The 288,358-nt window shown below is 37.0% G+C and overlaps 1 protein-coding gene across 1 annotated transcript; it reads left to right on the plus strand.

Moving 5' to 3' along the window:
- The first annotated feature begins 2,260 nt into the window (after positions 1 to 2,260).
- HCF136 (photosystem II stability/assembly factor, chloroplast (HCF136)) lies at positions 2,261 to 223,122 on the plus strand. The gene is made up of 8 exons (XM_089789355.1): positions 2,261 to 2,667; positions 18,947 to 19,182; positions 19,267 to 19,397; positions 27,516 to 27,648; positions 92,965 to 93,087; positions 170,214 to 170,288; positions 198,732 to 198,847; positions 222,884 to 223,122. Exons 1-8 carry the CDS (start codon positions 2,286 to 2,288, stop codon positions 222,948 to 222,950), a joined length of 1,263 nt encoding a protein of 420 aa, XP_089645481.1. The 5' UTR covers positions 2,261 to 2,285; the 3' UTR covers positions 222,951 to 223,122.
- The last annotated feature ends 65,236 nt before the right edge of the window (positions 223,123 to 288,358 follow it).

A 288,358-nucleotide genomic window follows, 5' to 3' on the forward strand; every position in this document is an offset into this window, starting at 1 on the left:
AATGTGAAGAACACATAAAATGTCTCGTTTCTGTTAGTTAAGAACAAATTTTACACCAAAATACGACGTACCTATTGCACACTAAGGTGTGATTGCTAGTAATAATGATATTAGAGGAATCAAGATCAAATGAACCCATATATCTATGACTTCTCATTGGAACGTGATAGGTAGGACTTAAAGTCATGAGACTCATGCACACAATAATGAAGGTTTGCAATGTCTCAATAATGTAAACTAGTATTGATAATTTAAGTATTGCATTAAATGAAATATCTAACATATAGGTTAGATCTAAAATGAAAATGCAAGTATTTATCAAGTTTATATAACATGGGTGTAGCTAGGACATATAGGTAACATGGTTACCCATAAAACACAATGAAATTAAATACATACAAATAAGATCTAGGAACCAAATTAGAATGGAAATTTGTTGGTGGCCCTATTGCTTTAGTCACTTTGAAAGGATGGCGACCCACTAGGCTCAAGGCAGTCCAAGCACTACAAATGTGCAATGATCCCTCACTTATGTATAAGATGATTGAAATGGAAAGTGGAAAATGGGATGGTGGATGTCAATTAGATCGAGGGAACAAAAATCAATAAAATTTACTTTTATGAAAATTGACAAATCACATAAAAAGATTCTTCTATCAAAAACACAACCCAAAGATAATTACTGACCTGCAACTTGAATTGAAAGAAAAGTTGGAGGGATCAATTAAACTTGGGTTACTTGGTCTAGGCTAAGTTTTTTGGAAAAATATTCGTGGTGTCTTTGCTTGTTTTGAGTCATAGATTGTAGGTAAGATCCTACACTATCCAAAGCTGATCACAAATCCAACACCACTTGTTCCTGCACACAAAAAAAGGGACAAATTATTATGTATAAAGAGATTTCCCTTAATCAAACCCAACTTGAGTAATCAACCTTTCAATTGAAATGAAATATGCATGTATTGAAAATGTGCTAGTGTAAATCATATGCTACATTTGAAAATGAAATGTTTATACCTTCACGAATGGATTTGAAAGATGTTTGAATGTTATTGCAGTGTCTTGAATTATTTAGAATAATAAAGGACACCTTTTACAAGTGCCTATATCTAAAAATGCTCCTCAAATCTCCAATATTGTAATGCTTGAATCAATTCATATTGATATTTGTGGAGTTAAAGGAAGGATATTTTTGGATGGGTTAGGTCTCCTCTACTTGGCTTTTAGTAGGGAGAGGAGCTTTCTAGAATGGATAAAATTGCCTTAGATTCTTGAATTCTACCTTACGATGCTTGAGATAATGTGTGTATGAACACTTGGTTGGCTTCTTGATTGATTGATTGATTTCTTAGATCCCAAAATGAGGAGAGGTAGATTGCCTATAGATCTTTCTTGAGCATTTTCAAAGATCAAAACTTGAAGAGGGATGATGAGAATTTGGATTTACTATTTAACCATTGAGATCTACCCCCAATTCAATTTTTGAGGAAAATAAGGGACAAAGTTGGCTAGGGTAACTTAGCCCAAGACCAAGTCAGTTTTGGTGACCTGGTCCCACCAAAAAGCCTCCAAATTTGGTTTGGAGGTCCCAAATGGAGTAGGGATGCTAGAATGATAAGAAAAAATAGGTTTGGATGAAGCATAACAAACGAGGAATTCTAATTAAACTTAAATATGACTTGATTGAGCATCAATTTGTAGGTGAATACAATTTTAGGATGGTAAATGTGTTTTCTATGTGATGATGCATGATGCTAATGTCAATGATACATAAATAGGGTATTGGGCACCATCATTGGAATATGACCTATGAAAGATTTTACTATTAGAATTGGTTGTTGGTTGGGTTGATGTTTGAGCAACTCTTGGTTTATTTGGTGAGTGATTTGTAGAATTAGATATATTGACTAGTTGTATAGGTAATTCTTGTTGTTGTTGTTGTTGCTATTGTTATTATTGTAGATAGCTAGTACTAGAATTCAACTAGAATTGATCGCCTTACAAATTTTGTTGTTTCCATGCATGCTAGGGAGGTTTTTGGTGCTAATTTTATCTTTTACAACTCTCGAATGTGTACCCATTCTATAACAAGTACAATTGCTAATAAAATATGATTAATGGAATGGAATAATAGAAGTCTTGTTGGTAACTACGAAAGCAGACCAATCATTTCAAACTTCATTATAATCAAGTCGCTTGAATCCAATTATGCGCAAGCACGAGTACGCTCATAAATTATCGGAGCACCTCATCATAGTTCAAAGTAAGATAAGGTGGGAGCAGTGATGGCCGCAATGCAGATGGCAGGAGCATCCGCTCTTGCAAATGCCAATTTTCACAATGCAATTTACAAACCATCGGTAACAGGTTCGAGTATCAATCCAAAATTTAGTGGTTTCAGTAGGAAATATGTTAATGGGAAGCACAATTGCCTTGTCAGAGCCGCCATCGAAAAAGACCAACAAGAGGGACAAATAGGGAGGAGACAATGGTTAGCTGAGACTGTTGGAGCAGGTGTGACATTTTCATTGGCTTCTCTTTACCAAGGAATTGGAATTGCAAAGGCAGAGGATGTGGGTCTATCAGAGTGGGAGAAAGTGCCCCTTCCCATTAATCCAGGAGTTGTCCTCCTTGATATTGCTTTTGTTCCAGACGACCCCAACCACGGTTAGTTGTTCATGAATTCACGGGGCAATTTGTTGAAAACTTTAACAAAAATGCCTGCGGTCTGTTATTATTGAAATTACGGAATTATGCTTCAGATTAAAATTGTATTAGTAGCAACTTATATACAGCCTCAGCCATCAGGGTTGTACGCTTCAACAACTGGACAAAACATGTTCCTTTGTACATAACACTGGCACAAGGAAGATTTCACATACCAAAACAATTTCTTGCTTGACCGTGATCTAAAAATCATCTTTATCCTATTTTTAATCCTAACCATCTATCTTTATCATATTTTAGTCCTAAGCAATGTTAACGAAGAAAAATAAATCTATTTTCTTTCTGTTAGAAATATGTTGAATTGTGCTGAGAGTAAACTCATATTGTCACGGATAGTTTAATTCTAATCATCTATATTTATCGTATTTTAATCCTAAACAATGTTAAGAAAGAAAAATAAATTCATTTCTTTCTGTTAGAAATATGTTGAGTTGTGCTCAGAATAAACTTATATACTCACATAACTCCAATGTAGAGGCTAGGACCAGGATTCTATCCTCACACCGTCTGGACATTCTCTGATGACTGTGTCCTTGTTCCCATTGTTGTATCCACAGTTTGTGATCACTATATTCATATATAAATATAGCTGTACCGTTTGGTCACACATGCCCTGATTTGAATGGTGTCCTCATTTCCTCAGTAATTGAATCTCCACCTCAATGTCACCAAGTAAATTTGGAATAAGGATGCTGATTTTGTTGGTAATAGGCTAAACATTTTTTAAGGAATTGATGTTAGTAGTGTTTAGTAAGCTATTGTCACAAGCAGTGCTCGGGTCTCCATACAACCGTAGAATAAGAATAGTGTTGAATAATTTTGGCAATGGGAGTTTGTAGTATTCAATAAGCTATTTTTTATGGGTAGGCTGCAGACCCAAAGTATGCAGACACCTTTAGGCAATGGTAGTTCAAGTGATTTTTGTATTGGAGTGATTTTTGGAGAGAATGCATGCTAATTGTTCAACCCCGAAATGTGTGCCCCATTGCATGCCTCCACTTTGGAAAACATGTGCATGCAATGCTTTAGAAGCTTGTCTTGTCTCCCATGTATTGTGTATGTGGGCATAATCACATTCAACCTCCAGATGTTCATTCCAGCACTTGCTCCCTCTTTGGCAAAACATTTTGGTGCATATCATCCCTGCAAAGTCTCCGTCATCTCCTGATTATGATCAATGTAGGAATAATCAGGCAACCTTCAAATTTTTCTCCAATATTTACTTCCACTTTGAACAAAAATTGGTACATGTAATGCATTAAACGCCTACCTTGTTTTATAGTTATAATCAATGTGATGATAACACATTTCCAAGACTTGGACTAATCTTCAAAGAAACTTGTACTGGTATATGTGCTGTGTATTGTAAAAGGATTTTTGGAGTGATGTAAAGACCCTAGTCCTGGCTAATTGAATAAATTTACTTTTGCTAACATCCACTTCCTTACCTTATCAAAAGATTGTCATTTTAACAAACATTTGGCAAGCAACGCTAGCTATGAAAATTCTATTGATCCCTCAACAAATCAAAGGCTCAGAATATAAATGATTTCCTTGAGTTTTTTAAAGCAAAATAAATAGTTAATAACTGTAATTTCTGAGTACTGTAAATGATTGTAATCATCATACAGAAATGTTGTTGCCTTATTTTAAAGAAACTTCAGAATTACAATTGGAAGAGGGAAACCTGATATCAATTATCACAGGATCATAATGCTGCCATCAGCCCACATAAAACATATGTCTGCTGTCCAAATTGAAAGTCCAACTCTCAGTAAATGCTAGCCTTGAATGCAATACGCAAATCCTTACAACTCCAATGCAAGATGCCACCCCAAGCTGGTGTCAATTTCTCCAAATGCTGGTTCAAGCTCCTTGATCAGGCAGTGGCTCTAGAAATTCCCAGCGGCCACTCACAATTCCTTGTGATTTGCAGAAATAAAATCGCAGGTGCCAAGTAAAGATTGCCCAGCCTCTAATAACAATCGCCTAACCTCTGCAATTGTCTACCGATCTCTTAAGTCCAGATTTGCTGGTGATAATATGAACCACAGGCCCAAAAATACAAAATCTAGGCCAAGGAAAGATATCGCAGTCCTGTTTGTGTCAGACACAGGCTCTTCTAATGCTCATATGGCCCATGAATTGATTCAGATTCCCTGAAATACTAAATCGCAGGTACCAATAGAATAAGCCAATCAGCCTCCACATTCAATTAACTGGATACAACTATTACTGGCGCCTGAATAAATGAATCACTGCCTCCAGATTGCTATACGCCAGTATGCAATTCTCACAATGTGACCTCCATCCAATTCGCAGATTGGCAATTAGTTCACAGATAATTAACTGCATGAATTCCCAATTATCATCAGCAAGAACACTCTCCTAGACACAGGCAAACAGTAGGAGTAAAGTAGCAAATTATTATAGCAATAATTTGCACAACACTCAGAATTCTCAGAATTAAGAAACAAATCCCCCAGTCACAGAAAACACAGTTGGGAGATCTATCCAATGAAGCCACTATACATCAGCAGTGACTCCAAACAATCTTTAGAAACTCAGAGACCCTTTTACTTCAACAAGGGCTCACCATTCAGAACTCAGGAAAAAGCCACAAAGACACAAAAAGCAAATATATTTTCAAGTGTGCCTTTCCCAATGAAATGAGCTCTCATTTATAAGCTCTCATTGGCAGAAGTTTCCATAAAACTCCACTTCAGAAATCAAAGAAGTTTTCCAAAAGAACTCAAAACTAGAAACTTTCCAATTTGTTTTTTTAGAAATATCACTTAAAGTCATTATTATAATAATATAAACATTATTATAATAATGCAACTCGATGAATAATAACTAAATAAGAGCTCATGCAATTATTAACTCGATCAACTGTAGGTGACGACCAACTGCCAAGCCATCCACTGTGCTGCTGAAAATAGCAACTACTAAAAATAGTAAATCCATAATTGAGACCCCCAAAATGCCCTGTTAGCTCATGAGGGTCGCTATGGTGAACTGACTTGGCCAACTGCAGGAACTTGCTAAAAATGGGGACATTACAAGTGACACTTAGTCTTGTTGGGTGGATATTTTGCAACCGACAGTTTTGAGTAAAAATTCAGTCGCAAAATAGGATGACCAGCCACAGCGTGTGAGACCGAGTCTTTCCTACCTTAAAGGGAAAGCTCCCCCTTCTCACCGTTCTTTGGATCAACTCAAGGTAAGCAAGAAGTCGAGAGATCTCAAACAAGGTGTTACTAATATCCTTTCTTCTTAACTTTCAAGAAAGGATCCACTTACTCGTAGAACGAATAATGGGCAAAGTAAATCTCTAACTACACTTCTATCAAGAGCTGGAAACAGTGATACCGATAAATCTTCACTAACTCAAAGGCTAGCTAAAACATACCGGTTTGGCTCTAAGTCCGGTCGTACTTTTATATGGTAAAAGTTTTACAATTAGGGTACAAAGACTCCTAAAAGTAAGAACAATCTAACTATTTTGCGAATTAAGATGAAAATACAAGCCACAGACAAAGCTTCTAGCTATAGATTTTCACAATTGTTCCTGGTCAAAGCTCGGGCTTCAATTGTTTCTTAACTCTCTATGCTCTTTTATTGAACACACAATAATAACATGAATCAAGACCATAGACACAAATTATAGTCAAAGCTTTTAATTTGTTCTATCACAATCGCTTCTAGTCAAAGCTTCGAATCCAATTGCTTCTTTTATTCACTTTTTTCCTAAATTCGTATTACACAATCAAAGTTATGCTTGCACAAATGTGGCAGAGTTTTCTTGCATACAATAAAAGATAATTTTTACAATGAGGGGGCACTCCTTTATATAGGCAAAGAAGTTGAGAAAAAGGGGGAGGAAAAAGTGGGAGCAACTCAACCAACTTTGACCAAGTCTAATTACAGAAACTAAATGGTTACATGCAACTGCACATGCAACTCGCATTGCATCTTTTACATACACATGTAACTCGCATTACATGTAATTACACTTTTTCATGTAATGCATCTTCTCCAACTACAAACATGAAAGAAGAAGAAAGAAGACGGAAGAGAAAAGAACAATTCTGAAAGGCCTTGTACTTGATGATGCAGTCCTAGATGATAACAAGATTGGAAGTTCCTGTATCTTGTACTACTGAATTCATGTTGATAACCATAGTGTTGCGTCTTTTGACAACCTCTAGCTCTCTTTGATGAATTGTCCATTATCATGTGGAAACTTTATGTGATCCATCTTTTCTCACTCAAGTTGTCGTGAATTCTCCTTTGTAGATCAGCACAAACTGGAGTCTTTGACACTTTGAAAACCTTCTTGATGATGTTCGGATGTACACTCGGAACAACTTTCCATCAGCACCTTTAACTCTTTTTTATTTTTTTGAAGTAAAGTGCTTGGCGCATGGGAATGCGTGTAAATGGAGATTGCTGATTTTCAAAAAGTGACTTGGGCTTTCAAGATGTCGTTGCACGGAAAATGGATTACATGTAAATGCAACATGTAAGAAGGTGGAGGGTGAAATGAGATGCAAGTGTGAGTGAAAGATATGCTTTACATGCATATGCGGATGAAGGCTAAGATGGAAAGCATGGAAAGATACGAAAACATGTATTTGCTCATGGAGGTGCGAATGCATATGGAGAGGAGAAAATGACATCTTTTTGACTTTACAAAAAGTGACTTTTAGTCAAAATTGGACCTTTTGGATGCAATTACATGTAAGGCATTTCGTGAAATCGTGTCGTGCGAATGAAAGCGAAAAATGAGATGGATGAAAATGGAAACGGAAAATGGGATTACATGCATATGCGGATGGCGAATGGGATGAAAAACATGTAATCGCATTTGTTGGATGAAATGTAAGATGTAATGACATGGAAACAAAATGTGAAAAAAAATGAAATGATAATGCTTTCGCATGTAATGAAGGAAAAACAAGTTTTTGGGAAAAAACTTGCAACTTGTCCAAAATGGAGAAAAACCGGCAACAAGCACACAAAACCAAAACAAAAGAAAAACATACCTTTGAAAACAACTCAAAACATGCCAAGATGCAATGCACTCCAAAGATGAAATTCGAATTTGGAACTTGGGGAAGAACCAAAAACATCAAAATGAAGGAAAATTTCATATTTAAAGGAAAAATGCACTTTTCATGGCATATATATTGACAAATGGGCAATTTCAAGCTAAAATATGCATGGAAATAGTAAGATTAGCACAAATTAAATAGCAAGAAAGAAAGAGTCCACTTGTATGAAGATTAAATGCCAAAAATGAAGGAGAAAGAGCCAAAATAGCAAGTTTTGTAGACTTAAGACAAATTCTCCCTTAAATCCAGATTTTCAAACAATCTTTTGACTTTTTCTGCACTTGAATGTAATGGACATTCAATGGTCGGATTTGACATGAAAGTGCCAAATAAATGGTCTCCAAAAACAATATCATGCATTTAAAACTCAAAAACAATCCCTTTTGATTAAATGTATGGGTTGAAAATGCAATTTTTTGAGTTTTTTGAACAAAAATATGACATTTTTATTTAAAAATCTGCGCCGTTTTTGCAAAAACGTGACTAAAAAATGCATATTTTAAAGTCATTTTTGACTTGTGAATGCAAAAACGACTTCCCCAAATGCATATACATGGATCAAAATGCAAAAAAGTGACTTCAAAATGCATAAAAGTGGATTAAAACCCCAATTTTCCGGGCATTCTAAGCAAAAACATGTTTCTCCAAGCAAAAAAACATGATCTTCAAAGTAAAGTATTTTGATGATTTAATACCAAAATAATGATCCTCAACCAATGTAATCAAGTAAAAAGGTAAAAACGACTTGATCTCATGCAAAAACGTGATCAAACTTGGCAGATTTATAAATTTTTATGCAAAAAACGTGCCCTAGCTTAAGAGTTTCAAACACGTTTTTGGGTGCAATAACTTGATTTTTGATGAGGGCAAAATGATCACCTCTCCAAAACATGATGAATGCAACTGATTTCATTCAAATCCATGGAGAAAATCAAAAGTTATGATAAAAATAGGAGGTTTTTGGAGCAAGAACATGTTTTCTTCACATAATAAGACATTTTTATGTTCATTACATATTTTAAAACATGTTGAAAGGCAAAAGAGGACCTTTTTGAGTCCAATGCATGTTTTAAAATATGTCTTGAGATATAATCTCACTTTTTGAAGCCCATTGCATATTTTAAAATGTGCAAGTCTCCAAAATCTCACTTTTTGGAGTCACTTACATATTTTATAAACATATCTCACCTTTTTCATGCACAAGCATGAAAACTCAATTTTTCATGTCATTGCATTAAAAAGGTCCAGTTTTACAAGCTTTTGATGTAATGGCATGAAGAGTATCCACAAAGTGAATTTTTATATGCATTAGCATGAAAAGTTTCCACTTTTTATAGTTTTTTACATGCATATGCACATAAAAAGTCCACTTTTAGGCTTTTAAGTTATGCATTTCACTTATTTTTATAAAAATGTCAACAATATGAGTCAAAAATAATATTTATGCATTATATTAATCAATATAAGTCATAAACATTAAGTTAAAGTGAAATTTATATAAGTTTTTGATTTAAAAATAAAAAATTTAAAAAGTAACTATATAGTTCTATAGTCACTTTAAGTGAAAAATTAAAAAGTAACTCAACTTAAAATTATAACATAAAGTGCACTATAGTCACTTTACGTTATAAATTTAAATGAAAAGTAACTTTAAAACATAACAAAAAGTGAATAAAATGTTATATTTTCAAAAAGTGAATGTCAAAATGAAAATATAACATCATTTTTTTAATTCGTGCTGTTGCACCTAAAATGTCCACTTTTGAGGCACTAAAATGACCATATCTCTTGATTGACAACTCCGATTGACCTCTAGGTTGGACCGAATCGAAGGGGAAAATGAAAGGCATAACATGAGCAAAACCAAAGGACTAAAAACAAACAAACGCAAACTCAAAAGCAAAAATAAAGAACTTTGAAGGCTTCAAAAATCAAGCAAAGGCTCGACAGAAAGCAAAACGAAAAAGACTTGACGAAGGCCTTTAGTAAAAGGATTCATTGTATCAATTGGTATCGATTGGTTAATCAATACTAACCAATTAAATAATGAAATAAACTCAGAGAAATGCGAAACTAATTTGAAAAAGTTTCGTATTGTTACCTACATTTGGTGGTGACAAAATGCAAGACAACAAGTCTTATTATCTCAGCCATCAAATCCTAAAGTTCATAGTTCACAAATGATTTTTAGGGGAGTAGTTTAGAATCACCAGCCTAAACTTGGAATCCTCAACTTTACAATTCACAGCTGAATGTTTGCTGCTTCATTTCCAGATTCTCTTTGCATTCAATTGGAGACTCAAACAATAATTTAGTATTTCCTTTCCCATCACATTTTCAATGAGAATGAACCAGTTGTTTCAGCTTCTGGTGAAGGTGATTGGTTTTCTACTTTTGAGAAGGAGACATCAGCGTATTAGGAAGTTATTTTGGGTGTTCTTTTATGTTGGGGATTTAATCCTATACTGGATTCTACCAGTAGGCTAGTAATAAGAGAAATAAGACTCAAGTATTTAGAAAGACGTTCAGCAATAGTTTATCTATTCTTGGTATACATCCACAAAATTACATACAAGATTTCAAGATCTATGTGGGGAAACATTTTGGGAGGAAATCCACCCCTAAGAGATGTTCAAAGTTATAATACTTCTGAACCAAACCAGATTTGATATAACAAGGTCTTTTATAGAGTCTCAATCTATTGCATACTCTTTTGCAATCACTCTAAAATTTCACACCAACAATGTACAAATTATTTTATCCTTTGAGTCTGCACAGCCTTCTCTCTCTCTCTCTCTTTCTCACCTCAACACATTCACATGAAGCAATCCACATAGATGCATTTGTAGAATACCAACCGAATATCAACTATCTAATTGTCCAACTAGCCCATGGAATATGAAGAGTCATGCAACTGTAGTCTGTCCATACCAAACATCAATGTACCCCACTTACTGACAACACTTACTACCCCGTTATAGAATTTACTGACAACACTTACTACCCTGTGTGATGTCCACATGGATAATCACCTTGTATACCTTGCCACTGCTACAAATTATGAGTCAATAGTTACAATCTTTACACTTTTGTTATTAGTATGCTTCCAGAATAGCCATTTTTTTGCTTGTGGTAGCACATACAAATGTTACATCAATTCTAACTACTTGTGATACCTTAGAACACTTTCTTGAATATGACTGTGGCCTTGGATTGCATGTCATGAACTCTAGCTTTGCTGCAAGTGCACTTGCATTGCCATTGATGCATCCAATAACTCTACTACTTTATTCTTTTAGACGTCTTGTGGTTGCTAGCACAATGTACCCCACATAGGAACCAGCATGTATGATGTCCGCAACACTTTTACCATCATTATAACATGTAAATCACCATGCCTGCAATACCACATCTAAAAGCTGATCATAGTTCACCACAATCAAGTATGTTGACAACTTCTAAATAAGGGATTCTCTCAAGGTGAATATCACACAAATCCTAGCATTCTTCCACTTGATATTTATTGTAGGATGAGGTGCGGTATTGTCATGTCCCCTTTTTAGCGACACAATTCCTACAGTAGATTTGCCTATCATTGACTCTCGTAGGCAAATGATTTTGGAGAGAGAGTCATCTCGTTGCCAGAAGATTGCATTTTGCTACATCCAGTAAATGGGGCCTACATGTTCTAATGATGAATTAAGATTGCACTTTTAATTTAATAAAGTTATTTAATTTTTTTTTATAAAGTTATTTGATAATAAAAGTGCATTATAATAAGATATTATAAAAGACGATTCTGGAAGCTTCCAGTGACTTCTCAAAAAGTGAATAAATAGAGGACAAGAGGCACCCATTTGCACAAGCGGTTTTGTGGATTCGACTTCTAATTCAGTTGGAGCAATTTGTAGTCATTTGGTCTGCCAATTCTCAAATTATCTTTGGGAACGATAACTCCCATTGATAAGCAATTTTGAGGGTGTGGAATATCATCCGAATCATTGCAAAAACTGGGGGTGACGTTACTGTCATTCCATCAGGACGGAAATCTGTGGCCTAAGGCCAAGTTGGAAACTTTTGCATTTTTATTGTCTGGAGACGAGTTAATTGCCATCCACCGAATCATTAAAAAAACTGGTGAAATTTGGGTCAGGGCTAAGATGGTCTGCTACACCAGATTGAGCGATTTATATAAATGAGCCGGCAGCTACTTCAGGAATCCAATTTCAACTAAGTCTGGGAACCCATTGTTTTCGGCAAATTTCCAAGGGTAAACAGCATGTAGAGACACACTAACCACAAGTGCTTCCAATCAGGCATTTCTCCATTCGGGCGGCATACTGCAACTTCATAGCTCGGCTACCGCTCCAATATTGGGAAATTCCTCAGCAATTGCATACACTGCCTTGGCAGCAGTAACAATAACACTTCCATCAGTCTGGGCGGCCGATAAGAAGGTTACGAAAAAGAATATATAAATCGCAGTAGTAATCGGATCAACCCAGATTTGTGGGTTCCAACTGCAATACGGTGGGAGTTCAGGTCAGTCGACTTTTCAATTAAAGTAAAGCTCTGTGTAGCAACTTGGAATGAATTTCCAGATTGGGAAAAGCAGAAACGCATCCATCAGCAGCATTACAATCAGGCGGAATCCATAGAAGCAAGGAATCTCAGGTTTTTGATATTGTTTCCATTATTAAGTGCATTCAGACATTATTATGCATTGTTATAAATTCAGTATCGAAATTGAGCAAATACTGTTGATATTATCATTGCAACTGCTAGTGAATTGACTGAGACATTTTTTTTAATAGTTTGGCAAATTTATAGAATATTATCTTAATAGTACAGTTTCAGATTACAAAATAAATGTTTAACGCACTGTCTCAGCTTGAGCATTGGTTTTTAGTGACTTTAATAGTTAGGATCATTACAGTGGTATCAGAGCCATTGACCTGCCATCCTGTTGGGTAGAACATCTTATGCAACCTTATTTCAGATATTATATTCGCAGGAGAGCAACACTTAAGGGCGAACATAAATTCAGAGATATGGGTGAGAGACAATCACAGAGTCCACCTAGATTTCCCATAGTTGATGACGATGAGACTAGAGAGTTTTACAGAATTATGACTACCGGACAGCAAGAAATAGCCCAGTCACTACAAGCATTGACTACTATAATGGAGAGAGTTGTTCAGCCCAGGATTCAGGAACAAGTTAGAGGAACACCTGATCATGATAATAGAAGTGTGGCAGGCTCACAGGGTGCTCCTAGGCATAGATCATGGACAGCAAATAGGCCTACCCGTCCCACCTTCCTAAGGGAGGAGGCTCAGGAGATAGGAGAAGATGATTTGCCGGATGATTTTCAGGATGATCTCAGAGCTGCTACTGCAGAATGGCAGGCATTACCACCACATATGCGTGAACTATTGAACTTTGATCGCTATCTGAACCAAAGGAGAGAGCATATGAGGAGTAGCCGTCAGAATAGGAGGTCTAGAGGAGGTCATGATAGTGAGTTGCAGCGAGCTGCTAGCAAACTCACTTTACCATCTTTCGATGGTAGTGGTCAGATGATAGCACAGGCATGGATTCATAAGTTGGACACCTTCCTAGCATTAAGGCCTATGTCTAAAATAGATGCCATCAGGTACGCCACCTTGCATTTGGAAGGCGCAGCTCATGATTGGTGGTCACATGGGATGGTTACTTTGCAGCACAATCAGGTAACATCTTACTAGGACTTTGTGGATAGATTGGTTGAGCGTTTTGATAAAAAGGATCCGGAGATTTATTTTCGCGACCTCGCATAGTTAAGACAGTCAGGCAATTTGGAGGTTTATATTAGTGAATTTCACAGGTTGTCAGTTATGGTACAGGATGTGTCCGAGAGACGGTTGGTTATCTTATTCACAGAAGGATTGTCCGAACCCCTTAAGGGGTGGATTAAGGCATTTGATCCACCAACATTTCAGGAGGCCATGAGGAAAACACGGAGTATGGAGCGTACAACACCTTCTAGCAGGTTCACTTCCAAGAGTACTACTTCTTTCAGAGACAATAAGAAGTTTGATAAGAATAAAGGGAAGAGTATTGATACCAAAGGAAAATCTACTACACCCCTAGATGTAGAAGCATTAAACGACTTGCGCAGGAAGAAACTATGCTTTTATTGCAAAGGCCCATATGACAAGGACCATGATTGTCCTTTGAGACTTAAGGGAAAGGCCAATAGAGTTATGTGGGCATATTATGAAGGATCAGATTCTGACAGTACGGCAAATGAGGATGATCACAGTTGTTCAGAACCTAAAGAAGAAACAGGAAATTCAGAGCAAAAGGAGGAAACTGAGTTACATTTACAGCAGGGATGTTTGTCTAGTATTCAGCAGGAGGGATCTCTTAGGTTATGTGGTGTTCTAGCAGGACAGAAGGTGATCACATTGGTTGATACAGGTGCTACACACAACTTCATTGATGCACGTCTGGTTGAGTGCCGTGGAATTAAGATAGAGGAGTTTGAGGGTCTCCGAGTACAGGTTGCCGATGGATACACTCTTAAGTGTAATAGAATGGTTAGAGACATGCCTTTACGTCTGAATAATTATGAGTTTAAAGCAGATTACCATGTGGTCAATATGGGCGACTTGGATATCGTTTTGGGTATGACATGGTTACGTTTATTGGGTGAAGTCACTTTCCGCCTCAAGGACATGGAGATCAAGTTTGAGGTAGATGGGAAGCAACATGTGTTGAGAGCTATCAGGAATAGTGACATCCGAACCATTTCTCTCAGGCGATTGGAAAGATTGGTGAGGCATAATGATATTGAATGGGCAGCCATGTGTACTCTCATGCCCACAAAGGAGGAACAACAAAAGACAGAATATCATCCAGACATCCAGATATTGAGAGAAAAGTATAGTAAGGTATTCAGCGATATTCCACCTGGTACACCACCTGATAGAGGGATTGAGCATATCATCGAATTAGAAGAGGGTGCTAAACTAGTTATGATTACTCCATACAGGCATCCAAAGAGGCTCAAAGATGAAATAGAAAAAACCATCAAGGAGCTTCTCGCAATGGGACACATTAGACCTAGTAAGTCTCCTTTTGCTTCTTCAGTAGTTTTGGTAAAGAAGAAAGATGGTTCTCTTCGGATGTGCATTGATTACAGAGTGCTGAATAAGAAAACCATTAAGAATAGATATCCTATTCCACGGATTGATGAGCTGATAGATGAACTACATGGGGCATGCTACTTTAGTAAGATAGACTTGAGATCCGGTTACCACCAGATTAGAGTCAGAGAACAGGACATAGAGAAGACTGCCTTCAGATGTCATTGTGGGCACTTTGAGATTGTAGTGATGCCATTCGGGTTGACCAATGCACTAGCTACTTTCCAGTCCACCATGAATAAGGTCTTCCATCATCAGCTGAGGAAGTTTGTATTGGTTTTCTTTGATGATATCTTGGTATACAGTCGGACATGGCATGAGCATATGGAGCATTTAGAGACAGTACTGAATACCTTGCAGGCAGAGTCCTTGTATGCCAAAGAGTCCAAATGTGATTTGGGCATGACCTAGTTATTATACTTAGGTCATATTATCAGTAGAGAAGGAGTATGGATGGATCCTGATAAGATTCGTGCTATTGTGGAGTGGCCTATTCCTGAGAACCTGACCCAGGTGAGAGGATTCCTTGGTTTATGTGGCTTCTATCGCAGATTTGTTTGTGGATATTTGCGACATGCGGCTCCTATAACAGATTTGCTAAAGAAGGGAGCTTTTGTTTGGACAGCAAAGGCACAGGCTTGTTTTGACAGATTTAAGGAGATCATGACTTCATGTTCGGTACTAGCATTGCTTGATTTCTCGAAGCCATTTGAACTCTAGTGTGATGCCTCAGGAGATGGTATTGGGGCTGTTTTGATGTAGGACAAACACCCTATTGCATATGAGAGCAGGAAACTCCGTGGGCTAGAAAGATCATTCAACATTTACGATAAGGAGATGTTAGCTATCATGCACGCATTAGCTAAATTCAGGCAGTATCTAGTAGGTGGTAAGTTTTGTATAAAAACTGACCACAATAGTTTGAGACATTTCCTTGGTAGCAGACGACTTGTCACGCAGGCCACATCTTAGTGCGATGGTTGAGATCTCTGAGGATTGGAAGCATTTGATTGTCGCAGGATATGCTAGAGACTCTTGGGCATCTGGGATAGTTGATGGGACAATTGTTGATACCAGGTATTCACTTGTGGATGACTTGATTATTTACAAGAGCAGGATCTTTTTAGTCCCAGGATCGAAGGTGAAACGGTCTATTATGCGGGCTCTTCATGATTCACCCATAGCTGGTCATCCCGGGTACTTTAAAACATATAGACAGGTGCGGGAACGGTTTACATGGAAAGGACTCAAGAAGGATGTATTGCAGTATGTTCGTCAGTGTCCTGTTTGTCAACAGAATAAACAAGAGCACACATTCCCAGCAGGACTCCTACAGCCACTTCCTATCCCAAATCAAAAGTGGGAATGCATATCCATGGATTTCATTACAGGGTTGCCCAAGGCTCAGGGACACGATTGCATTTATGTGGTGGTGGATAGACTAACGAAATATGCTCACTTCTTTCCCATCACCACTACTTATACAGCAGTACAGGTAGCTGAGGTATTCTTCAGAGAGGTTTTCAGGTTACATGGGATACCCCGCAGTGTTGTCAGTGACAGGGATAGTAGATTCTTGAGTCATTTTTGGCGGGAGGTGTTCCGATTATGTGGCACTGAGCTCACACCCAGTACTAGTTATCACCCACAGACTGATGGACAGACGGAAATAGTGAACAAGTGGGTGGAAGGCTACTTGAGAAATTACGTGGCTGATCAACAGAAGGCATGGGTAAGATGGATTTACTTGTGTGAATATTGTTACAATACCACTTTTCACATGTCTATTTAGATGACACCTTTTCGAGCGTTATATGGGTATGATGCACCGAGCTTTATTGACTTGCTGATGGGTGATGTTCGGGTTCCACGAGCTGGGGGTCTGATTCAAGAGAGTAAGGACATTATTAATGCTCTCCGAGATAACATAGCTCGGGCACAGAATCAGTATAAGCAATATGCAGACTAGAAGAGAACTGAGAGAAGCTTTGAGGTTGGTGACATGGTTTACCTCATGCTTCAGCCTTTTCGGCAATCTACTCTCAAAAAGGGTGGGTCAGAAAAGCTTAAGCCTAGGTATTATGGGCCTTTCAGGATCACCAGGCGAATAGGGGAATTGGCTTATGAGCTTGAGCTTCCCGCGGATAGCAAAGTGTACAATGTGTTCCATGTGTCGCGTCTCAAAAAGGTGTTGGGACAGAATATGGTACCTTCCACGGTGTTACCTCCCTTGGATGATGAAGAGAAATTGATCTTAGTGCCGGAATTCATTTTGGAAATTAGGGAAAAGCAGCTCTGTAGAAGGGTGATCAGAGAATATTTGGTTAAATAGAGAAATCTACCAGTTGAAGATGCCACTTGGGAAAATGAAACAATTTTGCAGCATCCAGCTTTGAGATTGCTTGAGGGCAAGCAATTTCAGGAAGGGCGGACTGTCATGTCCCCTTTTTAGCGACACAATTCCTACAGTAGATTTGGCTATCATCGACTCTCATAGGCAAATGATTTTGGAGAGAGAGTCATCTCGTCGCCAGAAGATTGCATTTTGCTACATCCAGTAAATGGGGCCTACATGTTCTAATGATGAATTAAGATTGCACTTTTAATTTAATAAAGTTATTTAATTTTTTTTTATAAAGTTATTTGATAATAAAAGTGCATTATAATAAGATATTATAAAAGACGATTCTGGAAGCTTCCAGTGACTTCTCAAAAAGTGAATAAATAGAGGACAAGAGGCACCCATTTGCACAAGCGGTTTTGTGGATTCGACTTCTAATTCAGTTGGAGCAATTTGTAGTCATTTGTAGTCATTTGTGAATTGACAGACATTTTTTTAATAGTTTGGCAAATTTATAGAATATTATCTTAATAGTACTGTTTCAGATTACAAAATAAGTGTTTAACGCACTGTCTCAGCTTGAGCATTGGTTTTTAGTGACTTAAATAGTTAGGATCATTACAGGTATCCATCTTGAGAGATTAACTAAATGCTTAGGAACTGGGCCTAACCCATCTCATCCCTACAGCACTTGAACTTTGCAAGTACTTGTATTTTTTGTCAAAGAATCAACAACATTTACTTGAGTGTTAATCTACTTCATTCTAGTTCTCTTGCTCTCGATCATCTTCCCCAAAATGATATTGAATATTCCACATGGTAAACAATACTTCTTGCCAGCAAGTTACACTTAGTGAGTCATAATTCATTATGAATCTTAAAACCAATATTGTCACATAATATCTTTATTAGCCGGAGTACGTACAAAATACCAAACATTAGCTGATTAGCAACCATGACATATTGTTAACTCATTCAACTAGCTATACCTCAATAATAGGGTACAAACATCATTGGGAGATCTTTTTCGATCAACATATCCAGTGGAATACACTATTACAAGTCCTTATATATTCATTGTCGATTTTAAATGGTAACAAATACTTAGACATGAAAGAAAGTAATTGAAGACTGACGCATATATCTCTTAGGACTTCCACTACATGGGCAATGTCTAGTCTAAAATTGACCAAAGCATCAAAACAATGCACCAGTACAGTCGACAGAGAGAGTTTAAGAGTAGTATAAGAGTATTTAAAGTGGTGAGCTGGGAAAGCCTTTTTCCCACTTCGGCATTGTAGGTGAAAATAGAAACAGAGACTTCAACACTTTTTTGGTTGATCTTTGTAGAACTCCAACGTATTTGTTGACAGATTTTTACCAAAATTGTTCTAAACAACTCAATTCACCAGCTTTCTTCAAAATAATAGTAGAATTTACTTTATTTTTCTTAATTCTTGAATCTTATTAAAGAATTCAATATTATTCTTTTTAGTCAGTAAATCAGGTGAATTTTTTTCATGTATTTCTTTACAATTGTTCAATGGCTTAAGCCTTAAATTGTTTACCAGGCTTTCTTCTTGGTACGAGACAAACTCTGTTGGAAACGAAGGATGGCGGTTTTTCTTGGTTTCCACGATCAATCCCTTCAGCAGAAGATGAGGATTTCAATTACAGATTTAACTCCATAAGCTTTAAGGGAAAGGAGGGTTGGATCGTTGGAAAGCCAGCCATTTTACTTCATACTTCTGATTCTGGAGAAAGCTGGGAGCGTGTACCTTTAAGTTCTCAGCTTCCTGGGGACCTGGTAAGGTGCTTTTTATTAAGCTTAAGTTTTATCATGTTGAAGGATCTCGTGTTTGATGTAACTTCAGATTAAATATCCATGCAGGTATATATTCAAGCGACTGGTGAAAATAGTGCAGAGATGGTCACCAATGAAGGAGCCATTTATATAACTTCAAATAAAGGCTACAACTGGAAGGCTGCTGTACAAGAAACGGTTTCTGCTACTTTAAACCGGTAGATTGCCATGTTAATAGACTTTTGCATAAATTTCATTAATAGACCTTTTTGGTTTTTAGAGAGAATGAATGCTACTTTTTTGTTTGAGATATTGACATAATAGAGTTTGACATCTGATATTTATTGCATTGCACATGTGCTTGACACCTGAAATTGTTTCAATCTCAGTCATGATTATGTGTATAGGTGCATGGATAAATGTAAGTGTGCAATATTGGACATCCTTATTGCATTCTATCTGGCTTCTTTATTTTTATATATCACTTTTCACAAGTAAGCTAAAGAGGCCAGACAAGAAACACACTCTCATGGTTCCATGACTGTGCTGTTTGCTGTATTGATTCTAATGCATCTCCATCATAAATTCATATCAATATCCCAACAACGAGGTGATGGCAAGTCCTTGTGTCCAGTCACTGTAGATTGGAAGTAAACATATTTTGTAGACTGCGCTGGAGCTTGTGCAACAAACTTGCAAAGTACGAAACTTTGGGTCAAAAGAGTTTTATCTTCTTCAATACCAAGTCAAATGACTGCCCAATAGCTTGGCTGAATGGATTACCTGCTTTGCTTTTCCTCAAACAGAAATTTATCTTTTATGTATGGATGAGAGGAAAGAGAAGGAATGTTGATGATTAACTTTGCCAAATATTTTATACATTGAAGATACAAAGTATATTTGTCTCAAAAGAGTTGCAGCTTGTTCTGTTACTTGTTAGAGACTACTTTCGTATATTTGTAACCTCAGGAAACAACCTAGGTTAAGAGTTTTGCCTTTGTTTTGGCACCCCCTTTCAAAAGGCTTCATTTTATTTATTTCATGGTTAAGTATATGTCTAAAGGTCTTAAAAGTTTCCTCATTGTGTCAAATTTCCATTTTTCAAGTATACATAGCCATTTGGTTCAAGTCAAACATTTGCACTGGTTTTGCAACTGATGTTGGATCTCAACAGGGTTCTCATAATCTTCCTTGAACCCAACAAATATTTTGTCTTTACATTTCCATTAAGAAGTTAAGTCTTCCATTTAACCAAAGTTACCGATGCTGGTTCTGATGCTGATGCGGGTGCGGGGTGTTGATGCGTGGATGCTTTTTTGGGGGGATTTTGGATGTGTTTGGGTGCATCCATATATATATATAAACTATAATTTATGCATGCAAAGAAATGCAAGAAATATACAAAAATAAACCATTTTTCAAATTGAAATAATAGTAATGTCTAATTAGTAAATTACTCAAGTTCAAGATTCCAATGCAATTCGAATTACAAAATCAAAGCATAGTTCATGGTTCAATGTTGATCAATCAAGAGTTGAGGCTCAAGATTCACAAATCAAATTCAGTCAATCAAAATCATAAGGATTCTCAAAAAAATCCACATTCTCATCATCTTCTTCTGCTGCAACACTTGCAAGTTCATTTGAACCAAATAAGAAGAGAGCCCAGCTGCAAAGAAGATGAGTGGAATGAGCAATGAATGGCCTATACTAGGGCTGTGTTAGGGTTTTGGGGCAAAAAGGAGACGAAATATAATAAAAAAACCAAAAAAACACATGTTATAGTGTCACTTAAGTGACTTGGTGCCTAAAAATCATCGATGCTCCATGGATTCACGTGGATTCTTCATGGATGCTTCATGGATGCTTTCCCAAGCATCTTGTGAGAACCCGTAGGCAGACTCCACGCATCCTGTCCACCTCTCTTGCGCATCCAAACACCTCCGCACATCCTTGCGCATCCACACTAGCATCTTGGTAAAACATGCACGCACCAGTATCTTAGCTTTTAACTCTGTTAGTCTTAAAAGTTGGTTTCATGACCACTGTCAGATCTTGACGGGGTTCTCACAATCGGCCTCGGGCCTGAAAAAGACTTTGCTTCTTAAATTTCAAAACCTTTCAAAGTTCACTCGTTTTTCTAGAAGAGTCACTCATAGTGGATATTTTCACAAGCTCTTTGGGAGCCATTGAGGTTTCTACAACTTGTTAACTTTCTAAAACGTTCCTCTTCAAATGACAAAGACTTCAAAAGACTTATGTTTCCTTCATAAGGTGGTTTGCACACTTGGTTTTGAAACCATTATCGGGAGCCAACAAGGTTTCTACAGCCTTGTCAGGCTCCGACACACTATTAATAATTTTAAAAGCTTCTAATCGAAGAAGAAATGAAAAGAAAGATTTCAAAGACCAATAAGTTTTGTAAGTTGTGACAACTTTTGTAGATGCTGAGGAGGTTTCCACAATCTTATTGACGACTAATGCATGAATCGCTTCATTTCTCCAGAGGCTTTCAAAGGCGAAGAAAGAAAGAAACAAATGAAGACAGAAAGAGACTAAAAGAAGATAAATTGGAGAGTGAGGTTTCACAACCTCTATCAGAATTTGATGATACAACCTCTATCAGAATTTGATGATGTTTAAAGAACCTAGCTAAGCCCCAGCTCTTTTCCAGAGGGCAGATTTGAAAGTTGGCGCCAACAAATGATGACTTTTCTGCATTAATAGATGTCAGAACTAAACTAGGTGAATTTATTATAGATGGTATAACAAAGGAAAAACACCCAATATGGGTCATTGAAAACATTTGCAAACAAATATTGTCACAATCTTGTTTTTTAATTTATTCTACTAGAATATCAGAACCAAACCAATAGAATTCTTCTCCTTTAAGTAAACCACAACAATGAATTCTAAACCACTCGGGATACAGTCATTAGCTGTGTTAAATATAATTATGTTTATTGCAGATCTGAACTGTAGATGTCTTTTAATGTCTTAACTCTTGAATGATATGATTATTGACTAAAATCTTCTTCTTGCAGGTTGTAATCAGAATATGGATAGTTTTCACACTAATCAAATATAGGAATGATGTATAAACAATATTAAGAAATACTGGTTATTATATTCACAAAGCTGAAACTGATTTATTGATCGATCTCCAAGAGGCTTTCACTAATTGATTTCGATGTTCCTCTTAGTCAATTGGATCTGCTATATATATTGTTTTGTGGAGACATGTTAATGAGTGGACGTGTCTCCACAAAGTGGAGGCATGTCTGCTCATTAACATGCCTCTTCATTAGTGCCATTTCATTACCAAATTAGCACCCAATCACTTATTGGGGTTTACACATTAATTTGTACTTAACAAATCTGTGTGTGTTGATAACAAGGTCAATGATCTGTATAGGTAATAAAATCAGATTTTATCTGATTGTAATCTCTGCACTAATGTTCATTTGATCTGATTGTAATCACTAACGATTATGCTTGATTGGGATTATTTGTGGAACATGAAATAATAATCTGCAATGCAGATCACCATTATACTTGAAACTATAAGATATTTCGATCTGGTATGTGGATGATAATCAATCTTCAAGTATTAGTTCAAAAATGATAATATTATTTCAAGAAAATTTAAATATGTATGTGTATATATCAGTATACACAATGTATACTGATATATTTTTATTATTTTATATCATATTATTGATTATTGCTCATATATCTGACTAAAGCTATCATTCTTCAACAGCCCCTCTTAGCTAGGGAAGATAAAGGTCCAACCAAGTATAATCACCTTACTCGTGATATCAAAAGATATCATATGTTTAAGAACATCAAGTCACATGACAATCTTCATAACACAAATATCCATACTATGGTATGTGCATTGACATCAAGTCTAATGATGTCTACCATAATGAATCATGGTATATCCACGGATACACTATCCACCATGATTATCTCTTTAAGGATCATATTGGTCTCTAGCTTATATCAAGTTTCATGATATCTATCAGAATGTCCAAGAGATACTGACTATCATGACATAGCCATGGATATCAAGTCACATGATATCCATCGTGATAGTGAAGACATTGTGAAGTTGTCACCTTACAATTTGAAATACAAGTGTTCATTATCTGAAAGATTGTCACCTTTCAATAATGTACACAAGGGGCCGATAAAGTCATGGAGTCACACACATGACAAAAAGAGTTTACACATTAAACATCCTTTATATATGTTAGTACAAATAAATAATTTGAGAGACAATCTCAATTTTAACTTACATTTTCAATTGTACTAAGTTTATTCCTGAAGTGTTCAACTTGTACTGTGGAGAGAGGCTTGGTCAGAATGTCTTCTATTTGATCACTTATACTAATACTCCAACATAATCATTACCATGTCTCTCACATAGTGATAAGGAATCTCGATGTGTTCTCATCTATTATGGACTATTGGATTCACTAAAAGCTTGATACAACTCTGATTATCACAGTGGATAATTGTAGGATTTAGGGGTTCACCAAATAATCCCACAAGCAAATTTTGAAGCCATACTGCTTCTCTTGCTCCCATAGAATGAGCTTTGTGCAACTGATGATTGCTTCCTGCTGATCCATGAAATCATTGCCGATCATAAATTGAAGCAACATCCTAATGTGCTTTTCCAATTGGTTATGCTTCCAATTCAATCTAAATCAGAGTATCCATTTAGATCTAAGTCTACATTTTTGTAATTAAGACCATATCCAATTGTACCTTGAAGGTATCTCAGAATATGCTTCGTAACAACAAAATGTACCTCTTTTGGTTCACACATAAACTGGCTTAGTGCATTTACTGCATAACATACTCGGTCTTGTGTTGACCCAATACATCAATGATCCAAGTCTCTGTATATAGAGAGTGGGATCTGCCAATTCTGATTCTGCTGCTGATTCCTTCAATTTGTGTAAAATGGTTTCTATGGGTGTTGACATGAGTCTACAGTCCAACATGCCAAATCTTTTCAAAATGTCAATGGAATACTTTCCTTGATTAAGAATGATGTTTGTTTTCTGCGAGTTTTCCTATCCAAGGAAGTAATGTAAAATGCCCAAGTCCTTCATGTCAAATTCAGAAGCTAGGTCATTCTTACATTGAGAGATTAGGTGATCTTCTCCTGTGATTAGCGGGTCATCGACATATAAAATGAGCATTAACATATCACCATTAATTACCTTGAAATAGAGGTTTGGATCTACAAAACCTTAGTCCCACAAGATAGTGATCAATCCTTTCATAGCAGGCTCCGGGGTCTGGTTAAGTCCATAGAAAGCTTTCTTTAATTTGCACACATGTGATTCAACATTATGTATTAAAAAGCCCTTAGGTTGCTCTAAATAGACTTCTTGAATAGTCCCATTTAGAAATACAATCTTCACATCTTTTTGGCCTTTGGACTCTAACTCGGTCGAGTTTTGTCAGAGTCCATGGACTCTCTTGACTTAAAGAGTTCTATGGCCAAGACTCTTCCATGGCCAGCTAAGCTATAAAGTTAAAAATAAGCATTTTAAAAATTTTTAATTATTTTTTGGCTTTTATGATTGTATTGCAATATCAAGTTACAATTTTTTTTAATGGCGATTCCCAATAATGCAATTGAGATAGAGTAGTAAAAAATGTCTTGCTTGTAGTAGGTATAAAACATAGCAATTTGTTTACAAAGCAGATTACAAATAGGATTTCACTAATTTTTTGCCAAAAAGGTAGTGTCATATCATAGACTATAATCACAAAGTCTTGGACCTAGGTATTAAAAATTTAAAACAACACTATCAAATTTGAAATCATTCCAATACAAAAATGCTTTCCTTTTACAGAATTCGACATGTCTAGAACAAGAAAAGAACAGTTTTAAGGTTCATAGAAGATTGAAAAAATAGATGTCTATTAAATTGGCCATTTGACAAAGTTAAAAGATAATGACATTTGAGCAATTATGTAGTTGATACCATTTGACTTGTTGCAGAAAATATCTACTACTTATCAATTGATGAGCTTAGGGGGCTTTCTAATGAATGGTTCATAAGACACAACACTTGGTGAAGATTTTGTAAATGGGGTTGCAAGCAGAGTGGGTTTAACCATGGAGGAAACTCTGTAGTTAAGCGTGCTCGAGCTGGAGTAGTACTGGGATGGGTGACCTCCGGGGAAGTCCTAGTGCTTCACCTATGTGAGCATCACCTAGATCCAATGAGTGCTAAGTGTTCCTTTTATTCTCATGAGAGATGGAATCATGTGTGTATCACTACTCATGATACATGGGTCAATGAATTTGACTAAAAAACTACATAGTTAAATCCTAATAGCAATATCACAAGTTGATATCATTTCAAAAATTCATAATGATCTTTCTACTCTACTAAGAGAAAAACAATTAAGCGAAGAAGTTATGAAATAACTTGCATGGTAGAAGAATATAATACAACTTTTTTTTGTAAACATTTGATAACTTCGAGGGAGCAACCTTGTAGTCCACTTCAATAGAGATACCACCAACAGAATTCAACATGAACATAATGCTCAACATGATGATAATAAGTAATCTATACCTTGTATGATTTTAGTTTAATTTGTTTCCTTTAGAAATTCTCACTGATACTTACGTGATCAATGTAAACTTTTGCATGTGTGCAAAGTAGCTTCTATTTATCTCAAATATTGCATCTTTAATGTTAATTGGCTAAATGATGCATGGAAAATGTTTTAAATCCTTAAAAATATCTGAATATCTTGGGTTTTCAATTTGTTGAATCCTTGCCAAGTTCGAGTCCAAGCACAAAAGACACTTGCTGAGTCCGAGGCAAGTCCAAGCCTTGTATCTATGATTTCAAGTCATCCCTAGGTTTGTCTAGACAACCTAAGTACTTTGTAAAAAATATAATCCTCACTATAGTGTAATGCTTTGAATAATGATTGACTCCTAGTCACATTGCTCAAGACAAACCTCTTCCCCTTGCAATGACAACTCTTAACCTTGACGATTCAACTTGTATGATTCACTTTGTCGATTATTTGCAATTTTTATTAACAATGCTATTTTTTTAGTTTTATGTTGTACTTTAGTGTTATTGATGAATTTTGGTTAGTGTGTTAAGTATTGAAGGCTTTCATGGGTTATATAGTGACACATTAATAGTAGGAATTTACTCATTCCCTTGCAATGGCAATGTTTAATCTTGATGGTTCAATTTCTTTGATCCAATTTGTTAATAATTTGCAAGTTTTATTAGTAATGCCAATTTGTTTTTGTTAAGTTTTATGTTGTACGTTGGTGGTATTGATAAATTTTCGTTAGTATGTTAAATATTGAAGGATTTCATGGGCATCTAATGACACATATTAATAGTAGGATTTTACTCATGTCAATTTATGTCATCTCAAAATTACCTCCAAAAGTAGTCGTTTATACTAATGGCATTTTAATTCCTCATGTATCTTGATAATAATGACAAGTTATGGGAACTCCTATGGTGCACGCACACACACCTCTAAGCATTTGTTAGTAGGACGGAATAGAAAATGTTAACCACTTTGGGCTTTTATCTCTCAAGGTTCTTATGTTTATTTTAAATTAATTTATTAACCACTATGGGCTTTTTTCTCTCAAGCTTCTTTTGTTAATTTTAAATTAATATGCAAATTTTCTTCCTCTAGGCTCTTTTGGTGATTTTTTCATAGGATGTAAATGTATTAGTGAAGGTTGGTTGGTTGCACATAATCCATGGGTAATCAAATTTTTAACACAGTCTCAGTGTATATTTCTCCATTACTATTTGTGGTTGAAAAATGAATACTTAAACCTGACCCATTGATACTAGTGGATGAGATTGGCATGTTGCTTTGATAATAACCAGACGCAGATAAAGCCAACTTCATCTGATTCAGCAAGTAGCTTGGCTATAATTTAGTTTCAAAATGTATTTGATAAGTCTATATGGCATCGTGTTCCAGTTCTTCTATTATATACTTATCGGTAAATGGAGTCAGTGATACTTTTTTGCCATATATTTATGGAAACACCGTTCTACATTGTTAGAGTTAACAACGGAGAGGAAATGTCAACATTGGAGATTCTTGTGTATAAGATTTGGATGCCACATATTAATGTTAAAATGTTGAAAATTAAAATGGAAAGCCAACCTATAATTGCTTTCTTGAAAGCTTTATTCCATCTATGTTATGTTTGATAGTAGTACCATACACTAAAAAAATTCTGGAGTTGAAAATGCAGTTTGATACCTGTTCTAACTTTCTTTCTAATTACTTCTGCAGTACAGTCTCAAGTGGCATTAGTGGTGCAAGCTACTACACAGGAACATTCAACACGGTTAATCGTTCTCCCAATGGTGATTATGTGGCTGTTTCTAGTCGCGGGAATTTCTATTTAACCTGGGAGCCGGGGCAGGTGAATCTTTTAGCCTTCCAATGTCCCTTATGCTTGGAGTGTGGACGCACACCTCACATAATTTTTCTTTCATTCCGGTTTGGTGAATTAACTGAAGATGGATCTAACTAATTTGCACCAGCTTAAAACTTATCCCATGATTACCTCTAATTATTTATTTATTTGTTGACAATCCATGCAGCTGATCCAAATTGTAGTGGATGAAGATATTACTTGTTCTTAATGTTTATAATGCGGAAGATATATAATGTTTAAGGTTGACGCAAAAGTCAGGATGCTTGTATTTGCAAATCTAAAACCTTAATATCAATAATATTAATTTTGAAACATTCACAATTTGCTAGATGGATTTCCCATGAGTTCCTAGCTCATCTACTTGTCTTTGCACAGAAAATGAATTGATTGAATGCATTTATTTCCTCTCACATATTTTTTCCTATGCAATTCTCGTTACTTGAAAAGATGAATTCAACACGTTCATATACTGTTAAATCCACACCTAGGTTCAAGTTTTAAAATGCTCCTAGAGTCCTATAGGGTTGGCACTTGGTCTAGTGATTTCAGCCTCACCATAATCTCTGCAAGTCATCCAGGGCTAAATCACAGAGCTTATCTGGTTTCAAAGGCATTATCCAAGCTAGGAACTAAAAGTTTACATTCAAGTTTTTAATGAAGACTGAAGATCAAATACTGATAGAGAAAGGAAGAAGAGCCACATAATTTATTGACCAATAGCAGTGAATGGTTGATGGAATGTTGTGTGAGGTAAAACCTCTCTCAAATTAGGAGGGGGAGCTCCCTGAGATCACAACCAACCTAAATATAAGTTTAGACAAAAAACTATAGACAATATATTTAATACAAGATTCATTGAGGGGGATTGCATAAATGAGAATAACTGACTTCCTATATGTTTGCTTTGACAACATGCACTAAACTGCTAATATCATGTCATGCAAATAAGATTTTCAGACATTGAACGAAAGAATGTCAATTGAAACAGTCAAACAACAACATTTGGCTGGCTAAACAAAGGGCAGCTATTCAATGTGAACAAGTTTTTGAAAGAAATACAATATGTGATTTCAGAAATAAATAGCTAAGATATTTTCAAACTGATGAGTTGGACATATGTCATCAATAGAAAGCCTGATTTAGTACATTCAACATTCGATTTATTTGATGAAATTATCACTAAAATAAATGTAGAGACAATAACCATTTGAACAACAAATTTAATAGTATAACATCGACTATACTCTTAGAGCTTATGTGCTCAAAGCCTTATGTACAGGTTACAAATTCTCAATCTTTGGGACTTTGAGATGATCTTATTGTAATCCCAAAACACAAGCTCTAAAGGGAAATGCTTAATGGTTGATCAAAAGCTAGAAAAGAAAGAATTTTAGAGAAAATATAATCAGAAAAAAACAATAGAATAACTTGGTCTAACAAAAGGCCCTCCTCTTCATTTGAGAATTGAACATGATTGGAAAAGCCTTCAAAAAGATGTTGAATCTTAACTTTTAATAGAGAAAACCTTTGAAGTTCTTGCGCTTTATTTGTTTTCTTGGTCAACTAGTATAGTTGCAGCACTTCTTTCCTTCACAGGTAGAATTGTTTGATATTTTTACCAACTTTAATGACTGAGAAAATAAAAGTTATGGTTGAAACTTGAACCCAACAAAAATGCATCAATGAGGATATGGGATGAAATAACCTTTGAAGGTGTGTGCCAAAGACATTGTAGACACTGCAGTGTGTGCTTAGTCACTCCAAAAGTGCACCCATGTTCATGAAGACAAATTTTAGAACTCTAAAGACTCTTTTGCATGCCCAGGTAGAACTTCAGCCCTCTCGCCACCTTTACGTGCGATTTTATGTTTCTTGTGCCACTTTGGGGGAAATATTTCTCCACTTGAGTCAAGTTTTATGAAATCATGTAGATGTCTTGCTCATCCTGGTTCCCTTTTTGAAACATGGTGGAACTATTGTATTGAGCCCTGCTGGATCACTCCTGACTATGCTGTGGTAGTAATATTGTTTTCCTTGCCTTTTTGAATGTTTGATAAGAAGCACGTAAGTCCTTGATTGTGGCAGATTGAATTGATAGTTGATTCAGAAGTAATAAACGCTGCTTCCATATTACTATTCACAGCCCTCTAAATATCAAACACCACCCTTAATGATTGATCAAAGCTGTGATAGAAGCCATGACCTGTGGTAGCAGATTATCGCCCAGCTCTATGCAGCCACTCCTAAACACCAATCACCAACAGCAATATTATCTCAAACCCTCATTAAAACTCCTTACTGATTCTCAGAATTGATCTACAGCAATGACCAGATGACAAACACAATTCATCGACATAAGATCCAACTCAAAGTGCTGAAAGACATTGAAGAAAATTCACCATTTCCTCCAATTCAATGCCAAACCCTTGGAATTCATACTTCATCAACTAAACAATGCATGATAGAATGCTTCGATCATTGCAAGGCATTATATTTATAATATTTTAATGCAAAGGCTTCTTCTTCACACGCAACGTCAAGAGTCTTCATGAGCAATGTTTTCACTTAAATGCCCTTTGCTTTACACTTAGACACATATTTGAATAATATAATTTATTAACTCCACTTGGCTCCAAACATGACCTTTTCATCGATATCATGATATTCTGACATACAAGGTCATTGTTTCCTGTTCCCAAGATTTAAAACTTTTCAACTCGGTTCCAACGAGCTATGACACAAAGGTGACCAATATGCAATACCAATGAAAATAACAATTTGAGCATATTTAATTAAATAATAATCATAATTCACCCATTCTGCGATAAATGACTGAAGATGCATCAACATTGAAATCTGATAGCACATGAGTGATTTTGATGAAGAAAGATGATGAATAAACCTGATGGGGGGTGACTTAGTATTAATAGACACTCTCTCCAAGATTCTTGTAGCCCAAACCAGAAGCCAACAATAACAATTGAGAGCATCATTCAACTCCTCTAACTCATCTAAGCTCATTGGAACCATTTATTGACTTTCTATAAATAGTATGTCCCACCAAATAGAGCCATAACCCTCAACGAGGTCCTCTAATCACTAGTATTACCCTATAAAGACCTAGTAATAGGTTAAATCCATCCACTATCATGGTCATGCCAAAAAGGCGAAATTACAACTTTTGATCACTCACCAATTTCTGGAAACATGGTGGAACTTTAGTTTGGCTTTCCATGTAGAATGTGTGCCTTTCTTTAGGCAGTACTTTGATCCATTTAGGTCATTTTAATAAGTCTAGGTAGAAAGTTATGCTTCTTAAACCATGTTTGAGTTTGGGTGGAAAGTTGAGCCACTTATGTCACTTAGAGTTTTGGTGTGACCATATCACTACAAAAGTACAGCCATGTTTATGATTGCTAACTTATGATATGGGGTTGAATCTACTGACAATTGTGCTAATGTTGAGATATTGGCCACTTAGACCATTTTGCTGAGTTAGGTCTAACTTATAGATGGTTGACCCATGATGGATGTGTAATGTCCCCTTCCTAGCAGTGGTTAACAAACTAGAAATATTTAGCCTTTTCCATTCCCTGAAGCTAGAAATTGATAAAATTATTACAATAATAGATAAGTCGTCTATTATTAGTTAATGGTTATCTATCGTAAATATCTAATAAGCGTTAGTTTGCTTTTTTTTTGCTTTCTCTAGAATAGAATGTTTCTATTCTTTACGATCGTTTCCTAAGGAAACATTGTCTCATTCTTTCGTATAAATTGACCTTTTGGTCTTTGTTAATATCAAGCAAATATTTACCAATTACCTCGTAATATGGTATCAGAGCGAGGTTGATTTTTTTTTTGAAAATAATAATTTCTTATTGAAATTATTTGAACCTTATTTTTGAAATTAAATTTTCCCTAAATAATTTTGCTTTGTAATACCTAGTTTAGGCTAGGGTTTGGATGCATGAATCTGCAACTCGGGACTGAAAATTGTGTTTTTTCTTTCTAGCGAAATTGTGGCACTGGAAAATTCGGAAATCACCTTTTTTTGAAAAATCAAGGGTTTTTCTTTGGTGATCCGCGGCCTACAAAACTCCCCAAAAGTTTGGACCGCTGGTTCTATGCTTACGATTGGTATTTACCTCTGCCCTGCGACAGTATTTTTGTGTTTGGTGTTCGTTTTTGGGAGATCCGTGGTTCAGTTACAGACGGCTCAGCATTTTTTATAACCACCATTTCCTGGTCTGGTTGCGTTTTTAGACACCAAACACAACCTCATCTACGGTGTCCAGGAGTTTGCAGAGACGTCAAGGCATCAAATACCTTCAATTCGCCATTTTTTCTACAACTTCCACCTTTTAAGCTGCCGACTGCTATTTTGCTTGAAACCCTAATTTTTGGGTCTGAATTTTTTTTTTGTTCTCAAATTCTTGGTGGGTTTTTTGAGAGCTCAAATGGGTTGTCATCCATTTTTCCTAGGTGCCTCATTTTTTGTCTCAATTTTCAAGACAGCGGATCCAAAAATTGAGAACATATTCCTTTTGGGTTTTTTGAGCTCTCTTTTGGGTCACTCTGATTCTTTTGGGTCTTTCACATTTTTGCCTCAAAGAACGTGCCTTTACAAATTTTCATAGTTTTTCATTGAAAAACGTGCCATGGCATCTCTGACAAATATTCTACTCCAGCATAACTCCAAATTCAATGGTCGAAATTATGGCACCTGGAACTAGTGGATCATTGCGATTTTTGAATATTGGAACAATGATCAAGTTGTTCTGGTTGTTACAAAGCATTCGACTTCTCCGGGTCCTAATCAAGATACATGGGATCTAAATAATCAAGAGGCAGTGATGCTTCTCAAATTATCCGTGGCTGATGATCAACTTTCTCAGATTCCATTCGGCAGGACAGCTGCCGAAATCTGGACACATCTCAAAGGTTTTCATGAGACTTCTGTTGTCGGTAGATATTGTGTAGCCGACAGTTTTTTGTCGTCGGTTAAGATTTTGTAGCCGACGGGTTCATGTCGTCGGTAAAGATTTGTAGCCGATAGACCCCTTCAGGAAGGTTCGGCGGGAAGTATTTATACCCGGTTTGGGATCATTGTAAATCATCTTATCTTGTCTTATCTTATGCTCTGTATGGAATCTCTTGGCATATGCAAATAATAAATGGAGTACTGCGGTTGCTGTTCTTGTTCCTTGTCTGTGTGCATTAATCAAAATAATTATGCAGTAAACATTTGGCACCGTTGCCCTATGAACTTGGAAGGAGGGAGGAATGAAGTTTAATGCCAAATCAGCTTAACAAGGATCGAAATAAGGTAAAGGGAAAAGATGGAATACGTACTGCGCAAAAAATTTTTTTTTTGGCACAGCAAGCCAAACGTAGGAGGTTCCAGAAGATTACCGACGGACACAGAAGCAAGGGAGGAGTTTTTGGTATTCATTGAGGGAAGAGAATCCAGACTGAAGGGAATTGACTCGCACAACTCGAAGTGGCGAGGGAGTACGAGCGTGGAGTGAACTCTTCGTCTGAGAGATACACTTCTAGAAGGGTCAACTTCATAAGATCCTTCTTCACCAAAGTTCACAGCTGTTGAGACCGCCGGTGTGGGAGAACAGATCGCCGGTGTGGGAGAGCAAACCGTCGGTGTGCGAGTGTAGACCGCCGGTGTGGGAGAACAGACTGCCAGTGTGGGAGTGTAGACTGCCGATGTGGGAGTGCAGACTGCCGGTGTGGGAGTAAACAACGCCAGTGTTGCAAGACCGAACAAAGCCCGTGCACAAAATCCAGTAGTGATGGCAGGACCAAAGGAAAAGCTGCCAAAGTTTGATGGCGATGGTACGGTTGATCCAATCTGACATTGTAAAACATGCCAAATGATTTGGAGGGAAAATGGCATAACTGATACAAATGAATGGGTTCGACAGTTTCCGGCCACCCTATGGGGTGTTGCAATTGACTGGTTCGCCGATGTAGATCCCCAAAACTTAACCACTTGGGACAACCTTAAGAAGGAGTTTATTGCCGAATTATAGCTGTTGCGTGATGACAACGAAATTGTTGCAGAGATATACAATACAAAACAGGGGAAGAATGAAACAGTCGGAGTCTATGCCAGGAAGCTGAAGGACTTGATCAATAAAATGGAGAATAAGCCGGTTGATGAGCTACAAAAAAGATGGTTCATTGAAGGCCTTCACTTGAAGCTGCGAAAGAAGATGAAGATCGTGCCGCCATCGTCATACATTGAGGCATACAATCAGGCAATGACTTGGAAAGTGAACAGGAGATGAAAAAGAAGAAGAGTAGCTCGTTGGATTCAGATGACGACACATCTTCAGCAGAAGATAGCAACGATGATGAAAGCAGCAGCAAGAAGGTCCGAGCCCTCCAGAAGGATATGATCCGGATGATGAAGGAATTCAAGAACATGCATATAGAAACAAAAGGAAGCGAACTATGGTGCATGGAATGTAAGGCAGAAGGTGTCATGTCCCCTTTTCAAATAATTAAAAAATAATAATCTTTGCTAAGACAGACAGGCCCAAGAAAGTGAAGTTTCGGAAAAAGGGAGTTAATCTTTGGAAACCGTTGGACTAATAAATGATAATTATTATTAAAATATGTTTCATTAACCTCTCTTGAACGTGAGTTACAGTTATGCCCTTTTTAAAGAGGTTTGGAGGCATTTTGGGGGGGATTCCAGACTTGATTTTCGCTCATTCTTTGTTATTCTTCAGAGGCTGCCAAACCTGTGGAGAAGGAGACCCAAGAACGAGAGTTTGCAGGTTTCCAGGGAGACCCAAGAACGGGAGTTTGCAGGTTTCCAGGAAGGCTAAGGACGGGAGTTTGAAGCCATTCCATGTGCATGCTCATACAGAGTTTGCCTTTGTGCTGAACAGTGTAGATTTGTGGGTTTTTGGGTGTGTTTTTTGCATGAGTTTGGTGTTTTCAGTTGAGCACTTCATATCAGTTTTGGTTGCTGTTGTATTTCAGAATTTAAGCTGTTAAAATAGAGCTGAATATATGTATTGGGACTTGATTAAACTTTTGAGATAGTTTATTAGTGTTTTTGTGGTGTTTTCGGGCATTTTGTGTTAATTTCGGGAGCCTGATGAGCATAGTTTTTGTCCTACATTTGTGAGCTGTTGTGTAAAGGCTATATAGATCTGGAAACGTCATTTTGTAGGCTGTTATGCTGCTGAACTTTCTGTAAAAATTTCCACTTTCAGATTTATTAATAACAGGTGAAGCTATGAAGCTTTTTGGCACTATTTTCGGCATATCCGATTTGGGGTTTCTTGAGAAATTTGGTGGATCTTTGTGATAGCAGTTGTTTGATTTTGAAAATCTGATTAGAGGTGTGAAATACCATATCAAATCAGAAAAGGGACATTTCAGTGGTATCAGAGCCATGATCTTGCCAGCCTGAGGGTTTGTAGAAGTTTGCAGGTCAGTTTTGACAACTACCCAGATCTTGCATTTCAGTTTTGAGAACTACCCAAATCTTGCATGTCATAATTTATGGTTGCATGTTGCTTATAATCAGCTACATGTCAGAATTTATGGTTGCATGCTACTTCTAATCATTTTCATGTTAGTTCTTGGTGAATTTGGTGGTTGTAGAAGTTTGCATTTCAGTTTTGACAACTACCCAGATCTTGCATGTCAGTTTTGTCAACTACCCAGATCTTGCATGTCATAATTTGGTGGTTGCATGTTGCTTCTAATCAGTTGCATGTCAAAATATATGGTTGCATGCTACTTCTAATCATTTTCATGTTAGTTCTTGGTGAATTTGGTGGTTGTATAAGTTTGCATGTCAGTTTTGACAACTACCCAGATCTTGCATGTCAGTTTTGACAACTACCCAGATCTTGCATGTCATGATTTGGTGGTTGCATGTTGCTTCTAATCAGTTGCATGTCCAAATCTATGGTTGCATGCTACGTCTAATAATTTGCATGTTAGTTCTTGGTGTTTGAAGAAGTTATATCCTATTGGGGTTACACTCTACTTTATCCAGAATGGACAGGTATAATACAGAGTCTCAGAGGACACGATCTTGGACAATTGATAACCAGAGTCAAAACAGTAGAAAGGATGGTTATTTAGACATTCGAGATAAACTTATGAAAATAAGCCATGACATGTCTGAACAGTTGGTTGAGCACCACCGTATAATGAATGACATGTTATCTGACCCAGCTAAGGTGGATAAGTTGACTGGATTTCTATTTGGCATATTTTCTTACAGGACAGATGACACAATTCCCAAGAAGTTGCATGAGGAGTTTGAGAAACTAGCTGATAGCCAGGTAGAGGTCTCAGATTCTACTCTGCCACAGGAGGTGGTGGGAAAGGATATTACACAGATTGATAGTAACGGTCAACTTGATACTCAGATTGAGACAATTGTTTACAGGTCGTCAAAGGGTGATGCCACAGGTATTCAGGATGGTATAGTTACAACAGGCAGTGACTACAGTGTAGTGGGTTTAGATGATGATTATGAGGATGTTGTTGTGCAGGATGGTGAGATACCTGGTAGAGATGAGCAGACATTGAGCATTCATGACTTTGCTGAGAAAGAGTACCAGACACAGTTAGATGCTTCATCACATGAGGTTGAGGCAGGTAGTACTTCACATGATTTATCCCGCCAGCTGAAGGTGAGTGAAGATAGTATTGTGACTTCATTACCTCATCATGACAGGTATGTGGAGTTAGTTGGTATTGGTCATATTACTCAGGTGAGGAGTTTGCTTGAGTTACCAGTTGATTCTAGTTTACGGATATGGACTCGAGATTGTTATATTGGTGTTTGGGATTCAGTTGACTGGAGATCTTTAACACTTTTTGGTAGCAGTGTTTGTTTGGGTGCTATCATGGATTTGATTAGCAGATTACACGGTGTTGTCTTTTCTTGTGCCAGTATCTTGTCTGATGTTGGTATTAGTTTTTATACACCGGTGTTGGGCTTTGTTCATATATCCAGTCGACCATACTTGCTGGAATGTGTTGATGATCTTTCATATTTGGCAGTGTGTACAGATGAGTCCCAGGATCATATTGGCATTGATGACATCCAGGAGGATGTAGTGGGCAATTTTGAAGACTTAGTTTCTTTGGGTACAGAGGAGTTGGACAGCAGTGCTACAGTTTTTGATACTCTGTATGTTGATATGAGCTTTAGAGTTGATTCACAGGACATGGATGGTAATACTCTAGAGACTAGTAACTTTGAGGATACTCCTTTAGACAGTGCATCAAAGGAGGTTTGTAGGAGACAGTCAAGCCAATGCCATCATGTGTCTAATCAGTTGAGAGTTAGTGACTGAGACATTGCTATCACTTGCCAACATTTTGATGCTGCTCGTCAGTTATTAGCAGTTTATGGATGGGGTTCTCCTACTAGTGATGAGCAGGAAGGAAGTTATCTTTCCTTGACAGAGATCCACTCTTTATGGGAGGCTATTCGGATTTTGAGACAGAATTATATGCAGTTGGTAGCTGACAGAGATTATCTTATGGAGTGGGGTAGTACAGCATATGATACATTGTTGGCCAAGGAAGATGAGGTGAGTGAGCTTACTGAGCAGCTTGAGGTGACTTCTGAGATTCTTGAGAGTACATAGTTGGCTTTCAAGGAGTCACAGTTTCATTTGGCTAAGGTGACCATGGAGTTAGAGCGACTACAGTGTTTATCTAATTCTATACAGTCACAAGCTATGGTGTTTGGTGATTCGAGGATGTCCATGGCTGAGATTGTCAGAGACAGTGGAGATGGGGATGCATCCATCCTTGATACTAACATTGGCATATCAAGTTTATTCCCACTAGAGTCAGGTTTAGTTGAGTTGGGTATTGTAGCAGATTATTGTATGCCTGACAGGGTGGTGGCCTCTAGTACTGAAGGCACAGAGACTAGAGATGTATCAAAGGTCATGTGTGATGTTGGTGAGTCAACAGTTGGCATGGTTCCTGCTAATAATACTACTCCCTTGGTGATATCTTTGGAGGTAGTAGTCAGTTCCAACATGGTTGATGATCAATTGCAGTTAGTTTCATCTGGATTACAGTCTGAGCCACTGACTGAGATTGGCGCATTCTATCAGCATTACACTGTGAGGTACGCTCATCAATTTACCTTTGATGACCATGTTGATGAGATTATGATACAGAGATGTACTTTGGTTCCTAGTGCTTATCATCAGTTATGGAATAGTTTGATGCCTCGAGATGAGAGTTGTGATGGGCACGACATGGCGACAGGTTCTGTAGTTGATAGCTTGATAATACATGACTTAGAGCAGGAGTTTTGGAGTGATGCTTCAGCAAGTGTTGTTATTGATTCTACTCCTTTGGCTATGACATCTCCTAACTTAGCTAGTGATCAGTCACAGTGGGTTGTATCACTTGTTCATGGTGAGCTGTTGACTGAGGTTGGTTTTTTTAATCAACATTATATTGCAGGGTATGTACATCAGTTAACAATTGATCCTTATGCTAAGGAGTTGATGGCAGGAAAATTTGGTTTGGGTTCCATTTCTTGTTGTTTATCTTGTGATGGCTTTTCACCATCAGGGGTGCATGGGAGTTATGGTTATGAGACAGTGGCCAATAATCTACAGAGTTGTGTTGACTGCAGGAGTTGTACAGTGTGTGGATTCTCCATACTTGGTATAGTTTCATTTGAGAGCATTCACCATTGTTGCAGAGTTGGATTGTACATTCCATATAGGCCAGTGGAATGCATTGATGGTATTTACTATGTTGGTAGTCCACTTTACTTGGGTTTTGATATTCTAAGAGTTTGTGTCTCATGGGTTTTTGACTGTGGTAATGGTGATTTTGGAGTTTGGTTGAGCTATAATTGCCAATTTGATTATGGATTCCTCTTGGTCATATTGCAGAGGATCTTGCAGGAGTCTGTGTTAATTGGTAGTAGTATAGTTCATGACTACATTTGGGATCCAGGAGGATTGATTGGTTTATTGTTCAGCCATTGCTTGAGGACAAACAATGTTTGGGAGGGGAGGACTTGTCATGTCCCCTTTTCAAATAATTAAAAAATAATAATCTTTGCTAAGACAGGCAGACCCAAGAAAGTGAAGTTTCGGAAAAAGGGAGTTAATCTTTGGAAACCGTTGGACTAATAAATGATAATTATTATTAAAATATGTTTCATTAACCTCTCTTGGACGTGAGTTACAGTTATGCCCTTTTTAAAGAGGTTTGGAGGCATTTTGGGGGGGATTCCAGACTTGATTTTCGCTCATTCTTTGTTATTCTTCAGAGGCTGCCAAACCTGTGGAGAAGGAGACCCAAGAACGGGAGTTTGCAGGTTTCCAGGGAGACCCAAGAACGGGAGTTTGCAGGTTTCCAGGAAGGCTAAGGACGGGAGTTTGAAGCCATTCCATGTGCATGCTCATACAGAGTTTGCCTTTGTGCTGAACAATGTAGATTTGTGGGTTTTTGGGTGTGTTTTTTGCATGAGTTTGGTGTTTTCAGTTGAGCACTTCATATCAGTTTTGGTTGCTGTTGTATTTCAGAATTTAAGCTGTTAAAATAGAGCTGAATATATGTATTGGGACGTGATTAAACTTCTGAGATAGTTTATTAGTGTTTTTGTGGTGTTTCCGGGCATTTTGTGTTAATTTCGAGAGCCCGATGAGCATAGTTTTTGTCCTACATTTGTGAGCTGTTGTGTAAAGGCTATATAGATCTGGAAACGTCATTTTGTAGGCTGTTATGCTGCTGAACTTTCTGTAAAAATTTTCACTTTCAGATTTATTAATAACAGGTGAAGCTATGAAGCTTTTTGGCACTATTTTCGGCATACCCGATTTGGGATTTCTTGAGAAATTTGGTGGATCTTTGTGATAGCAGTTGTTTGATTTTGAAAATCTGATTAGAGGTGTGAAATACCATATCAAATTAGAAAAGGGACATTTCAGAAGGTCACATAAAGGGATCCTATCCAAAGAACCAGTTCTGCGAGATTTGCCAGATCATGGGACATTCCATAAAAGAATGCCCCTTCAACATGAAAAGTAGAGGACCTCAACAAGTATTCCTGGCATAGGTAGCTTCCATGTTGGGAGGGAACAGAAACACAAACATTGATGGTGCCACTTCGGGTGGGTATAGAAATAATAGCAGAGGGCAAAACAACAATAATGCGAACAATAACAATAACAATGGCAGCCGGAGTCGATTTCAGTACGATGCTAACGGATGGCCGATCGTTCAATGCCGAGCATGTAATTTGTGGGGCCACTTTGCTCGAGATTGTACAACGGAAAACACACCAAAATTATTATGCAAATGATGCAGACCTGGCAATCATGAAGATGCCAAATGCCCGAAGTTTGGAGTGAATCTGATCACCATCGAGACGGATGAAGAGGAGGTGCTGGCAATCATGTGGAAACAAACAAAACTATACCTTGACTCGGCAGAAGAAAAGAAGAGGCTGGAGGAAGTACAGAAGGAAATTGAGAAAGCAACACAGGCAGAGACATCTCAATTGAAGGATACCACCGGCACCTTAGCAAGGAACTGTGCGGAACAAAACATCGTACGACAGATACTGAAAATTGAGGTACCTGTCAAAATAAACGATCTGTTGCTCACAATGCCTCAGCTCCGATCGGCACTCACAAATATCGCGCCAATTGCCAAGTTACCAAGAGAACCAGGAAGAGGGAAGGAAATTGCCGCCGGTGGAGAAGACCCAATGTTGCTAGCCCTCACATTCGGGCGGCCTTCGGCGGTCGTCGAGATGGGGATCTTTGGATATGTTCTCATAGACACAATAGTCGATGGAGGGTTTGGCTTAAATGTCTTACCTGAGGACACTTGGAGGAAGCTGGGACAGTCGACGTTGTGGCCCCCTACATTTCAATTGTTGACAGCGGACTAACACGACATTAAACTTCTTGGCGTCTTGATGGCACAGCCGGTGACAATTGGCACACAACTGTTCTTGCTGGACTTCGTCGTGATTCCGTTGAATAGAAAAGGATACACGCTATTCTGGGCCGTGGATGGCTCATGCAAGCGAAGGCCAAGCATGACTGGAAGAAAAATACATTATCACTAGAGAGCAAAGGGCGAAAATTCGTCATTGATTTGCACACCCAGATGGTGGGGGAAGAAGCTTTGTCATCAGATTTTGAAGAAGAAGATGAAGGGAGGCAGCGTATGGAACTAGATCAGGAGGGAGTCCTGTGGTTGAAAGGAGGATCAACAGATGATGATTTGGATTCTGTCAATGGTCTTTTCTATTGGCAGATAGAGGACTACGAACTCTTTCCATGCTGTAATATGTTAAGGATCGACGAAGGTGAGAAAGGAGAAGAAAATGAAGGTTCGAAGTAATACAGAGAAGCGGAAGAAGGAAAGGCAGTTATGGCTGAAGCTGTGGGGAAGAATATACAGTACGAACCCAGTAAAAGGAAAGATACCACCATCCAGTACACAGTGAACAGACCGTGTAGAAAGAAAAGAATACACCACACCACGAAATTAGTAGAAAGGTGCCGACAACAAAGAAATAAACTAGATGGGCGACGACTGGAGGCACAATGGGCCACGGAAGTTACACAAAATAGGCAGAAGACTTCTTTTCTAAGAAGTGCAAACCAAGTTGGAGGCAAGAGTTCTTCTCAAGAAAGTTGTACCACAGGTATTGGATCCGGATCAAAAGATAAATATGTTGGGATGTCCTCCACAACGGGAGGGAGTAGGTGTAATTTTAGTAAATTTGGGTACACATCAGGATCTAGTGCCATCTCTTCAAATGGTTCATCCAGTTCTTGATTCTCTGAGTATTCGGCCAACAGGAGGACGGATTCAGGTAGGAGAGTCCCTCATGGCCATGATGTAGTAACGGCTCAAAATAAGAGGAAGGTTCTGGTGGCAAGCAATACAATCCAATTTTGCAAAGAAGTTCCGTAGACAGGATGTTCTTCGGACGTGTGGCTGCGGACACTATGTGTCTCGCAGACGCGTGGCCGCGGACACTAGGTGTCCTGCGGACTGTTCCGCAGACACAAGGTGTCTTGTAGATGCATGGCCATGGACACTAGGTGTCTCGCGAATGCCTTGCCGTGGACACAAAATGTCCCCCGAATGCGTGGCCGTGGACACCTATGCCCGCGGACTCTTGTGCCTGCGGTAGGATTTCTGCAGACGGTGTTAGATCAAAGCGGGAGGTGTTGAAGATTTCCGCGGTTGATGGTTTAAATTTCATGGGATATGTCTCTTCTCTGGCTGGTGTTTGGAGGTCTCGCGGGTTGTGTGCGTATGCTTTAAGGCTCCGCGAGTGGTCCTCTGTCTCCCGTGGATTGTCTTCAACTTCGAAGGCAAAAGCATCAGAGCAGTTGGGAGTGATAGAGAGGTAGAACAGATAAAAGAGGCACATCAGCGGATGAGCAGAGGAAGAAACTTTAAAAAAAAAAAAAAAACGATGACAGATTCAAACAGTTTGAAATGCATAACGGATGCTGTAGACCCCCAGTCGTTGCGGTTAATCAATCGTGGGAAGTGTGACTAGTTGATGAGACCTGGAGTTGCTGCAGGCATGGAGTGTTTGTGTACCAGAGGCACTTGGAGTAGGTGTTGGATGTGAGGTTGTCTTAGTGGATGCATAGAGAGCTCGGGAGGAGCTGATCATTCAATTGGAGGCAGTACAGTGACACTTGGCTCAGGGTACCCAGGAGTTGGAAACAGAGAAAGCGGCACGGGTGGCTATCAAGGTTAGCTAAGGAGATAGTATTGTGTTAGCAGAGGCTACAGATGCATCATGGGTTGGAGACCAGTTTGTTGTAGGCATGGGACGAATATGAAAGTGATGTGACAGAAACAGATCTATCTTGTGTAGTTAGTCAATTAATGTATTTTGTTTGTTAATTTGTCTTGGATATTTTGTAATTGTCATCCAGAGATGACTTTTTCTTTTGGGGGGGATGATGTCGTCGATAGATATTGTGTAGTTGACAGGGTGTTGTTGTCGGTAAAGATTTTGTAGCCGACCGGTTCATGTCGTCGGTAAAGATTTGTAGTCAACAGACCCCTTCGGGAAGGTTCGGCGGGAAGTATTTATACCCCGTTTGGGATCATTGTAAATCATCTTATCTTGTCTTATCTTATGCTTTGTATGGAATCTCTTGGCATATGCGAATAATAAATGGAGTACTGCGGTTGCTGTTCTTGTTCCTTGTTTGTGTGTATTAATCAATTTATTATGCGGTAAACAACTTCTGACAAGAGCAGAGCCTTCTTTTTGAAGAACACTGTTTTCTATTGTCATGGATGAGCGCACTTCGCTCCAGGCACACCTGAATCGGATTTAGCAAATCTGTGATTAGTTACTTGCCATTGGTCGCAAGATGGAGGAAGAGGATATTGTGGTTATCATCACTCTTTAGAGTTTACCCAAATCCTATGAGCATTTCATCAAGACTCTCAACATCACATCTTCTGGTGTTGATCTATAGTTCACTGATCTCTGCACACTGCTGCTTCAGCAAGATCGGTGGAAACAACAGTTCAGTAGCAGCTCTAGTTCCACCTCCATAGAGCAAGCCTTTGCTACAAAATCCTTTCAGAAGGATAAGGGCAAATTTCAACAACCATCTCAGTAGAAGTCTTCTACTCTAGCACTTGATGGTTCCAGAAAGAAGAACATTCAATGCAACTATTGCCACAAGTTTGGACACATGAAGGTTAAATGTTAGAAGCGCTTAGCTGCATAGTCTAAATAATCAGGTTCGCAGCCCAAAGTGAATAATGCAGAGCACACTGAGCAGGTAGAATCTGCCTTTTATGCCTTCATGGCTAAAAGACCTACAGATCATGTGAAGTCATTTGCTTGGTACATTGATTCAGGTGCATCTTGTCATTTCACTCACTGCAGAGGCTGGTTTATTGACTACTAGCCTTATTCAGACTCTGTTATTTTTGGTGGCAGAGAAGAGTACATGGTTGTTGGTAAAGGCAACATACAGATTCAGTCTGTTGGGAGGAATCTCATATTCCTTGATGTGTACTATGTTCCAGGGATGGAACTAAATCTACTCTTAGTCAGTCAGTTGTTGTGACATTCTCCACACTTGGTAGTCACCTTCAATTCACATCGGTGCACCATCACTAATCGGGCAACTAAGTCTACTGTTGTAGTGGGTCTTGAGGATCATGATCTTTTCAGACTTACTGATTCTGGTGATTCTCAAGACTTATCTATGGCTACTCGACGATCTTCTGTCAGCACACTTTGACATTAGCAATATGGACACTTAAATGTGCATTATCTCTCATAACTTGCTTGGGATGAGCTTGTTCTTGGATTGGCAGAGATTCAAACTCAACAGCTTGGAGTTTGTGACGTATGCCAGGCTGGGAAGCAACATCGCATACCTTTCACCAGTGGCAATTCTTGGCGAGCTTCCAAGGTACTTCAACTTGTTCATGCCAATATCTACGGCCTTATGGCCACTCCTTTTGTTCTTGGGTCTAGGTATTTTTTGTTGTTTGTTGATGATTTCAGTAAAAAAATGTGGGTGTATTTCCTTAAAAAGAAATCAAATGCATTTCTTGTATTTCAAAAGTTTAAATCCTTAGTTGAAAAAGCATCTGGGAAATCTATTATTACTCTTAGATTAGACAATGGGGGGAATTTTGTTCTAATGCTTTCTCTAGCTTCTTGGATACACATGGCATCAAACGCTAGTTAACCACACCCCACATGCCACAATAGAATAGTGTAGTTGAACATCGGAACAAGGTAATCATCGAGATGGCTCGTTCCATGCTCGAATACAGACATGTTGTGGAGCAGTTTTGGGCAGAAGCAATTAACGCTATAGTTTATCTATTGAACCGGTCACCCATGGTGGCGGTCAAAGGTAAAACTCCGAAAGAGGCCTGGTCAGGTCGCAAGCCTACAATCAGTCACCTGAAGGTTTTTGGCTCCCTTGCTTTTGTTTGGATCCTTGATGCGTCATGCACCAAGTTGGATGCCAAGAGTTAGAAACTAATGCTGGATATAGCAGTCTTTACAAAGCCTACCGTCTAATCGATGTTGAGACATGTCGTCTCATCTACAGTCATGATGTAGTCTTTGATGAGCAGTGAGGACCTTTCATGCCTGTTTCTACTGTTCCTGATCCAGCAGACCAGCCTATAATGGCTCATGATTTGGGAGTTCGGCTTCCATTAGGTCTACTTGATGGGAGGGCTCTAGTAGCTCCTGCAGCTCCAGTTATTCTAGTGATACTTGTATAGATGCCTCCGATTACTCCTGCAGGATCACCTCACTTTGTAGATGCTTCACCTAAGTTTGATCTAGATTCTTCTGATGAGGATCCTATTGATCAAGCATCTCCTAGTACTATTGTTGGTCATTCTCCTATCCGGCCTAAATGGTGGGCTAAGATGCTTGTTGATCTTTGTGATGATGAGCTCATTGATGTGAGAACTGTTCGGAAAAAGATAAAAACTACAGATTCTGTTAACTTTGCTCTTATGGCCAACATTCATAGTGTGTTTGAACCTCAAACATATTCTGAGGCTAAAGGAATTCCAAAGTGGGAACAAGTCATGACATCTAAACACCAGAGCCTACTGAAGAACAACACTTGGGTCCTTTCTGATCTTCCACTAGGGAAGAAACCCATTGGCTACAAATGGGTCTACAGAATCAAATACAAATAGGATGGTACTTTGGAGAAGTGCAAAGCTCGTTTAGTGGCGAAGGGCTTTTCTCAGCTTCAGGTCATTCATTATTAGGAGACCTTTGCTCCTACTGCAAAGATGAGCACCATCAGATTAGTCATAGCCATGGCAGCACAGTTTGACTGGAAGGTCCATCAGATGGACGTCAAGAGTGCTTTCTTGAATGGTGATCTCCATGAAGAGGTCTACATGACGCAGCCTCTTGGTTTCAAAGTTGCTAGTAAAGACCATCAGGTTCTCAGATCGGTAAAAGCTCTCTACGGTTTGAAGTAGGCCCCTTAGACATGGTACATCAAGATTGATAAGTACCTCAGTGATCAAGGCTTCAAGAGGAGTTCTTCAGACTCAAATTTGTACATCAAGACTACTGACAGTGACATCATCCTTCTAGTTATTTATGTGGATGATCTGATCATCACTGGCAATTTGACATCTTTGATTCAAGGAATCAAACATAATTTATGTCAGTCTTTTGATATGACTGACCTTGGGCTCATGCATTATTGCCTAAGGGTTGAAGTTTGGCAACAATCTTCTGGTATATTCATCTCTCAGTCCAAATATGCCAAGGCCTTGTTAGACAAATTCCAAATGCAGGATTGCAAATCTGCACCTACACCTATGGAGAAAGGTCTCAAGTTATTAACAAAGTCTGATTCTTCTTCCGTTGATGATACTACATACAGGAAACTAGTAGGCAGCCTCATCTACCTCTCTGCTACTAGGCCTAATATTAGCTTCGCAGTAAGCTATATTTCATGCTTTATGACAGCTCCTAAGGCCGATCATTGGATGGCAGCAAAGCGTGTGCTTCGTTATGTGAAGGGCACTTCAGATTATGGACTTCTGTACTCTTGAAGTTCTAATCCTTAACTTAGTGGGTTCACAGATTCAGATTGGACAGGCTTTGTTGATGATAAAAAGTTAACATTTGGATATGTGTTCAGTTTGGGATCCGGTGTAGTTACATGGACCAGTAAGAAGCAGCAGGCAGTTTCTCTCTCTTCTACAGAGGCTGAATACAGAGGGACTGTTAAGGCAGGATGTGAAGCTGTATGGCTTCGTTCGATGCTTGGGGATATGCACATGTCACCAGCAAGACCGACTACTCTGTTTGTTGATAACGAAGGCGTTATCAAGTTAGCACAGAATCCAGTCTTCCATGAGCGAACCAAGCATGTGGATGTTCATTGTCATTACATACGACAGCTGGTTGAAGACGAGACTATAAAATGTGCAGTATGTTCCTACCACAGATCAGACTGCAGACATCCTCACCAAGCCTCTTGGTCTTGATAAGTTTGTCAAATTCAGAGGACAGCTTGGTGTGTTAGATAGATTAACTATTAAAGGAGGGTATTACAATAATAGATAAGTTGTCTATTATTAGTTAATGTTTATCTATTGTAAATATCTAATAAGCGTTAGTTTGCTTTCATTTTTTGCTTTCTCTAGAATAGAATATATCTATTCTTTACTATCGTTTCCTAAGGAAACATCGTCTCATTCTTTTGTATAAATTGACCTTTCAGTCTCTGTTAATATCAAGCAAATATTTACCAATTACCTTGTAATAAAAATAGTAAGGGAATGAGAGAATAATTAAATATTAGCCCCAAAAGCTAAAGTTATTTGCAATATATTCAATTATTCATTATGCTTAATGTTGGAGCCTCAAGTTATAATTTAAGTTAAAACATTATTACACAAGTGCCATGTTGGAGATTTAATTAATATAAAGATATTATTGCCTAAGTCTAAAGGACAAAAGTGAATAAGGGGTTCAAATGCTTTCTGGTTGAAGAATTTTATTAAAGGATCAACTGGGGTCTGAGGCTCATTCATTATGCTATTATGTTTGATTTTCGTTTTATTTTTCCAAGTTTCTTTCCCAAGAAAACATTTTAGCACACAAACCCTAGAGATTCCATGCTTGGATGCAATTCCAAGCCTTAGCAAGTGCTTTTTCGTTTAATCACACATTACAGAGAAGTCTGCAACAGTGTTTGTGACAGATTATAATTCAATTTTGAGCCAAAATTAGAACGTTCAGCTTCAGAATAGTAAGGTAACAGTCTGCCATCAAATTGCGAGGGTAAATTGCAGCTCGTATTGAAATCAAGATCTTCTGTTAACAGTCTATCAGCAAAGGTACCTCAATGCATGCACCCAGTTTATTGTTGCTTAGCAATTGATAAAGAAACAATGGGATTCATTTTAGTGGTGGTGCGATCTGGTATGTAAGAGCTTTTGGTTTATATTCTTTGTACAAACTACAATTGCTGCGATCAGTAATAGATGGTGAATTCTGTTAGATATTTTAAATTGTTTAATGTTAGTGGCTTCTAGGCTAACAAAGGAAAATTCCATATTTGCATAAGGTTCGAATTTCCTATAACTTATGTGATTTTATCATTTTTGTGATAAATCTTCGAAAATCTTTGTATTTCTCATAAGCGCTGCCAGTTAGGATATTTCAGAATGTGTGCATAGGAAGAGATTGCAATACTTATTTCCATCCTCTGTAGGCTAAGCAAAGTTTTCCCACTCAATTAAGCTATATTTAAAACCTTATGAGGAAAATTAATGTGAACAAGCCACTCTAAACATGTCCCTTCCATGTCTTGGCCATTTTGATACTTTTCTTTCTTTCTTGCAGTCATCGACAATGTACAATTGCTATCTTTTTTTCATTTCAGAATAGATGCAACCTTGATCAGCTTATCGAAATTGTTAGTGAAAAAACAAGACCATGGCACAATCACCTTGCAAACTAATGGGGAAGACCATAACTTGCATTGGGTCTACACATTGATGGTCAAGCATGATGGAAAATGTTAAAAAGTTAAGTATGAACACACGTTCCATAGTGTTGCAATAGTTCATTCTTTTTAGGGACCATGAAACATACTTGGTCACAGAATAATTTTAGAATCTCTATTAAAATATTATGATTAGTGTTTTATTTGTGGGCCATAGAGTCAAACCTATTTTGTAAACAATTGAATGCACAACTAAGTAAGATTATCCAAACACATTATGAGCAAGGGTAAGGCATAATAACATCACAAATTTACACAAACATCACCTACCTGTAGATAGACAAAGGGAGACAAACTGGCTAGACTAAACCATGACTAGGTAAAGTAGCAACCCCATCATTTGACTTGGGAATCCAATTGGCATGACTTGAATACTAGAATCCTTCGCAAAATATCTATTGCATTTCATTGTTCAAGATGATGGATAAAGGCATCATTGTAAATCTCAGACTCAACGAAAACTTGTGAAGCCCCAAAATAACTTGGTAAAAATTCAACAAAAAACTTGACAACTTAAAAAATTACAAAAATTTAACAAAAAACTTGACAACTTAAAAAATTACACAAATTTCATTTGACCACTTTTTTTTGTTTGCAAAATTCAATGAGTAGCTGCATCCAATCAGTCATTGAATGAGTACATAAAATAATCAAGTTGAGTCTAGCTATATTTGTTTGACTTGAATACAAATAGGGTACAAATTGACATTCTCATGTGAAATGTTGATGGCTGATAGTCTAGAACAAAATGGGAATAGAAAATTGTTTTTGTAAAACTAAAAGTAAATACTTCATTAAAACATTTTACATCATCCTCTTCCCATCTCTATTGGAAATTAGGGGAGAGATGGGGTCTAGTCCTAGGATTTTGTTATGGCTCCTTTGCCATGCTTAACATGGCATGCTATTGCTGGACCTCCATCTTGGCTATGGATGCTCGTGGTAGTGTCTCCTCATCCTTCTCATCTTCCTCAATGTTATCCAACGACAATCCCAATCCACCTCCCTCCTCCATTGTTTGCCTCTCCAAGTCATAAATCTCATGCTCGGCAAACAAAGGAGGCTGCTCTTCTCGCCTTGTCCAATCACTATAAGGATCTCATCCAAATTAATTGGATCAGCTGAAGTTTCCTCTACTTTTCTCGAGCATAGGCAAAGATTATATTATAGAATGACTTGGTTATTGAAGTTTTATTTTTGAGATAATTTCTTCCTCATTTTTACATGGGTGACCTCGAACAAACTCTAATTGCATAAGACGCGAAGGTGAGATTTGATGGGCATAACGATATAGATAATGCCTTGGGACACCTGATGTTGATCCTGTTGAGGCTTCTGAGAATGATCCTCCTCTCGTTGTTGCTCCTGAACCTCTTCCAGCTCCTCTAGCTCCTCCAGAGGTCAGCTCTTCTACTTTCCGACCCAAATGGTGGGTTAAAACTATTAGTGATCTAAGGGATGATGAGCTCATTGAAGGTAGAGTTTCTCGAAATAAGTGCAAACAAACAGTTAATTTTGCTCTTATAGCTAACATTCATAGTGTTTATGAGCCCCAGACTTTTTTCGAGGCTAAAGGTATTCTTGAATGGGAACAGGCTATGGAAGTTGAACTTCAAAGCATTCAGAAAAATCAAACTTGGGTTCTTTCTGATCTTCCTGCAGGGAAGAAGCTCGTTAGCTGCAAATGGGTATACAAGGTCAAATATAAAGATGATGGCACCTTAGACAAGTATAAGGCTCGTCTTGTTGCTCGAGGGTTCTCACAAAGGGAAGGTATTGACTATGAGGAGACTTTTGCTCCTATAGCTAAAATGAGTACCATACGGCTTGTTCTTACTCCAGTAGCTCAGTTTAGTTGGAAAGTTCATTAGATGGATGTCAAGAGTACTTTTTTGAATGGTGACTTACAGGAAGAGGTCTACATGACACAACCTTCTGAATTTAAGGTTGCTGGTCAGGAACACAAAGTCTGTAAACTTGTCAAAGCTCTCTATGGTCTGAAACAAGCTCCTCGGGCTTGGTACATGAAAATTGATAAATATTTAACTAACCATGGTTTTTAGAGGAGTCCATTGGATTCAAACCTATTTATCAAACATGTAGTTGATGTTTTGTTTATCGTTGTTTATGTGGATGATTTGATCATAACTGAAAGTTCATCACGTTTGATCGCGAAAATCAAGCAGGATTTGTGCAACACTTTTCATATGATAGATTTGGGATTCTTGCACTATTGTCTCGGAATTGAGGTTTGGCAGACTGAACACAGTATCTTTCTTTCTTAGTCCAAGTATGCTAGAACTCTTTTGGACAGGTTCAGAATGCAGGATTGCAAACCTGCTCTCACTCCTATGGAACCCGAGCTCAAATTATCCGCTCAGTCTGATTCACCTGTTGTAGATGAATCCTTGTTTAGACAACTAAAGGGTCGTCTCATATTTCTTACTATCACCAGACTTGACATTAGTTTTGCTGTAAGCTATGTCTCCTGCTTTATGACAACACCCAAGATTGATCATTGGACAACTGCAAAGCGTGTCCTGCACTATGTGAGTGGTACTCTTGATTATGGTCTTCTATACACTCAAAAGTTTGATTCCACACTATGTGGCTACACAGATTTAGATTGGGCCGGCTCTATTGATGATCATAAGTCTACCGCCGGATATGTGTTTAATTTAGGATCTGCTGCTGTGACATGAACTAGTAAGAAGCAACAGGTGGTGGCCTTGTCTACGGCTGAAGCAGAGTATCGGGGAGTAGTTAAGGCAGCTTGTGCGGCAGTTTGGCTTCGGCGGATGCTTGCAGATATGCATGTTCCTCAATTAGGATTGACTCCTATATTTTGTGATAATTAAGGAGTACTCAAACCGGCAAAGAATCCGGTCTTCCATGAATGAACCAAGCATGTCGAAACACATTGTCATTACATTCGTTAGTTGGTTGAAGACAAATCTATTTAGTTGCTATATGTTCCCACCTTAGAGCAGTCTGCTGATATCTTTACCAAGTCTCTCAATTCTGATAAATTCGTAAAATTCAAGGAGGCTATTGGTGTTATTGATAGATTAAGCATTATGGGAGGGTATTAGAATATTTCTAATAATGCTCTATCTATCGTATGTAGATAGTTTCTATTTTTCGATAGTTTCTAATTTCTATATATCCGTTTTGTATATATGAGCTTGTAAGCTTGTTGTAATTACTCATTGTTTATTCAATACACAATAATCTTTCGATTATTTTACAATAAGGCCCGCCTCATGGTGCGGTAGGATCTATACACGAGTGAGCATGACACCCATGCCAATAGTGCCAAATATAGTTTCAACACCTTCCATGGAGTTAGTTTCTGCACCCATTGTCGAGTGTGTTTCAATGGCACCACCACCTTCAATGGAGCTGGCTGTACCTACAATACCATTGGAGGTTGGCGAGAGTGGATAGATGGAGTTACTAGGTGTTGAGCCACAAGAAGGAGAGCCCAAATAGGCAGAGACAAAGGAGAGAGCCACACAACAAGATGGAGAGTATAAGAGGTGGCCAGATGCTAGAGGAGTAGGTAGCACAAGTAAAATCATGGCTGAGAAAGTATGATAGGGCATTGATGAGTCTAATTAAGGGCACCCTCACTTCTCCACAACACAACTTACCAACCTCTTCATAGATAGTCGACTTGGATGATGAGAGCTAACTAGTGAGATCTATGCCACCTATGCCCATGGAGTTAGAATAGAGAGACTTTGACCACACTCGAGAGCCTAACATAGTATTGGAGTTAGCCACAGAGCCTACTAGGAGATGCCTGCCACAGGAAGCGTGGAGCAAGGTCTTGTATAGGAATCTTGTAGGAGAAGGTCTCGTATACTATACATATATAACTTCAATGCTAATTATGAAAAGATGTTTCAATGTAACATACCAAATACCATATATTTGAAGTTTGAACATAGAAAAATTACTAAGTTGCCGATTCGGGTTTGGGGATGGATTCGGGTTTTTTTCCCATTTGGGTTAGTGGGTGGGTTCGTGAGTGTGTGTGTGTGTGTGCAAAAAAAAAGAGAAACATGCATAATTGTAAAACTAAGTTATTTCATAGTATGAATATATCAATGTTACTTGATCATTGATCAATGCCAAATGTCAAAGATAAACATTAAATACTCACTCAGTAATCTATGTTCATGATTGTAAAGAAAATCATACATTGAATTACTAAATTGCAAAATGAAATTTCTAAACGTAAACTAGTTCATTAGAATTGACATATAATAAAGTTTGAAACATAATGATATATGACAAATCTTAAATAGTTTATCAATGATCATAGACTTATAGTATCAAAGATGCAAATGCCCTTCAAGGGTCAAATGGGTCATCAAAAAATGAGGGATCAATGGCTTCATCCCAACTATATCAACATCCTCATCATTGGAACCCAAACCTGTTCCACTAGCCCTAGATGTTGTCACATCCTCCTTGTCCTCCTCAGAATTGACATATAATTGTTAAGATTAGTGGATCACTGATAGATAAACAATTACAAAATGTTTGTAAATAAATTCTGAATCAAACTATGCAGAATGTAAGTACTTATCTGTACTGTGACTTGCAGCAAACTTTCTTCAGTCTTCCTTCTTCAACAATGGCAAAGATTCCTGATCACTGTATAGCAAAATGAAGTTGATAACAATAAATGATGTTGATAATTATTTGCAGGTACTCAGATGCCTTTTGATCGATGCTTTTCCTAGCGGTAGAGGTAAGTATATATATATATGTGTGTGAAGAGACATGACTCCGAAGAGTCATGTCTCTACGTGGCCCAAAAGCCACATAGGGACATGCCTCTTCGGAGGCATGTTTAGTTAATGTAACTGCCCAAACAAATTATATAAGTCACGCCCGATAACAATCAAAGGGCCAAACAATGCTTAATACCAAGCAAGGCAAAACACAGGTATGAAACCCGACACAAGTAATGAGGCGCTGATAATATGAAGCCCGACCAATATAAATTGATCATCAGTAAGCTTACCTTGCTGTCAACAATTCGTATGTATGACAGAGGTATATGTATACGTGTATGTATGCATATGTAAGTATGAATATATACATGTATGCACATATCTCTGTGATACATATCAGACAGTGGTAAATTTGATGCTTATCTCTTTGTAATGTAAAGCAGATATCAGTAACAAATGCAGATGCTTATATCTCTATGATGCAAAGTAAACAATCGTAGCATTTATGTTTGCTTCTTGTGATGCTAAACATCAACATTAATAAAGTTTGAAACATAATGATATATGACAAGTCATAAATTGTTTATCAATGATCATAGATTCATAGTATCAAAGATGCAAATGCCTTTTAAGGGTCAAATGAATTATCAAAAAATGAGGGATCAATGGCTTCATCCCAACTATATCAACATCTTCATCATTGGAACCCAAACCGATTCCACTAGCCCTAGATGTTGTCACATCATCCTTGTCCTTCTCAACATCTAGCAAGACAGTTCTAGCTAGATCCTGGATGGTCATACCCAAGTCAGTAGTCTCAGGTAATACATCCCGCAACTTCTCTAGCCCCTTGTATTTTGGATCCTTGCATGATAGGAGGTACCAGTTCTTGTATTTTGAATCCTTCTTGGAACCCAACTGGTTACATTTCATTGAGTGGATAAAGGAGTATGTACTCCAATTCCACTTAGCAATAGAAGAGCTTGCAACCTAGAGAGACAACGAACAAAATTCAAAAAAAAAAAAGAAATTGTAAATTATAATACAATAGGAATTTAAGAGCTAATTCTTCAAGCTAAGTGGCCAATAAAAAAGGAGAAAAAAAAAGAAACTTAAATACTTACTTGTGACAGGATCTTAATGGCAAGAGGTTGGAGGTTCATGTAACCTTGCCCATGTAAATACCATCATTCAATGATAGCCATTCTACTTTGGTCATTGATTGCATCAAGGTCTCAATTTTTTTTTTGAGACAAAGTCTGCAAACTCTCTTCAAACATTTGATGCCACATCAGGATCACTAAAGAGCCTGCTTAATGCCCTCTTATACCTATTAGCAACCTTAGGATCTCTGTATGGTGCCACTCTACCAAGAATAGAAAGTATCTCACTGCTATAATACTTGGGAGAAAGTGCATATGCCAGGAGGTGTAAAGGTTTAGTCATCTTGTTCCAACGATGTAGAACAATTTTCTCCACCTATTTGTAGAAGGTTTCCTCAGGATCTTGATGTCTCCTTTGAATGACCTAGGATGTCAAATGATGTTCATATAAGTTATCTTGATGTAGTGTTAATTAAAATTAAAAACCAAAATCTCTCAATAAACAAGGATAAAGTATTGTATAAAAATTCAAACTTACCATTTTCACTCTCTCTATCACGGAGTCCATGGAATCATATATGTCTCCCAAACAAGGATCATCAGTGTTGGAAAACCAAAGATAGACATGGTGGACTCGGTGAATTCTAATACATATTCCATCCTATTCCAAAATTGTAAGTTAATAATACATTTCAAATATGTACATTGTAAACAACACAAAAAACATTTTATTCAATAATGGAAAGTATGAGACACAAAGATAAATGAAACTAAATAAAGTTTAAAATTTACCTTCAATAATTCCAAGCGGGAGAAAGTTTTGAAAATTGCTTGTGACATATGATGGTTTGTCACAAACATTTGGATCTCCTCACCCTCCTCATACACTTTTTCCACCCATTCAATTTGGGTGCCACTTGCTTTCATCACCAAGTTCAAGGAGTTGGCGGTGCATGGTGTTCAAAAGATATGATTAGACGACGGGTAGAGGGTTCTGAGTTTTTTCGCTCTGCTAGGGTTTTCTTGCTTCATGCGAACTTCCAGCTTTTTTTGCGTACGGCCTTTCGCTTGCACTCCCCTTCTGTCGGCACTTGTCATACCGCATTTACTGCGGGAGCTTTAGGTTAGGATATAATGGCTCCGGCCAGCGATGAACTAGTTGTTTCTGGTGTTCACGCTGCTGCTTCGGACTACCATGGCGCCGCCACCGAACAAACGCCCGCGCAAGTTTGTCCCGAAGGTGTTTCACGAGGTAATCCTAATATTGTTCTTCCTTTGCAAGAATTTGATGCTGCATGTGACTGGTTAGAACAACATACCTTGATAGGGTATTTTGTTGGTAGGACCCCCCCTGAAGCTATGCTCAGAGAATGGGTTAACAAAAGCTGGACCCCTCATGGCGTCCGCCTTGACGCTGTGCAAAACCTTACCAAAGGTTTTTTTTAATTTCGCTTCGCTAACCCGTCTCAAGCTGATGCGGTTTCTACCAACTGCTGCAGTAGCAGAGCGGGAAATAGAATAAGAAAGGTTTATGTTTTGTGTATTTTAAATTTAATGTTTTCAATAAATGTCCTACATGTGGTGGCATACCTAGAGTAGCAATTCAATGAGCTCTCCAGATATAGCCACCTAGGACCGGGTGTAGATTCTTTAAATTAGAATAGTTTTAATGATTGTCAGATTCCAATAATAGGTAGTAGGCCGTTTTGGATTCTTATCCTTTTCTTGGATAGAAGACGGAAAAAAAAACATGTGGCCTACTGCATGATTGTCAGATTCCAATAATAGGTAGTAGGCGGTTTTCGAATTCTTATCCTTTTCTTGGGGTAGAAGATGAAAAAACTTTTCTCATCCTTTTATTAGAAAAGGAGAGTCAGTTTTAAATAAGCCAGTCGGCTATGTAAGAAAACATTCGAATTTGAGTAAGATAGAAAGTTGCAGTTTTAGTGTGTTTTTTCAGTTTTGGAAGATTCGACTTTGGAGAGAAAAGAATGCGTTTTGGTTTTATTGTGCAAGTTTCAGTGGTTTGAGGGTTGGTACAGATTTTCATTGGAAACAAATTTCAGTTTTCTTGTGGTGTTCTTCTGTGTTTTGCAGCAGAGAATACGAAGATTCAAATTTTTATATATATCCTGGTGTCAACATGGCGTTTCTTGAAGAACCATTTTTTATGAATGTCTAGTGTTAAATCCTGTATCTATCAATTCATGCAATCAAATGATTAGAAAGGATATAGATAATCGACTATTGAGTTTGGCGGCAGTTCGATCTTGGGTGATGTACGTGCCCCTTGAAGTAACTCAGTTGAGTGATTATTCCTCCTGAGCTTTCCAAGGTGTGGCTCTGCATCATTTTTGGTATCAGAGCTTGAGAGTTGCAAGTTGTGAAGTTATATGTTGAACGCCCCTGATCAAGATTCCTCAATAGGGTCAAGCAAGATGGTGACCAATGCAGAGTTAGCGAAGAAAGTCGAGGAGCAAGAAGAACTTCTCCAGAACGAGAATAGAGAGTTGAAGGGGATAGTGGCAGAACTAACCAGTAAGTTGGAATATATGTAGAGTGTAGTTGAGAAGAAAGACATGAAAGAAGGAATGGAAGAAGAAGAAGACGTACCCGACAGTGAAGAAGATAGAATAGCTGAGAACGAGAGGCCATTTTTTAAAGCTTTAAAGGCTTTGGGAGGAAAACTCGTTGATTTACCTATGTTTACAGGAAAGATGGACGCTGAATTAGTGTTGGAATGGATTGAAGCCTTAGAGAATCATTTTGAATGTGAGAAAGTTTCAGAGTTGCAGCAAGTTAAGTTGGCTAAGTCCAGAATGAAGGGAGCAGCCCTTACATGGTGGAATTTTGTGCAAGAAGAAAGGGTAAAGGAGGATAAAAGAAAAATTTGTTCGTGGAAGAAGATGGTGTCAATGATAAGAGAGACGTATCTCCCTGAAGACTATGAGGTACAGTTGCATCAGAAAAGGCAGAATCTTAGACAAAGGGATATGGGTGTCTGTACTTATACAGAAGAATTTCAGAAGTTAAGTCTAAGGTCAAAATTTGCAGAACCTGAGAGTATCAAGGTAGCAAGATACCTAAATGGTTTGAGGATGAACATACAAGAAGAGTTGCAGTTGCTAATTCCTAACACGGTAGCTAAATGCTATCAGCTGGCTTTGAAGGTGGAAGAGAAAATCAAAAGGAGACAAGAAAATAATAACAGAGGCAAAGGAAGACAACCATTCAGAGGAAGAGGTACATTTCCAGGAAGGAGTTCAAATTTTCAGCCACAACCGGAGATGCATAATGAAGTTAATAAGTTTGATAATTTCAGAGGAAGTTTCAGAGGTAGAAGGCCAAATTTCAGAGGAAGATCACTAGGAAGGACGAATGGACCAATAAGATGTTACAACTGTAATCAGGAAGGTCATATGGCACACAAATCTCCAGCAAAAGCAAGCTCTAGTACTCATGGCGAAAGAAAAATACATCTGGCACAAGAAGCGGATTTACAAGAAGATTCAAACAATCATGGTTATCCGGAAAAAGGGGAAGCACTTATGATGAGAAGAACACTGTTGAAAAGGCCTGTCAGAGAAGAACCACCACAAAGGAAGTCCATTTTCAGAACTACCTGTAAATCGGGAGGAAAAATTTGTAAGGTACTAGTGGACTCTGGTTCTACAAAAAATTTTGTGTCTCTTGAAATGGTGGAAAAGTTGAAGCTACCAAGAATACAACACCCGTATCCTTACAAAATATCTTGGTTGAATAAAGGGCAGCAAACTATAGTGGAAGAGCAAGCTTGGGTGAAATTTCAGATTGGAGCCTATAAGGACAGATTATTGTTTGATATTGTTAACATGGATGCATGCCATTTACTTTTCGGCAGACCCTGGCAATATGATCTCAAGGCACATCATGATGGAGTGAAGAATACATATACCATTACAAAGAATGGAAAGGTCATTGAACTGATACCTTTAGTTGAGCCAAGTCAAGAAGAAGCAAAAGCCGTAGAAGCCAAAGTTATGGTGATGGGTAAGAAAAAATTCTTGAAAGAAGTGAAAGGAAAGAAGAGCCCACTCTTTGCACTGATTCCTGTACTCAAGGACAAATTGCAGAATGATGCTGAAAATCAGACTGAGGAAGAAAATTCAGAGTTGGAGTCTTCAAACTTGAAGGTGGAAGTGATAGAAAAGAACAAGGAAAAGGTACCTGACGAAGTGGAACCAATTCTGGACAAGTACAAAGAAATTATAGCAGATGGAATACCAAAAAGTCTCCCACGAGTGCGAGAAATCAGTCATTGTATTGATCTCATACCAGGAGCAACATTACCCAACAAGGTGGCATATAAACTAACACCACAACAAAATGAAGAAATGGCAAGACAAATTGGAGAATTGCTCGAGACTAGTTTGATTGGTAAAAGTCTAAGCCCATGCGTAGTACCTGCAGTCCTAGCACCAAAGAAAGAAGGAACATGGAGATTATGCACAGATTCAAGAGCACTGAACAAGATCACTATAAGGTACAGATTTCCAATGCCTAGAATAGAAGATTTACTGGATTGTTTAGGGAAAGCAAGATATTTTTCAAAGATTGATTTGAAAAGCGGGTATCATCAGATAAGAATTAGGCCAGGAGATGAATGGAAAACAGCATTTAAGACAAATGAGGGATTGTATGAATGGAAGGTAATGCCATTTGGATTGTCTAACGCTCCTAGTACGTTTATGAGGCTTATGAATGAAGTTTTGAAGGATTTTACAGGGAAGTTTGTGATCGTATATCTAGATGACATTTTGGTTTTCAGCGAAATAAAAGAGGAGCATCTGAAACACATGGATTTGGTGTTGAGAAGGTTACAAGAGGAAAAGTTAATGATCAATATGGAGAAATGTAGTTTTATGCGAGAGGAACTGACATACCTTGGCTTTGTGATCTCAAAGGGAACACTCAAAATGGATCAAAATAAGGTAAGTGCAATTCTTTCTTGGCCAACTCCCAGAACTATTGTAGCAGTTAGAAGTTTTCATGGTTTAGCCACTTTCTACAGAAAGTTTATCAGAAATTTCAGCTTGATTTGTGCACCTATTTTGAACACCATAAAAGGAGGCCAAAAGTGTAAATTTGTTTGGATAGAAGAAGCCAATAAAGCCTTTGAACTTCTTAAGCAAAAAGTGGCCCGACAACCAGTCCTGGCATTTCCTGATTTCAATAAAGTCTTTCAGATAGAATGTGATGCGAGCAACATAGCCATAGGAGGTGTTCTTAGTCAAGAGGACAGACTAGTAGCCTTTTTCAGCGAGAAGCTCAATGAAGCCAAACAGAGATATTCATCATACGATTTGGAAATGTATGCACTTGTTCAATCCCTGAAGAAATGGAGGCACTATTTGCTACCCAAGGAATTCATTGTATACACAGATAACCAGGCACTTAGTTTCATAAACAGTCAAGAGAAATTGAATCATAGGCACATGAAATGGGTGGAGACATTACAAGCATTCACATTTTCTATCAAGCACAAGAAGGGAGTAACAAATAAGGTTGCTGATGCATTAAGCAGGAGAACTTTGACTACGTCACAAATTCAGTTGGAAACTACAGGTATTTCAAATCTGAAAGGTATGTATGTTGATGATGCTGATTTCAAAGACATTTATCAGACATGTATTAATCTGGATGAAAGGTACAATAGGGAATATTTTGATTTTCTGGTTCAAGAAGGATTATTGTTCAAGGGAGGACAACTTTGCATCCCAAAGTGTTCAATGAGAGATAATATCATACAGGAGAAACATAGTGGGGCATTATCTGGTCATTTTGGACTGGATAAGACTTTAGAGTTGGTTCGTAGACACTATTTTTGGCCAAAGTTACAAAAGGATGTGCGGAAGTTTGTGGAAGAATGCACCATTTGTCAGAAAGGTAAAGGTAAAAGTACCAATGCAGGATTGTATCAGCCCTTACCTATTCCTTCACGACCATGGGAAAGTATTAGTATGGATTTTGTTATGGGATTACCAAGAACTCAGAAGGGGTATGATAGCATTTTTGTTGTTGTGGATAGGTTCAGTAAAATGTCACATTTCTTACCATGTAAATCCACCAAAGATGCATCATACATTGCAGATTTATTTTTCAAGGAGATAGTGCGAATTCATGGACTACCACTAAATATTGTTTCAGACAGAGATGGCAGATTTGTGGGTCATTTTTGGAGGACTCTTTGGAAGAAACTGGGCACAAATTTATCATTTTCATCTACATATCATCCACAGACCGATGGCCAAACAGAAGTTGTCAACAGATCTTTGGGAAATCTATTGAGATGCCTTACAAAACAACATGGAGAAAAGTGGGATTCCATACTTGCTCAAGCTGAATTCTCATACAATGATACAGTGAACAGAAGCACAGGGAAATCTCCATTTCAGATTGTGTATGGTACACATCCAAGAGGAATTCTCGAGCTGAGGGAACTTCCAAATACTTTTCCAAGTAGTTCACATGCTAAAGAATTTGCTGAAGCTATTAAAGAGGTCCAAGATCAAGTCAAGTTGCAGCTACAGAATTCAAATCAAAAGTACAAAGAAGTTGCTGATCAGAAAAGAAGAGAAGTACGATTCGAAGTTGGTGATTTAGTATAGGTGTATCTGAAGAAAGAAAGGTTACCTCAAAGGAAGAATACAAAGTTACTACCTAAGAAGGTTGGTCCTTGTCAAATTCTGGAAAAATATGGACATAATGCTTACAAAATTCAGTTACCCACAGACATTGGTATTTCACCCATATTCAATGTTTGTGATCTCACACAATACAGAGGTTCTGAAACACAAGCCGTACATGAAGATTCAGTAACAGAAGATCTGCAACAACTACCTAAACCAGCACCACCTCAGTTGGAGAAAATCCTAGATACAAAAATAAAGAAAACTCGCAGACGACAATACACTCAGTATCTAGTCAAATGGAAGAACAAACCAGTGACAGAGGCTATTTGGATGGATGAGCAACAAATTAGCAAACATGGTTCATCAGTTCATGATCTCATCTCAAGCGGACTTGAGATTCTTTCTACAGGGGAGTATGCTGCAGTAGTAGAGCGGGAAATAGAATAAGAAAGGTTTATGTTTTGTGTATTTTAAATTTAATGTTTTCAATAAACGTCCTACATGTGGTGGCATACCTAGAGTAGCAGTTCGATGAGCTCTCCAGATATAGCCACCTAGGACCGGGTGTAGATTCTTTAAATTAGAATAGTTTTAATGATTGTCAGATTCCAATAATAGGTAGTAGGCAGTTTCAGATTCTTATCCTTTTCTTGGATAGAAGATGGAAAAAAAAACATGTGGCCTACTGCATGATTGTCAGATTCCAATAATAGGTAGTAGGCGGTTTTCGAATTCTTATCCTTTTCTTGGGGTAGAAGACGAAAAACCGTTTCTCATCCTTTTATTAGAAAAGGAGAGTTAGTTTTAAATAAGCCAGTCGGCTATGTAAGAAAACATTCGAATTTGAGTAAGATAGAAAGTTGCAGTTTTAGTGTGTTTTTTCAGTTTTGGAAGATTCGACTTTGGAGAGAAAAGAATGCGTTTTGGTTTTATTGTGCAAGTTTCAGTGGTTTGAGGGTTGGTACGGATTTTCATTGGAAACAAATTTCAGTTTTCTTGTGGTGTTCTTTGTTTTGCAGCAGAGAATACGAAGATTCAAATTTTTATATATATCCTGGTGTCAACATGGCGTTTCTTGAAGAACCATTTTTTATTAATGTCTAGTGTTAAATCCTGTATCTATCAATTCATGCAATCAAATGATTAGAAAGGATATAGATAATCGACTATTGAGTTTGGCGGTAGTTCGATCTTGGGTGATGTACGTGCCCCTTGAAGTAACTCAGTTGAGTGATTATTCCTCCTGAGCTTTCCAAGGTGTTGCTCTGCATGACCAACAGCCCTTGGTCTGTGCGTTCCTCTCTGTTTGTTTTTCAGAAATGGTCTCGAGACTTCTCTGTCTCGGACGATAAAAAGATTAGGGTTCCTGTTTGGGCTGAATTCCCAGGTCTACCCTTGCCCTGCTGGCCTTTTATTGAGTCTATTGCCCAAGCCCTTGGCAAAGTTGTTACCAAGGAGCCAGAAATTTTTTTTAATGCTCGCTCGCAGTGGCGTGTTTGCATTGAAGTTGATCTTTCTAAAGATCTCAAGGATTCGGTGGAAATCCAGATTGGCTCTCAAACCTTCGCACAAAAGGTGCTTTACTTGAACCTACCTAACACCTGTTATAGGTGCCAGTCTGCGGAACACAAGATCAGGGATTGCCCTTTGGCCACGCCTCGGGTCAAACCCCAGCCTAAAGCGACGCCTATCAAGCAGGTCGAAAGAAAAAAAGAATGGGTTACTGTTGGGCGCAAAGGCAAGCCTGCCTTGAATCCTTTGGCCCCCAAGCCATCCTATGCGGCCGTAACCGCAATTCCTCCTGCTTCCATCGAAGTGTCAGCGCCTGCTAGCGTGGAGACGCCAGTGGCTTCTGTTGCACCGGTTTCGGTTCCGCAGGTTTCAAACCCTGCTGGCTCGTAGGGGATTAAGGCAGCTGCCAGGGCCTCGTCCTTGGCTGGGGCTTGTTCTCCTCTTGCAGTCTCTTCCATAGTACCACCAGCAACAAGGCGTTCTTGCAGTCCTCCTAGACGTGCGGAGATATCAGGGGTCAAACGACAGGCTGTAAGTCCAGAGGATTTCCCGTCTGAATTTCACTTGGTTTCTACCTTTTTGCAGAATAGTTACTCCTCTCTCGAGGACGAGGATGATATGGAAGAGTTTTCATGAACTTCCTCTCTTGGAATGTTCGAGGTCTTACAGACCTCCCCAGAAAATTCTATGTCCGGGATACCCGTCATAGACTTGGGAATTTAGATTTTCTTTGCCTGCAAGAAGTTAAGATTTCTGGTTTCATGCTTTCTGCTGCATGCCGCGTCATTTGGCAGGATAGCGTCATATTTTCTTCTCAGCATGAAGCTGGCCGAGGTGGTGTAGTTACTCTCCTGTCACCTCGCCTTCATTCTGCTATTATTTCGCACGGTTCTAACCCCACACATCGTATTATTTGGCTTTTGCTTTCCATCAACAATCATTCTTTTGGAGTCATTAATGTTTATGCCTCCAATGATGCTGTGGAAAGGGAACAAATGTGGTTTTGGCTTGCTGACAACCTGCCGCTAGCTACTTGGGTCCTGTGTGGGGACTTCAATATGGTTGAAGTGGCCTCTGACAAAGATGGCATTTTGCCTTTCCGTTGGACAGCTGGGGAAAGAGAAGCCTAGTTTTTAATGCGTCATAAATTGGGCCTCTTTGATCCCAATACTAGCCGCCGTCATGATAATGGGGCTTGGCACACTTGGTCCAATTTTCGAGCCGGTCCTGACCGCATAGTGAAACGTCTTGATCATGCTATGATCTCGGCGCAATCTTTTTTTTATTTTTCTGAAGATCGTGATCTACCTGTCATTCCTCTGACAGATGTGACGTTGTCAGACCACTATCCCATTTATTTTGGCATTTCTTGGCAAACAGCTGTCCCCAAAGTGGTTAAGTCTTAATTCTTCCTCAACACGTCTATGCTATTGCATGCCTCCACTATCTCCCACATACAACGTGTTTGGAATTTGGAACCATGTCCACATTCCCATCGAGGTTGGATTCAATGGTGGAATGATGCCATTACTAAAACGGCTTGTTTTTTGCGCATCTACGGGCGTCAGCTGGCAATTTTCAGAAAACGATCTTATGAAGCCAACACCCTTGCCCTCAAAAAAGCCTCTGAAGCGCTCACCTTCAACCCCTTTGATGTGGATCTGCAACTTCAGCTTGCCAAGCTTCGCCATGAAAAGCAAATTGTTGATAATTATGCTGCCCGAGCAGCTCAAATCAAAGCCCGTCTCCACTGGTTGGAGGTTGGCGACAAAGCCTCGAAGGAGTTCTTCTAGGCTCTCCAAGCCCGTCATACCAATATTGGGATTAAAAAGATAAAATAGGGCACTGATGTTCTTTCCAGTCTGCCAGACATCCTGCAAGCTTTTGTTCTTCACTATGAGACCGTTTTTGCTTCGCAGGGCCATTCGGTTGCTTAGGAGGAGGCTCTCAGAAAGTGTATTATTGTTACTCCAAACCGCCTCGCGGTTGAGCAATGCGCTTTCTGTGAGCAACTTCTTTCCCTCCGAGACCTTAAAGAGGCAGCTTACTCCATGGCGGATGACAAATCCCCTGGGTGTGATGGATTTCCCTGTGAATTTTACAAACATCTTTGGGAGCAAATTGGTTCTGATCTGCACAAAGTCTATCTTGAAGCATACCATTCTAAAAGCTTAGGAGCGATCATAAATAAAGGCAATATTAAATTCATACCTAAAGCTGGTGATCCTAAGGACATATGCAACTGGAGGCCCATCACCCTCCTGAATGTGTCTTATAAGATCATTGCTAAGGCGCTCTTTTTCAAAATCTGCCATATGCTTCCTCTAATTGTGCGGCCTGAACAAACTGGCTTCATCAAATCCAGGTATATTCTTGACAACATCATTGTTGTCTGGGAAGGTATGGAATGGGCCCGTAAGTCCAAGCGGCAGGCTATCTTTTTAAAGATAGATTTTGCTAAAGCCTATGATCGCATTGAATGGCCTTTCATTTTGGCTATGCTTCAGGCTCTGGGTTTTGGTCCCAATTTCCTTCAGTCCGTGGAGATGCTCTTTGGTGACGCTAATGCTTGCATCACCATCAATAATTCGCAATCTGAAGCTTTTGGACTTTTTCATTCCATCAGACAAGGTTGTCCGTTAGCTCCTGCACTTTATGTCCTTGCTGCCGAAGGTTTTGGTTATTTACTTGCTCACTCTGTGTCTTCTGGGCTGGTCCGTGGCATTTCCTTGCCTGATTCTTCCTCCCAGTTAGTCAATGGTCATTTTGCTGATGATTCTTTTCTCACTCTTTTTGAAGATGAAGAAAACATCAAAAATGCGTTAGCTTGTCTTGACACTTTTTGTCAAGCCTCTGGCTCTGCCATTCAATGGCATAAAACGCTCTGTTACCGACAGTCTTTTTTGCCAGCTCCACCTTGGCTCAGCCAATTCCAATGGAAATGGGTTACTCATGGAGAAATTTTCTGCTTTCTTGGCATTCCCTTTGCTTTCCAGGCTTCCCCTGTGGAACTTTGGAATGCTGTGCTTACAAAGATTACCAAAAAGCTTGATTATTGGATCACTAAGCCGCTTTCTCTTGCTGGTAAATTCGAGATCTGTTCTAAGATTTTGGCTGCCACCCATGTGTTTTATTCTTCTTGTTGGGCTCCCTCCAAAGCTTCATACCTCAAATTAGAACGTTTGCTCAGAGATTTTCTTTGGGCCTCTGGTTCTGATCACCATGGTTTTCACAGAGTTGCTTGGGATTTCTGTTGTCTCCCGAGGGAATCTAGGGGTCTCGGCCTGCTTTCCACTCGGAAGCAGGGCCTTGCTCTCTGTGCTAAATGGATTATCAGAGCTATTTCTGGAGATGAAGCCTGGAAAATTCTTGTCAGACATTGCATCTCTTCAGGCTTCCCTGCTAACAGACCGGCGTGGAAGGGAATTGGTTTTCAGACCCTTCTCACTATGCGAGAACTAGCGGTCATACAAGGCTCTTTCGTTATTAAGAGCATTTGGAAAGCCTGGGAAGCTGTTAAACCTTGGCTTCGTTGGGCTGGTAATGAGTTCCGCAATGGGCTGTCCTTAAATCAGCAGAACATTTGGTGGTCTCCCCTGTTTGCCTTCTAGGGTATTCCTCTTGCCAAGACTCAAGGTGCCAGTGCTTTGCGTTTCTATAAACGTGGCATTCGCACTACTAAGGATATTTTTTCAAGAGTCACCATGACCTTCAGGACTTGGGAGGATATGCAAGTTCAATACCGCCTTGTATGTGCCGATCGCCAGACTTATGAGCTTTTGTTGTCTTCCATCCCTGTGCACTTACTTCATAAAGTGGGGATTTAGTCTGTTCGACCTTGGTGGTATGATTGGAAGTGGTTTCCTGCCACTCCATTTACCAATTATAAGCCCAATATGGGATACAGATGGCTTTCGCCCCACCTTCCGATGGTGGACACGCTTAATCAACGGTGGCATTTGCATTCTTCGCTTTCTCAATGGAGAAAACGGTTCGACACCATTTGGAGTGCCATTACAGAACCTAAGATTGCTCACTTTGCTTGGTGCCTTGCTTTCCAAGGTCTTCCCCTGGGGCCTCGGCTCAAGCACATTGGGGTTCCTGATCCCAGATGCCCCTTCTGTGGCCAACCTGAGTCCTTTTTGCATATTTTTTGGTTTTGCAAACGTGCCCAGAATTATTGGCACTGGATCCATGATTTTTTCAAGCCTTTCAGGCCCGAACCTTTTTCATGGCACATGATCCTGCTGGGTGATTCCCCCAGATTTCCTCGGAAGTTTTCCCAGATTTGGCATACTTTCAGGATGGAAATTTTGTTTTCTTTATGGAAAGATAGGAATGCAGTTTTATTCACTCACAGTTTTTTGGATGTTAACATTGCAATGTACACTAAGGCATGCATTTGTAACAATGTCATTATGCAGATATAGGTGCAAGCTAATAAAGTTGCCCTGGAGGTTGCCCACTTACAAGAATTGTTAAACCACTGGGGCAATGCTCCTTGTACCATTGCCAGAGTGCCTTCGGATGCCTCGGTTGATGCCTCCTCATCTCGCGGTCGCCGTTGCAGACGCGTCCTCTGGCCTCCATTTGCACACGCCGCGCTCCCAGGGTCCCCGCCACCGCTCTCCCAGCGGTGTTCATGGCGGTTGGAGGCGCCGCTCCGCTTCCCCACCACGTGGTGGTTTTGGCTGGTCCCCGGCTCCCCCCCTTGGGCGGGCTTCTGGCTAGTCTCCGGCTCCTCCCCCTGGACGGGCGCACTCTAGCAAGTTTCCTCGGCTGGCCTTGGCAATCTCTCCTCCGCGGCTAGACAAGAAGGATGCGGAGACTGCAACTACCCCAGATCCTGCGGATGCTGCTGACGGCTGGACTGTTCCTAGTCCGTCTCACAATCCCACTGATGCGTGGAGATTTCCTGATAAAGATGATCCTCCTCCCTCTGATGGTACTGCCTTGGCAGCATGAGGTTCTTAATATTTTTTTTGATGAATAGTTTATAGTTGCTGGCTGCGGCCATGTTGTTTGCTCCAGCTTCGGTCGATTGAACTCATTCGCGGGGTGATCCTGTATCCCCCAACCCTTTTTTGTGAATTGTAATCTTAGTAAATTTTATTAATTGAAAAGGACTATTCATCAAAAAAATATATGATTAGAATGTGCTTCTACCAAAGCATTTGCAGCCCTACAAACTTTAGCATTGTACATTATTACTTGGACAACATTGTCAACTCCCATGGACTCTATGGATTCAATGAGAAGCTCGACAATAAAATTTGCATCCTTCACTTGCCCTTCACAATCATCCGCCCTCAAAAATATTGCCCCCTTGGGGGAGACAATAATCCCATTTATTCCACTTACTTTCATCACCAAGTTCAAGGAGTTGGCGGTGCATGGGGTTCAAAAGATATGATTAAAACGTGCCTCTACCAAAGCACTTGCAGCCCTACAAACTTTAGCATTGTACGTTATTACTTGGACAACATTGTCAACTCCCACAGACTCTATGGATTCAATGAGAAGCCTGAAAATAAAATTTGCATCATTCACTTGCCCTTTATAATCATCCACCCTCAAAAATATTGCCCCCTTGGGGGAGAAAAAAATCTCATTTATTAATGGACGGTTTTTGCAATGTTTTTTTCCATCAGAGACAATAATCAACCCCGTTTGGATCTAAGAATCTCTTACTGGTTTGAGAAGGGTGTCTACATTCTTTCTCTCATTATGCAATATGGTGGTTCTCAAGTTTTCATATCTAGGGCCTTAGTAACCACGAGGTGCTTCATTTATTGCTTGCACCATGTCTCTCCAATATGGTGATCTCACTAGATTGAATGGAACACCATTCGTAAAGAGGCAACGCTCAACCTTTATGTCAACAATTTCTCTCAATTCATTTTGAAATGTCTTATCTAATGGGCCTCTCTTGTGGGATGGGGGTGTTTCTATTTCTTCTTCATCCATAGAAGGGGTAGGTAGGAAGGGATATTGTCTAGTGGCTGTTTGAGAGAGTGGTGTTGGTGGTTTTTTCTTTGTTCTATCTTTTTTCCCCTTTGACGCCAACCTATCAGCCTCTTGTTGTTCTTTTAACATGCCTGCTATTTGAGAAGCCGACAACCCTTTTCTATCTCCACCTGGGGGCCCCTCACACATGCTAATCCCTTGATCTGTAGGGCCTATTAAATGATGTTTAACTTGATAATATGAACTTCTATATTGGGTTTGGCAAAAATTGCATTTCCATATATACCCTCCCCCACCAACACATTGCTCAATTCTTGTTGTATACTTTCACAAAAGAGAACTTTTATCAATTTTAAATCGTTTGGATCCCTCCCCACCCACTGAATTGGGATGTTTCTGTGCCATAGTTCTAAGGTCTATCTTTTCCAAATTTGATTATCTTGGAACATAATAAGTTGTAACATAATGTCAAGTCTCATAAACATACCCAACAAGAAAATTAATTTCTGAAGTTACTAATTTGTAGTTTCTAATGAATATGGAATTAACAATTACCTATAAGAGCAGTAAATTCTGTCCACTTTGAGTGAATCTAGGCAATAGTCTCATCATCAAACATCTTACCAATACATCGAAAGAATCCGACCTTCACCTCATTATCCTGAAGTAGCGTAACTCTACCAAGCCTAGGCATGTACCACTTAGGATTCAATGCATAGGCAACAATGTGCAAAGGAGTGTTCAGCTTCTTCCACCTACGGTGAATGATAGGCTGAATGTGCTCAGTATAGAATGCTAGAGTGGGATCCCTCTCACTTACAACCCTCATCTGGCCAAGCATGGAATCTACACGCTCATAAATCTCTCCAAGGCTAGGTACATCCCCATCGCCATATTTGATGACCTCAAAAAATGAAGCAATAATGGAGACTGTGTATTTTGCATCAGCCCAAAACTGATCATTCTCACTATCTCCTTCACCCTCTTCCCCTACTCTGTTTTGGATTCAACTCACTGATTCCATTCATGTGTCATAACCATGAGTTGCAGTAGCTCTTGCAACTCAAGATTTTTGACCAAGAGAATGTAATATGAAGCATATATAGTCTCAATTGGTTTCAAGATCTCCTTTGCGAAGCCCTTGAAGAGTGCATGTAAGATATGGTGATTGTAGAAAAACATCCGCATCTCTCTACCATCATTAACCACTCCTCTAATCTAGTTGATTTTCCTCATTTCCTTGACTGCATTGTTCATGGAAAGCACACAACATGGAGCCCACCAGATATGTCTATGGGCTGCTTTAATAAGCCTCACTATAGCATTACACACATGTGCAACATCTGTCACTACTTGGACCACATTATGTGGTCCGACCTCCTCAATGACCTCCCCAAGGAAGTGAGGCTGAAAAGAAACATCTTTATGATGCCCTGAACAATCAACTTCCTTCATAAACTATGAGCCCTCAACGCATGTAACCATTATGTTGATGAGTGGACGATGTCTATGTCAGTTCACCCATCCATGATAATGCTGCAACCCGACTCCATCCAACATGCGTTCATCGTCTCCATCAAAATCCCAACCTTGTTATATTACATATCCAAGACCATGGTCCTCAATTTGTCCTCACTGGGTGGCACAAATGATGGCCCTCCATTCCTCACCACCTTGGACATCGTCTTCCTGTAGTAAGGAGATCGAGTAACATGCAATGGGATGCCATTGGCAAAAAAGAATTCACCAATGACATTATCTAGCTGATCCTTTACATACATGTTAAATAAATCAGCAATGGGATTATTAGTGCTAGAACTTCTTGCCTTCCTTTTCCCCTTGTTGTGCCCTGCTGAACTATGAATGGATGAAGGAATGGAAGCTGATTCTGAATATGCCTTTTCTCTTTGATGCAAGATATGTATAGAAATATTTCATTGGCCTTGTAACTGCTGAATAGTCTGAACCTATTGCCTACCAGCTTAAGATTTAGGCATTGAAATTGCACTATCATCAAGAATGCCCCAAAATTTGTTTATATCAATTCTCTATCTCACATTGTCAACATTTCCAAGGAATTTGCAAGAACTCACACTATATTCAATCCAAAAGAGAAGGTGTGTATTAACTCCAGTAATGCTACTATGCCATTCTACACCACGAAAATTACATTTCCATTTCCTTGTATTGACGCCTGTAGCTGTAGGGAGTGACACTCTGATAACAAATTGTTTTAGAGGGGATTTTGGATGAAAAGAACCCTTAGCAAATGGTGATAAAGTCTTTGAGGGGCAATCAATTGAAGGTGCTCGTGGTGAAACATAAGGAGGTTCGGATTGTGCCTCTGGATCAGCCCAGTGCTCTTGGCAAAACATAAGGAGGTTCGGATTGTGCCTCTCGATCAGCCTCATGCTCAGGAAAATTGGCACTTTGATTTCCCTCATGCACTTCCATGTCTTCAACACTTGGACTAGAGGCCTTTTATACACTGCATTTGACAAAATCATAGATTTCAGCCTAGTGAGCAAATTTAAAAAATAAAAAAAAACCAAAAATAATGATATAATGACATAATGCATTCAAAATTAAAATTTCAACAAAAAAAACTGCCAACACAAATCTTAAAGATTTGAAAAGTATTTGATTTTTTTTTGCAAGAAACTAGAATGAAACTCTGATAATAAATGTAAAACAAAGGAAATAGTAAAAAAAAATGTTAAAGCTTACCCTGTGCCCGATGATTCACTTGCAAGATAGAATCTTCTTGCTCTCTTGATCTTGAAATCACTTGCAAAATCACCCTTTGAGCTCTTTCAAAGTCTTCTTCTCACTTTGCTCTCAGCTGTTGCATAAAATGAATGCCAAATGAAGTATATGGGCCTTTTGAAGGCTCAGAGGGCCCTATTGTTAAGTAACATAGATCTTTTTAGCAAATGTAATAATATGACCATTGTAATTGTTAAGTTCTAAATGCAGATCCCAATCTCTTATAAATATAAGAGTAGGAGACATGTGTCATGAAGAGACATGTTTGTATGATTAATCATCATTAGTTAATATATATTAACAATATAAATCACAATATAACATATGAATTATATAATATATATGTATAATACATTATTTATATATAATATAATATATATATCTATATAATATAATATATATTTATAATATTATATATATATTTATATGTAGTATAATTATAATATTACATATATATGAGATATATATATCAACATTGTATCTTAGGATTAATCAATCCAATTGTAGCTATAATCTTAACAATCCCTCTTAGCTAGGGAGGATTTGTTATGGAACACAATATGCTCTCAAGCATATAGAGATATATCATCTCAATGTGATATTCCTGGAATAACATATTTACGGATATCAACATAAATTCATCAACACACACATATATATTAACATATATTACATATGGAATTTTCTTCAATATGAGGCTAAATTTCTCAACACTCCCTCTTTAGCAAAGAGAGAATTAAAGCAATTATAATACAAGATTTGAACACCACCTTAAGTGTGGTCTATGATAGATTTAAGTTATGGTATCTAGCAAGATTCGGCCCTAAGAACCATAATAAATTGATTTTCATGGTGTCTGGCAAAATCCAGCCCGAAGAACCATGATGAGTTGATTATCAAGGTGTCTAGCAAAATGCGGCCCGAAGAACCATGATAAGTTGGTTATTAAGGTGTCCGGCAAAATCCGGCCTAAAGAAATAACACTTGGCTGAACACATTTTGGTGTTAGGAGATAGATCAACTATTGATAAAGTCATCACTTTACAATAGTTAACTTTTGGTTGATATGTTAGTTATCATGACTTCCAACACTTTGAGACAACAACTTAGTGAAATTTGTCATGATAACAAGTCTACCATTTATAAGATCGTCACCTTACAATGTTACCTTCTGTTTATATATGTCAATGAAAGATCGTTACCTTTCATTACATATCATATGTGAAATAGTAACCACCATGAACCAAGTTAGAGGGTGGTACAAAGGCTTTCACCTAAGTTCTATCTCTTAGAGAAGAATACATTACAATAAATCTTACTTAGAACTTCTCATAGAGAAGATATCATTTACAAAGGATTGCACCTCAAAATTCTCCCTCTAAACATTGATCTTGGGAAGTTAGTCCTTCTAGTTACTTCTTCAAAAACTCTCTTCACCCAAGGATGCCTGTCGAATTCACTTTGAATTTGATATCAATCTTTTGATTTTCTAGTGATAAGTCATTACTTTCTCATGATGTACGCAGGGGTAGGCTCGTCAAAATCATGCAGTCATACACATGTATTTCTAGACTCCCTCTGAGTATTAATCTTCTAAGCTCCCGCATTGCCTTAGAAAAAGTGTCACACTCCCTCTTAATGTAGAAGAATCTCATAATTTCAATCATCAAAGATGTTTCAAGACCCTCACTTTATCCATCTTGATCATCAGGGTCTTTGGAGTTACTGTAATTAGATTGAGTCTACACAATATTTGGTAGCATATATAAAGTACCAGCCTTCTTTTCCTATAAGAATATCCTCAAATACAAAGGAAAAAGATCAAAGCAAATAACCCTTATAGTATGTATAGAACTACAAATAAGAGAGAGACTACAAAGAGTAGATAAATGTAAAAGATAAGAATACTTATTTGTACATGAAGATTCAAAATTTTTCTTCTTAGATTATTTTAGAATGGAACATCTCCCCTCTAAATAAGGTTCAAGTGGGAATGGAACATTGACTACTATTCCCCCCACAATGTAAAATTTCCACTCATTCCTATCTCTTTTATTTTTTTGAATAATGAGTCTCCTTTCTAAGTTCCAACTTGCTCTTTTCGTCCACTGAAGGTCCAAACATTCATTTAGTTTAACAGTAGAAGCGAACATGGCCTTCCATTTTCTCAAACTCTTCCACAATACACCAATATCTTGATTGAGTATGATTTTGCCTCATGTATGAATCTTTATTGGAGCGCTGGTACCTCGTCCAGTTTGTGGTTAGATCAATATAGTTCTGTTGACGTACGTTGGGAACACTTGTATTACATTTCTCACCTTAGAGTTATGTGGTAGGCAAGGGTAGGCAAGGTAGGTAATTTCATATGCCTTCCACATACACAAAGTTCTATTTCAAAGTCTTTCCGCCTTATGATTCTAATTTTTTGATCATGAGAGCTAATTAATGATATGATTTCTCATTCACGAAGGGTGTGTGACAATTATACGAGTAGAAATTTTTAAAATTTTAGATATAAAATATATCTCCCCATTTTTTGGCTTGGTTTTATAGATTTTGTATGATGATCATTCCCTCTCTCTATTATTTCCCAGCGACATGTTTCTGCAAGTAGATTTTACTGAGTATATTATATTTGTCATCGCCATCTTATAGGGATGTTTTGCTATTGAGCCCCAATTTGTATATGGGTAGGCATTTTAATTCCAAAATTTAGCGGTAACATATTAGTTGATGTGAATACTTATTTGCGATATCATGCACTTAATATCTTCTCTAAAAATCATCCATATCTCTGCAATTTAACCTTCACAAATACCCCTCTTAGTTGTTCTTGTCCATTCCTTAGCTGTAGTGATTTACTTTGATACAATCATGCTTTCTCCTAAAGTTTAAATCGGTATTAATGATCTCAACGTCTTGATGAATTCTTCATAGCTGTCCTCTTAACGTCTTATATATAGTGCTGGCTAGATCTTCAGGTCCATGCTTTGCACATTGATGTCTCCATGATACTTCTCGTCCCTTTTGTATATCTTCTGATTTGGAACATTGGTTTGGCTGATGAATAAGATGAGTCGCTAATATCTCTTTTTCTTCCCATTTGAATATATTTGCCCTTATTATCGCAATTGATATTTGTGTTTTGGTTTGCTAACTTATGTCTTACTTTCTGACAAAGAGGCTTCCATTATCCTCTCCCATAATCCTATTCTCGTCAATCAAATCTGAATGTATTTGGTCATTGTCTCAGACTTAGCGCTTCATTGTTGGCATAAAATATTGATTTGAATTACCCACAACAATACATTATCTCAACAAGAGGATGTTATATCTCAGATTATGAATGTAAGCTTCCTTATAAAGAGTATCTTGTTTTGTCATCATTACTTGATAATATGCACTCTAGAGGTCACCATTATTGGTATCTTTTAATATATATTTCATTCGATGATAATCCACATTCCTTCATTGTTACTTGGTTCCATGTATCCAGCCAAATACTAATGAGTCTTTGAATGTATTTTTTTGTCCTTTGCTAGTTGTTCATGATATATTTGATTAATGTAAAGAGATAACTACTCTTCAGAGGATTAAATATGTGTAAGGAGCAGAATACAAAGGAGATCACCAACGATGGGTGGAAGATCTTTGTCATATACTATGGTTGGGAATATCAAACCATAAACAAGATATTTTAATTATTTAAGAAATTACCTTCAATAAAATCATAAAATATACTTTATTGTTTGTGAATAAAGTAGTTTGGGGCAGTTCATGAGAACCTAGCAGAGAATGCATTGAATATTTTCACCTTACCGTGCTGTAATCACAGTGTTATTGGGTGGATGCATAAATAACGGGTTTGATACAGTGCAATTGTTTCAAAACTTTGTGTACTGAATTTGTGTAAACAGGTAGCCTAAATGCTTTATAGGCCCTAAATCCTTTCACTGTCGTTATTGCATGCATTCTGCAATTACCAATGCTCGTCTATTGCTAACCAATTCACAATTATTATTGATGGTTATCCATCTTAAATTGTCGCCATATTATATATGCCGTAGTCCATGTGTTTGATGGTTTATTATAAAGATTATATAAGCACGATATCTTCTGAGCCACACCTTATATATCTCAGGAATAATTTCATTCAATAGTTGTCAGTATTTTCGATTTGTATTTTCAGATCATGATGAATAATACCTCTGAGCAATTGTTTCCGCATTTTAGTTGCTACTGTGATCTTTACATACTCTAGTCACCATAGTAATGACAAGTATGGCTTAATCTATTCCTCAAACATATGAGTCAATTAATGTGGATTAGAATTGTTGTAGTTGGTCCTTCGATCGCTAAAGTCACATTATATGTTGATAATAAACCAATTGAATGATGGGAATTCTCACGGTAATCATGTTCAGTATGAACTGAATTTGTATCTGAATTATAGATTTCGCTCGATTGTAATATATCCTCTTAATATTTTTATACTTCTGAATGACTAAGGAAGTATGTTGATTAGATTTCTTTGTTGATACATATGTAGCTATAAATCTTTTCTCTTTTCCTCACTACTGATTGCTTCTTCTCAGCCAAATTTTTTTCAATCTTCAATATAATAATAAGTTGTATTCCCCTTATATCGTTCTATTTCCTTGCTCACTTTATTTTCTTCTTGATTATGATGAAATCTTTTTACCTTTGCAACTTGGCCTTGATACCATGTTAAGTAACATGGATCTTTTCTGCAAATTTAATAATATGACCATTGTAATTGATATGTTCCAAATGCAGATCCCAATCTCTTATAAATATAGGAGTATGAGACATGTCTCATGAAGAGACATGTCTCTATGATTAATCATTATTAGTTAATATATATTCACAATATAACATATGAATTATATATATGTATAATATATATATATATATATATATATATATATATATATATATATATATATATATATATATATATATATATATATATATATATATATATATATATATATATAATATAGTATATATTTATAATATTATATATATTTAGTATAATTATAATATTATATATATGAGATATATATATGAACATTGTATCTTACGATTAATCAATCCGATTATAGATATAATCTTAACACCTATATGGGATCCACATAGGCTTAGGGTTCAATAGGGAAAATAAATAAAAGAAACTAACTTTTTTTGACTTTTTGGGTTTCCGTTGCCGACTGCACCTTGTCCCATCCCAAGTGCAGTTGAGGGACGCCTAGGTAAGCCCTAGGTATTGTCCCCCGCACTAACATCTTAGAGTTTTGGACAGGGATAGAGACGAGGACGATGGTGGTGCGGAGGCAAAAAACCACTAGTGGGGGTGCTTGGGTGCATGGTGTACTTGTCACGGGGACATCTCAACACTTGGTTCTGGGGGGTCTAGACCCGGGTGTGCGTCCTCATGTTAAACTTGTTATTATGTGCACCACAATTTCATTTCCCACCTTCATAACAACTTGCTCCAACATTAGAGCCAAAGTTTTGCATTTTAAACTTTGTTGAAGACATCCAGGGATAACTTTAAGAAACCCCCTTTTGGGAAAAGGTGTAAAATCTTGGCAAATGATACATTATTTTGGAGGCAAAAAATTAATTATATTGCCAAAAAAATTTAATTTGAGAGGGAAAAATATTAGTTTGTACTGACGATATTTTTTCAATCGTATGAAAATTCTATAAAATCTTGACAAATTTTTCATTATTGAAGAAATTCATGGCTACGAGCATAGGTACCTAGCAACCATCATTTCACTATTATAATTATATAGATCCTAATCAATTATTAGACTCAAAGGTTAAATTTCCATACTTTTATCTCTACAATTTCCTCCCAAATTATTCAATGGGAGTTTTGGGGGCAATGCCCTCAAGATGTTTTTAGTATTTTAGTAAGGCTTCTTGAGTTAATTTTATATTATCTATCATGTACCAACCTAAATTTTTGTCACTGTTAGATGATCCTAGATCAATGGACAAAATACTATTTCAGGCCAAACTTTCAAAGGACTAAAAGTTTCACAAAAAGTATCTGAAATAGAGTCACGCTTCCATTGTCAAATCCATTTCAGGCTAGAGTTTTAAAGGACAAAATGTTCCATAGAAAGTTTTCGTAATAGAGAACTTGTTAAACCTATATACTTAACTCATGCCCTAACCTTAAATGTTAACCACATGTTGGTGAATATGGTCGTTAATTAAGACACACATATTGGCGAATATGGTCGTCAATTAAGACACACATATTTTAGGTGAAAATATTAAATAAATCATTTGGAAATCATAGATTCTATTGGTGAAATTCTTATAATAGATGAAATTAATTAATAAAAATGATGGCAAATTGAATTGTATTTGACCAAAAATTTATAAAGTCAAGGCAATTTGGCCACCCCATTCGGTCCCACTTATTCGCCAATTTTGAAGCCACGGATACTAAATATTGCCAATTGGTGAAAATTTTGCCACTAAAGTTTTTGGTGAAGACATCCACCTATTTCAAGAAACCACGTCATTTGCAAGCTACCAAAAATTAATGATGGTATAGCTTTCCCCATACGTCCATCCATCAAAAAGAAGAGCACAACCATTTTTTTCCACCACTTTCTTGCATCTTCCACCTCAGCACCTTTCCCTATTAGCTGCATTCATGAGAAACCCACAAAAGTGAAATTAAGTACACACTTTTAATTTTTAAACAAAAAATAGGTTAAATTCAACATAAATTACTACAAATTAAAGAATATAAATCTACTATTAATTGAAAAACTCAACATAGGTTATCAAAAAATTTAACTAACTAATCTTCCACTGAAGTCTATGTGAGAAGACGACTTTTAGCCTTTTCCCGCAATCATCACTATCTAGCTCAGTTAACCAAGACTAATATGCTTCCCTCTTAGACGTAATTAAAATCTATCATTTCATTTCATACAATATAGAATCAACAATGTGAATGCAAAGGTTGTTAGCTAGGAAAATCGAGCTGATTTTTTTTTTTTTTGTGAAGGGACAATTTTGAAGAGCACAAGGTCTATATGATCTTGTTTACATGGATATATGGAGTTCTACTTGAAGTACATCCATAGGGGGAGGTAGATATTTTTTGCTAATTGTATATAGTCTATTCAAGGAAATGTGGTTTTATTTCATGAAAGAAAAAAAACAGGTAGGAATATCAAAACTTTTGTAGATAAATTTTTGATGATATTCATCAAGTTTTTTCAAGATATTTGAATCTTTGGTTGAAGAAAAAAGGTATGAATATCAAAACTTTGAGGACAAACAATGGTGGTGAGTTCACTCAAATGTTTACCCACTTTTTCATGCAAGAGGGTATCCATCAAATGTATACTACAACATACACCACAACAGAATTGAATGTTCAAAAGTAGAAATAGGATGATTTTTGAAATGGCTTAGTTTATGATGCATAGTTAGAATGCACCATACCATTACTAGGCCGAAGTAGTATAGATCTCTATTCAAATTCTCAATCAATGTCCTAGTAAGTCTTTGTAGAATACTACTAAAGAACTCTGGATTGGTCATAAGCCTACTATTGATTATTTTCATATATTTTGGGTGTGGTTCTTTTGATGTAGCACAACAACACAATGTAGATAAACTAGATGCAAAATATCATAAATTCATGTTTGTTGGCTACAGTGAAAAATCAAAAGCACACTGCTTAATTGACGTATTTACTAAAAATTTAGTTGTTAGTAGAGATGTAATTGTCAATGAAAAGACAACTCACTTTATGTCATGTCTCCATTTTGGAGATAATTTGATTTAATTAATTTAATTAATTAAGTTGTCCAAAATAATGAATATTTTATGAGGATGACTAATTAATTATTTTAATTAAATAAATAAGTGGCGTTAAGTTAATTATTTATAAAGTTATCAAATAAATAAATATTAAAAGATAACTTTATATTTAATTAATTTAATAAAGTGATTTGAATTATAAAATATTTTATAAAGTCACTTAATAGATAAAATAAAATAATGTTCTAGGAGTTTTTGGAGAGAGTGGAGAAAAATAATATATAGACATGGAGGGCTCATTGTCTATGATCCAAGTTTATGTTCTCTATTGTGTCTACTTGAGCATTTGTGGAGCTTGAAGGCTTGCAAATATTCAGCTTAATCATTGGGCATTAATGATACCTCCCAAGTGATTGCATAACTGAGGGGGTGAAAGATCCTCTAAAGGATTGCCCTTTGGAAGTGGCACTCAACCATTTCAAGTTGAACTTAATTTGTATACTCAGACTTACCTAAGGGTTTGAGTTTTGGATTGCAAGAGGAAAAAAAAGATCCAAAAAAGCAGTCCGAAAAAGCGATCCGAAAAAGTAGTCCGAAAAAGAAGATCTGAAAAAGCAGTCTGAAAAGCAGATCCGAAAAAAGCAAGCGAAAAACCAGTTTCGAAAAAGCAAAGCGAAAAAGCAGATCCAAAAAAGCAAAGCGAAAAGGCAGCATTGGAAAAAATTATTACAGCCATCTACAATCAGGTTCCTTTGGATATTTTATGCATTTTTATCATTTATATGCATATTAGAAGATAAGGCTGTAGGTGAAAGTTTGTATCAGATTTAAGCATTACTCTTGTAGATGTAAGCCAAGAGTCTTGGCCATTTCATACTAGCATTGTAGTTGACATTATATGTGCAATAAAGGAGACATAAGTTGCTGGTCTGACATAGTTGTAATTGAATATGTATTTATCATTCATAATCAGCTTATTAGTTTGCATGCTAATTGTTTGACAAAATGTTAATTGGCTATAGGTTCTCTTTTTGGCATAAATATTGTTATAATTTTACATACCAAGTGTTTGTATTAATGCCACTTGGCTATAAGTGCATTAACGCCATCATAGGTTGCATCCAAAGTGTTTGTCATAATTACTATTCACTGTAGCTGCATATTGCAAGTAGTTTTAGTCACATATATGCATTGAATATTGTCAAAATAAGTTGCACATTCATGTTAGGTCATTGTTTAGTCAATTTTGAGCCCTCTTGCAAAAATTCTCATTGATGCTAATTGAAGAAAAGAGTCATTGAAGTAAACTGAAATATTATATCAGTCATATGACCCTTGTATGTGAAGTGTTTGACAAAATTTCTCAGTTCAGCATTAGAGGTTTTTAGTGGCCTATTGGTAGGGGTCATTACAATGGTTTCTTGCCAGCCTGACAGGGTTTATGCAGCTACCATTCAATTTAGTTTACAAAAGCAAAAGCAAAAGGGCTCTATTTACACAGGGAACCAACACAGCTAAGAACATGGCTGAAAGACATTCTAAAAGCCCACCCAGCCAGAATTATGAGAGATGATGAGGCTTTACAGCATCAGGATAGGCTTTTACAGTCAATATAGGCAAGTACATAGGTAATGATGGCTATGATGCAACATTTGATTGGGGAAAATAGGAAGGGTGACAGGAGAATAGAAAGATCACAACATGGGCAAAGGACATGGTTTGGGATAGCTGACAGACCCACACATCCTACATTTAGGGAAGAAACTCTAGCACTCACACCTGATGCTATGATAATAGATGTTGCAGTTGAACTCCAACAAGCGAGGAATGAGTGGAATTCATTACCAGCACATGTACAGGATGGATGGACATTTGACAAGTACCTGAACTATAGAGCTGCCATGCAGAAGCAGGCAGATAAACACAGTGAGTTGCAACAGGTCACCAAAAAATTGACTGGATTTCTATTTGGCAGATCTTCTCACAAGGCAGATGACACAATTACTAGGAACTTGCATGAGGAGTTCGAGAATTTAGCTTAAAGCCAGGCTGAGGTCTCAGATTCTACTCCGCTACAAGAGGAAGTGGTGAAGGATATTACGCAGATTGATACTAACTGTCAACTTGATACTCAAGTAGAGACAATTGTATACAGGTCGCCAGAGGGTGATGTCATAGGTACTCAGGATGGTTTGGTTACGATAGGCAGTGACTACAGCATAGAGGGTTCAGGTGATGATTTTGAGGATGTTGTTGTGTACGATGGTGAGATACCTGGTAGAGATGAGCAGACATTGAGTATTCATGACTTTGCTGAGAGCAAGTACCAGGCACATTTGGATGCTTCGTCACATGAGGTTGAGGCTGGTAGTACTTCGCATGATTTGTCCAACTAACTAAAGGTGAGCGAAGACAGTATTGTGACTTCATTATCTCATCGTGACAAGATGCGGGATATGATAGAGGATCGCATCTGGGTGATTCAGTTACAGGTCAGACATAAGGGAGTTCAGGTAGAGTCTTTTTGTGTTGACTTACAGGCGATTAGGGAAGGAATGGGAACGATGAAGTTGAGTTATTTACATCTTCTATCAGACCGTGACCATCTTCTTAGCCTTGCCGGAGACTATTCAGATGCCTTGAGGAGGAAGGAGGAGGAAGTTGACAGGCTTTCTTGCAAGCTTGAGGACACTTGAGCTTCTTTGGTGAATACTCCATTGGCATTATAGGACTTGGAGAGACATGGGGATGAGCATGGCGTGGAGTTGAGTTTAGTTTCATCTTGCACACCGGATACTCAACTTTCTGCGGCAGGCAGATCATATGTGGTCGTTGATAATGTTGTGAGTTCGTCTTGCATTCACATCCAGGATATAGGGACAATTTTAGACAGGTATGTGGAGTTAGTTGGTATTAGTCATATTACTTAGGTGAGGAGTTTACTTGAGTTACTAGCTGATTCTAGTTTCGGATATGGACTCGAGATTGTTATATTGGTGTTTGGGATTCAGTTGACTAGAGATCTTTATCACTTTTTGGTAGCAATGATTGTTTGGATGCTATCATGGATTTGATTAGCAGATTGCACGGTGTTGTTTTTTCTTGTGCCAGCAGCTTGTTCGATGTTGGTATTAGTTTTTGTACACCGGTGTTGGGCTTCGTTCATATATCCAGTCGACCATTCTTGCTGGAATGTGTTGATGATCTTTCATATTTGGCAGTATGTACAGATGAGTCCTAGGATCATACTGGCGTTGATGACATCCAAGAGGATGCAGTGGGCAGCTTTGAGCACTTAGTTTCCTTGTCAACTTCTTTTGGTACAAAGGAGTTGGACAGCGATGCTACAATTTTTGATACCCCGTATGTTGATGTGAGCTTTGGGGTTGATTTGCAGGATATGGATGGTAATACTCTAGAGACCAGTAACTTTGAGGATACTCCTTTGGATAGTGCGTTAGAGGAGGATTGTAGGAGACAGTCTAGCCAGTGCCATCATGTGTCTAGTCAGCGGAGAGTTAGTGAGCGAGACATTGCTATCGCTTGCCAGCATTTCGATGCTGTTCGTCAGTTGTTAGCAGTTTATGGATGGGGTTCTCCTACTAGTGATGAGCAGGGAGGCAATTATCTTTCCTTGACAGAGATCCACTCTTTATGGGAGGCTATCCGGATTCTGAGATAGAATTATATGTAGTTGGTAGTCGACAAAGATTATCTTATGGAGTGGGGCAGTACAACATATGATGCATTGTTGGTCAAGGAAGATGAGGTGAGTGAGCTTACTTAGTAGCTCGTGGTGACTTCTAAGATTCTTGAGAGTACACAGTTGGCTCTCGAGGAGTCAGTTTCATTTGGCTGAGGTGACCCTGCAGTTAGAGCGACTGCAGTCTTTACCGGATTCTGTATAGTCACAGATTGTGATGTCTAGCGATTCGAGGATGTCCATGGTCGAGATTGTCAGAGACAACAGAGATGCGGATGCATCCATCTTTAATACTAGCATTGGAATATCGGGTTCTCTTCCACAGGGTTCAGGTTCAATTGAATTGGGTGTTGCAGTAGATTGTTGTGGTATGCTTGACATGGTAGTGGTCTCTACTACTGATGGCATGGAGATTGGTGATGTTGTATCAGAGATCATGTGTGATGTTGGTGAGCCAGTAGTTGGCATGGTTCCTGCTAGTGATACTACTCCTTTGGCGGTGTCTTCGGAGGTAGTAGTTAGTTCAAGCTTGTTTAGTGATCGGTTGCAGTTAGTTTCATCTGGATTGCAGTCTGAGTCACTGACTGGGATTGGTGCATTCTATTAGCATTACACTGTGAGGTATGCTTATCAATTTACCTTTGATGACCATGTTGATGAGATGATGATACAGAGATGTACTTTGGTTCCTAGTGCTTGTCATCAGTTATGGGATGGTTTGACACCACGTGATGAGAGTTGTGATGGGCATGACATGGCGATAGGTTCTGTGGTTGACAGCTTGATAGTACATGACTTAGAGAAGGAGTTTGGGAGTGATGCTTCAGCGGTTGTTATTGATTCTACTCCTTTGGGTATGTCATCCCCTGACTTAGTTGGTGATTAGTTGCAGTGGGTTGCATCACCTTTGCATGGCGAGCTGTCGCCTGAGGCTGGTTCTTTTAATCAACATTATATTGCAGGGAATGTTCATCAGTTTGCATTTGATCCATGTGTTGAGGAGTTGATGGCAGGTTGACTTGGTTTGGGTTCTATTTCTTGCTGTTTATCTTGTGACGTATATTTACCATCGGCGGTGCATGGGAGTTATGGTTATGAGACAATGGGTAGAGTTGTGCTGATTGCAGTAGGTGTACAATACGTGGATTCTCCGTACTTGGTGCAATTTCATTCGAGAGTGTTCACCATTGTGACAGAGTTGAATGGTACATCCCGCATAGGTCAGTGGGATGCGTTGATGGTATTTACTATGTTGGCAATTTGGGATGTCCACTCTACTTGGGTTCTGATTTTTTGGGAGTTTGTGTCTTGTGGCTTCCTGACTATGGCAGTAGTGGATTTGAAGTTCAGTTGAGCAATGATTCACGCTTCATTCATGGATTCTTCTTGGTTATATTGCAAAGGATATTGCAGGAGCCTGCGTTGATTGACAGCAGTATAGTTCATGACTACATTTGGGATCCAGGTGGATTGATTGGTTTATTGTTCAGCCATTGCTTGGGGACAAGCAATTTCATGAAGCGGGAATTGTCATGTCCCCATTTTGGAGGTAATTTGATTTAATTAATTTAATTAATTAAGTTGTCCAAAATAATAAATATTTTATGAGGATGACTAATTAATTATTTTAATTAAATAAATAAGTGGCATTAAGTTAATTATTTATAAAGTTATCAAATAAATAAATATTAAAAGATAACTTTATATTTAATTAATTTAATAAAGTGACTTCAATTATAAAATATTTTATAAAGTCACTTAATAGATTAAATAAAATAATGTTCTAGAAGTTTCTGGAGAAAGTGGAGAAAAAGAATACATAGGCATGGAGGGCTCATTGTCTATGATCCAAGTTTATTTTCTCTATTGTGTCTACTTGAGCATTTGTGGAGCTTGAAGGCCTGCAAATATTCAGCTTAATCATTGGGAATGATACCTCCTAAGTGATTGCATAACTGAGGTGGTGAAAGATCCTCTGAAGGGTTGCCTGGAAGTGGCACTCATCCATTTCAAGTGAACTTAATTTGTATACTTAGACTTACCTGAGGGTTTGAGTTTTTGGTTGCAAGAGGGAAAAAACAGATTTGAAAAAGCAAAGTGAAAAAGCAGATTCGAAAAAGCAAAGCAAAAAGGCAGCATTGGAAAAAATTATTACAGCCATCTACAATCAGGTTCCTTTGGATATTTTATGCATTTTTATCATTGAGATGCATATTAGAAGATAAGGCTGTAGGTGAAAGTTTGTAGCAGATTTAAGCATTATTCTTGTAGATGTAAGCCAAGAATCTTGGCCATTTCATACTAGCATTGTAGTTGACATTATATGTGCAATAAAGGAGACATAAGTTGCTGGTCTGACATAGTTGTAATTGAATATGTATTTATCATTCATGATCAGCTTATTAGTTTGCATGCCAATTGTTTGACAAAATGTCAATTGGCTGTAGGTTCTCTTTTTGACATAAATAATGTTATAATTTTGCATACCAAGTGTTTGTATTAATGCCACTTGGCTATAAGTGCATTAATGCCATCATAGGTTGCATCCAAAGTGTTTGTCATAATTACTATTCGCTGTAGCTGCATATTGAAAGTAGTTTTAGTCACATATATGCATTGAATATTGTCAAAATAAGTTGCACATTTATGTTAGGTCATTGTTTAGTCAATTTTGAGCCCTCTTGCAAAAATTCTCATTGATGCTAATTGAAGAAAAGAGTCATTGAAGCAAACTGAAATATTATATCAGTCATATGACCCTTGTATGTGAAGTGTTTGACAAAATTTCTCAGTTCAGCATTAGACATTTTTAGTGGCCTATTGGTAGGGGTCATTACACTTTAAGATGATGGTAAACAAATTGAGGGTTCAAAGTTCAAACTATGATTTTCCTATCAATAAAGAGTTTATCAATATATATACTATTCATCAAGTAGCTGACACTCAGAGTTTGAGGACAAGGAAGACAAAGCACAATGGCGTATGTAAAATCCCCTTTGGGATACAATGCACTCTTCTTCAAGTCAACCTTTCGGCTATCAACAACACGTACCCAAATCATATCCAAAATAGTTTGATAACACCATTTAGGATGTGAGACAAAATGAAAAAGTAGATGCTTGAATGCGATAAGTTGTGAAAGAGAAAGTCAAAGTTGTAGAGTATGCAAATTTTTCCTTAGTTTTAGAGGAGTTTGAATTGATCTGATTTGAAGAAGCCTTTGGTAAACCAAAATGGGAAATTACTATGAAATCAGATTTGATGCCTTGATAGACAAAAAACACATGGCTATGTGAATTGCCTCATGATAAGAAGCCCAATGGTTGCAAATAAGTGTACAAGATGAAATACAAGTCAGTTCAAAGCTCAATTTGTTTCCAAAGGACATGCACAAAAGAAGGCATAGATTATGAGAAGACATTTTCTCTACAACCAAAATGGTATGTCTTCACCTTGTTTCTTCTATTTCATCTCAGTTTTGGTGGCCATTGTACCAAATGGATATAAAAAATGTGTTCTTGAATGGTGACTTGAATAAAGGAGTCTTTCTTGGTTCAACCATAGGGGTTTCAAGTATCAGGGAGGGACTATCCTATTTGTAGGTTAGTTAAGTCCTTGGATAGACTAAAGCAAGCTCCAAGAGCTTGTTATTTTGAGATTGACATTCATCTTAAAATTCTAGATTCAACAAAGTCCTTCAAATCCTAATCTCCATGTAAAATTGTTTGGTGAGGACATTTCTATTTTCATTGTATATGTGGATGACCTAGTCATCATAGGTAGTCGAGCCCAACTCCTTCAAAATGTCAAGAGTGATCTTTGTTCCATATTTGAAATGACAGATATTGGGATCCTTCATTATTGCCTAGGTGTAGAGTTTTGGTAGGGAAGCTGTATGGTTTCATTTCTCAAGCCAAGTATGCCAAAACACTTTTGGAGAAGTTTCAAATGCTATATTGTAATCCTATTGCCACATGTATGGAAGTTGAGTTCAAGTTGTTAGCCCATTCAGATTCCTCTCTCGTCAATGAGACCATTTACAAACAACTAGTAGGTTGTTTGATTTATCTTACCACTACCAAGCCAAACCTGGGTTTCAGAGTTAGTTATCTAGCTTAACTCGTCTAATCCAAAGACAAAATGCTGGATTCCGGAAAACGAGTTTTGAAATATATTAAAAGTACCCCTGACTTTGCTATATTGTATCAACACAAATAAATTTCAGTTGAGTAGTTTCCAATGGTGATAATCGATTGGCTGTTGGGAATATGTTCTCTCTCAGTTCTAGAGGTATTTCTTGGAAAAATAATTTAGAACATAATGTTGCACTATCATCTATTATCTACCAAATCAGAATACAATGCGACATGTCAGGCGGACTGTGAAGATGTTTGGTTACTCAAGTTCATTATGATCTTCACATAGATCAACATGAGCCAATACCTATTCTTTGTGACAATCAGAGTGCTCTCAAGATGGTTAGGAATCCATTTTATCATGTGCACACCAAACATATTGAAATTCATCATCATTACATCTGGCAACTTACAACCCACAATGTAGTCCGTCTTTAATATTGTCCAACTGATGATCAAGTTGCTGACATAATGACAAAACCTCTCAGCCAATTCAAATTTGTAAACTTTAGGGTCAAGTTACGCACTCTTGTAGGCTTTGTCATCAAGGGAAGGCTGTGATCGTGCTTTTTCTCCTCGTATTTGTTTGTTTGTATTGTGAGAGAGCTATGTTCACATTCTTTAGAGAAGTGCTTATGTGTGTTCAATTATTGTAATGAGAAAATTTGATAAGTTTGTCAGCGAGGGCATAGGTATATTTGTTAAAATTCACATTTTTTGTTATAGGTTTTTAGTATTGTGTAGACTATAGATAGTATATTTGTTTTACATATATATGTTTGTTAAGTTGTTAAAACAACTCATATATTTAGAGGAATTGTTTCCTCTAAATTAGGATTTGAGAATCCTATAAATATTGAGTCCTTTGATTGATTAATGACACATTTTTTTTTTGTGTTCTCTCGAACTTAATAGTCTCCACAAATTTCAGTTGTTATGTCTTAGTTTTACTTTAAAGGTGAGCTTGAGGATGAGCTCACCAAACTTGATACATCAGCTTGGAAGATAAACAAACAGCTTGATAATTCTAGAGAGTAGCATGTTCACTGTTTTCATTCTTCGCACATTCCTCATGTGCCCACTATCATGAAGCTTTATCGTGTAGGTATTCCTTCCCATTTTTGCACATATCAAGGAACATACCGTAATTTATTGATGAAACCTATAGATCCTTCCAGTTTGTTCATTAATGGTAGCATTAGAATATAACATTGATGTAATGAAGTGTTTTCATACTTTAATATACTTGGTTAATCTAGGGTCCTAAAATTGTTGCTCCACAATCCTAGAACATAGTTTCACTTTCAAGGCCAAGGATTCAGGAATTGTCATCAAGACGGTAAATAAAGGTTCATTGATGGATGTAAAAGGTTAGAGGCTAATTGACAAAAGTTGGTAATCTCTCCCCAACTTTGAACTTGGCTTAGACAAAGGAGGGTATTCCTATGTTTTTAAACCAATTCAAATGGAGCATGATTGAAGAAATCCATATCATAACCAATGTATACTTTGACTCCTATTGTTTTCACAAGGTCAAGACAAAGTAGCTCCATAAAACATCTTAAATATTTTGTCTTACACCTCGCATATGCACATGCAACTATAGATAACAAAATTGTAATAATCCCCATGGATAATTAAACATTTATATATCTTCTCTAATGGTTAAGATGAAAGTGTAAGAATCATGAACATGTATTTAATTCTAATCCACTGCAACTAACAAGGACAAATATTTTTTGAATGAATAGTGTTTGATCATTCACCAATATGGACTAGTGCCTATGCCGTTGGGCAATTGAGTCAAAGATAACAAAGAGAAAGAAAATAATTTTTGCAGTTGTTAGAAATCACAGTACCTCACGTCATACTATGGCCTCACCCACCATTTTTGCTGCCTTCACTTACCATTTATTCTCTGCCTTTCGTCGTTTGCACATATGTTAACCCGTCCTTTGTACTGCTCTTATTTATCCTTTGATCTTTTTTTTTTTCTTTTCTTCTGCTTGAAAATCGATGTCGGGTAGAAGTAATTTGTTTCTCTTGGTTTGTACCCACTCCTTCGATCTATTTTGTTTTTAGCCTTATATCTTTTTGCTTGCCTATATCTTCCAACTAACTTATATCCAGTGAATTTGATTGACACCCTTTATTTATATTTGCAGCCAGGGTATCAAAGGAAATGTCCCCAATCAAAGGCCACCGCAGATGGGTAGGGTGCTGATCGAGGCACAAGTAGCATTTTCGGGTTAAATGGGAGGTGATTATGTTTTATCGAAACCAATTCAACAAAACCTTATAATATGATATATATAATAGATATTGATAATTATATGTTAATTAATACTATTATAATATCTATAATGTTATTATAATCTATGTATTTAATTTTCTTTGCATATATATAGTATAAGTATCATAGTTACACCACCATAGGGGACAAGTTTTTGGAACAGTGGAATGGGAGGACAGAGGGGCCTTAATTTATGCACGGTGGGGGATGGGAGGGGTTGTATATACTATAAATATGGTACTTAAAATGCTAGTTATGAAAAAAATGTATTGCAATATAAGATATAAAGATGTAAAAGAGTAAATACTTGAACATTGCATTGAATTGAAACATCGAACATTGAACATAAATAGTCGAATCAGCAAATAGTCAAGTGGGGGAAGTCCCCCCATCCTTAGTGGAGGTGGTGGAATTTGGTGGGGTCGCTGGGGATGGGGAATAGAGTCCCCAAGTCCCTGGTGTGTCCCTATCTCCGGGACTTGGGGCCAAAAGGGGGGGACGCATCCCCGTGTTACTATGATATATATATGTATATATGCATCTACATCCGCTTCCACCAAAAAAATAAATAAATCTTGCACCTGCTTCGAGCTCCGCATCCGAATCAGTAACAAAGGATACACTTAATAATCCAGCATTAGAACTGCAATAACTCATATCAAATATAAGAATGACCATTAGAAAAGCTTTGTAATATAGTAGATATCGTCATACGTACTTCAAAACAAAGAACCAACAAATCGGAATCGGATTAGAACTAACAAGGCCTACTCGAATCGTGAATTGCCTATGAATCGCCTATGAATCGGCTACGAATTGGCAAGGTGAAAAAAGCCTTGAAATTCAAAGATTTTAAAATTGGTCATTTTTGGTGATTTTTTACCAACTTGCCGATTTTTGGGGCCTTGGTCGACTTTCACTTGCTTTTGATTGGATGTGAAAACTGTCGCGAGTCTGTAATGAGCCTTGCTCAAACTGACCACAATTTGCCCTAATCACTATTTGTAATTTCGTCAAATAGTTTATATGCAACCTTGTAGCTTGCTGATGTAGTGTTTTAGTCTGAAGTAGCTTGATAGAAATGGATGCTAAGACTGATATAAATACCCCTACAATGCCTACAATCTGATCTACATGCAAATATGCAATTCTTTTTGGATTTTTATGCAAATATATGGGAAATTAGGTATGCAAAGACAAGCTACAGCAAATAGACATTTTGTAAAATACTTGCCATGCATCATATCATTTGCAATTTCGTTTGCAAGAATACCTATTGAAATCAGCTACTTATATCTTCATTATCATGAATACTTCAATACAATGTTAATAATAGATAGCCAAGACTCTTGGTAGATACATATGAATTAATGATTAAATCTGATGCAGACTATCACCTACAGCCGTACCCCTAATTATGCAGTTAAATGTCATCTAACATGTATGAAAATGACAAGAGAACCTGTTTTAGGAGTCGCCTTGCATTCCCAATGAAGAATCAGTGAATATTCCGGAAGTTTAAGACCATATGCAGCTCAGAATTACTGAATCTTCTCCAAAATAAAAAAAAACGCAGCACCTTGAGTCCTCACCAATTTCCAGAATTATATTGCAGCCTCTGTAATAGCAGCAATTTAATAATTCTCTTCAAATTTGGTATACAACAGCACCAAATTTGCATCCATAGAATCAAAATAGTATTCTGAGAATAAAGGCAAAATTCATCATCAATCAGTGATGATTCAAATTGCCAAGAGAGGAATCAGTCCTCAAACCCTAGCCATTTCTCACAGCCAAGAAAATAAATTTTCATCAAATGAACAATGGATATCTTAGAATGAGCTCTCAAGTCCTTTTTTATTCTTTCTTGTGAGAGCTCAAACACAATTCTTACCAATGTGCGATAAAAAGATATACTTTTCTTTTTAATAATTCATTTACTCCAATACTTTAAATTAATACCTTGGCTTAGGCTTCCATGAATTAATTAAATAAATGGCCCCTTCCCATGATGACTCAACCCTCAACTTAATTGAAATTATAAAGTTAAATTATAACTTTATAATAAGCCATTTAATGATTTAATAATAACTTGGCCACCAAAATAATAATAACTCCCAAAATACTTATCCTTTTAATATGTCGTCCAAAATAGGAGTCACACCTATTATTTCCCCATGTGACCAAATGCACTTTCCAAAAATAGAAAAGGTCTTTCTCGATCAATATCAAACTTACTGTAAATAGTAAACATGGCAAAACTAAAGCAAATGAAGTTCGAATGACGCCAAACGAAAGCCAAACCATAGGATACTGAATCCTGAGGTAGATGCCCACTGAAAGAGACCCTCTGTCCATCCTCATTAGCCTACAAGGGTCACATGATAGGCTAATCCCAAGAGCCTGAAAAAAATGGGGACATTACAGAGTCCGGAATGAATGTTGATGAGTTTGGGCAAATGTCGGCCAAATTTGGTTGTTTGTTGATTTTTCAATGTTTTTATTAGAGTTCTTTAATATTTATTTCAATCTAAACCTAAAAGTTACCCGTATAACATGTCTTGGTGTCACATGGCTTTCTCACGTTGGTTGTTTGCTGAGAATCACACAACAAAGAATTTCTTGTGACAACACAGTCAGCCTCAAAATGATTGGATACACCGTTATTTCATTAAATTGTTTTTGGTCCTTCTACTTCAAGTCAAAGAACAAAGTAGAAGATATGTTGGCATTCAATAACGTGCAAGGAATTCATGAGCGCCTTAATGGACACAAATTATTGATGACAAAAAATATTTCAAAGGATATGTGAAAAGCAACACGTGTTGCAATCAGCACAGATAAATGTGCCAGAACAGAACATCTGTTCCCCACAAACAGTATGATGACAATAATGTTACTTTGTGATGATGAAGAAGATGCTTTGCGTTCGAAATCTTTGCTTCAGCTGTTTATGACAGAGTAATAAATGCCTAATTTTAGAAATAAAATGTTGTGTGCTGGGTTGTTTTGGATAAATAAAGAGGGAGCAAGTCTTTTGTCTGTTTCAGTTTTGATAAAAATTAAAATCGGTAGAGGAGCTTTGCATAAGGTGCACTGACTGATTTTTAGTTGAGCCATGTTAATTTTCAAAATGAATAAGAATGTGGGTATTGGCTGAGAAATAGCTTGCGTTGTGTAGAAATATCAGCAGCAGGTGGTCTTCTAGCACCGCGTTCTAGTAGTGCCTGTGGTCTTCCCGTAGGTGTATTTTGCTAAGTTGCTTTAATATTAGCATAGTGGTGTTTTGACCTTATTTTCTGCAGCGCGCGTGTGTGTATATATATATGTTTAAAAAAAAAAAAATCTTGTATGGACAAACCCAGAACGAACTTGAAACCAATCCTAAATTTTTTTGGACGAATCTCGAACCCAAATTTTAAACCTGAATCAGTACTAGAATCCTAAACAACAACTTAGTTGTACTCTTAACAAAATTTATTTCCCCATCCCTAGCTCAGGTTGGTAATGTTTGATGTTCTATAACAACTATAGTCATTTCTGCTCTAGAAAATTGGTTTAGTGACCAACCTTTGAATGAATGAAATTTTTTTGTTATTATCAAATGGTGTTTCTTGCTCTAATCCTTATCCCAGAATCCACTATATAGCAGGAAGTTGCAAATCCAATTCTATATCTTTAGCTCTAGAAAACCGAGTAGGCTTGGAAATCACTGATGTGCTGTTTTCCACCAGGAAGTACATTCACATTTTTGTCCCATTGGTTTTGCTTGCCTTTTTTCACATTTGCAGATGTTATTTTTATTCTCATTGAAATATTTAGTGCTTTAGTCTCTGCTTACTGCTAGATTGTCCTTTTTTGTTTACCATTAGATTCTAATACCATAGAAATACTATTTCAAAACACCATTTATATAAAGAATGCCTTTGATGTTATTTGATGCTAAGTTATCTTTATTTTTTTAAGGTTTTAATTTCTGGTTTTAAATATCCCATGCAGCCATATTGGATCCCACACAACAGAACTAGTGCTCGCAGGATACAGAACATGGGTTGGCGTGCTGATGGTGGACTATGGCTTGTTGTTCGTGGTGGTGGTCTCTACCTTAGTAGAGGCACTGGGGTAATTTCAAAATGATCTTGTTTGACTACCATATAGTATTGATTCCTTAACAAATGTCTGTTTGGTGGGCTTTTGAGCAGATGAAACTGATTAGAATATAATGTCTGTTATTGAAAGCAAAGATTTAGTACTTTCATGAATAAAAATGTGGGAAGCTAGTATTAATGTAATTATTTCTGAGGGAAGTTGTTATAACCACCCGACTTGTTTTCTGAAATATATGATGCAAAATATAAACCAATGAAGAGTAAGAGTTACTTACTGATTGTTAGCATTAAATTAAGTGCATGATAATAAATCCACATGTGCAAATGGTCTCAACAATAATCTAGATGAAGTGGGACCATTGCCACTCAGCCAGTACACTAGGGTAGACAATATCATAGCATTACAAAAGAAAGCCTTTCTTTACGTCAAGCATATGATACCACAATAACAATATCAAAGAGATTTGATAAACAAACTGAAACTAGATTCTGGAAATTATTATTGGACCTTTTCAATGGCCAAATAATGCTTTTTCAGTCCTTCAAATGAGCAGCAATCTCATTCCAGCTCCACAATGAAGAATTGGTACAAGTGCCAATCTATTCCAAACTGTTCTTTTTCATAAACCAAAACCAATTATTTTGCAATTTAAGGACACCTTAAGAATCGGATTGCAAACCTTCAATAATGCAGATTTAAGTGCAGTCTGAAACCCTAAGACATGAGAAAATGTATGACCTCCAAGTACGGGTGATGTTGTCTTAAATCAGTTTTTGGACTGTTATAAAACTTGATAATTTGATGTTACACAATGGAGATGAAGTCTCCTTAAATAGAAACGTACAAGATGATTTTTTTAAATGAAACAATCATTAATTGAATATGAAAGTAGAAACTAACTAATAAAACTAAATTTACTAAAGATGACCATAAGAAACTTTGCACTATTATTTTAATACCCTCCCTTAATGGTCATCATACTAACAACTTGACAAAAGACAATCCAAAGGTCTTTTAGTCACAAATGCAAATAAGGCTGCTCCTCCTTGTTAGAATTCTGCTCTTTGTTAAGACCCTCCTTGGATGTGCAGAATCTTAATGACCCAGAGTACTGTAACCCGTGTCACTTGATATTGTGCGACAAAGCTGTCCCTTTGAAATCAGCTATTAGAAAAAAAACATTTGCAGATGTTAGCTTTAGCAACTTTAGGTGCAACCCAAAATAGGTTGCAAGAAAAACCAAAAGTTTTATGGAAAAAATTGAAAAAACCCTTGAATCTTTTTTTTTTGGAAAAAATAAACAAACCTTGAGACTAACAACACTGGTCATGATGTTTTGAAAAAAATCAGAAAACATAGAAATACTTTTTAAGGATAAAATCGAAAAAAGTAAACACAATTTTTGAAGGGAAAAATCGATCAGAATTGGACAGAATTTTTGAAGATAAAATCAATCAAAGCCCATCACAAAATCTGAAACATGGATGATAGTATAAACTTCGTTTTTGAGGAAAAACGTTAAAACCCTTTTACAAAATGATTCTTAAGGGTAAAAATTGTACAAAACATATAGTAATTTTTTATGGAAAAAAATTCTAAAACCCTCCCAAATTTTTTTAAGGGGAAAAAATTATTAAAAACCCATCCACTAATTTTTCGGAGACAAATTAGAAAATCTACAATAATGTTCTTAATGGGAAAAAATTATAAACTTATAAAAGAAAACCAGCTTGGCTGTCAAAAAACAATAATTTGCAAACCCTTCAATTCAATTTGCAGGAAAATGACAACACACAACCACAAACCATCACAAAAACCTTGTGTGGCAAAACACAAAACTTAATGTGGTGAAATATTCCAGAAAATGGCTAAACTTCATCATGTGTTAAAAGAGGAAAGAACTTTGCATGGAAGTAGCACATGCAAGCAACATACATGTACATGCAACCCATATAACCTTGGGCTTCCCATGAGGGAGTTGGATCCTGACTTTCTTTGATACCATGTTTTGAAATTTAATAGTTTGATATTAAACAATGTAGACAAAGTCTCCTTAAATAGAAAAGCACAAGATAATGTTTCTAAACAAAAACAATTGTTGACTGAATACATAAATAGAAACTAACTAATAAAACTAAAATCACTAAAGATGACCATTAGAAACATTACATTATTATTTTAATATTGACAGACACTACAAATGAATAATCAAAATAAGTCACCCAACTATGGTAAATCCAAAGGAACAATGCCCAAATGATATCTCTGTGAATAACTAAGTTATGAGCATATATCTGATTTTCTATCATTCTAAAACAAAAGCAGTAGAAAAAGCTCCAAAACTTTGCCAATCTTCAACACCACTTCAAAAGTTAACACACCAAAACCACAATATACTACCAATATTGAACAACTCTCCCAAAGGATATCACACACCAAATCCACAATACCCACATCAAAATACTGTAAATAACATCTTCTTGAAACCCAAAATCACCCACAAAGCTAAAATCATTGTAAATCTTGAATCACAAATACCAACCAGCTAGCGAGGTTCTCTCATCACTGAAACCAACAAGCATGAAGAGGGCTTTCATCCTTAACTAGAAAAATATGAACTCATTATCCCTAACGGAGAAGAACTCATTAACCACACATAAAAGATTATCTGAAAGTCGAGACTCCCTTTCAACCGAGGTTCCCTCTCAATAGGGGCAACATTCTCATAGCTTTTATTAACATAATACCAGGAAATTGACTCCAATGTTTGTCCAACAATAAGCTTTTGCAGTCGCATTGCTACACCAGCTTTCTGATCCTTGGCACAGGACTTGGCATTCTAAATCTGCCATTCAAGCTCCCTCTGAATCTGATTTCTACAGCAGAATATTCTTCCTCTGAATGCCATTTCTTCCTCTTCGAAGAAACTAATCTAAATAAAAATCTCAATAGGTTCTTCTCTTTAATGATGTTAAGTGCCACCAATTCAGTCCCATGGCTGCAAGCAACATCCCCATGTCGATTTGTATAGCCTGCATGAAATCTTTCATCACCTGTTTGCTTCTCGATCTATTCTGGAAACATCTCTTTATTGCCTAAATTTTCTCACAATCCGTCAAAGATCACATCACAAAATTATAGTGCAAGAAAAGAGTGAAAAATTCGAACACCAGCACATCCTCCAAGGCTCTTCAGCTACACATTCTTATAAGAACTCCTCATTTCTTGCATCTTTTAAATTCCAGTTTTCCTATTTTGATTGAGGATCTTTACTAGATCCGCTTTGATACCATGTTAATTTTGTAATAGTGCTTGTTAACCATAGGCAAACCGTCAGATCTGTTGCCTTCCCAACCATAGATGATAAGCTCTTATTATCACTCTTGAGCACATGACACATTTTTTACGTCACAGAATTCATTTTCTATTGATGCAAGAATGGCCTTGCATATAGATGAATCAATACTTGTTAATAGACCTCCAGTCGGTCTTGTAGTTTTGGCGCCAAGAATAAAATCAGACCTATTAATTATAAATTACATATATATAGGTCTTGCATAATATAATTTGTCTTTCCCAAATACATAATTGCAAGCTACACAAATCACCCAAATAGGGCCAAACAAATTAAGGATTGAAATGACAAAGATCATTAGCAACATGGCTAAGGCGGACAAGCCAATTAGCCTAGGTGTAGTAGGTAGGCCCTAGAAGGGATCCGAGCTAGCTACACATCAACAATGATATAATATTAATCTCTAATAAATGAAACCATAATACATTCCCAATATAAAATAACATTTCAACAACTATATTGGTTGAATTCCTAATAGGCAGAATAACATTGCAACACTTATTTCTAATTAGTAGCACCCGTGTTAAGGAGACTCTTATTTGAGGGAACAATACCATCGATATATGAATATCAATTGCAATTAGTAAAGGATATATTTTTTATTTTTAATACATTCAAGGCCATAATCCATCGATAGTAACAAGAAGCTATCAACATAGCAGGAGATTGCTAAAGGATGAATGAAGAAAGGATTGCGATGAAATACAATGCACAAGCACCATCTATAATACCATGAGTAAGAAGACCAAAAGGACTTAAGATGCAAGCAATATCTATATTACTCATGCAGCCATATTCCTTGTATGGTGAAGGACAGAGTCTTGATATTGAAGTGACATGTTTGCAAAACTAATAGTTTGGAATCATGCCTTGATATTGATTAAGTGAAGACAATTACATGGACGATGCATTATCAATATGATTTGCAACAGTAATCTAAGAATAATACAATTGCTTAACATAGAAGAAAACAATTACCAAAGACAATTACTTGGACGATGCATTATCAATATGATTTGCAACAGTAATCTAAGATTAATACAATTTCTTAACACAGAAGAAAACGATTAACACAAGACTACTTGCCCAATTAGCATGTTATTGGTTAAAAAATTTGTAAGCCACTATAATCACAGCTCATAAAATGGGAACTTTAGGCAACCGTGTAGTGAGACAAATCTCTCCTCTCAGCAATAGGGGAGCCTCCCTTCTTACCATAGGTGGTTACGACAAAAACCTAACTGGAATTAACAAAAGAGTGGTTTACTGAATCAATCCCTCTTTTTTAAGGAATGATTTTACATTACCAACTACTACTTGCAATTAAAAAAAAGGAATATTTTGCTATGGTAATACTGGTGGCTTAAGTATTGACATAACAACCACCTTAAGACAACAGTTATTATCTTAACTTGTGTGGTTGATAGCAAGAACCTGAAGTCTCTTACAAGCAACCTTCTTGAAAGAAAAGGGCGAACAGCTAATAAAGCTGAAAGTCTTTGTTCAACTATCTAAATCTGAAATAATATACTAAGAAATCAAGCTCGAAGTCTTCAAATCCTAGTACTTGTGGCCACTATCAAACTAGATTAATCTTGTTTATGAAAGCTCAAAGTCTTTCAAAAACAACATTGAACACTCAAATGCTTTCAAAAGAGAAGTAACAAAGATGAATGAATCAATGTAACATGAGAGACAATGATCAATTCCAAGTATCTCAACACAAAGTTTGGAAAAACTTGCTTCTTTATTCACTTCAAATATTTGCAACAAGAAATACAAAGCCTTCTAGTCTCAAGCCCAGCCTTCTCCTATAAAGAAAAAGATGATTATGGAGGAAAAATGGAACAACCTCAACCACCCATACTTATCCTAACTAACTACTTTGACTTTATTTAAAGTTGCATGCCTAATGTGATTGCAATTAAACTACATGAGCTGATTATACAGGTACATGTTATCCTGTATTTACAACATGAATGCTCTTTACATGTAGTCTTCCTACAACTATTCTACTTAAAGCATATGAAAATTTGAAATTCTCATAGTCTCAATAATCTTTGCAAATTTCTGTAGTGATTTCCGCACAACCTCGGCATTAGAATCACTGGTGTACTCAACAACCATTATGATCCTTTGATATGTTGTGGCTGCCTCTGAAATCTCCTTGACACAAACCTCTTTTTTGCTGTGTAGTTCATCTAATGAACAGTTCTAGCTTGCAAATGTATTCATTATATTGAGATTGAAATCATCTACTTCAAGCTGTAAGCGAATTGTTTTAGTGAACTCTGTAAGAATATCTTCTTTCCTGAGTTCATCATTCTCGGTGATATCTCCACATGATAGCTTCTTGAAGCATTCACTAATCATGTGTTTTTTGCTCATCAATCTTCACTATTGCTACCTCTGCATCCTTCATGAGTTGTTGTAGGACTTGTTCTTTATTAATCATTTGATGCTTATAATCATGATACATCTCAACAGATGAGATGACTTCATAAGCACATAAACCTTCGAAGTCAAGCTCCATCATACTCTTCCAAGCACCAATATCCTCATCTAACAACTGTAATTGTTGTTTAAGTGATCCTTGAATATCACTTAGTTGAGCAACAACTTCCTTACCTTTCCTCAACATTCTATAAATATCACGAATGAGTTGATAGCCTCGTGATTCAATGCTGGTTGCCCATTCATCTATGGCATGTGCCTTTCGCTTCTCTCTTTCTATACGTACAACTGAAATAGGTTCACTACCTATAGGGGACCTCTTCAATTCTTCAATGATTCCCAACAGACATGCATTCTCCTTTATGAGTTTCATTTTCTTTTCTCACAGTTCATCATTCTTTTGAGAAAGAAAGTTAACTGCCTCATGTGCATCCTATTGATCACTCAGCCTTGTTTGTTTACCAAGTTCATTCCTTGTGATTTTGTAATCAACAGGCTTCATGTCTTTAGTAGATTTCTCCACAAGTGGTTCAATGACTTCAACATACTTGATGTGATTTTCGTCAACCACTCCTCAAGAAACCATCTTAGCTTTCTTATTCTTTGAGGCCCTTGGTTTGCTCGCTTGTCTGTCAGATTCCTTAGGTGGGGTTCTTCTTTCTTCCTTTTATGTGTGATAGTGCTCAACCAAGGAGGAAGGCTTAAAGAAGATGCATTGACTAAAGTAGTTATCATAGTTAACTCTGGATTACCTTGCATAACAGTAGTAACTATAGCTAGTATCTTAGTCTAAATGTTGTAAGAGGAGCATTGGTACGTGTCACCTCAGTTAGCAGGCTACATGGCTTCAGTAGATTTCTCCACAAGTGGTTTCTTTACCGTATGGGGTAAATAGTTTAATGCATGCAGACAATAGACAAGAATATGTAACATAGAAGTATTCCTTTTATTATTCGCATATATGCAGAAGAGATTACATAGTGCTTCCAATGATGATCCAAAGTTGTACATATACCATTCCAAAGAACCTTCCCGAAGGGGCCCGTCGACTACATGTTGGCTACATAACAATTATCGACGACATCAACTTGTCGGCTACACAATATTTACTGACGACATCAACCCGTTGGCTACACAATATTTACCGATGACATCACTCCCCCAAAAGAAAAAGTCGTCTCCGGACGACAATCACAAAATGTTTGAGACAGATTAACAAAACGAAATACATTAATTGACTAACAAGATAAATCTGTTTCTGCCACACCACTTTCACATTCATCCCGTGCCTGCACCAAATTGGTCTCCAAACCACGTTGCATTTGTAGCCTCTGCTAACACAATACTGTCTCCTTAGTCAAGCTGACCTTGATAGCTACCTGTGCTACTTTCTCTTCCAACTCTTGGGTACACTTAGCCAAGTGTCGCTCTACTGCCCTCAACTAGATGAACAGCTCCTCCCGAGCCCTCTATGCATCCACCAAGACAACTTTACATCCAACACCTACTTGAAGTGCATCAAAGCATATCACCCCTCTCAAAAGGCTTGCTCTGTTGATCTCTCCAACTCTGGCACACTATGTTTGCAACAGCTCTGTTGTCCTGCATTTTGTCACCACAAAATGTAGGTAACAGTACGAAACTTTTTCAAATTAGTTTCGCATTTTTCTGAGTTTATTTCATTATTTAATTGGTTAGTATTGATCAACCAATCGGTACCAATTGATACAATGAATCTTTTTATTGAAGCCCTTCGTCAAGTGTTTTTTGTTTTGCTTTTTGTCGAGCCTTTGCTTGATTTTTGAAGCTTTCAAAGTCCATTTTTTTTGCTTTTGAGTTTGTGTTTGTTTGGTTTTAGTCTTTTGGTTTTGCTCATGTCATGCCTTTCATTTTCCCCTTTGATTCGGTCTAACCTAGAGGTCAATCGGAGTTGTCAGTCAAGAGATATGGTCATTTTAGTGCTTCAAAAGTGAACATTTTAAGTGCAACAACACAAATTAAAAATATGATGTTATATTTTCATTTTGACATTCACTTTTTGAAAATATAACATTTTACTCACTTTTTGTTCTGTTTTGAAGTTACTTTTCATTTAAATTTATAACTTAAAGTGACTATAGTGCACTTTATGTTATAATTTTAAGTTTGAGTTACTTTTTAATTTTTCACTTAAAGTGACTATAGAATTATATAGTTACTTTTTAAATTTTTGATTTTTAAATCAAATACTTATATAAATGTCATTTTAATATAATGTTTATGTATTATATTGATTAATATGATGCATAAATGTTATTTTTGACCCATATTGTTGACATTTTTATAAAATTAAGTGAAATACATAACTTAAATGCCTCAAAGTGGACTTTTTATGTGCAAATGCATATAAAAATCTATAAAAAGTGGAAACTTTTCATGCTATTGCACCTAAAAATTCACTTTGAGGATACTTTTCATGCCATTACATCAAAAGCTTGTAAAAGTGGACCTTTTTGATGCAATGACATGAAAATTTGAGTTTTTATGCTTATGTATCAAAAAGGTGAGACATTTTAAAATATGTAAGTGACTCCAAAAAGTGAGATTTTAGAGTCTTACACATTTTAAAATATGCAATGAGTCTCAAAAAGTGAGATTATGTCTCAAGACATATTTTAAAACATGTAATGGATTCTTAAAGGTCCTCTTTTGCCTTCTAACATGTTTTAAAATATGTAATGAGCATAAAAATGTACTATTATGTGAAGAAAACATGTTCTTGCTCCAAAAACCTTCTATTTTGATCATAACTTTTAATTTTCTCCATGGATTTGGATGAAATCAGTTGCATTCAAAACGTTTTGGAGAGGTGATCATTTTGCCCTCATCAAAAATCAGTTTATTGCACCCAAAAATGTGTTCAAAACTCCCAAGCTAGGGCACAATTTTGCAAAAAACTCTATAAATCTTCAAATTTGGAACATGTTTTTGTTTGGAATCAAATCGTTTTGACCTTATTTGCTGATTCCATTACATTGTGATCATTATTTTGGTGTTAAAATACCAAATCGTTTTTACTTGGAGAAACACGTTTTTGCTTAGAATGCCCGAAAAATTGGGGTTTTAATCCATTTTTATGTGTTTTAAAACAACTTTTTGGCATTTGGATCCATGTATATCCATTTGGGGAAGTCGTTTTTGCATTCACAAGTCAAAAATGACTCAAAAACATGCAGTTTTTGGCCACGTTTTTGCAAAAATGACCCAGATTTTTGAATAAAAAAGTCATGTTTTTGTTCAAAAAACTCAAAAAATTGCATTTTCAAGCCATACATTTGATCAAAAGGGATTGTTTTTGAGTTTTAAATGCATGATATTGTTTTTGGAGACCATTTATTTGGCACTTTCATGTCGAATCCGACCATTGAATGTCCATTACATGCAAGTGCGAAAAAAGTCAAAAGGTTGTTTGAAAATCCGGATTTAAGGGAGAATTGGTCTTAAGACTATAAAACTTGCTATTTTAGCTCTTTCTCTTTCATTTTTGGCACTTAATCTTCATGTAAGTGGACCTCTTCTTTCATGCATTTTAATTCATGCTTATCTTTGCTGATTTTATGCATTAAATCATTGAATGGATGCCATTTGTAAGAATCTTTGCCTTAGAATGTGCATTTTTCCTTTAAAATATGAATTTCTCCTTCATTTTGATGTTTTTGGTTCTTCCCCAAGTTCCAAATTTGAATTTCATCTTTGGAGTGCATTGCATCTTGGCTTTTGTTTTGGTTTTGTGTTTTTGTTTGCCGATTTTTCTCCATTTGGAGAAGTTGCAAGTTTTTTCCCAAAAACTTGTTTTTCCTTCATTACATGCGAAAGTGTTATCATTTTTACATTCCATTTTCATGTCATTACACCTCACATCTCATCCGACAAATGTGATTACATGTTTTTCACTTCATTTGCCATTCACACATGCATTTAATCCCATTTTCACTTCCGTTTTCATCCATCTCATTTTTCGCTTTCATTCGCACGACACGATTACACGAAATGTCTTACGTGTAATTGCATCTAAAAGGTCCAATTTTGACTAAAAGTCACTTTTTGAAAAGTCAAAAATATGTCATTTTCTCCTCTCCATATGCATTCACACCTCCATGAGAAAATACATGTTTCTGTATCTTTCCATGCTTTCCATCTTAGCCTTCATTCGCATATGCATGTAAAGCGTATCTTTCACTCACACTTGCATCTCATTTCACCCTCCACCTTTCATTACATGTTGCATTTACATGTAATCCATTTTCCGTGCAGTGACATCTTGAAAGCCCAAGTCACTTTTTGAAAATCGGTAATCTCCATTTACTCGCATTCCCATGCGCCAAACACTCTACTTCAAAAAAAAAAAAGAAAAAAAAAAAGGGAGTTAAAGGTGCTGATGGAAAGTTGTTTCGAGTGTACATCTGAACATCATCAAGAAGGTTTTCAAAGTGTCAAAGACTCCAGTTTATGCTGATCTACAAAGGAGAATTCACAACAATTTGAGCGAGAAAAGATGGATCACATCAGGTCTCCACATGATAATGGACAATTCATCAAAGAGAGCTAGAGGTTGTCAAAAGACGCAACACTATGGTTATCAACGTGAATACAGTAGTACAAGGTACAGGAACTCCCAATCCTGTTATCATCTAGGATTGCATCGTCAAGTACAAGGCTTTTCAAAATTGTTATTTTCTCTTCCATCTTCTTTCTTCTTCTTTCATGTTTGTAGTTGGAGAAGATGCATTACATGAAAAAGTGTAATTACATGTAATGTGAGTTACATGTTTGTAAAAGATGTAATGTGAGTTGCACGTGCAGTTGCATGTAACCCTATATTTTCTCTTTTAGTTAGACTAGGTCAAAGTTGGTTGAGTTGCTCCCACTTTTTTCGCCACCTTTTTCTCAACTCCTTTGCTTATATAAAGGAGTGCCCCCTCATTGTAAAAATTATCTTTTGTTGTATGCAAGAGAGCTCCGGAGAAATTGTGCCAGCAGAATTTTGTTTGTGTAGCACTATTTTGAGTGAAAGTGAATACAAAGGAGCATTTGAGACTTAATTTTGATTAAGTGAGATTGTTATTTGTGTGAATTGTAAGCTTTGTCTATAATTCATTCAAGTTACTTTTGATTCGTACTATCTTTTGTCATTGATATTGTATCTTGTGATTGATAGAAAAGAGTTAAGAAACAATTGAAGCTCAAGCTTTGACCAGGAGCAATTGTGAAAATCCATAGCTAGAAGCTTTGTCTGTAGCTTGTATTTTCATCTTGATTCGCAAAATAGTTAGATTGTTCTTATTTTTAGGAGTCTTTGTGCCCTAATTGTAGAGATTTTACTATATAGAAGTACAACAGGACTTAGAGCCAAATTGGTACGTTTTGGCTAGCCTTTGAGTTAGTTAAAATCTATTGATATCACTGTTTCCAGCTCGTGATAGAAGTGTAATTAGAGATTCACCTTGCCCATTATTCACCTTACGAATAAGTGGATCCTTTCTTGAAAGTTAAGAAAAAAGGATAATAGTAACACCCAGTTTATAAATCTCTCAATTTCTTGCTTACCTTAAGTTGATCCAAGGAACAGTGGGAAGGGGGAGCCTTCCCTTTAAGGTAGGAGAGACCTTGTTTCACACGCTGTGGTTGGTCATCCTATTTTGCGACTGAATTTTTACCCAAAACTGTCAGTTGCAAAATATCCACCCAACAAGCTCCAGGTCTCATCAATTGGTCACACTTCCCATGACTGATAACTGAATTGACTGGGGGTCTAGGGGGCATCACCCCTAGTGGGATCGAGGGGCAGTGCCCCCACGGGGTCTTGGGACAGCACCCCAGGCGCGCTTCCTGTCGCGATACAAGGCGGGGTCGAGGGGCAGTGCCCCCACCGCCAAGACCAAATTAGCACTCTCCAACCCACACAAAACTTCATGGAACACACCATTTTTGTGATTTTCTTCTAATCCCACACTGTTTCTGGCAACCGCTTATGTTTTACTACCTGTTTATGTCTTTCCCTTCCCTTTGACATCATGCGTTATTCATTCTGAACATTTTTGATTTGTCGTTGTGTTTTTTTTTTTTAGCTGTAGATTCTTCCTCTAAGTTTTTCTTCCACTTCCTCTTTCCTGCAAACTCCATTGTTCTTCTGCTTACTTAGGTCAGTTATCCCTAGATGCACATAAATTCTTCTCCTTCCCTAAACTCCGTATGGATGCGGAACCTCTCTTGGCTTCCACTATACGGCTCCTTGCTTGTGTATGTTTTTCCTTCTAATGGCTGTAAAATCCTTGTTTTACTTCTTATGGCTATGAGATACACAGGAGTGCCTGCACCAACATGCTCAGCATATTTCCCTGCTTTAAGAAACCTGTCTATATGCCCAACAAGAAACTAAGGCCCAGGCTTTGAACTCCTTGAAATGACCTTCTTTCCTTTCTATCGTACGGTTTGAGTCTAATATGCTTTGTCCTACTATTGTTAGCCGTATGGCCTTCATTTGCACTTCAGCCATACGTCACAAGATCATGGTTGTTCTGCCAAGCCATATGGTTGCATTCAGCGATACATCTACTTTTCAAATTGCCGTATGTCGCCCATCCTTAAATCACCGTACGGTGGGGGCACAAGAGACATTGTACGGTGGGAGCACTTGAACATACTTGATGCAATTTTCGTCAACTACTACTCGAAAAACCATCTTAGCTTTCTTAATTCTTTGTTACCCTTGGTTTGCTCACTTGCCTGTCAGATTCCTTAGGTTGGATTTCTTCTTTCTTCCTTTTCTGTGTGATAGTGCTCAACCAAGGAGGAAGGTTGAATGCATTGATTGAAGAAGTAGTTACCATAGTTAACTCTGAATTACTTTGCATAACAGTAGTAACTATAGCTGGTATCTCAGTTTGAATGGTCGTAAGAGGAACACTGGTATGTGTGACCTCAGTCATGAATTGCTCAAATTGAGTTGAAGTCACATCAAGCAACGTTGTAGACGGAATAGTGGTAGAAGGAATTGACAAGGAATATGTATCAAAAACATTCTCAAAATCATACTGATCTTGTGTTTCTAGTGCAGGTGTAGTTGAGGACACAGGCAATGTGGGTGTAATAGCGACATAATCTTCAAAAGATGGACACTCAATGGAGAATGCATCCATAGAAACATCTAAAGGTGAATCATGGGATTCATCTGATATTGGAGCCAAATCCGGAAGAGAAGTTGTAGCGAGAACCTCAAGAGGACATGAAACAAGAGGTGATGATTCCTTTGATTTGCTTGCTTCATCATCACTTGAGTCAATGTAATAGTCTGCCTTGTTCTGTTATTTTAATGTCTATTTCTTCCTGTAATTTTGTCAAACAATTGGCTTGCAATTAAATTTCTTATAGTTTCCAGTGTGATGTTGATTAATGGTTTCTCAAGATTGTTTGTGTTTCATATGAGATGCAAATAGGAGGCAACATAGAACCATATGCAACTAATAATAATGACCATTCATTTATTTCTTGTTTCAGATTATCAGAAAATTACAACTACCATAACAATTATATCTTCTCATTAAACTCAACACATTATATCAACTATAGAGTTCAATGATGGTCCATACCCATTGCGGCTACAATAGTGTTAATAGTTCTAAAATTGCTACAGTAACTTGCAGCTACAATGATCCAGATTGCTATAGTACTGCACTACAGTTATTCAGACTGCTACAGTACCTCGCTATAGTGATTCGGACTGCTATAGTACCGCGCTATAGGAACTTGCTGTTACAATGTTGAATCTCAAGACCATATCTTTCAATGGCATCAAGATTGAAAGCGTAGAGGGTTTGCGTCCTCCAGGCCCGAAGAAATAATCTCCACAATTACTTCCAATTTCAAATAATATTCAGCATGCCCAAATGAGAGCTATCCTCTTTCTTTTAACCCTTCCTCACTAGTTCTACGCTTCCTTCTTGCCAATGTGGGATAATACATGAGTTTTAATGTTACTTTTTCCCTTTTATGAATGCCTATGTATGTATTTTAAAAGGGGAGACTTGAATTTTTATAAAGTGACTTTATGAAACATTATAATATTTAATTTGAATAGTCACTTTATCGTTATAACTTCAAACATTAAAATAATATACCAAATAAACTTGGAATCCCCACATATAATAGCTCATCGGAAAGAGCTTGACAAAATGCATCTCATCTTGCCATCGAAAAATGAAGGCACTACATCCCCTGTTGGCTTACTAAAAATAGTAAGTCCTCCCCAAAACCCAACAAACGAACTCCATTTGGCCTGTAATTAGATTTGACTAGGCCAAATAACCTCAGGATCCCTTTTGAAGTCCTGGTTAGCCCTCAGCACCATGAAAAGAATGGGCTAACGACAACATATATCCAGACTGGCTAAGTGGGGGACATTACAACCCGCCCCTCTTGAAATTGCTTGTCCCCAAGCAATCTCAACTCAGGATGCTGCAGAATCTGCTCTGCCTCCCATGTTGCATCCTCAATTGGTAGGTTCCTCCACTTCACTAGGTACTCCCTGATAGTCCTCCTGCGAAGCACCCTCTCCCTGGTGTCAAGTATAGCCTCGGGAATCAAGATAAGCTTTCCCTCATCATCGAGAGGTGGCAATACTATTGAAGGCACCACATTATGCCCCAATGCCTTCTTAAGGCGTGACACATGCAACACGTTATGCACTTTACTGTCTGCAGGTAGCTCCAACTCATAAGCTACCTCGCCCACTCTCATGATTACTTTGAATGGTCCATAGTAGCGTGGTTTCAATTTCTTTGCTCCACTCCTCTTGAGAGAGGACTGTCTATACAGCTGTAACATGAGGTACACCATGTCTCCCACCTCAAAAGACCTCTCAACCCTGTGCTGATCAACATATTGCTTCTACTGATTTTGTGCCTTTTGCAAATTTTTCTTCAATGATCGCATAATGTCTTGACACTCCTGCAAAATATCCTTGGCCTTAGGCACCCTACTGTCCTCAAATAACAAATCCAAGAAATTAGGAGCATTATACCCGTACAGTGCCATGAAAAGGGACATTGGAATAGACATATGGAAAGAGGTATTATAGCAGTACTCCCCTAGATGTAGCCACTTCACCCAAGCCCTCTGCTGCCCTGCAATGTAGTTTCAGAGATATCTCTCAACCCACTTATTCACTCTCTGTCTACCCATCGGTTTGGGGGTGGTAACTTGTACTCGGAGTGAGCTCTGTTCCACATAACCTGAACAACTCTTGCCAAAAGTGGCTCATAAATCTGCTGTCTCTGTCACTGACTATGTTCCGTGGTATCCCATGTAGCCTGAATACCTCTCGAAAAAATAGTTCTGTTGTTTGTGCTGCTGAATACGTAGACGGAATTGCAAAGAAATGTGCAAATTTCATCAATCTGTCTACCACAACAAAAATACAATCCCGACCCTGTGCCTTGGGGAGGCCTGTGATGAAATCCATGGAAATGCTATCCCACTTCTTCTTTGGTATGGGTAGGGGCTGTAGTAAACCACCCAGAAGGAATGTTCTTGTTTGTTTTGCTGAGACACTGGGCACTCCCTAACAAACTGAAGCACCTCTAATTTGAGTCCTTTCCAAGTAAAGCGCTCTCTCACTTGCCGATATGTCTTAAAGAATCTGGGATGTCCTGCCAATGGTGAATCATGAAATGCCCTCAAAATCTTTTATTGCATAGCAGACTCGGGTACTAAATAAATCCTTTCCTTGTAGATAATTAGATCATTTACAACGGTGTATTGGCTATCTTGAATAGCCCCCTCAATAATGCCAGATGCCCAACTATCCTTAGCATATTTGCCAAGATCATCTCTCTCGAATCATCCATGATTATCCCAACAACAAACAAATGAGGCCTCCTGGATAAAGCATCTGCAACAATATTTTTCTTCCCTTTGACATAGACTATGTCGAAATCATAGGCCTGTAATTTACTCACCCATTTCTATTGCCTGTCATTAAGATCCTTCTGTCCAAGGAAATGTTTCAAGCTATTATGATCTGTTTTTACTGTGAATCGGCTTCCTGCCAAGTACTGCCTGAACTTAGCTAGCGCTGCATGATTGCTAGCATTTCTTTGCCATAGATGCTATAGGTTTTCTCGACACCTCGTAATTTCCTACTCTCATATGCGATGGGATGTTTTTCCTGCATGAGGACAGCTCCTATGCCTTCACCCGAGGCATCACACTACAACTCAAAAGGTTTGGTGAAATCTGGAATAGCCAAAACAAGACATGTACTCATCAGCTTCTTGAACCTATCAAAACAATCCTAAGCCCTCTCTAACCACTTGAAATTGTCTTTCCGTGTCAAATCTGTAAGTGGTGCTGCTATTTGTGAAAATCCCTTCACAAATTTGCAGTAGAACCCACAAAGCTCGAGAAATCCCTTGAGTTGTGAAGTGTTCCTTGGCGGTGGCCAATCCAGAATGGCCCTGATCTTGTTTGGGTAAACCCAAACACTTCTTGCACTAATAATATGCCCTAGATAGAGCAACTCTGTCATCTCGAACTCGAACTTACTCATCTTGGCATATAATGACTCCCTCCCTAGAATATTGAGCACTGTATCAATATGCTTCAAATGTTCCTCCCAAGTACGGCTATATATTAGTATATTATCAAAAAATATCAATACAAACTTTCTCAACTGATCTCTGAACACTCTATTCATACAGGACTAGAAAGTGGCGGGAGCATTAGTCAACCCGAAGGGCATGACTAAGAACTCAAAATGTCCGTAGTGGCATCTAAAAGCTGTCTTCTCCACATCCACCTCTCTAACCCGTATCTGGTGGTAGCCAGATCTCAAATCAATCTTAGAGAGGTAGCATGCATTGTGCAATTCATCAATAAGCTCATCGATGCACGAGATAGGGTATCAGTTCTTGATTGTCTTCTTGTTTAGCTCCCTATAATCAATGCACATCCTCATTGTACCATCCTTCTTCACCAATACTACTGAAGAAGCAAAAGGACTCTTGCTTGGCCGTATGTGCCCCATGTCAATCAACTCCTTGATTGCCTTTTTCTATTTCATCCTTATATCTCTTTGGATGGCAGTAGGGTGTGATGATGACTGGCTTAGCCCCTTCCTCTAACTCAATAACATGCTCGATTCCCCTATCTGGGGGTCTCCCTGGAGGTATCTCACCAAACACCTTAGTGTGTTTGGTTATTAGTTCCTGTACATCAGGTGGATACTCTTGTTCATGCTGCTCTATTATCTTCGGCATTGCTCTGAACTTTGCTGCCCACTGCACTTGATCATGTCTAAAGAAACTCTGCATCCGCTTGAGTGACACCACTCGAAGTCTCCCATCTGACAAGCCTCTGAGCACTATCTTCTTACCATTTGCCTCAAACCTCATTTTCATTTTCTGGAGGTTAAATGTAAACTCTTCCAGAGACTTCATCCAGTTCATTCCAAGCACCATATCCTGATCACCAATGTTGACCACAAAGAAATCTCCCACCATGTCATAATCTCCCAAACAAAGTTGCAAGTTGGAGATTTTCTTGGTACAGTCGATTTTGAAGCCATCGGCAACCATCACCTTAAATCCCCTATGCTCCTCTGTATGTAGCCCTTTGCATGACACAAACTTCTCAGCAATGAAGTTATGTGTTGCCCCTGTATCAATGAGTGCCACAAATCTCTGTCCATCCAAAGTTCCCCTAACTCTGAAAGTGACGGCCTCCTATATACTAGACAAGTGAGCTATCGTGCTATCACTGCGTGCTTCCTCATGTGAAGAATTATCATCATCTCCATTTGATTCTGATGACTGCTCTAAATCTCCATCCACCGACTCTTCGGCTGAAAAGTACTCCATCTGCTTAGCTTTTGCTTTCAATGGACACTTATGTAACAAATCCCAAGGCTCCTTGCAATGAAAACAAAGCTTCTTCTTCTTGAGATCATTAAGTGTCTCATTGTCCAACCTCTTACTTTCCTCCTTAGGTGGCGGAGCCTCTCTATGAAAAGGTTTCCTATCCTTATCTTTCCTTGTTTGGAATTAATTTTTGGAAGCTGAAGAGGAATCTATGTCACGAGCTTTCTTAATGGCTTCCTGCAAAGTGGGAGGGTTGAGAGCTTTAATCCACTCTCTCAACGGATCAGCTAACCCATCCATAAATAGAACCAGTATCCTCCGTTCAGATACATCTGATACTAACATTGCAAGTTTTTGAAACTCTGAAATGTATGTTTCCAATGATCCCCACGGTTTAAGCTGAGCTAACTCCTTGAAATGGAGTTCTGGATCCTTCCTATCAAAACGTTCGATCAGTCTCTTCGTAAACTCCACATATGAGGTAATGTGTGCATGACCCATAGTGACCATACCATGATGCCACCACTCATGTGCTAACCCATCTAGATGAATTGTTGCGTACTTAGTAGCTTCTTCCTCAAGCATAGGGTTCAATTGAAAGTATGTTTCAAGCTTTTGAACCCAAGCTCTTGCTGTAGACTTCTCCGAGCCATCATAATATGGTAACTGAAGTTTCCCTACTTTTTTCTGTAGCTCATAGCTCTGGTTCCTATCATTTCCACATGGCATATGTTTCATCCGCACATCCATATACTCCCTAAAAGTAATTGCAGTAGTAAAATTTGGACCTCCGGCTTCCCAATCTCTCGTCAACTAGTCCTGTATATCAGTGATTTGGGGCTCTGGTACGCCCTGCTCTGGGGCTCTAGGAGGAAATGTGGGAATCATGGGCCTCGAACTCATTGTCCCAGCTTGCTGGGGTGCATGACCGAAATTGTTCCCAACTTGTTCACCCCCATTATGTGTCCCATCCTAATTATTCCCATTCTGATTGTTACCATTCTGATTATTACCATTTTGATTATTTCCTCCACCCATGTTAGCATTCAACCCTATTTGATGAGCCATCATCTGCATCATAAGCTCCAATTTCTAAATCTGAACCTGTGCGCTTTGTTATGCTAATTGCTGTCCCTGTGCCAAGGTCTCTAATAACTGTAAGAATCTTTCCTCTCCAGGATCCCCAGCATTCCTGTCTCCCATATTGCCAATAATCTGTTCACCTGTATCAATATGATCCTCTAGATTTCCCTGTTTCTCTTGTCCTGTGTTTAGACGAGCCCTGGTTCTTCTTAAATTATAGTGATGAGTTAAAGGTTGAACACTCCAATCTGTCATATCACCATCTGTTCATTGTGTTTGTACCCACTAGGATGGCACTATAAACAAGCTCTGATACCACTGTAATAGTCTGCCTTGTTCTGTTATTTTAATGTCTATTTCTTCCTATAATTTTGTCAAACAATTTGCTTGCAACTAAATTTCTTATAGTTTCCAGCTTGATGTTGATTAATGGTTTCTCAAGATTGTTTGTGTTTCATATGAGATGCAAATAGGAGGCAACATAAAACCATATGCAACTAATAACAATGACCATTCATTTATTTCTTGTTTCAGATTATTAGAAAATTACAACTACCATAACAATCATATCTTCTCATTAAATTCAACACATTATATCAAGTATAGAGTTCAATGATAGTCCATACCCATTGCGGCTACAACAGTGTTAATAGTTCTGAAATTGCTACAATAACTTGCAGCTACAGTGATTCGGACTGCTACAATAACTTGCTGCTACAGTACCATGCTACAGTGATTTGGACTACTACAGTACCGTACTACAGGAACTTGCTATTACAATGTTGAATCTCAAGACCATATCTTTCAATGGCATCAAGATTGAAAGCGTAGAGGGTTTGCGTCCTCCAGGCCCGAAGAAATAATCTCCACGATTACTTCCAATTTCAAATAATATTCAACATGCCCAAATGAGAGCTATCCTCTTTCTTTTAACCCTTCCTCACTAGTTCTACGCTTCCCTCTTGCCAATGTGGGATAGTACATGAGTTTTAATATTACTTTTTCCCTTTTACGAATGCCCATGTATGTATTTTAAAAGGGGGGACTTGATTTTTTATAAAGTGACTTTATGAAACATTATAATAATTAATTTTAATAGTACTTTATCGTTATAACTTCAAACATTAAAATAATATACCAAATAAACTCAGAACCCCTACATATAATAGCTCATCGGAAAGAGCTTGACAAAATGCATCTCATCCTGCCACCAAAAAATGAAGGCACTGCATCCCTTATTGGCTTACTAAAAATAGTAAGTCCTTCCCAAAACCCAACAAACAAACTCCATTTGGCCTGTAATTATATTTGACTAGGCCAAATAACCTCAAGATCCCTTTTGAAGTCTTGGTTAGCCCTCGAGACCATGAAAAGAACGGGCTAACGACAACATATATCCAGACTGGCTAAGTGTGGGACATTACAGTCAACTTGAATTGATTGAGATTCAATCCCTTTTACCTCAAGTACTCTTGAATCCTTTCCTCATTTGATAGACAACGTGGGCAAACTTTGAACAGGAGGTTCAAATGTAGACGAGGATGTGCCATCTTTACCTTTACCTTTTATTTATAATCTTAAACCAATTGGACTAGTAGGATCAAAGTCTTTGCCACGATTTATTTTGATGCATTTGAGACCCTTCTCTTCATCCATGTAGTGGTATTAGTAAGAATAGATTGGGATCTATCCCAAATGGATGTATTTTCTTTGCATGACCATGTAGGAGGAAGAATGGATAACTTCACATCATGCTGAAAATATTCAGGATCTAGGATTTGATCATCATCTTCAAATCCAGGAGGAATTGATGCCTTTGAAATCTACAATTTGCTTCACAGTCAACTAAGTATAATCTATGTGTCGTATATCCACCTTGTTACGTACATTAATCCAAAGATCTTCTAGATAATGCATGTGCAAGAACTGCTTCCTCATCTTATCATGCAATCCTCTCCAATCAAAACAACTCTTGGCTGCAAACTTTTTTAGCGTGATCTTTGGAGTTCAAACTCCATGTTTTTTGCTTTAGGCACAATGTTTTTTGAGTATCCTCAAATCTTCAATGGGTTTCAAGATGAAATCCGCACTCCAGGCCGATGAAAACTAGATTGATAAGCTTGTACTTCCATAAGTTGCCTTGCCAACTCCATGAGTATGATTTTATCAGTAGGGTACCTTGGCAGTGTGTATGGCTTTCCCTTGAAGCATCCAACTCGTAGATATGTGAAGCTGGGTAACTGTAAAAACACACAAGCATACTCTTTTACCTTGTTCCATGCTTCATCAGATACTCGCCTATTAGGAAGTTCTTTATAAAATATGCACATAAAATGCCCAAAGAAGGCATGCTGAACCGTTCTGAATGTATCCGACTTTTCTTTAAGGGCAACTACTCATAGTACTCCCACACATGAACTATAGACCTGTCATGTCTTGTTGATAAACTAGAAAAGGTGCCTAGAGTAGCAACAATGTATACCATGTAGGAGTTCATGTTGAACACACCAGTAGATAGTAGGTTCACCAATTGCTCATATATTAAGTCACTCCCCAACTCAATCCAAAACACATTCTTTTTTGACCTTATTATGAGTGAGATATACATCTAGGGTTTGAAGATGTTTGAATCTTTGAGCCTTGCCAAGCGACTGAGGAATGTGATGAGGTCATTGATTTCTTCCTTGAAATCACATTGGTGTACTCCCTTGACCAGTCATCTGACAAAATTTGGCCTCTCGGTGATCAATTAGTTGTCATTTACAAACTTGGTACAATAAGGAGTATTCTCATTCCACCGCTCCATAGCCTTCTTCCTTGTGATATTTGTAACAAGTGGAGTGTGAGGAACATGAAATATATGATCAATAGTCTTAGGATCAAGACTAATGATAGTATTACCATCTTGGTCTTTGATGGTTCGTGAGGCTGCATCAAAGTGGCTTGCACACTCAAGGATGAATTTTGGTTCATGAGCTACCAAGGGGAAAGTGGACAGAAATTGAATATTATTCCACTTGATTCACGCCATATCTTCAATAGTTGCAACATCAACTCTTGCAAGGAAATATTCAATGCTCATGTGAGATATATCAGTATCCCATACTTCGTCACAATATGATGTTACTTGTGATGAAGGGATAGAGTTATGATACTAATCGCATTGATACTTCATCTTCTTTTTGTCTTTGCCCTTTGCTGGAGTACGTTCTCTTGACATAGCAAAATGGTACGTTTGTACTATTGTTATATGAAAATCCCATAAAATGAGAATGTCTTCATGTGAAGGATCCATAGCAAGATTTTACAGATTTTGGACAAGGTATGGATGGGAAAAATGGATGGAATGAATTAGGATATAGAATGAACAGATGGGTCAAGCTCAGAATGGCTAAATATGAGTAAAATAGCTTAAAACGGTTTTTTTGAAGTGAAATACACCTGCAACCAGCAAGCTTGGAATTAAGTGAGCAAGGGGAAAAATGATAACACATTGAGCATCTCATGTTTTAACAAGTGCAAAATGTGAAACTCTATCTGGTAAGCATGTGGGAAAGACTTTAACCATAGGGCAGCCATATGGAAGTACACAGAATGCGTAATGGTGGGGTTTTAACTTGCATTCTCATGTGAGGAAAAAATGAAACTCATCTTTTTTTAAGAACAAGATTTTACACCTGACTGCATATGCAAGTAAGATGAACTTGTACATGCAACTTGGAGAAGAAGACAGAAGATAGAAGGATCAACTTCATATACATAAGAAGAGATGCAAATCTGAAAACGGAAATGAAAAGATTTGCAAAAAAACAAAAAACAAAACATATACAAATACTTTAAGCAATACAACAAAGGAAAATTACCTCAACTTCACCATGAATGAGAAAAATAAATTCTTATTCAGATCTTGAGCAAATCTGAAAAGAATCCAAGAGATTTTGGATTTTAGATATGTCCAAAGCCAAGACTTAAATAGATTTCGAAATCTTTATAACTTGGTTCGAATTTGGACATGTAGAGATGTTTAGAGAAATATAATGCCCAAAATGTGGAACAACCTTTGACCTGGCAACTTCAAATGCAAAGACATAAAAATGGCGTCTAGGGCAAAGATTATGTCATGTCCCCTTTTTAGCGACATAACTTTAACAGGGGATTTGCCTATCATCGACTCTCGTAGGCAAATGATTATGGGAAGAGGGTCATTTTTGTCTTCCGATAATTACAATTTTGCTCTCAAAGAATAATAATTTAGTAAGTGGGGCCTACTCATTCTAATATTAAATTAAGGTTGTACTCTAACTTTATAAAGTTATTTATTTAATTTTATAAAGTTTAATAATTGAAGTACATCATAAAAGATGATTCTGGAAAACTTCCAGAAACCTCTCAGCGAAGTGAATAAATAGAGGACATAAGGCTCCCATTTGAACAAGCGATTTTGTGGATTCTACTATTTATCATATTGGAGCCATTTGTGGTCTCCGGTCTGCAAATTCCATTTGGTCTTTGGGAACGAAAAACTCCCTTGGATCTGCATAACTGAGGAAGTGAGATATCTTCCGAAGGGTTGTACATTGGAGATGGTCTCCAGCCATTTCATGATAATTTGCATATTTGGTTTACTGGAAAGGTGACGTTTTGAAGTCTTGAGGATTGGTAGATTTGGAACCGGGGAAACCTTCATTACAGCCAACCACGGCAGCTCAAAGTATCTGGGAACATGATTTTGCTTACTGACTGGATGCACTATTCCTAGAGATAGATCGCAGGCGCTAATGCTATCAGAAACCGCACCAGGAGTCGATTAATTGTAACCCTATCTGGGTCACCCGACTACAAAAAAATAAGGATCGCATTGGGCGGAAAGCATTTGGTTTTTTTGGCACACCGGTTCTACTCCCCCTCGCAACCCGCAGGTTTAGCATTCCCATTGGGCGACTCTGCAGATCACAATTTAGACGGGATAATCTCAGATCAGAATCCGACCAGAGTTCCCTCACCATTCGCCGCCGGATTACTGTAAATATTGTGGACACGAAGACTTAGGCGACAGTGCAGTTTGAGCGCGAGTTAGTTTCCATTCAGAAAAAATGACGAAATAATAAGGAGCGGGTGTCAGTCAAGTATCGGCCCAGGACTCATTCGAGATAGCAACATAGATCCAAAACACTGTTGCAAATGGCGATTCATGGTAACAGCAGTTGTCAGGTTTCTTCCCGGATATTGTAAGTCAAAGATCTCAGTTATACAGATTGTTATTTGCTATACCAAAATATTTGCAATAGAATTATTTTTTCCTTGCATTCGTTGTTACTTATCTACTGCATTTAGTTACAAATTGATTGGGTGAAATATACATATCATGGGTTAATCCTATTTAATGCCAAGTGTTCGACAAATTGTCATACTTCGGTGTTGACATAATTCATATAGTAAAGGTCACTACAGTAGCTACTAAGTTTACTGCAAACTGTTTGAAGACATCAAATTCTCTGAAATATTAAGATTCTGGTAAAATAACCCATTGGGGGGGGGTTATCTCAGTGGTATCAGAGCAATAGTCCTGCCATCCTGTCGGGTAGAAATATTTTATGCAACCATATTCCAAGTACTATACTCGCAGGAGAACAATACTTAAGGACAGAGATATGGGTGAAAGACAATCACAGAGTCCACCGAGATTTCCCAGAATCGATGATGATGAAACCAGAGAGTTTTACAGAATCATGACTACCGGACAGCAAGAAATAGCCCAGTCACTACAGGCCTTGACTACCATAATGGAAAGAGTTGTTCAGCCCAGGATTCAGGAACAAGGAAGAGGCACATCTGATCACGATAATAGAAGTGTGGCAGGATCACAGGGTGCTCCTAGGCGCAGATCATGGACAGCAAATAGGCCTACTCGTTCCACTTTCCTAAGGGAAGAGGCTCAGGAGATGGGGGAAGATGATGTACCGGATGATTTCCAGGATGATCTTAGGGCTGCTACTGCAGAATGGCAGGCATTACCACCGCATGGGCGTGAACTATTGAACTTTGATCGCTATTTAAACCAAAGAAGAGAACATATGAGGAGCAGCCGCCAGAATAGGAGGCCTAGAGGAGGACATGATAGTGAGTTACAGCGAGCTGTTAGCAAACTCACTTTACCATTTTTCGATGGTAGTGGTCAGATGACAGCACAAGCCTGGATTCATAAGTTGGACACCTTCCTAGCATTAAGGCCTATGTCTGAAATAGATGCCATCAGGTATGCCACCTTGCATCTGGAAGGCGCAGCTCATGATTGGTGGTCACATGGAATGGTTACTTTGCAGCACAATCAGGTAACATCGTACCAGGACTTTGTGGATAGATTGGTTGAGCGTTTTGATAAGAAGGATCCAGAGATTTATTTTCGCGACCTTGCACAGTTAAGACAGTCTGGCAATTTGGAGGTTTATATTAGTGAATTTCAGCAGTTGTCTGTCATGGTACAAGATGTGTCGGAAAGGAGATTAGTTATCTTATTTACAAAAGGATTGTCTGAACCTCTCAAGGGATGGATTAAGGCGTTTGACCCACCAACACTACAGGAAGCTATGAGGAAAGCACGAAGTATGGAGCTCACAACACCTTCTAGTAGGTTCAACTCTCGGAATACTACCTCTTTCAGAGACAATAAGAAGTGGGATAAGAACAAAGGGAAGAGCATTGAAACCAAAGGAAAATCTACTACACCCCTAGATGCAGAAACATTAAAGGACTTACGCAGGAAGAAATTATGTTTCTATTGCAAAGGCCCATATGATAGGGATCATGTTTGTCCTCTGAGACCTAAAGGAAAGGCCAACAGAGTTATGTGGGCATATTATGAAGGGTCAAATTCCGACAGTACAGCAAAAGAAGATGATCACAGTAGTTCAGAGTCTGAGGAAGAGACAGGAAATTCAGAACAAAAAGAGGAACCTGAATTACATTTACAGCAAGGGCATTTGTCTAGCATTCAGCAGGAAGGATTTTTTAGATTACGTGGTGTTCTAGCAGGACAGAAGGTGATCACATTGGTTGATACAGGAGCTACAGATAATTTCATCGATGCACGATTGGTCGAGCGCCGTGGTATTAAGACAGAAGAATTTGAAGGTCTTCGAGTACAGGTTGCTGATGGTTACACTCTTAAGTGTAACAGGATGGTTAGAGATATGCCTTTACGCCTGAATAATTATGAGTTCAAGGCAGATTACCATGTGGTCAATATGGGCGACTTGGATATCGTTTTGGGTATGACTTGGTTACTTTTATTGGGTGAGGTCACTTTTCGACTCCAGTTAATGGAGATCAAGTTTGAAGTGAATGGGAAACAACATGTGTTGAGAGCTATCCGGAATAGCGACATTCGAACAATTTCTCTCAGACGATTAGAAAGATTGGTCAGACATGAGGAAATTGAATGGGCAGCCATGTGTACTCTCATGCCTACAAAGGAGGAACAACAAAAGACAGAATATCATCTTGACATACGAACATTGAGGGAAAAATATAGTAAGGTATTCAGTGACATTCCACCTGGTACACCACCTGATAGAGGTATTGAGCACATCATCGAACTAGAAGAAGGTGCTAAACCAGTCATGATCACTCCATACAGGCATCCAAAAAGGCTTAAAGATGAAATAGAGAAAACCATCAAGGAGCTTCTGGCGATGGGACACATTAGACCTAGTAAGTCTCCTTTTGCTTCCTCAGTAGTTTTGGTTAAGAAGAAAGATGGTTCGTTACGGATGTGTATAGATTACAGGATGCTGAATAAAAAAACCATTAAGAATAGATATCCTATTCCACAGATTGATGAGCTAATAGATGAACTACATGGGGCATGCTACTTTAGTAAGATTGATTTGAGATCAGGTTACCACCAGATTAGAGTCAGAGAACAGGACATTGAGAAGACTGCATTCAGGTGTCACTGCAGGCATTTTGAGTTTGTAGTGATGCCATTCGGGTTGACCAATGCACCCGCTACTTTCCAGTCTACCATGAATAAGGTTTTCCATCATCAGCTGAGAAAGTTTGTATTAGTTTTCTTTGACGATATCTTGGTATACAGCCGAACATGGCATGAGCATATGGAGCATCTAGAGACAGTACTGAAGACCTTGCAAGCAGAGTCCTTGTATGCAAAAGAGTCTAAATGTGACTTAGGCATGATCGAACTATTATACTTGGGACATATTATCAGTAAAAAGGAGTACGGATGGACCCTGATAAGATTCGCACTATTATGGAGTGGCCTACTCCTGAGAACCTGACACAGCTAAGAGGGTTCCTTGGTTTATGTGGCTTCTACGGCAGATTTGTTTGCGGATATTCGCGACACGCGGCTCCTATGATAGATTTTCTTAAAAAGGAAGCTTTCGTTTGGATAGCAAAGGCACAGGCTTGTTTTGACAGATTTAAGGAGATCATGACTTCATGTCCGGTACTAGCATTGCCTGATTTCTCGAAGCCATTTGAACTCCAGTGTGATGCTTCAGGAGATGGTATTGGGGCTGTTTTGATGCAGGATAAACACCCAATTGCATATGAAAGTAGAAAACTCCGTGGGCCAGAGAAAACATTCAGCATTTATGACAAGGAGATGTTAGCTATCATGCATGCATTAGCTAAGTTCAGACAGTACTTAGTAGGTGGCAAGTTTTGCATAAAAACTGACCACAACAGTTTAAGACATTTCCTTGGGCAGAGGGATCTCAATGATAGACAGCAGAAATGGGTCAGTAAGTTACAGGCATATGACTTTGATATATCTTATGTTAAGGGCACGCAGAATGTGGTAGCGGATGCCTTGTCACGCAGACCACATCTTAGTTCGATGATTGAGATCTCTGAGGACTGGAAGCATGTGATTATTGCAGAATATGCTAGAGACTCATGGGCATCTGGGATAATTGACGGAACAATTGTTGATACCAGGTATACACTTGTGGGTGAGTTGATTGTTTACAAGAACAGGATATTTTTAGTCCCAGGATCGAAGGTGAAGTAGTTTATTATGCGAGCTCTTCATGATTCACCTATAGCTGGTCACCCCGGATACTTTAAAACTTATAGACAGGTGCGAGAAAGGTTTACATGGAAGGGACTCAAGAAGGATGTTTTGCAGTATGTTCGTGAATGTTCTGTTTGTCAACAGAATAAACAGGAACACACCTTTCCAGCAGGACTTCTACAGCCACTTCCCATTCCGTGTCAGAAGTGGGAATGCATATCCATGGATTTCATAACCGGGTTGCCCAAGGCTCAGGGTCGTGATTGCATTTATGTGGTGGTAGATAGACTAACGAAATATGCTCATTTCTTTCCCATCACCACTACTTATACTGTAGTACAGGTAGCCGAGGTATTCTTCAGAGAGGTTTTCAGGTTACATGGGATACCCCGCAGTGTTGTCAGTGACAGGGATAGTAGATTCTTGAGTCATTTTTGGCGAGAGGTGTTCCGATTATGTGGCACTGAGCTCACACCCAGTACCAGTTATCATCCGCAAACCGATGGACAGACAGAGATAGTAAATAAATGGGTGGAAGGCTACTTGAGGAATTACGTGGCTGATCAGCAGAAGGCTTGGGTAAGATGGATTTATTTGTGTGAGTACTGCTATAACACAACTTTCCACATGTCTATCCAGATGACACCTTTCCGAGCATTATATGGCTATGATACACCGAGTTTCATCGACTTGTTAATGGGTGATGTTCGGGTTTCACATGCCGGGAATTTGATGCAAGAAAGTAAAGACATTATTAGCTCTCTACGGGATAACATTGCTCGGGCACAGAATCAATATAAGCAGTATGCAGATCAGAAGAGAACTGAGAGAAGTTTTGTGGTAGGTGACATGGTTTACTTAATGCTTCAGCCATTTCGACAATCTACTCTCAAAAAAGTGGGTCAGAGAAGCTTAAGCCCAGGTATTATGGACCTTTCAGGATCATCAGGCGAATAGGGGAATTGGCTTATGAGCTTGAGCTTCCAGCAGACAGCAAAGTATATAATGTGTTTCATGTATCACGCCTCAAAAAGGCGTTGGGACAGAATGTGATACCTTCTGCAGTATTACCTCCCTTGGATGATGAAGGGAAATTGATCCTAGTGCCGGAATTCATTTTAGAAAGCAGAGAAAAACAGCTCCGCAGAAGAGTAATTAGAGAATATTTGGTTAAATGGAGGGATCTACCAGTCGAAGATGCTACTTGGGAAAATGAGACCATTTTGTAGCATCCAGCCTTGAGATTGCTTGAGGGCAAGCAATTTCAGGAAGGGCGGACTGTCATGTCCCCTTTTTAGCGACATAACTTTAACAGGGGATTTTCCTATCATCGACTCTCGTAGGCAAATGATTATGGGAAGAGGGTCATTTTTGTCTTCCGATAATTACAATTTTGCTCTCGAAGAATAATAATTTAGTAAGTGGGGCCTACTCGTTCTAATATTAAATTAAGGTTGTACTCTAACTTTATAAAGTTATTTATTTAATTTTATAAAGTTTAATAATTGAAGTACATCATAAAAGATGATTCCGGAAAACTTCCAGAAACCTCTCAGTGAAGTGAATAAATAGAGGACATAAGGCTCCCATTTGAACAAGCGATTTTGTGGATTCTACTATTTATCATATTGGAGCCATTTGTGGTCTCCGGTCTGCAAATTCCATTTGGTCTTTGGGAACGAAAACTCCCTTGGATCTGCATAACTGAGGAAGTGAGATATCTTCCGAAGGGTTGTACATTGGAGATGGTCTCCAGCCATTTCATTATAATTTGCATATTTGGTTTACTGGAAGGGTGACGTTTTAAAGTCTTGAGGATTGGTAGATTTGGAACCGGGGAAACCTTCATTACAGCCAACCACGGCAGCTCAAAGTATCTGGGAACATGATTTTGCTTACTGACTGGACGCACTATTACTAGAGATAGATCGTAGGCGCTAATGCTGTCAGAAACCGCACCAGGAGTCGATTAATTGTAACCCTATCTGGGTCACCCGACTACAAAAAAATAAGGATCGCATTGGGCGGAAAGCATTTGGTTTTTTTGGCACACCGGTTCTACTCCCCCTCGCAACCCGCAGGTTTAGCATTCCCATTGGGCGACTCTGCAGATCACGATTTAGACGGGATAATCTCAGATCAGAATCTTACCAAAGTTCCCTCACCATTCGCCGCCGGATTACTGTAAATATTGTGGACACGAAGACTTAGGCAACAGTGCAGTTTGAGCGCGAGTTAGCTTCCATTTAGAAAAAATGACGAAATAATAAGGAGCGGGTGTCAATCAAGTATCGGCCCAGGACTCATTTGAGATAGCAACATAGATCCAAAACACTGTTGCAAATGGCGGTTCATGGTAACAGCAGTTGTCAGGTTTCTTCCCGGATATTGTAAGTCAAAGATCTCAGTTATACAGATTGTTATTTGCTATACCAAAATATTTGCAATAGAATTATTTTTTCCTTGCATTCGTTGTTACTTATCTACTGCATTTAGTTACAAATTGATTGGGTGAAATATACATATCATGGGTTAATCCTGTTTAATGCCAAGTGTTCGACAAATTGTCATACTTCGGTGTTGACATAATTCATATAGTAAAGGTCACTACAGTAGCTACTAAGTTTACTGCAAACTGTTTGAAGACATCAAATTCTCTGAAATATTAAGATTCTGGTAAAATAACCCACTGGGGGGGGGGTTATCTCAGATTAGCTTGCAAATTGATGAAAAACAAGCTTGGAATTGATTTACTTACCCTAAAATGCCTCCTCAAAGTTATTCAATGCAAAAAATGCCTATATACGAGCCATTTTGGGTGAAGAACATGTCCTAGACAGGCTGTTTTAGTCAAAATGCATGTATTGAAATACATGCAATGCCTTCAAAAATTGCTGCTTGCTCTTGGATGATGAACTTGCAGCCTTTTAAAACGCCTTTTACAGATGCATTTATATATGACAAAGACATGCATTCTTGACAAAAATTGCCACTCAAAGTTTTCAAGAGGCAAACACACTTTGAGAGGGTAAAAGCTTGAGTTTTATCACATGCAAATCAACCAAAAATTGCCACCATAAGGAAAGGAGAACAACTCAAATGGAAAACACATTTTAGATGATCAAATGCATGTTTGAAATACATGTATTCTCAAAGAAAATCGCCACCAGTTTTATAATGCCTTTTAGAGGCTAATTTACATTTCACAAAATTGTGCTTTCCTAGCAAAAATTACTACCATATGACACAAAGACCAAAACACACCTTTTGAAGACAAATGCATGGACTCTTGTATATGTAAAATGGTTGAAAATCACCACTTAAGTCTTGCATGTGTTGTTTGAAGACATACATATTGAGAAATATATGCAATAAGATATGAAAATGACACTTTTGCTTCAAGTGGAATTTATAAATCAAAACGCATTTCTTATAAGCATTTGCATATGTCCAAATTATATGTAGTCGGCTTAAAATCACCACTTATGCTTTAGACATAAAGGAAAGCGTATTTGCTAATAAAAAAACATATGTATTTGGGTCCAAAATCACCACTTTGAATTAAAATGAATAAACAACTCACTAAAATTATTATACATCTACATGTAAAAGAGTTTTCAAAAATTCATTTTAAATGGTGATTTAAAAACACATGCATTTAATTATTTAAAATGAATTTATAAATACAATAACATTTAAAAAGCACACTTTTAATGATGTTGGGATTTAGAATTTATTGGGAGTGGATTTTCATGAAATATTTTGCATTTGGATACATGCAATATGTATTTCGGTCCAAAATCACCACTTTGAATTAAAATAAATAAACAATTCATTAAAATTATACATCTACATGTAAATGAGTTTCAAAAACCCATTTTAAATGGTGATTTAAAAACACATGCATTTAATTATTTAAAATGAACTTTTAAATACAATAACATTGAAAAAGCACACTTTTAATGATGTCGGGATTTAGAATTTATTGGGAGTGGATTTTCATAAAATATTTTGCATGTGGATATATGCAATATGAAAAAAATCCCACTTATGCACTTAAGTTGTCTCATGTAATTATATTTGATATTTAACTATAGTTTTTAATAAAGTAACATGAATAATAACGTTGAAATAAGCTATTTTCATAAAACATAAAAAACTATGGTCAAATAAACTTAGAATGTGTTGATATTATTAAAATGGACTACAAAATCCACTTTAATTATCAAATATAACTTTGTATTGTGCAATTGTCAATAAAAAATCCACTTTTGTGACGTTATTAATAAAAATATGCAGTTTGACCTAGAAAATCCCACTTTTTCCCTTATAACTTGAGCTAGACAACTTTGATTTGGACCTAAATTAGCTCGAATCGAGTGGAATTCTAAGGGCTATTCACCTAAGGGAAAAACAAGACCACAAACTATTTACAACACAAAGAAAAACAAAGAAAAGACCAAAAAACGAGTGTTTGCAATGGGAGAAGGAAAACTCTTCCCTACAAACAATTGGGGATAATCTCGATGGAGATCTTTCAAAAGAACACATAAATAAGAGTACAAAAAGAACAATTTAGAGATAATGAATTGTTTTCATGATGCCTTATGAATGTGTTAAAACAAAGAGGATGCACCTACGAATCCATGAGAAAATTGCATAGGGTTGCCTCAATTTTGTGATGTCAAAATTGAGGACAACACATTTAAAGCCCACAAATGATTAAAGGTCACGTTGTTGATGTGTTTTTTATGACCCACCAAATAGTAGAACAAAATACCGAAATATCTTATCCTCTCTTGAACAAAGTTTCGTGTATGCTAAGATTGCTAGAAGATCATATGATGACTTGAAGGTTCCTTTAATGCTAGGAATTGACTGCGGATAAGCTCGGTGGTTGATGTGATTACTGATGATCACAAGGGGCCTTACGTGTTTACTCAGATTCATTTCAAGTCATACTGGATGTGGGAGCTATCTAAAGGTTTTGCAATAAAGTACCTTTTGGGTTTTCAAGAAATATGCGAAAATGAAATGGGATAGGGTTTAGAGATTCTAATCTATTCCTAAGGGTAGTGACCATAATAAATCGTACTCTGGTGGACAAATTCCTCAATTTACTGAGCTTCGCTTCGCCAAGTTATACTACAACTACATGTGAACTGGTGCAATCTTCAAGAGTTATGCCAAAGATTTTCATACCACCACATACACCATCATAGAGAACAATGTATATGAATGACCAAAGTTGAACATATGCATAAAATGGGTTTAGGTTAACTTTGCACGACAATTTAGAATCACTAAAATGTCAAAAGTATGAATCAAAGGAATTCATCAGTACACCATCATACTCTCCATTGTAACCACAACACTTCAACTAGGCTAAACTTAACCTAATTAAGGGAATTTGAGAAAACAAGCAAGCACCAAGACACATCAAGTATTCACCAAGCTTCAATGAAAACTCTATTATCTTAGTAGCTCAGAGAAACAATCTCAGAAAATCCTCCTTTACAAATGAGAAGTGAGGCCTTTATATAGGTCCTTGATTACAACGGGTGGCTCGGATGATCACAATAACTGATGACCCAGATCATGCCACATCAGCCCTAATTAGGGTTAAGGCAAATAAAAAGAATCTACATTAATGTAGCAAGGAATCCACTACTTTAGTGGGTAATAAATGCCCACTACACGTGCCCATCCGGAAGGGAGTGGAGTGCAATAAATGACCACTAAGTACGCCCACTATGCATTAAATGCATCTATCCTTGATTCCCCTGCTTGAAGGCATGGAATCAATCCAACACTTTCTCCAACTCTTCTATACTGATGCTTGGTGCTGATTCTTGCTTGAATTCTAGAATTGCAATTGCTCTTTTTGCTTTTCTCAAGTTTTCCTCCCAATCTAGTAGTAAGTCTTGAGTAGTGTGCATTGTATTCAAGAAGATGTAGAAGTTCTCAAAATCATCTCTTTCATAGACATTGAGTCGAAAGAATTCCTCTAACTTGACTTTCAAATTAGATGTTGCCATTTCATCCTCTATCAATCTTTGTGATAACAAGGATGGAACTATGTTGGATATCCCTTGCTTGATGTTGTCAATAATCGTCTTCCATCGAGTGGATTCCTTGGTGAAGCTCTCAAACATTTCCTTAGCTGTGATCACTGCACTATACCATCGAAGGAAATCATAGATATCTCCCTTGCTGATAACTTGACCATCGATCAATGATTTCTTTGGGGTCTTAATCAGATTCTGAATGTTAGAAATTTTATCTTGGTAAATATGTTCATCCTCCCATGATTCCTCCATGTATTGGATCTTGGAGAGTGTAGTTAATGCCCTACTATGTACTTGCACTAATTCTTCTGCATGTTTGAAGGCATCCTCCTGAATTCCTTTGACCCAGACCTTTGCACCTTGAGCAATTTGCTTGATCTTGTCAATGTCATCCCACTTCAGCAGAAACACCTGTCTGAGGGATGAATGATGGACCTTCCTCTCTTATTGGACGAGGCAAGCCATTGATGTAGTGACATAAGGCTCTAATTTCTCTTTTTTGTTTCTCGTACCCTTCTTCCACCTTCTTTAGTCAATCCTTTAAAGCTTGAGTAGAGTCATCAAATTCTTCTAATATTTTCTCCTTGGAGGCATGACCAATATTTATTTACGTAACATGGTATTCATCTGGAACAATTTGATTTTTACTCTTGTCGACTGTAGGAGTTGCAATCTGCAAAATTTTGGACCCCGATTCTCCTCTGACAACCTTAGTGAATCTTTTTGCTTTCCCTTGCTGTTCTGATCGGTTTGCTCGGTCCAAAATTTCCTTTAAATCAATTGTTGTATCAACCTCCTTTTGTTGACTCTTTTGAATTCGTTGCTTCAACCATTCTGGAATGGGTATACTTTGGTCCCGATGGGATCACCAATTGTTTTCTCCTTTGGAATGCTTGAATGTTGATCTCCTCTTTACCTCCTAGACTATCCACTATTACTTCAGTAGCTACAACTTCAACATTTGGAATATGTATTGCTATTGTAGGAGCCTCTTCGTCTTTTGGACCAACCTTGATCTCCATCATTTCTTGCTCTAAGATTGCAGCGAGACTTTCTTCTATTGCTATATCTTGATTTCTTCCTCTTTCTTGCATGGATTTTTCATAGGCATTTATACTTAGTCTATCATGCACTAGCCAAATCAAATTTTCTTCTCGCTTAAATCTCCTTATGCTTGTCTCTACCTCTTGCCTTTCAAATGTTTCTATCTCTTGAGTATTGGGAGTGTGACTCAGAGAAGAGGGAACATTTCCAAATTTTTGCTTCTTTTGTTGAGGCTCTTGGATGACTTTCTCACTCCTAAGATGCTTTTCTTGAGCTCCCTCTTTTCCTTTCCTAGTTTCTACTCCTGATTGTTTTTCTCTTTCTTCAGTAGTCTCTTCTGATAATTGCCTCGATCTTTCATCCTTAAGTAGTCGATGACTGATCAATTTATAGGTGAATCCATTCGTTGATGCTACTAGCTTTTCAAGCTTACGCTCTATCCACAACTTTGTAAAATCCAAGACTAGCTTTGAAAGAGCTTCTAGATTTGTAACCTCTTTACTTTTCCAATCATATGGCTGAGCTATCATTTCTAGATTAAATCCTTTTCTCATCACATTTGAATCCTCCTCCATCTAATCAAGAACCTAGAATATGTTGCATGTTCTGATAATGTTCAATGGCAATCTTGAATGCATCTTCTTTCTAATCTCATTCTCATCTACAACATTTGCCCTAAAATCTTCAAGGTGAACTTTGTGTTGGTATTTTGATCCTGCTACTGATGTAATCTTGTTATATAGATCAAAATCAGACCTTTTCAAATAAAGTGGAAAACTGAGAAAGTGGAGCTCATCTGATGATCTCTCTGTAGCCTTCAGACATGGGCACACCTCAATTTTTCCTTCTCCTATGGAAATTGGGAACTGCAATCCCAACTTCTTCCCTTTTTTGGATTTTATCATAAACTGTAAGTTGTCGAGAAAGCTCTAACAAGACCACCTTATTTTTTGGGTACTTGGGAAGTTTGTATGGCTCCATGGAAAATCCCTGAACTCAGAGGTATGAAATGTAAAGTTTCTGCAAATTCTAAACAACCAAACTTTACAATGCCTTTCTCTACTTGCTGAAGATGATCTTGAATATATCAGACTTGTATATGAAGTGTTATTTGGAGTATAATAATTATTCTGCAAATATTTTATGCTTGCTATGAATCGTATAAGGTTGTAGATGCTAAAGGAGCAGACTTATATTTTCTGTGTGTCCTTTATTCATAATCACAGCCTACATAGATATGGCAACCAAGGGTAATCGACATCTAATGGAGGAATAAATTTAGTTAGTGATAAACTAAGTTGGTCAAGTTTATTCTTAAACAATATTGCCCCAAAGGAGACGCCGATCACAACTAAAGAAGAGACAATTATATATAGGCTTTTATTAGTAAGGCATTTCATGCATAATCAGATATGTATGATTTGTAGAATCAGACTAGTATGATGTCAGACTTACAGAATTAACACTCCCTCTTAACTTGATAATCATACTAAGAGATAACATATCTAGCATCATCAATTAAGATGAATAAGCATAGATTGATACTCTATATCTATCTGAATCTTCTAAGCATGTGGTATCATTGAACACATGATACTATGTCATATTACTATACCTGTGATATTTCTTATCACTTATACTTGTGATAATAGTATTGCAAGGAATGCAATATACAGGATAAAATCTAGAGAATGATTAAATTCTTCCTTTATTCGAGTTGTGACTCATAGGTACTAGAAGGCTTATATCACAATATGATCCTGAGTCAAGATCTACTAGTACACTGGATAAAATGTGGAGAATGATTAAATTCTTCGTTTATCCAAGTTGTGACTCATGGGCATAGAAATGTCTACATCACAACGTGATCTTGAACTCATCCAGGTCTGACAGTAGTTCTATACTATTTAGTACATTATCTTAGAGATTGTCATCTCTTATAATGTTTTTTATACAAGTGTTCATTATCTCAGAGATCGTCACCTCTTAAATAATGAATACAAATGGTGGAGCCCATAATAGTCAATAGCCTGACAATAATAATATTAATTCAAAATTATTTCATTAATAATTAAAGAATAAAAATGTATTATAATTCAACCATACCAAGTCTTTTGCTTAAGTGATCTATCTTCACTCGAGAGAGGTTTGGTAAGAATATCTGCTGTCTTTTACAGTATTCTTGTCTATCATATCTCTTACATAATGGTAAGAAATTTCAATATGCTTGGACCTATCATGAAAAACTGGATTTACAGAAAGCTTGATGAAACTTTGATTATCACAATGAATAATAGTAGGATTCATGTGTTGACTAAATAATCCTACAAGTAACTTTCTAAGCCAAACTGCCTTTTGAGAGGCCATTGCTACGGTGATGTATTTAGCTTCTGTGGAACTCTGTGCTACTGATGTCTTCTTTCTGCATATCCAAGATATCATCACTGAGCCTAAATTGAAACAACATCCTGAAGTGCTTTTCCTATCAGTAACACTTCTAGCCCAATCTGAGTCTGTGTACCCATGTAAGTCCAAGTCAACTCTCATACTTGAGCCCAAGGTTAAGAGTGCCTTGTAAGTATCTCATAATTTGTTTGACTGCAACTAGGTGAATCTCCTTTGGCTCACACATAAACTATCGTAAGGCATTAACACGATAGCAAATATTAGGTCTTGTGTTTACCAGGTACATGATGCTGTTAGAGTTCTGCCATACTTCCAGTCCTAGGAAGTAATGAAGGAGTCTTGAATCTTTAATTTCAAATTCTCTGATTAGATCTTTCTTGCATTGATCTATAAGATGATCATCACCTGTTATTAGTAAATCATCAACATATAGTATCAAAATAATCATATCATCTTTATCCTTTTTATAATAAAGATTTGGATCAGCTTCATTTTTGGAGAATCCTAAACTAGAGAGATGCTTATCAATTCTTTCATACCATGCCCTTGGAGTCTGTTTAAGCCCATAGAGAGCTTTTTTGAGCCTGCAAACAAAGACTTTAGGGTTATGAGTTTCAAATCCTTCAAGTTGTTCCAAATATACCTCTTTTGTAATCTTTCCATTCAGAAATGTGGTTTTCACATCCATCTGATGTACTTTCCATCCCTTTGATGCTGCAATAGTTAGGACTACTCTTACAAAGGTGTATTTGACAACTGGAACAAAGGTTTCTTCATAATAAATTCCCTCCTTCTGAGAGAATCCTTTGGCTATGAATCTGGCTTTATATTTTCCAATGCTACCATCAACAACATGCTTGATTTTTAATATCCACCTGGAAGAAACAACAGATTTTCCTGCAGGCCTTGGAATAGTTTCCCAAACATCATTCTTAATAATGGATTGGTATTCTTCTCTCATTGCAGCCTTCCATGCTGTATGTTTAATAGCATCTGAAACATTGGTTGGTTCTAATTTAGATAAATCACTCATGTTTGCTGCATAACTAGAAAATCTTTTGGGTCTTTTTCTTTCTCTGAAGGTTTTAGATGGTGCAACAAGGTCTTATGCTTCCTCTATAGTCTTAATAGCCCAAAGTGGTCTTTTCTTAGGATTTTGAGTTTCCTCAAGATTAAGATTTTGAATTTCATCTTCAATTTCAATGTTCTTCCTCTGAAACTCAGAGTCATGATTTTCTTCAGAGCTAGGTATATGTGTAGGATCTTCAGAACTAAGGGCTCTTTTGAATGCTAAATCTTCTTCAAATATTGCATCCCTACTAAGTTCGATGTTTTTTTGACTAGGTATGAAAACTCTATATGCTTTAGATATTTCACTATACCCGACAAAAATACCTTTCCTCTCGAAGGGTTCTAACTTAGTTCTCTTTCATTTGGAACATGTATGTATACTGGGCACCCAAATATCCTAAGATGGCTTATAATTGGTTTAACCTTAGAAAAGACTTCTTCAGGAGTTTTATCTCTAAGGTGGGAGTGAGGACTTCTATTTTGAATATAGACAACCATACACGAGGCTTGTGCCCAAAGATAATATTCTAAATTTCGATCAAATATCATAGCTCTTGTTGCTTCTATAATTGTTCTACTCTTCCTTTCTGCTATCTCGTTTGACTGCGGGTTATAAGGAAAAGTATACTCCCTCTTAATTCTTGCTTCTTTACAAAAATCTTTAAACAAATCCAAAGTATATTCCCCTCCATTATTAGTCCTAAGAGTTTTAATTTTGGGTCCTGATAAGTTTTCAATTAAGGTTTTGAATTTTTTAAATTTCTTAAGGATTTCTTTTGATTCTTTACATTTTAAGAAGTAAATCGATGTTTTTCTAGATAAATCCTCTATAAAAAGTATATAGTACCAGAATCCTCCAAGAGAAGGAACATAGGTCCACATAAATCTGAGTGGACTAATTCTAAAACATTGCTAGTTTTTCTAGTGCTATCTTGAAATGGACTTTTGGTGTTCTTACCTAGAGCGCATCCTTTGCATATGCTTGAATGATTTTTATTCAGCTTAGGTGAATCAGTAACCATCTCTCCATAGTCGATAATGCTTTGAAGTTTAGATGTCCTAACCTTCTATGCCACATTTCTTTTATATCAACAGCTTCATGAATTAAGGCTTGAATAGGTTCTATGTTTAATTCATACAAGTATCCCTTTTTTTGACCAATCAACTTGGATTTCTTAAATGAAGAATTCTTAGACCAGGTCATTATTTTACCGTCCATGAATGCAACATTATGTCCATCATCTTCAAGTACTGTAACAGAGATTAGATTCCTCTTTGTTCCTAGTACATAGAGTACTCTTTTGGGATGGAGAGAAATACCCGACTTCAGCTTCAAGGTGCAATTCTCAATTCCTTTGATTGAATGAGTGGAATTATCACCTATGGTAACTTCGCCATTAACTTCTTCAGATATTGAGTCTAGTACTTCTATGTATCCTATAATGTGTCGAGATGATTCACTATCAATTACCCATGCTTTGTTTGATACTTCATTTGATAGTGCAAAATACAATACACGTTTCTTAGGATCATAGTTTTCTTTTTTCCTAGTAACATTTGTACAGTTTACTTGCTGCTTTGTACTCTCAGGGCAATTAGATCTATAGTGTCCAAATTTTTCACATTCGAAGCATTTTACTTTGGATAAGTCTCTCTTAGGTTTGTCATTTCTTTGATTACCCTTCTTTTTCTTGAAGTGCTTCTTCTTACCTTTATAGGAACTTGTGTTGAGAACATGAAGTTCTTCATCTTCAGTTTTTAATTTTCTTCCTTTCTTAAGTTTCCTAGATTCTTTTTGAAAGCAATCTCCTTTAAGTCTATTGAAGTCTGTAAGATTGTCTCTAACACTTACTCCTTGTGAGAATGTTTCCCATAAATCCGGTAACCCATCTATAGCTATAAGTGTTAGCTGTTTGTCTTCAATTATGGTCCCTATACTTGCAAGTACATATCTTAGACTAGCCACCCTTAGGAAGTATGAATTCATAGATTCTCCCTTCTTTATCTGTATATAATTTAGTTTCCTTTTTAGTGCAAGGGTTCTAATTGCATTGTTAACCTCATATGCAGTTAACAATGCATTCATCATATTAAATGCTATCTGATGTTTCATTAGCATAGGTACTATTTCATTTTTAACTCCATCTAATATGATTTGCATGGCTTTCCTATTTCCTTTACTCTAGAAAGTTTTATGAGGATCAACATCAGGTTGCTTGGATTCTTTATCAACAAACTGTTTCACATCATTGTCTTCAAGAATCATCATAATTTTGAATACCCAAGCAACAAAGTGTATTTTTCCATCAAACCTGTCTTCGGGTTTGATTGTGCTAGCCATTGAAGGTAGAGGGATGTTGCTAGATATTTTAAATCTGATTGTCAATTTGTAGAGCCTAGGTTTGACTACCAGAGCTCTGATACCATGTAAAGTTTCTGCAAATTCTGAACAACCAAACTTTACAATGCCTTTCTCTGCTTGTTGAAGATGATCTTGAATATATCAGACTTGTATATGAAGTGTTCTTTGGAGTATAATAATTATTCTGCAAATGTTTTATGCTTGCTATGAATCGTATAAGTCTGTAGATGCTAAAGGAGCAGACTTATATATTCTGTGTGTCCTTTATCCACAATCACACCCTACATAAATATGGCAACCAAGGGGCATGTCCCTAGAAGGGACATGTCCCTCTCTAGTTGGGCCTGAATTGTTTTTCTTCAAATTGGCGTCAAATGGAGGAATAGATTTAGTTAGTGATTTAAACTAAGTAAGTTGGTCAAGTTTATTCTTAAACAATATTGCCCCAAAGGAGATGCTTATCACAACTAAAGAAGAGACAATTATATATAGGCCTTTATTAGTAAGGCATTTCATACAGAATCAGATATCGACAATTTGTAGAATCAGATCAGTATGATGTTAGAGTTACATAATTAACATGAAAAGGTAGGAAACTAAATGAACCAATCGCTGTAATCTTCCACCAACTTCATTGCACCAACTGAAAATCTCATATGTAGTCTCTTTTGCAGTGTTCTTACTATGTGCATGGAAAAGACATCATTAACCCTTATGTAATCATCCTTGGAATATAAATGGAACTACGGGTAGCATTCATGAAATTTCGAGTGTTGGGTCCCACTTCCAATCGGTCCTTTGCATCGTAGTCCATCATAATTCATCCTCTATGCTAGCATGTAGATGACATAAGAGCTCATGTAAAATTTCCTTGTGTGCTCTAGATTCATCAACTGTTCATTTAGGTTGTCACTTATGAGCCCAGCCCAATCTATCTTGTCACCTTGTTCTGTCACCTACTCAATGAAGTACCACATCCAAGATTCAAATCTATAAGAATGAGGCATGCCAAATATGCGACTTAGCGTCATGACAACTGCCTCTGCAAGTCAAGCCGTACTGTTTCCTTAGGAATCTTGGAATGATGTGATCTATACTTTTTAAAACATCATTTGTTAATTATTTATTCACATAAATGGACTCAAGAGCTGTAGATTCTAAGTGTTTGCTCCTGTATTTTCATGACCATCCTCGGATGAGAAGGAATCCCAAATGCTTTAGAATTGGATGCCGGAGAAAAATCTGCGAGAATATTTTGTGCTGAATCCTTGATTGTTCTGTCCCGAGGACTATAGTGTTTGGTGCATTCCATGATCAACTCCGGATGCTAAAAGGAAGGAGGGAAACCAGCTACAACAACGATTCCTCTTCTCACAATTCTGGTAGCTAGGTGCATTGGATGATGATCGTTGTATTCAAACATTCTCCAATTGAATTCTTTCAAGTTAAGGCTGCCGAGGCTTGTATCTCCAATTTCTACCCACTTCGATATGATTTTGGATTCGGGATAAAATCCTCTCCTTTCATTCTTTATCAACTCTCCTCTTCTTTCATTCTGGTAGCTAGGTGCAGTGGATGATGGTCGTTGTATCCAAACATTCTTCGATTGAATTCTTTCAAATCAAGGCTGCTGAGGCTTGTATCTCCAATTTCCACCCACTTCAACATGATTTTGGATTCGGGATAAAGTCCTTTCCTTTCATTCTTTATCAATTGTCCTCGTTTTTCTCTTTTTCCCTTGGGTTTTGCCATTCTTCTTTCCTGCAAAACAAAAAATGTTCATATGTAAGAATATGTAGAAAGCATAAAAAGCAGATACAATTTGTCCAAAAGACAAATTTTGGAACTTTGTCAAAATTTCCATATTCTTCACGAGATTCATTAAGATTTCTCCAACTCACTGAAATATTTCTTTCTGATGAAATTCAGAATCTTGTTTCACCAATTGAAAGAAAACTCCTTTTCTCTCTTCTCAATGATCTCGAAAATTTCTTCAAAAAATCTCTCTTACAAACTCTTTGAATTTCAGTCTTGTTCTCAATTCGCTCTTCTAATTTCTGTGTGAGAAGGAATGAATGAATGGGTTTGATTATATAAGTTTTCTCTTTGAAAAAGATGCCATTAAAGTTGTAGGCTAAAATTAGGCAGCTGCTTTACTTAACCACCAAGGTTCCCACTTTTGTGCTACTTGCCACTTTTTCTCCTTGTTTTTCAAAAAGTTGCTATTTTTCCCTTTTCAGCTTCATGACGAAGTTATGTCCAAAATCATCCAATTTTGACCTTTTGGAAATTAATTAATTAAATATCAATAAAAAATAATATTTAATTAATTTTTTTGTTTTAATGCAAAAAATTAAGTTTCCTTTCAACTTCTCCCAATACTTTATTTTCAGGATTATTTAAAAAAAAATAATTAAATTAAATATTAGTAAAATTAATATTTAATTTCCCATGTAAATCTAAAAGAAATCGCTTAATCCAACTTTTCCATTCATGAAGAAGTTCTGAACTTTTTGCTTTTTCCGATTTCGAATTGATTTCCACTATTTTGCCATTTTTCCAAAAAAAAAGGACTTAAATTTTTTGCAAGATTTTATTTATTACAAATTTCCAAATTTTGGATTTCTCCAAAATTCCAAATTTTCCAATTTCGAGAATTTCTCATTTGGATTCCACAATTTTCACAGCTTTCAGAATTTTCAAGTTTTCCAAATTATTCAAATTTTTTCTCATCTTGGATTTCAACATTTTGGATTATTTTTTTTTGAAAATTTTCCAGTCGTCAAATTTTCCAATTTTTTGGATTTTTTCATTGCCACTCGACAAGTCGGAAGGAGTGGGATATTTCATGTCAATGATTTTATTATCATGGAATATCCATGAGATGTATTGGAATGTGTATGGGGCAAAATAGGGAGGTATTTCACAAGGTGTCCCAAATTCTTTTCTTTTGGACACTTTCCTCAACGCATAGAAAAATGCACTCCAAAAAAATAAATGGTTCGGAGGACACTATGGATTTTTATGTTTGACCATTCCTTGGCATTAGTTGACTTGCGCCCCATGAAGTTTGGAGAGCATAGCTTTAGCGAAATCACGAATCATGTCCACGATAGACTCAATCTTTATCAAGGTTGAAAATGTGCAACACCATTTGAGGAGGGCGTAGTTTTGGCGAGGTTAGGGAATTGTTTCTGTGAAGGACAAAATCCACAATGTGTTGGGAATCCCATCCCCGAGAAATCTTGAAAGGGCACATTTTAGGTGGCGAAGGATTAATTTCATTTGGATGAAATCCTTGATCAAGTTGAAACTATGCTCCAACTTCCTCGGAGAGTGCAACATGGGGGTGTCACGAAATTTCACTGTTTTGACCCACATTCCTTGGCATATTTAAAATTGCGCTCTATTCTTTGTGGTAAGTGTAGTTTGAAGGGGGGTAAGGAATCTATTCTGATGGATATAATCCTTGAGTAAGTTGAAACAATGCTCCATTAATTGCGAAGAGCGCAACTTTGATGGGGCCATGGAATGCATTTGGCTTGGATGAAATCCTTGGTGCATGTGAAAGTGTGCCCCAAAATTAGCAGAGAGCGTAGTTTTAAGAACATTGTGAATTTCCTTATGTTTGACCTTCCTCCATGGTCATTGACTTGCGTTCTGGGGATGAAGGGAATCCACCATGAATTGCTAAGTTTGGCATTTTTGTTTCAGCTGTGCACAAACACAAAGGGGTCCAATAAAAATGGGTGATGGTGACGGGAAGTCACAACACATGTCAACGATAGTATTTTATTTCCAAAATAAATATATCATAGAGAAATGATATAATATTGAATGACAACTCAACAATACTTCCCTCAATGTGTGTAAATATTGGTCTTGTAGCTGCAACACAACACTTCAATAAATCATTACATGTTAGGTTAAACAATTCAGATGAATAAAGCATGACTAACCAAACAAGATGGCCTATTGCCTCCTATCTACTATGAGTATGATTTGCTCTTAGATTTTTAAAGCTATTAGTGACTAGACTGTACTAGAATGAAGGATTTAAACGTATGCAAATTAATCTTTTTTTTAGTATCTTTGATGCAATATTATGAATTAATGTAGATGAATCAAAGCTGAACTAAGAATGAAAACATTATGAATAATCTATATGATATGCAAATAGTAATCTAAATGAACTCAAAAATAAAATTCTCCAAACGTGATGCACAATATCTCCAGAGCAAGACTAGCAAAATATCTTTTACTCTTCAATTGCACATGAGAAAGGAAGGAAGGAGCCTTGTTTTTTTTGAAAACCAAGAAAAATTGAAGGTTGAGATTATTTGAGACAAATGGTTGAGATTAATCCAAATCTGAGATAAATGGAATGTCCCCATTTTTTGTAGGACTTTGCAGTTGGTTTGGTCGGTTCATCATCGTGACCCTCATGAGTTGGCAGTGGGATTTGAGGGTCTTAGTTGTGGACTTGCTATTTTTAGTAAGTCTATTTTGGGTAGTTGCCATATTTGGCAGTGCAGTCAATGGTGTTGGTAGTTGGTCATCACTTGCATTGGATGGAGTTGTTTATTGATGGGTTCATATTTATTAATTAATTAGTGACGCTTTACTATTATAATAGCACTTTATGATATTTAATGTTATAAAATGGTATTGCATTGATAAAGCTTCTTAAGTGAAAAGTGTGAAGATGAAGCTAATTTGGTGAGAAAGGCATCCAATTGTCTAATTTTCTTTTGTTTCTTTGTGTGAGGGTTTTTCAGTTTTCTAATTATCAATTCTGTTGCTGAGGTATAAAGGTTTGAAACCAAGGAGTGCATTATAATTTACAACCGAGGCATTGTGAATTAATTCTGAGAATCTGTTCCAGTTGAGCTGTTGGGATTCCTTTTAGTTGTTATGATATCTGGGAAGCTAATATTTGTTGAGGAATTTAGTATTGAATATTTATTTCTAAAGTCCATTAATACTGGTTGGGTGGACGTTGTGGTTGTGAAGAGTTAATTTTATTTCCACCCGCAAATTGGGATTTCATAATCAGTATTGGGCATCCAATTTCCACTGTTGTTGGATGTTGTTTACTCGTAGAACTAGGCATGGATCCATCAGTAGACTATAATGTTTGGGATTGGTCTGGTGATTCTGATATGTACAGGTTTGAAGCTATTGGAAGTCTGCCATCGAACTTGCCGACCTGCGGCTCAATACAAGGCTTGCATTTTGTCTATAAAATCCCACACTGGAGACTTTGGGACTCACGTGGCAAAATCTGGGTGTGTGGACATTTGCGGCAGAAGGCTATATCCTTCTTGGGCCACGATTAGATTATGCAGGGTCTGCATTAATTATTTGGACATGCATTTGGAATACAGAAGACTTGTGTTTTGATTCTAAGGAGTCTACATGTCTATTTGAGGCTCAAACTACATTACATGAAGGCTACAATTTGTTTAGTGACCACTGTTGTTGTTTAAATACTTCTAGGTTCATTTGGTTGTGTAAATTGGAACGAAGAATAATAAATTTGAGATCAGTTTCTCTCTTTCAGCAGTCAATATTGTCGTTGGGAATTTATAAATTGCATCACATTATAATTTAGTTGTATTGTGATCAGAATTTTCTATTTCATTTCAGTGTGTTCGTTTCATGTTTAAATACCAAACTGTCATAGGCTTTATCACAGTAATATCAGAGTTTGCTGGCATAGTGCTTGACGAAATGTCAAACAATTGAATCGTTAGGAAAATTGGAGTTCAACAAATCTATGACTAGTTGGGGGTTATTATAGTGGTATCGGAGCAGTTTCGTGCCATCCTATGGGGTAGGAAGTTTGTTATTATTTCAGATTTGTTGTTGTGTTTGGAGTGACCAACACCCGCACATTTATTTCACCTTTGGACAAATACAGGAGAACTAGTAGTTTTGGGAGCCGACAGAGCAGTGTGGAAAATGGTGAGAAAATAAATACTTGGAGGGAGAGTATGGAAAGACTTAAGCTTCATCAAGAAGGTTGGAGGTGAGGATGGCAGATCCGGTAATAGTAGATGGAGCAGTGAGATACATGGTTACTGTTTTTAGTAGACAGACACTGAGGATGCAGAGAAGAAGGCTTGAGTTATACACAACAGGTGTTCATGATGGAGATGTATCTGTGTTTAGTACGACAACCACTAGTCCTATTTGTGGTCTTGATGATGGGATTTCCACAATGACGCCTTTGGTGAACAACAACACTAGGCTTCAACAGGTTGAGGATTCCAGAGTTTTTGCTGTGGATAGTGCAGAGGCTATCAAGGTAGTTGTTATCATTGATCATTCAAACTCTCTTGAGGAGGGGATTGTTATTGGAGACTGTGCAGAGAGTGTGAGAATTGATGTTTATGATAGTTGTCATAGTGATGATTCAGTGCAGGAGGCAGTGGCTTCCTCAGGTAGGACTGATGCATGTATGAAGTCACCTAGATGTGATGTTAGTGATCTAGGTGTCACAACAGAGTTAGCAAAGGTTAGTTTAGGCTTTGGCACTATTGATTCATAGCATGACATTGAGTCATGTATGTAGGGTTAGGTGACAACAGTGGATGTCAGTCAATAGTTGTGGATATGGATAGTATGGACACCCCTTATGGTTTGTTTGAGGATGTTATGAGATAAATAACTAATCCTATCAAGGAATATTACAATCCAAATCCTAATTGAGAAATTTAGGATAAATTAAGGTCCAACTAGGGACATTACAAATGGTTTGAAAGCTGAAATCCTGCCATCGTGTAGGGTAAATACAAATCAAAATTTTAGTCAGTAAAAGGGATCAAACTGTCGTATATAGGTAATGTTGAAGCCTGAAAATATGATTATATATATATATAAAACAGAAGTATGACTAAGACTTAAGTAATTAAGAAGGAAAGTTGAAGCTATTCGAAGAATGGCGGTCTGAATTCCAAAAGAATATCTCCCAAAATAAGGTGGTGATCAACAACCTTGACTGCCTTGAGGGTCATTGTACCAAGAAAGACTTAAGGGCTTGGATCTGTAAACTTTGAGGGAATCTATCATGTGGTCTTTAAGCATGTTGAATTGTAGTTAGACCTCTTCTCTCCTTAGGACAAAGTAATATCGGATCAAGACTTGGCAACTTACATAATATGAAATACGAGATTTAAGAATTGAAATTAATTGAACTTAAAGGGGATGGGTGTACTTTGTGTATGCTTTGTCTCTACATCAATGTGTATGCCTCGTGTCTCTAACATGTATGCTTTGTGTATTCATGCATTAGTCTGTATGCTTCATGTCTACTTCGTGTCTTCACATATTCATGCATATATATTTACGTATGTACTTTGGGTATGATTCTACTTGAGAAAGATAAATCTAAAACATACTATCGTGCAAATGGGGTTTTGGCCAATTCAATTGGAAACAAGATGGTCTTAAGATCATCTCTAGAAAATGAGATAATTCGTCTTAAGTTACCAAGTGTCACTATCAAATAATGAGGAAATATTGAATTTCTTGAGGACAAGCAATTCTGGGGAGAATAGGACTGTGCTATCCCCTTCTAGAAATAAAATTTAATAAGGTTTGAGGGAATCCGTTGTTGGTTCCTAGGCAACTTGGATAGCATTGACTCCTTCCATCTTGAGCTGAATTATTAATAAGGTTGGATATGAGTGTTGAAGATAGCTTAAATCTAATAAGATAAATAACTAATCTTATCAAGGAACATTACAATCAAAACCCTAATTGAGAAATTTAGGATAAATTAAGGTCTTGACTGGGGACATTACAGGCTTTAAAAGGCCTATTGCAAGTATTTAAAACAAAGATTTATAAAGACATCTTGCCCTAGTACAAGTGCCTTCAACCTTCATTTTCCTCCTAACTATATTATGTATTTAAGCCTGCAATAGCTCAAAACAATTGGGGTTCAAAAAGCAAGAGACCCAGGCCAAAAAAAACACCAAAAACAAACAAACGAACCAAGAAAAATTGATCTAAAACTTGAGGTTTCCAAAAATCGAGCACTTGCAGTCAAGAAAAAAAAAACCTATTTTGCATAAAAGATTAAGAAAAGCTCAACGGAAATCTCTGAAAATGGCATCCACAGGAAGAGAAACTTAGGCCTATCCAAGGTACAACCAATTGCCTTCAAAAAACACCTTTAGAATGCCTACTTTAGAGAGTTGGGGCTGTGGATTTTTAATTTTTTTTAAAGTGTTGCTTAAATTTTGTGAATATAAAATGAAAGACAGCAATGTCCAGATTTTATGTTATTACTTATGTTGTCTGAAGTTCTCAGTGGAGCAGTGCCAATACCAAGACATGGAAACATGAGAAATTAATGATGCTAATCAGGGATGACTCCAGCAACTGCAATTGCATGAATACAATAATAGCAATCTGAAACAGCATTCAATTGATCCATTAAGGAACCAAGTTATACCAGATTCATTGCATAAGCAAGAGGATTCAAATATCAGAATCAGCAATAATCAACATCATATGAAACCATAATTGAAAGCAGAATTGGATCATCACATAAGATAGACTGACAAGGATCAGAAGCAGTGATTAGCATACTACTTTCAGATCACTATAAATCTTCAGATTTGATCAGTATACTACAGTGTTAATATTGATCTAGTGATCGATACTGAGATCACTACAATCTTCATCAAATCAATACATGTTTACATCAGCAATTATCGGATAGATCTTTTATCATATTCAGATTAGCATAATACATACGGTCTCCTATTTTGATTTTAGATCAAACTTGTTTTATCAGCACTTATCTCGCATAAGCATTTGGAATACAAAGTAATCTTTGTTGATTAATGCAATCTCCATTGTATTACAATTATATCAACGTCAAGGATCATATCAGAATTAGTGTTTGGCATTCTAAATTGTGCATATCATCATAATAGTTGACATTTATAATAATATACCTGTCCCTTAAGACATTGTTACAATACATATTTACAAGTCATATTTAAATTAATAGCAAACAATGGATTGGATAGAAAGAAGTCTCTTGCAAATTTTAAGAAATTAAGCAAAATCCTAAGAAATTGTTTAAGGAGACATTGCATTGTACAAACCTGTTTATCTCTCCACAACTAATTTGCATGCCTTGGTGGTTGATGAGAATGCCAATTTTCTTTGACATGATAGATATAGTCATCTTAACCTTCAACATTTGGCCAAACCCAATGGAACTCATATGGTTCAAGGGCTGCCTCCTATACAAAAGAGGAAGCCATTTCCTGCTGAAGGTGCATGATGTACTGGGGGGCTTTTAGATCTCATTATACATGTCTCAACATGATCTTGGAAATCACATATTTTTCTAAGTATGCAATATTTTCTATTGTTGGTGGATGATTTCTCAATGAAGATGTGCATTTACTCATTGAAGAAGTCTGACTGCTCTGATTTGTTTTTTAAGGTATTGGTTGAAACTTGTTGATGTTTTTTAAGTGTGATAATGGAGGGTTTGGTGCGATTCTCCCCCACTCGATTCAAATAATTCTATAAGAAGAAAGATATTCAATGTCAGTTACACTTAACAACAAAATAGAGTGGTTGAAAGGCACAATAGTACTGTCATGGAGGTAGCATGGTGCATGATGTCTGGTAGGAGTGTACCCTACCAGAATTTGGAGAATTCATCAACAAAACAATTTGTATCCAAAATCAGTGTTCTTATAGAGCCTTGTAGAGGAAGGTTATTTTGGTAACATGCCCAAGTTGACATTTTCTTTGTGTTTTCAGTTCAACCTGATATACCTTATTTCTTGAATAGAGAAAGAACAAGCTAGATTTCAAAAGCATCGAATATATTTTTGTTGGCTGTAGTGAACATTTGAAGGCATCTATACTTGTTGATGTTTATACTCATGGAGTTATTGCTAGTTAGAATGTTGATACAAAAGTAACAGAGCAATATTTTTCCCATAATTGATTGGAACTTATGGAAGTTCATAGATCTAGTGTTGTGATACTCTTCAAAAGTGTATCATTTAATCAGCCAGTGTATTAACCTGTTGGTTAATAGTTTGTCCCTCTTGCTAGCTTGGCTTTACCTTGACTCTAGATGCCCAAAATGTGAGGAAACAAAAAGATGTTACCAACAAATGGGTCAGTGTATGTGTTTTATCACTGCCCTCTGAATTGTAAGGTACGGCTCCCTTATATGCAATATATGCAATGAATTGTGTTTTTAATAGATCATTGGAATATGGAGTATGCTCTTAACCTGAGAGCAGAAAAGGATAAACTAGGATGTTCATAACTACAAACACCCCAGGCAGACAGATTTGGGCATCTTTTAACACCCAGTGGAATGGATATCACAAGCTACGTTAAAGTCTTTCTAACATCTACTGCTACTTCTAAGTGCAGATTTACCATCTAAATGCAAAAGAGGAATGAAGAAATATGCAAATGAGGGAAAGTGGAATTGCTTTCACCATTAGGTTGAATGAAATGGAATCCAATCAATAACTAATAGATTGATATACATTTATGTTTCATTTCCAATGAAACTATCTAACATGATATGAAATGAACAAGAGAGGAAGCATAATCATATATGAGGAAAGTAAATGGAATCGCTTCTACCACAAATATCAAAATGAAATGGAATCCACCTAATAATCACAGGATCACATATAATTGTCCTTCAACTCTTAATATAGAACTAATCTATGCATGGACAACAAAACATGACAAGCAAATACTGTAAATGGAATTATAGAACCATTCACCCTCAAGTTTGCCAACCTTTATTATGTCAAAAGATATTACATTTATGGTTTTTTGTTATCATTTCTAAATTCTAGCAGAGCAACAGTCATATAATAGAGAATAAAATATGGAAATATCAATCTATATCGCGATACGAGCACGTGCTATCTCTTCTATTGATGATTCTGAATCCATGATATTCCTGAAAACAGATCATGATAGTTCATCTTCATGTAGTCTCAAAAAATTATGTAAAAATGGTTTATTCTTCATCTTCTATTGTTTCATGCCAAACTCATATATTTCATATTCCAACGGTCACTGCATTTTCGAATTCCCATCGTTGATCTCAAATCAATGTTCGTGATTAAAATGTTATGACTTCCTTTATAACTTCCTCTGTGGGTCCCTTTGTATACACGTGTCTTCTTGTCGCTTTGTCGGTAAGACTAATTTCTACACATCTCTCCATTGTGACATAGCGAGCAGCGTTGATCTTTTAAGATCTGACAACTCTTGCAAAACTGACCCCCCTCTATCACTGTCAGAGAATCTATCCAATCGCAGTACACCAATATGGAACCCATTTACCTTTTGCGGCTCACTAATTGAATTTGGCCCCATAGTTCCATGTGTCGAATCGTCGCTATGTCGCATAAGATAATGATCGAGCAACTTCACATAGTGAGATAGTGACATCCATGGATCTCCTTCTGATCTGACGGTGATAACAAAATGATGTTAGCTCTCTTTGTTTCATGGTGCGGGTCCCTCTTTCCAACTAGGCACACTGTGGCGAATAGTTGGCACCATTCCATTGCTTGGAGAATTTGACGTTGACTTTCTTTCCTTCGTGGCAATTAGTGACTAGATTTTGACTGCGCTTCGTGAAATGTGATGGCCTACTGGACACGTGCCTTCATGTCGCTTTGTCACATAAAATATCAAACGAGCATCTTTATATAGTGACATTATGACCTCTGTAGATCATCTTTGATCGGATGGCTGAAGGCATCTAACCTTCGTTTAATATTTGAAACGGGACCCAATATGACAGGTAAGCATTTGACTTTTCAACTAGCCAATAGCATGCATTATTTTGTTCAATGACTTTTCAACTTTGTCATGTATACGTGCGGATCAAATATTAACCATCGATTTTATTTTCAAAAAGAGTCATATCACGTTTGACTTATTTCCTTTGCCATTTCTGCATTTTTGAGTGTCCATTCTGTGTTGAATTCAACTGATCTTGTTTCTAACTATTCTCACAATATGTATATCAATCTTCAACTTTAGTCTTCAATGTTCTCTACTGTATTTTCTCTACATATGCTTGTAATTTCTTTATCCTACCTGCATGAATGCCTTTAATGGAGCACTTGATCATAGAATGAAGAACTACTTCTCAACATGGACCTTTGCCTTCAACATTATTAGGAACAAGAATATATGAATTAGCAGAATATCTAGACCTTCTCTTCACTAGGATAACACATAATAAACCCTCCAAACCCTAATCACCTAGTGTTGGACTAATGCATTGCTCACATGATTTCCTGCATTAGGTTAGCTCAAAGGAATGGTGAGAAGAAGGATCATCCTATAGGCAATCTAGATTCAGAGTTGACATCACATTGAATCAGCCCTATTCCTAAAAGTTTGAAAAATATAGGAGACTAAAATCATGGCAACACAACCTTGGTCGGTTCTCCACTTGTAAACTAGAACTTTAACTTGAAGATGTATCCATTCTTGTTGGGGTTCCACATATAAAAAGTTCATCTTAGATTCCCTTTCATTTTTCACCTTCACAACATTCATCTATGGTGCAATATAGTGGTATTATCTCACTTTAGAAGGTGCAAATGAGGATGAGCTTCCACAAAAAAAGCACATCATTGGAGGACAGGCAAGCAATTGATGAATAAAAAAATAACAGCAGCGTATGTTCAGTTTGCTCTTTTTTCAAATTTTATTAAGGTGCTCAGTACTTGAAAGTTGCATATGTAGGTATATTTCTCCCTTTCTGCACATTATAGTAGCAGTCTACTAATTTAAAAAATTAACTCTTGGTCATATTTTCAAAATTTTGGAAAAGCAACAAAGCAATAAATATCAAGAGTTTGGGTAGTCTTGGTGTTATTTCTAGTTTAATCAATGGGAGGTATTACGATATATGAGTCACTATTATAAGAAGTGACGTCTTTAGTTAAAAGCTAAGTTACCACATTCATTCATAGAGGGTGGAAGTTGGAGTTTGATTCGCATAAAAAATCGGGTGTAGTTCGAAATCAAGGCAAAGTCTGCATCAGACTGAGAATGTCGGTCCAAATTTTGTCATGCAGGACCTTGGAAAACTTTTGTGCAAATTTGGCCAACTTTTTTTCTGCCAATACAAGCCTGGAATGACTTATCGAGGACTAGGCAACGACTTTATGGCATTAACTTCCAAATAACATTTATTATTATTTTTTTTTACCTTTTTTCATTTTCATGTTTTGTTTGAAACACACACACGACATAGGATAAACGATTAAGCCTAAAGTCTAATATCTTTGTTTGTACATGCAAATGACATTTCTTCCAAAGACAGGCGACGAAGACATTTGTGTTGATCTTAACTTTCAGGGTAGATGTTTGTATTGAAGGAAACAATAACAGAGGACTGAGATGTTTGTGTTGAAGGCAACAACTGTTTGCTAAAGTCTACAATTCCAACTACCATACACACAACTCTTACATTTTCATCTCCAAAAGTAAGGTTCTTGTTTAATAACTATTAGCATCTATTGTTACTTGTTTAGTAAGCACTTACAAAAGTTTTTTCAACAAAACTTTCATCTACATTTGCTTTTTTATTTAGATTTTGAATTCATTTTGTAATATTATGTAAGTTTATGATTGTTTGTTACAAGTAACAAAATGCAATGTTCTCATATTTTTTTGGTTTGTTTGTTGTTTGTAGATTCAAAGAATGGCTAGAAATGCTTCTAGTACTTAAACCTCGCGCTTCAAAATAGACAAATGCTCCTCACTATCAAAATATGTGAAAATTGTTCAACTGATGCTAGGTGGAGGAGGTTGTGTGGATTTACAGCTATTGCAAAGAGGAATCTAGTAGCCCTTATAGTAGAGTGAAAGCACATTTCTTTATTCCTCAAAAAGGCAATAAATTTTGTACAGGGAAGACAATAGTTAATGGGGTGCTACCTAAAACCTTTCTTCCAAACCACATTGTAAAAAAATAAAGTTGTTGGGAGGGAAAATTCTCATCATATGCAAATTACTTCAACTAGCACTCCCAATGAGCCACCCACAGAGGGCCATCCATTCTTGCATTCTCCTCAAGAATCTATTGCAAGTAAGAGAGCAATGGGGCCCTTGGAAACATCATTTCCAAATGAAGCTAGAGACATTGCCAAACAAGCCATAGCGAGATGCATCTATGCAAATGAATTGTCATTTAGTGTTGTTCGCTTATCGTATTGGCAAAGAATGGTGAGAGCAATTAATGAGGCTCCAAAGGGCTTCAAGGGCCCTGGTTATTGGATAGAGAAGTGATCAGTGTAGAGGCTTCCATACAGCTCATCATGGATTCATGGATCAAAACATGTGTGACAATAGTATCTGATGGATGAAAAGATGCGGGAAATCGTCCTTTGGTGAATGTTTTTGCAGTGTCCACAATAAGTGCAATGTTTCTGAAAGTTGTGGATATTCATTGTAAACATTCTCATTTAAGCCATTGAGCAAGTTGGTCCTCAGAATGTTCACGTAATAACCAACAATGCCAAGAATTGTAAGGGCTATCGGTTTATTGATTGAGGAGCGCTTTAAACACAATTTTTGGACACCTTGTCTTATGCAATCACTCAACCTAATGCTGCAAAAAATTGGCGCTAATATTGAGTGGACTTAAAAAAAGTATGAAGAGGCACATGAGATCCAAACATTTGTCACAAACCATCATATCACATAAGCCATATTTAGACAATCCTCGAGATTGGAGCTCTTTTTTTTTTTTTAAAAATGCGCCTGGTAAACTTTTTAACGTGACCGGTAGCGCTGGCGCGACACGTCCACCGGTACCACCAACGCTTTGACCTGGAGCTATGAACCAGTGAGGCCACAAACGGGGGACCTCATCCCCATGAGATTTGAACCTGGATGGCAAGGATAACAACACAACAACTTAACCATCACAACATGCCACTATTGGCAACGAGATTGGAGCTCTTGAAGGTAAGCTCAATTGTTTAAAATTTATACATGGTTTAGAAATCTAGTCACTTTAGTTTAGTAAACAAGAAATTGGAGCTATTGAAAGTAAGTTCAATTGTTTAAAATTTAAACATGTTTTAGAAATCTGGTCGCTTTAGTTTAGTAAATTTTCTATGTTTTTAAATTTAAATTCAAATTTATATAATATTTTGATCTTAAAATAGGTTGTCGAGGCTTGCTTTGCCTCCAACACTATTGTCTTGAGAAACCTTGTCAAGGTTAAAGAGGCATTGTCTAGAATGGTAATTAGTGCTAATTGGACCATATGGAGGGAATTCAATAGCGCCAAGGCAACTGCGGTTGTGGCATTAATAGTAGATGACTCTTGGTTGGATTTGCTGAGCACCTTTTGAACTTCATTAAGCCTATATTGAGCATGATCCGATACGTTGACATGGATATGCCTTGCTTGGGTGAGGTACATGATAGCATTGACTCCATGATTGTGGATACTAGAAATATCATAAATGAGAGAGAAGAAGATCTTGATAAAAAATTCTCCAAGGAGCTACAGGAAATCATGGTAGAGAGATGGAACAAAGTGACTACCCCTTTGCATCTACTTTCCTTTGCATTAAGCCCTAGGTTCTATAACCAGTCAGTCCTCAGGGGGAGCATCACTAGACTTACCCTAGATAGAGATCCTGAAGTTACTCAAGGGTACAAGGAGCCCTTCAAAGACTCTTTCCCGAGCACCCATGATCTACATCAAGGTCTGAATTCACGAGTTTTCGTTGATGATTGTGGTCTTAAAGCTCTTGAAGAAGAGAACAATGTTGATGCTAATAAATTGTGGTACTTCCATGGACAAATGTACTAGCACCTACAAACCATTGCCATCAAAGTTTTATTACAAGTAAGTTCTTTAATCGTAAGATTCTAATTTCTAGATTCTTGTTGATGAGCATTGGATTTGTATTTTAATTTTTTTTTCAAGACTCTTTAACTCTCTAATTTCAAAATTGTAAATCTTGATAAGTCGGTAGTTCATCATAATTTCAGAGAAATTAGAGCACATACTCCTTAATCCATTGAATAGAACACATCTGACTAAACTCCAAGAAGGCAGATAACTTGTTCTTTGTGGATTCAAACTTGAGGCCTGCAACACACAAAGAGAATACTTACAAAAAAGGGAAGACAAATTATTAGGATGTTGAACCAAAGTCTACAAAGTTGGAAGCCCACTTTGATGCACTTACAATTGATGATGGTGATCATGAACTAATTAGTGATTGATCTTGAGGCTGCCAGTACTGATGCTAGTGGCACTATTTGTGCTTCTAATCTACAGCAACATAATGATGATGATTTGTTTGATGATTTTAGATGATATTTGATCACAAATGATTAATTCTTAATGTTGACATTGCTGTTTTTGAACTGAAACTTTAATATGGTGGTGTATTTTGACACCTTGTTATGTCGTTCAAAGTAAATCATTAATATATGTAGTGGTGTATTTTTCAAAGCTGCTTTAATATTAGCATAGTGGTGTATGAATTTATTTGTTGCAGCATATTTTTACATATATATAAAAAAATAAAAATAAAAAATCTTGTAAGAGAACCAAAAACGAACAAGAACCCAACCCCAAAAATTTTTGGATGAATTTTTGTAAGAAATGATAAGATTGAGCAAGGAACGAGAAACAATCCAAGTAAGTTAAGTGTGAAACAATGTTACCATGAGATAAGCAAAATCCAAGAGCATACACCAAGATGGTTCAACAATGGAGACAAGGATTTATAAGGGGAAAGCAAAGAAAACCCCTTGTGAGTATTATGAATGAAGGCAAATGCCTAGAGAAGAGAGAGAGAGAGTGCTGGAGCAAAATAGCTCAATATAATAACATCAAAGTGATAAGAGTATTAGAAGAAATAAGGAGGAGCATCTCTTATATAGAGATGAGAAAGGAGTTGCATGTGTAACTCCCATTTCTATGAATGCCACATTCATAATAGGTGTGTGCAAAGTGTCACAATCCTCTTAAGGAGGATAAACTAAATTCCTTAATAAAGGAATAAAAAAGAGTTGTCCTTACATGTGGAATAAAGGACAAACAATGACATGTCCTCCACATGTGTACAATAGGACAAACTACATTTAGGGATCCTTGGAATATCCCAATTAATACATCCAAGGGAAGATTAACCTTTCTAACACCCCCCCTTAATCTTTACTTGGAGAGTTTACATCAACGGGTTGTAAACCAAAATTTTTACAATGGAATTGAAATCTCTCTTTAGAAAGTGGTTTGGTTAAAATATCAGCCACTTGAGCTTCTCCTTTACAATAAAGAAGAGCAATTTGCTTGTCTTCAACTTGTTCTCGAATGAAGTGATGTTGAAGTGAAATATGTTTGGTTTGTGCATGAAAAACTGGATTCTTTGCCAAGGCAATAGCACTTTGATTGTCACAGTGTATAGGGGTAGGTGATTGTTGAGGTAGACCCAAATCGTCAAGAAGTCTTCTAATCCATAAAGCTTCCTTAGTTGCATTGGTACAACCTTTGTATTCAACTTCAGTTGAGCAAAGGGAAATAGAGTGTTCCTTTTTACTTTTCCAAGAAATTGCACCTGAACCAACAAAGAAACAATAGCCACAAGTGGATTTCCCATCATTGGGATCTCCACCTAGATCGGAATCAGTATAGCCATGTAAAATAAATTCAGAATTTTCATCATAAAATAATCCCATATTAATAGTTCCTTTAATGTACCTTAAGATTCGTTTAGCAACTTTAAAATGAGTTTGTTGAGGTTTAGACATAAATCGAGAAACTAAACCAACACTATAAGCAATATCAGGTCTAGTAAGAGTTAAATAATTTAAACTTCCTACCAACTGTCTATACAAAGTTTCATCAACAAAAGGAGTATTCATATCAGCCATTAATTTAGTTCCTAATTCACATGGAATTGAAACATGGTTAGAGTCATTCATCTTAAATTTTTCTAAAAGATCATGAGCATACTTGCTTTGAGAAAGAAAGATACCCTTAGGAGTTTGGCAAATTTGCATACCTAAGAAGTAATGTAAGATACCTAAATCAGTCATCTGAAATTTCTGTTTAAGTTGAAACTTGATATCAGAAATCAAAGCATCTGAACTAGAAGTGAGAATCAGATCATCTACATAAACAATAACAATGATAATATCATCGTTAGTATGTTTAATATACAAATTAGGATCATTCTTACTTCTAGAAAAACCTTGAGAAATAAAGAAAGAATTAATTTTAGAATACCATTCTCTAGGTGATTGTTTAAGACCATAAATAGATTTTTTCAATTTGCAAATCATATTTTCACTACCTTTCTTAACAAATCCGGGAGGTTGAGCCATATAGATTTCTTCATGTAAATCACCATTTAAGAAGGCACTTTTAACATCCATTTGATGAATGGGCCAATTCATTTTAGATGCTAAAGCAAGAACTAATTTGATAGTAGGCATTTTAGCAACAGGAGCAAAAGTTTCATTATAGTCTAAGCCTTCAATTTGTGAAAAACCTCTAGCAACTAGTCTAGCCTTAAATTTACTAATTTCATTATTAGTATTCAATTTTGTTTTGTATAACCATTTACATGAAACTATATTCTTGCCATGAGGTAACTTGACTAAGTCCCAAGTTTGATTAGCAATTAAAGTTTGATTAGCAATTAAAGAATCATATTCCTCTTGCATGGCTTTTTGCCAATGAGGTTGAGAGTTAGCTTGATCAAAAGACTTAGGATCGTTAGAATTCATAATAGTAGTCATCAAAGCATAATTACAATAATTAATCCTTCTATGTTTAATTCCACCAAATCTAGAAATGTAGTCATCACCTTCATTGATTAAGTTTTGAGCCCATTTAGGTTTACGTTTAGTTGCAATGGAATTATCACTAGAGGAAGAATCATTAGCAATAAAAGCATCATTAGTAGCTACTTGAATATCATGACTTGTAGGAGCAGAAATAATAGGTGGTACTTGAGTTGAAGGGTTAAGAGGAGGAGTAGGGTTAAGAGAAGGAGGTTGGTCCTCCACCAGCACAATATTAGTGCCACTAAATTCTGCATCATGTGTAGTAGAATAGTCATGGACTCCATTTTCTGCAATACAAACATCTCTAGCAACTTGAACTTTGTTAGAGGTGGAATCATAAACACGATAACCCTTAGTGTTTTCATCATAACCAACAAACATATAAGGAGATGACTTAGCATCTAATTTATGCCTTTTCTGTTTAGGAGTATGAACATAAGCAATAGATCCAAAAATCCGCAAATGATGTAAATTAGGTTTCCTACTAGACCAAGCCTCTTCTGGAGTAATATCCTTGAGAGCTTTGGTAGGAGTCCTATTAAGAATATAAGTTGCACAAAACATGGCTTCAGCCCAAAATTTATAATGCAAATTCTTAGCATGCAACATGCTTCTAGCCATTTCAACAATGGTCCGATGCTTTCTTTCCGCCACACCATTTTGTTGTGGTGTATAAGGAATAGTAAGCTCGTGTTTAATTCCACATGATTTCAAATAAGAGTGAAAAGCATTATTCACATATTCCTTTCCATTATCAGTTCTGAGAATTTTAAGTTTAAAACCAGATTGCCTTTCAACATATAACTGAAATTCAATGAATATATCAAGAACTTGATCCTTGCTATGCAAAAAATAGATCCAAGTTCGTCTAGAAAAATCATCAACAAAGGTAAGTGCATACCGAGAACCTTGGATGGAGTTATTTTCCATGGGGTCCAATAGGTCACTATGGACAAGATGCAACTTATGAGTTGCCCGCCATGATTTTCCACTTGGAAAGGGCTCCCTATGCATCTTACCACTCATACAACCTGTACAGGCAATCTTAGAAGGAATAATGTGAGGCAAGCCATCAACCATATTGTGTTTTTGCATGAAAGTAATATAATCCGAATTTAAATGGCCAAGTCTTTCATGCCATATATTGAAATCAATAGAAGTATGTAACAAATATCGTGAACTAGCAAATTCATGGAATTTAAACAAATTGTCATTATCCATTTTAGCATGAGCAATCACTTTTTGAGTTTGAGGATCTATGACATAACATGTATCTTTATAGAATTCAACTTTATAGTCCTGACATAACTGTGAAACAGAAAGCAAATTAGTTTTCAAATCAGGTACATACAATACATCATGCAATTTACCATTAGGAATAGTTACATCACCTAAACCTTCAACTTTACAAGTCTGATTATTAGCTAACTGAATAGGAATGTTAGCAATATCAGGTTGTAGAGAATAAAAAATTTCTTTATGAGAAGTTACATGTTGTGATGCACCACTGTCAACAATCCATTCTAAAGGTCTACAAAGATTAAAGCTACAAGTAAAAGCATGACGATAATTAGAACCAGTAGAGTTACCTTTTTTATGATTTGATTTTTGATTATTTTTATTGTTGTTCATAGGTTTTTTATCATTTTGCTTTTTAAAACAGTTATTGACAATATGACCATCTTTGCCACAATAAGAACAATGAGGTTTGGAATTGGAATGATTCCTTTGATTATTAGTATTACGATTGTTATTATGATGATTGTTATTATTGTTATATTTCGCATGAAATTTATTGTTGGAATTATTTGAATTAGTATTATATTGTTTGTTGTTATTATTATTATTATTGGAACGAAAATTATTATTTGAATTTCGAGACACAAATGCATGTTCAGTTGATTTAAGGGTACCAAACTGAATTAGCTTAGCTTCTTCCTGTCTTAATAAAGTTTGAAAAATAACATAAGTTAACTGAGAAGTTAAAGTAGGAATAGCAAGCTGTGCATGAATATTAGTTATAAACTGTTGAAACTGTCTAGGAAGACACTTTTTAAGAATAAGATGAATTAAACGAATGTCCTCTAACTGAACACCTAAGGCAATAATTTGGCTTTTAAGAGAATCAAATTTTAACAGAAATTCATCCATACTCTTAAAATCTGTATACCTGAGATCTTCAAGTTGATCCTGCAACTGTATTTTGCGGTATTCATCTCCACTGTCATACTTGGTTTGCAAGATGGAGCATGCATCATGAGCTTTAGAATAGTGAGCAATTAACACATGAATCTGGAATAATGGAAATACCAATTAAACCTAAAGCTTCTTCATTTTTAGTTTTCCAATTATCTTTTTCGTCTTGGGTAGCCGCTGAACCAGGTTCAAGAGAAGGATTAGTGGCTATTTCGAAGAGGTGTTTAAAGCGAAAAATGAATGAGATATGAGTTTTCTAGGAATGATAATTAGAATAAGTAAGTTTTATTTCTGGAATTAAGGTTGACATTTTTATGAATAAAAAATGTCCCCCTTAATATAATATGACTTATCCTTGAATGAAAACAAAAAGTGATGAATGAACTATGAATAAGTTTCTGAAAAAAATGATATAACTCTGCAACAAAACGTTAGTACAAGGATAAAAAGCATCTTGCAGAAGCGTTTTTAGAATGATAATAGCCTAAAAAAAAAACAACGAATCTAATTCTCTATATTTAGGATGCCTATATTAATGATACCTAATGATTAAAAAACTAATAACAAAATGATATGCCAAATAAAAAACAATGATTGAATGCAAAACAATTACATGCAAGAAATAATTTGAAAAGTAAAGGAAACGAAATTTTTAATTAGTAATAAAACTCCAAACGCTTCTAATGATAACGTAAAACGCTGTTTGATAAAAATAGCACCCAAAACGTTTAAGATGCAACACGTGGAACAAAGTTAAAAACGTATCTGCAGGAGAAATGATAACGTATCTACAGGGGAAATGATAACAAAAGTGACATGTATCAAAAGCGTCACATGCACCAACTCAGGCAGGAGCGTTACACTGCGACCACTGCATGGATTTAGAACCGTCCTTCATGAATGTTTAAACAAGGGCGCCAGACACTTGAAATAGACTCCAATAATAGACTCCTTTAGCCGAGTACTAGGAGAAGCCAAGCACAGCAGCAACTATGGTGTTTGTCAAGGCTTAGAAGTCAAAGGCCTATTTCAAGAGCTACCAGGTCAAGTTCAAGCGCAGGCGAGAGGGAAAGACTGATTATAGAGCAAGAATTCGTTTGATAAATCAGGACAAAAACTAGTACAATACGCCCAAGTACAGATTTGTTGTGTGATTTAGCAACAAGGACATTGTTGCACAGATTATATATGCAACTCTTTGTAGGAGATGTTACACTGGCAGCTGCTTACTCACGCGAGTTGCCTCGGTATGGTCTGGAAGTCGGCCTCAGTGAGGACAACTACTGGAAACCGAGTTTTCGGAGCTCTTAAGGGGGCATTGGATGGGGGACTAGATATTCCTCACAGTGATAAGCATTTTGCTGGATTTAGCAAAGGTGATAAAAGTTTGGATGCTGATGTACACCGAAAATATATTTCCTTTATATAATTGAAGGAAATATTTTTTTTTTATAATTAAATGATAAGAAGAATAAATAGAGCAAATATATACAATATTTAAAAAAAAATTGCACAATTTAAAATAAATAAGTGGTCTGAAGTAATACTTCTTGTTTTGGCGGCACGCCTTCCAAAACAAGAAAAAAAATTGAAATTTTTATAAGAAAACCCTTTGGCGGCAAGCCTTCCAAAGAGGGTTAGTAAACAATGATAAAAAAATGATACACTAAAATCTGCACACAAAGGATGTTAGAGTGAGCAGAAAATTGCAACACAAACTTCTTCTCTCAATGACGTCTCCAAATAAGGTATGCTCCAATGAATGGCAACCTTCAATACAAAACTTAAAACAAGGATTAGATAGCCAAGCTCTGATACCATGTAAGAAATGATAAGATTGAGCAAGGAACGAGAAACAATCCAAGTAAGTTAAGTGTGAAACAATGTTACCATGAGATAAGCAAAATCCAAGAGCATACACCAAGATGGTTCAACAATGGAGACAAGGATTTATAAGGGGAAAGCAAAGAAAACCCCTTGTGAGTATTATGAATGAAGGCAAATGCCTAGAGAAGAGAGAGAGAGAGTGCTGGAGCAAAATAGCTCAATACAATAACATCAAAGTGATAAGAGTATTAGAAGAAAGAAGGAGGAGCATCTCTTATATAGAGTTGAGAAAGGAGTTGCATGTGTAACTCCCATTTCTATGAATGCCACATTCATAATAGGTGTGTGCAAAGTGTCACAATCCTCTTAAGGAGGATAAACTAAATTCCTTAATAAAGGAATAAAAAAGAGTTGTCCTTACATGTGGAATAAAGGACAAACAATGACATGTCCACCACATGTGTACAATAGGACAAACTACATTTAGGGATCCTTGGAATATCCCAATTAATACATCCAAGGGAAGATTAACCTTTCTAACAATTTTGAACCCGAATTTCAAACTTGCATTCGTACGAGAATCCAAACCAACAACTTAGCCTAAAAGTGTTGAACTACCATTTTCTATAACTATAGTGTTTTGGTACAGCTGCCTATTTCTAATTTGTAACTGCATTCCTATTTAGTCAATTTTTAATAATATAAAGCTACGCTCTTTAAGAAGACGTGAATTTTTCTCAATCCCTTTTCGTCAATATTATCTACATTGCAAGAAACTTTATTCATATTGAAAATCATCGACAATAATAAAGTGAATTGATCAATCCATACAAATTGAAATGGAAAGCTACCAATGTTGGCTTATTGGGGATGATGAATCTTAGTGGAGAATGCTATTGCAGTACATGATAAAGTACTTAGCATTAGTTAAGCTTTGTTGGGTCGGGTAGTTAGGAAGCAAGGGAATCTGTCCGTTGGTTTTCCCAACCAACAGACCATTATATAAGAACTTTGAATTATGAATGATGTACTCATGTTTGGATAATCAATAGAAGAAGTAACATTTCCTCGCCATTTGGCATTCTAGTATGAATAATAAATGTTGTGTTAGTACTATTGAATCTTTGTTGTATTACTTTGTGTATCTTGTGAGAATAACCATTCTACATTTTGGTGTTGTTGCCTAAGTATGAACCTAGAGGTCGTTGGTGAGGCAGGATGGATTAATGGGAAGACCCTTCCTACTACGTATACAAGTAACGAACAGTGACGGTGAAGAGGAGGAAATAGCCGGAGAAGATTAGTTGACACGCGGTCTAATGATGGCCTGGGAAGTTTTTGTTGACCAATACATGTAAAGGGAAGCTTCTGGGAGAGCGGTTCAAAGAGTATGGTACAGGACAAACTTTTGGTACCACTAGCGGTGTACAATCTACTTGGACAAATTCCTCAATTGTTGGCAAGAAACTTGGTACGTGTGGAGGAAGAAAGAGCGGAAATAGAAAAAGAACGAAGAAGGCAAAAAGTGCTCCAATAGTTCACCGAAAGGACACTAGAAGGGGAACTGGAGGAGTGTGTTAATTCATAGAAGATAAATAGGCACTAAACCAATTCATGCCCCTAATTCCAAACAAATATTTGAGGCGAGTGCTAGAGGAAGAAATTGAGGAGGAAGTCACCCTAAGGAAGTTACATCTCCAACAATAGGAGGAAAGACGCTGTTACCTAAGGGGATGAGGGGATTTTTTCCGAATCCAAGAAGGATTGATTGAACACAATAAAAGGAATAGCCAATTTGGCTATCTTTGAGACACCAGGAAGGAAGGCAGGTGTAGAATTCCTGAAACCTCTGTATGCATAGAGCATTGGTAGGAACAAAACTCCAGCCTAGGAGAAGGAGATATTGTTGGAACAAGCACTCAAGAATCTAGCCCGGCAGGAGGGAGCATCTTGTCAGGAGGGAGATTCGTGTCAGGAGGGAGCGTCCTAGCAGGAGGGAGCGTCTCGTCAGGAGGGAACATTTTGTTAGGAGGGAGCATCCTAATAGGAGGGAAAAATAGTACAAGAATGGCAATGGACAAACAAAAACTCCCTAGATTCATGGGGGATGGCTCGAAGGACCCCAAACGTCATTGTAAAACATGCATAACCATATGGAAAGCAAATGGAGAGAATGATGCAAATGAATGACTAAAAACATTTCTAGCCACATTAAGAGGTATAGCCATAGTTGGAGGTAGGCAAGAGGAATACATACACTAATCTCCATGCAACCTTTGAAGAAGAATTCAAACTCCTTTGAGACGATGATGAAATAGTGATAGAGATCTATAATATATGGCAAGGGAAAAATGAATCGGTCAAAGCATATAATAGGAGGCTGAAAGAATTGATAGGAAAGCTTGACAACAAGCTTGCAGATGGACTACAGAAAAGGTGTTTTATTGAAGGCTTGATATCGTCCCTAAGGAAAAAGATGAAAATAGCTCCAACATCAACCTTTGTGGACGCACGCACATGTGCAATGGATATAGAAAGTGAGATTAAAACCTCCAAGGCTAAGAGGCATGGAAGCGGGAGTGAAAGCTCAGAAGAAAGCGGGGATGAATCCAAGACCATCCAAGCTTTGAGGAAGGATATGGTGCGATTAATGAAGGAGGTAATAGGAAGTAAGAAAGAGAAAAGAGAGAGGGAACTATGGTGCATAGACTGTGAAAAGGAGGGCCATACAAAAGGGACATGCCCGCGAAAAGCATTCTTTGAGATTTGTTAGGTGTTGAGACATGCAATCAAAGACTGTCCTTACGATCTAAAAGTACAGAGCATCCAAGTATTCTTCACCTAGGGAGAACAATCCACATTACCCTCCACGAAATGCAAATACAGAAGCCTCACCTGGAGGATATAGAAATGACAGGAAGGAGAGCAATAATAACAACAATAACAACACGCCCAGGAGAGAAATCCAGAGTGTGACTCTAAAGGAAGACCTATGATCCAATGTAGATGGTGCAATGAATGGGGACATTTTTCGCACGACTATCAAAATGGAGGATGATGGAATGGAGGAATGTTGTGTAAATGGTGTGGATTAGGTGGCCATGAGGATGCCAATTGCCCTAGACAAAAAGGGGTGAACATGCTCAAGATTGTAGAACCTAAGAACAAAGTATTAGCTATCACAAGAATGCATGCCAGGAAACTAGAATATCTGGATGTAGGTACAAAAAAAGAAAGATTTCAGGAAACTAGAAGGGACATTAGAGATAATATGATAAAGGAAGGAGAAGCAAGTATGGTTAAACCCCCAAACAGCCAACCAATAACAAACATCATGAAACAAGTACTAGAGACCACCATTTTGGTGAAAATTGCGGATCTACTAGAAAATCTACCTCAGTTGCGAGTAGCAATAATGCAAGGGGCAAGTATCAAAGGAGTACCCTTCAAGGAAGAGAAGGAAGAGGAAGTGCAAATAGGCAAAGAATCCAACACCCTGTTCACCATAGGAACGGGAGGACACCGGTAGTGGTGGAAATGGAAATATTGGGATGTAAACTATCCAATACTATTGTCGATGGAGGCTTCGGGGTGAACATTCTATCTAAGGAAGCTTGCAAGGTGATAGGGAAACCTACACTTGGGCCACCTACATTCCAATTGGTGGGCGTAAACCAACACAGAATTAAGCCAATAGGAACCTTGATGGGGCAAAAAGTAGTAATTGGTACACAATAATTCCCATTGGACTTTGTGATAATCACCCTGGAGAACAAAGTGTATGATGCATTGTTGGGAAGATGATGGCTAGTGACAGTGAAGGCTACCCATAATTGGAAGAGGAATACCCTATCCATGGAAGTTGACAGTAGGAAGTATACAATAGATCTAAGGAACCAGTTGGTAAGTGAGGACCTGGTATCCGATTCAGAGGAGGGAGAAAGTGGAGGAGTAGAATCAGATGAGGAAGGAGTACTTTGGCTTGGGGAGTGCTCATAAGACGAACCTAGCTCTCTTGATGGCCTATTTCACTGGCAGATGGGGGACTATGAAGTATTCCAGTCGGAATGCAACATGTTATAGATTGAAGACACGGAGCTAGAAAAAAGGTACTTAGAAGGCTATAAAGTAAAAGAGAATAGGGCCATAAAATTATCAACTCTGGAGAATACTCCAATAAAAGATCTTGTTGAAGGATCTAAATTAAAACTATATAAGGAAAGAAAGGAACCTGCTCCTGCCTACTTCATAAATATAAAAGATGACAAGGAGGAAGTCAAGAGGAGGGTTATAAAAAGTGAAATAAAGGACAACCACCCAAAAAGAAATAACGGAGGCATGAAATGGTCATACATTTGCAAGCAAATCCTTTAGGGACTAAAATAAATAGAGAAGTACAACAGATCAAAAGAAACAACTATGCCCAAGTAGCCATACCAAGGGAAGTTACACATTACAAAAAGAACATAGTAGTATGGAAGGAGACAAAGCACGTGCAAGTGGCCATACATTGAGATTGAAAGGAGGCCATACGTCCATCTTGGGAGAAGGCCGTACATCGAATTGGAAATGATGCTGTATGTCTAGCCCATAAAGGAGGCCATACATTGGGAGGAGAGGGTTGTATGTTGGAGGAAGAGGAGGCATATGGGAGTAACCAGAGTGAGTGACGAAGGAGAAAAGTTTGGCACTGTATGGGCACAAAAAGCTAAGGGGAAGGTTGGAGCCAAAGCCTGTACATGAGGGGATAGTGGAGTATGAGGAGAAGAAGCCTAGTGTGGAGCTAAAACTCGTACACAAGGGTATAGTGGAATTCAAGTAGAGAAGGCCGAAGTTCAACGTACGTAGGTAGGAGATCAAGCTTGTACGTAGGGGAAAGGTACAATCTGTATGGCAGGAGGAAGTGTACACACACATTCAACCATACGCACACTTGTTTCCACAGTTGTCATACGCCACAGATAGGACAAAAGATGAAGGGAGGTGGAAAATACACAATTAATAGAATAGGAATGTGGCTTGTGCCAATACGGACAAAAGGAAACCATAGCTGGAGGTAGCGGAGGAACCATCTACTGCCACATAGAAGTAGAGGGTAGAAATAGTTGGGGGAAATAACTGCAAAGTGGACAAAACGCTATACCATACTGTTGATGTCAGTTTTCTACCACTACATAACATATAGCAATTGAATACTTGATATAGAATACCAAACACTCAACCCTCTTGTGAAAAGTAAATACTCATGAAGAACATGAGAAAATTCCAACGTTCCTTACACTTGTGGATACTAACTCAATTATATTAATGTGATTTGTTGGTTAATCATGTAGGCGGACTTACGTTGTTCTTTCAAGGATGTCAAACTTTTTTTGTGATGGTGATGAAGTCGAGCTTTGGAACATATATAGACTTGACTTTCTCGATTTACTTTTCCAATTTATCTCACTTCCAACTTTGCTCTTCAAAACTCCAACTACTAAACTACTTGCTGCTTTACTTTTACTCCTATGAATGGAAATATTAGTAGATGGACGGGGATCAAATTTGATGAAAGCTTGCCAGCGATGCTACCTCCATAGATGTAATGATTCAAGGGGAACTAGATTACCACGCAAGGCTTCCTAACAAGTTGCTAGGATGCTAGTGGCCTAGTTTATGGATCCCTATTAAACATCCACTAATATCACCATACAACTATCCATGTATTCTTACTCTTGCTTAACAACTTTCTTGAAATAAAATCTACTTTAACAACTTCAATGGAATTTAACTTTAACTACTGGAAGTAGAAACCATTCAATAACACCAAGTGTTCTTAATCACCATGCAAGATACAACAATGATAAGAGAAGCAATTTTGGTACCATATAAGCAACAATTTTCTTCAACCCTTTACAAATGAGGGCAAATGGCCTTATATAGGGGCCAAAAATACAATCAATGGTAGAGATTAAGAGGCAAAATCAATGATCTAGATCAAATCCTAGAAACCCTAACTAGAGTTGCCACATCGTTAGCCAATGGGAAGACACCACCTCATCAATGGACCAATGAAAAAAAGGAAAAGTGGCAACCAATGAGAAGGCACCAAAATCGTAGCCAATTAGAATCAGACACTTTCTTACCCAAGAAGAAAGGAGAATTTGCCACATGGGCATACATCAAATGATCCTCTAATATAATTCTACCCTTTTCTTTCATCTTCTTAGCCAAGGCAATGAACTTGGCTAGCCTGTCGTTGACTTCCTTCATGGGAGGGCAAGGTGTGTGCTTCATCTTGAGCTCTGCTGAATTCATCATGTTGCTCATTGTTCACAGTGTCTTCTCATGATCCTTCTCATATTCTTTTGCATATCCGATAAAGGCATTGAGGGAGGCAAGGTTGCCCAAATGCTTCTTCTTGATGGCAACCTTCCCCAACTCATCCAAATCTCGATTCAAACTTTGTCTCATTGACGTTCTCCTCTTTGATATCTTCAAAATCAAGTGCAACCCCAACATCGCTCATCATGGTTGAATTGGAAGTGTCAATGCCTGGGCTGTGTTATGCAATCTCATTCCATATCTCTTCAAGTATCCTCAATCTGATGGTCAAGGCAACATACCAAGACTCCATTGTACTCCTTCCTCCTTCATCCACCAACTTGGTTCTCTCCAAATATCTCTCCAGTAGCCCAATAACTGCCCGTAGCCTAGGAATGGTTAAGTCCTTGACTGGAAGGAAATCCTTCCACTCCCCTTCAAATGTTCTGATTTTGTCTTTAATAGCCACCAATGACTTGAATGTCGAGATAAAGGAAGGCAAGAAATTTCGCCCATGTTGAATTATATCACTGATCCAATCTTTTATTTTGTGCAACTGAGCCGATATCTCTTCTATGTTACCCTTGTTGTCTTGCGGAAGGGTTGCCTAATGTGAATGTTGGATAGGCTGGCAATCTCTCCAATGCTTGTTTTCGGCCTCCAACTTTACAATCCTCTCATTTGCCTTCCTCAACCTTTCTCTAATTGAAACCATGCCTTCCTAGATCTCCTCACACTCCATGTCATCCGTGATTCTTCCCAAGTCTCTACTATCTCATACTCTTGGGCTACAATCTCATCCATTGCTTTGCTAACCTTTGGTATAGCAATCTGAACTTTTCGATGACCCTCATCATTGCTCTTGATTACCTTTACCACCGTTTTTGCAATTTGTTTGTATTTCTCACTATCTTCTTTTTCCACTTACCCTTGAATATCTTCAACTATTCGGACAATCACCACTGTGCCTCTTTGCATAAGCATTTTCCTTAACCATAGTGGTGAAGTGCATCTCCCCAAATTTGGATTTGGTTTGACTAGCAAAGCATTACTAACAACCTTAGACGCCTAGCTTACTTCCTCAATATCAATTGGCCTATCCTCTTCTTCACTAGTGACTGCCATATCATCTCCATGCTTGTTCTCCGAGAGAGGAGAGTATTCGATAAGTTACTGTAACCACTTGATTCCAAATCAGAGCTCACCTCTACGGTGACCCTTTGTCTACTTCTATTAACCTCTTAGCTCCTAGCCTCAATTATGCTCTCCCTTGACGGTGCTGCATTTTGTCTCTTTGTTGGAAGCTCCTGATGTTTTGTACTTTTCTCAATCTCCAAATTTCTCTTCTTGCTCTTAACTGCTTTTTGTTGCTGGCTATTGCCCCCACCTTTCTGTTCGACTGACTCAGTTGGACCTTCTTTCTCCAGTTTCATCCTCTCATAAGTAAGGTGCACCTTCCTACTTTGTAATTGCATTAACTTTTCATTGTACCATGACTTAGTGTGTAGATCAACTGTCCTTGTAACTGCTTCTAAGGAAGGATCCTGATGATCATCCCAATCCACTAGACCCAATTTTGTTCCATCCACTATATCATAATCTTCCCTTAGAACATTTTCATCATCCTCTAGATGATTGGGAATATCAAGGCCTCTCCATCTGATTTCCCTCATCATGCCCATTGACAACCTTGAGAAAGCTAGCTTCCTCACATGAAAGTCATCTTGTGCATTAGCCCAAAAATCTTCTATAGTAGGAATATGTTTGAATGTGTTTTCGTGAGATGCCTTGATAAAACCATTAGGATAGAATCCCTATCTTGCTCTATAGCATCCTAGATGATACTGTTCTAACTCCTCCGCAACTGCAAAGGCGACATGATTGGGGCAAGTATCATTGCCTATGCCAAATGAGAAGGTAATCCCTATGTCACCTTTAAGTTTCATCATCTTGTCATAATGCTCAAGTTGCTTGGCCAACTCCATCAAAAATATTCTGTCGGGTGGGTACCTTGCAAGTCTCTCAGGACAAACTGTACTTTCTGCTACTTTGATATATGTGAATTGCGGAAATTGGATGAACCAACTCCTATACTTCTTAAGTTTTGCTTTCGCTTCCGATGAGAGCCTCCTAGCAGGTGCCCCTTATAATATTCTTACCGTCTTCATAGCAAAGGCGTAATAAAACATCTTATAATCTTTGGTGTTGTACAAATGAAGCTGTGAATAACACTCATGCACCAAACATTGCCCCAACCCATTGCCAATCACTCCTAAGGCCTTAAGTCTAGGATGTTCATATAGTATCGCAATTAGTAGAAATGGTACGACCCCATGTAGAATTGCTTTTGAATTTGTATTGTCCTTAGTTGCAACTCTAAATTTTCACTTATAATTCTAGCCCAATCAAACTTTCTCTTTCCATTTTCAATTTCATCAATAAAATAGTACATCTAGTTCTTGAATTGCATACCTTGAGCCATGACCATGATTCGATTGAGAAGCACAATAAGCTCGCCATACTCTGATTTGAAATTTGACTTGGTGAGCTTTGATGACTTGGTAACTCCCTTCTTGCCTTCATATAACCAATTCTGCTTTAGATGAATGAAGTAGGCATCCTGATTATCCTGAAAGAACTTGGTTGTTTGATCCATCATCACCACTGCCATGCCTTTATGCTAGGGAATATTGAATACTTCTTCGACCACTTGTCTACTAATGTTAGCCAACACTCTCTTCCCTTCATCAAAAACGATGGACTTGGTCATAATATCAAACCGGAATGCATACTCCATTACCAATTCCGAACAAGGCAAGGTAGAAGGGAAAGCCACCACGTGTACAATTCCACTCTTGTAGATCTTCTTTGCCATGAGGGATTGTCCTTCCTTCAATCTATCCTTCAACTGTATCATGTTCATTGTGTCGATATTGGTGTCACTTATTCGCCTCATTTTCAAGAAGAAGATGGTCTTAGGTATCCTGTTTTCCTTGTCTTTTTTGGTATTTGTTCCCTTTGGGTTTTTGCTTGTACTAACATCCAACATCCTAAACACTTATTTCTGCCTCTTCGCTCTAAATGATATGGACTACTCTTATAAATCTCCTAACTTCTTTCTATCAATGGAATCTAACTTATTTTTGCCTCTCCAAATCCTATCTCTACACTTATAATCCCCTCTTCAGTTTAGGGGTGGGACTACCACTTATTTCTGCCTCTTCATTACCTTAGGAAGGGCTACACTTATATCTCTCAACTTCAATCCTAGGGTGGTTTTTCTTATTTCTGCCTCTCCAAATGTCCTATCATGAAATCTACACCTATGTCTCCCAACTTCAACCTATCAATGGAGATGATGAAGTGGCAAATGAGAAGTGCAAGAAGATAAGGGAAACGGACCAAACAAGAACAAGGAATAAAATTCGCCTTTAAAACCAATCTTCACCTCAAAGATGAACAAAAATCTTACTTTAAATCTGCCTCCTACCAACAATCGGGCCTCTTCAAATTCAGATTTGATCTCAAAAATTTCAATCCTCCAAAATGTGATCCCTTAGCAGATGGATTACTTGCAAAAATCTGCCCCTTTCACCAAATTCCGACTTCCTTGCCAAAATCGCCCAACTAGAATGAAAATTGCTGCCCTAGGGCAGAAAAGTCTGCTCCAAATCAGAATTTTGTCCATCTAAATTCGCCCACACTTGCAAAAATCAGACCTCAAAGCACCTTGTCTCTCCACCAAACAAAATCACCCCAGCTGAAGGAAAAATTCGCTGCCCTAGGAGCAAAATCAGACCTCCAAAATTGTCCAATCTTGCCTAAAATCAGATCTTCACCCACAAATTTTCCTTATGGAAGAAATCGCCCAGCCTCTAGGAAGAAATTTGCTACCCAAAATAGAAATCCTCAAACCAAAATCGCTACTAAAGCAAAAATTCGCCTAGCTAGAAGACATCGCTCAACACCAAACAAGAGGAGTGGAAATGGAATGAGGAAATAAGAGGGGGGAAGCCCCTTCTTGTATCCTTTTGTTGACCTCCAGATTGGGCCAACCTGTCTTGAGGGAAACAAAAACTTAATTTAAACCTGCCAAAATGGCCCAATTTTAAATAAAACATGAAAATAACTATAAGCCTCATAGCGAAATTGACCCTTTTAATTGCCAGTTTGACTCAGAATTGCAAAATAGAAGTAAGGTTAGTCTAGGAGATGTCAAAATTTTCATTTAATAACATTTTGGCAATTAAAATATCATTAAAATCAAATCTAGCAAGCCAAAAAATCAATTTTCAATTCCAAATTGCCCATTTCCTTCAACATTTCTAAAATCCTCTAGGCAAAATTTCAACCAAATTAATGAGATTTTGCAATTTAATCCAATTTCAATTTTGCAATACAATCTCAATTTTTTAACAAAATAAATCCTATTCTTGACAATCATAATTCAAACTCTAAATTCAATTTCACTATCAGAAATTCTTTTCATCGAAAAAATTCAAGATTTTCCAAAACCACTAAATCTAAAATTCATTTTGGAAATGTCAAAGCTTGTTCAATTAAATCAAATTTTCAAAATCCATTTAAGTCCAAAATTTGTAATTTTATCCTGCCAGGTATCATTTTAATAATAAAAAAAAAAAATGATGTTGAAACCTGCTAGGCCTAAGGACAAAATTACATGTTTCGGAAAATCTAGTTTCACACCAGGTGAAAACAAACCAAATCCCTTTGCCTGAAGGCGTCCAAGGTGTAAAATCACTAATTCAAAAACCTCTGGACAACTCTAAATTTTGGTAAGGCAACTGAAAAATTCCCAACACCCGCGAAAATTGCAAAAGCTTGCCCAAAAAGGGTGTCCCCAAAAATTTTGGGGCGATGGTGTGAAAACCTCACAACACATACCTCTAGCTCAAGAGCATCCGCCTCCCATATGGACACTGGTAGACATGGAAGTTGCATTCCGAAGGACCTACTTAGAACTCCAACAAGGAAAAGACTTGGCAACACAGCTGGCTAAGGAGTGGGAGATCAAAAAAGATGCTGTCATAGACAAGTGGAAGGTAGAAAAGGCTGCCCTAGAAGAATCTTGGAAGATAGAAAAGGCTTCTTTGGAAGATAGAATCACAACAATAGAGGCAAAAAAAGATGGGCGCTTTGCATGTTCTACAAAAAGTTCGTGCCAAACAAAAGACAGTTGAATGAGATCTTCAGTGACTTCACGAGGCCCCAAGTACAGGGATGCCTTCCCAACCCTCTTCTTGAAATCTAGGTTTTATGTTTTGTTGGGTAGTCATCTAGAAGAAAACTTTTTTTTTTGGGGGGGTTAAATATAGTATGTAATAAAGTACTTAGCACTAGTTAAGCTTTGTTGGGTTGGGTAGTTAGTAAGTGAGGGGATGCATCTGTTGGTTTTCCCAACCAACAGACCATTATATAAGAACTTTGAATTATGAATGATGTACTCATGTTTGGATATCAATAAAAGAAATAACATTTCCTCGCCCGTTGGTATTCTAGTACGAATAATAAATGTTCTGTTAGTACTATTGAATCTATGTTGTATTACTCTGTGTATCTTGTGAGAATAACCATTCTATAGCTATTTTGACCTTGATCAGCCTAGACAATATTGGGTGTGGTCCAAATTCATGTAGTGACATTTATAGAGAATTAGAGAACAAAAATGCTAGAAGAATCTACTATGGGATTTACTATTAGATTGCAATTTATTAATATGACATCATACAGACATCAAAACTAAAGGTTCAAATCTAGGAAAAATTTAAGAATAGATGTTCTATGTGAAATTGTGTTGAAAACTTTCTAATAATACCATGGATGCATCTGCATGTAAAATACTGATAATTGGATTTTATATATCAAGCATTAAATTCTTTTCTTCTATTTTTTGTGCCCCTTCCCAACATCAACCCACATATCTGTATAAGCATGTACACAATTGAAAATGCATGGCTATAGTGATTTTGATCTAATTTATGCATATTCATCAATGTAGTCATCAACTCTTTGCCTTGGAATTATCAAAGGGGATTTGTAGTGGTGAGCATGCACCTTGGGATCGAACTCGCAAAGTTCCATGGATCTTTGCGAATAGTGCAGGTAGTTCGGTTCGTCAATCTAAGAAAACCTTGCTGAGTTTTTGACATATAATTTCATGTCTATATGATTATAAAAGTATATAATTTCAAGGGTTTTTTCATTTTGCCAATTCATTGCCGAGTTTCTACCAAGTTGTAGATGAGTCATGAGTTGAGTTGGCCTTGCCGAGTTTGAGCCTGGGAACTCTGAATCAGAGCATGACATCAACTGATAACTGTTCATTTGGCATTTGATATTAAGTAGTTACTGTGTGATAATAGTTGTCATGTTCATCAACCAAAATTCAATCATTTAATCAGAACTCATCTTTTATTGTTTTATATTTACATTTTTTTATTAAGACTCTAATTCAAGTTAGGAAACTGCATGGGAGATGGAGAATGGTATCATAATCCTCAATACCAATCTCTTGTCTGTGCCTCCAAGACATACATCATAATTCCCCAAAGATGCATCTCTTTATTGAGAGTGTCAAGTGATTTCCTTATTATGACGAGTTTTGTTTATTTGGAAGCCTCTTGGATTTGACGCCTCCTTTCCTTTTTGAGAGGTATTCTGAATTTACTAATAAGGAAAACTAGAATTTAGCAATCATACACGAGAGGCACATTCTTTTATGTCATTGATAAGAGATAAAATACTTTACAGCCGGAATACACTAAACAACTCATTCCATATGGTTTCTTGCGCCTACAATCCAAAAGAGGCCTGCCATGATAGAGTTGATAAATATATTCTTCATTTAATGAACAAAACTTATGACATTAGAGATGTTCAACCTTACTATCGGATTTAAGAATTTGGAATATGTTCTTTGCCATGTGTAATTTTTCATCCAGATTTGTTGGTTTCTTATGGATGCTATTTTAACTACTGTACAGTCTTAAGTGATATACGTTGCAATATTTTTCGGATGGTTTTCATTTGTTGCAAGTCACGTGATTCATGGTTCCATATATCTTGATTTTACTTGTTTAGAAAAATACTTGAGTTTGGCATGTGATAACATGATAGGAACAATTTTTTGTTTTTCTGAGACCAGATCACTGAAGAGTTTGATGAAGTACAAGTTTCCAGCCGGGGATTTGGAATTCTTGATGTTGGATATCGTTCAAAGGTAGAAAGTTTCTTACCTGCTGTACCTGTCTAAGGTTTGTTGCAAAGTGTATACATAGTGAAATTTCATTTGTCAAATGTTTCAAATTTCAACTCCTTGCATCAATCTATGAATTTAGCATTGATCTATTAAACAATTTATAAGGTTTTGTTGTCTCGCAAATGTTGGTTGTTATTTTCTCTGTTTGGCTTTCAGTGTTTTTGATGTTTGGTTTGACTACCATCTTTTCATTTCTGGGCTGACACATTTAAATTGTCAATTTTCTATGAGATAAAAAATCTTAGAAATACTCACATTCAAAGAATCAAAACTATTAAGAAAGGTATTGTGTAATGCTAGATATCATTCATGCACTTTTGTATGTTACTCTTTTTTTCCTTTCAAACTTTATCATCCATTTTCTGTTGGTCATCCTCTAATAAATTCTGTACTTAATAGAAAAAACCAAGCTCACTTTTTTATCAAGTATATCCTTGAAAATATTATAATAAATTATTAAGCATTAAAAATAGGTCAAGACTTCACACAAGATCTATAATTTTAAGTTTTCTATCATATAGTAAATTAATAGGCAAAATGGCCTATTTGGATACTAGGAACAATTAGGGTAACCCAAATGATCATTCCGGGCATAGTTTTAGCATTACGAACACCAAAACATTGATGGGTATACTCACTTTATTGAAGAATTGTAAACTGGAGAATATTTGGAAATCTGGTAGAAATTATCATAAATGATAATACAAATTGCTAGATCAATCATTTCCATTCTTATTTCATGACTAGTATGAATGACTGATTAAAGACATAACAGAGGAGCAATGGTCTTGATAAGTTGCCAATACTGAATTTTTGAGAAGCACTACCAATTCAGTATACTAGCAACCATTGGAAGAAAAATCACTCCATCCTCCAATAGTGAATCATCCACTCCTATTATAGAAAGTTGCATGTAGATCTATGCAATAGAGAGCATAGCTTAAATGTCTCCTCTCAAAGATTGTTGTGCACTCCTGTTGAATCAACATAGTTGCTAATTCCTTTTTTGGGAAATACTATCTCATTGGTATGCAATGCCCATTTATTTTGCCCCTAGTCTGTTTGACTTGCCATCAGCTTATTCCTTGGGTTCTTGTAGGCTAAGTACAGATGGTTAGGGGACTCGATTCCAATGGAGGGCTAGAGGATGTGAATTCAGTGAGTTTTGTTGGGTCTCTCTATTTTAGCATATTAATATTTGTAGTAACTGGTCTCAGTTTCAACCTTCTCTCAGCTTTAGAGTTTAGAGTCTTCAATTTCAGGACATGGTGAGTTTCCCAAGGTTGGGAAATGTTATTTTGATTTTTTCATGTAAATAATTTATAGCTTTATCGTTTAAGATTGTTGACAATGGAATCCCTCATCAATTAGCCTGGTTTTGGTGGGGAAAGAGCCACCCTAGCTGGTTGTGCTCTACTGTTTGAGTTTTCAGAGATTCTGGTTGCAGTTAGTGAATTTGGTTTGATGATATTGCAGGTTTTCAAGGTGGTTCGATGTAGGCTCTCTTATTTTGGTGTGTTTAATCCTTCTTGAGAGTGATATTAGAGTTTGGTGAGGATTTAATACTTTTCTTAGTGTGTTGGACGTTATTTTTAAAGATTCAGGAAACAATTTCATGTTCATATCTCATTGGATAAATTTAATATCATTCTGGGTGTTGATTCACTGGACTCATCATACCTGGGCACTTCATTTCAAGGTATTATATAGCTTATTTGGCAGAGATTGAATTATTAGAGCGGATCACCCTTCTTGTGGACCATACACCTTCCTTGCATTGGCACTTGGGGTTTAGTGGATTAATTATGCATTTTTGGGTTGGTATTTGGCTTGCAATTGAGGCATTTAAATTGGTGAGAGTTGCCACAGTTGTTTGGGACTGATTTGGGAAGTATTGGTTGGTTTGTGGGTTTCTATTACCCGTGTATTTATTACTTCCAGCTTTCTATTGCAGATATACTGTAATACATTTCCAATTTATTCGAGCCTTGATCTTTGAGTTTAAGTTCGGTGATAAGTTGAAAACTTCATGGCAGACCTGTAGCTGCTTGTGAGAGCCATTTGAAGGTGATTTTAAATGTGTAACAGACCTATGACATCAAATAGATTTGCCTTTCTGAATGTATTTTATGCTTAGCTTTTAAGTTTTAGTGATTGTTCATGTTGATTAACATAGATATATGCACTGTATTCAATGGATACAACAAAATGGTGTATGGAACTTGGAAACATGAAGCACATTCTGCACCTCCATCTAATTCTATCGAACAAACACACAAAAGAAAAAATAAGGGGTGAACATGATGCAGGAGGAGCATCCTGGGTGTAAGAGCAATCTTGCATCACTCAAAAAAAACAATTTTTTTTTTCTTTTCAGTTGTGAGGTTTTCACACCATTGCCCCAAAATTTTGAGGACCTCTTTTTTCGGGTAAGCCTTGGCAATTTTCACAGATTTTCGGAATTTTTTCAGTTGCATTAGCATTTTTTTCGAAGTTGTCTAAGGTTTTCGATTTGATAATTTTACACCTTGGACGCCTTTGGGCCCAGGAGGGATTTGGTGTGATTTTTTTTTTCACCCGGTGTTAACTTGATTTTTTGGAAAATGTAATTTTATCCTTAGGCCAAACAAAATTCAAAAACAACATTTTTTTTCGATAGTTAGAGCAATACTCAGTAGGATAAATTTGCAAATTTTTGGACTTAGACGGATTTTAAAAATTTGATATAATTGTATAGACAAGCATTTTCAAAATGAAAATTTGAAATTTTTTTAGATTTAATTGTTTTGGAAAATCTTGAATATTTTGGTGAAAAAAGAAATTTTTGATAGTGAAATTAAAATTGGAAAATCGATTTTGAATGCTAGAAAAATGATTTATTTTGGTAAAAAAAATTAAAATTGCATTGCAAAATTGAAAGTGGATTAAATTGCAAAATCTCATTAAATCGGTTGAAATATTGCTTAGGAGATTTTTAAATGTTGAAAGAGATTGGTAATTTAGAATTGAAAATTGATTTTAGCTTGCTAAATTCAATTTTAATGATATTTTAATTGCTAAAACATTTTTAAATGAAAATTTTGGCATCTCCTAGGCTTTTCTTGTTTTATTTTGCAATTTTTGATCACAACCAGCAATTAAATGGGCTAATTTCACTTTGAGTTAAGTAATTTTAACATAGCATTTAAATCTGGGCCATTAACAAAGATGCTAATTTAATTTTGCTTTCCTTCAGGGCAAGTCGGCCAGCTTAGAGGGACATGGAAATTTTGGTGTAAGAGGGGGGGCTCTCTCATCTCCTCATTCCATCTTCCTCTTCCTCATGTGTTGAGCGATTTTTCTCTAGAAGGGCAGCTTGCAGATTTAAGCAATTTTCTTAGGCAAATTCTTCCTTGCTTGGTGGCATTTTTCTTCTTCCATCTTGGGCAAATTTCTGCCCTAGGTCAGATTTTGGGGCAGATCTGAATTTTTTCTTGCTTGGACATTTTTGTGAGGTTTGATTTTCTTTCCAAAGGTTGTGATTTCAACTTTTAGATTTGGGCAATTTTGCTTGGTGAAGAGGCTATGTGATCCAAGAGTTTGATTCTAGCGAATGTGGGCAATTTCAAGGAGGTCAAAGTTCTGATTTTTGGTAGGGCATCTATATTTGCAAGGAGGCTTGAAAGTTTCAAGATCTGATCCAAATTTGAAAAAGGGCCCGATTATTGGTAAAGACAAAATTAAGGTAAAATTCTATTCATTTTAGAGGTGAAGATTGGTTTAAAGGCGAATTCCACTTCTTGTTCTTGCTTGGTTTCATTTCCCTTATATTCTTCTTACATTCATCATCCACCACTTCATCATCCCATTGATAGGTTAAAGATTGGAGAGATAAGTGTAGATTCTATGATAGGACACTTGAAAAGGCAGAAATAAGCTAGACCACCCTAGGATTGAAGTTGGAAGATATATGTGTAGTCCATTCTAAGGTAAAGAAGAGGTAGAAATAAGTGGTAGTTCCACTCTTAAGTTGAAGGTTGGAGATTGATAAGTGTGGAGATAGGACTTGGCAAGGTAGAAATAAGCTAGATTCCATCGATAGAAAGAAGGTTGGAGATCAATAAGTGTAGGCCATATCATTTAGAACAAAGGGGCAGAAATAAATGTTTAGGATGGTAGATGTTAGTGCAAGCAAGAAAGCAAAGGGAATGAACACCAAAAGAGACATGATGCCTAAGACCACCTTCTTCTCGAAAGTGAGGTGAATAAGTGACACCAATATTGATACAGTGAACATGATCCAGTTAAAGGACAGATTAAGGAAGGACAATCCCCTATGGCAAAGAAAATCTACAAAAGCGGAATTGTACGCGCGGCGGCCTTCTCTCCTACCTTGCCTTGTTCATAATTGGTAATGGAGTGTGCATCTTGATTTGATATTGTTACTAAGTTCATCATTTTTGACGAAAGGAAGAGAGTGTTGGCCAACATCGGCAGACAAGTGGTCAAAGAAGCATTTAATATTCCCTAGTATAAAAGCATGACAATGGTAATGATGGACCAGGCAGCTAAATTATTTCAGGATAATCAGGAGGCTTATTTCATTCATCTAAAGCAGAATTGTTTACACGAAGGCAAGAAGGGAGTCGCCAAGTTGTCAAAGCTTACCAAGTCAGATTTCAAATTAGAGTATGAAGATTTCATTGTGCTTCTTAGCCGGATCATGGGCTTAGCTCAAGGTGTGCAATTCAAAAACTGGATGTATTATTTTATTGATGAAATTGAAAATGGAAAAATAAGATTTGATTGGGCTAAGATTATAAGCGAGAATTTACAGTTGCAACTTAGGACTATACAAAATCAAAAACAATTCTATATAGGGTCCTACCTCTTTTATTTGATTTAGAGGTGGTGAAAATTGAAAAGTGAATCTCAAGGAAGAGTGAATTTCAAGGAAGAGCAAATTTGGAGGAAGTGATTTGAAAATATTTGAGGCTAGAGATCAAAGGGATAATTCAAGTGGACAAGAGGAGAATGTCAATGAGACATAATTTGGATAAAGATTGGATGAGTTGGGGAAGGTTGCCATCAAGAAGAAATATTTGGGCACCCTTGCCTCCCTCAATGCTTTTATCAGATATGCGAAAAAATATAAAAAGGATCATGAGAAAACATTGCAAGCAACGAGCAACATGATGAATTCAGCTAAGTTCAAGATGAAACATACACTTTGCCCTCCCATGAAGGAAGTCAACGAAAAGCTAACCAAGTTCATTGCTTTGACTAAAAAGATGAAAGGGGTAGAACTATATTAGAAGATCATTTGATGTAAGCCCAAGTGACAAATTCTCCTTCTTCTTGGGTAGGATAGGTGTTTGATTCTGATTGGCTACCATTTTGGTACTTTCTCATTGGTTGCCACTTTTCTTTTTTTCATTGGTCCATTGATGAGGTGGCATCTTCTCATTGGCCGATGGGGTGGCAACCCTAATTAAGATTTCTAGGATTCAATTTGGATCGTTCGTTTTGCCTCTTAATCTCTACCGTTCATTGTAATTTGGCTTCTATATAAGGCCATTTGCTCTCATTTGTAAAGGGTTGAAGAAAATTGTTACTAAGGTAATACCAAAATTGCCTCTCTTTATCATTGTTGTGATTTGCATGGTGATTAAGAACACTTGGTGTTATTGCATGGTTTCTACTTCTAATAGTTAGAATTAGATTTCCTTTGAAGTTGTTAAAGTAGATTTTATTTCAAGAAGTTGTTAAGGTAAGAGTAGATGTATCATTGCATGGTGATATGAGTGGATGTTTGATAGGGATCTATAACTAGGCCACTAGCATCCTAGTGGCTTGTTAGGAAGCCTTTTGTGGTAATCTAGTCCTTTTTCTTTGAATCATTGCATCTATGGAGGTAGAGCTGCTGGTTAGCTTTCATTAGATTCGATGCTCGTCCAGTTGTTAATCTTTCCATTCATAGGAGTAGGAGTAGAGCAGTGAGTAGTTTAGTATTTGAAGCTTTGAGGAAGGAAGTAAGGAGAAGCATCATTGGTAGACACACCCCATCATCACCACCATCAACATTATCTGGCACTCGTATACTTTATAAACCCATCATCATCACCATCATTCCAAAACCCAAGTCATCCTTGAATAAACAACGTAAGGCCGCCTACATGATTACCAACAAATCACATTGATAACTGAGTTAGTATCCACACGTGTAAAGAACATTGGAGTTTTTTTCTCATGTCTTTATGAGTATTAACTTTTCAAGAGAGGGATTGAGTGTTCGACATTCTATGTCAAGTATTCAATCACTATATGTTATGTAGTGGTACAAAACTAACATCAATATCAGTCTTTTCTATTTTAATAAGGACTAGCAAATAGGGTGGTTACTATTTATGAGAACTTGCTATTTTTAGTAAGTTCGTGAATGTTCTTATTTTTTACAGGAAAGTTCATTTTAGATTTATAAACCTACCATAAAAATCTCATTGCTCTAGCTTAAGTATCAGGGAAGTTATTGCGGATTTTTGGTGGAAAAATTTGCAGAAAAATCTTTAAGCTCACCGTTGGAGGCCTTAGAGTGCCCGGATGAGGTCCAAAAACTCAATGGCATTTTGATCTTGTAGATCAAGAGCTGGCGTTTCCGAAAAGTGGTTATAATAGCCAATCAGAGCAACAGTTCGAGAGTTATGGCCTTCCGGAGTTGGGCTACCAAAATTTCTAAAATAATTTGTCAAAGATGTATTTAGCTGATTCCATATGTATTGTTAGGGTCTATTGGCCCGAGGTTTTAAATTTGAGCATCTAGAACCTTCCTGGGTGGCATAAAATTGTCTATATAAGAAAGACTCGAACATTGTCTAGGACAACTCTAGGTGATAGTTCACAGCTTGTCTTGCAGATAATTGTAATGAAGGTGCCCATGTGGGTTAGCATATTGTACTTATGAATTCTGTAATTTTGCATTTGCGGCACAAATAAGAAGTTCATATATTGTTTTCACATTTGCTATTGTTTCTTTGTTTTTGTTTTGAGTTTATGGTTTTAAGGGGAGCACCCTTCATCAGAACATTTCATGGTTTAAATATCATTGGTGCATTCTTGTTTCTTGTGTACGCCTTAATAATTTTGTTTTCTGTTCTCTTTTCCTGTTCTTTTTGATGTTGTTGAAGATATTTTTGACTTTACTCTTTCTATACAGGCTTAGCCCGAGCTTATTCTGTGTATTTCCTTTGTCCTGTTTTGCATTCTTAACTATGGTTAGATATGGATGAGAGGAAACCCTAGCTAGATGGCCATCTTCATGATATACACAGCATTTGAAATGAATGTTTGCGTAATCAACTTCTTGTTCCCATTCTGTTCTTGCTAACTCTAGAATAATGTGATATGGGAGTGGCTTTTCAAAGTTGGTATTGACACACATTCTGGTGTAATCCAGTACCCTTGGGTTTGTAACAATTGCTGGTGTAGTGATGTATTCTCCAATGACAGTATCTATTCTTCTAGGAGCGTACTCTTGCCACCATTGACTTGGAATAAGAGGAAGTCTTACCCACATAGGAAGTGCATTTGGAAGATTATTAGTGGAATTGGAGACTAGAGATCAATGCTTGAGGGATAGATCTATTTTCTTCATGGGCCAGGGCCTAATCTGCATGACCTGGTATTTTTTCCTTTGTTATCATGCAGATTGACATGAACCTTTTAACATTGGTGAGTTCCGTCTGAGCCAGAAGGTTTTCAGTTCTCCTAGACCCAGATCTTATGAGTTTTAGGTCCGAACTCCAGGGAAAGCTCCCTAAAATAAATATATCAGAACCTTTTGTTTAAGAAACCATAGCCTGTCTTTTACTTCCTTTATGCTGAAACTGATTTTTGGGGGTATCAGAAAACAAAAGCTACTAGGTACAAAGATTATGATTCATCTAAAACTGAATCCTTGTTTTTTTAATATAATTTTCAAGAACACCTTAAAGCCAGGTCTTATCAATAGCTTCATGCAAAATTTTACAAATAATATTACAAAAGATCAGGTCTGCTTTCCAATTCTCAGATTTGGCCCTTAAGTGCTAACTGAGAAAAGTTACAAAGCACAAATAGTACTATTTGTCTCTATTTAAAATACTGTCTCTTTTGATATTATTTTAGAAGAATGTCGTCAAGCGGATGCCTTATGTTTATAAATTGCTAGATTCAATTTGACACTGGCTATGATAGAATTTTTTAAACCACAACGTTCAGATATATTTTTCTAGGTTCAACATCCTCATCACAACCATCTGATATGAAATACCTCTAGTCAAGGAATAGAAAGAGTTCTTAGTATTCTCAAAATCTCTCACACATTGATATCATGTATAATAGAATAATTAATCTATTCTTGGTTCTTTTGATTTTTAAAGCTCAGAACTTACAAGCAACATGAACATCTCAAATGGAATGGCTCTAACTTGAGCTCCTGTTTCTATATATGCATGGTTACTTCTAGATCTCTGATTTAACTTTCACGTCATCATGCAGCAAAGAATAATTAACAAGATTCTTTATTGAGTTAATTTATACTGCCTTAAAGTGCTTCCTAAATTTTAAACAATTTGCAATTCTTATTGAAGAGCTCTGTAACCTCAATATATTAACATAAAGTGAAGCAGCATGAAAATTCTATTGCATTTGAAAAGGGGGCTTCAGTTATCAGAGAAATAATAGAAGATATTTAACTGGAGTACTAGAGTATATTATTACCCAAAGGTATAAAAATATTCACTTTGCCAAGATGTTAACTTATCCATAGAGGACCATACAGGTGGAATTCCATTTTAAAATGAGACTCGTCAGTTGTATTTGCATGTAAAACAAGGCCTTCCAATCTATTATTTTTATCTACAGCCATTTTACAATTTGGCCTGCAATATCCAAATCACTAATGCAAGGTTGACATTGATAAGACACTCCAGAAATATTTAATCTCTTTATTGTTTTCACTAGAAAAAACTAAGGCTCCAAACATAACCACTTTCTATAAAGGTAAATCAAATACACGGCAAGATGGAAAATCAAACTATAAGAAACGGATTTTCATAACAAAATAAAGGTAATCTAGAAGGAGTTTTCCTTAACTTTTTATTGAACAAATATATTGAATTCCTTTTCATGAGACATTAACTGCTTTTAACTACCAATGATTAACTGAAATAACATAGCTCAACTGAAATAATTAAATCAATGATCAGCTGAAACAATGATCAACTGTAATAACTATAATAACGATTAACTGAATTAACTGTAACTATAATAATGATAAACTGAAATAACTGTAACAATGATCAACTGTAATAACTGAAATAATGATTTACTATCTTTCCATACTTCTAAGTAAAGTAAATGCTTAACATGAAAAGAAAGAACATATAAGAAATATCTGGTGAGTCTTTAGTTGGTTGTGCAAGCCTCAACTTTTGGTTAGAGGAGAGGCATTGACTTTAGCTTAACTTCCCAACCTCGGACCATATTTATCCCCACACAATCTATTGAATAAAAAAACCCTCCTTACCCCAGGATCAGGCTTGGGATACTTTTAGTCCAGCCACCTAAGCATTCTGGTGTTTAGAATGTCTGCATAGTTATGGACGAACATGTTTGAATAACTGGCTCTACTAACATCAAGTGATCACAGACGGCAAACATGCCCTAAAATGACCTTAGCCAAGGTTTTCTAATGGGTTCAATGACTCGATCACAATTGCTTGACTTGACAACAGGGGAAAAATAATTGTAATAACCCCAATAGGTTATAACTTCTTCCAACACCAAAAATCTTTATACTTTAGTTGTTTGACATTTCGTCAAACACTTTGCAAGCAAGGGTCCTCTGACTGATATAACTTTTCAGATTGCTGCAGTGATTCTTGTTTGGATTTGCCTCAAAGAGAATGCTTACAAAAGACTCCAAATTGTCTAAACAATGACCTAACATAAATATGCAACTAATTTTGGCAATAGTGAATGCATATATGAGTTCTAATCATGAAAATGATCACCTACAACCAACTGGTATTTTAACAAACAGTTGGTATGCAAGCTAACTGGCTGATAAAAATGATATATTAACGCTCAAAGACAACTATTAATGACCAGCAATTGTATCTCCTTGATTGAGAGTGAGTATCCAATACAATATTCATACTAAGTTAGCCAAGACTCTTGGCATTTACAAAGATATCAAAATATGATGATTGCTGGTAAAGTAATATGCACCTACAGCTGCCAATGAAAACTAATGCAACACTAAATATCTAACTTCAATACTCCCCTACAGCAGTACGCTAATCACATGCATGATTAAATACAACTAAAGCCATCGATTGCTGATACCATTGTGAGGAATGTAAAAATGAATGATATATCTATTAATGAATGATAGGTCTGATACGAAATGACAATTACAACAGCACTCTATAGTGAAAGGCAACTATGAAAATACACATCAGACCTGGCATATGAAGTCGCCTTAGAGAATAGATGTATTGCAATACCACTAAACAGAAAATAACCTCCTCAAGTGCCCAAGTCGTGCCTCTCTAGCTGCCGCCCTTGATTGTAAATGGCTGTAATAATTTTTTTTTGCTTTTTTGAATTTGCTTTTACGGATTGCTTTTTCGGTTCTGCTTTTTCGGCCTACTTTTTTTTGACTGCTTTTTCGACCTGCTTTTTTCGAACTGCTTTTTCGGCCTGCTTTTTCGAATTGCTTTTTCGGCCTGCTTTTTGTACTCAAATATTTTTTCTCAATGTAGCACAAATAGAAGACTGAAGTATCTTCCTCCCAGTTGCAATAATTCAAGTGATATTTCACACCCTCAAAATCGCGTACCAATTGAGAGTTTTCGTTCTCAATGGTCACAAATATTTTTTCTCAATGTAGCACAAATAGAAGACTGAAGTATCTTCCTCCCAGCTGCAATGATTCAAGTGATATTTCACACCCTCAAAATTGCGTACCAATTGAGAGTTTTCGTTCTCAATGGCCAGTTGTGACTATTGCAGAAACCCTAGGCTCCACAATGCACATCAACAAACATCAACATCAACAACAACAAATCTGGATGATTAGAATGAAGCCCGGGGTGCCTATTTATTCTTTTTCCTCCACTTTCTCCAGAAGCTTCTAAAACATTATTTTGTTTTATCTATTAAGTGACTTTATAAAATATTTTATAATTCAAGTCACTTTATTAAATTAATTAAATATAAAGTTACCTTTTAATATTTCTTTATTTGATAACTTTATAAATAATTAACTTAATACCACTTATTTATTTAATTAAAATAATTAATTAGTCATCCTCATAAAATATTCATTATTTTGGACAACTTAATTAATTAAATCAAATTGCCTCCAAAATGGGGACATGACAATAATATAGACGAACATGAGCTATTAAATGAAATTAATCTAGATTTATTATATTATGTCTGACCTTTATTTCCATGTCATTGCAAATTCCATCTCACCTCTTCACTTTTTCCATGGCTATATGCTTGGTGAGTCTTAGGTGCTCGAATCTCAGAGTAATCGGCTTTTTCCATTGATCCTCAACCGATTCATGAATTTAATATGTTTCCAGCTTATCACAATCTGTGATTTGAAGAATATGTTTTTAAAGACTTGCAGAAAAATATCATTTAGTTCTGAACTTTCAGTGGCATAAATAAAATGTGATAACATGTCATGGATACTTGGCTTTTATTTATCATAAATAGCTCTATCTTAGAAATGGTCTATCTAATGATGTTTAAGCAAATGATTTGCATCATGATACAATATTGTATCTTACTGCTATAGTAAATTGGAATGTAGTGATATCTGATAATAAAATATATTGTAAAGCTTGGAATATAAACACCACTTAACTTGGTTGACTTTGGAATTAGAATGGTGTATTGCTGGACACTATTAGTCAGTCCCATCCCTCATGGAAGAAATGCAAACTCCAGTGTGATGAACAATCATGTCTTCAGTAAATCATCAATGGCAAATTGTGGAAGAATTATACAATCGATAACAATGGTAAATTTCAGAGATATCATACTGTACTTGCAGAGGTATCCAAAATATAGGAAGAAGATGGGTGCCAAAAAGAGGAAGTCAGATGGTATGGAGAAGAAATCGAGTGCAATAAAAGAAGTCGGGTGATGAGTTATATTGTTTTCCAACTCACTTGGCTTCATAATATAAGAGGTATTGGGAAGTCTCTTTGGCTTCCAAGAAGTCGTAACCTTCCAAGAAGAGACTTGGCTCTTGATTGCTAATAAAATATGCCAAATGTTCATTTCAGTTTTAGTAAGAAAAGAATAAATATGGAAAAAGATTTGAAGGTTATAAATAAAAAATAATTATAGTTTATATCTGTCTACTAGCACGTAGATATATTTATGAGGTGGCATCATATTATTTATAAAAATAATATTATGGTGTCACTTTATTCTTATATCTATGTGTACCTACATTGGTATATATTATAATGATGTGGCGAAAAGATCAATCAAAAACCTTTTGAGGTAGGTATTATTTTAATTAAATTAATTTATGTTTTAAAATGTTTATTTAATAGCTCATGTGGGTCCATCGATTGTATCCTGATGTCCAAGTTGCTAGGTCCTTACCAAGGCAATTAAAGATCATACCTGTCAACCTGATAATTGGACTAAGTTAGTATCCCATTCTGTTGATCCCGTTTAGCAATGCTTCCCCCCTTCATCTTCTCTTACAATCACCTGTGCAATATTTCCATGATAATAATAAGTTCAATAATAATTTCATAATAACATTTAATATAGATAAAGAATATAATTATTATCCATAATTCCAAAATCAAGCTATTGCTAAACATCACATGATAAATAATGGATAACGACCATCTTAATCAAATAGTTAACATAATGAATACAACGGATATATTTAACTACCTTCTTCACATGATTATGAAAGAAAATCCGTTTAGTTTAACGGCTATAAATAAATTTAAAATTAGGTCAAAATTTGAGATGTAACACAAACCTTATAATTTTTTTCTTGAAGAGAAAAAAAATCATTTCTTTTTAGTTAAAAAAATTAGTATCTATTGAGCATCTCAGCCATTGGTAGGACATATTCCTACATCCAATCACTTGGCCCCAATTCCTACTCATACCAGGTGTGGTGGATGACTTGTAGGCTTGTACAATCATGTTGGGTGAGCAATAACTTCTTTGTCATAGTATATATGAGCTAATGGGTCACACTTGTGCCAAAGCATAAAGAAATGGCCATAGGAATGAGAAAATCATGACACCGTACGATTCTTGCCTAAATGGATTAGCTGGTGCTATAAATGTAAGGAAAAACCAATGGAAAGACGAGTGTGAAGTAGAAAAGAAAGATATTTCCCCATTAGAAATTGAAGCTCCCACTGATGGTAAATTTGGTGTAAGCAATCTCTGAGATCACACTGTTGGAATATAATCTAGTGAGGAAAGGAAATCTAGTTACTTCTTATGAGCATAATGGTATAGGCCAAGACTCAAGGGTAATGAGCAAGCAAGGCCCCCCCCATCTTGTAGATATCTTGCTCATTTGGCATAACATAAATCATTGAAGTTGACATCGAAGTTGTATCAAGTGTTGGTTCCCAAAACCATAGATTGGAAATCCAAGAGCTTGCCAATTCTCCAATAGAATTCCACAGTCAGTTCTTGCCAACGAGCGGGAATGACTTCAATTCCCTTGCACTTCAGGCTTCGTTACACCTAGGCGGGTAGACCTTCACCTTCGAACTTGATCACTTGGTTCAAAGCTTTTATATAGCGAATTTAAGCTTGATGAGCTCTCCGGTTGGCGAAATCCTCAAACTCGGTCAAAATGAAATTGAATGCTGATTTCTTAAAATGGTTGAATGCTTTGTATAATGTTATTAATAGTTGATTTGATGTTTGTACGAAGGAAGATATAGATTTTCTCACTTCAAATATATATCCAATGATTCAAAAGACTAGTGCGTTTACTTAATCGGGCAACCGAGTCAACTACAATGAAGATTTTCACATACAACTTTATAAAGTTTACGCACTTAAATTATAACCAATTTAATAATTAGGACATGACAGATCAAGTATATATACATAATTTTAAACTAGTCTAGATTGCATTTTTTGGATATAGACACGAAAACAATTCCATATTTCACTATATCTATAATGATCGAGTTTAAAATGCCATAAATGACACTGTCCACTTATCTAACATTTAAATTGTTTACAGAATTGAGAGATGATTATAAAGGACAAATCAACTATAATCTAAATCTCCATGCCTTAAATATAAACAAAAGACTTTTTATTCATTAAAATATAATAAATAAATTTATATTACAAAGCCATATTTTTGCTCCTTATTCCTCTTACAAGTGAATGTAAAATACTTTTTCTTGTCGAATGTTTTTTTCAAATGTCTTTTTAACAAATGATTTATCTCTTAATTATGCTTGGTCATACAAGGGGATGTAACCTTAAGAGTAAAGAGTCATATCTCTTTCTTAATAAACAAAGGAATGGTTTGTAATTAAACCTTATACTGACTTCCAAAAAAAAAATTTTTTTATAATGCTTTGAACATTCATTAAAAGGTTTCGATAATTTGTTTGATTTTATCTTTTGTTCTCCTTTGTCTTCATTGTTTTTGATATAAAAGCAGCCAAAAGTAGGGGGCTGGCCCAAAACAACAATGGTGTAACTACCAGCAAGAAACCAACAAAAAACCAAACATACCCTTAACGCTTTACATAAAAAATATCAATAAAATAAAGGTACTAGAGTTCATGTTCTTAAAACTAACAAAGTTTAATAGATTAAAAAAGGGCATGTAGGTTGTCAGCGCATCGTACCACCCACAACCCAAACTCAAGTTCCATTGAAAAACCAAAACCATCTAAACTAGATGGAAAGAAACTACCAGCAGATAACCAAAAACACCAGGCACTGGAAAGATGACTCACTGGCATCTTTCTTCTTGCCTTTCCCAACTAACAGAACCTTAGCCCAGTCCTCCGCAATGAAATTGTATAGCAGTTTCGAATAATCTTTATACAGGCCTTCCTCCTTCTAGTAAGCCAGCAACTGGAGGGTGGTCGCCATCACATGTGTCACCTTTAGAGAAAATTTAGAGAAGAGGTTGAACCCTTCCTTTAGCGCTTGGCACTGGTCCTTCAGTTCCTGGATGTCTTTGGGAGTAATAACCACCTCCTCCGAAGTACCAATCTTTAGTTCTTTGCTGCAATTCCTGGGGGACTTCCTCTTATCCTGCACATCCAGATTGTTAGTGGGAGCCCTTAAGATTTCTAGACTGTCAGGCCTAACAGGGGAATAAATAGTATCAAGGGAGGCTTTGTTAGCCTTAGTGTCTCTTTTATTAGCAGCAGATAATAGGGTGAAAGTGGTAGGAATATGGGTGGGATCTTGGGAAGGGTCCTTGGTAGGGTTTTCTGCCTCAAAATCCCATTTACCATCCACAATGTCATCCCATTTCTCCTCCTCTTTATTATCAGTATCCTCCTTCAACTTCTCCTTATCATCCCCCAAGGTTTTAGTACTCTCCTCTGAACCTTTCTCCTCTTGAGAGCGTCTAGTCATTTGTTTAAATCTACCTATGGTCTTAGCAAGCCTACCCGTTATTCTTCTATTCCCATGACACTCATCATCCGAGTCCCCAAACTCAGCTTCCACCCTCTTTTCAATTTTAACTTTTTTATTGGCAGGCGGCTCCAAAACTAGGGTTTTGTTTTTCCTATTCTTGATTGGGGTTTGGCTTGGAGATGTTTGTGGAGTAGGGGCATAGCTACCACCTGCAAACTCAAGACGAAGGGGGGCACCATTGGGGAGGAAATTATCAATGGCTATGACTTTGGGAGGGCAAAGGGCTAGGTGGAACTGAAATAAACAAAACATGATCCCTTGGTACAAAATGGTAAAATTAGCCCCTTTCTTCCTTTTCTCTTCTTTTTCTCCCTGACATCGATAGCTATCCCTTCTAGGACATGAATAAAAAAAAAAGGGAATGTAGACCAATTCCCTATTACGAAAGTGATTAAGTAAAGGGAAATGGTAAAAATAATGCACACCATATCTACCTTTTAGGGTAAGATACTTCATTATGACCAGACACATGTCGTCCTAGGGCTGTGGTAACTTATCCCTCCAAAAACCACCACAATACTTATCCGAGGCTTCATCACCTCTGAAAAAACTAGACAGACTAGCTTCATCCGTCACCTTCGTGATCTTTTGCCACTTGCCAGTTATGTCAAGGCCCGTTGCCATAGCTATGGTCTTCTTGTTCACTTGGAAGGTGATACCATTGATAGTGACCCTACTATCCTTCCAGTTGCTGATGAATTGTTGAGAACAATTCTTGTCGTAGCTGGCTATGGCTTGCATGTATGGGACAAACCCCTCTTCCTTCAACATTATCCAGGTTGCCTGCCTTTTGGAGAAACCCTCCATCTTCGTGGGCTCTAGTCTATTAAGGTCCCCACCCATGATTTTAACTTGCTTCTCAACAATATCACTTTCCACAAGCTCTGTAGTTTTCATTTGCAAGAAAGACACTACTTAGGAAATCGCAGAAGTAGGGTTAAAATTTGTGTGTCCGGCGGTTAAAATGGCTTCTGCCTTACTCTTCACGAAGATAAAATATCCAGACTATCTTAAAACATCATTATAGAGAGTGTAAATGATCCGATCATACCTTAATGATCTGACAGTCATAATAATGATGGCATTTTCTGTAATCATCCCATACTGCTAAAAAATGATGGCTCATTTTTAAAAGTCAAGGTTATTAGTTTCCCTCCATTTTCTGTGCCCCTGCGTGATGCAATCCACATTATTGATCCTTGCTAAATGTCTTCTCATATTTAAGATGATCATAACCATCGTTTTATTAGTAAAGCCACAAAAAAAAAAAGTTCTCCAAATTTGGGTAATCATCAAACATAGTTTAGACGGGTCCTTTCCCTACTTATGAGGGACTTTATGTAATTTGGTAGCATTTCAGTACTCGTCCAATTTTCTAGGGTATCCAATTCAAATCCCAAGCTTGCCATAGCATCTATCATTGCATAGCCTTCCTTGAAAGTGTGCTATAACTCATATTGATCAAGGGTCGTTAGGAATTACCATATGTCCTCCATTATGCCATGTAATGCCCAACCCGATTGAGCACGCCCTTGGACAGAGTCAATGATGAGTTTAGAGTCACCTTCTATGGTTAATTTCCTAACCTTCATCTCCACGACAAATTTGAGGCCCCAAAGTAAGGTAGTGGCCTCCACCACATTATTAGATCCTTATCCTAGATTCCCTGAGTAGGCTAACAACACTTCTCCCCTAGCATTTTGCAGCACATGTCCAGTGGCTGCCAAATCTTTTCTCACCGCCCCATCAAAATTGAGCTTGATAGTAGACATTGTTGGAGGGATCCACTGGGTACTTTTTCTTGCTAAAATTTTTGAGTTGTCAAAGTGCTGGAAGTTGGGGAGAATGTTCCAATTTCTAGCAATCTTCCCATCCTTCATGCTTGGGGGTTCCTGTGGGGCTTTATACTTGGCCATCATAACATTCTTCATAACCAGCTTCCTCAAGATCTCTCCCACTACCTCCTCCCCTCTTTCTTCATCCTTGAAAGCCCTATTATTCCTCTCCTTCCAGACACCCCAACAAACTTGTGGGGGGAGGATATTCCCAAGGATTTTGAGATGGGTGGTAGAATGGACAGTTCCAGTTCTCCACAAATTGTTCCATTCCTCTATTCATGAGCCATTCCAATGGGAATTTTCTCCAAATGTAGGACCATACCCTTAAAGTATAGGGGCATTCAAGAAAAAGGTGCTCTATGCTTTCCTCTTTGTCATTGCAGAGATAACATCTGTTCGTAATCGGTATGCCTCTCCTCCTTAGATTGTCAGTTATTAAGATCCTGCCATGCATGACCATCCACTAGAAGAAATTGACTTTTGACAGCAAGTGACTAGTCCAGATCTTTGTCCAACTGATTGGGGTCAGATCCTTTTCAAATATAAGGTGATAGGCAGAATTAACCGAGAACTGACCATTAGTCCTCCTATCCCAAACCAACTTATCAGGTTGAGCATGCAAGGGGAGTTTGTGGTAGCTTATCAGTTCCTCCAATTCTTTAACCAAGGGGTCCTCTCTGTTAGGAATATTAGCAGTCGATAGGCGTTTCCATTTCCTTTGGACATCAATATACTAAGCCAACTTCTCCCCCACCATTCTTTTTAAAGGCTCCTGTAGGCCACTGAATTTGCTGTAGATTAGTGGTTTCCCCCCCAGCCAGTTGTCCTCCCAAAATCTTATTCTATTACCATTTCCCACCAACCATCTCACCCCTTTCCTCAAAAGGGACCTATTCTTAAGGATGCTATTCCAAACCTTAGAGCCACTTGAGAGGTCATTATTGAGGAGATTATACTTGAAATGGGTGTTGGCTAGGTATTTAGCCCTCATGATTCTGCCCCACCCGGTCTTGTTTTCCAACAATCTCCACCCCATTTTGGTGACTAGAGCATTATTCAGATAAAAAATTCTTCTTATTCCTACACCACCCCCACCTTCTCTTTGGGTTTACAAATAGTCTCCCAAGTAAGAAGGTTCAACTTGTTTCTCTCCTCTATACCAGACCATAGGAAGTTCCTTTGCAATTTTTCGATTTTTTCAGCCATACTCTGATTAATCTTGAAAATGGAGAGAAAGTAGATAGGTATACCCTGCAGAGCTGCCACCAATAGTTGGAGTTTCCCCGCAGTGCCCAATATTTTACCTTGCCACCCAACTAGCTTCTTATGCATCCTTTCTAGAACAATGTTCTAGAAAGTGGTGGAAACATCCTTGATCATCAGGGGGAGACCAGACCCAGGTAGGTGTCCAGGAGGATCACAACGTGACATCTTAGGATATTTTTAATCTTAACCTGCAAGACTTCAGGGGTGTTAAAAAAATAGACTTTACTTTTAACTAGGTTAATTTGCTGACCTGAACAATCCTCATAGTTAGTGAGTAGATTCCTCCGAGCTCTAGCCTCCTGATAGAGGATTCGCCAAATAGGAAAGTGTTATCCACGAATTGCTATATAACCTTAGGAGGTAGTGCAGTAGTAGGTTGGATACCTTTTATGTCGCCCGACTCTACCAACCGACCTTCCCAACATTTCAGCCACCATAATGAAAAGATAAGGGGATAGAGGGTCACCTTGTCTTAGGCCTCTAGCAGCTTGAAAGTTACCCCAAGGGGTCCCATTGAGAAACACCTCATATTGTGCGGTTTCCACCATATTTCTTATGACATTCACAACGTCCTTTCTGAACCCCACCTGTTCCAAAACATCATAAAGGAAGGTCCAATTTACTCTTTCATAGGCCTTTGAAATATCTAATTTGAGGGCCTTTCCTGATCGTCTACTTTTTTCCATGGAGTGAATGATTTCATGGGTGGTAATGGCATCATCTAGGATTTGTCAACCTAGGAAAAATCCCTTTTGTGGGCCCTTGATAACCTTTTCCAAGAAGGGTTTAATCCTATTGACCAGCACCTTGGAGAAAAATTTATAAATGGTATTGCAAAGGCTGATTGGTCTAAAATCCCTTATGTTTCTGGGTGTCTGGATCTTAGGCACGAGAACAATAAAGGTTCTATTGATCCTTCTTAGCATTTTCCCAATTCTGATCATGTCCCTAGTGGCCCAAACCAGCTCATTTTTAATGACTTCCCAGAAATGCTGAAAGAAGGCCTGTGGGAAGCCATCAGGGCCTAGAGCCTTAAAGGCCATCATAGAAAACACAACTTTTTTCACCTCTTCTTTCGAGACTTTCTCCCTTAGCTTATCCTTACCCTCATTTCCCAACATAGTTGGGATGGTATTGAGCATACTTCTCGTAATTATATCTTTGTTCCTCTTGTCCTCCCTTTGGTAGGCATCCATGTAGAACTCAACCGCATATTTTCCCATATCCTCCTACTCCTTCCAGACCCTTCCTCCCTCCTATTCAAGGGAGGTAATGGTGTTTCTTTTTTCGTGTTTTGAAGCCGATCTATGGAAGAAAGAGGTATTCCCGTCCCTTTCAGAAAGCCAAGAAATACGGGAAGACCTCCTCATTTTTCATAGTTTCCTTCCACCTCCCCCTGCAATGATCCTCTTGGGTGGTAGCCTCTGTATTGTCCCCAGCTACCATAGCTGCTTGTAGCCTCTTAAGTTCCTCTTCAATATCTCTTTTTTTTTAAACACATCCCCAAAAGATATCTTTTCCCATTCCTTAACATTCCTCCTAACATTATCGAATTTCTGGGTAAGCCTGAACATTGCAGTCCCCTCCACTTGATGTTCCACCATTCGTCCCCCTTATTTCTAAAGTCCAAGTGAGATTGCCACATAATTTCATATTTGAAAGGTTTAGGCCCACTTACCATACCATTTTCCCAATTGAACATAATCGGGGAGTGGTCAAAGATGGTTCTTGAAAGGTTAACAAGAGAGGAGGGGATGAGGTGTGGCCAGTACCCCAAAACTAGGAGTCTATCCAATCTCATTTAGATCAAATCCTTACCCTTCCTGTTATTGGTCCAAGTGAAGGGGTTCATAAAATCTAAGAGATCTTGCATGCTTTCTAAGAAGTCATTGTTTACCCCCCCCCCGCCCCCCCAACTTTTCCGAAGGGTATAGGGGGGTGTTAAAGTCCCCCATGCACATAATATTTTTATCCTTCATATTACCCAATATTCCTCCTACCCTCCCCCAAGCTCCATTTCTTTCGGCCTTGGCATTCAGGGCATAAATGTTAACCAGGTTCCACAGTATTTTTCCATTGTTGAATTCCGTAATCATGAAGTTCTCTTCTTTATGGACCTCCCTGCCAGTCAAAACATTGGGATTCCACATATTTGCTATACCTCCTGAGGCCCCTTCCACTTCCAAGTGATAGAAGGCAGCCCCAAGCCATAACTTATCAGCTAGCTTAGTAAAAGTTTGGTCAGTCATCTTAGTTTCCTGAATGAGAATACAATCTACCTTTTCAACTAGAATACTATGCTCCACAAAGTTTCTAGGACGAGGACGTTTTAGGGGATGGGAATGTGTTTCCAGTACAAGTATGGGTCAAAGCCAAAATTTAAGGGAGCGGACCTCAGGGGACCGCTATAAAATATAGGGGATTTAAAAAATTTTATATAGGGAGAATTAGACTTCTTTAGAGATATATTTCAAATATGCATATCATAACAATGATAACATTGATAAACCATTCATCATAGAATACATGGAAGTCAAAAACTATCGAGATTAAAATCAAAATGAGAATATGATATGATGATATATGATATATCCAATATCGCATACAATTAGCAAAAATGCCCAAAGGCTCCAAGTATCAATGTCTCATCATCATGCATGAAATCAAAATGATATGATGAAAGTAAATACTAGAAGTGTAAATGAGATGTCCAACTCCATAATAATCAAAAGCAATAATGTATGTATCTGCAAAGTGGAAAGCCAAATATATGGCTGTCCTCTAGGAATCTAAATCTCAATCAAAATCAAGATCATCGTCAGTCTCCTCCTCTGAATCATTGATAGGGGTAGGCGGAGGGTCCTCATCCAATGGAACACCAAGCAACCTGGAGGTGTGTTATCCTCATCAATCTGCAATGCATCCTCAGGATTAACATCCCAACATAGTGTTGGAGTCTGTCAATACTCAAGACTCTGTCGCTCCTATAGTCACAGTACACTATGAACAGCCACAACCTTCTTCGATCGTTTAGACGTAAGGTTGTTCCTCTTGACCGATTGGATGAAGCTATATATAGATCAATTCCTCTCTGCAGTAGAGGAACTTGCAACTTGTGAGAGAAGACGGATGGCAATGCCTTTCAGCTTAGGTGCGTCTCTACCATGACATGTCCACCATCCAATGCGGTCCCTTTGAGCTAATGTAGCTCTATCAGCCCTCGCCTATGGTCTACCAAATGTTGGACCACAAAGATTGGCAAAGTCAAGTCATTGCCCTTGAATTTTTGCAACATCCTCTGCATTATACAATTTTGAAAGGAGGCCCTCCTTCACCTATATTGAACAAACAAAAATTTAGAAGTTAGAGTTTATAAACTTTACAAATAAAATAAAAATTTTAAAAACGTATTATAAAATCAGAAATCTTTAACATAAATTAAATTCACCTCCTCATCACTAGATGAAGGCACTCTCCCAAGCCTTGGTGCATACCATTTTAGATTGACTGCATAGGCTGCCATATGAAGTGGGTTGTTCATAGTGTTCCACTAGTTCGTTACAATGAGCTAAAGATGCTCCTCATAGAACTCCAAAGTAGGTTTCTTCTCTTTAATAGCTTACTTGATCTGCCCAACCATGCCATCAAATTTCTCATAAATCTTTCCAAGGCTAGGAGAGTCAGTATCAGCATATCTAATGACCTGCACGATAGGGTCAATGAAGGAGCAAATGTATTTGCAAATGAAAGAAAATTGCAAGTGAGAAACATCATATGTTTTAAAAATCAACAAGTGCTTAAATTGTTTTTATTAAATCAGCAATAACAATTATGATGTCAATTATTTAAGTTTCTTACCTCATTGTGGTCCACTAGTTTTCATCCAGGATTCTTCGTTTGACAAGTCTTCCATCTGGGGTGCTTGATTCACGCCATCTATTCCACTCTGTATTGACCACCATGGATTGTAAAGCCTCTTGGACCTGAAGCATCCTCTCCAACAAAATGAAGTAGCTAGCATATCGAGTCTCCACAGGCTTGAGGAATTCTTTTTTGGAAAATGTCCTAAATAATGCAAGAGATGTGTGATGATTGCAAATAAACATTTGCACGTCTCTAGTCTTAGACACCATACTCTTTATCCAATCAATTTTTCCAAAGTCCTTCAAGGTGTTATTCAATGCATGTACACAACATGGGGTCCAAAAAATGTGTCTATAAGTGCTCTCTACTATCAATCCAGCTAATTTACACACCCGGGCTGAATTAGTGACTACTTGCACAACATTTGAAGCCCCTGCCTCTTCTATAGCATCCTTCAAATTCTGAAATTGGAAGGATGCATCCTTTTTTTCCCCAAACAATCAATGGCTCTAAGAAAATAGGCCCCTGCTGTATTAGTAACAATAAGATTGATGAGTGGCCGATGTTTGATATTGGTCCAACCATCCATGATGATAGAACATCCATCACTCATCCATGTTCGTCTCATACGCTCCATCAAAATATTTACTTTTGAGTACTCTTTGTCAAGGATAGTGGTGCGTAATTTAGTCTCTCCTGGTGGTACAAATGAGGGACCAACAACATAAATATCTTTGCACATTTGTTTATAGAATGAGGAACAAGAAACATGGTATGGTATGCCATGAGCAACAAGAAATCTGCCAATGGACTCTTCAGCTCTCTCTTTTGCTTGTATGTTAAATAAATCAGCCACATTGGTATCTCTCTTAGTCTTGGCCTTTCCCTTTCCTTTACTAGTAGTGCTAGTGGGAGTGAGTGTGGGAGTGAATGAGGATGTGGGTGTGCTACTTGTAAGACCCCTGGATTTCAATAACTCCCACTCCACATACAACCTATTGGCCTCAAGTTTTTCATCATTTTAAATTTTTTTGCAACCTTTCACCCCTTGCCCACCTATCCATAAAAGATGACAATACACTCTTCTGTAGCTCTCAAAATAATGCTTCTTACATATATGAAACTCCCATTCCCTGCTAGCCCCTGAATTTTTCTTCTTATTGTTGTCTACTTTTGTGGCAAATTGTAGGAGAGGTTTCTTAGGGTTGAATGGGCCTTTGGCATTTTTTTTAGGGCTTTGGAAGGGCACTCAAATGGATTAGGCATTGCATCTTCCATAGGGACATCTATATTAAGCTCATCATCCATGGCTGCCTTAAGTCTTGTTCTTGGTCTTTGTAAATGTGACACTTGAGTTTCTTGCATGGCAACATCCATGTTATCACTATTTCCCTCACTCTTATTGTTGCTCATGTTTTTGCCTTTGGATTTTACAATGTTTTATATTGCTGCAAGTTATGGGAAAAAAATTAATTTCAATATTTCATTCAACATGCACTCTCTATGTCATTGGAAAAATTGAAAAATGACAACAAACAACAATAAATTTTGAGTCAAACAAAAAGAAAATAAAAAACATACCTAGAATGAAGTAGAAATGAAGGCAAAACCTCCTCTTGCACCTCCAAAACGCACTTCTATTTTGTTGTTGCTGTTTTCCTCTTCCTCTTCCCAACTTGCAAACAATTCCAAATGAATAATGCTCTTTTAGTATTTACCTCTTGTTATTTGAAGCCACATTAGAGTTCCCTTATTTTAGAAACCTCCAATGTCCATGTGGAGCCTGGGTGGAATTGAAAAATTAAAAAAAAAAAAAAATACATTTTTTTTTTGGACTTTTAACTTAGCCGTCACTGGCTGGGAAAAAGGGGATGGCATTAGCAAAAGGGGACGGTTGAGGGACAAGAATGGAGTCCTCGGCATGGGATTCCGTATCCCGTTTGTTAGCAAAAAGATTTGCAAGTTTCAGGGATGGTACCCTTGTTCCCCAATTCGGGATGTTGCAGGGGACAGCGGAAACAGGTACCCACGTCCCCATTTCATACCTGGTATGGGGATGAGCATAAAAGGGCTAGAAACGCGTCCCCGTAGAGCATAGCTAGGAGACATTGCCTAAGAGCATACTGTTTCTGCGAGTTATTCAACCCCCTAATATTCCAAGAAAGGAATTTCATTTCTTACCTTTCTTGATTGTCTCCAGTGTAAGCTGTCTTCCATTGGTCACCTCCCTTGTTGCTTGCTTCATTCGTGTTGTTCTGCTGTTAGGATGTCCCACAGTATTTGTTACCCTCACACCTGCTTTCTTTCCAGCCCTAGTCTTCTTTTTAGGGAATTCCCAATCTCGCATAACGCTTGTTTGAGAGGAAGTAGCCGAGAACCATCATACCCTTCCGAGAGAGCCATCATACCCTCAGCCACCTCAATGCTTCTCATAACTTTGGCAACGGCTTCCTCTGGAGTCACCAATTTCGGCCTTTTTGGGGTTACATTCGCCTAATGGGGGCTATTAGCCATTTTCTAGTTTCACCATTATGGGAAGCTCCTATAACCTCCTTTAGCAATAAGGAGTTCTTGATAGGCGTAACCAACATTGTGGTCTGTTTCTGGGCTAAAATGATTGGGGACCCCATGGAAGTCCTGATCGAGTTCACTTGGCTCCCAGTTATAGTATTTCCTGTAATTTCTTCTACCATTGGATCTCCTCGGGGGGTCCCAATCTCATCTTCTTCCAAGTTCTGGTTTGCAATTTCCCCTCCCGCAGCTGGGGATTTCAAGAGGTCATCAATCTCCTTCCTAAAAGGATATTCCTCAATGTCAATCCCAATTTTCCCTACTTCACTTGGTGACACATCCAAATGGTCTACTTCCGCCTCCTTATCTTTCTCGTGTCTTATCTTTGTGATCTAGCTTTTTGGGTTAGCCTCCTTCTCAACTTCAACTCCTGCAGGAGTGACTGAAGATTCACCTAGCACAGTGTTAGGCTTCACAATACCTAGCAAGCCTACCTTTTGCTTATCCTTCTATAATAGGTCATTGAAATCTGTCATCACATGACTGAAACGACCACATTTTTGGCTGTAGAGGCCAACGTTCTTGTACTCAATAGTCTGGACATTTTTCCTCCACTTAGTGGATAGTGTGATCATGGTTGGGAGTGTCTTGTTAATGGTAACATTCACACAAAATCTAGCAAAAACTAATCTAGATTTTTGCAGGGTTACCTAGTTTGTAACAACAAAATGACCACCTATCCATCTGAAAATCTTTTAATTCCAGAATTCCAGTAATAAGCCTGGTAGACGAACCCAGACTGGGGCTAGGCTTTGGAGCTCTTGGCTAGCATCAAAATTGGGGTGCCATTTAGCCAGGACTAAACAATGTTTGCCATAGTACCAGGTCCTAGAAAGGATGGCCTAGGTCCTCAACAATCGTGAAGTGAAAGCAGAAAAGACCACTAGGCATAGCTGAGACACTCACACTACCTTTGACGGACCACTTTTGTGCCACCCACTTCCGAACCATCTCAATTGTAGGTCGGAAGGAAATGAACTTGCCCACCACACAATGTTTAAGGGAGGCAGTGGCACTTTCTACAACACTATACAGGAAAGAGATTTCCGGTCCAGTAGCACCGTGGGTAACCTTGGGATCTACCAGCATGAGAATCCCACCTTTCCCTTGACAAGTGCGTTTTTCCACCCTCCATTTGGGACGGGAGGAGAAATAGTGTTCCCATCCTCCTTTAGAGTAGAGTTAACTCCAGAATCTGAAAAAAAGGGGTTCATGTATGCTGTCTAGACCAGAAGCATTACCCGAGAAAGTAGGGGAATCTTCCCTCTGAAGCGCTAGCACCATGTTTAGGTCTAGGCGCTCCAGAATCCTCTACAGGCTTGGGCCCTTCGGGGCCATTTCGATTCAAAATTCAAACCGTCTATGAGTGGGAAGTTGCAGAGCCAAAAAATTTAAATCATAATCCTCTGTCTTCATTGTTATGATATCTTTGGTAAATGTTTTTAATTTCCGTCAAAATTAGGTGCAACATGAATGCTCAGCTCAGATGGAGGCACACGATACTTGGAAAATATGTGTTCTTCACAGACACTCCAAAGAAGGGAAGAATAAAAACAGGAGGAAACAATACACAAGTTTTGAGATAATTGATTGGATCTTCCTTGTGTGATACCGCTGAGTATGTTATGGCACCGTACGTATATTGCTAGGGTATTGTGTGTTGGCTCACTATTGGAATCGATTTGTATTATGTACTGGTCAAAACATCGTTCTTTCTTTGCAAAATTCATGATCGGGCCTGTCTTATATTATTGTTTTTATTGCCGACTTTGACTGGGAAAATTTGTGAAACGGTAGGAACTGATTCCCAAGTTTTAAAGGTCAGTAATGGAGGAAGTATTTGTCTTTCTATTATCATGTCACATCATCACAAAGCGCTCTTTGTGATTCATATCCTTCAAAGATTATCATTGAAGCCTTCTTGGAATAGTTTGTTTACAATCCATATTTCTCAACGGCATACAACCTGAGTCCCGACAGCTCGTACTCTATTACTATTGAGGCAGTTATGACTCTTTTCATTACTTCCATCTTTTTCTTAGCATTAACCTGGCCTCACTACTGATGTTATGAATGCCTCTTCAAACACAACTTTCATCATTCCAGTCATGTAGATACACCCAGGCAGATGCTGAGAGTTACCTTTATTGCTATGGTTTTATATTTCTCTTACATATTTTGCAGTCACTACCAGATTCACAACAACAGCTTTCGGTTTCTCTATTTGAGTTGGGGTTGACTGCAGTTCTAAAACTGAACCCAAAATCATCGTTCTTTTCTGGAGATGCTTGGATTAAAAACCAAACCGATCAATCTTCCTTAATCTTCCGTGTGCAGACACAGCGTCTGGATTTTTATTAGTCTCCTGTTGTATCAAAGTATGATAAGAAGCATAGTCTCTGCTAGTCCAGTTGAAACTTTAACAACAACTGCAGAGACTTAACCATTGTCATATTGTTTGGTTCTTTGCAGTACAAACTTAGATCAGGAAGTCTGAATGATATGTTTGTTACTTGCAATAAGACATTCTGTTATCTCTGTTGGGATTTTATACTATATTCATCTGTTTCATATCTGTCACTGATGTTGTATCAAAATTTCTGCCAGTACATATGAATTCTTGTTATTTGCAGCATATAAGGTGATGTGTTAAGTTTGACTGTCATATACTTTTGTTTTTCTGATTGTAGGACTCATCCATCCCCACCATTGATCTTGATTGGATTGTTGTAGAATTGCTTTGAATATATTTCATCATATGTAGCATAAATGAGTATAGCCACATTCCACTGCATGAAGCCTTCATAATTTGTATCTTTAATTTGGCATCAATATTTATTTCCCAAATGGAGGCATCACCAGGAACTCCTTGCCAAATAAATTAGCCCAAAATTGGAAAAAAAAAAAAAAATACATGTGTTTATCTTGTATTTATCTAATATGATTTAGGATAATAAGTTGGTCAAGAAGAATAAAGCTTCCTTTAATCTGATTTTAAAGTGGTGCTCTACTATGAGCTTTTACGTTTTTTAACAAAAAGTTTCACAACCTTTTAGTAGGGATGATTTTCGCAGTCCATGAAGATTTTTTAGATGTAAAAAAATCACATGCAGTTGAATCTGAAAGCATTAAATAATTTTTTTTTCAGGATGAAGCTTGGGCAGCTGGAGGTAGTGGCATTTTGTTGAGGACAGAAAATGGTGGGAAGACATGGACCCGTGACAAAGCTGCAGATAATATTGCTGCTAATCTTTATGATGTTAAGTGAGTGTTTATTAGCTTTTGCATGTGAATGCTTAGTTTATGCTTTTTCATGCAGTTTTCTCTACAATTAAAATGTTTGTGTGAATATTCATTATCTTTTTAAGTTCAATCCATAGTTGGAAAACTCACCCTTGCCATGGACTCAGCAACCCAAAAATAGGACTCGAACTTGGAAGAAAACTTGGGAAAGGACTTGGCAAAGAAGAAAACTGTAGTTTTACAAAAAATAAAAAGAAATTAATGTATTTAGAGAACATAAGAGCCATAATTGCAACATTACATGTCATATGATCTCCAAACACTAAATATTTGAAATTTCATTATTCATACTCATACTTTCAAATTTTAAAATGTATAACAGCAGCATAAGTTTATAAATGTTTACAAACTTACATATAATGATATGTCCAAATGTGAAAAACAACAAACTAAAGACTACATCTGTCTCTTTCCTATCCTAATATAACTCAATATTTATGCCCTGAACTAGTAGGGGCTGAAGTATCTAAATGATGAGTTGATTCTTCTTCTCTGGGATTGAAGTCCTTGTCTTTGTCCTCCATTTAATCCAATGCTACTATTACTTCTTCTTTTGCTGCTCCTCTCTCTAATTTTGCAAAATATTCTTCAGTAAGGAGGACACTATCACCATAATTTTGCTCATTAATGGTCCAATACGATACAGATCAACATCATCCAAGTCAATGACCTCATGTGAAACAGCCTCCTTGCACATTGTACCAAATGATTGAGGCGCTTCTGAGTCACTATAACCTCTACCATCAGTTAGTTGCAAAACAAATTTATTCAAGAGATATGCATACCCATGGCTATAGCTTATTTATCTGGATTAATAGATAGAAAGCCTGCATTAGGAATTTTGTTTCAGTAGACATCTAAAATGATCATGATATGCATTAAAGGTTTTGTATACCATTTGGATCTTGGGATTTTTTCTTTTTAAATGAGAGATTGACCTTAGATGTAAGGAGAACTTTGTAAGGGTGAATATATTTGAGAGATAAGGACCCTCAACATCTTGTTAGATTGTTTCTAATGAAAGCAATGCTTCTTGGCTCTTAGCTATTGGGAGGTGGTAATATTTTTTTCTTGGAAAACTATGTTCCAATTCAACGTGTTTTTGAAGATTTGCAGGATTTAGTTTCTAGAAGAATCACCAAACCTGCACAAGCTAGAGATAAGCAAATATTGTATGATAACTCCAATCAAAAGGTTAAATTGATAATCTTGTTTAATAGGTCAATTAGGGAAACAAATGGCTTGAAGGGTCTAATGATGCTAACGTCATCAAAATATTCCATTTGTCAGAAAAAAGATTCCCCGTCTTGGCAAAAAATTCTATTGCTAACATATTTTGTTGACTTGCTAGAATATTCTTCAAAACCTTTTGTGCTATGTGTTGATGTTAGTGTGAGCTTTTTGATGCTTGCACAATTAGTTTATACAAGTTTGCAAAAAAAAAAAAATTATTGAATTTTTTCTAGTGTAATACCAGTGCTTGGTGATGCTGGGAGGAGTTTCTTGAACTTGGGGATATAGAGCCTCAATTTTGAGAACGAGGAGATGATGAGGGGATGACGGTAGGGGGCAAGGGATAAGGGGTGATGTATACTATACATATAGATCTTCAAATGCTAGTTATGAATAATGTTTCACTATAACGTACCAAATTAAAATACTTGAACATAGAAAAATTGCAACACAAACCATAACCATTGAACATTCAACATAGTAACATAGTACACACCCAATTAACATTTAAAAATCAAGATTCAAATAGAAATTCAAGTACCTGTCTTGACGACAACGTCGTTGTGGAATGGAGGAGATGGGGGTCTCGGGTACTCCAAGTACTGTATGGGGATGTCTCAAGATGGGTACTTCGAGGTTTGGGTTTGGGGGGGGGGGGGAGGGGGCTTCATTGATAGTTTCTAAAATAAATAATGAAAAAATATTCATCATGCATTGTGACTTATTTCATGTCTGTTGCTACTTTTGTGTGCTCTCCTATGTCGCAGGGCTCATATGAATGTACAAGTCAATATGATCATATGAAAAGCTTAATTAGGGCTTGACCCACCCAAAAAGTTGCCCTCGAAAAGGACCCATTTTTGACAATTTGATAGGTGCATTTAGGCTTTAGGCTTCTTTGAGTGTAATAGTGAGGTCCATTTTGTTCCACGATGTCTAGATTTTTTATTGACCCTTGGATTTTTCTTTAATTTGTGGGCTCTTAACCAAATTGATCCAAAACTTCAATTGTTGATATTTTGATGAAATGACAATTAATTTGTAGATTTTGGGACGTTAAACTCCTATATATATGTAATTTGTATTGAATGATAAATAAATGAAGAAGCATCATTATTCATGCATAAAATTGTTACCTTATATGACAGCCATATTTCATATACACACCACTAGAGAGAAATCAAACATGAACACTTTGGCCAACACAATTTGAGAGTTATGTATTGTTTGTACAAAATTATATAGTGATACAATTGGTATGAATTGCAATGCATAGACAAGTTGCTTTTATAGAAAGAAAAAGCCCTAATAGTAACAAAAAACTGAAAAGAAAACTAAACTAGGCTAAATTAGAGCTCAACTAACTAAATAGGCTAAATTAGGCTCAACTAAAGCTTCCCTAAGTCAACTTAAGCATACACAAGCATGCACACAATTATATAATGCAACAATATGCAAGTGTGTGATGCAACAAATATGCATGGTCTAAAACATCACTTCGGGTGAATGCTACTCTTTATCATTAGCCATAGTAATAGAGGGACGCAACCCCCCTCCTCCCTTTTGTCCCACGCACCGAGTACTTGGGGGCTCCGTTCCCCCGCCCCCAACAACGCCACCAAATTCCACCACCTCCGCCAAGGATGGGGGGATGTCCCAATGTTAACTATTTGCTGATTAGACTATTTATGTTCAATATTCGATGTTCCAATTCAATGCAATGTTTAAGTATTTACTCTTTTACATCTTTATATCTTATATTGCAATACATCTTTTCATAACTAGCATTTTAAGTACCATATGTATAGTATATACAACCCACTTGGTCCCTCGTCACCTGTGTCACAAGATTCGCCGAATTTTCGGCTTGAAATTCGAAATTTGGCGAACCTTAAAAAAATAAAAATAAAATAATAAAATTTGCCTCAAATTTGTACGGCTAATATTCTGCTATCGTTTTCCATAAATATTATTTTATTGTGGGGTCGTTTTAGGGTTTTCGACTTCTAAATGTTATAAAAACACGCTTTTCGTCATTGCAAATATATCGGGTGTTTTTGGCGTTCACTTTCTAAAGCTTCTGAAGTGATCATTTGAAGGCTGAGGCTGCAAGTTTCATTGGTCATCCGCTCTGGAGGGCTGAAACGCAGCTGGGAAAACCCGTTTGAGCCGCTGGAATTGGGGGCTGGAAAATCCATTTGCAGGTTGGAGTGACTATCAGGCTGGACTGTTTCATGTGCAAGTTGAAGTGGTTGTTTCACGCCCAGGCTAGAGTGACTGTTTCAGGCGCAGGCGGACGACAGAGCTCACGCGGACAAACGGCAGAGGGAGGCTCACGCGGCAGAGGTAGGCATACATTCCATCGTTCACTACATTTTTTACATTCCTCCTGTTATGTAGGGTTTTATAAATGTTATAATATTGTAAAGTTTTAAAATTATGTTTTAACAATTTTGTTTATTATTATTGTTATAACTTATTGTTATAATGTAATGTTTTAAAATTTGTTTATTATTAAAAGTTTTAAAAATATTATAATACATAAAGAGTAAAACAATAATAGAGTATTTTAATAAAATAATAATAAGTTATAACTTATTTTAATATAAAATATTAATATTTTAAACATCAAATAATATTAGATTTGTATTTTAATATAAATATAACAATATTTATCATAAAACAATAATAAACAATAAGATTTTATTTATATTAAATTATTATATAAATATTTAAATTAAAATATTTTTATTTATTTTCGTAAGCTTTTAATATTTCCTTTGCGTAATTATTTAATTTTGTATTTATTATTTATTTTTAAAGCAAAGTGCAAAATAATTTGACTTAATATCATTATTTATTATTATTAATAAATATTATTAATTTATTTATACTATGAAATTTTTATTTATTATTTATTATTTGTATATAAAATAAAAAGCTAATGTATATTAAAACATAGATAAAGTATTATGTATTTACTTTATATTTTAAAACAAATAGATTACTCAAGTGGTTTGTTTTGTTAGATTTAGAGTTTACTTAGTTTTTAAGTTTAATATTTTATAATTTTAGAATATTTTAATTTTTTTATAAGAGTTTAAAAGGGTTATTTTTAGTATCTAGTTAATTAAAATAAAGTTTGGTATTTATTAATGTTTCATTATAGAGTTTGAAATAATTATTTCTTATATTTCCTTTTTACGTTTTGAAGAAAATATTGAATGTTTTTTAATATTAATTTTCTTTTGCATCATGCAGGCTGTAATTGAATGGCTCCCAAAAAATAAAATTTTGAAGTATGGAAATATGTGACAAAAGATGATGCTAAACTCTATTGTACTAATTGTACGAAAGATTTTACAGGAAGTCTAACAAGGGCAAGAGACCACTTACTTGGTATCAGTGGGGGTATAGGAGGTATAAGAGCATGTCCAAATGTGACTGATGTAATGGTAGCTGATATAGAGAGAGAACTAACCCTTTTGAGTGAAGCTGACAGAAAAAAGATACAGAAAAAACAAAGAATTCAAGAGGATGTGTCTAGGTTCACATCTGTGTCGTCCTCAAGTTTTCTCAAGTCTACATTCACAGGTTCAATGAAACAGAGTGGAACATTAAACAGCTTTTGGAAACCAATAGAGAGGCAAGAGGTCGATGATTTATGGGCTGATTATTTCTTTACTGGTGCTGTCCCGTTTAATGCGGAAAGGAATCCCCATTTTCGTAATGCAGTTGTGAAAATAGCAGAGTTCGGTAAAGGCTACACACCTCCATCTTCAGAAGCTTTGAGAACAACTCTTTTAGAGAGGTCCAAAGGTAGAGTGACAGGAAAGTTAGATGTGATCAAAGCCTCTTGGAAGGCAACAGGTTGTACTGTATTGAGTGATGGGTGGTCAGATATATGTCAGAGGCCTTTGATTAATGTTTTGGTGGCTTCCCCTGAAGGAGTTGTGTTCTTGAAAGTGATTGACATGAGTGATCAAAAGAAAACTTCAGCATATATTTTCCAGATATTAGAAGAAGCTATTATTGAAGTGGGGGTAGAAAATGTGGTTCAGGTGGTTACTGATAGTGCAGTGAATTGTGTGGGAGCTGGGAAGCTGATTGTAGAGAAGTACCCACAGATTTATTGGAGCCCATGTGCAGCCCATTGTTTGGATTTGTTGCTTCATGACTTGGCCAAGTTCCCATGGATACATGAAGCAATTTATAGAGGGAGATCAGTTGCTAATTTCATTAGAAACCATTGTCTCACCTTGAGTCTTTACAGGAAACATGCATCGAGAGAGTTGATAAGGCCTTGTGAGACAAGGTTTGCTTCATTCTATATCACATTGAGGAGAGTAAGTGAAGAAAAAGCAGCTTTGAGATCTGTGATTTGTTTTAATGAGTGGGAAAATTCAGCACTTTCTAAAAGTGCTAAGGGGAAGAACATAGAGCAAATCATTTTAAACAGCAATTTTTGGGAAAGTGGATCAAAGGTTTTGAACATATGTGGTCCAATTGTTGAGGTTCTTCGTATGGTGGATGGCGATGCTCCTTGCCTTGGTATGCTTTATGAAAGCATGGACAAAAAGCAGCTTTGAGATCTGTTATTTGTTTTAATGAGTGGGAAAATTCAGCACTTTCTAAAAGTGCTAAGGGGAAGAACATAGAGCAAATCATTTTAAACAGCAATTTTTGGGAAAGTGGATCAAAGGTTTTGAACATATGTGGTCCAATTGTTGAGGTTCTTCGTATGGTGGATGGCGATGCTCCTTGCCTTGGTATGCTTTATGAAAGCATGGACCGTTGTAAAGAATCCATTCAGAGCAAACTACATGGAGATATGGGAGGCAGTTGATTTTAGGTGGAAAATGATGCACACACCTCTACATGCAGTAGCTTGCTATTTGGAGCCCAAGTTATTTCGTATTGATAGAGAAAGTGAAAGTGAAATTATGGCAGGGCTTTATGATGCCATTAGCAAGTATGAGCCAGATCAAAACACTACAGCTTTGATCAGAGACCAATGTTGGAAATACAAATACAAGAAAGAAGAAGGGATGTTTGGAATGCAAGCAGCACAATATGACATGGCATGAGCTGAGGTAACTAGGTATAGATGGTGGATGAGCTATGGGGCACAAAATCTTGAACTACAGTGCTTTGCTATTAGAGTATTGAGTCAAGGAGCAAGTTCATCAGCATGTGAGAGGAACTGGAGTTGTTTTGACCACATTCATTCTAAAAAGAGGAACAAGCTGCTGTTCGTAAAGTTGGGAGATCTTGTCTATGTTTGCAGCAATTTGAAATTGCTCATGAACCAATCAGCAAAGGACTCCACATCTTCCTCACAAAAGGGAATTCCAGAAGACATGGCAACTGGACCTCTAGAGGAACCAGACTTCTTGGATGATGAGCTAAGTAGTGACACTGATGATGATTCTAGAGCAGATCAGCCAAGTGCTCTCAATGACCTAGAGCTTTTTTGAAGTTTAATAGTATTGACTTTTGACTATAATATTTTGACAAGAACTATCTTCGTACTTTTGCTAATTTTGAGCTATTTGAAGTTCTAAACTTTAAAGCATAAAACGTTGATCTATCTTTTGGATAGTAAAAGAATTTTGTAATCATGATTTCACATGTTTCTTATGGGTTATATCTTATAAATGTGATATCTTTTGTTGTAATGATTTCAAATCTATTTTGTAATCTCAAACTATTCTAATTATATATTGGATATATTGGATATATTGTTAGAAATGAAGAGACATTTTCTATTGTAGTTATGAATTGAAAAGTTCCTTGCATTAAACTCAAACATATAATAATAATGATAAATAACATATTTTCTTGAGAATTACATGAGCAAATTTAATGTCGAAATTTTTTTCGAGTTTTTTGACTTGTCGAACTTCATTGAAACTTCATCCTTGTCGAACTCGAACCTTGTGACTAAGCCCGTCACCATCCCCTTGTCATCCCCAAACTATGGCCTCTCTATCCCCCATCCTGGAAACTTGTCCCCTCATTTTGTCGTCCCCTCGTATCCCAAGGGCGTGTAACTATGTCATTAGCTGGTTGAGATCCTTATTTATGTAACCTACACTACATCAAATATCAATAATGTTGTTAGTGAACTTTTGATGTTTAAGTAGGAACTTAAGATTTTAGATTGGAAAGAAACAATGTGCATTTCAAGCCATAACATGGGTGAGTATGGCTTGGAATATAGATTGACTTAACATTTTCCTTTGCAAGGATACATAGTTGGGGACTATGGAATTTCTCTGGATTATGGGAAGTCTAGTTTAGGCTTTGTTGTCTTTTTTGGATTAGGTCTAACAACTTCCAAAACCAAAAGAGAACCATTGTTGCTCTCTATTCAACTAAGTAGAATATCATGTTATAGGTGGAGCTATGCGGGAAGAAAAAATGGCTTAAAAATATTGACAGCCATGGGTGTTCTTGATAGATACCCTTTTTTGTGCGCGCTCCTTGTAGCAGCCGGAGTACATCCATTCTATCTTTTTCCAGTGCTGCCAATTTTTCTGCATGCATAGATATCTCTTGTGCAAGTCTATATTTTGATCTCTCCACTTGCTCTCCTAGAATGATCTGGTTACTCTCTGTCTTTGTCAATTCCCAATTAGCTTTTTGTAGCTCCATAAAGGTAGACCGAAAAATTCCCTCCATGTCAGATAGAATAGCCAGGGAAGGACCACATGCTTGTGCAACTCTAGAGACTTGCCATTGTTGAGCTTGTTCCTCTACTTCTTGAATAGGCCATCCCTGTTTCGTGAATAACTTCTTAGATTCCTAGCAAACATGCTTCTTAAATTGCAAAATCTACAGTGGTCATGTCAACTTCCTTGGTTGTCCTTCTAATCTCATGCATAGCTCTAGTCACAGCCTCCAACTCCGTGAGGAATCATTGGGTGCATTCTTCATAATGTGTTGGTACTCCTTCGACAATGCGCTAACTTTTGACCTCCATGCCTGCGGGCTCTGTCTGTAGACTCTCTCTACCTTCTTGAAGCCAGATAGATGGTTCCTCTATCATAGGTGGTGTAGGATCCCCCATCAAGGTTGGGGAAGGTGGTGGTATGTGCTCCACTCCAAGATGAAATTTGGCAAGTAGTTTATCTACCTTCTCCACCGTAGCAAAGTCCTACTATTCTTGTGGCCCTGTCAACTCTTAAGTTGGGGTTGCTGGCAAAGGTGTTGGCATTGTTTTTCTTGTTTCTCCTATAGGAGCCACCACCAATGCAATTGGTTGTGCCATCTCAATTCCTTGAGGGCTGCTAAGCCATACTATATGGCCTGCCCCTTTCATGGCCCTTAAATATAGTACCTTCATATTTGGTATTTAGGCCATTGGAACAAGATGAGCCATGGATGAAATCTGGGAAGGTGCAAAGTTTATCTACTTGGCTCCTCTATCTGAAAATGTTGATCCACTACTTGCTCCTTTGCTCATTCCTTCTGGTGTGGATTTCCCTATACTTTCAGTGCGGCTTGCCTTTGCTGTGTTCGTACGTCCTTCCTCCTGCATATGGTTGGATTGTCTATTGCTCGTATGACTACCATGCCCCTCAGTATGCCCATGGGTCTGATCCATACGAGTGACATATTTTCCTATACGAATGAGGTTCCTCGTGCCTAATCTTTCTTGTTGTGTGCTCACAACACTTGACTTTGCTTGGTTACTTCTTTCTATTTTGGTTGGACTTTGGTTTCCACTCTCTAGTAGTGGCCCTTTCATTACTTGCACCATTCCTATGTCATCATAAGTGTCTTCCCTCGTTGTTTTGGAAGTGTGACAATTTTCTTCTTTATCCCAACTAGATTCCTCTTGTTCTTTCGAAGATGTTTCTTCTTCTTTAGTGTTGCCTTCTACTTCGTGAGTATCTTGTGTGTTAATTGTTGTCTCCTACCTTTCTTTTTCTTGCTTGGCTCTACGCTTCCTATAGTTCCTCTTGCTATGGTATCCAAATGCAACCAATAGAACATGGTAGGCTTATATAGCTCAACTCTGTTCACTACAACAAATTTCCCTCTGCTTTTGGGTGCTACTTGTGTGTGGAGTGCCTCCATAAACATATCTTTAGTGTGGTGGGGCATGCAACATGTCTTGTGCTTTACGAGAAGAAATTCCTTTATTCTATCTGAAAGTAATTGCGCCGAATTATAAACCCTACCGTCGTGTAGCCCCTTTAACTATGGTAGCATAGAAATGACAATGTTTAAGGTTCGACTTCCTTTGGTTAATTTGCTTTTGGTCAAGTCCACAATGCACCTTCACTCTAGATTCACAATGAGGGTTTTCTTAATTCCTTTGCCGGTGCTCCAAATACCATCCCATTGTTCTTTTGTCAGGTTCTCCTTGCATACCAATTCCATTAACTGCCTCATTACTTCCATAGTCATTTTAGGGGGTTTGGCCACCTGATGACCTCTGTTCGACACTTCAAATACTTTGGTGAACTCCTTGGGTGCATATGAAACTATCATGTCCTGCTTCAGATATTTAATGTGGACTTGTGGCTTCTATTATCATAGTCATTTAACAACGTTCTTAAAATTGGTTCAAATTCTTTGAGATCAAAATTGGGCATGAGCACAATTTTGTCTACTTCTACTTTTCTTAGGATAGCCTTCAATGGATGTTGATCATTCACACCTTGCCACCAATTCCTACATACTATTCCTGTAACTCCTTTGAAAGAAATGCTTGCCCCAGATACCTCTTCTATCCTCCCCTTGCTTTTCTTGCTTTGCCAATGTCACGTTTGATATTGTCTTTGTCCCTTCTCCATTTTTGTATCTCACTCCAAGAAAGTCCTCTTTAGGGTGTTTAAACCTTCCCCTTACCATGTTATAAAACCACTTTATAACTTGTTTGCACCAATTTTTTAGTATTTTAAATGCAACTCTGAGTGGGCCCCCATACATGTGATTTTTCCATGTTATTTGTAGAGCCGTAAGTTGTACAACCTTGTCCGTATGTCGTACGGTCCTTACTCTTCCCCTTCCATGTTGTATGTCCTTTACTCTCTCCCTTTCATGCGACGTACATGGTTGAGGCTTGTCTATATGGTGACAAGGTTGTAGGAGGGTTAGCGGCCTTGTGCATACAACAATTGTCCGTACATGTATGGATGACCTAGTTTCTTTTGTTGTATGCATCCGTATGAGCTCTGCCTACCCTTCTTTTTGCTTTGTACTTATGTTTAGTTCCCCTCTGGATGTTGCAAACTTTATTCCTCTTGATCATGACTTGATCATTACTTTGTTGATAAGATTCATGCTGCCAACATCCATAAACATTTTTAATGACAAAATTTTCCACTTTATTATTTCTCAACTCAAGAGCAATGCATTGACATCTTTACCATATCTCTTGTAATATTGAAGTTCAAAGCTTTCAAAATTTCTTAATTTGTCCTCTTGAGAAAATGATGCAATGAGGGAGGTAGTGGATATTACTGGATATTAATAATACCTCATTTAATATCAAAAGCATCTATAGTATAAACACTAGTAATATTAATTTTATTATTAAATAAACTATAGATTAGTTGGGGCTTGGTTCGTATTCAAAGCAAGTTCTAGATGTATGTGTTGTTTTCCTCTCCTTAATGAAATTACTTATCGCTTCTCAAATTGAATATGGGAGTTGATTATCTTGGAGAAAACTTTAGTAATTAGGCACTTGTATGTTATGCGTGCTTATTGGATGATGATTGTTGTTTCAATTGCTCATTACTTCTCAAGTTGAACATGAGAGTTTTATTGTTGTGAATATTCCAAAATTTTAATTATTAGTCATTTTCTCTCATTCGCTTTTTAAGCCCATGTCGGTTGAGTGCATGTTAAATGATGATGGATATTCAATTGATAACATACCAACTTCCATGAAAAGAAGAGAGTAAAGTTTTATTGATTTTTAAATTTCAAATAATAATGCATTTTGAATTTGTGCAATATTATTTCACATTTCTTTAAATACTTTCCAATTGCATTGACATCCAAGATTATTGGGATTAAGAAGTTTGAAGGCTAGTAATGATAGACTTGTTATGAAAAAAGATGTACCAAAAAGTCATGATGGTTGGGTTAACCAACTAGACTGCTAAATGTAGGGGATGTTGGGAATCAAAGAGGATATGTTGGCAATATTGATAATGTGGGTAATGTAATACTTTGGCATAAGCAATAAATGTAATATTCTACCATTGTCGTGTCGGCTCTTGTTGGACATTAATAAATTTATCTTATCTGTTAATTTTGCATTGGTACATAGTTCTATACTAAGATCACTTATATATTTGGCGGTAAACACTTCCATACGTGGCACATAACATTTTTGGCAACTTTTCCTAGTACTAACCTAGAGGTCTAGAGGGAACAGGTGAAAAAATGGAAGTATAATGGGTCATACTTAAAACCAGCAAGTAGTGGTAACAGACAATGACATCAAGGATGAAGTAACCTAGGAGGATCAATTGACATAGGACCTTGTTCAGGCGTTGGATATATCAGTAGACTAGTATTACGACAAGATGCAAAGCAAAGGGCTCTCCCCACCGATACAATATAGACCAAACTCACGATGAACGAAGTGGTGTACAATATCTTGGGGAGCCTTATGAGGTTATTAGCATCTAAGATGGTTCAAATAAAAAAAGAAAAAGAGGCTAACCAAAGAGAACAACGAAGACAAAATATTTCAACGATCCTATGATAGGAATTAGTGAGAGGAGGAAACTCGGGACACGAACAAATGCTGAACAATTGGTAACCCTAAAAATTAATGCCCTTCCTATCAAATGCAGAGAAAAGGCATCATAAGGAGACACACCTAGAGGAAAATGAGGTCAGAGTGAGATAGTCCTTACAAATACATCATATAGAAAGATGACGATGGTTACAGAACCTTGCTAAGGGTACCATAGTTCCCACAAAGCCAATGAGAACTAGGTGTGTTGCCACTTGGTAGTACCATCGAGGTGGAGTTAATACTTGGTATGGCATGGAACAAGGGAGACATAGATAGTTGGGGAAGCGAGTTAGGTGAAACAAAACTGTGTGTGCACTAGGAATCTGACGACGAAGAGGTTTGGAAGGAGAGGTAGTTGACCTATTTGAAAGTGCAATAAGCTAGATAAGGGGGTTGGTCATATACAACGAAGTATAGGGAAAATAAAGTCAGAGACCTCAGGAAGGAGGGAGTCTTGGTACCACCAAGGTATATGCGAAGAGGGTGATAGAAGGGAGGTCTCACAGCTTGACAATAGGAGAGAAGTACCAAATGGGCACAAAGGAACAAATTTCTAGAACACATGAGGTCAAGGAAGAAAAATGTCAAACACCCTAGACAAAAAAAACTTCCTAAGTTCATTGGCGAAGGGTTGGAAGACCCAACACAACATTGTAAGACATGCATGATCATTTGAGAAGCGACAGGGCAGGAAGATGATGATTACTGGGTAAAGGATTTCCCTGCCACTATACGATGTATAGCTATTGGCTTACACATCGACCTTTGAGCCACCCAGAAGGCAACCTGGAGCAATCTAAAAAAAGCCTTTGAAGCAAAATTTACGTTGTCACGAGATGATGATGAGGTAGTGGCAGAAATATACAACAGACACCAAGGCAAGAGTGAGAATGTTCAGGTCTACGATTGGAGGTTGAAGGAGCTAATAGGCAAGTTAGAGAATAAACTCATGGATGAATTGAAAAAGAGGTGGTTGATAGAGGGGGTTAGCTCCCTCCATTCAGAAAAAATGTAGTGCCGCTCTCCATGTACAAGGAGACATGTGATCGAGCAATGGATATTAAAGGAACAAAAAAAAGTGAGTGATTATAGTAGTGACAAGGACAATGATGATGAGTCCTAAATAATCTAGGCACTCATCAAGGATATGATGTAGATGATGAAGGAAATGAAGGGGGAAAAGAGGTCAAGGAAAATAAATAATTATGGTGCACAAATTATAGAAATGAATGGCACGCGAAAGCCAATTATCCGAAAAAAATCATCTTGTGACACCTGTTAAGCCATGGGAAACTCCCTAAAAGTTTGCTCTTACAATTTGAAGGGGAGGAGTATGTAAGTATTTGTAACCACAAAACAAGCAACTCCACCTGTTAGGATTAACGACAAACATAATAACAAATATAACCAATATGAGAGAATAATAAATCACACAAAAGAGAACACAAGACACAAATATTTACGCGATTCACCCAATCCTTGGGCTACCTCCACCAATAGCAAGTCCAATATTATTATTATCTAGTGATTACAATCAACAATCCCTTATAGCTCAATATCGTCGCAAGATGCTACAATCTCATCATACCTTATGAAAACCATAACCCTAACCCATTTTATACAAGCTTTTTGCCACTTACAAAAATTAGGGCTAGATTAAGTCATCCAATAGAAAAATAACAACCAACGCCATTTACAATAGTAAATTTATTTTTGGCTTCAGGGGCGCTGCCTTTGAAAACCCCCACTGGGGTGTTGCCCCTTGACCTCACCCTAACTGTGACAAGGAGCACACTTGGGGATTTGCTCCAAGACCCCGCAAGGGGTGTTGCCCCCAAACCCCCATCGTAATAATCTAGGGGGAAACCACATCAATTAAAGTGAGAGAAATTAACCTCAAAGTCTTACTAGGCTCCACATCACAACAATCTCTCACTTGGAGACTGATCAGACTCCATAACAATAACCTCCCACTTGGAGACTGATCAAAGCACTGCTCGCACTGGAATATCAAACCACCTTGAACTCTATTGTTCTGTTATTTTGTTCAGTCTATAAAACCAACCGAAGGTGAAGAGGAGTTCAACTTATCCCGTATCACTGCCTTGGTAAACATATCTGCTAGATCATCATCTATATGTATCTTTTCTAGCTTTAACTATCCATCATCCAAAACTGACCAAATGAAATGGTACCGCAATTGTTTGTTGTTCGTCTTTGAATGTAGAGAAAAATTCTTTGCAAGATGAATGACACTCTAGCTATTTGTAAACAAATAATGATCCCTTTGTGAGTGTCCCAATTCTTCCATGAAGAATTGAAGCCATATCATCTCCTTGGTTGCCTCTATAGCAACAACATACTCTACCTCTATAGTGGATAAAGCATTTACCTTCTGCAATCGAGAAATCCAACTCAATGTTGTCCCACCAACAATAAATACATAACCTACAGTTCTTCGCACTGCCAAATCTGAGTCAACATATCCTTGTATATTAGTAGTAGAGCCCCCAAAATGTAAACACTTATTGGATGTTCCTCTCAAATACTTGAGAATCCATTTAACTACATTCCAATGCTCAATTCCAAGATGACTCATATACCTTCTAAGAACTCCCACTACATGTGCAATATCTGACCTAATACATACCATGGCATACATTAAGCTCCCTACAACGGAAGCATAAGGTACCTTGGACATCTTAGCCTCCTCTTCTGGTGTCTTTAGACACATCTCCTTAGTCAATTTTAAATGACTAGGAAAAGGTGTGCTGATAACTTTAGCATTCTTCATAGAGAAGCATTGCAACACCTTCTCAATATAATTAGCATGAGATAATGTCAATTTTTTGTTCTTCTTATCTTGGCAAATTTTGATACCAAGGATTTTTTTTTTTTACCCCAAAATCCTTCATAGCAAATGAATGTGCTAACTATTCTTTTAACCCCATAATGTGATCCATGTTAGACCTAGCTACAAGCATATCACCAATATATAAATATAAAATAATGTAGTCATCGTCTAACCTCTTAAAATAAACACAATGGTCATAATGACATCGAGTGTAACCATGCTCATGCATAAAACAAGGAGCACACCTAGGGCTTTGCCCCAAAACCCAGTAAGGGGCGCTATTCCCAAACCCCCATAGTGATAATTTGGGGGGAAACCACACTAAATAAAGTGAGAGAGATTAACCTCCGAGTCTGATTAGGCTCTAGATCACAATACCATTGACCACACCACTAAGAACCACAATTTCCACTGCCTCCCTAGGAGGTTATTAGAATAATAGATGTAGAAGGAATAATAACAACAATACGCCACAGAGCCATTGCTAGTACAACGTGAAAGGCCACCCAATGATACAATGCAAAAAATGCAATGAGTGGGGGCACTTTGCCCAAGAATGTCAAAACCAACAAAGTGATAGAAGCATGTTGTGCCAGTGGTGTGGGCTGAGGAATCATGAAGATACCAAGTGCCCAAAAGGGAAAGCAGTGAACATGTTGGAAGTTACAAAGCTAGAAGAGGAAATTAATGGTGATTACTAGACTTCAAGTGAAGAAGGCCGCATACTTGGATCCCCAAACTGAAAAGGAAAGGTTGAAGGAAGCAAATTTAGTAGTGGAAGAGGAGCAGGGACACACTTTGGAGGCAAAAAATAATTCCATACACTCAACATCGAAGGCCAACATCATAAAACAAATATTGTAGGTCATCGTACCGGGAAACGTAGTGAACCTACTAGAAACGTTACCTTAATTAAGGGTAGCAATTTCTAGCATGGAAGAAAAAAATAGCAACACAAGAATAGACAAGGGCATGAAAGAAGACGTTGGAAGGAGTACTTCACAAAAGGAACCTTCACCCCCAAATCTAATGTTGTTCATAGTCAAGATAGGAAGGACCCTTGCCATAGTGGAAATGGAGATCATGGGCCATAAACCCACTAAAACTATTGTAGATAGAGTATCAAGAGTAAATGTACTTCTTGAAGAGACATAAAGGCTTTTGACAAATCAACACTATGGTCGCCTACCTTCTATCTGGTAGGAGCAGATTGAAATGATGTAAAACCACTTGACACACTCATTTCTAAGAGAGTAACGATTGAAACACAATAATTCTTCTTAGATTTTGTAGTCATCACTGTAGAAAAGAAGAGATACAATGCCCTACTTGGCAGAGAATGATTGATCACAACAAAAGCCAACCATAATTGCAAGAAGAATACATTATCCATTGAAACCGAAGGGAAAATAAAAGCCACATGTTGGAAATAATAGAGATAGAGGAGGACAGAGACATGTATTTGACCGAGTACAAGGACTATAAGGAAGGGATGCTGAGGGTGGATGAGATTCCTGCCCACAAATTTAAGAAATATGAGGTCAAGTTACAAAGAACTAAATATAGAAAAAATAAACTTTGAAGAAGAAAAATCCCCGAAAATGATATTAGTGGGAGACAACTAGGACCTCATACAGAAAGAATAACCTTTGTAGTATAAGATGGAGTGTATGCATATCAAAAGATGCCATTTGGCCTATGCAACGCTTTCGCAGCTTCTAAAGAATCACAACTCCACATTTTTGACATAATATCAACGGGAAATTTCAAGGCATTTTCGGATGATTTGTCGATATTTAGCAAGAGGGAAACACATGACCATACAACCTTTATGAGAGTGCATGGACTTGTTTCAAAGGGAATGCCTAGCAATAAACCCAAAGAAATGTGGTTCATTGTACCTCAAGGTAAGTTGCTTGGCCACATTGTCTATAAGGAGGGATTGGAGATTGATCTAGATAAAATCACAGTAATTATTGAAATGGAGGACCAAGAGGATGCAACAGCGGTCAAATATTTTTTGGGTCATGCAAGATACTACCGATGGTTTATTTAGGGGTTTGCAAAAATATCCTTACTCCTAAAGAAACTCACAAGGGGGAACCATTCATATAGGTGGTGGAACAAGTCACCACATTGAAGGAATTATAGTCAAGGTTGGTAGGGGCACCAATCCTTGTTTACCTAGATTGGAGCAATGAATTTCACATACACGTGGATGTATCTAATTATGTCATCAGGGCTACCTTAGCTTAGGCAAGTGTGGGAGGACAAGATCATCCAATTTTTTTTTCTAGCCAACTACTTTCAAAAGAAGAGATAAATTACAACATGATCAAAAGAGAAGTGCTAGGCATGGTGTATGTAGTTCAAACGTTTCGACACTACCTCCTAGTCGTACTCTTCACATTTTGTGTAGATCATCAAGCCTTGTTGCACCTTGTGAACAAGCCAATAATACAAGGGAGGGTTAGCAGATGGCTACTCCTACTTTATGAATTCACATTCAATATTATTGTACAACCTGGAAAGAGCTTCGTTATGGAAAATCATCTATCAATAATAAGATCTGGTGAACCGGAAGAAGGGGTGAACAAAGACTTCCCAAACAACCACCTTTTCCACATTGCTGTTCTACCCTTGTAGTAAGAGCATGAGTTACCTTTTTAATGCCTCATTTCCCCCAGGAATGCCACCAAACAAAAGAATGAAGTTGGCCTTAAAAGGAAAGACATTCCAACTCATCTAGGGGCTTCTCTATGAAATGGGGCCAAACCATGTACTTTGTAGATATGTTATGGAGGAAATTCCTAGCATACTATGAGAGTCACATAAAGGCATGGTAGGGGGACACATGGGCCTGAATGCTACAACCCAGAAGGTGCTACTAGTTGGATTATGGTGGCCAACACTACACATGGAGGCAAGGGAGTGGGCGTTGGGTTGTGACACTTGGCAAAGGATGTGAAAACCTCTCAAAATAGACTTATGTCCCTATTTCCTTCACAAACTTAGGAATTTTTTATAAGATGGGGGATAGATTTTGTGGAGCCCTTAAGAACGAGTATGACCAGACATTGCATGTACATTTTGGTGGCAACAAAATATATAACTAAATGGGCAGAGGCAAGAGCACTTCCAAATAATAGTGTAGTAAGTACTGCCCATTTTTTGTATAAATAGATTGTCACCAGGTTTGGGATTCCTTTCTAAATCACGAGTGATGGGGGCTACACTTTGTTAATCAAGTGGTACGGGAGATGACCATGGAGCTCCATATATTCCACAATTTGTCAAGCCCATACTATCCACGAGCCAATTGGCAAGCTAAAGCCACAAATAAAATATTGGTTTTAGTTCAATTAAAACATGCAAAGTAGAAGAAAGTGATTGTGAGGAAAGATTACGAACAATACTCTAGGCATACCAGACAACCTATAAAGCGACAACAAGGCATACATCCCTCTAGCTAATGTGCATCCAAGAGACAGACGTACCACCAAAATACATAGTACTAGGTCTTAGAGTGGAAGTGGAGAATAGGTGGGGAGATAGTGACAACCTCATGGAATAGTTAAACACCTTGATAAAGTTGGAAGAAATACGAATGACAACACAATGGGCAACTGAAGTAGCACAATGTCAGAATTTTTTTTGGCAATATAAACATCTTAGGTAGAATGAACTTTCAACTAGGCCAACAAGTTTTAAAATATAACGATTGTAATGAATTCAATCCTGATAAGTTCAAAAACCGACCCGTTGGTTAGGACCCTATAATATTAGAAAGGTGGGAAGCAATGACCGGGTCATGAAATTATCAACATTGGACAACAAGCCTATCAAAAAAATAGTAAACAGATTGAAACTTAAGGCCTACCAAGAAAGGAGATTCCATATTGTCGGGATCAACATGTTGGGGTATGCCACCAAGGGTGAATGGATGACTAATCACCAAGGAGTGATAGAAGAAGAGCTTGTAATCAATCAAGAACCCTATAAGCTAGACGAAGACAAGAAAAAAAACCAATGATGGACCCTAAAGAATGACTAGTAAGGAAACATGTGGAAGGAGTAGCTATTCCAAGAGTCCATAAACAACTTACTAATGCTCTGTTTGGCCCTCCAACACTCTGGGTAAGGATTAACGAGTAATGGAAATTAAGAGCACCCTATGAGGGGAGAAGGATTTGTTGCATATGACATCAACAAAGAAGCAAAGAGAGAACATACAAAGCAATAACCATCAAAGGAGGATGGACCCAGGTAGGACATACAAGAAGAAATCGACTTGGAGGAATATAGTGCAATGATGGGACCATCCCTAAAGGTAGTAGTAAAAGAAGAGGATCTATTGATTTGTGAAGATGGATATGTGAATGAGTTAATCAAAAGTGCAAGAAGAAAAAAGTACCCTATAAGAACTCTAATGCTTTATGGCAAGTGGTCCCTAATCTAGCAAAACCTCCAATAATGAAGGGGTAAGAGGCTTTATAGTACCATAAATATGGCAAGAGTTATATAGATGGGAGTTTCAAAGGCGTGGAGTGGCTTCTTTGGTGGACAATTTTTTGGGATCTAGAATACATAGGAACATGTTGTGAGAACAAGTGCTACCAATCATTTCTGGGCACTTGTACATGGCAATATTCTTTAGAAGTAAAGGTGTATAGTCACGAAGAGAAATGAACAAAATGAAAACAAACAAAGATGTTTTAAGGGTCCACAAGGAAGCAACACAAAATACAAGAAACAAACAAAGGAAGGAAGAAATGCTTGACGATTAAAAATAAAAAGCAAAAACTTCCAAGGCACAACAAAAGACAAGGTATAGAAGGGAAAGGAAATACATTTAAAAGTTACAAAACTAAGCTAAACCTAGGAAAATGCCATTATAAAACATAGAAATTCAACCAAAAGACATAATTGAGGACATGCAAAGAGGATGTTTGAACAAGAAGGAGAAGGATGGATATCGTATGGTAGAAGGTTGTATGACGTATAAGGGTGAAAGGAGTAAGAATAAATCTGTAGGTCTACAGAGAACTGCACTAATAGATTATACATGGAGAAGGGAAACAACTGTAGTCTACCGAAGAAGGAACATCGTACAGAGACAAAGCATACACTAGTCAAGGCACTTTGTATGACATACTATAACAAGTTAACATGTACGCCTTGCATAACAACCAATATGCCTATTTGGACATCGTGTACATATGCAGAAGGAAGAATTGAATAGAACCCGTATGTAGACCTTATACAATAGGACTCAAGTTGTACGCTAGAAGAGTAACATGCAGACTCATACGACATAGGTATTGCCTCTTTTGGCAACAATGCAAGCCACAACGCAAATATGGTGGAGGACGGTCATCAAAGAAGTCTTGAAGATTGTGAAAGACAACTTTGTGAACACTGGTAAGGATATATTCGAGGTGGGTTATAAAAGGTCAAGAGTGGCTAAGAAAACAACAAATGGGGTAATGACAACAAGCAAGAATAAGAAAAGTAAAGGCAAGGTAGATGAAATTACAACAAAAAGTATCATGTTTGAAGTAGTCACTACTACAGAATGTAGGCATTAGTGGGAAGGCACCGAGGATGAGAATCACCCATTTAAGGCTACATTAAGGAAAGTTGAGGTAGACAAAAAAAATTTATGCCCATTTTTTATTTAAGGAAATTTGAACCAGTGCTAAGAACCATGGTGCATATGTATGACAAAAAGACACATAAACCTACCATACAATATTTACAACAAAATGTGGTAGTGTCTTATTCACCAAAGTGTTCGGGGTACCAAAAAAGGGCACTAGGCCACAAAACCCTCTTCCAAAATGACCACAAGTGATAAGAAACAATTACTAGAACTTATATGCAAGCCAAACTTAACAGAGAAACAATGAGACAATATTTGGAGTAAGAGTAATAATAGGGGTGTGAAGAAAACCTGCATTGCAACTATTGAATGGAGGTGCATAGTAGACTTGCTAAAAGTCAAGCTTATTGGAGGCAATTGAACTTCAAACATTGCTATCTCCATGCTTTCGTAGTTAAATGGTTTGAATTATGGTAGGGTTTATAATTGGGCGCGACTCTTATCAGATAGAATAAAGAGTTCCTACAGTTGAAGCATAAAGCATTTTATATGCTGCACCATGGCATTGCCCTCTTTTTGGACTCACTGCTTACACAAGTAGGACCTCAACATTGGGGAGCATTCATTCGAGCCAATTGAGTGGAACCTACAAATTGGCAGAACTAGAAACCATGACCTATGTGGCACATGAGATTGTCATGAAGGAAAAGGAAGTAGATATTTGACCATTAGTCTCAACAACAAAATCTCTCTTATAGTTCATGAAGGAAGAATGTCACCTAGTGTTTAGGAAGGTCTTTATAGAACATGGGTGGTCCAGTGAGGATGTAGAAGATTAAATATAGGGATGGACAACAGTGGAGACGATACAGGTGCCTAGATGACAACCAACCATGATGACTATCCTTTCTTAAATGGAGGAAACATTTAGGTCTACGTTTGTGGAGCTCCAGAAGGCAACATGACAAGCAACTAGGACATAAGGAGAACAAGTCATCTTTAGAAGTTGGAAGTCGAGTTGGAACAAGAGAGAGCCACACACACAGAAAAAATGGTCACAATAGAGAAGAACATAATGGATGCACTAAGGATCTTGAAGACTACACAAGTCAAGCAGTTGACAATAGAGAGGGGTCTGAAACTCCTTCAAGGACAACTTGCACGAGTCACTAAATCCACTACTCCAAGGACATCTTCTCACTCGTCCTAATAGCATAGTAGCTTATTTTCCTTTTGATCGTTTGGAAGATGAGAAATTTCTCAGTCGAAATAATGTAGGCTAGTAATAAGTAATTAGAAAATAATAATAGACTTGTTATGAAATAAGATGTATCGAAGAATCATGACAGTTGGTTTGCTTAACCAACTAGAGTGCTATATGTAGGGATTTTGAGTACCATAGGGGATATGTTGGTAATATTTGTGATGTGGGTAATGTAATACTTTGGTACGAGCAACAAAAGTAATATTATACCATTGTCGTGTGTTTTCCATATTATAGATGTTTATATTATTCTTTTGTTAATCTTGCATTGGTACATAGTTCTATACTAGGATCACTTCCATATCTGGTGGGTAAACACTTCCATACTTGGTGTTAACAACGCCATATTACATATCATTCTTAATCTCATTTTTAAGATTCAAAATCTTTGCATTTCCAGCACATAATTGTCCTTTTCAACCTATATATACTATATTTTTCAATACATATCATGATTTAAGTGTAATTATCTACTTAGAATGGCTAGTTATTGAAGGTGTTCTACAAGTAGGCAGGTTATCAGTTTGGGTTTTATAGCCATGATTTTCTATTGTTTACTAACGATTAAGAATGTTTAATTATTTTTTATTTTAAAATAGTTTAGATAGAATACAACATAGTTGGCATAGAATAATAATATAATGGTGTAGTTATGAACATTTATGAATTCTGAAAAGGGCAAGTGATTAAGGCAAATCTTGTTTAACTGAAATATGATAATAATTTTTTGTTGACCAATATTATGTAATTTGGAAGCATGATAATAATTAGATCATGTCCTATGTTCATACGATATCTCTTTATTATTTGTATACAATTAGAAAGACTTCATGAAATTAACAAATGTGCAAGGACAACAATCTTCAACATTATTCTTATTTGATTTCCACAATCCATTTGAAATGTACATTTTTGTTTCTAGATCTGATAGTGTATGTTATTTAAGATTCAACATTTTGGATCACACTTCATGATCGATCATTAGGATGAGAGAGTGTAAGAATGGATTCTTACATTCTCTTATCCCGATGATGGATCATGGAGTGTGATCCGAAACATTGACACTAAAAAAAATTCGACATTGATGCCAAAAAAATATACACAATCAAAACCAGAAACGAAAAATTACAAATCTTCAAGATGTTCAGTTGTGGAATGTTTGCTTCTAAATTTGGCTTGGCATTTAGCTCTTCATCCATTTTTATCCTTATTTGTTAATTTTCTTTTTTGAATACTTTTGAAATCTCACTCTCTTTTATAGTTAGGGGAATTGTCTTCGTGCCCAGCTTTGTAGATATGAATGAGTGAAACTTTTCAGCTGTATATCTATTGAATTCAGTTAGGAAACTCTTTGATTTATATAGTCCCCCAAACAATGTTTTGGTAATTTGACAAAATAGTATAAATGCGATTGTGAAATGAGAGAATATTTCTACATGAAATCGATTCAACTCTGAAAGTATTTTCATAGTGTCATCACGATAAAAAGTATTTTCATAATGTCATCATGATGAAATAAATTTGATTGAGGGTTTACTCATGTGGTGATTCTAGTGAACTCCCACCATCTAATTCTATGTTTATTTTAATTCTAGTGCAAAGTAGGACTAGATTATAGTTTGGCTACTTAAGGTGGATATTATGAATTATCAACATTACAAACTAATAATTCTATAAGGTAAATAATCAAAACTAAGATAACTAAATAAAGAAAACTTTAAATAATTAAATGTACAAATGTTATAGTAACAATAGCTATGTGTGTTGTCCAAGAATACAAGAATATTGTAAAGCTACTCAATTATATTTGATAAAAGAGTTGAAACAATTCTTTATGCTATCACAACATCAAAAATATTATTTAAATAAATAAAACATTGGAAATAATTACTAATCTTGGTTAAGTAGGGAACTTTTATTATGATAGTAAAAAAAGTTCAAATCTCAATGAGATTTATTGTAAATCGACATGAAGATTGTATAAATGTAATGCTTAATATTCTTATTTTTGAGAGTATACATTTAGATGTGTTATAACATTTCTTAGAAATAGATTTTTTTCAAGCTTCCTATCTTCTAAGAGAAGAAAATTGAAGAGAAAAAAAGAGGATAAATTCTTAATACATCGAAGAATGTCTACAATAATTAATTTTAGTTTTGACAAAAGGACATTGAACATTTGAGTCACTAAGCATTTGGATAATGAAGTTTATCATCTTTCACATGATCTGCTTGTGTCTTGCTTACATTGTTGTATAATGGATGTTGAACAGGTTTGTTGATGATAAGAAAGGATTTGTGTTAGGGAATGATGGAGTTCTTCTTCGGTACCTTGGATAAATAATAGAAAATAGAAACATCTTTATGGAAATTTTGCTAATTTTGTAAATTTATGAATAACTATTATTCATGAAATGGAGAAATCTATGCTATAAGAATTTTAGCTTGCCTTTCTTGTAAAATATATTATGTAAGGCCATAATAGTAAAAATCATTTTTTGTGTTGTTATTATTTTAGGCACGTTGAAATTTGAGTCTCTTACATATTAATATCTAAACACAATGAGATTCATTATTGAGTATTTAATAACTTTCTTATTAGACATGTTTCTACTCTTTAGGTGTGCCTTTTATTTGGTGATAGTGGTCAATAATAGAATGAAAAGAACAAATTTATATTGATAAAGTAATGAATATTACAATTTAAAAATAATATATTTAGGAAGGGTTTGTTAGAGTGAAACTTATGAAAGACCTTCTGCATCTAAATTTCCTTTCCACAATTTCTCTCTCTAAATTTTATCTACCCTTGAAAGTTGAAGGTTAAATGTTGCTTACTATACCAAACAACATATGGTCCAAGATAATAAAAAATGATCGAATCTATTGTTCTCATCATTTGTAATCAATGCAATTATTCTCAAAAGGTAAAACTTAATGTAAAGATGAATAAACATAACATACTTTAAGGAGGTATCAACATCAACGACTTTATTGTACAAGTTAGAACTGGGAAGACTATGAATATATCCTTGTTGCTACCCAATATAGACCCAGTATATAAATTTGTAATGGACACCCAAGAATGCCCAAAAGTTGAACCAAGGCTGAAATTATATTAATGCTGAGAATGCTGTAATCAATTACAAAGAGATGTATTCCAAAGGCCAAACCCTAAGGGAATGACATCTAGAATGTTACAACAGAGAATGAACATCCTCTATTGCCAAAAAAAAGAGTGTGATTCACACATCCAAGCTCTTATCAAATGCAAGTCATAATCATCCCATGATCAACAATATGACTTTCAGCCCTATTTATCCTTTTCTTCATCCTTCCAGAAGGAACTAAAACATTAATTAATTGCAAGAGCTAGAAGCTTCCTCCTTCTAATAATTAATGCATTCTCTAGAAATTCCTCCCTGGCAATAATTAATTAAATTACGAGAGACTTCCGTCCTTCCAATAATTAATACATACCCTAGAAGCTACTCCCTTGTAATTAATAATTAAATTAATTAAATACAAAGTCACCTTTTAATTTTTAATTGAATGACTTTATAAGAAATTAATTTGATTTCTTTTTATCCTCCACTTAGACTTTGGAGAACGTGAAGGCCAAAAGATGAGATCATTACAAATTCGCCCTCCTTGAAATTGCTTGTCCTCAAGCAATTAAGTAACATAATGGACTCTAACCTCCACCTGGATCCCAATATGTGATATCCATATGAAAGTTAAACCAACTGCAAACCCGCATCATCATGACCAACCCTTGTAGCCTAACATTCAAAACTTGTGCTGATGAAGTCAGAATGTCACCATAAGGAAACTCCATAGAAGATTTATGAAACGTCTTCTTCCCTATATCCATCCACATAATATATATTGGATTGGAATGCATATTATCACCATCATGCATTGAAAAAGATGTAGCTGCAGGTGAACCATATGTACTCATGCTAACTGTATCAATAATAGGTGTTGCTGCATCAAAATATATGGACATAGGAACAACATTAACTGCTACAACAGAAAATTGAATCGAATTTGTACTTGATGAAAACTCATAATCATCAACATGTGTGGCTTCATTAGAAAATACATCAACCACTGCATTTATACCATTAAACTCCTCATTGGATGGTTCAACTGACACAGAAGTGGCTAGTGATATGATAGTATCCTTGCATTCTTCTAATCCCACATTGATGGACTCCATATCACTAGCATCATAGCTAGGTGGCTCTATATGTGTCTCGATCCCACCTGAGGAAACAACTTCTTTCTGCACTGGAGTAACATACAGATTGTCAATATTGATGCCCATCTGTCTAGCCATAAGCTGCAACATCATATCCATTTGTCTATCCATTTGCTTGTTATGCTGCTGTTGCATCCGCTGCCCCTCCTGTAATGTATTTAGTATCTTGAACATTACACTTTTTTGATCTAGACTAGTAACATTTTGTCAAACTCTTTTCCCTTTATCTCACTGTTCCAAATTTCCTATAAGAACTCCACAGGATGACAGGACTAATAGCTCTGATACCACTATAATGGTTACCCTAGAAATAGCTCTGATACCACTGTAATGGACACCCAGGAATGCCCAAAAGCTGAACCAAGGTTGAAATTATATTAATGTTGAGAATGTTGTAATCAATTACAAAGAGATGTATTCCAAAGGCCAAACCCTAAGGGAATAACATCTAGAATGTTACAACAGAGAATGAACATCCTCTATTGCCAAAAAAAAGAGTGTGATTCACACATCCAAGCTCTTATCAAATGCAAGTCATAATCATCCCATGATCAGCAATATGACTTTCAGCCCTATTTATCCTTTTCTTCATCCTTCTGGAAGGAACTAAAACATTAATTAATTGCAAGAGCTAGAAGCTTCCTCCTTCCAATAATTAATGCATTCTCTAGAAATTCCTCCCTAGCAATAATTAATTAAATCACGAGAGACTTCCGTCCTTCCAATAATTAATACATACCCTAGAAACTACTCCCTTGTAATTAATAATTAAATTAATTAAATACAAAGTCACCTTTTAATTTTTAATTAAATGACTTTATAAGAAATTAATTTGATTTCTTCTTATCCTCCACTTAGACTTTGGAGAATGTGAAGGCCAAAAGATGGGATCATTACAAAATTTTCAATTTATGGTCTCAGACTTCTTTGCAGCACAGTTTGAAGCAGTTCAAAGTGGTTCGTCTTGCAGGTTCAACACGGAAGTCCAATGATTTGAAGGTCAAAGTTTCAAAGTTTGACACTATGTTGTGGTTCAATTTAGTGAATTCATGTCCAGTTCAGAAATGCAGTTTGGGAATTCACAAGTCCAAAGGATCAAATGTTTCAAATGGAAAAGTGATGGTCCAAGCCCATTTCAGAAGCATTGTTTGGGTTTTCAGACACGAGCCCATGAATCCCAGTCTAATGGTTCAAGGTTCGAAGATAGAAATGTGTAAGAAAGTTTAGGTTCAAGTTTTGAGTTTGAAATGAGAACACAAATTTACAAGTTCAGAACATGAAAGCCAACATTTGGAAAGTTTCATCCTTTGAACCACAATGTCCAAGTTTGTCCATCAGATTTTGATTAGGTGCATTGCAAGGAAGTGATCAAAACATTCCCGTGCTAAAGAGATATGAAGACAACGACATGGTTTTTTTAGGTGAGTTTAGTGTACACTGCATGTGTCAGTACCCCCATTTATGCAAACTCTATGAAATTAATGTGCAATTATGCATATGTGTGGGTAGCCAGTCCAACTATTTGATAGAGCATCCAAGTCTGTTATGCCTCCGCTATAGCAGCATAGACATTCACATCTCTTAGATTCAGATGATATTCTCAAAACTCCATGTTCAAGGTTTAACTCTCCAAATTGGACCAATGAAGTGTTGTCAGAAAGTTGGCATGAAAGATGTCATTTTGTGCATTCCATTTGCAAGGATAATCACTGAGAGTTGTGTGGTTCATCATTTTTTTAATTACCATGTTTAAATTCAAACATAAGCCATTAAAATTCTTGCAAATTATCTGACAGAATGCCACCCAAATCAGAGAACTCATCCGACATCTTAGTAATAAAAGCCATACATCATGGGCTCCAACATTATCAAGTTCATTTTAAATATGAATATCAGGGAATGTTAAGATTCAAATAGCTACCCGCAGCCTCCACATCAAGATTCCAGAACATAATCGACAAAATGATGAGTCGGCTCATTTCTATCACTGAGGTTCATCTATATGGAAACGTGGTAAGTTTGTGGATTTTCACTAAGTTTCCAAACCTATTCAGTGCAATTACCAAATCAAATGCCTCAACTTGGACACATATACTCAGGTTTGGGTTCTTTAAGAAGAGTATCGGGTTTGTATTTATCCATTAATGCATCAACACTGTCGTGACGATAGTCACTGAAACCAGGCAACAAGGGGTTGACGACATGCTGTTGAACGAGATGTTGAACATTTTCCCATTATTTGGTAACTGTCCATGATCTTTTGTGTTTTCAAACTCCCATTGACATGTGTCAAGAGTTGCAGATGTCGTGCTCATAGCCCATATACTCGGGTTGAATCATAGATTCTCAGTATTGAGTGTTCATCAGCAAGAACGTGATGGAGAAAGACATGATACTCCTTGTAATGGGCACCCCTGGATGTCCCAAAAAACTAAACCAAATTGCTGAAATGAATTATGTCAAACAGTTTGCATTCAACTTCCTAAAACCCCTTATAACTCCGAAAATCAAACGTTTATTTGTTTGTTGTGTTTCGTGCATGGAATTGGTATCATACAATATAAACAAGAAAGAAACTACAATAATATGCAAAGTGGAAATGAACGGTTGCTAATAAAATGTTATTTTCAGAATTCATAAAACCAAATACATGGCAGATTTATCAACTCACTAATTACTTCACCAATATTGTCATAATAATCCAGCCCATGCTTATGAGCTTTCTGCTACAATACTTTGTCCTCCAATCAGTCCACTACCTTCATAATACCATTCCCTCCAAGCGGCATAAGCGTCGGACAAGTAGTGAAGAAGATATGAGCAAAATATCAAATCTGCCTGTAGCCGAAAATGCAACTAAACTGCCTGATAATGAAGCCAATAAGAAAGAATTCCAAAGGCCAAACCCCAAGGGAATGACATCTAGAATGTTACAAGAGAGGATAGACGTCCTCAAATGCCAAGAACAAAGCTGCAACTCACACACCAATTTCTTCTCATATTCAACCTGTCTAATGAAGCCACAAATGCTTCCTTTTATTCTATTCCCACGGGTCCACTCAACTCATATGGGCAATGTGGGATAAAAGATGTGTAATATAAAACATATATTAAAATACCCCTTATGTCTCCCTTGGGTACACATCACCATAAAATAAATATTAAAGTAACACTTTAATATTTTACAATTAAATTAGATGTTACTTTAATAAAACTTCAGGCATTAAAATGTATTAGCAATCGGACTCCGAATAATGTGAGTGATAGCTCATCGAAAAGCTCTCACTGAATCCAATCACCAAAATTGACCTGCACTGTGTCATGTCGACTCACTAAAGATAGTAAGTATGCCTGAAACTGAGTAAATCAACTTCGTTTTGGCCCAAACTGGAAATGACTAGGCCAAAACACTCCAAGATCCCATTAAACCCTTCGTTAGCCCTCGGGACCATGTAGAACAAGGCTAACGCACACACACTTGGTCAACTGCTAAAATGAGGACATTACAGTTCGCCCCCCTTGAAATTGCTTGTCCTCAAGCAATCTCAGTCCAGCCTGCTGAATAACCTGCTCACTCTCCCATGTAGAATCTTCCTCCAGCAGGTCTTTCCATCTGACCAAATACTCCTTCACTATCCTGTTTCTAAGCTTCCTCTCTCTGGTATCCAGAATAGCCTCAGGTACTAACACAAGCTTCCCCTCCTCATCCAAAGGGGGTAAATCTGCAGAAGGCACTACATGCTGACCAATGGCTTTCTTAAGCCTAGACACATGAAACACATTGTGCACTCGATTTCCCTCTGGAAGCTCAAGCTCATAGGCGACTTTGCCCACTTTGCGAATCACCCTATAGGGACCATAAAATCTAGGTTTCAACTTTTCAGCTCTGCTCTTCTTGAGCGATGACTGTCTATATGGTTGTAGCCTCAAGTAAACCATATCCCCTACCTCGAAGCTACGCTCTATTCGGTGCTAATCAGCATACAATTTCTGTTGATTCTGGACCTGTTGTATATTCTCTTTGAGCACTTTCAGGATGTCCTGACTATCCTGCAATAAGTTTTTGGCTTTGGGCACTCTACTGTCCCCCAACACTAAATCCATGAAGCTAGGCGCTTCATAACCATAGAGTGCCATGAAAGGAGTCATCTTGATGGACATATGATAAGTGGTGTTATAACAATACTCTCCCATATGCAACCATATGATCCAAGCCTTTTGTTGTGTAGTTACATAGTTCCTCAAATATCCTTCCGCCAATTTATTCACAATCTCTGTTTGCCCATCTGTTTGTGGATGATAACTAGTGCTAGGTGTAAGATCTGTACCACACAACCTAAACAACTCTTGCTAAAAAACACTCATAAACTTACTATCCCGGTCGCTGACAATGAATTTGGGCAGCCCATGTAACCTGAATATCTCTTTAAAGAAAAGATCTGCCACCTGTGCTACTGTGTAAGTGGACGGAATAGCAAAGAAGTGAGCAAACTTCGTCAAGCGGTCCACCACCACATAGATGCAATCCCTTCCCTGCACTCGTGGTAAACCAGTGATGAAGTCCATCGAAATACTTTCCCATTTCCTATCAGGAATGGGCAAGGGCTGTAATAAACTTGCAGGAAATGTGTGCTCTCCCTTATTTTGTTGACAAACCACACACTCCCTGACATACCTCTGAACATCATCCTTGAGCCCTTTCCATGAAAATCGCTCTCGGATCTGCTTGTAGGTCTTGAAGACCCTCGGATGTCCAGCTATGGGTGCATCATGAAATGCCTTCAGTATCGCCTCTCTCAAATGTGATGACAGAATCAAATAAACCCTATCTTGAACTCTGATCAATCCATCTATCACCTCATAGCGATCATCTTGTATGGTACCTGAAATATATCCAGAAGCCCAAGCATCTCCGACATACTCTGCTATAACTCGATCTCTCCAATCTCCTGAAATCTCTGCTAAAGCACATAAGTGAGGTCTCCGAGATAAGGCATCAGCCACCACATTTTTCTTACCTTTGACAAACTCTATGTCAAAGTCATATGCCTGCAATTTAGTCACCCATTTTTGTTGCCGGTCATTAAGATCACGCTGGCTCATGAAGTATTTAATACTGTTGTGATCAGTCTTGATCACAAAACGTCCACCTACCAAATATGATCAAAATTTGGCCAATGCATGCATTATGGCCAACATCTCCCGGTCATAGACATAATAACTTTTCTCAACTCCTCGGAGCTTCCTACTCTCGAATGCAATGGGATGCTTCTCCTGCATCAATACTGTTCCAATCCCATCACCTGATGCATCACAATGAAGCTCAAAAGGCTTCGTGAAATCTGGTAGAGCTAGAACTGGACATGAAGACATTACCTGCTTGAAATGCTCAAAACACCTCTGTGCTGCCCTTGTCCACACGAAGGCTCCTTTCCTGGTAAGATCTGTCAAGGGTGTAGCAATCTGTGAGAATCCCTTAACAAACCTCCTATAAAAACCACATAAACCAAAGAATCCTTTAAGCTGTGTAAGGTTTGTGGGAGTAGGCCACTCTACAATAGCTCTAATCTTTTCGGGATCAACCCGAACACCATCTGCACTAATGATATGCCCCAGGTAAAGGAGCTCAGTCATGCCAAACTCACATTTAGATTCCTTGGCATACAGTGACTCTCTCTCTAGAATAGATAACACCTCCTCCAGATGATGTAAGTGCTCCTCCCAGGTCTTACTGAAGACCAAGATGTCATCAAAGAAGATCAAGACAAATCTCCTCAGCTGCTTCCTGAATACCTGGTTCATACAACTTTGAAATGTAGCAGGTGCATTGGTTAGACCAAATGGCATAACCATGAACTCAAAGTGGCCATAGTGACATCGGAAGGCTGTTTTCTCAATGTCCTTTGCTCTCATCCTGATTTGATGGTATCCGAATCGCAAATCAATTTTGGTGAAGAAGCATGCCCCATGCAACTCATCAATCAGCTCATCAATCCTAGGAATGGGATACCTGTTTTTAATTGTTTTCTTATTCAGTGCCCTGTAATCGATGCGCATGCGCATCGTCCCATCCTTCTTCTTTACCAATACTACTGCTGAAGCAAAGGGGCTCTTACTGGGCCTGATATGCCCCATCTCCAACAAATCCTGAATCGCCTTCTCTATTTCATCCTTGTGTTTCTTAGGATGACGATAGGGAGTAATCATAACTGGTTTGGCTCCCTCCTCGAGCTCAATAACATGTTCCATCCCTCTGTCAGGAGGAACCCCATGAGGAATATCGCTAAATACTTTAGTGTGTCTATCAAGTATCTTTTGGACATCTAGTGGATGACCCTTTTCTTGTGGCTCTGGTGAAGTTGGCATAATGTGGCACTCTGCTGCCCACTCTATGTCATCATGACGAAAAAGTCTCTGCATTCTCCTCAAGGACACTACTCTGCAACCTCCATCTGAAAGCCCTCTAAGTACCACAGTTCTGCCCTCATGCTGCAATCTCATCTCCAATTTTGCTAGATTGAGTGTGAACTCAACTAGTGAAGCCATCCATGTCATGCCGAGGATGACATCATAATCTCCCATGTCCACAACATAGAACTCATCCTCCAACTCGTAGCCATCTCCAAACCTAATGCGAAGATTAGATATCTTCTGAGTGCATAATAACTTATCACCGTTAGCCACCATGACTCTAAATCCATCATGCTCCTCTGTCTGTAACCCTCTCCTGGCTACCAACTGTGCATCTATGAAGTTATGTGTAGCCCCAGTGTCAATAAGAGATATCACTTTCTGCCCCTGGATAGTACCCCTGACCTTAAATGTGATTGCCTTTTGGGCCCTTGTCAAGCGTGCCAACGATCTATCATCCTTAGGAATGTTGCTCTCCTCTATAGTGTTACCCTCATCTGAATCGGAGTGCTGATCCTCCCCTTCTGACTCTGACTCTTCTGCTGAAAAATACTCCATTTGATTTTCCTTAGCCTTGAGAGAACATTTATGAGATAAGTCCCAAGGCTCTCTACAATGGAAGCACAACTTCTTCTTTCGAAGTTCATTCAAGGTTTCATTGTCTAGTCCTTTTGATCCTTCTTTGGGTTTGCTATACTCTTTCTGAAACGATTTTTTGTCTTTGTCCTTGCGGTAGGAAGAATCTGTTGAATGGTTTTTTCCTTTGTATACCGAAGGGGCTAAATCTCATGCCTTTTTAGTTGCTTCAGCTAACATGAGTGGATCATGTCCCTTCACCCAACCTCGTGATGGATCAGCAAGACCATCACAAAATAACACCACCAATCTCCTAGGAGAGATATCAGTAACAAGTACAGACAAGCGCTGAAACTCGGCAATGTAAGCATCCACAGAACCTGATTGTTTTAACTGTGCTAGCTCCTTGAAATGTAACTCGGGATCCTTAGTGTCAAATCTCCCAATCAATGTTTCGGTGAATTCCTCATAGGATGTAATCTGATTATGCCCCAAAGTCACCATGCCATGATGCCACCATTCATGTGCAACGACATCCAAGTGCATAGCCGCATACTTGATAGCCTCCTCCTCAGGCATAAGATTTAGCTGCAAGTATGTATCTACCTTCTACACCCAAGCTCGTGCAGTCATCTTCCCTGAAGCATCATAATAAGGTAAAGAAAGTTTTCCAACTTTCTTCCTCAGCTCAAAGTTTTGATTCCTCCCTCCTACTTTAGGCATGTGTCTCATCCTCAAATCCATATAATCTCTAAGAGAAATATCCGCCTAAAACTCTGGTCCACTAGCCTCCCAGTCCCTCCTGAACTGATCCTGTAACTCGGTAATTTGCGGTTCGTTTACTGGTTGAACCGGATCTCTGGGTGGGAAAGTGGGTAGAAGAGGTCTCAAGCTCACAGTCCGTGCTGGGTGTGCAACGTGTCTAAAGTTATCAGCCTCATTCCCATTGTTGCCGTGTCCATTATTACCATTAATGTTATTCTCAGGACCATTGTTGTTGCCTTGGCCTTCATGGTTATTGTTTCCCTCGTTGTTATTGTTTCTGTTGTTGGCATCACTTGGATTAATATTGACACCCATCTGTCTAGCCATGAGTTGCAACATCATGTCCATTCACCTATTCTGCTCCTGCTGCATATGCTACCCCTGCTCTAATATATCCAATAACTATCGGAACAGTACCTCCCCTTGATCTGAACCAGCATTTCTGCCTCTGCCTAATCCTGTATTCCTGTCATCTCGATCACCCATATTATTGTCCTGATCACAGAATATCTCCTCTGTGTCTGTATGGTTGGATTCAATGTCCACCTGCACGGATGTACTAGACTGTTTGCTTTGCAAGTCTGAAATCCTATTTTGTCTTGCTCTGGTATCACAGAAATTATAAGACCCCTGTCGCATACTCAAACATAAATGCTTAGCCTGTGTTTTTATTTATTTCTAATTTTAGTGTTTTGACATTTCGTCAAACACTTTTTCCCTCTATCCGGCTGTTCCAAATTCCCTATAAGACCTCCACAGGATGGCAGGACTTATAGCTCCGATACCACTGTAATGGGCAGCCCTGGATGTCCCAAAAAACTAAACCAAATTGCTGAAACGAATTATGTCAAACAGTTTGCATTCAACTTCTTAAAACCCCTTATAACTCCGGAAATCAAATGTTTATTTGTTTGTTGTGTTTCGTGCATGGAATTGGTATCATACAACATAAACAAGAAAGAAACTACAATAATATGCAAAGTGGAAATGAACGGCTGCTAATAAAATGTTATTTTCAGAATTCATAAAACCAAATACATGGCAGATTTATCAACTCACTAATTACTTCAGCAATATTGTCATAATACTCCAGCCCATGCTTACGAACTTGCTGCTACAATACTTTGTCCTCCAATCAGTCCACTACCTTCATAATACCATTCCCTCCAAGTGGCATAAGCATCGGACAAGTAGTGAAGAAGATATGAGCAAAATATCAAATTTGCCTGTAGCCGGAAATGCAACTAAACTGCCTGATAATGAAGCCAATAAGAAAGAATTCCAAAGGCCAAACCCCAAGGGAATGACATCTAGAATGTTACGAGAGAGGATAGATGTCCTCAAATGCCAAGAACAAAGCTGCAACTCACACACCAATTTCTTCTCATATTCAACCTGTCTAATGAAGCCACAAATGCTTCCTTTTATTCTATTCCCACGGGTTCGCTCAACTCATATGGGCAATGTGGGATAAAAGATGTGTAATATAAAACATATATTAAAATGCCCCTTATGTCTCCCTTGGGTACACATCACCATAAAATAAATATTAAAGTAACACTTTAATATTTTACAATTAAATTAGACGTTACTTTAATAAAACTTCAGGCATTAAAATGTATTAGCAATCAGACTCCGAATAATGTGAGTGATAGCTCATCGAAAAGCTCTCACCGAGGAGTATCGAATCCAATCACCAAAATTGACCTGCACTGTGTCCTGCCGACTCACTAAAGATAGTAAGTATGCCTGAAACTGAGTAAATCAACTTTGTTTTGGCCCAAACTGGAAATGACTAGGCCAAAACACTCCAAGATCCCATTAAACCCTTCATTAGCCCTCGGGACCATGTAGAACAAGGCTAACACACACACACTTGGTCAACTGCTAAAATGGGGACATTACACTCCTCATGGGATATCCTTCCAAATTAATTCATACCGTAGAGAAGAGTAGTGGCAGTAGGGGCATAAAACCCACGAAAAACATCCACCATCATGCATTAACCTTGAAAGGAATCATGATAATTGTCTGGCATATTGTCTATGAATACCCATGGGTTTGAAATGAAGTCATATAGTAACTAGTAAAGGATCAAGGATAGCTATTCAACATCCACCCGATAAGAGGTTGGCAAACTCTTGTATGGTCAGAGGATTGTCGTTAAGGGCCCATTTGGTTGCTGGCATAGGAATTGAAAATTAGTAGAGAAAAATGGAATAGGACTGGAATTAAATTCTATTTTTTTTAATAAAAAAACAGATTGGGAATATGAATGGCTATTCTAATTCCATCTATTTTTTGGCATAGACATATGCTCATTTTGGGGGCAAAATTGGAATATGTCTTCCTATTCCCAATTCTGATTGAGCGTACCAAACAGCGAATATAGAACATATTTTAATTTTCTCTTCCTATTCCACTCTATTCCAGCAACCAAACGGGCCCTAAGTGTTTGACATAATGTCTGTCGGTTACCATATCCATTCCATAACATGAGTTTCACACAATCAACGCATTTCACATAAGGAAAACCCAAAATGATGTGATCTAGTCATGAGGCCAAGTGTCAAATTGATATATATATATATATATATATATATATATATATATATATATATTCGTAAAGACTTAGAAGGATTGTAGAATTGACTCCCAAGTTTTAAAAAGAGACACATGTTGGTTTATAACCGGAAGTATTAAATGTCATCATATGAAATACTACACCCAATATATTGAGAAGGAAAACAAAGAATACGGGAGTTAGTTGTGATTGGGAAATGAACAAGTGCTAAATAGGCAAAAGAAAGGCAGAGTCGTGGTTCCGATGGTTCTAGTGGTTCCAATTTTATTTTAGTTTTGGCCAAGGAAGGAGAGATTGCCTTTTTTTTTGTAGAATTTGGGCTTCTGAGAGGGGGTTTTTTTTTGTTGTTTTTCTATTTTGTTGTAATGCAGGGGAAGGGAATTTTTATTTCCAGATAGTGATTATTGTACAAAAATAGCAGAATCATTGTCATTTTGTTGTGTTCAGAGAAGGGATAACAACTATATATTAAAACTTTAAATTTAAATGTATGTTTTCTTATCAATATTCAACTTGGAGTGGTATTGATTCTTTCTGAACGTGTATCAGCTGCATTTAATCGTGATCACAATTATCCTTTGGACTGGGTGTGATGGTTTTTGTGTATTTGGGATGAATAGTTTGTCTTTTCTCTGCGTTATTTCCGTAATGTAGTGATTGAATAAATGGATTTCATATCATTTATTTCCTTTTAGCTGCCTAGTTTTTCCACATCTATTTCATGTTTATGGATAGATGTTTGTAAACCTTTTGTGCTTTCTGGTTAAAAGCATCTGTATTTGTACTTCTATGAATTCATTGTAAATAATATGTGGGGAGTTGTACCCAAATAAATTTAGAGGGCGTTTACGCTTTTCAATAGCGAAGTGACCCAACTATTAGTGCATATTCAGTCTTCCTACTTGGGCTTTTGGGGTTAATTTGTATTTATTTCTTCAGAGGACAACTTGTTCATTGACAATCCTTTTCAAGCACTCATAAGTAATATCATCCAGTGGAACTTAAACTCAAATATTAATTTCTTCACTATATTAACAAGTTTATATTAATCTATAATTTTGTAATTGAAGATGGTCATGCATTGGGGAATGTAGTTGACAAGGGTGGCATGCAAGGAGGAAAGTTGATGCATGATAGAGTTCTAAAATTCTATGAAGGATTTTCAAATCAAGAAAGTCAACAAAAAAAATACAACAATGCAATAAATGTAGACACAATAGAGCTTATTATTTCTTATTGATTAAATTATTAGAACAAAGCACATGCTACAATTTGGTTCAAGGCACAAACATCTCTATGATTATATCTAGTGTAATTTGAAAGGTAAACCTTTTCTCGAAGTGAACCATGAACATGTAGTAAATAGGGATGTGTATGAATATATGCTACATAGTGCAATAATTGTTACAATTTTTGAGGGATAGGAGAAGCCTACCTAATTTTTTACATATCCCTTGAATTCAACAATATTTTCTCAAGGTGACTAAAACAACTTAGCTTCCTTTAAACCTTGCAACATGGCTTGACCTTCAAAGCCTTTGTTACATTTTGTCCAAGCATTAGTATTAAATCACATTTTAAATTATTGGATTCAAAATTTACAAAGCTAAAATAAATAATAACTTAATTTTTATTCCTTATACATTTCATTAGATAACTTGTAATGGTTTATAGATGAAGAGACATGATTAGAGTTACCACATATGAGTTTTTCATCTACGGGTTAATCTTGCTAGAATACTTTGTGAGCTCAAACAACAAGAATATTGGACCTAGAGCCTGTTATATCAAGTTAACAACATGAATCTATCATTAGGACCACTCACATGAAAACAAACTCTAATTGATATTACTAAAATATAAAATCAAAATATTAGTTAAAACAGAAAACATTTAGTATTTTCTTTTGATACAAAATTGTTAATGGCTTGAGATGGATACTAAATGTGTGAGGTCAATGGTTACAAGTAAGTGATAATTGGAGGATGGCATTTCAATTAGCAATTCAACCTTGGTATGACTTTAATATATGGAAGAATTTAGTAAGGAAGTTGGTGATTCCTACTTGACCTCTTTTAGTTTTGAGACTAAGAACTTGGTAATGTCACATCCACTATAGCTAGCATTTTTTTGTAGCTCTTCTCTCTTCTTGAGGATTGGAGAAATTCATAAGTAATTGGACATTGTTTATAGCTTTGATTGTGTATTCATTTTTGCATCAATGTTTTAGATTGTACTCTATAAACCATCATCACAATGAGAGAGTACTTGAAGAGTGAAAATGAGCGAATGATAGAGCATGGTCACATAAAAAGGTTAGGGTGCCATAAGTGACATTAATATGAGAAAATTAGGAATAAAAAGACAATAAAAATAAGCATAACATAATATAAAGAGGAAAAACAAGAAGGTCAACAAATTGAATCACAAAAGCAAAGAAAAAACCCAAACAACTCAAGCATAAAATAAGATACGAAACTAATTTTGCACCAACTTTTGACATGTCTTATAGAACCTTTTGCTTTGGCGGTGGATGCCAAATGGAATATTTTAAAATGTATTCCTAACCCTAAACCTAATCTAGGTTACTTTTAAGGCCATTTCTTGCATTGTAAAGGCAATTTTTGTTGAGTTTGGGAGAAGGTACAATGAGAAAGGTTGTTCTCCAGAATCTGATTATGTTGTAAGCCTATAAGGCATATAGTTGAGTCTATTTTTGCTATAATGAATGTACTAGCATATCATTTTTGATAATAAAAGTCTCTTTTCATGTTGTTTTCATTTTGTCTTGGGTTGTGCCCTGATCAAGTGGTATCAGAGTTGGAGTTCTTGAGTGCGTCAATAGATCACCGAATGTGAGGTAGTTTGCACTAAGATTGTGTGGTTGTGGGTTTTGAGATAGTGAGAAGATGCCTCCATGAAGAGAGTCTAGTGGAAGGTCCAGAGGAATTCCCTCTGAGTTTAGAGCCCTCCGGAGACAAGTTCAGGCATTGTAAGAGGAGATCTATAAAGGGATGAATCTTGTCATAAGAGATGGAAGTGAGGAGGAAAATGAAGAAGAATAAAATGTTGTGAAGGAAGGAGAAGAAGGAGAAGTCTTGAACTAAGTAGAGGAGAAGCTTTTTAGGGTCATTGCTAAGTTGGGCAAAAGGCCTAAATTTTAGGTTGGCATGTTTTTAGAAAATCTAAACTCAGATGAGTTGATCGATTGGATCAATGAGATGAAGGAATATTTTGAGTATGAGGATATTGAGGACCTTGATAGGGTTGAGTTTGTGAAGGCTATACTGAAGGGCCATGCCAAAATAAAGTGGCAAAAGATTCAGTTAGAGAGGAATATAAGATGAAAGGAGAAAATCACACGATGGGATCGCATGGTGTACAAATTAAAGAATGAGTTCATTCATACTAACTACAAGCTTGATTTATTTAAGAAGATACAAGGGTTAAAGCAAGCGGGAAAATCTGTCCAGGAATATACAGAGGAGTTTTACTAAGTCTTGATTAGGATGGGGCATGCATAAGAAAACAAGGAGAAGGTTGTATGTTACCTTAATGGGTGAAGATCTAATGACCAGCATTGAAGAGGCATACAAGTTTTCCTTGCAAGTTGAGGAGAAGCTAAACAAAAAGTTTGATGGAAAGAAAAGAGGGCATAGTCAAGGAGGAAGGAGTTGTGGTAGGTCTTTTGGAGGCCAAAATGAGGACTTGAAGAAAAATGAAAATGTGGGTACTAGCTAAAACCAAAGGAATGAGATTTTCAACCACTCCCATGATCAAAACTTTGGAGACCAAAGAGGAAGAAGTAGAGGACGTAGACAAGGTTCAAGAAGAGGAGGCTTCTATGGTACATGTTTTCACTACAATGAAGAAGGCCATCAAGCATGTGAGTGCCCTCAACACCAAGGAAAGACAGATAGAAGAGCTGATGGTCAAGCAAAGGTTTCTCATGTGGATGATGATGCTAAGTCATCACTTTTAAAGGATGTAGAAAAAGGAGAGGTTATGGTTAATAAAAGGGTCTTGTTGAATGGTGAGACCGAACTTGAACAAAGGAGTATGTTTCATACTATGTTCAAGTGTAAGGGTAAATGTTATGATGTGATTATTGATGGTGGAAGCACCAATAACTTCGTGTTAGAGGAGATGGTCTCAAAGCTAAAGCTCAAGAGGGAGAAACACCCCCATCTATATTGGATTTCCTAGTTGCAGGATGGTCATAAGTCCTAGTTAGTAAACAATGTTTGGTGAAGTTCAAGATTGGGTGTTACCATGATGAGGTTCTTTGTGACATCATACTGATGGATTTATGTCATTTGTTGTTGGGAAGGCCATGATAGTATGATAGGCATACTATACATGATGGTTGTGCAAACACCTATTCTTCGACGAAGGTTGGAGTTTGTCACAAGTTGACCCTTGATAAAGGAAGATGAAAAGTTATGGAATAGTGCTAGGGTATGTCTTGTTGACAGAAGAAAATTTATGGATGGCATGAAACATCAACATATGTGCTATACTTTAATTCATAGAAAGGATAAGGAAGGTAGTAGTGAAGTATATCATATCTGATAATGTCCTAGAAGCATTGCTGCTAGTAAGGAAAATCCGTCATCAAATAGATTTAGTCCCTGGAACTAGTTTGCCTAATAAGGCTGCTCATAGGATAACTCATACTGAGACTGAGGAGTTGAATAGACAAGTTGTATATGTATGTATGTATGTATGTAGAGAGATCTTGTGGATTATGGATTATGGATTATAAACAAAAATGAAAAGAAAACATGACATTAATCATTCCCCATTTGTTTTGATTGATTGTGGAGAGGTGAACGTGAAAGAGGGTGGAAAGCTCCGAAGATGGTGCAAAGCTCTGAATATTGGTGGAGATTAGTAGAGATCTAGGATTTTGTTGTTGTTCCCTTGTGATCTTCGTACCCTTTCTCTATGATTTTATTCAAGGGGAGAAGAGGAACCTATGTAAATGTTCTATTATTTTCTTTCTAAACATATACCTCTTGTTCATATATAATAGCTTTGGTCAGATTCAAGGATAACTGATTATGATGATTATATGCATATGTGCATGTATGTATGTAAATCAGCTCACTATGTGAACTACTTTACATGTATACATACATATACATAAAGAGAAGTTTCTCTAATAACCTATTAGGAGAATATAAAGAGATACATGTTTAGAAGGGAAAGAAAATAACATTTACATAGGTACCTCTTCTCCCCTTGAAGAAAATTGCAGAGCAAGTACTACCATATTTGGGTCTGAACACCACAAATTACACCACCATCGTAAATTGTCATCACAATTTGACCCCAAATGTTGTAGTGCTGTGAAGGGCATAGAGATCATAAAGGCACGACATGACAATGAAATCATAGAGCAAGGGCACAACAACGAAACACAAAGATCACAAGGGCATGACAATGAAATTCTAGATCTTCATTGATCTCCACCAAGGGTACGACAACAAAATGCAGAGATCATAACGACACAACAAAAAAATGCAACAATCACAAGGGCATGACAATGAAATCTCCACCAACGTTTGGAGCTCTCCACCCTCGTTTGCACACAACTCTCCACAATCAAAACAATGGGGAATGATTTATGCCATGTTTTTTGTTTTGTTTTGTTTATATCTAAAATCAACTTCACATTGTGTTGTAACTCTGCCATAGGTGCTTGATCCTTAATAGCTTTCATTTCAGCATTTCAAGATTCAAGTTTTCAAGTTTCCTCTTCATTATATAGTTATTTCCACCCTAAAAAGCACTTTGTTACTTCATAAAAATCAGGACTTGAACAAAGCCAATGATAAAGCAAAGCCCATATTCCAGAATGAAAATAATAAAGCAATAAAACTTACTCAACCTGCGTTAACTGACTTAGCTTAAGATCTTGCACAAAAATAATGCACACCACAAAAAATGGGCAAGAAGTTTTAGAAAAGCATATCATAGCAGATATTTTTAGAGAAAAACAAGCCATAACCTAGTTAAATTGGTCTAGTTGATGATTAGTGGGGTTGATTACAAATTCTTATAGAAATGTCATTAGATTAGATACAATAAGACAAACAATCAGCTATTCCCAACTAGCAGGATCAAATACAATTTTCCAAGGTGATAAAATTGCATATGGAGATGTATGTCTATATGTATATATATAAACTCACTCAATAGGTAGCATGGCCATAGGTATTGTCACAAGCTTTTAAAAATAACTATATAAGGAGTGAGTTAGGATGTATATAGGTTAATCTTACATTAACTGTAAACTACAACACACAAGTTGCACCAGGGTATTACAATATTTTAATTATAGAAAACCGCTTGATTCGTCTGAATGGGTGTATGATGCAAAGAGTTGTATTAGGTGAGTAAAGCTTACTAGTGGTTATAGGAAAATAGCTACATTAAAACAATTAGAAACTAGAACTACATATTTTTTAGATTGAGTAGTTCAAGGGTCTTGATACTGTGGTTACGGGTATGTAGGCAACCTGGTAGGTGGAGTATGCCTCCAATGTGCAGACACCTTGGACATAGTTCAGTAGCACTTAACCATGTATGTATGTATGTATGTAACTATTCTCTTTGACATGTGGGCGAGGGGGTAGTTGAGCTTGCACCTTCAACAATACTTCATTTTCATTATTTGTGCTCTGAATCAAAGGTATATAACTTTATCACTTGTAACTATAATTTTCAAGTAGTACAAACCACAATATTTTTTTGTAATTCTATGATTCTCTTTGTAAGTTTATAAGATTAAAGTTTAAAAACTAATTGCATTTATGTACATCTTTTTCAAGTTAGATATTTCTCTTTTTCTTGACTCATAGTCCAAGAATATTTGTTCAAAACACATATTGACTAGTTGGAGATTGAGCCAAAAAATTGTAAGAATGATTGTGCCAAAATAGCTAAAAGAAATGATTGTGTATGATTCATCTTTTTACGTTCTTTTGACATATTTGTTCTTACATTTTATGATTTTTGCTGAGAAAAAAATTCAAAACTAATCAGGGAGCTAATAAGACCAATGTCTTGTGATAAGACTTGTTTCTTTATTTAATAGAAATCCTAGAATATATCTAATTGAGTTGGATTTTTTTTGGTTTTGCCTAATACAAACTTTTATTTCAAATCTATGTTTTCATCCCAAATGCCATGATTTCTAATGAGAAAATCTAGCTGAAATATTTTATAGAATCCTAGAATAGATCTAATTTTGTTAAGGGCAAATTTGTTCATCTTTTTAAAGAGTATTTGTATATAATGATTGCTTTCTTTGGCAATGGGGTTTGAAAATTTGTCTATGCCTCTTAATTATAACTATGTTTTCTATGTGCTCAAGAAATACAAATTTTTGTAATTCCAATTTGACTTCAATTGGATTTAGGAAAGTTAGCTAAGACGAGGTATAAACAATGTAGGAACATGTTGGGAAACTTAGTGGATTATGCTAGTATTTCTTCTATGTTTGCCAGTAAATTTAATTGAAATTTTTGGATCTAGCAGACTTGGTATTTTATGCCTATCTTATTAAAGCTTTAAAATAATTGTAGATAAATAACTTTGATTTAAATTATGCGAGTTTTTGAATTGTATTGGCACGCTCTCCCTGCGAGGATCCCAAGTATCTACTGTTGCTGTTAATTTGGTCTAGTTGCTGATTAGATGGGTTGATTGCAAATTCCTATAGAACTGTCATCAGATTAGGTATAATAAAAGGAATAATCAACATTATTTTTGTGCAGGATCTCAAGCTAAGTCACTTAGCATGGGTTGAGTGAGTTTTATTATTTTATTATTTGGATTTTGGAATATATATGCAACTGGATCAATTTTTCTGTTGTGTAGCTCATATGTAATAAGCACATTAAAAAAGATCTCTCTATATACATACATACATATACATACACAAATACACACATACATACATGCACATAAATACATACATACATATAGATACATACACACATATACATACAAACGCACATACGTACATACATACATATGTATCATGTGGAGATCTAGGATTCATTGTCATCCCCTTATGATCTCTGTATCCCAAGTATCTACTGTTGTTGTTAATTTGGGCATCACTATATGATCCAAAATGTTTGAAGTACTAAAGCCGGTAGTAATTTCTCCCATGTCTTCAGAAAATGTAGCATAGGTTTAGGGTCCCTTGGCTCCCAAGAATTTGTAGCAACTATTCTCAGTAGCTACCAAGAATTTGTAGCAACTATTCTCACTACTGGAAGAATAACTTTAGTGAAGAGTTGAGTGTAAGGAGTTGAAGAAGCAAGTTTTGCTTCTGTGTAAATGCCATAATCATGAGGCTCATTCCCTTGCAGAAGCCATAACCCAGTTAAATATATGTATTTATTGATCCAGCTAATCAACAACTAGACCCATTTAATTGGGTTATGGATCGTTTCTTTCTAAAAATATTTGCTATGATATGTTTTTCTAAAATTTCCTTCCCATTTTTTGTGGTCTACATTATTCTTATGCAAGATCTTGAGCTAAGTTAGTTAGCATGAGTTGAGTGAGTTTAATTGTTTTATTATTTGGATTCTGGAATATGGGCCTTTTTTTATCATTGGCTTTGTTCAAGTCCTAATTTTAATGAACGAGTGGAAAGGACTATATAATAAAGAGGAAACTTGAAAACTTGAATGTTGAAATGTTGAGTATGCCTTCAGTGTGTAGATACCTTGGACATATTTAGGTAGCACTTAACTATTTTAAGACATTATATGTTAACTCACGAGGCTCATTCTTGCAGAAGCCTCTCACCAAATCACCCAATACGGCTATAATATTTGGCTGAGCACCTCTTATATTGTTCAATTTCTTGAGTTTATCTCTGACATAATTCTGATTATGTAGAAGAGGATTATATGTTTTTTCATTGTTGCCAATATCTATGTTCATTCTAAATATGTACTCTTACTTATTTTTAGCACATTTTTTGACAACAATTTACCTTTCGACTATTGTTAGGGCCTAAGATTTGGAATCAATGTAAGATAATTTGCATTGTAGTAGAATTTCTTGAATTTATTAACACAATGCTACGTGAAATCCAAACAACTTGCATTTCAATTCTCCGTTGGGGACATAATTGTATTTTATTCCTTAATTTTGGATGTAGTAATGAGGGTTTTAGCTCAGGCCATGGGAGAGCATTTGAGTTGTGAACATAAAATTGGGAATGATTATGTTCTATTTTCTTTTTTCCTTTTTTATATCTAAAATCAAATTCACATTGTGTTCTAACTCTAGCATAGGTGTTTGATCCTCGATAGCTTTCATTTCAACATTTTAGCATTCAGGTTTTCAAGTTTCCTCTTCATTATATATTTTGTTTATCAATGATTTCCTCTAGTTCGATTATAGTGCATCTCAACTAGCTGTTTCAATGATACAATCACCCATCTATCTCCAAATTATGCAAGCACTTATTGATTTACATAATCTAGATAGATACCAAGAGTTCCAAAGCCATAAACTTGAAGACCATCATGTGTGCATCCCATTATAGGGAAAAATTGGATGTCATGTTCTTGTGCATATATTACAATCACTTCCTTCAAACTCAACTAAGGTGCACCCATGTAATTATTTAGGTGAATCTCATTGCCCATGGAAGCTAAGGCTTGTTGTTGAGCATATGCTACTGCTATTTGTTGCTACTGAAGTGCCTCAAATTGGTGCCGCTCCATCACCCTAAGATAGCTTACGTTCTCTCTAGTCCCATGTCATTCCACAGTCGTACCCTCTTCAGATTGATTTATTATTTCAAGTGCTACATTTAGTTGTTTCTTATCCTATCATTAGCAAGAAGCTTAGGGCAAAATAGTCCTTTCCACCCTAAAAACCACTTTGTTACTTCATTAAAATTAGGCCAATTATACAAAGCCTGTTGCCACTTTTGAATTTTTTTTGCCTCCAACATTGCAACCATATGATAAATGGGAATAGCACATGCCCAAGCCATAACCTAGTTAAATTGGTCTACTTACTGAATAGCTGGGTATTGAAGTTAATTTGGGCATCACTATAGAGATCATGTGGATTGTGGGTTATAAAGAAAAAAGAAAAAAGAAAAAATGACATTAATCATTCCCCATTTGTATGTTGCTAAACAAAGAGATCTTGGCACAACATAAAAACAATAAAACTCACTCAATAGGTTGCCATGCCCTTGTGATCTCTATATATGTATGTATGTACACACACACACACACACACACACACACACACACACACACACACACACACACACATATGCATATATGTGTATATGTATGTATGTATGTAAATAGAGAGATCTTGGCACACTAGAAAAATAATAAAACTTAGTCAATAGGTAGCATGGCCATAGATGTAATGGCAATGCCTATTGGTAAGTAGATTCCTCTTTCTCTCTCTCTCATTTTTCGTGTGTTTATTTCACTTGAACTATTATTTCTTAGGGGGCATTTTCTAATATTGAGTTTATTTTATGCAAGAGGCGATGAGGACATTCCAGGTACTTTAAAGATTGATCATTTCTTAAAGATTTTAGATGTTAACATGGAATTTAGATGTTGGGGGAGGGGAATGAGCTTCCACCTTCACGTGGTTGGCCTTAATTAGTAGAGAATATTAAACTATTCTTGAAACCAAGCAAAACTCAACAATAACCAATGATTGTATGACAACTAATTGTGTGAATCTCTTGGTTTCAGGCAATGTAGAAGGATACCATAGTTCAATATGCAATTTCTATTCATATGCATATGATATTAGGCGGCAATAAAAAATGCAATAGGTTTTCTTTTTCGTTAGAGGTCTTTAGTTAGGTATTTTAAGTTATAGACCATCATGAACATTGGTCATGATGATGGTTTATAATTTTAAAAACATAATATACCAATTAAATAAATGTAATTATGTTGCATTTTTTCAGCTCCACCTATTGTCCATGCATAAAGAATGCAATTTCACGTGCATTCTTGATTTAGAGTGGCATAATCTTATTTTGGATATGATGGAAAAATGACATGTACCAGAAGATGGGAAAGTTATGTCACTTTTGCAGGTTTGGAACCTTTTTTTACTTTAAACATTGATCATTTCTTAAAGATTTAGATGTTAACAGGGAATTTAAATTGTGGGGCCAAACGAGCTTCCACCTTCATGTGGTTGGCCTTGATTAGTAGAGAATATTAAACTATTCTTGAAATCAAGTGAAGCTCAATATTAACCTATGATTGCATCATAGCTATTCAAAGTTTTTTGCCAAAATTTTATTTTATTAATACAATATGACATCACAATTGTGATGGCTGGCCATCGATCCCATATCATTCCTATCACATGCCCATCTCCATTGTGATGAAGGTTTTTGATGCTTGTCGTTGGATCCATAGCATTTTTGTTGTACGAATGTCACAATTACGATGGTGTATTGGAAAGATTTCCATCACAATGCTTACAATGAAACTGAATGGTTTGCCATAACTATAGCCCAATTTACGACACCTATGGTTGTCACAATTACGACGGTAATCCTTGCCATCGCAATCGACAAAAAAATTCTGATGCCCGTCCAACGGAAAAAAAAATTGATTGATGTTAGTTGGGTGACAGTTTACTATTGTAATTGCGATAGCTTGTTGTCATAGTTCAGGCCCAAATGTAGTAGTGCCTCAACCTGACCTTATACTTATATGAATAATCTTGTCAAGTCAGCTTGAATATAATTTTAATCAAACAATTTTCATCCCTTAAGTTGGCTAGCATTAACTTAAAAATCTATTAGACTCAATATGCTGTCACTTGGCTAATATATAATTGAGTACTTGGTCAACTCAGAGAAACTCTTCGTTAACTAACCCAACTCAATCAATACTAATTTTGAACTAACTTTCCTTTGGTAACTGAGTGAACTCAATCAACACTAGATCCATGCTAACTTTCCTTTGGTAACTGAGTGAACTTGGTCAACATAGGATCTACCTTTGATGTCTAAGTGAGCTTGGTAAGAACTAACTTTGAACTTCGTTATGATTGGAATGCTCAACATACACAAGAAACTATCTTCAATGCCCAAGTGAGTTTGACAATCACTAACTTACTCAATAAGGCTTGGAATTTTGTGTAACATCAAAGACAACATACAATTGCATAATTGTTTCCAATACCCTTATCCTAACTTTGTAGTCATTCACATAGTTTAACCAATGGTCTTCTATAGCAACATCTTGGATGAACTCTTTTCTTGCAACATGTCGAAACATCCCTATTTTATCAAAACAAGGGCTTGTCATAGGGTAGTTCTCTAGGTCTATTTTTCATGTATTGATTCTATTTTATCTTGTAATGCTTGATGGTGATAGGCCATACCCAAGTCTTCTTATGCTTCTTCCTTACCCTATCATATGTAAAAGCCAACTGCCAAGCAATCTTCAATACTTCAAGCCCATTCGATGGATAATAGGGAAACTTCTTCAAACAAAAGAGAGTCCCAACCACTTAGATGTGAGTGAATGTTTTATATTGGATGAAATATCTACCCACTTGTCTTACTCTTGTTATTTCTTCTACTGAAAGCCTCTTCACATAATTTCCTTCTATGAACTAGAATATCATGAATATGAAGGCATCATTCACTATATTGTATTTTGGGCTCTCATTTAGGAGTTTCTTTTTTACCAATTGCAGGAACACAATGTGAGGCCACACATTGGGATTTTTTTATGTTGCCCTCTTACTATCCCTAGATAATTTGTCAATCAAGTTGCCAACAAGTAGACTACATAAGAAGTCATATAAAATCGTGGGTCATTCTAGACCATAGTGATTTGTTCATCAAGCACAAGGCTAATGATGGTACCCCCATCAATTTTGTGGTGCCCGATTTTAATTGTTTCTATAAAATAAACCATCAAAGTCTCTAGCTGACCTATTGCAGGAGTTCTTGTCACTTTTCTTAGATAACTATGTAGCAACCAATATCTATAGTCATGTATCCCCATGTGATATCAACTTTGTTTGGCCTATTGTGCAGGGTTGTAGTGATCAAGTACTTTTCTTGTACTATGTCCTTTGGCCACTTGCTGATTTTCCCTATACCATCTATCTACACTCCATAGATATTCTCCTTATAATCATCAATCTAAGGAAGGCGGAACACTTTCCCTATATTGTTTGGTCGAATATCCAAGACAATTTCTTTAGTCACACTCTTTACGACCTTTTCTTTAGGCATGTAGTACTTTTCTAGAGTCAAATTTTTTTGAAGATTTCACTGACACTGCAATACTATGTTCCCCAACCTACTCTAAATAAGTGTAGATATCATCTCTAATTTCTCAATGGGGCTTGTTGTAGAGTACAAAGAATTCATTCTAGTCTATGTGTCTAAGCTTTGTATCTTTGACTTCCAAATATAGATCTACGAACTGAGACTTATTGGGAGCTCCTTGAAACTTGAAAGTTACGAGCTTTGGTGTGATCTTTGTCACTGTAGAAAATAAAAAAGCCATGATAGATGCAAAAAGGAAAAAAATAGTATATTTTTTGTTTGGAAGCCAAAATATGCTTAACGACTTGAAGAAACTAGTAAAAAACTAACTAATTGGGTTGATTAGGTGAAAAAACCTACAAGGTGAGTACCTGCACAAGTACATAGGGTGCACAACACACATAAAACTAGTTGTTTGAGTGACCTAAAAAGAGGAACTAGGCACCTAACTCTGCATTTTCATTTACCAAACAATTTATGTAATGGTGGAGGTGTGCATGTTGTGCACCTGCGTAGGTGCGCACATGCATATGAGGTCTATTACCTTGGTGCTATCAATTTCGAGAAACAAAGGTTGAGAGGGTGCAAAGGCACACACTCTAGAGGCTGACAGAGAACAATGAGAAGACCGAAGGGGTTACCCACTAGTTATAGCTTAGGGTTCTGTGCAAGTTAGAGGGGTGCACACCTTACTAGGGTGTGCAAGTGTGTAATGTATATAGGTGTGCACCTTGGCACTCACTATAGAAAAGGGGTCATTGTGAAGTTGTGCACCTTGCACATGTGTAGGTGTGCACTTTTCTGTTCCTGCTCAAAACTTTTCCTCCCAATTTCCATATTTAGATGAGGTGTTCCTTTGTCAACTCTTAAACTTGGGCTACAGTAATCTGGCTCCCTGAGGTTCCTCAAAATATACCCTATTTTGAGGAGAGGGCCCTCAAAACTCAAAATAGAAAAATAAACTGAGGGGGTCCCCATTTTTGAAGTAAAAAATATGGCATGTATTGTGAAGCCACAACACTTTTTTTTCTTCTTCTCCTTGTACTCTTTTTAGAGATAACTAGGTTTGCCACAATTCCAACATTTTGCCTTGGACTTATAGATCTCCTAAGAGACTAGGATTTACCCTTCTTATCCTTCTTGCCTTTCTCCATTGCTCAACCATGAGCAACTAGGGTGTCATTTTCCATCTTAAAAGATTGTCTTCGCATCTCTTCAGATAACAATGAACCAATTGCATCCTCCAATCTAAAAGTGGTTGTTGTGCTTCCAATAGCCATAAAAGGATGATCTCATGTGCTCAAAAAATAACATAATATAAGCATGTATTTATCTTGATAATCAACCTTATCACAAACATAATTGACCGAAGAAACTAGCCTATTAAATGCATTCAATTTATTAGAAACAAAACCTCCTTTCTCTATCCTTAAAGAATACTTCTTTCTTTGGAATGACTTATTTACGAAGGATTTTCCTTGATAAATATCACCAAGATTCTTCCAGAAATCAATTATAGTCTTATCTTCATGGACATCTCGAAGCATTGAATCAACCAAATAGAGTCTTATCAAACCCTTGGCTTTTTTATCCATCTTATCCCAATTATCATGCAATGTAGCTTGGGGTTTCAATGAATAAATTGAAGTCCATAGATCTCTCTACAAACATGTCCTTCACTTTGACTTTTGATAACTCAAAATTATTGCCATTAAATTTATCTATATCTACTCTACTAGATGTGCTTTCCATATCTACCCTACAATATGATTATAAGAATTCTTCTATAAAACTCTCACTAAAACTAGATTAGCACAAAAGGCCCATCTACTCAACTAAAAAAACAAAGTTGGCCAGGCTTTAATGCCAATTCAAAGGAAGCCCAAGTGAGGAAACTCTTCCAAATGCTGAATCTAACAAGAGAGATGATGCTTCAACTTTTCTTACAAGCCCTTAAGCAATTGCAAACTAAATAAACATATACAAAATCAAATTTAAACAAATATGTGGGAAAGATCTTTAAGAAAAAAATCCACCCCCCAAATTAGAATCAATAATATTTACAATACAACCCTTGAGTCAATTCTTATCAAGGGATATTACAACAACAAATAATTCTAGAGAATATTTAGAACATAAACACTTAGAATATATCCAACCTAAACACACAAAATGCACTAAGTAGCTACATATTTATAGAGATAAACTCAAGTGGATAGAGCTCATGGTTTCTAAAACCATCTCTAATACCAAAGAGGTATGTTGTGTCAACATGTTAAAACAATGACACATTGCACATAGAAACTTTTGCTACAAAAAATCATAACTCAACCATAATGGTCACCATTCCATATGAAACACCCATCTCACATCACTTGTCAATAATGAACTCCAGCACAAATATAAATTTCCAATCTTTAAATATTTGCGAGTCTTCCACCAAACTAGTGACTATGATAATCATTACATAGATTCATTATAGTAACTTATGATGGTAGAACCTTAACTTTAAGACTTCTAAAGTGGGATAAAATAAATAAATAAAATATCATGTTTGGACTCAAAGGTTGAGACACCTTTATCTAACACATATTTGGCCTTCCCAAGACTTGTTCTTGTAATTCTCTTATTGTTGATATTATTTCTCACTAGAAACCTTGTCTACCACTATTGTGATGCCACACTATTCATTCGATTGGTTTAATTTGATATTATTTCTCACTAGAAACCTTGTCTACCACTATTGTGATGCCATACTATTCATTCGATTGGTGTTATTGTATGTCCAATCGTTTAACTTGGTAACCTAAGTAATCTTCTATGCGATGATTAAAGTAGAAATAACTATAAAATGAAAAGCTGCAATTTTCCAATTTCAGTTACAGGTATCCATAGGTTGTATATGCATTAATAATATTGGAAAGCATAAATTCTTTAGGATTTAATCCCAATCTTAGCATTTGGATAAAATTTCTCAATGCACCCCAACCTTGTAACTTTCCCCAAAATTGTTGCCATAAAAATTGTAGCATGTGATCCTAGAGAAATAACATTGATTGATTTCCTTTCAACTGAACACCATTTTTTTTGGCGAAAGTGGAAAGGCACTAATTCATTATATTAATACAACTAGTTCTAAGACTCATTGAGGGAAGAACCAAAAAGAAAGCCTCCAATTGTTACTAGATACAAAAAATGCATACATTATTAATTTTTATTGATGCATAACCAACACACTAAATATTTTCAAAGTGGATCTTAAGGATGCCCTTATAGAATAGGCTAAAATTTGGGAAAAATTCACTTATGAAAAAAATATTGCTAACTTCAAAGAAAATGCCAAGGTGAACATCAAAATACCCTTATAGAGCACCCTTACAAGAGAAATACTTCACTATCATATATCATATAAAATTTAATTACAATAGTGAACGCTTAAAACTGAAAGGTATATTAAGGAAAAGGTACCTCAAAGGAATCAAATTTTTTATCACTGCCATGAACAATGTGGCATGGGTGTAGATAGTACTTAAGTGGAATAAGTAGGCCAAATAGATTCTGTTGTGGTTTCACAATGCATGCCCCATTTCTCCCAAGAAATGGGGACCCCCTAGTAATTTTTTTCTTTATCAGACCCATAGTCTGGGGTATGAGTCTTTTTAGGGCTCTAGTGTCTGAATCTATCCTGGCCCTCTGCTTGAATGCGGTAGATGGCCACGATATTTGAATTAGGGATTATTGTAGGATGACTCTTTATCTTGTAGAGAAGGTTTTGAAGGTTAAGGTCCCATTGAAATCGGTTCAACAAGACATAGAAAAGGTCTTGGATCCTTTATACAATCAAGATAATATATTTGATCGACCAATCGTGAATGCAGAGATTGACAGGGAGGAGAACCCATATATCAACTATAGGGAAAGACATATTATCCAATTAACCAAAGATTGGATCAAGAAGCCTTTGAAGTTGGACTCGGTTCCTAAAACAATTTTCTTACAAGCTACAACTTGCCCAATAAAGGGAAAAGGGGTGAAGGTTACAGTACCAACATTCATAGCCCAATCTCCAATTAGGCTAGAAATGATATATCAACATGATATCAACATGATAGAGAAGTTGGATACTTCAAGGAACCAAAAGGAAAGGATAAGAGAAAGAGATTTTCTCCTTAGCAAAAATGAGCCCAAATTTGAAGAGAATCAAGCCTAGAAGGAAACTGAAGACCTTGAGAATCAAGAGCCAGGAAATGTAGAAGCTGCTAAAGTCCAGAACAATCCACAAGTCCCACCAATTGAACAAGGGAAAGGATTGAAAGAAAGAGCACAAGAAGTGTCTTTAGTTGACCAATAAGAAGCATAAGAAGTGTCTCCACTTAGTCAAGAGTCTTCCCCATCATTAGTTAAGAAAGCTAAGAAGAAAAAGACTCCAGTGAGAAGAACTAGGAGACAAAAGGTGATAACAAGAGTTATTCCTATTCCTTCAGTTCCATAAACTATTCCTAAAGAAGTGGAAGAGGATGAAGAAGATGAAGAGGATGACCTTCCCTTGAGTCAAAGGACTTGTCTTCCTAGGGCTATGGAGGAAGAGTGGAGAAGGAGCTCCACTATAATGCTGTCATCCATTCCTACACAACCTATTCAGGTTACTACTTCAAAGGATGAGCTACAATAGTGGATTGATGAGCAAGAGGACCAAGGGACTGATGTCTTTAAAATGTTAGATTTTGATTTCATGCCTATAGGCATTGAACTTTTTGGTGATAAGACAAGGGATACACCAACAAATCACCCTTTGGAAGGGGATTGGATTCAATAACCACCTCAACCACAATTACTTCAAGGTGCCCTACCATCACCAAGTCAAGATTTATCTTTCTTGGATAAATGTTCAACCATTCCTCTCCCTTCAGTCAATGAAGAATAGGTGTAACCAGAGCATGAAGAAGAGCCACAAGAGAGACCCATTAATGAAGTATCAGAAGAGGGGCAGATATATGAAGAATCTTAGCTAACTTCCCAAGATACAAAGGCAAGAACTATGGACTCAATAGACACAGAAATGCTTGATGTAGACCCTTTACAGAAAGAAAGGACTCTGGAAAGGAGTGATAAGGGAAAGGGTCTAGTAGAACAAACTTCCTCTTCATCTAAGTATAAGTCTCTAATGGGAACTACTCCAAGATGGTTGAATAAAGAGGTGATGGTTAGGAATAAGAGGCAACTATATTATAGTGAGGATGAGGGAACTAAAGAATTAATTGAAGCCTTGATGAAACCTAAGCTACCTAGGGGTGATGCATGAACATTGACCTTTATTATGAGGAATCTAAATCAGGACTCGTTCACTCACATTTCTATCCCTCCCCTACATGCAAATACTAAAGATTTGACCACAAAAGATTATCAGATTAAAGAGGTCTTGCTGGGAAAGACAATTATGGATGCAACTAAATCGATGGTCACCACAGGAATCAAAGAAGTGTTTAACCACTTGGAAAAAGATGAGTCTGAATTGTTAAGACTCTAAAAATAGAATGAAATATGAGGGGATTTCTACATGAGTTAGTTGGTCTTATTAACCTAGATAATCCAGAGGGCACCCTTGAAGCAACTTTAGAGAAGAAAGATAAAGAGAGGGCAATTATATAGGAGGATCCATTTTTGAAGGCTTGTCAGTTATGGTGAGAAATTTTTGAGGAAAAGGGTGTATAGGTAATACAAGGGAACCTTAAGTTATTGCACCATATGCAGAATAATGCAAAAAAATTGGTTGCTATTTTAAACCAGAATTTTGGATTGATGGATGAGGTACATACCTAGGGAAATGACCTTCGAGTGTTGCAATCAATAAAAGGTCAGAGGAATCATATGCTAATGGATGTGTAAACAAGGGATGAGTTAGATAAGATAGATGATTGGATTGAGAAGATTGTAGATGATAATAAAGTAATGGAGACATTAAATATAGATATTCATAAGCTCAAGGATCAAACCCAAGAGAAAATTTTGGAAGCAGACAAGTATTATAGTGATGCATGCCTTGACATTTTTGAAGATGAATTGAAAGATAAACTCTTGCCGGTGCAAACATTCATTGAATAGTTTTGAAAGATCTTTGATGAAGCAACGATGTATGAAGATGTTAGAGAAGCATTCAAAATGGAGGAGGCATTATTGGAATTATATGTAAAACTAGAAGATTTTATGGAGAGTTGCATAGAAGTGGGCAACCACTGGCAGATAGTGAAGGATAAGTATAGTTCTTTGGATTTATTGAATGCAACCCAAGTGATGGAGATAATAGAGAAATTCAAGAGCAAAAATCCAAATATAGCTTTGGTATAAAGGGGAACAAAACCTAGAAGCTAGAATTTTAGTTTTGACACTTGGAAAAATGTTTGCATTTTTTGAGCCTTGTCACTAAGGTATGCTTCTCCAAAGGTGCGAAAGGTGTGCCACTCCCAAGGTGCACTTCTCCAAAGGTGTGCCAAATTTTTTTGAAAAAGTCAGAGGTATGTTGACAATTAACCACCAATTCCAAATTTAGAGACTTTCCATGCACCAAAAATGCATTCTAATGGCAATTCAACTTCTACAAACATCTAGAGAAGGTTGAGATTCTATTTTTGGCATCTCTAGAGACTCCTACATCATCTAACAACTTTCTTCTTCTTATTTTCTTGTGCTTTCTTTGTTTTAAGATATGGAAAGGCTCATGCACCCATAAACAAGGGTAGAGTCCTACTTAGCACCATTGAGAGAGTTAGTTTGTACATAAATAGATTTGTTTTATTAGTTTACAAGCATATATTAGCATGAAGAGATCTCTCACCCTCAACAAAAATTGAGGAGAAGATTTTCTATAAATTAAAGAAATAAATATGTATTCTAGGCCATTATTTTGATGCAATAATATATGCTTTTGGTGCTCTCATTCTGAGTGTAGTTATTCTTGCTAGTGTTATATTTTGTGAATGTATGTTCATGGAGTGTGATGGAGTCAATAGTCTTTTTCTGTTCTTTTGATTGAAAAATCTTTTAATTGTTGTGTTTGTGGCATGTTTACAAATTCCATTGACATACTTAGTTGGAGAAGAGATCACCTATTGTTCCTGCATAGTTTTTTGTCTCCCATGAGTGCACTTTTTGTGGTCTTGCAATTTGATGAAAAGTGAAACATCTTATGGTTTCTAAATTCCCATCGATGATTATATTAGTAGAATTGAGGAAGTGCTACTCCTATTTTCATTAGTTACCTACTGATCTTTTCAAAGGCTTAACTTATAGATGTGTTGTTTTTGTGGTTTATGTCCATTAGGGATTTACTTTCCAAGTCATTTTCTTTAACTTCTCATTACCCTATCTTTGTTATTTGCTTTGCTAACCCTTGGTTAAATTAGGAATTCATATAGTTGCATTGTTAGATTGCATTCATTAAAAAAATAGAAAATACCAAAAAATGTATCTCTTTTGTGGTTAATTTTGAAATAGCAAGAAGATTGATCATTTTATTCAAAATTGGTTCGAATTAGCAAAGGCCTCTTTGTGAACAAACACATTTATTTTCAATTGAGCAGATTCTAGTAGGTTGCAAGATCACTCAGAACCTCGGAGTTGATCCTATATTAACTTTTCAAGAGAGGAGTTTGAAAGGATTCTTGTCGTTAAGCATCATGCAAAATGACAACTCAAAAATTCTTGGTAACTCAAACCCATATCTCACACACATGAATGTTGAAGTCAACGTGGACTCCAGCTAGGCCTCCCAATTGAGAATGTTCATAATCATATTCCTTTAGACTACCATATTAGCCACATTAGCATCTGATGAGGATGGGCCAAAACCATTGGAGGGTTAACTAAAAATCCCACAATTTGTAGTATTTCCATATAAATCTTATACTTTGTTGAGAAATACATCAACCACTATACAAAAAAAATATCAAAATTTTACTTTCTACATATCTAAAAACACCACTCCTTCATAGGGACATCACTCATATCACTTAAAGACTTCTAAAGTAGGCTAAAATAAATAAATAAAATATCATGTTTGGACTCAAAGGTTGAGACACCTTTATCCTAACACATATTTGGCCTTCCCAAGACTTGTTCTTGTAATTCTCTTATTGTTGGTATCATTTCTCGCTAGAAACCTTGTCTACCACTATTATGATGCCATACTTTTCATTTGATTGGTGTTATTATATGTCCAATCATTTAACTTGCCAACATAAGTAATCTTCTATGCAATGATTAAAGTAGAAATTACTATAAAATGAAAAGTTACAATTCTCCAATTTTAGTCGCAAGTATCCATAGGTTGCATGTGCACTAAAAATATTGGCAACAATAAATTATTTAGGTTTTAATCCCAATCTTAGCATTTGGATAAAATTTATCAATGCACCCCAACCTTGTAACTTTCCCCAAAATTGTCAGCATGAAAATTGTAGCATGTGATCCTAGAGAAATAACATGGCTTGATTTCCTTTTAACTAAACACATTGTTTTTTTGGCAAAAGTGGAAAGCCACTAATTCATTATATTAATACAACCAATTCTAAGGCTCATTGAGGGAAGAAATACAAAGAAAAAATCTAATTTTTACTAGATAGAATAAATTTATAGATTATTAATATTTATAGATGCATAACTGACACACTAAATTTCAAAGTGGATCTGAAGGATTTCCTTATAGAATGGGCTAAAATTTGGAAAACAATCCACTTATGAAAAAAATACCACCAACTTCAAAAAAAATGCTAAGGTGAGCATAAAAACACCCTTATAGAATGGGTTACAAATAAGTTTAGCTCAACTTAGCAATTACCTGAGTGTAGATAGTGTTGAAAAGTAAATTAATTATCATGCCATTGATCAATATAAACCATCCATCCACTATAGACAAGGCCACCAACTCCGTTCATTTCAACTACTTTCATAAATATTGTAGCTAATTCTGTGCTACATTATAGACAACATTTAATATGTATCCAATTATAAATATAATGAATTGGGGCTGTGATCAATAGAGCCCATATTTGAGTTTCTCTCTTATGGTTTCTCATTTGTTTTCTCTATTTTATTTTTCATTGGAGTTTCTCTTCTGTGTCTAGCTTTGTGTTTGTTCTGATTTGGGATTAAAACGTTGGATGAAAAGTGAGAGGATATGTCTATCTAAATTTTTTGTTGTCAAGATATGGTTATGCAATAGAAGATTGTTGAATTGCTATCCCCTCAACAGAGTGATGAAGATTGAATTAGTGATTGTTTGTAGGTTTTTATATTGATGAATCATGTATTTGAAAAGGATTCCTATAGAAATGGTGAGTAGAGTGACTGGGTACCCATGTATCCCAGTAGATGGATTTCTTTTTTATATGGACTTAATAATCAATTTTGATGTAGATACAAAAGGATAAAGGCCTAGAGTGATGATAGTTTCCCCATAGTGATGACTCGTGGAACCAATGAGTGCTTGGTTTGTGGTATCCTCGAAACCATTTATGAGTGAGGTTTGTGTTGATCCAAAACCACTTTAGTTCAAAGTTTGTGGTGATCCTAAAATCACTTATGTGATGTTTGTGAACTTGTTGATGAATTTGAAACCATTTCAAAATTGCAATGGTTAGGGATAAACTGTGAAAACCCAAAAGTGATTATGATGCGAAAGAAACAATATGAATGATAGTGTTTGAGAAATGAATGTAAATGGGTACCTAACAAGGCGTTAGGCTAGGACTCATTGTCTCTATATTATGGGGGGGTTTCTAAAAAAAAATTGATAATTAATTTATGGGGGGATGTTGAAAAGTAAATTAATTATCATGTCAGTGGTCAACACATACTAGCCATCCACTGCAGACAAAGCCACCAATTGTCCTAACACCGTCCAATAGACCAACATTCAATCATCATCCATTTCAACTACTTTCATAAATATTGTAGCTAATTCTATGCTACACTAATATAGATAACATTTAATATGTATAGAATTATACATATAATGAATTGGGGTTGTGATCAAAGCCCATATTAGGGTTTCTCTCTTATGGCATCTCCTTTGCTTGCTCTATTTTATTTTCCATCAGAGTTTCTCTTTTCTGTCTAGTTTTCAATAGATAGTACCAAAGTAAAATAAGTAGGCCAAATGAATTCTTGCTAGCTCAAACCCATATCTCACACACATGAATGTTGAAGTCAACATGGACTCTAGTTGGGCCTCCCAATTGAAAATGTTCATAATCATAGTCTTGTAAACTACCATATTAGCCACATTATAATCTAATGAGGATGGTTCAAAACTGTTGGAGGTTTAACAAAAGAATCCCATAGTTTTTAGTATTTCCATATAAATCCCACACTTTGTTGAGAAATACATCAACCACTATACAAACCTTCAAAATCTCAAAATTTTACTTTTTGCATACTTGCAAATCACACACAACCACCTCACCATTCCATAAATCATATTACAAGATACATGTCATGAGGTGATCATGCCACAAATACCCTTTCTTTAGTGTTTTCTACACCACATCCTCCATCTTTATTTGTATTTGTAGGAGGTCCATAGTGTTTGAAAGAAAAATTGACACCAACTAAGAGGGGGAAAAAATTCTATATTCCTTTTGCTTGATGGTTTCATCCCAAATAATAATCTTAACACTACACAAACAATGTGGGAAATCAATATTGAAGCACTAACTAAGTTGTGCATCCAAAATAGAATCATCAAAAGGGGACTTCCATTGTTCAAAAAAAAATAAATCCTATTATTCCTTGTCATGTAGTCCATAGAAAATTCTTAGCTTATTGCTTACTAAACAAAGGAAATGATACTACCAAATATATCATTTACTCCTAAACTTGATATTTAATATGGAGGGTGTGGACATCATCAAAACCAAGTATAATCAAAATTTAGACATCTTGGAATCACATAAGATGAGGAGTCATAGTCAACTACATAAGTTTTGTTTAGGAAAATAATCTTTGCAACTAGAGGACAAAGGTTAGCCAATTACGCTCATGACTACCAGTTCTTAGGTGTGGATGAGAAATTATGTTAGCTAATCAAGATTTGAAAATATTACATCTGTAGAACCTAATTTATGTAATTAAAAGGGTCATATCTAACACTTACAACTCAACCTAACTAGTACAAGTGATATATATTTCTTACCCTGTATTAAGTGTGTCCTTGAGTTTGTGTAACTAACACTTGCAGTAAAAAGAGGTGCAAGTAGTATGCCAATAGATTTTATTAGAAAAGTAAAATTGAAGAGATTTCAAATTAAAGGAAAGATTTAAAATTGTTAGCATAGAATTAATATTTTATATAGAACAGAGGCATACATACATGATTAACATCTTTAGAGATTCACACATTGTAGAATTGTAATGTACATTTGTTGAAATTTTTTTCAATTGTAAATACAAAAGTAATTGGAGTCCTATTTGTGGCGGGGAAACAAAAACTTGTACATAAATGAAATATGAGATTAATTGATAAGAAAAGTACATATGAGTCAATTATATAAAATTTAGAATTAGTGAAAATTTAAAAGCATTCAGAAGTAACTTGACAAACTTGAATTTTTCTTGAGTATTTGTTGTGTGTGAACACCCTCTTTGAATTTGACAAATATCAACCTATACAAAAGTGTAATGGATTACTTAGGAAGCTAGACAAAGAAACTAGTAAATGAAAAAGGTACAAATTTAGAATGTCAAACATTACCATTTATGTAGAAGTTGCTTCATAGATATGGTTTTTATGTGACATTGAGTGTAAACGTGCTTCTACTTTTTTTCTAATGATATTGTATGAGTCTTTTTGCACCTTATAAAAGTGGTAAAAAGATAAAAAAAGGCTCTATACAAAGGCCTTGGATGGATTTGAATCTGAAGATTGTTGTGAAGTTGAGGCCTTGCCTTTCAGTTATACCTATGTCAATTGTAGCCCTACCTAAAGTAAGACCTTGTGATTTGTGTATAGTGATAAACTAGGTTGTGATGAGGGGTATTTGGGTATGATTTCCTTAGGAAATAGGTTCTATTGGAATGGTTTTTGGGTTTTTAGGATCTCAAGGTGGTCCAGTATAGTTGTTGAACTCTATAGTAACATATGAAGGAAATAAAGAAGGTTTAGAGCCTATTGGATACACTATATCTTTGACCTCTCCAAGAGATCCATTAATAAGATCGATAGTGATCCAGAGGTTGGTTGTAACCATGACACATTGAATTTTACATAATAAAACTTCTTTGGGTAGTTGGTGATTAGCTATAGATTCCTCAAGCCTATCATGTGCATTTATCGCAATACAAAGTGCAATAGGGACATTTAGTTCTTTTAGCATTTTCTTTGTTGTGGACTGAAACTTATTCATTGGTAGCAAACATATGCGTAGCTTGGTGAAACTCAATACTTTTAGTTGGAGTGAGGTTCTTATTTGTGTGAGTCATTAACAACTCCCAATGATGTAGCATTGGTTCTGCTTTGCACATATTTTGTAGTGTTTGGAAAAATTGTATTTGAACTAGATCATCACCTTGCTATCTAAATATCACTTCCAATGTTACAACTATATTAAAATTGTGCCACAATTTTTTTTTGTATTAGTGTGAGATGCATAGATCAGTTTATCCATAATAGGTGGAAGTTGGGCTAGATCTCCTACAATAATCATCGACGTGCCATGAAAACAAAGGTGTTGTTTTTGGGGTATAGCTTCACATAGTATGGAATCACTTTTTAGTAGTAGTTTGGGACCTATGAATCTCATATCATCTATTAAAATTTAATGAATATTTTTCTTGTCTTCATGGTATTTTGTCAATTCTTCTCCCTATAGTGATTTCATTTCTTGAATTGGAATTTTGAGGGTTGTATGTATGGTTGATGCAAGGATATTGAAAGTTACAATGCTTGCTAGTGCAAGAACAAAGAGTGGGTTTATTGTGTTGAGCATTGAATTGTGTAGTGAATTTCTTATGCAACTAATAAGGTATGATTTTCTAGTTCCCACAGTTCCTTGTATGACCATGTATAAAGGTTGCATGGAGAGATAGATGCAGAGTGGTTTTTAATGATAGAAAGTGCAATTTTTTGTTGATATGATAAATTGTAGTTGTTGGCAATGGTAGAGGCGGATGAGTCAAGAATTGAACCAACCATCTTGTTTCTCTGTATAAATTGAATGGTATGGTTGTGGAAATTCAAAGGAACATTATGGTATTCCCATGGATGGTTGTTGTCAAAGTCACATTTTCCCAACATGTCAAGGTCACGTTAGTTAGAACTATTGGCAAGGCCCAACAAGGATAAAAATTCACACTCATTCATTTGCAATGAGTCATGTATATCCATGTTGCAATCTGATTCATTATTCTCTCCCATGACATCTTGAACTAGATCACTATAGTTGACATGCCAAACATTATGTGTTTCTATATGTAATAGATTCCAATGTCTAATAATTTCATCTTTTCCCAAACCTATATCTACATTTATCTCTCGAAAGTGTTTGTACAAAAGTAGTTTGTTCCAAAAAAACATTTCAAAATGTTTAGAGTCTTCTTTTGGATTTGATTTTTTCTAGAAATACTTGCACTATTTCTTTTTCCTTTCTTATTCTCCATTTGTTTCATTTGCAAGAAGGAACATATGAGTATGATCTGGCTAATTCAAGTAGTGTAGGTTTCTCAATGTCATTTGGACATTCCATGTAGGTTTGGATGTAGCTAGATTCTATTTTTCTACCATCAATTGTTTTTTTTAAGGTGGTGCAACACTTTTCTCACCACATTCAAAGACATAAATTGGTGATTGCAATTCACAAGAGGTAATTTTTGAAGTTTGTGACATGTTTCTTATGCACTAATATCTCTTTCGGCAATAATTTTGGCCATAAACTTCTAGCATGCTTTGATGGCATTGTCATTTAGATTTGAATCTGAACTAATTCTACCCAACATTTGAACATAGTTTTTAGATTTTTATTATCTTTGGACACATTCTTGGCAATGTATTTGAGAACTAATGCTTGAGATGTAATACATTGACAATCTATATTCCCTCTCCATATTGATAATATCTTTGGGCTATGAATGTTCAACATTTCATCATTTCTAGCTAATTCAAAGCAAGTGTGTCATGGTTTATTAAGGTGTAATGATGATTGTTGACATTCTTTCCAAGGAGCTTTATATCTACATTTCTTATGTAGGCATGTCCTCTCAATACATCAAGTGTGACTTTGAAGATGATTAACCAACTCTTTGTAATCAACAAAAATTAATTTAGTTGTATTTGGAAGGCATGGATCTTTAGTTGGAGTTCTATGTTGCATGTTGTCTATTTCATATCTTTAACAAGGGTTCACAGATGTGACATATTTATCAAAGAATTTTTTGGCTTGTCCTATTGCATCAGGATCTTCCCAATCAAGTGTGTCCATATGTGGAGCATTCTAAGATTGGGAAGATTGGGAAGATTGGAGCATTCTTCCATATTTATCTAGCTTGAGGTTGCATGGGTAGAGCAATACCATTTGGGAAAAGTGTGGGAAAGGCCATGTCAAACAAACCCTCTGTATTTTACTCATTAATAAGGGTTGAACTTATGGGTAGCCAAACTGCCATGTCATTAGTCTCTTGTTCTATTTGTAAAGAATCTTTAATGATTTGAAGCTAATGACTTTTTTTGGAAGGCTCGTCAGAAATGATGTTGAATATTGGGAGTTACCTTCTGTATCACATTGTATATTTTCTACTGGTGCATCTATTGAATCTAAATTTTACTACAATCACCAATGATACATAACATTTGTGCAATATCTGTGTTTCAAGTAGGGATCATTGATAATGCCAAATTGTCAATTTGTACATCTTTTTAGTAAGGGTCAAATTTGATCTTGTACAAGAGTGCATTGTGAACATGACTTCTACTAATATAGTAATCATAATTCATGTCAAATGTATTTAGTCTTTGAACGATTAAGACATATAGTTGGTCAATTGTACATGATAAATATTTTGTAATTGTTTGTATATCTTGGGAGAAGTTAATTATGTGGCCACTATATTTTTATTTCCCACCATGAGCATGGGATACTTGCAAGATGGGATTAACACATGCAATAAGAATCTTTTCTACTTGGGTGAGAACCCTCAAGACAGTTGGATATCATGACGGGTCCATATTGTTGGCTTCTAAGAAGGGATGTATTTTCCTGTCAAAAAAAAATCTCTTACAAATTACAAGTCTATTCAATGCACATACATTCATACTAGGGTAGCACTCCTTGAAGGTAGCATATGTTTGCAATTTTAAGAGGCCATTTATCCTAGATCTAAATCTATGGGCTGCATATATATTTAGATGACAAACAAAAATCTACATGGGTTGTTGACTATTGACAATGAGTGTTATTCTCAACAAGATTTGGTGATATATTTATAAAAGGTTGTGGAGTAGGTGAACTTGGTGAATGTTGGGGGTGGTGGGGGAATGGTTGGTGTGGTGTTGACTGTAAATTTTGGTAGAATTTAATGCAACCACATGCTATAATTTCTTCTCTATGGCATGAACAATATAGGAAACTTCTCTTCCATGATTATAGATACACTATTAGTATGGATAGGTTGTTTTTCTAGATGAGGAGCAATAGAAGCCATTTCCTGAGTTGTACAATAATAAGAAAAATACATTTCTATTACCACTATACAACAAAAAAGAAAGGAAGCACAAGAACAAAAAAAATATTATAAAAAAGAACATCAATCATTCAGTTCAAGTTGTATATGTGGAAAAATCATGTATGTTGAAGAGTAATAGTAGTAGTTTGTTAGTATTGTTTTTACAATCCAAAAATTTCAAAGAAAAAAGGGTTGATTATTGTTTTGTAATGTATTTGGTATTATAAAATGTACAATATATTAGATAATAATATCAGTGTGCAAGCATAAATCAAGCATCGAGCACATGAATAAGACATCACACAAATCTTGTGGAGAAAAAATAGATGCTAGTAAAAACCATAACAGAATAGATATAATCAACAAACAACAACTATATATTCAATTTACAAGAAGGGGAAAATAAAAGTTTTGAAAGGGACTTGAAACCCTATTGACGAGTAAACAATATGGGAATAGTAGTCAATAAAAAAGAGAAGGCATTAAGGATAGAGAATGGATAGTAAGGAGCAATAACATAAGTTACAATGCATGTACAATATACATTTACAAAAGAGTTATCCATAGGTATGGCTAGAAGTCTTCAAAAAATGTAACTTTTGTGTCCTCATGTGAGTTGCATGATCTACTTAGTGGATGCTGACATGGGAGGAAAAATTTCATCGAAGAGTAAGTTGGTCTCATTTAATAAATCTAACTTAGAAACTTCTAGGATTGTTGATTTGAGATACAATTCCTCATTATAAGTTTCTATTTTGCTTGTAACTGTGAATAGGAACTAGTTGTATTGAGTAGTGCATATGATGAGCTCTGCATAGTTAGGTTCAACATCATTGAATTGTAACATATAGAGCTCTTTTATAGGCATACCAAGGATTTTAGTTGTGGTTTCATCAAAAGCAGTTGCCCACAATGCTACAGTATGGTCTTCGATCTTGACTTGAGGCACATATCTATAATCATAATCTAAAAACATGGTAAGACATTTTGGGTAGTACCACTTGTAGTCACTATTTTGTTTAACCCTTTTCTTACACTGCTTTCCTACTATGAGAAGAGGAAAAGTTGGATAACAAAAAACAAGGGTTGCTTTGTGTTACCCCACTTTTTGTGCAATATGTAGTGTTGTCGACCAAGAATCCTTTCTGAAACTTGAAGTTGAAGTTGAAATCTTAACATACTTCAACTTTGAGTTCAATTCCACCTGCTCTCCTTCACCTAACAAACTCTTTACTTGTCAGCCTGAGTCAAGTCTCTTGAAGTTGAAGTTGAAGTCGGAGTTGATTCAAAGTAACTTCAACTTCAACCTTGACTTCATGATTTTCTAATGTTTTCAAACCAAACCATGACTTTCTTTCATCCTAAGCTACCAAAACTAGAAAAATCATGCCTATTAAGCTCCCTCCCAGAAATTCAAGATACTTTTCTAGTGAACAAAAACCTAGCCGATATATTAGAGTGGGCGAAAAGTGTTTAGTCTAGACCCATATTCTAGAAGTTGGCTAGTAGTGGGTTGCTAGAGGCCACCACATTTCCATCAACCATTGGGTGTCTGAAGCTAGTTATTGAATGTGCAAATCATTATGATGCTAGCACCAGGTGCATCAAGAAATTTTTTGGAGAAGTATTGGCTTGGATAAATAGGGTTAATATCAGTTCAACTCTAATAATTCCTCACAAAGAACCTTATGAGCCCTAGATGTTTGAAGAAGTAGAACGTCTGTACGGTGATAATAAGAAAGACTATGATTTCATCATAGCTCAAACCTAGCTTTTAAAAATAGTTGAAGGTGGCTCTAGATTGCCCAAACCCTTGACTATTGAGCATTTCATTAGAGAAATTGCTGACATTGTGCTAGTTTCAAACAGAGTTAAGGGTAATGACCACACCTTTCACTGGGAGAGCTAGATGTACTTCTTTATCTAGAGGATTGTTGAAGGTGAAAAGTTCCTTGATTAGACTAATTTGATTGCTGAAAATTTACATATGGGTCTCTTAGTTGTGAGTAATTATGGCTCACTTTTCCTATCCTCTTTCTTAATCTACACTTTAGCTACATCTAAGGAGTGGGAAGGTCTTCCACACTTTCCCTAGGCCAACAAAATGACTATTTATCAGTACTACAAAGATCTCTAAGTGGGTGAATTTTGCAAAGAGTTTAGAAGGGTAAATGATGTATTCCTTGGAAGGTTGGTGTTCAAACTTCGAGGGAATGAAAATTGCAAATTGTCTGAAGAATCAATGCAAGCCATTAAGATTTATGGTGATTTTTATATTTAGTTTCCCAAGTTCACATATTTGGGGGTTGGAGGTTTTTTTGATAAACCTCTTGGGTTACCGTGTTATTGTTTATACAACATTATTTTATCTGAGATATGCAGATAGTTTGTTTATGTGATAGAATCTCCTAAAAACACCAACAAGTCATTTGCTTTCATATTTTCCATAGAGATTGGCCATTAAAAATGCTCAAATTTCAAGCATGTTGTATTAACAAAAACAATATTGTCTCACCTATGCCTCAAACCCTACTCTCCCAGAGAAGATTTTGACTACACAGGTTTCACTAGAGATAATTTCAAACATGTAGTTTCACTAGTCCATGTTCCACATCTAGAAGATTACTAGGCTAACTGCTCTAATGAGTTTGAAGTTAGGAAAAGGTTGTGGTTGAGGTTGATAGTAAGCCAAATCAATGTGTTCAAAGTTAACCTCAACACTAATGGAATAAAAGAAGATGAAAGTGAAGAAGTGGTTAATGCATTTTATGTATGCCAATTCTTGAAATTGATTGGAGTAGAAGGGAAGAAGATGATTTTCTTTCTCATACCTCAGAGGTTTTGAAAAGAATAAAAAATTGGTTGAAATCAAAGACTGTTAAATTAGATACCCCTAGTGCCCCAGAGAAATACTCAAAAGCTAGACATAAAAACCCACACCCAAGGCTAAAAGTTATCACTAACCCTAGTATTAATGATCTTGTTGCAAGTTTACCTGAAGTAACTTCATAGTCACTTCAACTTCAAGTTCATAAAGAGGCACCAAAGATTAGAAGGATAACTCACTCAAGTACTAGGAAAGCAACACTAGGTAAAGGAAAAGATAGGAAGATTGTTGATCTAGATCAAGCGAAAGTAAAGTAAAATCTAGGCCAACTCCCCAGTTCTCCAATGGTAGATAGTGTATCAGACCCTCAAAAGTTTCCTGGGAGTGATGATACTCAACCGAGTACCCTTGCTTTGACTAATGTTTCTCCCATTCTTAGAAAAGATCCTATCACGCCTAAGTGGCTAGAGAATTCCATTGAAAAGAAAGAAGTATGGTGCCCTTGTCTATGCCTATTGATGATTTGGTTAGCAGATGTTTGGGAAAATCTTTGAAGGCTAAGAAGGCTAGAATCGAATCTAGAATTAAGTTCGATAAAAGTTCAGGTCGTTGGTTAGTTGAGATTTCCAAGCCACTAGAAGGTAGCCTACATGAGGATCTCACTCCTCAAGATTATCACATGTTAAGAATTGACTATGGAAAGGGAAGTCACATAGTAGATATGAGGATCTTTGAAGCTTCAAATAAAAAGATTGCAGACAGGGTCTGGAAGGACACTTAGGATAAACAAGATATGAAGGAAGCAATGAGGAGCATGGTGCAATACATCAACACTATCTTGCACTTGGAACCTAAACCTATGAGTGAAATATCTGCAATTATGGATGTAACATCTTTAGGCAATCAATAGTTCCTTGATAATTTACAAAAGTGTAAAGTTGTCGCAAAGACATTTGAGGAATGGTTATAGTATGTCCTAAATGAAACTATGAAAGAAATAAATCTTTTAGACAAAGCTTCAAAGGAGACCACTATCATCATTAAAAAAGTGGAGTCAAATAATGAAAGCTATGATAAAGAAAAGAACAATTGGGTAAGTGGTGCTTTGGATAGAATAAATTCAAGGATTCAGGTTGCAAAGGTTCCTAGCCGAATGCCCTATGGCTGGCCTTGATGATAAGACTCTGTATGTAATTAAGGATTGTATTGAATGGAAGAACGAGGTACTTGTGTAGGGCGTAACTAAGATTAGAGAAATTTTGGATGGTCTCAAGCTTGTGGATGAGATAATTCAAGGAGACCTAAAGTGGTCTAGAAAACATTGCACAGGTAAAGAAAATGATTTCGTAGCCTAGCTTGAAGAAATAATAAATAAGGTACAAAAAAAGTTTCAAGAAATTCAGGAGAAGAAAATGCCTTCTAGCCAAGATTTTTCAAACATTGCTCATACTAAGGCCATGTTAATAATCAACCAGAAGCATTTGGAAATGCATGACAAGAAAGTAACAGAGCTAAAGAGGGAAAAGGAAGTTTAGAAATAGAGGATCGCCTACATCAGTTTATCCCACTAGTCAGTTATTTCTTTAGTCACCACTTCTTATGAGACATGGAAGGCCACAAGAATTGTAACTGGCATGGATAGTTCTTCCTAATACGTCACATGATCATTGGACAGTTGCACCTTTTCTCTTATTTATTTCATTTTATGCATTTAGTTTACACAGTTGTGTTAACTAAAAGACAATTTACTCTTGGCAGGGTAATTTTGGATAGTTATCCAACCCTATGCTATATAAATATATAATAGCTAATATCGAAAAGGGTTCATCTCTTCGAAGACACTAAGATTGAAATCCTTTTGTTTAAGGGTTCTACACTTTGAATTTTGAATATAGTCTTTCATGAATTAGCAGCAAATTGAAATAAAAATTTATAGTTTTATGTGCTAAAACTTTCTGAGTAGATACTATTATCTGCTTTACAATAATTTGCATTCTTGAGAATGTCAGTTATTTGTGAAAGTTAAGTTGTATTTGTTGTACATTCGAGAATTATTTGCTTTGAAGCTTAAAGGTTGTGAGAGGTGAAATTCATATTACTCGTCTATTCATCAGTTTTAACATTTGGTCATGTGGATGATACTAATTGTTAGAATTGAATGGTTTCTCAGTATTCAAATTCTTTTTATATTCATGAGATGATTTAAGCTTTTTGAGTATTTTTAGCAAAATACTAATTGGGAAGATTTTCCCTCAGTAGAGGACTTAATTATTATCTTTTTATAAAAAGGTTAGTTGCACCTTATATAACATATAGAAAATTTCAAGAAAAGAATTCCTTATCTGTAATTAGGAATTTAATTTGTTAGTTTACAAGTATTTTCCTATTCAAAAGTTTTAAATCTTGGGAAAAACTGTTCACTAAGACTTTGATAATGCATTGGAGAGGTTTTGAGGAATGTGGATATCTCTCTTCAATCATGGTAATATTTTTTTGTGCTAAAATTAGAGGCCGATCTAGAAGGGTGGGCATTGGTGTAAGATAGTTATGGCCATGTTTGAAAAACTAAGACTATAATTGCTTGGTGGTCGGTCAGTAGAATGACTCTGTATATAAGGATTAGACATCCTTTTTACATTGTCTCTGCATATAATTAGTGCCAAGTAATGTACTAGAATAATACACCAAACTCATTAAATTATTGACTAGGGATGTAAACTTGAAATGATGCCCAAAAAGCATATGCTTTAATTCATTTGATATGTCATTGAGACCTTGCAACAAGAATGCTAAAAGGAACATTAGACTAGGAAATGAAATAACAATCTATCCTAGTTTCTAGAAATGAGGTTACAAACATGAAACTAAGCTATTTACCTATGTTGTAGGAAACAACCAAGAATTCTATTACTATATGAATGTAGGAGAAATATAGTTCTAAAGTACTACTATTCTATGGAAATGGAAGGCTGATTTCTACCTAGCTACAAACTAAATTCACCTCCCATGTGGGCCTCCATAGAAGAATGAATAAGTAACAACTCAAAGATTAAGAACTGTAAGTATCATTTTATTCATAAGCATCTCACAAGTACATATGGAAAACAATAGAATTGTATTTATCACTACTATTGGACTACAGAAGAGTTCCTATCAAATAATTGAATTCAAGAATGTAAACTCCAGCTTATTTATAACATCAACATAAACTAAATAGAACTCCTAAGATCTAGGATCCTCCAACACTAGGGATATGACACACAACATTATTTAATGCAAGAATAGGTTGCACTTCATTTACACATGAATTTAGGAGTTCATAGCCTCTAGATTCACTTCCATAATGATTTGAAAATTGCTTTGACTTAGCCTATAACAATAACTAATAACTAAAAGATCATGGGATCAATATGAGCTCAAAATAGTCAACCATTCACTTATCAACACTTTATATTTTGATGCTGACTTCTTCCTCTATTGCTAACTCACCATTTCCCTACAAAAATTAGGGTGCACACAAAAAAATCACAATACATATCCAAGATAAAATTCATAATAAGTTTTCTCACATTAGCTTTTCTCTTATCACATGGCTATAAGAAGAACTGCCCAGTTAATGCAAGATAGAAATATACATCATTCCATTCTATATAACCATATAATATATAACATATTAATCAAATCTCAAGAATGTCAAAGTGCACACATATAATAGTATAATTATAAATAGTTTGAATTAGTTCATCAAAAATTCATAAAGTTCTCAAGTCTTAACCATATAAAGCATTTGAAAATATTAATTAAATAGGCCTTAGATTGGCCTCATCATTTTCCCCCAACTTTTCTTTTTCCTAGTCCTCCAACAAAAATGAAGTTCTTCACCTTGGCTGACATTCTGTAATATGCAACATTCTTCTGTTCTATACCTCCTTCTACAAAGCTCCAGTAAAGTCCCTTTGCATCTCTATACTTTTCCCATCTTCTCACTTTCTCTGCCATATCATAATCATCTGTATTTTCAAAATTATCCAGCAAAGGAGAAATGAGCATATGCGATTGGAAGGTAAGATGTATCCAAGAACTCTGTTGAACCATTACTAACATTATATACCAAGGAGCTCTTTTGTTAGCCAAAATGAAGATAAGGGGTAAATGTGGCTCTTTGTTTCTGAGATCCTATGTCATATTGGCCCATCACCGCTATATTTCCTTCATAGCCTTAGGAAACTCTATTTCAAATATTTTATCATATACATCAAATGTTGCATCCCTAAGTGGATAAATTACATGACTTCCTGCAATGGGGTAATCTTTAACCACTCATAATAAAAAGTTTTAGGATCTTTAGCTTCAAGCCTTAGGTATAGAGGAATCTCTTCCCCTATTCCCTATAAGACTTAGCATGTACTTCCCTACTGATTTCATTTTGGATCCATGACATAAGGGCTCTTAATTGAATAACCCCAAGATACAACAAGGGATTCCTTTCTCTATTGTCAGGTACTGCAAGGTTATGTAGAAAAAATTCACACAAAAAGTTTTGTATTGTTGCAGGAGAACTATGGAAGGCTTGTGAAAACTCAAGGGCTTCAACTAAGGATGGATATTTGACTCTCATTACACAAGTCATCTGATAATTTAGGATTTTTTTTTATAAGAATAATGCATACATCGAGGATGGAGAATGATAGATCACAAGGTCTGGTATCATTGAGGTTACCATGGTAAGCTTAGTTTGTAACTATTCTACTTCTTCCTCCTTTTCTACAAGATCATAATAATGGCTATCAATAACTTGATTTAACCTCTTCTATTAATGCCTCCATTGTTCTCATTCCAAAGTTATCTGATTGGACAACTGAAAGATAATAGAAAGTAATGACATAGAACGAGAGGTACTTGGCTTGGTATTCAGGCTAGGAACAACAATCTCATTTTTTACCAAAATTTCAATCCCTATAGGGTTTGTCTCCCCTATTCTTGTCTTCTCAAGTTTATCAAACTACAAGGCAACTGAGGCTAGTGCATCTAGGCCTTGTTTGAACATTTGTTTAGCCACTTCATTTACAAAATTCATGTCAACCCCAAAATCTATTTCAATTTTTTTTCCTCCTAATGCTACAGGATGATGCAAAAGCATCCTCGGTGCAAGGGCAATCTTGCATCACCCTTTTTAAAATTTTTTTTTAGTCTATTCTATTTTAATAAGTACTTGTAGATAGGGTGGTTACTGTAGACACCTAAATTTGATTACACCGCTTTAGTAATCCTATTTAGTTATCTCTAAAGGCATCATTAATTAAATTTTTATTTAATTAATCCTTTGCCATCCCTAGTTGATTAATTTAATTAATCATATATAGTCCTAATTGATAAATCAAATAACCTATTATTTATCAATTAAATCCTATTCTTCCATCTAATTCCAAAAATCCCCATTTATTAAATAAATCTATTTGATAAATAAAATCCTCAAATCTAAAAACCCCTAACTTATCCCTAATCCTCCATTTAGCCTAATCCACCCCATCCACCCATACTAACCTAGCTTAGCCACTAACTCACCCACCCTCATTAATGCCATCCACTTGCACATCTCTAACATCCCTAATCTAATCCTAAACGCAAGCCTAATCCACCCCCTAATGTTGTCACATTCCCTAAACAAGTTTAAGACTTTCCTAAACCAAACCAAAGTCTCCCTTCAAAAATCCCAACCACCAAGTCATGAGTGCTCTTACAAAATATAAAAGACTCTTACAAGCCCACTCATGACTCTTACATCCATCTTCCACACTCTTCCCTCTTCCACACTCATTCCTCTTACATCTCTCTTACATACTCAACCCCACTCATCATGCCTTTAACCAACCCTTTACCCTACCCTCTCACACTCATCCTCCTTGTGACAAGTGTCACCTTCCCATTGGTGCTAAACAAGCACAATCCATGTGCTCCCCTTTGAGTGCATCTTAGCCCTCCTTAAACATCTCCCCATCCTCGCATCTAAGACCTCCATCCCTCTACCCCTTGGCCTATAAATTGAATCCCATCCCAAGCCATTTCAACAACAATCTTTGAGCTAAAGTTACTATGCTATTTTGAGAACCAAAGCCATCAATCTTACCCTTATAATGCCAAATTGAGAGCTCACAAAGCTACCAATTTGCCATTACCCACCTTCATTGAAGCAGCTTTTGAGCATCTTGAGCATACATCCACATCAAAAGGACACATCTACAAAATCAAGAAAGCATGGAGTGTTTTCTCTTGTGAGGTTTGCACTTCTTGTTTGCTTTCTTTGTCTAAGCATATATGTGAATTTAGTTTTGGTTTGTGAATGTTTACTTTATTTTTTAATGTTCTTTGCATACTAAATCTTGTTCTACATTTTGGCACGCCCGGTGGGACCCCACTATGGGTCATTTAATCATCTATTTCAATCTATATGTTGTTTTTTCTAACAATCTAATATTTCTTGTTGTTTGAGTGGGTTGTAGGGTGTTTTGCTTGTTTTTGCAGGTTAAAGAACGCACTTGGGAAGAAGACATACCCTCAAAAATCTGAAAAAAAAAATTTAAAAAAAAAATTCTAGAAAAAATCTGCGTTTTTCAGCCTTTTTTTCACGTAGTGTCATCTCCGCAGTTTGGCGTCTGCACCTGCAAACTGTCGTCTCCACAACCAAATTATCGTTTGCGCAGTTTGACATCTCTGACTGTCGTCTCCGTAGATCAGCGCCTCCATCGGCTACTCTGTCATCTCTGCAACCTGAACTGTTGTCTCCGCTGCCGCTAACTTAATCTGTCATCTTCGCCTCTTCCTTTGTCGTCTCTGCAGATCAACATCTCTGTAGTTTGGCATCTGCGCCTGATGAACTATCGTCTTCGCCTGTCTCTGTTGCACTTCTATTTTAAAATCTTTATTTCTGCACTTTGTAGTTAAATATATATATATATATATATATATATATATATATATATATATATATATATATATATATCAAAATTTGACTTTTAGTGGTTTTAAAAACTAATATAAATCAAAATTTGACTTTTAGTGGTTCTATAGGATTTAGACCATTTTAAGCATTTTTACGCATAGAAAAAACAACAACTAAAGTTAATATTTTTTTTCCCATAGTTAAGCTCTCATTTTTGAAGATTTTGGGTAACTAACTAAATTGCTTTTTTTTTTGTCTCATTGCAAGTTGGAGCACATATGAAACCACTAACCATGTTTCTTGCAGGTTCTCATATTGCTAAAAAATGAACTTGAATGTTTAACCATTTGTCTTTGAATGCATGTTGCTAAAATGAACTTGAATGGTTAAACACATTTTTCATTGAATGAATGTTGCTCAAAACACACTCTTGAATGCCATGGATTAAAATCAATTTTTCTTGGAATGCATGCTTAGAACAAAAAATCCAATTTGAATTCCAAGGATCAATTAACCATTGCAATATCAAACACTTCATTTGGAGCTTCTAAAATTGAACAAAACAAATCTCTTTTCCACATGCAATTTAGGTAAAGTTTGATTTTTGGACATTTAAGAAACTTTGTTAAGTTAAATACAAATTTGCAAAAATCAATTTGAGTAGTTCCTTGGACTCACCTCTTTTCTAATCACCCATCAATTCAACCATTTTTTGCAATCTCAGTGCCATTTATGGGAATGGGTCTACTTGAAAAAGGTGTTAAATGTTCCACAATCTAACTAACTCACTTGGTCTTTGAATATTTGCTTTAACTTTATCAAAATTTTTAAATGACAAAAATTCTAGATTAAATCAATCACACTTCAAGTTTGGGCACTAAAATTGAACAACAATTGACGTGGAGAGCCTCCGGGCGCGCACTTGAGATCAAATCTCACACACTTTTGTTTTGGGCTTAAAACAAACTCACACTCAATCTTGAATACCTTAAAAAAAATTAATCGATACTTGACATGGAGGGCCTCCGAGCGCGTGAGTTTGCTTTTGTTGACCCTAACTCTTCTTATTGTTTGCATTCTTCGATCGATTTACTTTTGTTGGCGCTTCAAGTTGGAATTGAACATTGTCTCTTAAACATGAGTGCTTGCAAAGTCTAGATTAGCACACATAAAAGTCAGTTGGTAAAAGAACAAGCATGTTTTTTAGCCCAAGGTCATCCAAGTCTCCTCTCCCCTTATTGTCTTTCGAAGCCATCTTGGGTGCATAAGATTAGGATCCAAAACCTTGTTTCTTTTTAGGAGGCCTGCTTGGGGATTTCATCACCCCTTGGATGACCTCAACTCCAGTGTTCCGGTGGAGTATAAGAATCAGGAGGTGAATCGAAAGACACCTCTCTTGGGATCAAGATTTTGTCATTCGGGCTAAGCCTCAAGGAACTTTATACCCTTGAGAAGTGAAAGAGGAGAAGTGGGTTATCGCTCCTCTCGGCTGTGTGACATCTTTTTGGTCTCATCTACGGATTTGGGCCTCACGTACCTTGCGTATATCGAGGATTCCCTAGCTAAACCAACTGTCAGCCTTGCAGACAACCATCTAGGATGTTAATGTGTTTGAAGTGACTGATCAAAACATTTTTAGAACATACACACTCCTCGACACAAGTATCACATTTTGAGAACCACAAAGTTCTATATGGGTGTTCCTATCTATTGCTTGATTTTATTTTATTTATTGAATGAATGTTTGCCAAACTTGGTCAATCCTAGCTTAGGGACACTTAGCATAGTCACTGCCTATTTTAGAAGTTGAACAAGTTGAAGCAAAACAACTGAGATCCCTCAAAGCCAAGCAAATTTAGGAATTTATGTCCGAACAACCCAAACCCAAACAGAAGTTTCACAAAGTCAAAATCAAGCCATCTCTAGCATACCAAGAACTTTCGGCCAAGAGAAAAGAAATAACACCAAGCCCGAGAGTTGCCAAACTCCACAAAGTAGAGGAAAAAGTTGTCGACGAAGCACTTCAAGAGGCCTGGTTAGAGCGCACTATCAAATTTAGCCAACATCCAGGAGTCAATCTTGCTTATGCCTTACCCACTAGGCATGATTTCTATGATTAGACACCCTTGTTTCTCCACATCTTCTTGGATAAGCTTCACTTTAGAGTCATATTTTTAGAAAAGCCAACCATATTAGGTTATCCCCTTAAGCATTATTAGCTCATCCATCTCATTTAGAATCAAACCATCTAGCTAGCAATCCAAAAACATTTGCATCCAAGCCTTCAAAATTGTTGTCACCTTGCCAAAAGTTTGCCATTCCTAAAATATTTCAAATCCACCAATCTCACCAAGGTTATCCCTTTGACAGAGCTTTGTCTAGGGTAATCTAGCTTTGTCACTTGTTATCCCTCATCACCTTGAGCTAAAAGTTGGGATCCACAAGTGGTCAATCTCGTGTTCTTCCTAAAGGATCATCAGTCTATCCTTAAGTTGACACAATCACCACCAAGATTGCACATAGGAAAGCAGACCTTTTGTGCTTTGGCAACATATCTTTGAAGTTAGAATCCCCAACCCAATCCTCCTTAGGTTTTGTCATATAGCTTTGCCTCAACCTAGAAAATCATTTGCATAGAGAAGCCTTCCCCCTTTTGCATCCATCAGCATTATTGCTTCTCATCCCTAGGAGCATTTTTCATGCCACCCATCACTCGCTTAGCCAAGAAGAAAGAAACAATGGAGCCCTATCATTTGGATCGAATAACCTCACCCCCCTTGAGCATTCAACCATCCTTCAGCCCAGAGAAAGCTATGCCATCACCTACTCACATTGAAACTTTCATGAACCAACCAGAAAATGCAGTATTAGTAAACACCATTATAGACAAGAACAAAGAGACAATCATGGCTAATTTTCGAAGGGACAATGTAGGAACCTTTGACTTTGAAAGACCCCCTCCATTATCAGATCCATCTCACCCATTTTTTGGGCAGCTTCCACCACCCATAGGCTCTTATGATCCAAATTATCCTCAATATATGCCAAAAGAAGAGCCTCCAGCCAATCCATATGATCCAACAGACCCATACATACCATCATCCACCCAAGTTGAAATCTCCTTGTTGCAAGCCAACCCAGCCACCACCACTCCATCCTTGGTTCATACCTCTCCACTCCAAACCCCCTTTACCCAAAACACCTCACCGTTCACTCCCTTCACTATTGCTGCTACTGCTTCGCAATCCAGCCTTCCAAATCCACCCATCTCCCAAATTAGTGCTAGCATTTTTGGCCAAACTCAGCAATATACAACAGGGATGCCACCCATGGAGCCAAGTAATCAACCTTTCATCACCCCCAGCTTGTTCACCATAGCCCAAAGCACAATCCCATCATTTTCATTACGTCTTGGGAGCTCAATAACATCAGCCAAAAATCCACAAGCTACTACCCTCACTCCACAAAGCTATCAAATCCTACAAGCTACTGCCAATTTTCTGCCAAGCTCGCAAGTGACCCCAGCTCCCGCCACCACTCTACCAAGCTTCCAAATCCAGCCACAAAGTTATCAAACCCCATCAGTTCCATTCCCAAGCTTTCAATTCCCACCACCTCCACCACCAACTAATCCATTACCCCCTATTACCAACTACTTTTCAATGCCACTCCTGGGAGGTAATCCACCACCCCAGCCAACCACCAATTATTTGCAGATACCATCCCAAATGGGGGCACAACCCACATATATTGGTCAAACCCCACAAGCCCCCCAATCCTTTCCCCAAGCCTCACAACCATCTTATACCTTACCCCCACAAAGCAATCCATTTATCCCACAGCCAGCTTATGTTCCTCAATCCCAATCTCAAATCCCATATCAACAGCAAGCCTCACAACACATGCAACAATATGCGCCACCTCCCTCTCAGCAACCTGTCATCCACCATGCAGCTACCCAAACAATGTACAATCCCTATCAGCAAATCCCTCATAGCCATCCATATTCAGTGGCCCCATCTAGCGCATACCTACCTCAAGGCACTCCTACATTGGGGGCACCCCAACCATCACATATCAATTCAGAATGGAAGCAAATGAAGACATCTCTGAAAGCCATCCAAGAAGGGAATGATCCAAAGACATTCAAGTTTGAGAATGTGTGTCCTTACCCTTTTGACAGACCCATTACCATGACACCATTTCCAAAACACTTTGAGGTACCCAAATTTGACAAATTCAGAGGAAAAGGAGACCCTGTCACACATATCAAAGAATTTTACATGCACTACCAGGACGTGGCATACAATGATGTCTTCCTCTTGCGCCTTTTTCCCAAAATCTTGGCTGGACCAGCTCTTGAACGGTTTTATAGAATCCCCTATGGCACAATTAAAAACTTTGCTAAATTATCTGAGGCATTCATAGCCCTATATGCCCATCTTGTCGAAACACAACTATCAATAGTTGATCTTGTCCACACCAAGAAAAAAGGTGGAGAAAGCCTTGCCGAATACCTACAAAGATGGTAAACCCTTACCACCTGCATATCTTGCACCTTGCGAGAACACCATGTGGTGAAAATGTTTATTGATAATGCTCATCCCAGTTTGGCTCACCACATGACCATGAACTGTCTGCAGACCTATAAGGATATCAAAGAGAAAGGAATGATCCTTGAGCAAGGACTCATTAAAGATGGTGTGGTCAAGATTTACAAAGAGGCCAACCGAAATCAATCACATTCCAATGACAAGTCTAGGTATTGGAACAAAAACAAGCATGTTGCAACAGATGGGGTTACTGACACTAGAAATGTGAATATTGTTGGTCCTTCTCAAAACTAGTCTAACCCACCATATCATAAAAAAAACCAACAAGCTATCAATTACCAACAATGGAATAACCAAAGCTATCAAAACCACAATACAAGACCCAACTTTCAATGTTCTAACAATCAAGCTAATGCCATCAATGTAGCTGCAGGGCAAAAACCCAGATTCCAACCTACACCTAGAAACTATATGCCCCTTGGTGAGCCATTGGATGTCAATTTTGAGAAATTGGCTAAGGAAAACCTCATCAAATTTCCTCCTACCCAGCAAATTGATCCAAGCCAATCCAAAGCTGCATGGTACAAAGACAATGAGTATTGCAAGTTCCATAGGGTAATAGGTCACACCACCCTCAGATGCATGAAACTGAAAGATTATGTGCAGGACCTTATTGATCGGAAAGAAATCACTGTTGGTGCCCAAACCTCTCCCAATGTAGGCTTATAGATTTATCAAAATGCTTTTCCTCCACACAACAACCAAAATCCTGGAAAAGAACCTATCCAAAACAACACCAACAACCGCCAGCCAAACCAACAGCATGGGAAGAACAATGACCACACTTCATCCTATATAGACTATGGTAGCCTTATAGGTTGTATATCCAAGAGAGAGCCTTCTATCAATGTTATCAATATCCGAGGACCAGACAATGAGTGTGTAGTCACCACTCAAAGAGAGCGATTTAACATCGCAAGCCCACCGATTTCATTAGCACCATCAGCTCCATCAAAAACCCAGTACAATATCTTAGAAAACCTTCGGAACATGCCAGCCCAAATCTCCATTTTAGACCTTCTCCGCACTAGTCCTGTGTACAAAGACATCCTTGACAGTGCTCTCATAGAATCTCGTGTCCCTTCTGATATCAATGCTACTGATTTTCGTAATCTTATTGGACACCTTTCATCCTCATGTGCCCTATCTTTCAAACCCACCGACATACCCACAGTCGAGCTAGATCACACCGTTCCGCTTTGCATAGCCATCATGGTATCCAATTTTGCTGTGAAAAGAGTAATGATAGATAATGGATCAGCCTTGAATATTTGCACCCTAAAATTCATAAAACAAGCTGGGTATACTGAGGCAGATATGATCAGTGAGGTTATCACCATCAAAGCTTATGACAACTTGGAAAGAACCATAGAAGGGACTATTTTGCTACCAATCAAGGTTGGGCCGGTCATCCAAGAGACAGTTTGCCATGTTGTTGATCTAAACCTACCATTTAAAATCCTCCTCGATTTCCCATGGATTCATGCTATGAAGGCCATTCCATCCACCTACCATCAGTGCATCAAATTTCTGCATCAGGGCAGTGAGGTGACCATCCATGCCGATCCAGAACCCTTTGCTTACTGCAATGCGGTTGAAGATTCATATACAAACCATTGCCCTAGAATAGACATTGACATAGCCATCGCCAGCTCATCCCACACTTGTAATGATGCAGAAACCATCCTCGCCTCCACCCTATCTACCGTAAAGATCAACAACAAAGGCTGTGAAGAGTATAGTCTATCAGATGCATTTGTTGTCAGAGCAATCTCACTTGATCCACATACCCATGGATGACCAACATATCACAAAGCTAAGGAGATTCCACCTCCTCGATACAAATAGTTTGGCCCAACAACCTTTCTATCCTTAAAAACCCCTCTTCATGAGGAGCTCACTCCAGATATCAACAATTGGTTACATAAGGATGCACCTCTAAGAAATCAAGAACGCCTTGACCACTTCAGCCAGAAGTATCCCCAAGAACATAAGCTCATCACTGAAAAATGGAACTATCAAGGAGGTGGACTAGGACCAGAAGAAAGGGGCATGCAATGCCCCATCAAAGCACATAAGTGGGAAAAAAAGTCAGGTCTTGGCTTTGGCATACCCACAACTGGGGGCACCAATGAGAATGGTCACGCTTTTTTGAACATCCACCGTGACCTTGTCAAAATCGAAGACATTCCTGAGAAAGTTGAAAAGAGAGCCTACGACGATATCCCAGACCAAATCTTCCTAGGAGACTCTGTTCTCCGAGAACTATCCATCCATCTCATTGACCTACCACTCGCTCACCCACAACTCATAGATTGGGACCAACCAAACGTCATACACATTGATGATTTCACATCAGAGGAAGCACTTCTAAGATTCATGGGAGCTGAAACACCTCACAAGAAGACAAAGCCAGATTCTACCTATATCTATAAGCTAGATCCCAAGGGGTATTTTGGAGAAAATCCCCAACCTAGTTTCGATACACCCAAAACTGGAACTAAGGTGAAACCAAGACTAGTTAAGGTAACAGAGAAAGCCCCTCAGGAAGAAAATCCAGAGCCACAAGTAGAACATGAGGATTTAGTATTGCCTCCTGAAGATAATCATCCAGAGGTGTCATCTATTCTAATAGAGGGTACTAGAGAAGTCAACATCGATTCTTTAGAGATCCCTAGACTTGTTCACATTGCTGCATCCCTATCACAAGACCAAGCCAACCTCCTCTTTGAGGTCTTAAGAGAGAATATTGGCTGATTTGCATGGTCATATCAGGACATTCCGAGATTGGATCCAAAGCTTGTAGTTCACCATCTTGTAGTCGACTCAAAGATCAAGCCTATCAGACAAAAGCTTAGAAAAATGCACCCCAAGGTGGCATTACTGGTCAAAGTTGAATTAGAAAGAATGTTAGCTGCTAAGGTTATCCGACCTATCAACTACTCAGAGTGGATCTCCAACATGGTCCTTATCACTAAGCCTTCTGGTGACATCATAATCTGCACTGATTTCAGAGATCTCAACAAAGCTTGTCCAAAGGATGATTTTCCCTTGCCCAACATAGATATGATTGTAGATCTTACAGCTGGACATGAAATTCTGTCCCTTATGGATGGATTTTTTGGGTATAATCAGATCAAGATTGCAGAAGAGGATCAACATAAGACAACATTCACTATCCCCTGGGGAACCTTTTGCTACACCATGATGCCTTTTGGCCTAAAGAATGCTGGGGCTACCTATCAAAGAGCTATGACAGCCATTTTCCATGATCTTATCCATAGCATTTTGGAAGATTATGTGGACGATATCCTAGTCAAATCTCACACCTTCATGGATCATCTCGCTGACCTAGAGAAAATCTTTGATAGGTTAGCCAAATATCATCTCATGCTAAATCCCAAGAAGTGTGTCTTTGGGGTCACATCTGGCAAGCTTCTAGGCTTCATAGTTTCTAAACGAGGTATAGAGATCAACCCCAAAAAGGTCAAGGCTATCTTAGACATGCCTCCTCCCCAGACACTGCGACAGCTTTGCTCTCTTCAGGGAAAGCTTCAATCCATTCAACGCTTCATCTCCCAGCTTGCAGATAAGTGTACACCATTTTCACATTTACTAAAGAAGGATGAGAACTTCAAGTGGGATCCTTTATGTCAGCACAGCTTCGACCAGCTCAAGCAGTATCTCACCAATCCCCCTATCTTGGCTCCACCAGTTCCTAGTCAACCCCTAATTTTGTACATATAAGCAACGCCTACTGCTCGAGGGGCACTTGTAGCATAGCTTGATGATTATAGTAGAGAAAGAGCCATCTACTATATCAGTAGAATCCTAGTTGGTTATGAACTCAATTACACTCCTATGGAAAAAGCTTGTTTGGCAGTTGTTTTCTCAACTCAAAAGCTTCGCCACTACATGCTAAGTCATACCATCCAACTAGTATCCAAAATTGATCCTCTCAAGTATATGCTCTCTAGAACAGCACTCACAGGTTGGCTAGCAAAATGGGTTATGCTACTAAGTGAGTTTGATATCCAGTATGTGGACAAAGAGGCAATCAAAGGGCAAGCTATAGCAGAGCACCTCTAATAGATGCATGTCCTTTGATCACAGAATTTCCAGATGAGCATATCTTCCTAATTGAAGAACAACCCCCATGGAAAATTTATTTTGATGGCTCATACACCTCTCATGGATCAGGGGTAGGAATATTGTTGGTTACACCTCAAGGAGATTACATTCCAAAACCCTTCAAGCTACAATTCCCTAGCACCAACAATATAGCAGAATATGATGCTCTTGTAGCAAGATTAAAGATAGCTGCAGAATGAAATATCATTGAGTTACAAGTCTTTGGTGATTCTCAACTCATCATCAAGCAAGTCCTAAATGAATATCAAACCAAAGATGAAAAGCTATTACCCTACAAAGAGCTAGTTGATCAACTAACTCAGCATTTTACAAAGCTTCAATTTACACAAGTGCCACGAATGCAGAATAAGGTAGCAGATGCCATGCCCACTATCGGCTCGCTCTTGGAAATTCCCCAAGAAGCTACGTAGTATGAGTTTTTAGTTGAGCAGCTCCTCACACCTGCCTATGCGAATGAGGATTCAAACCGTGTTTGTATCTTGGTTGGTCCCCAATCCCCTTAGTACCATGAAATTCATGCTTACCTTAACGATGGTATCATATCCCCTCACCTCACACGTACCCACTGCCAGAACCTCATCCAAAAATCATCCTGCTATGTTATCATAGCCAATACCCTATATCATCGGGGTTATCATGATACTCTCTCTTGATGTGTAGATGAAAACAAGGCCGCAATGGCATTAAAAGAAGTACACTCCAGACTTTGCGGTGCCCACACAAGTGGTATTGTCCTAGCACAAAAAATCCTTAGAGAAGGCTACTATTGGCCTACCATTGAAGAAGACTCCTATGAATTTTTCAGAAAGTGTCTCCCATGTTAGCAGCATGCAAATCTTGTGCACGCTCCAGCACAAGATCTACAACCTATTGCACCACCTTGGCCTTTCGCTTGTTAGGGCCTTGATCTAGTTGGAACTATCACACTCCTCTCATCTGATGGACATAAATGGATAATAACAGCTGCAAACTATTTCACTAAATGGGTGGAAGCAGTCCCCCTAGTCTCAGCTATAGGAGTTCAGGTCTCCAAGTTCATCTTGTACCACATTGTTTGCCGCTTCGGCATCCCATTCACCATCTTCATTGACCACGGAGGTAACTTTGAAAATCTCAACATGGAAGAATTATGCACTTCCCTTCGCATCCATCACCACTTTTTTAGCCCATATTTCCCACAAGGTAATGGCCAGGCAGAGGCAACTAACAAAACCCTCCTCAAAATCCTAAAGAAAGTTGTCAATGATTCTGGCTGCGATTGGCACCTACAAATAAATCTGGCTCTATGGGCCTATCGAACTTCCTTCCATACATCCACAAGCACAACTCCATACTCCCTAGTCTATGGTGCCGAAGCGGTATTACCTATGGAAGTTGAACTTCCCTCACTACGCATATCTTTGTGAGGGCAAATATCAGATGAAGAATACAGAGTAGCTTGACTCACCCAGCTAGATCTCTTAGACAAGAAGTGACAACAAGCCTATGATCATCTCACAGTCTATCAAACTCATCTCAAAAGGAATTTCAACAAGAAGGTGCTTCCACGACACTTTCAGCCAGGTGACATGGTCCTCAAAGAAAACATGAAAGTCCAAGCAGATCGAGAAAAGAAAGGCAAGTTTGAACCTACATGGCTTGGTCCTTATGTTGTCACTGCTTCCTTTGGATCCGGAGCCTATCAGCTATCTACACCGGAAGGAGAACTCTTGAATGATCCTACTAACATCATTCATATCAAGAAGTTCTATTCTTGAAGATCCTTGGTATACCCAGCTTTTGAAAAATAAAAATAAAAAATAGTAAAGAGAAATAAGCATCCAATGGTGAAAACTTGGTAATTTAGGCACCTTGGATAGGTACCTTGGCGAAAACCTGGTAATTCAGGCACCTTGTGTACTAAGAATCATCCATTATCTATCACTATCCTATCCCTCATCCATCCACCCACCATCCCATAACACATCTACTTGTTCCCCTGGTGTTCCAACCAAATATCCAAAATCTGATGAAGTTTGTAAATACCTCCTATACAGCTTGTAAATCTTGAACCTCAGCTTGTAAATCTTGTACCAAAGCTTGTATTATACCTTGTAAATCTTGTACCATACCTTGTATATATCCGAATCTTGTCCAAAGCTTGTACCATATTCCAGCTTGTAAATAATCTTGTATCCTAGCTTGTATCCTATCACATGCACACAAAGAATCCCATTTTCACTTAAGCTTTTTGCAAACCATCTACCTATCCACCTATCAACTATTACAGATATCCCACCCTTCATGAACATTTCCATCTCACAAAACCCAAAACATGAACACACTTGTACATTTGTAACATATCTTGGTCTGTTAGCTTGTACATCCTCTTTAGCCTAGTACCATTGTATCTATCTAGATTTCGTGTCAGTTCATCCTTGATCAGCATCTTGCACACATCGCACATCTTGGTTAGCTATTCCAATGCATCCTTTAGCTAGATCTCTTGTCACCAAAGTGTTATCCTTCTTAGTTTAGCTTGTCAAATGCATCACTCATCCAGATCCATCAGCTTAGGTGCTCTTCGATAGATCCTTGCAGGATATAGCTTTTCTCATGTCTGATCTTGGTCCGTTAGTACCTCATCCTCGCCACCTTGTTGGCAAACAGTTCTCTTTTAGATTTTAGCTTTCTTTTGATTTGGGATCTTCCCTTTTGGGTCTTGAAATATCTTTTCCAAGAAATCTCCTTGTTCCTTCCTCAAGGTTAGCATGATCTTCCATATCATGGTATGCTACGAATGGGGCAATCAGAGCGTAAGGTCTTGATCATGTCTTTCGCTTATTTTCTTTTTCTGCTTGTGGGTTACCTAGTTTCGTTTCCATGATGCTTCCTCTGGGATTCATGTGTGATACTAGGGCAATCTTTGCGTGTTTGTTTCGAGTCAGATTGTCAGTCCTCTGGACGGTTGGTGAAAAGGCCTTGATGTTCTTGGTAACCTTGGCAATTAACCAATAGTCCTATAGAAAATCTAGTGCTCAACTACATGGTGGTACTTCCCTTTGAAGTATCCCCCTACTCAAAAAGTTTCAATGGATTCCCTTCATCTCCATTATCCCCCATCCATATCTTGCATCTGTCACTCCTACCCCAGCTTATGCATCAGTATCTCTTTGAATCACTCCTCACGCTTAGCTTTAGGGATCCACAATCCTAGTCTTAGGGATCCACCAATCAAATCAATCCACCAAGCCTCATCTTTCGAGATCCATAATCCTAGTCCTAGGGATCTCCGAAACCCATCTTCTGCCAATCTGACTCTTTGAAATCCTGTTGCATCAACTTTATCATTCTATCATCCATCTCCCTACCACGGATTCCTTTTATAGCGCTCCATTCCTCCATCCTCCCCTCCCAATCCTGGAAAGTCTTAAGCTTGCTTTACTTTTGTGCCTCTGATTTCCCTTTATCATTCTCCCATAGTGAGAGGTTGAGCTAATTGAGCCCCTTCTCTTCACCAACCTGCGTCTCAGCTCATCTCAATTTCTTGTACTTTTCAAGAAGTCATCGAGCCTCATTTCTCTCCCTGCCGCCTTCTTGAGGGGGCATCATCTAAGTCTAGTCTCTCCTCTTCTTATCTGAGACTGGGGCAACCTCATTGCTAAAACATCTTCCTCATGTCATCTTCATTCGAACTTCTTTGAAATAGTGTTGTCTCAACACTATGTCAAAGAGGGGCAAAATGTAGACACCTAAATTTGATTACACTGCTTTAGTAATCCTATTTAGTTATCTCTAAAGGCATCATTAATTAAATTTTTATTTAATTAATCCTTTGCCATCCCTAGTTGATTAATTTAATTAATCATCTATAGTCCTAATTGATAAATCAAATAACCTATTATTTATCAATTAAATCCTATTCTTCTATCTAATTCCAAAAATCTCCATTTATTAAATAAATCTATTTGATAAATAAAATCCTCAAATCTAAAAACCCCTAACTTATCCCTAATCCTCCATTTAGCCTAATCCACCCCCATCCACCCATACTAACCTAGCTTAGCCACTAACTCACCCACCCTCATTAATTCCATCCACTTGCACATCTCTAATATCCCTAATCTAATCCTAAACCCAAGCCTAATCCACCCCCTAATGTTGTCACATTCCCTAAACAAGTTTAAGACTTTCCTAAACCAAACCAAAGTCTCCCCTCAAAAATCCCAACCACCAAGTCATGAGTGCTCTTACAAAACATAAAAGACTCTTACAAGCTCACTCATGACTCTTACATCCATCTTCCACACTCTTTCCTCTTCCACACTCATTCCTCTTACATCTCTCTTACATACTCAACCCCACTCATCATGCCTTTAACCAACCCTTTACCCTACCCTCTCACACTCATCCTCCTTGTGACAAGTGTCACCTTTTCATTGGTGCTAAACAAGCACAATCCATGTGCTCCCCTTTGAGTGCATCTTAGCCCTCCTTAACCATCTCCCCATCTTTGCATCTAAGCCCTCCATCCCTCTACCCCTTGGCCTATAAATTGAATCCCATCCCAAGCCATTTCAAAAACAATCTTTGAGCTAAAGTTAGCATGCTATTTTGAGAACCAAAGCCATCAATCTTACCCTTATAATGCCAAATAGAGAGCTCACAAGGCTACCAATTTACCATTACCCACCTCCATTGAAGAAACTTTTGAGCATCTTGAGCATACATCCACATCAAAAGGACACATCTATAGAATCAAGAAAGCATGAAGTGTTTTCTCTTGTGAGGTTTGCACTTCTTGTTTGCTTTCTTTGTCTAAGCATATATGTGAATTTAGTTTTGGTTTGTGAATATTTACTTTATTTGTTAATGTTCTTTGCATACTAAATCTTGTTCTACAGTTACTATTTATGGAAACTTACTATTTTTAGTAAGTTCATCATAGGAGCTTAGAATGTTCTCATTTTATATAAGAAGGTTCATTTTAGAGTTGTAAGCCTACTATAAAAATCTCATTGCTCAAGCATTAATATTAGAGAAGTTATTATAAATTTTTGGTGGAAAAATTTGCAAAAAATTCTTCAGGCTCACTTTTGGAGGCCTTAGAGTGCCCAGATGAGGTCAAAAAACTCAACAAAAGGGTGCTAGTGCAATTTTAAGCATGTAGATCAAGAGATGCCATTTCTGAAAAGTGGTTATAATAGCCAATTGGAGCAACGGTTCGTGAGTTATGACCTTCAAAAGTTGAGCTATTAAAATTTCTAAAATAATTTGTCAAAGATATATTTGGTTGACTCTATGTGTATTGTTAAGGTCTGTTGGCCCTAGGTATTAAGTTTGCAGATCTAGAACCTTCCCCGATGACATAAAAATGCCTATTTAAGAAAGGCCAAAATATTGTCTAGGATAGCTCTAGGTGATAGTTTGTAGCTTGTCTTGGAAATTATTGTATTGAAAGCACCCATGTGGGTTAGCACATTGTTCTTATAAATTCTGTAATTCCCCATTTGTGGTGCGCATAAGAAGTCCATATTTTGTTCTTGCATTTTTTGATTATTTCTATGCTTTTGTTATGAATTTATGGTATTAAGGGGAG

Source organism: Cupressus sempervirens, chromosome 6 (genome assembly GCF_028749045.1).
Source record: "Cupressus sempervirens isolate cs-2001-9-10 chromosome 6, ASM2874904v1, whole genome shotgun sequence".
In the NCBI taxonomy this organism is placed as follows: Eukaryota; Viridiplantae; Streptophyta; class Pinopsida; order Cupressales; family Cupressaceae; genus Cupressus; species Cupressus sempervirens.

Coding starts and splice junctions, on each gene's coding strand:
- HCF136 (XM_089789355.1), top strand. CDS start 2,286: ATGGCCGCAATGCAGATGGCAGGAGCATCCGCTCTTGCAAATGCCAAT. Junction 2,668..18,946: donor TCCAGACGACCCCAACCACG/GTTAGTTGTTCA, acceptor ATTGTTTACCAG/GCTTTCTTCTTGGTACGAGA. Junction 19,398..27,515: donor GTTTCTGCTACTTTAAACCG/GTAGATTGCCAT, acceptor TTACTTCTGCAG/TACAGTCTCAAGTGGCATTA.